The 214,647-nt window shown below is 46.9% G+C and overlaps 2 protein-coding genes across 2 annotated transcripts; both read right to left on the minus strand.

Moving 5' to 3' along the window:
• Positions 1–15,012: 15,012 nt before the first annotated feature.
• On the minus strand, positions 15,013–160,109 carry GNG7 (G protein subunit gamma 7). Its single transcript, XM_060232523.1, has 5 exons — positions 159,820–160,109; positions 128,192–128,255; positions 48,901–48,928; positions 18,400–18,520; positions 15,013–15,572 (listed from the first exon to the last, which is right to left on the minus strand). Exons 4-5 carry the CDS (start codon positions 18,478–18,480, stop codon positions 15,447–15,449), a joined length of 207 nt encoding a protein of 68 aa, XP_060088506.1. The 5' UTR covers positions 18,481–18,520; positions 48,901–48,928; positions 128,192–128,255; positions 159,820–160,109; the 3' UTR covers positions 15,013–15,446.
• Positions 160,110–179,312: 19,203 nt separating this feature from the next.
• Positions 179,313–209,864, minus strand: DIRAS1 (DIRAS family GTPase 1). The gene is made up of 2 exons (XM_060232514.1): positions 209,667–209,864; positions 179,313–181,127 (listed from the first exon to the last, which is right to left on the minus strand). The coding sequence occupies exon 2, from the start codon at positions 181,098–181,100 to the stop codon at positions 180,504–180,506; it is 597 nt and encodes a 198-aa protein (XP_060088497.1). The 5' UTR covers positions 181,101–181,127; positions 209,667–209,864; the 3' UTR covers positions 179,313–180,503.
• Positions 209,865–214,647: the final 4,783 nt, after the last annotated feature.

Raw genomic sequence — 214,647 nt, forward strand, 5'->3', positions numbered from 1 at the left:
GGTACTCATTTTACCGACTTTGGAAGGCTGAGTCAACCTCGAGCCGGCTAGCTGAAAACCCAGCTTTCACTGGGGATCGAACTCAGGTCGTGAGCAGAGCTTAGGACTGCAGTACTGCAGCTTTAACACTGCGCCACGGGGCTCTTGTAAACATTGAAAGAGTTGCACAATAGTCTACAAAACACTATGTTTTTTAAATGCTCAGGGCAAACAGGAGCATTACCCTACAGGATCAGGTCCATCTAGTCCAGCATCCAGTTTCTACCACTGGCCAACCCCAAGACAAGCCTGAAGGCATAAATGTGAGAAGCTGGGGGCAACAGACGCCCACTGTTTCCACGCTGGGTGTTCCTGGAGGTGGAAAGGGTCATCAGGTTGCAGGTGACTTATGGTGACCTTGCAGGGTTTTCAAGGCAAGAGGCAAAGGTGGTTTGTCATTGCCTGCTTCTGCATAGTATTGACCCTGGAATTCCTTGGTGGTCTCCCATCCAAGTAATAACCAGGGCCAACCCTGCTTAGCTTCCAAGATCTGAAGAGATTGGGCTAGCCTAGTCCATCCAGGTCTTCATGTGTGTGTTAAGTGCCATCGAGTTGCTTCTGTCTTATGACAACTGTATTAATTAATGTCCTTCAAAACATCCTATTGAGGTATTCATACTGAGCAGTAAACGGCCTTTGCATGTGAAGGTTTCATTAATAGCTCTTTCTGGGCTCATCCTTCATTAAGTTGTCCAGTCCCTTCTCAAACCATCGAAGCCAAGAGATCACCTTGTGGCAGTGAGTTCCAGTTTATTTCTGTTTTGAATCATGTTTGGATGCCTTTTTTCTTGCTCTGTCCTGAATCTGTTGCTGATCAAGTTTTCTGGGTGACCCTGAATTCTAGTATATATTGGGGAGGGGGGAGGTGAAATCCTCTCTCCACTTTTCTACACTGTGCAGTGTTTTATAAAGAAGCCTGAAGAAAACTGCAGATTTATACCCCACCCTTCTCTTTGAATCAGAGACCCAGAGCGGCTTACAATCTCCTATATCTTCTCCCCCCACAACAGACACCCTGTGAGGTGGGTGGGGCTGAGAGGGCTCTCACAGCTGCTGCTCTTTCAAGGACAACTCCAGCGATAGCTATGATGATATTGGATTTATATCCCGCCCTCCACTCTGAAGAGTCTCAGAGCGGATCACAATCTCCTTTACCTTCCTCCCCTACAACAGACACCCTGTGAGGTGGGTGGGGCTGGAGAGGGCTCTCACAACAGCTGCCCTTTCAAGGACAACCTCTGCCAGAGCTATGGCTGACCCAAGGCCATGCTAGCAGGTGCAAGTGGAGAAGTGGGGAATCAAACCCGGTTGTCCCAGATAAGAGTCCGCACTCTTAACCACTACACCAAACAGGCTCTCCACACCAAACTGGCTAACCCAAGGGCATTCCAGCTGCTGCAAGTGGAGGAGTGGGAAATCACTCTGCACACTTAACCACTAACCAAACTGGCTCTCACCACTGTCAGGTTCTCTGCTTAGCAAATGTATGCCTTCTTCCTCTTGCTGAGTTGATGAAGAGGCTTCACTTAGATCCTGCATTTCCTGCATATGGTGTTTGACTGTTCTCAGCTTCCTGCAAGGAGGTCTTAAAGTCCACTGTGTGCCCCACCTCAAAATCCAGGAGGACCCGAGTTCCGACTCTAGCTCCTCCATGAAGCTTGCTGTGTGTCCTTGGACCATTCTCTCTCTCTCTCAACTTAATCTACATCACAGGGTTGTTGTGAGGGTAAAAAGAAGGAGGCACAACACAAACTGCCCAGAGTTCCACAGAGGAAGGTCAGGTTTAAAATGTAGCAAAACAAATTAACTTGGTAAACAAGCAAATGCCTTGCTAAATATGTGAAGTTGCACCCCCCCCCCAAAAAAAAAAGCAAAAGGGGAAAAACATGTTGAGAAAAAGTGCAGACTGCTAATTGCAAGCACGCAAACTGAGCCTGAAATTATATAAAAACAAGCAGGCTCCCCCTGGGAGCAGAGACCATGAAAGAAGGTGGGAATACTATTTTTGTCCTCCACCCCCTTTGATCTGGAGAATTTCCACAGCTGTGCAATCCGCAACCACCCACTGCAACTACTCCACAGATTCCTTGTGTGTGATTCAGTGCTTCACCCTATTTGTTAGCAACTAAGGGGGATCCCCTGTATGTGGTGATTCAGGTGGCTTTAAAGAGGCTGAGAAAAAAAAACACAGGGGGAGAAGAAGAAGAAGATATTGGATTTATATCCCGCCCTCCACTTCGAAGAGTCTCAGAGCGGCTCACAATCTCCTTTACCTTCCTTCCCCACAACAGACACCCTGTGAGGTGGGTGGGGCTGAGAGGGCTCTCACAGCAGCTGCCCTTTCAAGGACAACTCCTGCCAGAGCTATGGCTGACCCAAGGCCATGCTAGCAGGTGCAAGTGGAGGAGTGGGGAATCAAACCCTGTTCTCCCAGATAAGAGTCCGCACACTTAACCGCTACACCAAACCAGCTCTCCAGAGGACTATTGCGGCAGCTAAACGGAACCTCCAGGTTCAGAGGCTGTCTATCTGCAAATGCCAGATAACCAGGGGAGCAAGGAGCCAGGGAGGACAGTTGCCTCTGCTTTTAAGCTTCCTGGAGAAATCTTACAGGCTGCTGCTGTTGCTGAACCCACTTTGCTCTGACTGAGATTTATTGCCTTTCCACCCTTCCAAAAAAACAACTTAAAGGTAGACTCACGAGAGCCCAGTAGAGCCTCTAAATGCAAAGGCAGTCTACCTTTAAGTGACTCTTGCTGAGAGGGAAACAAGGGGGGAGCGGCCTCACCTCTACTGCCTTTCTTGACCACCCCCCCTTGAGCATCTGGCTCCTGCTGGAAAGAGTGTACTGGGGTAGATGGACCCACCTGTGTGGGATGGAGTTATTTGTGGCCTACCTTGACACTCCCAAGTAGGGTTGGCAACTCTGGGTTGGGAAACACCCCAAAATTGGGGGTAGAACCTGGTGGAGGGCGGGGTTTGGCGAGGGGAGGGGAGGAACCAGTGCTCCCTCTAAGTTGTGGAGCCTTTTGAGCAAAACGTCTACTTTGTGAGCTCCTGGCATTAAAGTTGTGAGCGAGAGATCTGGTTCCTGCACAAATAAGTTTGTTCTGGGGCCATCCTTCCATCCTGAGCTAAGACAAAAATGTGTGAGCCGGAGGTGAAAAAAACTGTGAGCTAGCTCACACTAACTCAGCTTAGTGGGGAACACTGGGAGGGATCTCAACAGGGTATAACTCCATAAATCCCACTCTCCAAAGCACTCATTTTCTCCAGGGGAATTGATCTTGGTTGACTGGAGATGAATTGTAATAGTGAGAGATCTCCAGGTAGGGTGTCAACTCCAAGTTGCCTGGAGATTTGGGGGAGAGCGGAGCATGAGGAGGGTGTGGTTTGAGGGAAGGACTTCTATGAGGCAGAATGCCACAAGAGTCCACCTTCCAAAGAGCCATTTCCTCCAGGCGAACTGATCTCTCTCATTTTGAGATCAGTAGTCAGAAGCAGATCTCCCCCTACCACCTGGAGGCTGGCAACCCTAGCGACCCCACCTGGAGACTGGCAGCCCTACCTCCAGGTTTCTTAGCCAGGGCTTTTTTTGAGCAGGAACACACAGGAACGCAGTTCTGGCTGGCTTGGTGTCAGGAGGTGTAGCCTAATAAGCAAATGAGTTCCTGCTAGGCTTTTTTCTACCAAAAAAAAGGGCCCTGCTAATTAATAATAAAATAAGCCAGAAAGGGGTGGATGCAAAAGGAAGTAGAACGTTTGGAAACCAGAGAAGGGAAACAAGACTGCCTTTCTGGGGAACTTAAATCTTAATCGTAGGCTCTTGCAGGGCTTTTTTTAAAAGCAGGAACGCAGTTCTGCCAGCTTGGCATCAGGGGGTGTGGCCTAATATGCAAATAAGTTCCTGCTGGGCTTCTGCTGCAAAGAAGCCCTGTGTGAAACAATGGTGATGTCAGAGCGTGTGGCCTAATATGCAAATGAGCTCCTGCTCAGCTTTTACCGAAAGCCCCGGTGATATCAGTGGGTGTGGCCTAATATGCAAATGAGTTCCTGCGGGGCCTTTTCCCTACAAAAAGCCCTGCGCAGAACACTGGTGATGCCAGGGGGTATGGCCTAATATGCACATGAGTTCCTGCCCGGCTTTTTTTACAAAAAAGAAAAGCCCTGCTCTTAGCATAGTGTTCATCCAACAGTCAGACAGACTACAAGCGACTCAAATCCCAGGCAGCAGGCAGTCTGCACAGCCACAGTGAGACAGACCTGGCTTGGGAAATGCAATGGACTTGGCACAGCGGTGGCATCGGCGGCCTCTCCTCCTCCTCGCCCTGTCGCAAAGCTCCCAACGCGACTGGTGCAGCAACCTGGCTGGCGCCCGGCGAAAGGCCCCTTTCCCCCAGGCCGCCTTTGGTGCCAAGCGGCTGTTTGGTTTCCTGGCCTCCGACCCAGAGCAACTACCGGCAGGCAGGAGATAATTATAGCTCGGGAAGAGCTAAAAATAGCTCCCGCGGGAACAAGGGCGGGTTATTTATAGCCGGGGCGACGGGAGGCTTTGTTCCGCCAGCCACTTTCTTTCCAGGCCGGCTGAGGCCGATTGGAAAGTTGAGGCCAACCCTCAAAGGGCCCAAGGCTCAACTTTCGGCTCCAACCGCAAGCCTGAGGCGGGGAGGAGGGGGAGGGCGGGCGCTGCTCGGTGTGGAAAAGGGGAACTTTGTTTTCGCTTCTTTTCCATAAAGCTACAGGGGGGTGGGGTTAAATCCAGAGCAGAGGGGAGGGAAAGGCCCAAAGTCATTGTGGAAGAGGAAAGCTTTACTGTATGCAGAGGAATAAAAGTTGGGACTCCAGTAGGGTTGCCAGTCCCCAGTTGGGGAAAGGTCACTTGTAGGATAAAGACAGCAAAACAAGGACTTTTGGAGTTTAGTGCCATTTTGAAATCTTACTGGAGACTTTCTGTCCCATTTGTCCATTGGGAATTTGGTTGAGATATGTGGTTGGAGCACCCTATGCTAGAAGAGGATTCGAAGCAGAAATAGCCAAGTCGACCTCCTGTTCATTGGGTCTCCTTTAATGAAACTTTTGGGGAATTGTTACTGCTATTAGAACATAAGAACATAAGAGAAGCCATGTTGGATCAGGCCAATGGCCCATCCAGTCCAACACTCTGTGTCACACAGTGGCCAAAATGTGTAATAGCCACTGATGGACCTCTGCTCCATATTTTTTACCTTAGTTTTCTATTGAACATATTTGTATGGTTTTGTTTCAAGACATTCTGTTATTTGGTCACTATAACTTTGGTAGTGCCATCTTAATCCCCAGTTGGGGGCAAGGGATCCCCCGGATTTCAGGGTCATCTGAAAGTGGTGAGGGGAGGAGGGAAATGTCTGCTGGGCACTCCATTATTCCCTATGGAGACCAATTCCCATAGGATATAATGGAGAATTGATCCACAGGTATCTGGAGCTCTGGGGGGGTGGGACTGTGTTTTGAGGTAGAGGCAGCAGATTTGCAGCATAGCATTCAGTACCTCTCCTCAAAACACCCCACAAGTTTCAAAAAGATTGGACTAGGAGGTCCAATTCTATGAGCCCCCAAAGAAGGTGCCCCTATCCATTATTTCCAATGGAGGGAAGGCATTTAAAAGGTGTGCAGTCCCTTTAAACGTGATGCCCAGAACTCCCTTTGGATTTCAGTGATGCTTGTCACAACCTTGCTCCTGGCTGTACCCCCAATGTCTCCTGGCTCCACCCCAAAGTCCCCAGATATTTCTTGAATTGGGACCTGGCAACCCTACTCCAGTGGCATCTTTAAGACCAACAACATTTTATTCAAGGTATACGGTAAGTTTTGTGTGCACACACGCTTCCTCAGATATAATCCACTCTGTCCCAATTACTGATCTGGGCCCAGCCTCCTGGCAGTGGTGAAAAGCAATCCTAAACAAACAGCATGTGCAGAAATTGACCATTTTGCCTCTTTGGGAGCAGGCAGCTTCTTCTCTGTCCACTGCAGAGCAGTATATCATGCAGAGATGCAGCAGGCATTCTCCTTGAATGTGTGGGTTTTATTTGGCCCAGACTTAACTGCTGCAGGCTGTAGCTGCGGTACAAAGGACTGAGGTACAAAATTATTTCAAAATGCAAGCTTCGCTCTCTTTGCCCCCCTCTTTGAAATAACTTGTGGAACTCACTGCTAGATGGGATGATGGCCAGTGGATTTAGAAAGAGAGATAAGGCAAATTCATGGAAGAGCAGAGGGCTAGCGAAGAAGGCTCAAGGGGAACTTCCATGTTCAGGGGCAGTCTGCCTCTGAATACCAGTAATTGGGCAGAACAGCAAGGGGAGGACTGTTATATTCATACCCTGCTTTGGGACATATTGTCTTGCTGGTCCCTTTGCTCCCATCCCAAAAGGAGTGCTCTGGTGTCCTTGTTAGAAGGGGATTGAGGTGTATTCACACAGCATCAACAGAAAGCGATTGGTTTTTGTCGCTCCACGGAACCTCTGCGTTCAGAGGCAGTGCATCTTTGAGTGCCGACTGGTAGGTACAAAGAACAGGTTTAGGCAAGTGTCAATGCCGGCTTGTGATCTTCCTGGAACACATCTGCCCGGCCTCTGTTGGGGATGAGATGCTGGAATGGGGAGGCCTTTGCCCTGATCAAGCAGTGTGTGTCTCGTTCCTCTAATTCAGGGGTCCCTGTTCTTTTAGAAAATGGCTGCAGCAGTTTACCTTCCGTGTGCTGTGGTGGCAGCTGCTGTCCAAGCAGTGTTTTAACAAATCTGCACAGGGAATGAAATCTCCAGTGACCCATGAGAAGCCTGGCTGGGCAAAAGGCTCAGTTGGCACTGCCCACTTTCTAAAAATGTTTGGGGAGGGCCAGGGCACCACGTTGGGGACTAATTTTGATTGCCATTCTTTGTATCCGTGTGTGCATGCAAGGTGGAGATCAACCTCTTTCTCCTCTCACTCCACCGGGCCTTTTGCGAGGTTTTCTTTGCAGGGAGCAAATTCCAGGAATAAAAGAGAGGAGAAATCAGGGAGTATGGAGTCTGGCTTTCGTTTGAAACGTCTCCTTAAAAAAAAAGAAAGGAAAGCCCAACAGGAAAGAGGGAGTCTGAAAAACAAGAGCCGCCAGTCGATGGTTCTTCTCAGTCTAGTCCCTGTGGCTCCTTTTGCCAGCAACTGGAAAAAGCCATAATCTAACAGGGCCAGGCAGGGAAAGCTGGAGACAGCATTGCTCGAGGCAGATTTACAGTGCAATCCTATGTAGAGTTACTCCAGACTGAGCACATTTAGACTTCCCAATCCCCAGGTCCCAGCGGGGGATCCCCCAGTTTTACAGGCTTCCCCCCTCCCCCAGCCAGCTGGCCGGCGGGAGAAGCCCCACCCCCACAGCCATTATGCACCTCCATGAACAATTCCCATAAGGAATGATGGGGAATTGATCCGCGGGTATCAGGGGCTCTCGGGGGGCTGTTTTTTGAAATAGAGGTGCCAAATTTTCAGTATAGCATCTAGTGCCTCTTCCCAAAATACCCCCCAAGTTTCAAAAGTATTGGACCAAGAGGTCCAATTCTACGAGCCCCAAAAGAAGGTGCCCCTATCCTTCATTATTTTCTATGGAAGGAAGGCATTTTAAAAGGTGTGTTGTTCCTTTAAATCTGATGGCCAGAACTCCCTTGGAGTTCAGTTCTGCTTGTCACACCCGTACTCCTGGCTCCGCCCCCAATGTCTCCTGGCCCCACCCCCAAAGTCTCCTGGCCCCACCCTCAAAGTCCCCAGATATTTCTTGAATTGGACTTGGCAACCCTAGTGGACTTAGACTCTGCACAGGATTGTTTTGTTACTCTTCAGAAACCCTGCATATTAATGATCAGCTACTCTCTTTTGCATCCAGCCTGCATATGCCTGGGGGGGGGGACCCAGTTCGAAACCAGGCTGTTTCAAGGAACAGGAATGATCATGCATTGTGGGGTATTTCTGGAACACTGTTTCCTGGCAGGACTGCTTGGTGCCTGGGCAAGGCAGGAATTCAACAGGTTAAGTCTCTCTGCCCCATGGGTTGGTAACAACTCAGTGCTTGCACAGGGGACTTACCTTTAGCTTCTTTTTTTAAAACCATGGAATCACTTTGTTGGGGGAAAAACTAGATTTTTTTGTGTATACCTCACCCCACTTTTCTCCCCAGCGGGTACCCAACACAGTTTACAGCATCGTTCAGCCCTCCAGCGTTTTATCCTCACAACAACCCCTGTGGGGTAGGGGAAAGTGACTGGCCTAAAGTCACCCATGAGTTGCAGAGTGGGGATTCCAATGCAGTTCTCCCCACTCCTGGTGCTACATAGTGCTCGCGCTGCCTTGAGGTCAAAGCCTAACGGGGAAGCTTCCACATAGATTTCTCTGCAAAAGAAAATGTTTTTCAAAAAAGAACCAGGTCGGATAGGAGAGCCATTGCTCTGGAGGAGGGCTCCCTGCCATGCCTTCACTTGTTTAGAACCTGTTTGTAAACAAAGCAAAAACACACACACACAAAAGTCTTTAATGTTCTCTCTCCTCCCAAGGGAACCATCCCAGGTGGATGCTGACCTTAGAGCATCTCAGCACTTGGGGGGAAATGCCTACCAACACAGAGGTGCCTTTAATTTAAAAGGTAAAGGTAGTCCCCTGTGCAAGCAGCAGTCATTTCCGACTCTGGGGTGAAGTCGCATTACAGCGTTTTCACGTCAGACTTTTTATGGGGTGGCTTGCCTTTGCCATTGGCTAAAGAGCCCCATGGTGCAGAGTGTTAAAGTTCACAACCTGAGTTCAATCCCCGGTGGTAGCTGGGTTTTCAGGTAGCCGGCTCGAGGTTGACTTAGCCTTCCATCCTTCCGAGGTCGGTAAAATGAGTACCCAGCTTGCTGGGGGGGAGTGTAAAAGACTGGGGAAGGCAATGGCAAACCACCCCATAAATAGTCTGCCGTGAAAACGTGAAAGCAACGTCACCCCAGTCGGAAACGACTGGTGCTTGCACAGGGGACCTTTCCTTTCCTTGCCGTCGCCTTCCCTTTACCGACCTCAGAAAGATGGAAGGCTGAGTCAGCCTTGAGCCGGCTACCTGATCCCAGCTTTTGCCGGGATCAAACTCAGGCCGTGAGCAGAGAGCTCAGACTGCAGTGCTGCAGCTTTACCATTCTGCGCCACGGGGCTCTGCTAGAGATGCCTTTAGTAGGAGAGAAAGCCGCCAGCAGAGCGAGGCCCCGTTTTGAACCGTCAAAACACAGGGAGAAGTTGTTCCCTCCTGCTTCTCAGCAACCTGGCTTGGCAACCCTAGTTCGTGGGAGATCACAGGAGCGACCCAGGAAAGTTTAAGGCGTGGCTCTTTGCATGGAAGATGGGAGCGGAGGATATATATAGATTGATCTATCTCCAGGTAGCAATAATCATCCCTTATTTGGAAGCTTGGCAGGCAGGAGCCGGGAGCCGGGGCTGTGCCACCTTCAGCAGGCAAGGCTGCGTTGGCTTCCTCTGAGAAACGTTTCCAGCTCGCAGCTTCAAGGCAGACACCAGCAAAAATAAATAATTTTTTAAAAAAAATTCAGGATTATTCCAGGAATGTAGAGGAAACTCCCATTCTGCAGACGGCCTGGCTGTAGCTTGCATTCCAGTTCAGCTGTTCCAGAGTCTCTCCCCCCCCCCAACTGCTCCTCTGTCCTTCCAGGAAACCGAGATGTGTTTTGCCAGTTTTTGGCCGTTGCTCCTGTCACGAGGGACAACAGGCCATGTGCAGATCAGGCCAGTGCCTCCCAAAGGCTTCTGGGTCATCTGCTGTGCAGGCATATAGTGTGTGTGTGTGTTTGAAGTGCAAAAGGAAAGGGAAACAAAGACAAAAATGGCCCAGAAGGAATAACATTGGCCACATGTGCTTTTTGCCGCTCCTTGCGGGCAGGGCTGTGATTCAGCAGCTGGCCGTGTGATTGGTGGCATGCTGGAGGTCCCTTGTTGGGTTCCTGGGTCCTTGAGCTATAAAGAGGATCTCAGGGGGATTTTGCAGCTGGTCTTATGAACAGCACGGCGCACTTGTGTGAGTGACAGCTGAGCTGATTGGAAAGTACCTCTCTTTGGTGCCCGATGCGACGCATGCCGGAGCTCCAAGGGGAAGGAAGGAATTTCGCAATGAAACGAGATTGGCTTATCTTCCACTCTTTGGCTAACTGCTCTGGGCTTTTGAGGAGGGACTGCTATATCAATCGGTAAGTCCTGGCCAGCCTGGGTGCAAAGAGGCCATGCGATAGGGACCCCTGTCCTCACCCATACCTTTTAGGTGCTTGCTGGGGTAGCAGCCTCTCTTGCTGAAGGAGGGGAAAGCTGCAAGCAGGGGCAGCATGCCAACTGGAGTGTGTGTGTGTGTAAAGTGCTATTAAGTCACAGCTGTCTTACAGCAAACCCAGCAAGGGGGTTTCAAGGTAGCTGAGAAGTTGAGGCAGTTCTCCATTGCTTTCCTATGCAGAGTTTTCCTTGGTGGTGTCTCTTTCAAGTACCCACCTTGGGTAGCTTCCAAGATCTAACAAGATCAGGCTAACGCTATACCATGCCACCTTGCTTCCCTTAACTGGAGTATAATCTCCATGATCTGTGTGTTTGTGTAATTAAGTTTCAAGCCAGAAGAAGGACAGAAACACCAGCAAAAGTGAGGGTTTTTTTTAATTCGATGTGTTATCAATTCACTTTTTCTTAAACAGCAATTCCACAAAATATTAAACACTGTGCAAGAAATTGGTCTATGGCACACTGGAAATATGAAGAAATTACAAAATTAAAAAAAGAGGAGAAACTAGAAAGAAAGATGATCAAGCCTACAATTACACACACAGATTTTTTTTTGTTTTGTTTTAAACTTTCCTAAGATACAGTCTTTACAAACTTCGATTTGCTTTTGGCAACGATATCAGGATTTGGCAAACAAGAACAATAAACAAGAGAGAGAGAAAGAGAAAGAGAAAGAGAGAAATTAAAAGCACAAAATATCCGACATGAAGCTGGCAATTTATTTTCTTAAAAAATACGAAAGAAATGTGTGTGTGTGTGGTTTTGTTTTCACTTGTTAATTTTTTTATTTTTATTTTTTAAAAAAAGATCAATTTTAATATACTTGTTGAAACAGAGTTTTGGCAAAGGAGAACGAGCAGTTGGTGTTCGTGGAGGGCAGGGAAGCCTGCGTAAGGCCTGGATCTCCTGAGAGAGCCCTGCAGGTGAAAAGGACGGGGACTGCAAGGAGCCTTGCTCAGCTGGGGTTGCGGAGGGGGAGAGCCCTTGCCCTGGTTTGGTGTGCCAGGGCGAGGCTGGGGGCAAGGGGATTTGGCCTCTTCTCCTTAAGAAAGTAACAAGGCAGAGCGAAGGAATAATTCATGGCTAAGCAAATTGTTACGGCTGGATGCAAAAGGAGACGGGGTTCCTGTCACCATTAACACTCGCGGATGTTCAGAGGTGCAGCTTCTCTCCTGACCTGCCTTCCAATATATATATTAATCTTCTCCACGGTTACTAAAATCCCTCCGTTTGCATTGGGTTGCTCTGCAAGCAAGGCCGAGCAGCCTTGCAGCAGAGGCAGAGAGAGAGAGTAAGATGCAACTGCTCTGGCTGCCTGCAGGAATACACCTTCAAACCATTCCTTTGAATTGTAGAGGATAAAGTGCACGCCCCAATCCGAGCTACGAAAGGTGTGTGTGCAAAACGGCTCCCTCCACCCTGATCGGAGAGGGGGAAGGGGTTGGTCAGCCAGTTTCATTTTTCTCTCTCTCTCTTCAGAATGAGTTTGGAAGTTCCCAAGTGGGGAGTGTGTTGGCATCCAAACTAAAAGGGCCCTCTGCAGATGGCAGGAGTCCAAAAACCCCTCCCCTCCATCTCCTGCACAGATACCTCACCCTGCCTTACCCAGCACTTAAAAAGTCCAGAAAAGGGTTTTTAGTTTCTCTGCATTGTTTGGAGAGATGCACGAAGTACAAAGCTGCTACCGTTAAATCTGCACTTATACTGATGCTCTACAAAAAGAAAAAGGGGGAAAACCCACACCTACAAATCACAGTCACCCACTGAATTCATATAAGGAGAGTTCCTTTTAAAAAGCAAGGGAGTCAAGGATTTGGGGTCCTCGCCTGGCCCCCCACCCTCCCTGCCCCTAATGTCTCCAGCAGCCAAGGCCATGTCTCACTTCATTCCCCAGCCCTGCTGCCTCATCTCTGCCCATGATGTAGCTTGCTTTTCCTCTCATTCCTGCTGGAGGGAATAAAGCCGCTAGGATAGATTGGCCTGTCATCCAACTGGTTTCCTGGCAAGCATGGGATGCAGGAGGAGGTCACAGCCTGCAATTCAACAGATCTGGAGGTCAGGGGACTGCTTTGCTGCAAATTTGGCAAGCCGCCTACTCCTGTGAAAGGGGAAGGGGGGGTCCGTGTCTCTTGTTCTGTCCCTTCTACCCTCATTTTGCATAGCTCGGCCAAAGAAGGGCAGCTCCAAAGGGCGCGGGTGATGGATTATTTGGCTTGTGTTCCCTTGCAGTGTCTCCGTTTTTCAAAATCCTGAAAACGGGTTCCTCCTGTTTCATTATCCCCTCTTCATACAGGGGCACCCTACCCCCCACTCCTCCCCAGGCTATGCCTGGAAAAGACCACCGAGAACCCCTCCTGCTCCCGAGAAGTGCGGTCTGATCAATCTGGGGGTGGCGGCGTTCTCCACAGGCAGACCGAGGCTTGCCCAGCACTGTGTAATCCTCTCTCCAGCAGTGCATGAGGGGACGGATGGGGGAACTGACCCCAGCCCTCTCGGCCTACTGAGGCAACAGTCTGGCGACCGGGCTGAGGGGACTCGTGCAGCAGAGAGTCTGGGGGGAAACCGCAGATTAAAAGGCCAGGCCTACAAAAGGAGTTTCTGGCGGTCCCACTTTGGCAGCCGCCCTTCCAGCTCCAGGTGGCGCAAACGTGGCACCCTTGAGGAAGCCAACCTGGAGTTTGAGGGCCAGCGGGCTCTTTCCCTGGTAGCACCTTGCCTGGCAGAAGAGGGGTTAAGGCTGGCAGAAGACAAAGCCTCCTCTGGGGCAACGAGCACCTCGCTTGGGAGGAAAGAATGCAAACCCTGATCAAGCTGCCTTCCTCCTCGGACGAGTGCGAAAACGGTTCCGAAGACCTTGCTCCGGAGGAATCGTGAACGGACTCTGGCTGGCGATGCTCAGGTGTCTTTTTAAAAGGCTGACAACAGGGGGGAGAGGGAGACTGAGAAGGGCCAGCATCTCTGGAGCAAAAGCAGCACCGGCTGATCTCTCAGGAGGAACAGCAGGGGGAGGTGAACCAAGGTGGGTTTCATGGAATTTAGTCCAAGGGAGGCAAAGCTCCTGATAAGGCCTCAAATGCCACCCTTCCCAACCAAGCAAACCCCTCTGTGCTGAGCAGCGCAATGCAACAGTGCCTAAGAGCTGTCCCAAAACAGTGAGTAGCTGAACAGCCCCCTATGGACAGGAATGAGGCAGGAGCTTCTTCTCCTAGATTGGAGGAGGCAGATTCTCTGGCACTTCCAACTGAGGCGAACCTTGCCCTCTCTTGCTAAACTTAGCCTTTGAGGACTCAGTAGTATGGACCCTGCACATGCCTTAAGATGGGCTTGAGATGTTCTTGTTTCCAATGACCCCTCGCCTCTCGTGCCACCATTCGGGCATCTGGGTTGACGGCTCAGCTCGTTCCACTGGCTCAGCCTGGCTAACGCAGGGACTGAGGAACATCCTCTCGAGGACCCCAGCTACAAAAATCAAACGGAGAACAGAACCAAAGACGGTCCAGAAAGGCAGGTGAGGGTTCTGCAGTCCCCCTTCCTCCCCACCTCACCTGAAGGAGACCAGGACGTCTCCACCCTTCACTAACTTCACGCCGCCTATGATTTCACATCAGTCGCTACAGGAACGACCCCTCCATAACCTTCGCCCACTGGGGTCCCATCGCAGCTTGCAAATGTGCATTTAGTTAACAAGGAAGCCGGCTTGAGGCTCTCTCGTCTGAGGTGGTCTGTCATCTTGCCATTAGCCAGAGCACCGATCTTAGGTGGGGTGGTGAAAAAGGTGGACTCGTCTTACCGACGCAGGGAAAAGATAGTAAAGAAAGGCCTATTGCTCACAAGCTAGCGAGAGCAGCAAGAGGGGCCCTGCAAACGAGGCCACCTGCCCACCACCCCCAAGAGATGGGCCAGGACTGGCTCCTCATGTCCATAAATAAAGAGGACCTTCAAAGCTGCGGGACTTCAGTTAGAGAGGCAGCCAGTCGCTTCCATCGTACAGGAGAGGGCTGGCCTAGAGTCCCTCCTCTCTACTGCCTGTCTTCTCTGAGTTCTGCTAGCGCATGCAGGTGTGCCTCTCCTTGGAAAGAAAGCTCTGGATTGCTGAATGCTGCATGAAAACACAAACCGTGGGCCTTCTGGATTTAGCTCTATGCAGTTCGCTGGAACGAAGGAAAGGCTCTTACGATGGCAGGGAGCTGCTAGGACAAGGGAGGAAAATTAAAGTGGGGGCTCTGCGGGAGCGCGTTACCCGCACCATCCGCTTGGTGCGGGAGAAGAAGGAATAAAGGCAGCAGCGCTATAGCGAGGGGCAGGAAAGAGGAGCGCAGAGTTCCCCGACGGTGGCAAACAAGGGGCCCTATTTCCCATTGCTTTGCTCCTTTTAAACCAGATCCTCTCTCTCCCATGAGGATGAGTTTACCACGGAACAGGTAACTGGCCAATTCCCCCCCACCCCCTTGCAAGGACACAGCCTTTATCCCTGCTGCTTACAGACACTGTACAGTCACAAGGTGCTTCCCAGCCATGCGACACATCTGGGAACGGACAGAAAGTTTCATGAGTTTCATACAATGACCCCCTTGGAATATGGCTCCTGCGTATCTTGTGCCCCATCTCCCTCTGTCCCCACCCCAACCCCGCCCCCCCCCGGGGCACAAATTCAGTATTCAGTCGTTTGAAAACATTCGTTTTATACAATAAGACACACGCACGCACGTGCACCTGACTGGTCTCGTCTCTTAAGACAGAGGCCAGGTCAAAGTGAAGTCAGTGGCTGTGAATCCAGGCTTGGCCCCATCTTTCCAAACACCAGCGCTATCTTAAAGAGCAGGTGCCCTCCCTCTCTTTATCGAGGACACTGGCTTCGTTTTTAAAATGGGAACCCTTCTTGGGATCGGAGGCGGACCTCAGATTTGCAAACGCTTTTAAAGATTTTTGTTTTGTTTTTTAAAGAGAAGTTTTATGGACTGAGCTCTCAGTCCTTACCCCTCTGCACGGTGCTGAAAGTTTGCTTGACTCGGCTTTAGATCGGAGCAGGCCAGCGCCTTGCCTGAGAGAGGGAGAGACGGAGAGAGAGAGAGAGGGTCGACATGCAGGCGAGAGCCAAGCTATAGGATGGTGCACGGCTTCTTGTCCTTGAAGGGGTTCTCGGAGGCAGGAACGCCAACCAGCAGAGGGTCGTTCCTGGCTTGCTGCTCGCAATAATTCATTAACTCGGAGGATGCTTTGGAGACCTGAGCACAAAAAGAGGGGGGGGGGGAGAGAGTTAGATCAGGGGTCCCCAAGTTAGATCAGGGCACCTGCCAACGCCTTTCCTGGCACCCACAAACTGGGCGGGGCCAGGCTGGGCTTTTTCCCAGCAAAGCTTGTGATTGGCTACTGGAGATTTGATTCTCTCTGCCATGTTTTTAAAAAACATTGTTTTGGTGGCAGCAGCCACCATGGTACAAGGCAGGGGTGGCCAAACCTGCTTAATGTAAGAGCCACACAGAATAAATGTCGGATGTTTGAGGGCTGCAAAACATGAACGTCAGGTGTCTGAGAGCTGGAAGGAAGGCAAATAGGTGGGGGAGGGAGGGAGAGGCAGAAAGAAAGCAAATTTAACTTTAAATGTATTCTTCAAGCCGTTGGCTGGCTTGGCAAAGTGATGTAAAGAGAGAAATGCCTTCTCCAAAGCAGCCAACAGGGCAGTGGAGGCTTCGAGAGCAACACATGTGTGAAAAAGCCACAGGTGGCTCCCAAGCTGCAGTTTGGCTACCCCTCATGTAAGGTGTGACTGAAGGTAAGCTGCAGGAGTCATATCGTGGCTGGCTCTGCCCCCTGTGATAGCCGTTTTGTGGCAGCGCCCACCACGCTGTGTCAGAAGAACTCTGAACATGCCTGCAGGCTGAAACAGGCTGGGGACCCTAAATTAGATAAAATCAAAGGGAGCAAGGAGCTGCCAGAACTTGTTATAAATGGCTTGTTTGTTTTCCCATTTCAAACAGGCGCTTTCCCCAAGTCTTATTTATTTAACTGACTGATCACAGGGGAGAACCACAAGCTGAGAAAGGGAGCGTGAAGGAATGAGTCGTACAGAGAACGAGGGAGAGAAGAACCCGATTCAAATGGAGTCACGGATTAGGATCCCCCTCCGCTGACTGCCTCCTCTCTCCTCCTCCAGGAAGGGAGAGAACTGCTGACTTGTGGCTGCCCTCGGCTGCTAAAAACAGGACTCCTGGAAGCCACAGCAAAGTGGCCAGCCGGGAGAAATTACTTCAGGCTTGAGTTTTATTTTAGTTCAAAGGTCTATTCTGGGAACCAAACCCTGCGGAGACAGGCTGAAACCAAGACGCACGGGTGGGACGGAAGGCATGGGCGCAAACTTCGGCAAATTACAAGACAACAGTGGGCTGGGCTGGACTTTTAAGGACCAGCCCTGGAGACTATGGGGCTAATGCAGGATACTTAATAGAAGGGTTGCCTGTCCTCAGATGTCCGGCCCGCAATTCCTCCTTCCAGGGTGTTCTCATTCCGCCACAAAGGACGGCACTGGAGGGAGCAAAGATGCCACCATGGGGATTCAGTGAGTGGGAACTTCCTGGTTTAATATGCTCCAATATGCCCAAAAGACATGGAACGATTTTGCACTAGGCTTGTTCCAGGTGGAGAGCCCTTTTGCTCCCGGCGCTTCTCTCTGTTTTCCCAAAAGCTGCCCCACAGCTGTGAGTTGGCACACCGCTTTCCTGCAGCAAGCGAGATCCTCTTACAAGCAGTTTCTGCTTGCTGCGGGAAAGCGCCAACTCGCAAGCTCCAGGGCAGCTTGTGCGAAAACGGAGAGAAGCGCCGGGGGGCAAAAGGGCTCTCCACCCGGAACAAGCCCTAGTGCGAAATCAGCCATGTTCTTACATTCACATGAGTTTATGCCACTTGCTCTTAATGTTAGTGAGAGAGAAAAATCCAGCCTGGCTATGCATTTAACAGTGGGTTTCGTATGCAAAAAAATCAGCAGGTGATGCTTGGATGTGGTACAGGGCCAAATACGATCATGAGCAGCTTGTCGATTGGCCAGCTGCAAATGGCATAGCTACAGGGGCCGGTTCAGAAGTTGGCAACCAGGGAATAACAGAGACACTCCAAGAGCTTTGGGAGAACTGAACGAGACTTGAGAGAAGCTTCATGCTGCTGGGATGTGTGCACATCCATGTTTCTTCCAGGCCCCACTGCCTCTAATGGTTTCTGAGACAGTGCAAAGCTGTGTACTCATGGCAAAAATAGGCTGAGCATCCTCTTTCAAACCAGATCGGGCTCTCTGAAAGAACCAGCACGGGGCTCCCTTCGGATTGTTTCCATTCTTAGAGCAATGGCAGGAGACGTGTGATGAATTCTGCAATGCTCCGCCTGTTGGCTGATGAGCTTCAGCAACTGAAAACCTTTCAATCAACTAGAACAATGCTTCTAACGAACAGTGCAGCGCCATGAATGAAACTGGTAGACAGCAGAATACCTTACGAGAAGAGGCATTTCCTTCTATGGACTGCTTTTCCTCAGAAGGTGCTTGAAGGAAGAGATGTTCCCTTCTACATAGGAGGGCATACCTCTTCACAGGAGTCCCTCCCCCCTTTCGTGGAAAAACATTCCCTGGGGTTGCCCACATGGGAAAGAATGCCTCTTCTAAGAAACTTCCTGCCACCCCCAGAAGAAGTATTCTGCATCTCTTGCCCCCCAACAGTGGGGAATTGCCACTCCTGAAGGGAATGCTGGCCTGATTTGGACCGACATCCCACTAGCCTTACCCCGCTCTCAGTCTCCTCTTCTCAGCGGGGCTTCCGTCGGATTTCGCACAAGCTGCCCCGAGGCTGCAACTCGCTCCGCCTCTTTCACGCAGCAAACGAGATCCTCTAAAAAACAGTTCCTGTTCGCCGCGCGAAAAAAGCGAAGCTAGTTGCAGCCCTGGAGCAGACAGTGTGACATCCGACAGAAGCCCCACGGAGAAGAGGAGCGTGAAAGCGGCATAAGGCTAGTGGGAAATCGGTCTTAGCGTGCTCCGCTTCGTCGACTCTCCTCCGTGCTGGTTCTCACCTTTATCCTCTCGATGCCAGCCTCAATGCGCAGCTGCTCAACCAGCTTCCTGGCCTGGGCTATGTTGTTAGTCGTAGACATTGTCTGCCATCGGTTCTAGGCCCAGCTAGCACCGAAAACCCTGGAACGAAACCGGACAGCAAACTTGGGTTACTTTCATTCTTTCCGCTGAGAAAAGGCGACTCTCCTATGCGGCACACACCCTGGAAAGAGAGCTTGCTTTTAAAATGAGGCTCCTCTTTTCCCAGCCAATGTTTTCCCTCCAGGCTTCTACTGTATTGCTCTCTTAAAATAATTTTTTTTAAAAAAAGTTATACTGAGCAAACAAGGGGATGGAGAAAAATACAAAACCAGGGAGGAAGAGACAGCAAGAAAGAAACAGGAGAAATAAGGGAAGGAGAGTGCAAGGGGCTAGGAAACCAGGAGGAGGAGATCCTGAGTCCACTGCCAGTAACAAAATGAGGGGCGGGGGGGGGGGGAGCCATAGGCAGAAAGGCATCCAGATAAAGAGGCCTGGGAAAGCCAAGCTCCTTGAACGGGGACTCTGGTGGGAGTTGTGGCAGCATCGGTCGTAAAGGAATAGCAGCCGGAAGCCACCAAAACTCCCTTCTCTGACCACTGCAAGTTTTGAACCACCCTGCCTCTTGGCTTTCCCCAGGATGAATCCCAATGATACATAACCAAGGGCAGGACACTTGAGATTCAAAGCACAGTGATTGGTTAGTGAGAAACAGCAAGTTCTTCCTTTTTCAGCTCTTGGGCCGATCAACACCTGTTGGTCCATCAAGCTCAAGGCTACCGTCTCTTCGACTGACTGTCACTCTCCAAGGTCCTGGGGGGAGTTCTAACACCAGGCACCCCCCTGGGGAATCAACCAGGGACCTTCTGCAGGCAATTCGCCCCCACCATTGCATTGTATTTTATTTTTTAACGAACTGTATCCTGCTCTGTGTTCGAAACAGCTCACAATCAACTTATCCCAAAAACCCCCACTTATGTGTTCAGCATCAGTGTGGCCTTTGATGGTGAATCCTGCCATGAAGATCACATTGATTTCAATTTTTTCTCTCTATGAGTGTCCCTTTCTTAACACAGTCCGAGGGCAGGACAGAAAGAGTTACTTTGGCTGTGCAAGTTTGGTGTAGTGGTTAAGTGTGCGGACTCTTATCTGGGAGAACCACGTTTGATTCCCCGCTCCTCCACCTGCACCTGCTGGAATGGCCTTGGGTCAGCCGTAGGTCTGGCAGAGGTTGTCCTTGAAAGGGCAGCTGCTGCGAGAGCCCCCTCAGCCCCACCCACCTCACAAGGTGTCTGTTGTGGGGGGAGAAGATATAGGAGACTGTAAGCCGCTTTGAGTCTCTGATTCAGAGAGAAGGGTAGGGTATAAATCTGCAGTCTTCTTCTTCTGTGGGGGGTAAAGGATTCCAAATATAGGCCTGCCTGAAGTGAAGACCTGTCTGCTCGTGATTTGCAAAGCTCAAGAGAACCAATAGCTCTGACGTTACTGAAGAGTTTTTCTGTCTAGGTTCCTCAGCTTCCAGACAGTTTGAGCAGGAACCAGAATGGCAGCAGCACAGTAGGGAAAAGAGACTCTGCTCTGTGACTGTGGACCAAAATCATACTGCAAAAAGAGAGAGGGGAAGGCAGACTCCAGATTCTGCAGCTCTGGTCACCAGAATGATTTGCAACTGGAGCAGATGTTTTCACGCATTTCCACCCCACCCCGAAGACACAAAAATGGAGGGATCTGCAGGGCTACAATTCCTCGATGAGGATGGTCCAATGCCTGGTCATTGCATTTTCCACAGATTTGCTCTTGAACTACAGCTTGCCACTCTGGGGCAAACAAGAACGCTGAGCAGATAAGCTGCAATGCACATTTCACAAATTAGCAATAAAAATGAATTGTCATTTCCCCCTTCCCATCTTCCACAGTGCAAAGAACGACACTGAAAAAATGTATATCTGCATATACGTTCACATCTGTGTGACAACACTGACTCCCAAAAGATCAGAAAGCAGAGATGAAGCAGGAATCACCTTTTTAAGCCATCTGTCAAGGGGGGCATTCTGCATCTCACCCTTTCACCCATCTAGAAAGCCCAGTTTATATATGCCCGGAGTCTCCCCCCCCCCCATTAATCTGCAGGTGCAAGTGGTCTACCAGGTAGGGGAGAAGCTGGACTGCAATGGATATTTAAAAATAAAACACTCCCAAAGCAAAGAAACTAGCATTTCGAAGCTACTTCAGTATCCAACCAGCTACCTAAAATGCAAGCTTCCATTAGCAAAATGCATCTCAGTGGTCTTTGCTGGACACTTCTCTGAAATGGGGCTCCTGTTTATGCGCTTTCTAAGAAGAGGCCCACTAAAAGTTCTTGTAACCTAGTTAATGGTTGATGAAGTCAGTCAAAACAGCTCTTGGGAACACCAAGTCCCAGCATCTTTGGGTAACGTAAAGGGGAGGGTGGAGCCCTTGCAACTCTATATTGCAAGCGAACAACATGGGCTGTGCCAGAGGATTCTCTGTTGGCCTTGGGTTCCACCCCACTCCCTGGAGTACAGTATCTCCCCCAGTCGGACTGCACTGCAGCTGCTAAGATCTGCTTATTTTAAGTAGGTGGCTTTGAGCTCAGGTTTTCAAATGGCTGCGTGGGCAGGAACAGATTGGAGGAGAAAGGAAGTAAGCAATAGAGGTTGTGGCAGAGTGACGGGATTAGCTGTGGTGAGACCCTCTGCCCATTCCAGTGAACACCCTGCACAAGTCAGCTGGAGCTGCTTTCTACTGGCCATCAGAAACCCTGGCTCAGGTGCTATCCCTGCTGGCTGACAGGGTATCCCCAACGCTGGGGAATGAGTGGCAGACACTGGGGAATGAAACTGGGATCTCCTGCTTGCAAAGCAGGTGAGCTCTGGGCTTTCCCCAGTCACGTGACACCACCTTATACTGATTTGGACACTGGCTCCATCTGACTTCAGCACTGTCTCCTTGGTCTGCCAGCAGTTCTCCAAGGGCCTTTCCAGAGAACTATCTTTCCCAGTTTGGTTTACTGCAATATTTTTAATCAGTGATCAAACCCGGGCCCTGCCAAGCATGTACTCTGCCACTGAACTGTGCCTAAAAGCAGAGCATCTGAAGCAGCCATTAGCCCAGGCAATACTAAACATACAGCCTCACTGTGAAATGTGCTGCAAACAGCTGTATGTACTAATACTGCTTATAAATACCTCAATAAAGTTATGTGAACATTCAATGTATTTGCATGTGTTTTTAATGAAAAATCCACCATGTATCATTGGCATATAAGCGATACTTCATATATACAGAATGGAGGCTGTACAGTGATTCAAATATTTCAATAAATGACCCTGCCAATCGCCATTTACTCAGTCTGTTTCAGAAACCACTGTCCTTTTCCAAGGATCCAAATGTATCCAACTCTTCTGGTCATGCAACTTGAGTGAGGCTTCCCATTTTCTTAAGGTCTGCCATTAGATTGAACCATCTCGTACGTATGTGCTCACCAAGCAGACACAAAACATTTAACTTCTAACATAGCTAGAAACTGGAATGCTTATGTCAAATTTCTGTACCAGTCAAATTCACAGACTCCTCTCAATTGAATGCTGCGTTCCAAGCAGTAAGAGTACATGCAGCTGTTTGCAGTACATTTCACAGTGAGGCTGCATGTTTAATATTGTCCTGTGTCCACCACAGTCCCCTTTAATTATTCCAGGCAAAGAAGACAATGGTGAGCTTTGTACGTTCTTAACGTGCTACCAAATAAAGCGAGTCTAGGATCAGGGTGGTGGTAAGCTGGGATGGCTACTAGTCGAGACTACGGCACTACTGAATTTGCTGTGGGTTGAGTTTTGCTGTATAGATCAGTGAAAGGCAGGGGCCAACTAGACAGATGCTGGAAGTTCCATGCCCAGAACTCCTGACAATTTTTTAAATACTCCAGGGGGTTTTTTTTAGCAGGAACACACAGGAACACAGTTCTGGCTGGCTTGGCACAATGGGGTGTGGCCTAATATGCAAATGAGTTCCTGCCCCATATAAAACAATGGTGCCACCAGAGGGCGTGGTCTAATATGCAAATGAATTCCTGCTGGGTTTTTTCTACCAATAAAGCCCTGAAATACTCTATACTTACGCACGTCCAGTCCAGCATGCCTGAGAATGGTGGTGGAAAGTGCCGTCCTGTGGAAGCCCCTAGGCAGACAAAATCTTGGGGGCCCCTTGCAACTTATCTCAGAGTCGGAGCCCCACTGAAGCCTGCAGGCACCTTCTCGAAAACCCCCTTGACAAAGCTGTGAGGGAGAGGCAGAGAGAGGCAAACTTGGCGACGCCGCCAGCAGCAACCATACCAGGCAAGTCGGGCAAAGAGCGGCGCAGTTGCTGGCTGTGTGTGCAGCCTGGGACGGCTGCAAGCAGGGAGAAAACCAGGGGTGGGGGGAAGCCAGCCTAGGGCCCCTAAAGGCGTGGGGGCCCAAAGGCCAGTGCCTACGTGGCCTAATTGTTAATCCGCCCTGCTGTCCAGTTGCAGCCGACATGGCAGCCCTGTGGGGTTTTCAAGGGAAGAGAAGTTCTGGTTTGCCACTGTCTGTCTCTGCACTGCAACCCCAGACTTCCTTGATTGTCTCCCATTCAAATACTAGCCAGGGCCAGCCTGACAGCTTCTGAGATCTGACAAGATTGAGCTAGCCTGGGCTATCCAGGCCAGGGCATACCTCAAAATAGCTTTTTAAAAAACTGCTGGGAGCTCCAGTCTGGGCCTGATTGAGCCTAGAGAACACGCTGGGCATATAAACAGAGATGGGCACCGGTTGGTTTTTTTTTTTTTAAGGGGTGGAGAAAAAGACCAGTGCAAACAAGAGTTTAATGAAATCCAAGTGAGCTGCTCAGAGCCGGATAAACTAGCTAGCATTTAAGCCCCAGACTCTGGGCCAAAGTCCGCTGCCCTTGAGAGACCTGCCTGTAGCAATCTCTCTATTTCATTTCCTCGCAATGACAATCGGCCTTAGGCAGCCTGACAGGGCAGTTTTGCTTTTGTGACTCAGGAGTTTTCTCCACCAGCTCGGTCCCTTCTCACCCACCCCTTCCCAGCTGGAGCAAACGAGTTCCTCTAGATTATGAGCTGATGGGAAAGGCACAAACAATCTCAAGAGGGCGGAGGAGCTGGAAGGAGGCTTGGGGAAAAGCCAGTGCTGATTTGCATGGCAAGCAAGAGCAGATAGGGCTATGTACAGTGCAACACGGGCTCCTTTCCTGGCAACTAGAAACCCATTTCCTAGGAACCGGCTGCCTGACCTCCCTCCACAAAAATGATTGCTGGGAGAGCCTGGCAGCCGGAAGGGAGAGCTTTATGCAAACAACGGCTAAATTTTGCTTTAAGCAGGAAGCTAAGATGAATCGGGGTGTGCTGATGGTTTGCCAATGAGGCCAGAGTGCCTGCAATCCTGTGTCAGGCTCACAGGAACTTGAGCATCTCCTGGAGGAAAATGCCGGGCAGTCCTGGTGGTCTGTTAGAAAAAAAAAATTGGTAAACCCAGAGCACTAGAACCCAGGTCATTCCCAGGGGGAGGGAATGATGCCCTCCATTTCACACTTCTTCCCAACACACAGCCAGCCTTGCCCCTCCACCTCCTCTGCCCTCCTCCCAAGAAAGCAAGCGGGTGGCTGACTGGTTACACCAGAGGGTCTTGTGCCACTGCCTAACAATATCACCCCCTGATGCTGGCCGTAACATCTTATTAGGACCAACACAAATACTGCAAACTTTTGAGATCCCAGAGAGAGGGAGTGTGCAGCCAGGCACAGAGAAGGTTGGTGGAGACTTGCTTCAAAAACCAAAAAGCCAGCATCTTTCTGAGTCAAAAAGTTACAGGATACAGTAAGACTCCTGTGCCTTAAAAAAAGTCCTTCAGTATATAAGTTGAAGATCAGGCCAGATTATTTACTCACTTATACCCTGGCTTTCTCCCCAATTGGGGCAGGGGACTCAAAATAGTTTCTCTTCTCCTCAATTTGATCCTCACAACAACCCTGTGAGGTGGATTAGGGTGAGAGTACGTGACCGGCCAAAGTTCACCCAGTGAGCCTCCATGGCAGAGTGAGAATTTGAACCTGAGTCTTCTATATCCTATCCTGACACTTTAACCACTATACGATAATCAAAAGTGCTCACCAGAATGGCAATGCTATAACCAATGAACAAAGCAAGATCACTGACAGAAAGGGCCCAAACCAGTGCATGTGTTTCCCAGAGAAAACAAAATGTGTTGGGAGTCTCAGCCAGTCCAGGTGCCATTTTTGAGGAAGGGGAGCCAAATTTGGTGTTCATTTGTCATCTGAGACATGTTCTTGTGCAGCTTTTGTTCTGTTTTTAAGCCTTTTGCATTTTTTCCAATCAAGTCAATGTTCAGCAAGGTATGCCTCGAGTCGTGTCCTTACTTCTGGGCCACAAAGGGGAAGGTGACGCTACTGGGCATGGTAGATCTGAAAGACCCAATCCATGATTGCTCAGAAGCCGGTCTTGTGCTAGGCAGTGGAACCTACGCTCCCAAGTTTATGTAACTGTGCCTCCCCCCCCCCCCCCTCCACACACCTTTACCCATGACAGCCCTCTGCTTTGCTCTGACAAGAAGAGCAAACCAGGAAGCTGGAGGCGATGCAGCTTCTAAATGCGTGCCACATGCATGTCTGTAGTAGAAATACGACAGATTGTTCCTATTTTTACAACTTGGTTCACTGGTGCCTCTACAGTGGGAGACCCAGCATGTAAATGTTTCTTTCTTACAACTCTATTCTTCCGCCTCACAGAGCCAGTTGCTCCCCCCCCCCTCCCAAGGATAGCAAAGGATTTCAGCCTTTTATAGGCAGATTGCTTCAGCTTGGTGACTCACAAGCAATTGGGGATGACATCGGCAGGCTGTGAGAAGGCATGACTCAGCAGCCAGCGAAGCAAAGTGATGCCCCCTTCACACCACACTCAGAGCCCTCTAGAACAAGGTCCTTAATTGGGATCTGTGGGCTCTTTGATTTTTACGACCCCCAACAGAGAGAAAATGTATTCCCTGATCTGGACATGAAAGCTATCTCGCCTGCCGAGGAAAAACAGAACCAGGGCAGTGCCTGTTCAATGCACAACCGGTCTGAACTCCACTTGGACAGGAAAATACTCATGCAGGGCTGTGGAAAGGAGTGGGTGGGGAGAATACCTCCTTTTTCTGGCTGACGCTGGTGGCAGTTATTGAGGAAATAGGAAAAGTCAAGAGTGGCAAGAAGGATTTCTTATAATAAGCTGCCCCTGTTTGGTATTACCAAATAGCTGAAATGCTTCAGATGCATTTTCTTGAACACAAGAAGCTGCCTTACGCTTAGTTAGACCACAGGTTGGTATTGTCTGCTGGCAGCAGCTCTCCACAGATCTTGGACAGAGGTCTTTCACATCACCTACTTGGGATTGAACCTGGGACCTTCTCTGGACAAACCAGGCCCTCTTGCGCTGAGTCACAGACAGTGTCCCTTCTCCAAGCACTGACATCATCCTTCCAAGAAAGCTAAAACGTAAGTCAGCAGTTCTATTCCCCACTGCAAGTGAAGGAAGAGTGCGACCAAGGACCAAACTTGATGATATGATGCCCCTAAAGACGCTGCTACCCTTTTACCTCTAGAAGTACCTCACTTTGCAAATGCCGTATGGGTCCAAGCCTGTTGGGGACTGCGGAGGAAAGAAGGGGTTTCTGTCACCCCACAACCAGTATTTTCAAAAGCCCAACCTATCCCCCTCCCCCACACTGTGGTCCCAAGCAGGATAAGGGGAATTTAAGGGGTACAATGGCAGCCACACCTAAGGTTGCCAACATCCAGGTAGGGCCTGGTGACCTCCTGGAATTACAACTTATCTCCAGACTACACAGATCAGTTCCCCTGGAGAAAATGGCTCCTTCGGAGGATGAACTCTATAGCATTATTCCCCGCGGAGGTCTGCCTCCTCCACAAACCCTGTCCTCCCCAGGCTCCACCTCAAAAATCTCCAGTAATTTCCCAACCCAGAGTTGGCAACCCTAGCCGCGGCCCCTGGGATGCTCTAAACTTGGCTTTGAGAGAGAGCTTCTTGCCTCACTGCAGAGCCAAAATTTAAACCAGGGTCCTCCAACAAGGCTTAGATATGAACCAGAAGGTCCCCAATCTGTCTCAAGCCAATTTCCACACTCCTGATGCTTTTCAAGAAAGTGTGTGTTTGTGCTCCTCCTGGGAGGAAAAACTCAGCATTTAAAATCTTGGCATCAGATCACTTTTCTTCCAGCCTTCGCCAGAGTAAAAGGACTTGTTCAACAGCCTACGCAGGCAAGTTGGAGACAGCAACTTTTTACAGCTAATAAACCTGTGAGGAATGTTGGGTGGCTGGTTGTTGTTTTTCTTTACAATTGAGTAACCTTTAACGAGTCCACTGGTGTGTGCGCAAGCTCAGGAGCCACCAGGGCCGCTGCCTATTGTTTGCTAACCCATTTCAAATCCTGACTCAGACTGGAGGGACTATGGCCCTGCAGCTCTCTCCCAGCCGCCACCAAGGGATCTGGAAGGTGTACGAATGCATGGGTCGTGGTGGTAGATTCAGGTGGGGTAGCCATGTTGGTCTGAAGCAGCAGAACAAAGCTTGACCCCAGCGGTACCTTCAAGACCAACAACAGTCTATTCGAGGTATAAGTGTTTGTGTGCATGCACACTTCAGGTGCAATAGAAAATTTTAAACTCAGACTTTGTTCTGGGTCACACCAGGAGTGCACACTTCAAAAATTCTGCTTTAATGTAGCTTTGGTGTATTTCAGAAAGGGCATGATGACTGTTATCCCAACATGCTGGGAATGCTGACTCCATTATAGGAATCCGTTTTAGGTAGTTTCTTCAGGTTCAGGAGTATTGGGTGGCCCTGACCTGGGTAGCCGAAGATAGCCCAATCTCATCAGATCTGGGAAGCTAAGCAAGACTGGCCCTAGCTAGGGCTAGTACTTGGATGGGAGACCTTCAAGGAATACCAGGCTTGTGGAGTGAAGGCAGGCAATAGCAAACCACCTCTGAACGTCTCTTGCCTTGAAAACCCTATGGGGTTGCCATAAATCAGCTGTGACTTGAAATCAATCAATCAATCAATCAATCGAGCATCAGTAACCCTGGCCTCCTTTCAGAGATCAGGACTACTGTCAAAGTTTCCAATGTGCAGTAGATCTGGCCTCCCGCATCTGGCTTGCAGCTCTACTGCCACAACAGATGTTGGTGTGCAGACTTGGATTTCAGGTCTACCCCCACTGATACCAATCAAAGCCAAAGTAACCCAAAAGGCTCCTGAAATTTCAGGATGCAAGTTTGGAATCCTGAAATCTTGGGAGTGCCTTTTGCCGTTTTGATATCCCTGAGCCGAAACAAAACAGCAAATCTGGGGTACAATTTTGGCTCGGAAATAGCCAAATGCACACACTAAGTGTAAGTGCCAGAGAGTGGCCACATCTGCCCATGTGCATGTTTCATCGCTACAGAAGAAACAGAGTGCCTCTTGCTTATAGCTAGATTTACTTTAGTTGTCTCCAAAAATGGGGCAGTTTTGGACAGACCCAGGGCTATGGGTCAGCTGGTCCTGTCTATGGAACATTGCTTTTCTCCTGTTTCACTACCAACAGTCTAGCATTACTTACAACACTCTCTCTCACACATACATTGTTTTGTACCAGACACATTTTGTTGGCTTTTTTAATTCTTTGGGGGGTGGGAGGTGGGATTGCAGCTCTGGGATGGGAGGGGGGGAAAGAAAATTCAATAGCTCATTCAGCTGTTAAGCTTTGGTTGCAGGAAGTGTAAACCCAAAAAGGAGCCGGCTTTGTTCTCCCCCAGACAAGCAAAAAACTCCCGTCCCCCCTCACAGTCTCTCTCTCTGTTCCTACAAACATGAGGTCATCTCCGAAAGGGGGGAAAAGCCACTGCAAAGGGCCTGGTGCTCAGAGCCAGAGACTGCTGGCTCCTTCCTGAACGTTTCAGCAAGGAAGGTATTCAAAATCTGCTCCTTCGGGGTGCAGTCACACAACAGCTTCTTGGTGACATTTTCGTACTTCAGTTTTATTTTCACCTCAGAGGTGTTCATTAGAGATCTAATGGGGATTTTTTTTTGGGGGGGGGGGGTAGGAGTTGTGTTTGCAAACAGTGGATCTATACTAATTTCCAACAATTCGTCTACTTGCTGAAGACCTCCAAGTTCACATCTCATGCTGATCCTGAGGGTCTCCTCTCCCCCCAAAATAGCATTTCAGGGAGACCAGTGGCCTGCAGCAGAGAGAGGCAACAGACACTTTCTGTTTGACTGACAGAACTGTCTTGCACAAATGGAACATTTCGTTTGGATCCTACCCTGCAAGAAATGGACAATGCCCCTCCCAATCCACCTCAGAAGCAAAACAAGGTACTCGTCAATAACTTGGAAAAATAGCTGTTATCTTGAGCTCAGCAGTCAAAGCAACAGCCACATGCTGGAGCTGGAGAAGACACCATTTCCCCATGCAGAGGGAGCAGAATGAGACAGGAAGGAAGCAAGGAGGAGGAAGGAGAGCAGGGAATGACAATGGGATGAAAAAGACAATGCGTACACTAACAGTGGGGGTGTTGTTACTTGACTGCATAACCCAAACTCCGGGCATTTATATTTTCACCAGGAGACTGAGTTGCCTAACTCTTTTCCCGTGGGGGGGGGGGGCTTTGGTGCAGCCTAAGAGATCCAGTTTGTTCCAGCCCCCAGAACCGCCACTGTGCCTTTAATTCTTCAGCATACCCAGAGCCTACCCCCAAAGATCTGCTTAGCACCCTACCTGAAAAGGAGCTCTGTGATACTAGTTTCAGGCAGCCTATGAAGTGCTATTACCTTGCTCTCATTTTGTTTCACCCTTAATCAGGGTTTTTTTTTGAGCAGGAACGCACAGGACCATAGCTCTGGCAGGCCTGGCATCAGAGGGTGTGGCCTAATAAGCAAATGAGTTCCCACTGGGCTTTTCTACCAAGAAAGCCCTGCCCCTAATCAAACTTACCCTGCGGAAAATGGAGAAAGAAAAGTCTTATGGTGAGAAGAGGCTTACAGGCAGAGAGGTGTGTACCTTTAAGAGCAAAGGGAGACATGGCTGGCATTACCATACCCCCTGGCATAGCTGCCAGGACCCAGAGCTGCTGACCCCTCAACGTGTCCTTCCCCTGCCTGCTCGCTTGTGTGTGTCACTCCAGCACCAAGCTGCTCACACTACCCATTAGGGAAAGGGTTGAAGGCAGTGCAGATGGCATGAAGAAGACATGCAAGCAAGGTAGGGAAAGGATGCACAGGCAGGGTGGGCGGGCATGAAAGGAGGCCCCTGGGGACTCTGCCCCCCCCAAATCTGGAAGTGCAGAGAGATGCATGGCCCAAAGTGACACTGGAGGAGGAGGGAATCTTCAGGTACAACCCAATATTTGAAATATGACAACTAATAGAGCCTGCCTTACTTTGCCTGCAGAAAATGCTTTGCCTTGCAACAAGCTACCCACTGCAGCAAAAAGCCACTCAAGGCCACACAGGTGTGAGCTGCCCTCCTGAGCCAGACTTTGTGTCTCTCTATCCTTGACCCAAAATGGGATGGAGGGGAGACCTTTACTTGTGCATGATAAAAGGATGTGATTTCTGTCCCAGTTCCCACTCACAGCACAAGCATTAAAAGTGCACTTATGAATTCTGTGTTCATTATTCACAGGAGAGGGAGAATCGTGAATGTTTTCGGTCTAAGGTTCAGTGCTCAGCCTTTTCTAGCTTGAAAGGATTTCGGATACAAGAACCAGGAAAGACACTTCTGGGCCTGGGATTCTGGAAAGCCAATGCCCGATACACAGGCTGTCCAGTTCGGCATAAGATGGCTTTGTGTGTTCAGGAAAAAAGAACTGACAGGTCTGCTCTTCTCCTTCTAGTCCTAGTCTTTGCAGCCAGATAGCCCCAGCTTCAACTCTAGTTAAAGGACTCCCAACTCCAGGGGACTCACCCCTACTCAAGACCTTGGAAAGTTGATGCTCACAACTAGACTCTGGGAGACCCAGGTTCAAATCCCTATTCTGCCAGGAGAGCTTGCAGGGCCAGTCACACACTCTCAGCCTAACCTACCTCACAGGGTTATTTGTTGCTGCCTAAAATATATTAGGTGGAACAGTGCTTGAACTAGGAATAAGATAGGGTTGTTACATTCATGAGTATGGTGAAACCTGTGGAAATGGATGCTGTTGAGGGGTCAGCAGCTGTGTGAAAACAGATGCTGAAATGTCAAGGAATGATCCTTCAGACTGCTTCTCTAATTCCCCGGGGACCTCAGCAGTCATCCCACAAGCCACCAGTGATGCTGCCCTTGAGAAGCTGGAGATACTGCACTCATCTGGAAAGCTGTGTCATAACCTTTCAAGGGCGCCCGGCTTTCAAAGTGTTTTTTTGCAGATCTGCACAGGTTTGGCCAGTCCTCCGAACCATTACAATAAACAGCACACAAATAGCTTTCTGAGCTCATGGTTGCTAAGCTTCGAACGGGTCGCTCCTGTACAAGTGCCAAGCCGGTTGCATGAATGCAATGAACAAGAACACACACACACACAGCCCCTGTACAACAGAGCCAGTGTTTGGAGAAGGGACGTGCCAAAAAAGGGTCCCTACAATTGCAGGAAGCAGCCAAGGGGCTGGGATGACATCATGCCCGAGCAGCATTACAATACCCTACAATGGGGAGGGGAGGGGAGAAGTAGGCTGGTGATGTCAGCCGGTGGCTGCAATTATCCCCCAAGGTGATTTTTATCAGCGTGCCAGAGCAGATGAAGTCATCCGGCTCATGTGAGTGACAGAGAATCTCAACAATGTCACCAAATCCAGGTAACCTCTGCTGACTGCATCGTTGGGAGAGTTTTTGGGAAGCCCTCTGGCTTGTTCCAGGCAGGCGGTGAGTAGGATTTGATCGACAGGGGAGGGAAGTGTGTGGCATGACAAAGGCACAGAGAGAGAGAGAGAGACTGAAGACTCATTTTCTAAACTCGCCGGGTGTCTGCCAGAAGGACAGTCGTGGTAAGCCTGTTGCAGCGTGCACAAAAGACAACCTTTAAAGGACGGCAGATATATTAATACATTTCTACATTTGGGCCCCCGAATTAAAACAAACAAACAAACAAAATCTGTTCAAGCATCACAAGACTCTGCTGCCCGTTTATTTTAAAAGCAAGGTTCTCCCACTGCAACCACTTCCCTGGAATTCATACTCCTTCATGGCCTCTGCTTTTTTGTTTTGGGAGGAAAGCAAAAAGAAAACAAGCAAAAAACTACACAAAGCCCCCAACCTTGACCCAGCCCTTGTGCACTACAAGGGAGCAGGATGTCCCTGGTGACGGCACCAAAGTTCAGGGTTTCCGGAGAGGTGGTGACGGCAGCCTGCTGCTGCAAGTCCACAAAAGAGTTGTCTTGAAGCCTGTAGTGGCCGAAGCAGGTCTTGAAGGCAAAAGGTAGTTGGTGGATTGCCTATCAACATGAAGGTTCTATGTGATGTTGCGACCGCCAGCCTCTACGAGACCTTTCCATCTCTGGGAGTTGGTCTCATCTCCCTTTCACAGCCACTTCAGTGAGTGGGTGAGAATGGACAGATAATGCTTAGCGGAGGGTTGAGAGCCCTGAAGGGGGGTGTCTGGGGGAGGGAGGGTGAAGAGGGGTGTCTGGGGAAGGGAGCTTGAGTATAAGGAACTGCCTGGATTAAGTGGAACCGGACCTGCATGTCCTGTACCAGGGGTGGCCAAACTTGCTTAACATAAGAGCCACATAGAATAAGCATCAGATGTCTGAGAGCCGCAAGACAGGAACATAAGATGTTTGAGAGCAGGCAGGAAGGAAAGTGGAGAGAGAAATGGAAAGAAAGCAACTTAAACTTTAGATGCATTCTCCAAGCTGCCAGCTGGCTTGGCTTTGGAGAAGTGATTTAAAGAGACAAATGCCTTCTCCAAACCAGCTGACAGGGCGGTGGGGGCTTCAAGAGCCACACAATATGTGAGAAAGAGCCACATGTGGCTCCTGAGCCACCGTTTGGCCACCCCTGTCCTGTAAGGACCAGCAGTGCCGGATTAAACCCTGTGGAGGCCTCTAGGCAGTCAAAATCTTGAGTGGGCCCTTGCAAATTATCTCAGAGTTGGAGTGCCTGCCCCACAGCCCACAGCCCCTGCTGCAGGCACCTTCAGGCTGCAAGCAGGGTAAATCCAGGTGGTGGGGAGGAAGCCGGCCCAGGGCCCCTAAAGGCGTGGGAGCCCATAGGCCAGTGCCTAATTCTTAATCCGGCCCTGAGAAGCAGACCCTTAATGTACACAAACACACGTGAATGAAGCCTAATGTGCTTATATTTGTCTTACATTAAATCATACCCTTGGACCAATGGTTTCACCTGTGACTGGCCACAGCGCTCTGGGATCTTGGGCAGAGGAAGGTCTTTTGCAACAATTGTTCCTCGTGATCCTTTGAACCGGGAATGCAGGAGACTGTGCAAACTTTGCACCAATTCTGGCTTGACATGGATCAGTGCTATTTTAGATCACAAGGTATTAAAAAGCAGCCATGACCAAGCAACGGAGAAGAGCTCAAAGGGCTACTTAGCAACGTCTTCACACTCCAGAGAACAGGACGGACCTTGACCTGATTTATAATATCTCTGTGTCCTGAACTTCATGCCCGTCACAGGCGCTGTAGTGGTTCAGGTGCGCTGGGAAAATAGGCCACGGTGTTACACAAAACCACAGCCTCTTAGCTCTAATCCCTGGGGACTGTTATGAAACGAGGAAAACCGGTGTTCTCGTAAGCAGTCTCACTGGGGAAAGTTTGCCTCGACCGTTGTATGTGAAACAAGAGATGGTCTCGCTTGCCAAATAACAGGTGGCAATGACACTCTTGGAGGTGTGTGTCTTGACAAAGCTGTCGTGCCAGCAGGTGCGGACGTCAGTGTGGCACCGGCAGGCTGGCCGAGTGGTTGGCATGCTAGATGTAAACCATCTGTTGGTCAAAAACACCTCTTCCCTAAGCTGAAGCTTCTCAACAATGCAATGACGATGGATGGTCCAGCACAAAATCAAAGCATATATAATACAAAATAGGGATGAGCCTGCAGTTTAGTGGAAGAGCACCTGCGTTGCACACAGAAGGTCCTGACTTCAATCTCTAGCGGAAGGATCTCCTACAGCGGAGCTGGGAAAGGCCTTTCTCTGAGATCTTGCGGATCCACCTCCTGGTATTCCAAGGAAGTCTCCCATCCAAGTACTTGCCGGAGTCAACCCTGCTTAACTTTTGAGATCTGATGAGATCGGGCTTGCCTGGAGTATCCAGGTCAGGGGTGCAAGTTTGAGCTTAACCCAAACTACTTAAAAAAAAACCAACAACCCCAAGTTTTATACAATTTTCATTTCTATTTTGGATGTCAACATTTTCCCCCTCATGCTGTTTACCAAAGCTGGAGTTAGTGCATGGTGGGTAGAGGGAGAAACACAGAAATAGCCAACATATGTACACATTCCCTAGAATGCACACGTCTTTGGCCACCCTCCTCCCTTAAAACTTGGGCTGATTTCACAACCGCCCATCCGGTTTCTGCTCCCCAAGCGGTACCTGCTTAGCAACCCTAGGGCCATTAAGGGAGTTTGCCCTGGCATGCCCCATTCACCAACATTCCTTTGTTCACCTTCCTCCTTTTAATACAGCCCAGTTCCTGGAAGCTCCAAGGATGTTCACACCTCTTCTTTTTAATAACATCCCTTATAAGCCTCTCCTTGCACTAAAACAGAAGTCAGAGGTAGCCCTGTTTGTGCGCTGGAGAAAAGGGGGGGGGGACTAAAACGTCAGAAGGGGGCTCATCCATATTGTCAGAGAGCTGCAAGCAAACGTCAGTGACACCTAGAGCTCCTCAGCAGGCTATATATGCTTAGTAGAAAAAGGAGGTGGGGGCAGGGGGTGGGAAAGCTTTTTCAGGGCCTGATGGAGAAGCCCAAAAGCCCCTGCTTGTTGCCTTCTCAAAATGGAGTCGGGCAGAGCTACTTGTGCAAAGCTACACATTTCTAAGCCCACCGAGGTCACCAGCAACTCCCTCTAGGACTGCAGTATTAACTGGATTAACCTTTGCTGGGTGCAAAACAGGCCTCTGGCATGGCCGTTGATGCTGGGAGCTACTTGCCCTCTAGTCATTAGCAGTTGCCACTGATTGTGGCTTCTCTTGACTCTTGGCTCAGCGGCTCCCCTAAACGGGATCTCCAGCTTTTTTAACGGAAGGACTGTCCCATTTCCCTTCTGCTGTTTGCCTTCCGAAGAACTTGACTAATCCAATGAGTTCTCTAAACAGATGCTACCTGCTTTCGCACTGGCAAAGGGAGGGCAGCCACTGTTTCCTCTTTCTCTGTCCCGGTGCATTGTGAAACCAGTTCGGCACCTAGCACCACCCAGCTGATCGCAGCTCCTGGCCTCCACTAAAAGAAGGCTAAAACCAGCAGATTCTGGGGTGGGGGGCGGGGGGTGTCTATCCTGTCATTATTTATTTATTTGATTTATATCCCGCCCTCCCCACCAAGGCATCTTTCTCCTCAAACCCTTCTATTCCTGTAACATCCAGCCTGACCCAGTGCTCTGGAGAACCCATAAGCTTGCCCATTGCTTGGCGGAAGTTCAATTGCTGCTAATAAAACAGCACACAGTTTCCGAACCACTCTAATGGTTTCCCAAAAGCCTGATGCTCTAGTCCAGGGGTGTCAAACTCATTTGTTATGAGGGCCAGATCTGACATAAATGAGACCTTGTTGGGCTGGGCCATGTCGGGCTGGGCCATGTGTGTACCTATTTAGGATTAGGTAGCAGAGATGTAAACTTTATAAAAGACACAGACAGACACAATTAAAGATTTAAAAAAAAAACTTAAAACCTGCTTAAAACATTAGCACTCATTGGTCTTAAAGGTGTTTTCTTTGTAATTCTCCCATGTGATCCAGGGAACTGGGCAAAGGAAGCTCTGGCTCTTTCCTTCCTTCCCCAGGGGGCCAGGATGGGAAGGAGTCTCAATTAATGGAGAAAATAGAGGCTTTGCTCTGTAGCTCCTGTGTGATTCAGCAAGCCTTGCAAAGCAAGCTGTGATGCAGAAGGAAGCAAGAGAGAGGAAAAAGAAAGCAGGTGACAGCCAGTTGCTTCAGGGGCCTGATAGGAGCCCTCTGGGGGCCTGATTTGGCCCCCGGGCTGCATGTTTGACACCCCTGCTCTAGTCTGTCAGCATCTCTTAAATCCATGCCCAGAAGCAAGGGATCTGGTTGCCCAGCGGTGTTGTGGCCAAACTCCATGCCACCCAAGCCCCTGTTGGGATCTTCTGATCCTACAACAGACAAAGCAAAAACGATAACCCAGGATTGCTAGACAGGGACTTGCAAGTCTGAGGCAGCAGCCTGGCCAGTCTTTGCTTGGGAGATGCTGCAGCTTTTGTCCTATCATTACACCATACCGGCAGTCTGATCTGTGGAAGGGCTAAGCTAGCTGAGTCCAAGGCTCAGAAGTAGGTCACTGCGCAGGACAAGAAAGACCACGACTTGTGCTCTGGTGACATGACACAATACCCTTTGCAAAGCCAGCTGATGTGGGCTGCTGACCTGCAAGGTGGGACATCTGAAACTAGGCTGGGACCGTTGCCTCCTCGACCCCAGCTCCTTACCCTGAGAAAGAGAGCTTTGCATAGGGACTTGCACAAATCGTTGGTCTTTCTGGCTCACACAAACACTGCACCAGCAGCTGTAAATGCTGGCCTCAAAGTCATGCCCAGCAATCCATCACTTTTCAGAATCAGGTTTTATATTGCTGAGAAGCTGGAAGTGGCTGTCGCAGAACCCGATTACAAGAAATCGCTGCTGTGCAGCAGGGGAACAACAGGGGAACAACACAGCCTCCTTTCTCAGAAGCCAGAGACTGCTGAGCATTTTAAAACAGCTGAATGCAGATCTAAAGCAAGTTCCAAGTGTATGTGTGTGTGGGGGGGGGGGGGGGGGAGGAAACACAGCCTCCTGCCCAAAATGCAGCTTGATCTTCAGAGTCGTGACAATGGGAACTGAAACATTGGCAAGTGTGAGGCTTGCTCCTCGTGAATGGGGGCTGCTGTGCCTCTCTTTCCAGAATCTGTGTATCTAGCACATGTTCCTCCCACCTGTCCTTCAAGCATGGTTCTCCCTTCCCCCATTTTATCCTCCCAACGGCCCTGCAAGGTAAAGTTAGGCTGAGGGATGGTGACTCGCCCAAAGCCGCTCCGAGAGCCTTTTTTTAATTGGTGGGAATTGAACCTGTGACCTTTGACCCTTGAGTGATAGCCCTCCCCCCTTCTGCAATTCAAATCCAAAGCATTTACATTTTCCCCCTCTGCTCTGACCATCTACCCACCTACAGGTCCCAACCCAGAAAGAGAGGGTTTCCCCCTCTGGAGAGGCTGTCCTATTGGGGACTGAACTTGGGGCCCTCAGAATCCCAAAGGATGCTCCAGGGGCTCTCTGGCTAGCAACAGAGCTGCAGATTTTTGACCATCTTTGCCTCAGATCATGATGCTAGTGGGTATCCTGACTCAGTATCCTAAGCTAGACCCAAGGCCTTAATTTGGGAGCAAATGCAAAGGAAATGGTCCTTCATAAGAGGAAAACCGGCTGCAACCGTTGCCTCCTCAACCCCAGCTCCTTGCCCTGAGAAAGAGAGCTTGAGAAGCTATGAATTCTTCCCAGTCCACTTAGTCTTCCAGGGCTAGACCAAGGAGACTCATTTTTCCAGTAAGTGCCTGGCGCTTCCCCCATTTCCCTGCTTCAGAGCCAGAACCGTTCTGCCTCATTTGCCGATGGGAGAATGACAGCACTGCCTGTCAAAAGGCAGATCTTTTTTTTACAAGCTCCCAGAATCTCAGCAGTGATGCTGAAGCAGGCGGCCTTTGCCAGCTCTGCAGAGACACAGTAACCCGATGACGAGGTTCACCCGAGCCAAGCTGAAGCTTGTTTTACGTAACAGGCCTTCCCGCATCCTCCTGCATCCTGTTTCTTGACACAGATCTGAAAGATCTGCAAGCACAGTTGCTGCTAGAGGATCGCTAAGCTCTTGTTTTGGTGAAATCCACTGGAGTGACCCAGATATGCTCCTGGGAAATGCTAGCTCAGAGGCAGAACACTTGCCTCACCTGCAGAAAGCCCCACATTCGAGCCCTGGAAACAACTCCAACTCAAGGCTCCTGGGCACACAAGCCCCTTCTTTGCCCAAGAGCCTTTGCCAGAAAGAGGGGAAATTACTGGGCCAGGTAGACCAAAAATCTAATGAGACAGAAGACATTTCACACATGCATATTGCAAGCAAGAAAAAAAAAATGAAAAGAGAGGAAAACTGAATTGTAACTCCTTGAGATTTTGTCCCTGAGTCAGTGTAAAAGGATGTCTCACGTCCTCAGAATCAGGGGACTCACAATCTGGAGGGTAAAGTTTGAGTCCCGTGGCAACTTTAAGATGAACAAAGTGTAATTCTAGGCAGGGATGGAATTCTAGCAGGAGCTCCTTTGCATATTAGGCCACACACCCCTGATGTAGCCAATCCTCCAAGAGCTTACAAAAAAGAGCCTTGTAAGCTCTTGGAGATTGGCTACATCAGGGGGTGTGTGGTCTAATATGCAAAGGAGCTCCTGCTAGAATTTCACCCGATTTTTAGGTATAAGCAGGGCTCTTTTTTTGTAGCAGGAGCTCCTTTGCATATTAGGTCACACACCTCAGATGTAGCCAATCCTCCAAGAGCTCTTAGTACAGGGCCTACTGTAAACTCCAGGAGGACTGGCTACATCAAGAGGGTGTAGACTAATATGCAAAGGAGTTCCTGCTACAAAAAAAAGCCTGGGTACAAGCTTTTGTGTGCATCCTTTGTTCTTTCGTTTGCTCCTGAACCCTGTAGAACAGGAGTGGTCGAACTGTGGCTCAGGAGCCATGTGTGGCTCTTTCACACATATTGTGTGGCTCTTGAGGCCCCAACTGCCCATCAGTTGGCTTAGAGAAGGCATATGTCTCTTTGAATCACTTTGCCAAGCAAGCCAACTAGTAGCTTGGAGAATGCATTTACAGTTAAAATTGCTTTCTTTCCACCTCTCCCTCCCTACTCCCTCTCCTCATTTATTTTCCTTCCTCTCTTCTCTCAAACATCTGACATTTATTCTATGTGGCTCTTACAATAAGCAAGTTTGGCTACCCTGCTCTAGAACAAAAGCTGGGGTTGAACATATGAACATATGAAGCTGCCTTATACTGAATCAGACCCTCGGTCCATCGAAGTCAGTTATTGTCTTCTCAGACTGGCAGCGGCTCTCCAGGTCTCAAACTGAGGTTTTTCACACCTCTTTGCCTGGACCCTTTTTTGGAGATGCCAGGGATTGAACCTGGGACTGTAGGACTGAGGAGCTGGTTGTAATCTACAACATATGGGTAACCCAGATTCAAGCAATGTAACCTGCTTTGGATCTCCCCAACAGGAGAAAGGTGGAGGTATAAATAAGTGACTGGAAAGCCCAGGCTAGCTTGATCTCATCAGATCTCGGAAGCTAAGAAGGGTCAGCCCTGGCTGGTATTTGGATGGGAGACCACCAAAGAATACCAGGGTCATGACGCGGAGGCAGGCAGCGGAAAACCACCTCTGAATGTCTCTTGCTTTGAAAATTCCACGGGGTCACCGTAAGTCCACTGTGGTTTTAAGGCACACACAAGTAAGTATGCAAATAAATCACATGCTGCTCCAAAGCTTCTGACTGGCTGCTGTTAGAAACAGAATACTTGGCCAGGTGGATCCAATTTGGTCTGATCCAGCAAGGAACTCTCACATCCTCAACCCAACAGGCGCTGCAGCTTCACCCTGACTCAGGAATCAAGGCTGTGTTTGGATTTCAACAGAAACGTTCAGCACTTAAAAAGCAATCTCTAATGCCTTGCTTTTGGAAGCCGTTCCACGGCATCACAGAATAGAATTAGTTTCACTATCAGCATGCCAAAGCTATTGCAAAAGGACAGGCAGTGCTCAGGTCTGGCTCTTCTGAATCCTAGAGCCCTTTCGACCAGAGGAAGATTAAAAGGTGGATCTTTGCTCCTCGACTCAGCAGGACAAAGAGAGCTTGAGTGTGTCAGAGCTTTGGACAGTTGCCTGTGCAACGCAGTCAGGTTGGTAGCAAGTTACTGTAAAGTTCCATTGCAACCACTAGAGCAGAAAGCTACAAGAGGGTTATTTCTGTGCCTCCTCCCTGGTCTTCCCTTTTCCTGAAGGCCAAGCCAGGCAACGGTACTGATGAAAACCACTTTCCAAAACAGTGGAAAAACTACTTCTAAATTAAGCCCCTGTTCAGCAGCCAGGAAGAAAGAAGAAAGAAAGAAAGAAAGAAAAAGAAAAGAAGAAAGAAAGAAAGAAAGAAAGAAAGAAAGAAAGAAAGAAAAGAAAGAAAAGAAAGAAAGAAAGAAAGAAAGAAAGAAAGAAAGAAGGAAGGAAGGAAGGAAGGAAGGAAGGAAGGAAGGAAGGAAGGAAGGAAGGAAGGAAGGAAGGAAGGAAGGAAGGAAGGAAGGAAGGAAGGAAAGTTGTGGCATTCAGAACCCAAGGTGGTTTAGAATGACATAATTATGGAACAAATGTCTAATCAGCACCTTAGAGAAACCAATCAGATTTCCATGGTATGACCTTCTGAGACTCAAAGCTTCCTTCTGATATTGATGAAGGGAGTTTTGACTCTTGAAAGCTCATACTATGAAAATCTAGTTTGTCTCCCTAAGGTGCTGCTGGACGAATACAGCTGTTTTATTGCATACCAACACAAATATCCTCAGAAACTAGTTTAAAAAAATATCCTAAATGTACACATCCAGAAAGCAAAACAAAACACCCTATTTAGTGCCAAAATGTGCACAAAACAATTGAGGCAGATGAAATCCCTGGGAGCTCAGGATACTGAACATATCTGGTTCAATCATCAAATTGTTTAGACATCGTTTATCTTGATTTCAGTAAGGCTTTTGATAAGGTTCCACACACTATCCTTTTTGACAAGTTGGTAAAATGTGGTTTGGATCCTGTTACCATAGGGGGATCTGTAACTGCTTGTGAATGGTTCCTCATCCTGTTGGAGAGAAGTGACAAGTGGAGTGCCTCAAGGATCTGTCCTGGGACCTGTTTTGTTCAACATCTTTATCAATCTTTATCTTTAGCAATGATTTGGATGAAGGAATAGAGGGAATGTTTATTAAATTTGCCGATGATACTAAATTGGGAGGGGTTGCAAACACCATAGAAGATAGAAACAGGATACAGGATGACCTTGACAGGCTGGAAAACTGGACTAAAATCAATAAAATGAATTTTAACAGAGATAAATGTAAAGTTCTGCATTTAAGTAGGAAAAATCCAATGCATGGTTATAGGATGGGGGAAACTTGTCTCAGCAGTAGTATGTGCGAAAAGGATCTAGGGGTCTTAGTGGATCATATGCTGAACATGAGTCAAGTGTGATGCAGTGGCTAAAAAGGCAAATGCAGTTTTGGGCTGTATCAACAGAAGTATAGTGTCCAGATCATGTGATGTGATGGTATCGCTTTACTCTGCTTTGGTAAGACCTCACCTGGAGTTTTGTGTTCAGTTTTGGGCACCACACTTTAAGAAGGATATAGACAAGCTAGAACGGGTCCAGAGGAGGGCGACAAAGATGGTGAGAGGTCTGGAGACCAAGTCCTATGAGGAAAGGTTGAAGAACCTGGGGATGTTTAGCCTGGAGAGGAGGCAGCTGAGAGGTGATATGATCACCATCTTCAAGTATTTGATGGGCTGTCATATAGAGGATGGTGTGGAATTGTTTTCTGTGGCCCCAGAAGGTAGGACCAGAGCCAATGGGTTGAAATTAAATCAAAAGAGTTTCCGGCTCAACATAAGGAAGAACTTCCTGATAGTCAGAGGGATTCCTCAGTGGAACAGGCTCTTTCTCGGGAGGTGGTAGGCTCTCCTTCCTTGGAGGCTTTTAAACAGAGGCTAGATGGCCATCTGAAAGCAATGAAGATCCTGTGAATTTAGGGGGAGGTATTTGTGAGTTTCCTGCATTGTGCAGAGGGTTGGACTAAATGACCCTGGAGGTTGGACTAAATGACCCTGGAGGTTCCAACTCTATGATTCTACGAATTGACCCATCATTTGCAAAAACTACCAGATTTTCATATGGCTGCTTCACACTGAACTGTTGTGAGGAAGGAACCCTGTTGTTCAGATACTGCAACAAGGAAGGCCCAGGACACCTTTGCTTCTGGAGCCTGATCCTGCAAGGCTCTTCTCTGGTTCTCAGAAAGACAGGAGAAGCCATTCAAAACAGCCTCCTGAGAAAACAAATCCTGGAACCAGGGCACTGTGTCAGGATGTGGCATAGATGGAGAGGGGGAAGCGTCTGGAGGCCCTCCAGGTACATCGATAACATCCGACTTTTGTTCCGGTCAAACTTTCAAAACTAGACAAACCAAAGAGGTTGGGGGGGGGGGGCAGGAAACCACAAAGAATGTGCTGGGAACCAGAAGCTGCAAGGCAGTGCAAACAGATCTGGGACAAGGGGAGAGATTCCCAGACCAACACCCCCCCTTCCCAACAACCTTTGCTGGGCCGTGCAAGCACAGTGCAGAGTTTACACTTGAAAGTGAATCCCAAACAAGTGACGCAACAGAACGCCAGACGCTGCTGCGAAACCATGGATGAGATGTCTAGACTCGGAAGAGACTGAACACCAGAAGCTGGACTGCCTCGGCAGCATCCTGCCTCAAGTGACCCCACCCCTACCCCTTCTGGGACATGGACATTCCAGGATAAGCCTGAGCGTCTATCCAAGTGGCGCGCAGCGTGGCTGGCGGAAGGCTAAGAAGCAAAGCCATCCGAGGCAAACCGAGTTTCTGTTTAGCTGCCGGGATGGCAGCATCAGGCCAGCTCGACGGAGCAGCCCTCAGCCGAGCGCCGCTTGCAGGGATTTCCCTGCTCAGTCGCGGCAGCCAGCAGACGTTTGTCAAAGGGACTGAGTCAGAAAACATGTACTTTGGCTGATGGGAGCTTTCCAAGAGCACCCACTGGCGGAGCCAAACAGACACAGACTGCAGGCCTCTGACTGTACATGACATTCTGCAGCATGACCGCAGCAGCCAAATCACCCACTGCTGAGGGTAAAGAGCAGGCAAGGCTGTTCCTGCTAAAAGGACAGGCAGAGAATGAGGTCTGGGTGAGGATTCCAGCAGTCAGGAGCTGGGCCATAAAGCTGCCCTATGCAGAATCAGGCTGCTGATCCATCTGGCCAAGCAATGCCTCCTAACTGGACAGGCTCTCAAGCAGAGAAGGGCCTCTCCTCAACACCTGAGACCTAATCTGAGTAGGTTCAAGACAGACAGAGAAAAAATAAAAAGGAACTACTACTTCACCTAATGGGTAGCTGACCTGTGGAATTCACTGCTACAAGATACAGTGAGAGCCACTGGCTCAAAAGGGTCTAAAAGAGAGCCTGGAAGACAGACCTGTTGACAGCTATGATAGCTGCGTGAAACCTCAGGGTTCAGAGGCACAATGCCTCTGATTGTCAGAAGCTGGGCAGCAGCCAGTATGTGAAGTTCTGCCTTCCACAGGCCACTACTGGTCCCTGTTGGAAATAGGATGCTGGCCTAGATGGACCACTGGTCTGATGCAACAGGGTGGCTCTTATGTTCTTAACACAGCATCATAGAGTTGGAAGGGATCTCCAGGGTCATTTAGTCCACCCCCCATGGGTGCACTGGGTGCAGTGACTCCACCCAAGAGGAGCAGAAGGGGAAAAAAGGAAGACTTCACCACCCAAAGCATCCCTACCTGGAAGTGCAAACGCCTCCAGTAACCATACACCACAGAAGGAGCAGTCTCCATGGAAAATGAATCACCACAACTCAACCCAGCCTCCAGCAAGAGAGAGGAAATTATACAAGCAACCTTGTGTGGCTACAGAGGATGACTCTAGGAAGTCACAGAAGTCACTTCAGCATGCAACTGGATGTGGCAAGTGACCACCTAATGGGGACTCTGTAAAGAGACAGAAGTACGTTGCCTCCTTTTTAAAGCAAGAGGTTTTGGACAGATTTTGGAGTGCCGAGAACTGAGTTAACAAGTGCTTTCCTTGCAATCACTAGGCAGCTATATCTCTACACAGTTCTTCACCTGCCAAGGTCAGATCATGCAAACAAGACCATGGATGCATTTTTCTCTGACCCCGTCTTCTGAACATGCCTACCCTGATTCCTGACTGAAAGCCTAGCTCTGAGCAGCAGGTGAAAACATTCTCACCCTTCCACCTCCCTGAAACTCTGCCAGATTTTTATCCAGTGGGCTGTATCCTGCTACGCTCAGCTAACGGCGGCACCCTCCTCTGATGCAAGAGCCTATGCTTCAGTTTACAATTGTTTCTACAGTGTTTATAATTGCACAATAATATTTTACTATGCTTTTATACTAGGTTACCACTAATTGTCTCGAGAGCCGTAGCCATCAGTGTCGGATAAAGATGGTTTTAGAAGAAGTGGAAAGCGCTATCAAGTCTCAGCTGACTTATGGGGACCCCGTAGGGTTCTCAAGGCAAGAGACGTTTAGAGGCGATTTGCCAGTGATCCCTCTAAGCTGTGGAGTCTTGTGAGCAAAAATTTGACTTTGTGAGCTCCTGGCATTAAAGTTTTGAGCTACTGCATACATTAGTTTGCTCTAGTGATGCTTTAGGGCCATCTTTCCTGAGCTAAGACAAAAATGTGCGAGCCGGAGGCTAAAAAACTGTGAGCTAGCTCATATTAACTCAGTTTAGAGGGAACACTGTTTGCCACTGCGTGCATCTTTTTCTTTGTTGGTCTCCCATCCAAATAGTAGCCAGGGCTGATCTTGCTTAGCTTCCAAGATGACATAAGAACATAAGAGAAGCCATGTTGGGTCAGGCCAGTGGCCCATCCAGTCCAACACTCTGTGTCACACAGTGGCCAAAAGAACCAGGCGCCATCAGGAGGCTCATCAAGGGGGACAGGACACTAGAAGCACTCGCACTGTGCCCCCCCTCCCACAAGCACCAAGCAGATCTGATGAGATCGGGTTACCCTGGGCTATCCAGGTTACGGCAAAGATGATTTTACGGCTTTTATAATTTCAACTCAGGATCCTCTTTCCACTTTGGGGCAGAGGAATGGAGTTAACAATGCAAAATCTGTGTTTTTTAAAAAGAGGTGGGGTGGAAAAGTGAAGGGAGGCCTGGCAAAAATTAAGATCACTAGTGCTAAACTCCATACTATGCCTTCAGTGCACAGTATGATTCCAGCAGAGGTAGGCAGAACCAGCATTCAGCCTCAGAGGCTGCTCTCAACTCAGCGACTGAGGAAAATAATCAGGCTGTTCTCCACCAACACTGTGCCCTGTCCCCCCACAGCCTCCACTGCTCTCACTCTACTACAAAACAAGGCACAATTGATTATCCTACATGCTTGGTATTCTGCTGGGACAATCCAATATTTTCCCAGCTAGATTTTTTTTATCAAAGCTGAGGGCTGAGCCACAGTGTTTGTTTCTTACTGGTTGCCAGGCCCTGAAAACTGTTTTGCCAGCTAGTGCTGGACCCGTGGACACTGATGTCCCAGAAAATACAGGAGATGAGCTGCACAGACAGGGTGGGGGAAAAAAAAACATTACAGGAGGTGTCAGCCTGTTTAAGAAAACACAATGGAGCCTCCCGCAACAAATTAAAGGCTTAACAAATTCAATGTGGCCGAAGATCTGTGCGGCACGCTGAGTGAGAGGCGCAGTGTGCAAGCCCATCTTGGTTTATTTGAAACTTTTGCACCATGCCTTCAATCCAATACCACCAAAACACAACCACAAGTGTGAAAATTGACTAAGAAAAAAACTCTTGCATCCCCCAAAGCAGGGTCTGGGCAACTCTAAATGTGTTACATCTTTAAGACTCTGCAAAACTCTGTTTGACAAGCAGGATGGGCTAGGCCTGTAAAAAGGTACAGGTAGTCCCCTGTGCAAGCATGTAGCTCTGAGCAAAGCCTGACAGCCTTTCTTTTGCTACTGGGCATTGGCAGCCAGGCTTCACGCATCCAAGGATTTTTTTTTGGGGGGGGGGAGGCGGAAGAGGATGCCAGATGCAAAGGAGAGCAAACAACAAGAACTGATCATGGTCACACGGGATGCCAGGGGCCAAGAGCACGCGTGCGGAATCAAAAGCTCTCTTATTTGTTACCAGGACAGACCTACTCAGCGCCATGCGGGACCACGAAACCCATGCCAGGAATGCTGCTTGCCATTTCGAAAGAGCTCCTCTCGTCACCCCGCATGGACAACTGCTCTGACCTTCTTCCCGAGACCCTCGTCACATGAGGCCATCAAAGTGACCATTTGCCCTTTTGTAAGACAAAAGGGGCGCAGAGGACAAAAGCCACGGGTGCACGCAAGGCAGCCTTGTGATCCTTCCCTCCCTCCTTCCCTTATGTGTGGCACTCTTGTATGTGTCTAATTTTGGGGTGAGGAGTGGGAGGCAAACAACCCGCAAACAGCTCAAAATAGAATGGCCACAGAGCCTAGAGTTGTGCCCCCTCACCGCTTCATTCAGCCTCCCACGAGACCGGTACTGCAATCTGGAGGAAGCAGTGATTGCTCTGCACTTGTCATGGTCATCAAAAGCAATTATCCAGCAAATTTTTTTTTAAAAAATCACTTTCTATTCCCCCCCATGTGACCTTGAGGGCCCTGGGCCAAGTTGTTTTCTCATTAGCCTTTTCGGTAAAAACCAATGACTCCAACATCATGTGCTGATTTGCAAGCTGGGAGCGAAGCCCACACTGGATTGTGGGCGGAGGGAGGGGGGAGAGGGGAGGGACACAGAAGAGAAGAGAGAGAGAGAGATTTCTGCCATCCTTTTTGTCTGGAGAACAGGAAGAGCAGTCACGCTGGCCTGGCTGGGGTTCAAAGCCTTGAGACTGCAGACGCTGAAACAATGTCAAGATGGAAAGGAGGAAGCAGATGCTAAATAAGGAAACACTTGTGCAAGGGGGGAACAGGAGGCGAGAAAGTGAGAAAAGGTGAGCAATCAGTTCTCTAGTGGACTCGCTGAACTCAGAAAGAACCCATAGGGCAAAGCCAGGGAGCCTTAAGGAAGTGACCACAACTATTTCCAGGGGATCCTACATATGCCCTTTCACTTATAAACCTTACAAAGGCTGGCAACAAAATGTGGTTTATACTGGGGGGAAAAGAACAGGAATCAATACTTACTTAAAGCCAAAAGAACAGATTGAGTGAGTGAAGAATAAGAACATAAGAGAAGCCATGTTGAATCAGGCCAATGGCCCATCTAGTCCCAACACTCTGTTACACAGTGGCCAAGAAAAACCAGGTGCCATCAGGAGGTCCACTAGTGGGGCCAGGACACTAGAAGCCCTCCCACTGTGCCCCCCCCCTCAAGCACCAAGAATACAGAGCATCACTTGCCCCAGACAGAGTTCCATCTATATCTTGTGGCTAATAGCCACTGATGGACATCTGCTCCATATATCCAATCGCTCCTTGAAGCCATCTATGCATGTAGCTGCCACCAACTCATGTGGCAGTGAATTCCATGTGTTAATCACCCTTTGGGTGAAGAAGTACTACCTTTTATCCATTCTAATCTGACTGCTCCACAATTTCATTGAGTGCCCACAAGTTCTTGTATTGTGAGGAAAGGGAGAAAAGTACTTCTTTCTCTACCTTCCCTATCCCATGCATAATCTTGTAAACCTCTGTCATGTCACCCGTCAGTCAACGTTTCTCCAAGCTAAAGAGCCCCAAGCGCTTTAACCTTTCTTCACAGAGAAAGTGTTCCAGCCCATCATTCTAGCTGCCCTTTTCTGGACTTCTTCCAGTGCTATAATATCTTTTTTGAGGTGTGGTGACCAGAATTGTACACAGTACTCCAAATGAGGCTGCACCGTCGGTTTATACAGGGGCATTATGATACTAAATAATCAGAAACGCTTGAAAATAAAATAGTCTTTGCTGGGCACCTGAATGTGAATGGGGAAGATGCCAGGTAGTCCTTTTGAGGAAAGGCACTCCTCCCAAGGCAAAATATCCTAACGAAGAGGGCTCTCTCTTGATCAACACCTGCCGTGCATACCTAGCTGAGCAAAGGGGAAAGTTTGCTTCTTGGTCTAGGCCAAATTACAACCTGGGTTTGCTCCAGGGAAGTCCTTGGAGCAATCTGGAGCCCCAGTTCTAGATGTGTTGCTTCCTTTCAAGTCCTGTTTTTGCAAGGCTAAAAAAAGAAAGAAAAAAAAAAAGAAAGAAGCCCAAGAAATTCATCCTGCCCAGATCACTGAGGATCAAACAGCATCAAGCAAAGAGTTGAAAGTTACTGATTATTCTTATGAAAAATGGCATATGATCATTCTTATGAAAAATACCAGAAATGGAAACTGATGGGCTGTAGATTCAGGACAGAAAAAAAGGTGCAGAACTAACTTATGGAATTCACTGTCAGAGGATGCAGGGATAGTTATTAGCTTAGACAAACTAGCTTCTCACAAAGGTAGAGCCAGTGGTTTAGTGATTTGTATCACTTTGAACAGACTTGGCCATGAGATCTCTTGGGCCTCTCCCTCAGGATAACTAACTGGAGGAGAAAGAAGTCCACTGCCTGAAGGTACTTGGGGGGAAAAAGTGAAGGCCAAAGCGTAACAGAACAAGGGAGGGGGATGTATCAAATAAAGGGGACAGGATTACTAAATGTGGCAGAAACTGCAAGTGATTATGAGGCAGGGTCCCCAATTCCTGAGATCCCTCCCTGCAAGCACTGAAGACCAAGCACCTTCTGTTAGAATGGAAAAATTTAAGCCAGCCGCACAGAATGCTGAAAGCTGATTGTTGTAGAACTCAGGCCAGACGTTTCTTTTGCTCCTTTTGGTCTTGAGAAGATGGAGAGTGTGCCCAAAGGCTTCCTGGGGCCTGCATGTGCCACTGCCACCCTTCTCCCCTCAGGGAGCTGTGGTGAGGGAGAGATGGTACTTTGCCATTTTATGATTGCACTCCTAGGCAAGAGAACTGCAAGCATCATCCACTGTATTTATTCCACTCTTCAAAGTGGCTGACAGCAATGCCCTGGAACATGGGGCGTGGTGACGACAACACGGAATGCTCATGAGCATGTTCAGAGTGCTCCTCTCCCACAACCAAGCAATTCAGATCTGAGAATCGAAGGGAAAGGCAGGCTTCTAGGGCAGTCCAGGGCAACCCTTCCTTTTGAAACCAGTAGGCAGAAAAACCAAATTCTCGTCCCATTGTCCAAAATCAAAATATTTTTCTGATACAATGAAAAAAAGAAATGAAGATAGGGAAGTGCATAAGAAAGATACAGGAAAATCAGCCTCTTACATGCACTTACCTTTCTTTCCACTGTTCTTGGGATAGTCCTGAAAGAAAAAGGGAGAAGGAGAAGATTACTTTCTGTCTGGAAGGAATACTCTCACACAGAGCATGCCCAACACCAAAACAACAGGCAGTGGATAAGAAGAAGATGATGATATTGGATTTATGTTCTGCCCTCCACTCAAGAATCTCAGAGCGGCTCACAATCTCCTTTATTTTCCTTCCCCACAACAGACACCCTGTGAAGTGCGTGGGGCTGAGAGGGCTCTCACAGCAGCTGCCCTTTCAAGGACCACTCTTGCAAGAGCTATGACTGACCCAAGGCCATTCCAGCAGCTGCAAGTGGAGGAGTGGGGAATCAAACCCGGTTCTCCCAGATAAGAGTCCGCCCACTTAACCACTACACCAAACTGGCTCTCAGAGTATCAGGCAACAATCCTGAGATACCTGGGTTCGAACTGCTGTTCTACTCATGGAAGCTCACTGGGTGACCCTGGCCCAGTCAAATTCGCTCATCCAAACCTCCCTTGCAGGGTTGTTGTGAGAAAATAGAGGAAGAGAGAATGATACTCTAAACTCCCCTAGGGTTTCCACTGGGGAGAAAACGTAGGATATTCGAAAGCATGTCATCCTCATGGTGGAAGAGCTGGGGAATAAAAACCCAGGCAGGCAGAAGCCAGTTTTGGCAACAGCACCAAGGATGATGCTAGGACCATGCTGTCAAAACCAGAGAGTGCAGCTGCAGGCTTCTGAAGGAACTTTGGGCTCTGCAGTGCACTTCAAAGCCAGAGACTCCCAAATCCTTTTCTTCTCAACAGCGGGAAAAAGTGAGAAACGTTCATCTGCAGAAAGGAACTGAATTCTTCCTCTAGGACAGGGGTCCCGAACCCCTGGTCCATGAACCAGTACCGGTCCATGGCCTGTTAGCAACCAGGCTGTGAGTTGTATAATTATATATTACAATGTAGTAGTAATAATAATAATATGACATTGGATTTATATCCTGCCCTGCAGTCAAAATCTCAGAGTGGCTTACAATCTCCTTTTACCTTCCTGCTCCACAACAGACACCCTGTGAGGTGGGTGGGGCTGAGAGAGCTCTCACAGAAGCTGCCTTTTCAAGAACAACTCCTGCGACAGCTATGGCTGACCCAAGGCCATTCCAGCAGCTGCAAGTGGAGGAGGGGGGAATCAAATCTGGTTCTCCCAGATAAGAGCCCGCACACTTAACTACACCAAAATAAAGTGAACAATTGTATTGTCCTAAAACCATCACACACATATATGGTGGAAAAAACTGTCTTCCACAAAACCGGTTCCTGGTGCCAAAAAGTTTGGGGACGGCTGCTCTAGGATAGCGACAAGAGCTCCCAAAGTAGCATTCTCAAAGTGACGTTCTCAAAGAAAAAGAAGTTTTAGGAACTGCTTTCAGAGCCCCTAAAGTTGGTGGCTTTCTTAAAATGAGAGACTGGGAGTTTCTGATGCCCTGCTGGTTTCTTGTTTTCAAAAGACAGGATAAAAGCTAATCCCTTTTTCTGTTTCATCCCAGGAGCCTCCAAGGCCCTCTGAAATCTGATTTGCAACCAGCACCATGAGGTCTGATTAGATCTGCCAGACCCCCTGATCTCCATTTTGAGTGCAGCTTTGGGGGCTTCACCAAGACCAACATGACCTGAAAAACATATACACTGCTCTTTTTGGTACTTCTCATCCATCCTGATTAAGAGTTTTGGGGAGACTCAAAAGCTTACACTCACTTTTCAGGGCTAACCAAGCAGCCCAAAATAGCAAGCTATTATTACCATCTCTGTGGTGGAAGTGTATGTGGGTGGTGGGACTAAAGCTAAAAGAGAGAGGGTTTGTCTAAGGCAGGGGTATCAAACATGCGGCTCCTATCAGGTCCCCAAGTGATTGGCTGTCATCTGCTTCCTTCTCCCTCTCTCTTGCTTCCCTCTGCATCACAGGTTGCTTTGGCAGGCTTGCTCAATTGCACAGGAGCTACAGAGCAAAGCCTCTATTTTTTCTATTGGCTGAGGCTCCTTGCTTGGGGAGGAAGCAGGGGGGCGGGAGGCAGAGCTTGCTTTGCCAAGCTCTTTCAGTCGCAGAGCTATTGAGCCAAGCCTCTCTTCCTTCAGGTCCCCTGGGGAAGGAAGGGAAGATCCAGAGCTTCTTTTGCCCAGTTCCCTGGATCCCACGGGAGAAATACAAAGAAAGCACCTTTAAGACCAATGAGTACTAAAGTTTTAGGCATGCTTTAAATTTTTTAAAAAAGAAATCTTTGTTTGTCTGTGTCCTTTATATAGTTTATATCTCTGCTACCTAATCTTAAATAAGTACACACAAGGCCCGGCCCGATATGGCCTGGCCCAACCCAACGAAGTCTCATTTACATATATCAGATTCGGCCCACATAACTAAATGAGTTCGACACCCCTGGTCTAAGGATACCTGACAGAGGCAGCAACCAGAATTCTGTCTCTTAGTCCCTCTGCTGACATAATCTGACATAACACTAATTCCACTAGTTTTATTTATGAAATCACTTTACTTCTTGTTATAATCCTTGCAACAGAGCTCCAAGAGACTGAGAGGTTCTCTGAATTCCCAACTTGCTTTAAAGAAGTCTTTCATTGTGGAGATATAAGTGGAAGGCAGTGAAAGGCACAAAGGAGAAAACACATATACGGCCACAACTGCTGATTTTGCCCATTTGTAGGTTCATATTTGCAGAAGTCTCTGCTGACTTGAGTGAAGCTATTGTGACGGAGCATAGGGGAAGGGAGTGGTCCCACAGAAAAGAGGGTCCATGCCCATCAAGAGTTTTGTATGTGACAGCCAATACCTTACAATGAGCTTGATAACAAACAGGAAGCCAACAGAATTGTCTGCAGGAGTAGTATGCATGCATATTGATGACAACCAATGCCAAAACTACAAATGATTTGTCCTAAGGGCTTTATGTATAAATTGAAGATCATGGAGGATACAATTGTGCCCTGTGGAACCCCACAAGGTAGATCCCACACTGACAACTGGTTTCCAATAGCAACCCTTTGAGTCTGATCCATAAGGAATTATTTGAACCAATTCACCACACATCTGCCCCCAAGCTCAACAAGATGGTGTATGATTACTGTATTAAAGGCTGCAGATAAATCCAATAAGAGCAACAGAGAGGCATAGCCTTTGTCTACATTCAGACAAAGATCATCAACTAAAGCCTGCAGAGCCATTTCTGACCCATAGCCCGGCCTGAAGCCAGACTGCAAAGGGTCTAGAGCAGATATGTTATCCATTCAGGGAGTGACTGTTTTCTCAGTCACTTTGCCTGGAAAGAATAAAGACCAGGCAATAATGGGCTACATCATTTTCCTGTAGGGATTCTTTTTTAAAGTAGTAGATAGACAACTGCCACTTTGAGTAGCCAAAGGAGTGAATGACTGGTTTATAGTAGATACTAAGGGCTTATTGATGTGGTCCTTACATGATTTTAGCAGCCAGGATGAGCAAGGATCCACAGTGAAAGCAGTGGCCTTCACAGATCCCAGGATCTTGTCAACATTCATCATGGACTCTGGGTCAAAATAATCCATAAATAGACAAGGTGGTGTACCTATGTTACAGCTGACATACAGATCAGAACATATTCTTGATATTTACTCAACAAGAAACATTGTCTCAAAGGTACCACTTGACTCCTGCTTTGTTCAACTGCTTCAGACCAACACGGCTGCCCACCTGGATCTATGTTCCTAGTTCAGTAAAAGCTCAGATTTGGGCACCAGTGGATGCTGAGCAATCTTGAATTGGGATGAACGCGAACTAGCTGACCTTTGTCACCATCGCAATTGCTTCATATGTCTTACAATGAGCACAGCGTAGTCTGTCAGACTCTATGCAATTTCTCCACCAGCAACATTCTAGACAACTCCTAACCCCTTTCAGTTCACCTAGCCGTGTGGCAAACCAGAGGGCTGGATTTCACCCCAAGGAAAGGAGAGGTCAACAGGGGGCAACTTTGTTGATAGCTCCAAGGAGCCTTACATTCTATGCTTCCACTGGACTCAAAACACACATGTGGAACCCTAAAATCCCCCAGATAATTCTGAAATCCAGTAGGATTCATGAGCCTCCAAGGGCAAATCATTTTAACCTGCCCCTTTCCCTTCAAGGGTGTTGGGGCCACATTCACCTTGGCTTTCAGCAGGTAATGGTAAGATCATGGTTCAGGGCAAATCTCCAGCCCTGAAACCAAAACCTTTCCTCAAAGGCTTAGTGCGAAAGATTAAGTCCAGGGTGTGACTTCTTTCAGTGTTCAGCCAGTCATGATTTGGGAAAGACCCAAGGCAGTCAAAGAAGCTATAAAATCCTGGGCTGGTTCTAGCAAGGTATTGTCAGCATAAATGTTGAAGTCTCCCAGGACGATCAGTTCTAGGAGTCTCTGGCACCATATTTGACAGTACCTCTGCCAACTCATAGAAGCTGCCCACTCAGGAACTAGGTGGCTGGTAGACAAGAAGAATGTCTAATCCAGGGGTGGCAAAACTGTGTCTCGGGAGCCACATGTGGTTCTTTCACACATATTGTGTGGCTCTTGAAGGCCCCCCCTCCACTAGCTGACCTGGAAAAGGCATTTCTCTTTAAATCACTTCTGCAAGCCAAGCCAGCTGGAAGCTTGGAAAATGCATTTAAAGTTAAAGTTGCTTTCTTTCCACCTCTCCCTCCTTCCCCATCTATTTACCTTCCTTCTGGCTCTCAAACATCTGATGTTTGTGTCTTGCAGCTCTCAGACATCTGACATTCATGCCTTGTGGCTCTCAAACATCTGATGTTTATTCAATGTGGCTCTTATGTTAAGCAAGTTTGGCCACACCTGGTCTAATTGATCCTCAGTTCCTAATATAAACAGCATACAATGAAAACCTGAGATAATTTGCATTGGAAGTCTGCAGAAGTTGGAAGACTCATGAAGGATAATAGCCATGGCTCCTCCCTGGCCAGTTGCATGGAGATGGTGGAAGACCATGTAACCAGGCAGTATTAGTTGGAACAAACATAAATGCAAGCCTGCCTCCCCACCCCCTCCCCACTCCGAGGAAAACACCTCAGCAATTACAGGGACTGAGGCTGAAAGAGGGGGTTGCCTAAACCTCAAGGCAGAGGTGAAATTCAAACCTGGGACTTGCTGATTTGCAACTCAATCTCTGTGCTCCTGTGCCACACCAGCTCATAGACCACGATCTCCTATTCTCATTTTTCACATAGGGGCAGGGGTGGTCGACTTGCCAAAACACCCCAGGGAGGAAATAACTGTATGCACGTGAGCAAATCTGGACAAAGGCAATCATGCAATAATCCCTAGGTAGGAAGAGACCGGGTGGGATGCAAAGCCACAGCCAGCCCCGCCTGAGCAGCGTTTCGGGACATTTTCCGGAACATTTTTTGCATGGCTGGCATTCCTTTCCCCGGCTGTCATCGGCCTCTCGCATTCCTCTGTCTGCGGAGCTTTACAACACAAAGGAGAGCGAGAGAGAATGAATCACGTTTGTTTAGCCACATGGGGAGTGCGGAAGTGAGCCGGCAGCTGGCCTTGTATGGTATTCACAAAGCCGGGGAGCGGCTCCGTGGGATGCTTCTGTCAGGCCTCAAGCGCCCTCAGGAGTCAAAGCACCACACTCTCCGAGGAAAAAGCACTCCTGCAAAGCTGGAACCCCCACTTATGCAACCTAGTTAAAGAGCCGTTGCCACATTCCACCCTGATGCTAGAGAAGATATCATCCAGGGTGCTTTCTGATACTGTTCGAATAAGTTAAGTTATAAAAAGGTAAAAGCAGTCCCTTGTGCAAGCACCAGTCGTTTCCGACTCTGAGGTGACGTTGCTTTCACAACGTTTTCACGGCAGACTTTTTACGGGGTGGTTTGCCATTGCCTTCCCCAGTCATCTACACTTTCCCCCCAGCAAGCTGGGGACTCATTTTACCAACCGCAGAAGGATGGAAGGCTGAGTCAACCTTGACCTGGCTACCTGAAACCAGCTTCCACTGGGATCGAACTCAGGTGGTGAGCACAGCTTGGACTTGCAGTTTTACCACTCTGCACCATGGGGCTCTTATGCTGTTATACTGGATCATAAAGGGCGCCTGCACCCACCCAAGGAGTTTCCTGACATGGGACATGAACCTTTTGAGCTCCTGGTTCACCACCTCATACAAGCTCCTGTATGAAATTCTAGAAAAGGACAGATGGTGACCTTGCGTGGAACCAAAGCAGGATGCGGAGTTTTAGGTGCCCCTAGACCAGGGGAAAGGCCCCCTGTGACAGAGTTTCTCTAAAAGAAGAAAAATCCAAGCAACATTCCTGGCATGCACATTTTGTAGAATGTGTCAACCGCAACTGAATTCAGGCATCTCCTGGTCTCTTTCATGGCAGTTCTGCAATCAGGGTTGCCAGCCTCCAGGTGGGGCCTGGAGATCTCCCACTTTTACAACTGATCTCTAGCTGGCAGAGACCAGCTCCCCTAGAGAAAATGGCTGCTTGGAAGGGTGGACTCTGTGACATTGTACCATGCTGAGGTCCCTCCCTCCCCAAAGCCCACCCTCTCCCAGATCTACCCCAAATTTTCCAGGTATTTTCCAACACAGACCTGGCAACCCTATCTGCAATGGGGACACAAATGCCACTTCCTCATGCTGGGAACTGCTTTGCATATCACCACTGCTGCGCTCGCTACGGTGTAAACAGTATATCCAAACACCTGGGGATCTGTACCCAGAATCAAACCCAGTGTCTGTTGAGGCCACTGTGGACACCGGAGAAGCCCTGCTTGTCAGATAAGTGCCCTTTCACTTGGACTCTGTGGTTTTTGGTGTGCAAAGCATATGCTCTTCTGAGCTGCTGCAGAGAGTTGCACATTGCATTTCTGGAAATATGCCCTCTTCCCCACACACACACACGGCATGAGAGGCATGGTTACTAGCACAAAGCAGCTGTCAGTTACCAAACAGCCAGGCAGGGAGGGGGGAAAGCTGGTGGTGAAAAGTGCTGTCAAGTCGCAGCTGATTATTATGGCAGCCCCTAATGTTTTCAAAGGGGAGCCCCGTAGTGCAGAGTGGTAAAGCTGCAGTACTGCAGTCTGAGCTCTCGCCTCACGACCTGAGTTCGATCCCGGCAGAAGCTGGTTCAGGTAGCCAGCTCAAGGTTGACTCAGCCTTCCATCCTTTCGAGGTCAGTAAAATGAGAACCCACTTTGCTGGGGGGAAAGTGCAGATGACTGGGGAAGGCAATGGCAAACCACCCCATAAAAAGTCTGCCGTGAAAACGTGATGCAATGTCACCCCAGAGTCGGAAACAACTAGTGCTTGCCTTTACCTTTTTAATGTTTTCAAGGGAAGAGATGAACAGAGATTGGTTTGCCATTACCTGCCTCTATGTAGGGACCCTTGACTTCCTTGGTGGTCTCCCAATTAAGTTTCAACCATGACCAACCCTGCTTAGCTCCCAAGAGCTGATGAGACAGTCTCTTATTATTATACAGTACAGAACTCATAACAGTATTAATTCCTTATCACCACAATCACTTATACTTAAGTTGCAAGAACCTCAGCATCCCAAACATAAACAGCTATGTTGGCTCAAAAGAAACAAACAAAAACCCTTGAACATCTTCCTTGTATTTATTCTTCCCAAGCATCACGTTCCAAGTCCATCTTTAATAAACTTGTCAGATAATGCAATATTCCAACCGTTATGCAGCCGTTCTGGTATCACTGTTATACTATACATACAGTATTTGCGCAGTAAGTAACATACTAAAATCATCCTGAGATCAACCTCATGGGCCAAAATTTTAAGAAGTCATAATAAAACCATTCATAGACTTTGAAGGATATTATATCCACTTGATATCACATATTAAGTTCAAAACAGAATCCTGCAACTTCTGAATCTCAAGGCAATCCAAAAAAGATATAAATCTGTACAATTAGACTGACACCTCCAACATATGTCCACAGGTGCATTATACATCCTAGCCAATTTATCTGGCGTTAGGTATCAGCTGAACAGCATATATTTTTAAGAATAACAATTCTTGACAGTTTACCAAAATTAGATTTTGGGGTACTGTTTCCCAAACCTACCTTCATTCATTTTAATTAACTACAATATTTATGTTTGCATTTTATCATTTTATCTCTTACAAACTTACAGGCAGAGTATAAACTGAAAGGGTCTCCCCTCTCCAGTTTGGTGCAGTGGTTAAGTGTGTGGACTCTTATCTGGGAGAACCAGGTTTGATTCCCCACTTCTCCACTTAAAGCTGCTGGAATGGCCTTGGGTTAGCCACAGCTATCGCAGGAGTTGTCCTTGAAAGGGCAGCTGCTGTGAGAGCCCTCTCAGCCCCACCCACCTCACAGGGTGTCTGTTGTGGGGGGAGAAGATATAGAAGATTGTGAGCCATTCTGAGTCTCTGATTCAGAGAGAAGGGCGGGGTATAAATCTGCAGTCTTCTTCCACTGCCTTTTAAATGCAGAAAAAAAGAGAAGAAAATTCGGATAACTGGCCACCCTGGAAAACCATGATTCCACCATCCACCTGGAATAGGAAAAACACAGAATGCCTGGAGGATGGGCTCTTGGAGCTAGATCCTTTTGGCTGGATGTTTTATCATTCTGGACCGTGAGGAAGGAAAACACGCAGGAATTCCAGAGTTCACGATGGGCAACCAACAGCTTATGATACATGAGGAAGGTCGCTCCGAAATGTTCCTTGCAAATGACTCTTTATCAGAGTTCTTTGTCACCTGAGAAGAAAGACTTGCTTTATTTGAGGGGGCTCACTCCCAGGAAAAGTGTTCTTAGCAGTGTTCCCTCTAAGCTGAGTTAGTGTGAGCTAGCTCACAGTTTTTTAGCCTCTGGCTCACATATTTTTGACTTAGTCCAGGAAAAATGGCCCCAGAGCAAGCTAATTTATGAAGCAGCTCACAGTTTTAATGCCGGTAGCTCACAAATGCTGGTAGCTCACGAAGCAGAATTTTTGCTCACAAGACTCTACAGCTTAGAAGGATTGTTGGTTCTTAGGATTGCAGCCTCAGCTACCCTCTTTGCCAAGCGCCACAAGAAGAAAAGGATCTAATCACCTACCCTAAAGGGCTTTGGATCAAACTCAGCAGTACAGCTTGTTGAAAAAGAAGCTGCTACTGAAATGCTCTTTATTTATTTTGCTGCAACCTGCTTTCTCATTCAGCCTTGCCAAAACTGCCTGGTAGGATCATACAAAAAGGGCAGGGCCCAGTGTCCTGCTTCCAACAGAGGTCAGCCAGATATTTCTGAGAATCTTACAAATAGGGCATGGTAGTCAACAGTTCTCCCTGCTTTTTGCTCAATCCCAGCAACCTGCATTCAGTGGCAGACTGCCTTCCAACATGGAGGTTCACTTTAACCATCATGACTAAGCTTTCATGGATTTGTCCATTCCCCTTTTGTGGTCATACCCACATCCTGTGGCAATGAGTTCCGCATGTTAAATTATGCACTGTGTGTGACACAGGCCTTTCTTCAGTTTCTCTTGCCCCTCAGGTCCACCCAGTGAGGGTGGCACAGACAAGATCTACCACAGAAAAACACTGCCGTGGCAGCCACCAAAAAACACTCAAACCCCTACAGGCTGAGGGAACAAGTCCAGACCCCAAAGGCCAAGAATTAAATAGCTTAACTGCCAAGTAATCTAATGCTGGGAGTTAATCCAAATTGCTTTTCTTTTACAGCCACTGGGACACATCCCCAATTCAAGCCAATTAAAATAAATAAATAAAGAGGAGGTGAGGAGACATAGACAGTCCGGCTTTTTCTCACGAACTTTACATTGCTTTGAAAACGTAATTACAGCCGCCATCTGAAACATGCTGAACAAACACAGTCAACCCCCAACAGCCAGTGGAGCCAGAAAGGTATGCACTGTCTCAGCTGTTCGTGCCGCTGCTGTATCAAACGGCAGCCTTTGTGGGGTAGATTCCCCTCCCCGTTAACTGAGTGTCTCTCCTCTGCAAGCAGAGCCATCAGCTGGCTGAAAGCAAGTTCAGACTCCTGCAGCACATTCTGAGAAAGGACTGGCGTCCAAATGTGGAGCTGCTGATTGGGGAGTTTCATCTGGCAGTGAATTCCCCAGGACCCCAAACAGAAGGATGAGAACAGCTGCTTTGCAGTCCCACAGCAGTTGCAAAGCTTGTGGGATATAGGAGGGGAGGGGAAAGAAGGGGCCGATCTGATGGCAAATGGGAGGAAGGGAGGGGTGTGTGCTGAAGCTTCCATTTCAGGAGGAAAGGGGGGGGGTGTCTCAACCATACCACAGAAAGAGAACCTTGGCAAACCCACATGTCCCAAAGGTGGCAAATTTACTGCATCTTAGCAAGGAATCCACTTCTGGCGATGGAATTAGACCTTCATTCTGAGGCACGCCACAATTCAGCAGATGGCTGGATGCGATTTCGAGTCCTGCCTTAATAAGATTAAATGCATATGTACGGTCTGTGCACTTGGGGCTTACAAAGTAACAAAAGAGACTCTGCCCTGAGGAGCTTGCAACCAAGAAGAGAGAAAAAAAGGGAGATGCAAGGATGGGGGGGACATCTGGAGCTCATTTCAATTAGTCGTGCATTCATTTCATTTCAGGTGAAAGGATTGTGCAGGCTTAAGGACGGGGCAGGCGTAAGGTCCAAGTAAGGTAGAAAAGTGAAGTCTAAATGAGCAAAAGACTTATGGCAAGTTGAGAAGAAAGTAGTGGCAAGCAGAAGGGGAAAAAACATGTGATAATAAAACAGCAGAGTGAGAGGAAGAAGCCTATAGATGGCTTTGAAAGCACAGAGGAGCTCACTCTGTTATCATTCTTAGCAGAAATGTACCAGATTCCTTCACCAAGGAACTCAGGGCAACATACATGGGTGTGTTTACCTCCCCCCTACCCCATCCACTTTATTCTTACAACAGTCTTGTGAGGTAAGTTAGGCTGGAAAAGTGACCAGTTCAGGGTCATCTTGTGAGAGCTGTGGCTGAGTGGGCATTTGAGTCCAGATCTGTGCTGGGTCTAGGAGTGGAGGGGAAGTCAGTGGAGGGATACGGCTGCTACAGCAAGAGGGGCAAATGATTTAGAACTGGACTCACCCAGAGACACATTGTACAGTGAGAATCTGGTGACTCTAGTGAGAGTCATGGTGCATGGGCACTGGAATCCAGATCTGTGCTGAATCTAGGAGCAGATGATTTGCAACTGAACTCACCTAGAGACAGACTGTACAGCTTCAGGCAAAGTAGTCTCGCCACTGTTAGCAAAACCCCGCTCCCACTCTCCCTCGCAGTCTACATTTCTTGCAGCAGAGAACTCGCCTGAGAGGCAGTTGCAAGGAAGGGCAAAGGAATCTGGAGAGCTCATACTCACTGACAAGTCACTGTACCAAATGTTTTTTTTTAAAAAAAACAGCAACACTCCTGCTACACAAAAGCAAAAGGTACGATATTTCAGCAAATGCACACTGCCAAATGTTATTCTAAAGCATGCTTTCCTACTATTTCACAGCACACGAATGCTCCAGCAGAGGAAAAGCACAAGAGGGAACTAAAGCAACGGGGGCTTGAATGCAGAAGGAAAACACGTCAGGCGATGGCATCAGAAGGGCTGGGGAACCCTCCAACGCGGTGGAGCTGCCCACGCAGGGAACACGGAAGCCAGAGCCAAAAAGAATCACCGGCACCCACATGGAAAGGACAAAAGTGAATCACATGCACGCTCGCTTGGTCCACACACAGCCCCTGTACAGCCTCTCCTTTTATTCTCTTTATAAAGAACAGCACAAAGTGCTCTCATTGGTACAGCTGGGAGGGCTGTCATCTCCTTGGCCAGGAATCAGTTCTGATCCAGCCCCCTCCCAGGATCAGCCACAAGGCGCCAAAGATAAAGAACACCGTTTTTGCCAATCCACATAAGCTGTTAGAACTAGGAGCGGAAGAGAGTGGTGCCCTGCTTGCTTTGTGAGTGGGAGACAACTGTAAACCGCTGGTCTGGTACAGCCTGAAGCATTCCGCCACTAGCTGTGTTTTGATGTCTTAATGAACAATTTGTAAGGATTTCAGTTAATGGCTACATCATGGAAGTTTTTAGCAGATATAAGGAAAGAAACTTTGGTGGGGATCCTTCAGGATCCACCTAGCTTAGCATTCCAGTTCCCACAGTGTGAAGCCTTGTTCCCTTTTACCACCGCACTGCATCCTCCAGACCCACATGGCTGTTAATACACCTGCACCCCATGAGCCTGGGAATAAACCTTACCAGGGTCAGAAAGGACTTCTTGCAGGGATAGGGAAACACAGGAAAGAGCCATCACCCCGGACAGCTACTACTGATAGACCCCTGGGGGATCCTACTCCATGAGTTCAAGACTGCGGTCAACCTGCCTTCGTAGTGACGGCCTAGCTCAGTCTTCACACCTCTGAAATTCTTTTAAGGACAAACTGTGGTTCAGTGCTAGTTGCATGCAAGCCTGTTGTAGCAAAATAAAACAGAACTCCAAAGGCACCTTAAAGGACTAACTGCATTTATTTCAGCACAAGCTTTCGTGAGTCAGACCTAAGCAAGTTCTAACTTAGGAAAGCTCCTGCTGAAATAAACGCTGTTAGTCCTTAAGGTGGCACTGGATTTCTGTTCAGAGGTCCAATTCCTGGCAGTTAAAGGATTTCAGGTAACAGGTTTTAGTCCCACTCTGCCTGCAATCCTAGGAGAGTCACTGCCAGCCATAGGAGAAAATATTGAGCTGTGCCAGAATTCTGAAGGTGCCCAGAGGATCAAAAAGGTTGGGGAACCTCAGGTTAGAGCGTGGGATGAGGATCAGAGAGCCTCAAGTTCAAATTCCCACTTGCCATGAAACTAGCTGGGTAATTCTGGGCCACTCATTCTGTCTCTCTCTCGCCTATCTCACAAGTGTGTCTGAGGATGAAGTGTAGGCTGCAGAATCCTGTGTGCCGCTCTGAACCCCTTGGACGAAGGATGGGACATAAATGTGCTAGATAGCTGAGATAGTAGGCTTGCAGAGAAGTAGCACAATCACCATCCGCCTGTGTCATTTCAGTATAACGTTTAACTGTTCTACAAGAATGATACAGTAAGTAGTGAGTTATCTTCAACATCTCATAAACCATTATTTTCCATGTTATCTGGACAGGGAATCTCAGGTGAAATCAAAGCGATCCCACCAGTTACTCCATCATAGGGTTATGAAATAATAGCCTCTGGAGAACAGAACTGTCATTTTTTAAACAAAGAGTTATTAAGGAACTGCTTGCAAAGGCAGTTCTTCCCTGGCTTTGGCTGGATGCTCTACTCAAAGCTAATCCAGCAGAGTACGACTGGTAGTGCAGTGATTGCATGCAGAACAGGTGACAGAAAGTGTAATGTGTAAGATTGTCATTTGTTTCGATTCCATTCTGTCTGAGGAAGTGTGCATGGACAAAAGACCACACTTTGTCGGTCTTAAAGATGCCACTGCATTCTAACTTTGTTGCATTCCAGTGAGGCATGGAGGAAAAAAAATCATGGCACAACTCTGATTTCTAGGTGCATGGTGCCTGACCGTGCTACATCAGGGCTGGTGCATAGCAGCAGTATAGTTTTAAAAACAATCAGCTACACGTAAATGAGAGCTCTGAATAGATCTACTGCTTTCCTTACCAAGTGATATCTGTTCCCAGGACTGCAGGATCTTAAACTTCCAATGAAATAAAACAAAACTTGCCTAGTCTGCAAGGCCTCTGATGCCTGTAGATATTTTTGCCTGCAACAAGTTTAACTACCATAGTTGTGCATGGTTAGGTTTCTGCTGGTTTTAATTGATTTATTTGGTTCTTGTGTGCATACTGTGATTGCCCCTTTGCTTAACTCTGGGTTGCGGGGGGGGGGGGGGCTTCTCAAAGCAGAGAATTTTTTTAAAATAAATAAATATTTCAAATGAATAGGTAAAATATCTCTTCCCCCCCTACCCCAGCTTTAAGATGAGAGCACCAACCACGAACCCTGCTCAGAGGCCTGTTTGGCAGGTAAAGAAGTCAGAGGCTGTCCTCACAGTGAACACAAAGTTCCACAGAAGGGTGTTTTTTTTTCCTTCTCATTCTCAGCTTCTGACAACTGCAGCCCTGCCTGAGTCTCATTCTCTTGCCAAATCCACTTTCAAAAGAATTGCCATCACGCCAAGTTTCAGTAACTGGGAGAGAAAGATGGCACAGCCTTCTTTCCCAGGTATCACTTCCCACTTTGATAAAAATAGGGAGAAAGGGGAGGGGGAGAAAGAGGCAGGCAAAGAGAGGGCAAGTGGATTAGTCACCAAGAAATGAAACAACCTTTCAACAACCTTAGTGTATTTAGTGCACTCCACCCCTCTTCTTACACACACACACACACACGCTTTCACTCATTTTCTCTGTGTGAAGAGTTTCTCCTTTTCATTCAGGTGCAAGCCTAGCTATGCAGGCACAAGTGGAATGGCATCAGAGGCCTGAAACTGGTAACGAAACTGACAGAGGCACAAAAGAAACAGGACAGCTCAGCCCCAATACACCATCACAAGCAGCTTATAGGACAGGACTGTCCAAGCCTTTATGGATCCAGATGGTAGTGAGATTCCTGTCTCCCACTCTTCCAAGCAACTCCTAAAAATAATCCAGTGGCAGGGAATGGGGTAAAGGACACTGCATACTTTTCTTTCTTGACACCCCCAGACAAAAAGTGGACTACAGGCAGGGCTTTTTTTGTAGCATGAACTCCTTTGCATATTAGGCCACACACCCTCGATGTAGCCAATCCTCCAAGAGCTTACAGTAGGCCCTGAAAGAAGAGCCCTGTAAGCTCTTGGAGGATTGGCTACATCAGGGGGCGTGGTCTAATATGCAAAGGAGGTCCTGCTACAAAAAAAAGCCCTGATTATTGTCCACCAGTGAGACAGGGTGGCGTAGACAAGATCTACCACAGAAATATGTAGGGCCAAACCAGATGTCTGGAATGCTGTGAATTTTTTTTAAAAACTCCATTTTCAGGAATGTGGGGGTGGGATCCCTACTCCTCTGAGAGTAAGAATTTTTTAAAAAATCAGTGGAAATTTCAAACATAATGGACACATGGTTTGGTGCTAAATATGTCCACTATGCATAAGCTATCTTAGCCAACATCTCTCTTCAGCACACAGAGTTTTCAGTACACATTGAGTTTTGCATTCTGATGCAAGAAGCTCCTGGGCTCATAGGCAAAGCAATGGAATGCCTGAACCAGCTACAACTCTTGATCTTTTGATTAACTGAACACATGAAGTTGCCTTCTAAGGAGCAAAACTACCCTGCCAAGCGCTGCCTACTCTGACTTGGAGGTGGCTGTCTAGGGTCTTAGGCCAAGAGAAGTCCAGTTCATCAAAGGCTACCAAAGAGTAAGACCCTTTAATTCAAGGTTGAATGCAAGAACTCCCACGGGCAAAGCAGGGGCTCTACTGCTGAGCCATGGCCCCCAGCCACAAAGGTATCAGAGCAAGACAGAAGTCATTTCATAGATCTTCACACCTCCAACAAGAAATCTGCCAGATGCAGAGGCCTATTTATGCTGGCCATGACAACTTTTTTTTTTTTTAAATATCATTGATCTCTTTGGATTCATTTGCACAGTACCACCAATGTGCATTTTTTACACAGTAGAAGACATCAAGTTTGGTCTCTGTTCCAAGGAGACTACAAGCTATATTTTGAGATGTACAATGTACAAACATGTTAAGCTGTCTATCACCAAGCGAGACCATCGGTTCATCTAGCTCAGCGCTGTATAGTCTGACCGGTGGCGCTGGTGGTATAAAGCACCATCAAGTCATAGTCAACTTATGGTGAGCCTGCAGGATTTTCAAGGCAAGAGGTGGTTTGCCATCGTATGCCTCTGCATAGCAAGCCCAGACTTCCTTGGTGGTCTCCCATCCACGTACTAACCAGGGCTGACCCTGCTTAGCTAACCAGATTGGGATAGCCAGGTTCTGACTGGTGGGGGATCTCCTGAATCTTGGAGCCTTGTGCACACAAAACATGTGCTTAACCACTGAGCCATGGTCACATGCAGGCCTCAGATTCAGTGGGAGCTCACAGGAGCACAGCTCCTGAACCTTTCTGAGAGTTCCACCTCCTTGTCCATTGAATAGTATGTGCAGCTGCATAACAATCCCTGGATGAGCTCCACCACCTATTTTTCTACAAAATGACCCCTGGTCACATGGACATACACGTTGGTCTGTTAGTCTATCAAGGTCAGTCTTGTGTATTCTGAATCCCAGCAGCTTGCCAAGGCCTCAGGCAGATGTCTTTCACATCCCCTTACCATTCAGCATCAAGACTGGTTCTTGCCATGATGTATTTTGTAACCATTTCATTTTGAACCTCTATCTTGTCCTGCAGTTGAAGATGATGATATTGGATTTATATCCCGTCCTAGGAGCAGCAAGGAAAAGAATGCAAACTGAGGCAGCAGGAGTCCTTTGCATCAGCAAGGGTAAGAAAATTGAGTGTGCTGAGGTGTACTGGGATATGAAAGTCAAGTCTTGGGTCCAAGGTAGACTGGAGCCCAGAACTCCAGGGGGCTTGGAGGATTTATTCATAGTTTGTTTATGTCATTCTGAAAACAGATTTCTTTTTCATGGGTCATGAATAAATGTTTCTGTAATAGCATATCCTCTGCAGCCAACAATAAAAATGATTGTGCTACTGCCACACTGTAGTTTATTTTGTGTTGTTCGGTTTTGCCCTGAGCCTGCTTCGGTGGGGAGGGTGGGATACAAATCAAATCAAATAAAAAAATAAATAAATAAAATCATGGCAAGCAAGTTATTACCACAGCATCTACCCCCGAGGACCAGTGCAATAAAATCAGAAAAAGCTGCATAGTGAAACAGCAACAAAAAAAGAAACGCTTTCTGCATGTTTCTGCTTTCTACTTTGCTCATGCCGAAATAGCCTAGCTGCAGAGGAGACAACAGCACAGAAAGGGGCTTCCATCCTTTTGGAGACTCAACTCTGCTTCGAAGGACGAACGCAAGAAGGCAAGCATCCAGGATCTTCTCCCTGACTTCAAAGCACACCAATATGAACGTCTCATCTTGAGATGAGGCTCCAAGGGTCACCTGACCGAATCTCGGAGCCTCATCTCCTGCCAGACAATCACCTGCGAGAAGCACCGGCAGCCGCCAAGGATCTGAGGGAGGTCCATTGGCTGCCAGCTTCCACACCGCCGCTGCTCCAGAAAACCGTGATCCGACTCATCAGGGCCAAGAGAGGTGCCAGCCGCTGCTGAATTCGCAGCGGGGAGGCGAGGTGTGTTGCAAGACTTAAGAGACAGCTTTCTTAGACAGGCAGGCCTTCTCAGCAATTCAGCAGAGGCTGTGCCAACCTTTTCTTATAAAATAAGCAGGGGGGGGATAAAAGAGAGTTGCGTTTGAAGATCGCCCCTGGCCCTGCTGCTGAGAAGTGTTAGGCACACCCTCCCCACCCCCCCTTGCCACTGGGCTGTGGCGCTGGCCAAGTGAAGCACAACTCACCTCCCACAAGATGATTTTTCCCCAAGCATGCCCAGCATTCCTCAGCATGTTGCATAAGGCAGAACATGAATAGTCACAACGTTTATAGAAATGAATATTCCCGAACCTGCAAAATATGGGGGAGGGCAAGGGGAAATTATTGGCACTGAAGGTCCCCCCTCCCCAACAAACATCCCTCCCACCCAGTTAAACTTTTGCTAAAAAAAAAAGGTAAAGGTAGTCCCCTGCGCAAGCACCAGTCATTTTCAACTCTGCGGTGACATTGCTTTCACAGCGTTTCCACGGCAGACTTTTTACGGGGTGGTTTGCCATTGCCTTCCCCAGTTATCTACACTTTCCCCCCAGCAAGCTGGGTACTCATTTTACTGGCCTCGGAAGGATGGGAGGCTGAGTCAACCTGAGTCGGCTACACCTGAACCAGCTTCTGCTGGGATCGAACTCAGGTCGTGAGCAGAGGGCTCTGACTGCAGTACTGCAGCTTTACCACTCTGTGCCATGGGGCTCTTAACTTTTGCTATATATCATGAATTGGTAGCTACTGATTTCTAACCCACAGTCTGAGGACCCACTGGGACCTTGGCAGCTCCCCCCACCAACCCTTTCAGTGCTGAGAATAGGGTTGGCACCAGGCTTTTCGGCACTCTAGGCCCCACCGCTGCCACCCCACCTCCCTGCACTTACTCCACTCTCTCTCCCACTTTAAAACACTGGTCTTGGGGAAGGGGGCAATCCCCCTGGGGGCTGTGAGGCCACTTCCCCCATCAACAAGGAAAGGACGGCAGCAAAAGCTAAGCTCCTTTTTCTCCCACCCACCCGGGGCCCCCAGCACCCAACGACATGGCCACCTGCCTGCGAGGCCTCCTTCTTCCCCTCTTGCCACCACTTCTCCTCAGTGTGACCTCACCAGTCGTGGGAAACTAACCGGATTCTTCGGCTTTATGTGTCTTCCGGTTGGGGCGGGGGGCGGGGGAGCCAACCAACCATCCCTTCCAAGGCATTTGGCTGCCCAAGGAGGAGCTGCTGTGGGGAGAAGCCGTCTTCGTTGGACAACGCCTGGATGGAGTGTGCTCCTCTGCTTGGCGGGGGCCTCCTGCTGCTGGCAACCAGACGAGGGGTTTGGATGCCCCCTCCGCTCTGGACAAAAGGAGCAGGGTCTCTCTCGCCTCTGCTTCGAGCCAGAGCTTTGCCCTGTTGACTGGCCACGCTGGAACCCAGGAGAGATGCCTTCGCCTCCCTCTCTCCCCGGCCAGCCTCAAGCTTCCTCCTCCATTCTAGAAAGCGCTTCAGTCCTCCTGGTTGCACTGGGCTGGTCTCTGAAGAGGCTACCGCTCCTTAGCAACCAGGCATAAGAAAATAAGAGAAGCCATGTTGCATCAGGCCAATGGCCCATCCAGTCCAACACAGTGGCCACAAAAAAAAAAAGTGCCCTCAGGAGGTCCACAAGTGGGGCTAGAAGTCCTTCCACTGAGCCCCCCCTCACAAGCACCAAGAATACAGAGCATCACTGCCAGACAGTGAGTTCCAACAGTACACCGTGGCTAATAGCCGCTTGATGGGCCTCTGCTCCATATGTTTATCCAATCCCCTCTTGAAGCTGGCTATGCTTGTAGCCGCCACCACCTCCTGTGGCAGCGAATTCCACGTGTTAATCACCCTTTGAGTGAAGAAGTACTTCCTTTTATCCGTTCTAACCTGATTGCTCAGCAGTTTCACTGAATGCCCACGAGTTCTTGTATTGTGAGAAAAGGAGAAAAGTACTTCTTTCTCTACCTTCTCTATCCCATGCGTAATCTTGTAAACCTCTATCACGTCACCCCGCAGTCGATGTTTCTCCAAGCTTAAGAGCCCCAAGCATTTTAACCTTTCTTCATAGGGAAAGTGTTCCAACCCTTTAATCATTCCAGTTGCCCTTTTCTGTACTTTTCTGTACTTTTTCCACTATATACAAGGCAGGTACACTCGAGAAAGCGCCTCTCTGAGTCCAGACCCCACTGTGCAACAGAGCCCCGGGGGCGAAGAGTCCACCTGAACACAGCATCCATTCACCAACCGCACTGCCTTCCACCTGACTGGACAGCAGGGAGGTCACTGGAACTTTCCAGCTTTGCAGCGGCATCCCTGTCAGACCCAAGTTCAAATCTCCCCCTCCCCATGCTGTGAAGCTCCCTGGGTGAGCAGCTTGGGCTACTTAGCTGCTCTCATGCTTCCCCACCTCAAGGCGAGTTGTAGGAGATAAAATAGAGCAGGAGAGACCCTTGACTGCTTCCCAGAACTCTGGAGACCAATGGCAGCATAAAAATAGGTTGTTGCCTCATATTTCCAGCGAGATGCCTTTGGGAAAAGGAGAGGGCGCCGAGGGAGTAAGCAAGCGTGGCCTGAGCTGCCTGGTGGGGTGCGGGGAGGAGGAAGCAGCAGCATGCTGCTTGGCCTTTGGCTCCTTTTTACTCCCACCTGCCTGCCCCCCCAGCACCCAATGACATAGCCACCTGCCTGCAAAACGTCCTCCTCTTCTTGCTACCACTTCTCCGTTCACATTAGGGGAGGGACGGTGGCTCAGTGGTAGAGAATCTGCTTGGTAAGCTGTAGGTCCCAGGTTCAACCCTCGACATCTCCAATTTAAAAAGTGTCCAGGCAAATAGGTGTGAAAAACCTCAGCTTGAGACCCTGGAGAGTCGCTGCCAGTCTTAGACAACACTGAACTTAGACAACAGTGAAACTGCTGAGCCAGTTTGGTGTAGTGGTTAAGTGTGCGGACTCTTATCTGGGAGAACCGGGTTTGATTCCTCACTCCTCCACTTGCACCTGCTGGAATGGCCTTGGGTCAGCCATAGCTCTGGCAGGGTTGTCCTTGAAAGGGCAGCTGCTGTGAGAGCCCTCTCCAGCCCCACCCACCTCACAGGGTGTCTGTTGTGGGGGAGGAAGGTAAAGGAGATTGTGAGCCGCTCTGAGACTCTTTGGAGTGGAGGGCGGGATATAAATCCAATATCTTCTTCTTCTTCTTCTTCTTTAATGGACTGAGGGTCTGATTCAGAATAAGGCAGCTTCATATGTTCACTCCCAGCGAGGTGGCTTCAGGAAAAGGAGAGGGTGCTGAGGGAGGGAGCAGGGCCCGAGCTGCCTGGTGAAGTTCAGGGAGGAGGAAGCGGCAGTGGCGGCAGCGTGATGATGACTCAGTGGAGCCAGCGAGCACAGGCTCTATCAGGAAGGCAGGCTCCTCCATGTGGGCCCCAATCTGAGGGCGCCTGCCGGATCGTGGCCAGATGGCACCCTAGACAACAGCCTACCTGGCCTACTGGGTACTGCTGGCCCTGGCTGAGAAATAAGCTTTAAGGTACAGGATATGGCTCAACATCCCCTTGATAATGGTGTAGTATTGGGGGGGGGGGGTGTCACAGAAGCCCCCATCTATCCATATCAGTTTCCATCGTCACATTTGATGGTTTACTTGGATTAGGTGAATTGCTGTGCTCTAACTGGAAGGAAAGGGGATGGGCAATGTGGGTAAAGAGGCTATACTGGGAGGGCTTAAAATAATACATATTATATATACTACACCCCCTGAAATATTATAGTTCTCAGTAAATGTGCTTCATAGGAGAACATTTCAGGCTGGTGCTACGGACTTAAGCTGTTTTACAGCAATCTGGCAGCACGGCAGACATACACATAGCTTATTGGCAGTTGCCAGTAGCAGTTCTCATCCCAAGGATTCAGGAGTGAGCTAGGCCCACAGAGAAAGCTGAAATAAAGTACGTAATATTTTGGGGTTGTATTTTTTTTTTTAAATAATCAGCCTAAAATTTTCCCCTAGATTATCTGGACTAGAGGATGCGCATGTAAATGAAGATGTCAGGGCTTCTTAAACACTGAAATGTCTCATAATATCTTACCTCAATGATGGCTAGAACCTTAAAAAAAAATAAAGAGAAGTGACATGCTTAGAATCCCACTCCATGTCAGCAACCAAATTATGTACAGAGAGATGCAAAGTCTACCTGAAGCTCCTTCAATTTTAGCCTTCTGGAAGCGTAACCCTCTGTCCTCTCGCCAGGAGTAACTCCCAATCATGCATGCAGCCATTCAGAGAAAAACCTTTCCAGGCCTAAAAAGCATCGACAGAGTTTCATTTTGTTCTGCTTGCTGAGTGCCCAAGGTACTGGCTGCCATTACCTAATGCAATGTGGCACACAAAACTTGACACTGACACCAATTCTTTCTCTTTGGCTAATTTAGAGTGAAACCCTGGGTGCAGCATTTGGCCATTTTAACTTGCAGTAAACCAACATCTTTGCTTCCTGTCTGCTAGTGTGTTAAGCAACCATGGGATGTGTCAGACAAGGACTGGGGCAAACAGGATCCAAATCTCTCCTTGCCATGAAACTCACTGGGTTCTCTTGGGCCAGTCACAGTCTTGCCATGAAACTCACAGGGTTCTTGAGAGAATAAAACAGAGGCGGGCAAACACATACACCACCCGGAGCTCTTTGGTTGGACAAAAACGCACTAAATAAACAGGACATTCTCTCTTCTTTGTAAAATTACACAGGAGTCAAGTTGCATCTTCAAGGCTAACAATTTATTTCAGCACAAGCTTTCGAGAGTTTCATTTGAGGAAGTGAGCTCTGACTCATGAAAGTTTATTCTGAAATAAATTGGAGCCTGTAAGATACAGCTTGACGTACGTGTGAATTTGCTGCAGCAGACAAATCTCTGGATTTACTCCCCCTCTTGCAGTGTGCCAAAATAGACAGTGTTCCAAAATCACAGTCATCCAGTGGTAGGTAGAATAGCAGGGGTACATTTTGGGGGAGTGTACTGCCCACTCTTTGGATAAAAGTCTCGACTATGAAGGAGGACCATCTAGACGGCTTTCCACTGAGACCACCCCTGAGACTAGAGAATCACCTCCCTGTCATGTAGATGCAGCTCTTTGGAGGTCAGGCCCTTTCGAAGAAATTCAACCAAAAGAAAAAAAGTGCAGAGGTGGAAAAAGCAGACTCTCTCTCTTTCCAACCCTGTAATTAAAAGCAGTAAACAGTCTGACTTCAGGAGCTCTCACAGGAATCAGCGTATTCTGTCTCCAAACTTGGCGCCAGGTCAAAAAGCGGTTCCTTACAAAGCCGGCACTTTGTTCACCCTTCTCCCCTCCTTCCCGCAGTGTAAACACAACTATGGATTTTTGGGATTGGGAGCCTCAGCACCCCACTCTGAAACTAAGGAGTCACAAAAGCCTTAACTGCATAGGGAACAGAATGTAGGAAATGTGCACAGCTTTCAAATCCAACTGCAACCTATGGATTCTTCTCCACATAGTACTTTGAGAACCTACATTATTACAAACAATTAAATCTATCGTTTTTCATTTAAAGGACGAGGGGGTCACGTCCATTGTTGCTATTGTTGTTCAGTCGCAGTCGAGTCCAACTCTTTGCGACCCCATGAACAAAGTCACGCTAGGCCCTCCTGACTTCCACCATCCTCCGAAGTCTGCTCAAATTCATGTTAGTTACATCAGTAATGCTGTCCAGCCATCTCATCTTTTGCCATCCCCTTCTTTTGCCTTCTGTCTTTCCCAGCATCAGTCTTCTCCAGTGAGTGCTCCCTTCTCATTTGGTGGCCATCATCATCCCCCAAACCCACAACTATTTATTTATTTAGTGGGCTTATATTCCGCCCTTTCCCGTAAACGGGCTCAGGGCAGATCACAACATACAGTAATAACAATGTTGTTGTTCAGTCGCGCAGTCGAGTCCGACTCCTTGCGACCCCAACGACAAAGTCACGCCAGGCCCTCTTGTCTTCCACCATCCTCCGAAGTCTGCTCAAATTTGTGTTTGTTACATCAGTAACGCTGTCCAGCCATCTCATTTTTTGCCGTCCCCTTCTTCTTTTGCCTTTTGTCTTTCCTAGCATCAGGATCTTCTCCAGGGAGTGCTCCCTTCTCATTTGGTGGCCAAAGTATTTGAGCTTCAGCTTCAGCATCTGACCTTCCAGGGAACAGTCTGGGTAGATTTCCCTTAGGACTGACTGATTGGATCTTCTTGCAATCCAAGGGACTTTCAAGAGCCTTCTCCAGCACCACATCTCAAAAGCATCTATTCTTCTACGCTAGGCCTCCCTTATGGTCCAGCTCTCACAGCCACACATTACTCCTGGGAATACCATCGCTTTAACTATATGGACTTTTGTTATAATAACAATAAAAAACCTACAATTCAGAGTTAAAACAATACATTAAAATTTTAAAAATAGAAACAATAAAAACAATAAATAAAGTAATAAATAGTAAAATAAATAAACTAGAGAAAGAGCCTTCTCCATCACGGCTCTCCACTGGAGCAACCAACGGCCGGAGGAAGTCAGAGCCTTGCGGACCTTGCCCAGTTCCGCAAGGCTTGCAAGACAATATTATTTCAGTTAGCTTTTAACTGAATTACGACCACCGCCACAATATTAGATCCAATTGGATGTCCAAGAACACTGAATGCCAGCCTAAATCATACTGCATTAGCACCAAGCTAATGTTTATTTTAACTGTTTTTATTGCTATTCTATTAGGTTTGGGAGCCACCCTGAGCCTGCTTCGGCGGGGGAGGGCGGGATATAAATCAAATAAACTAAGCTAAACAATCATCCCCAACACCCACAAGATCAACCTGCATCCAAATTAGCAGTGCATCAGCACGAGCCAATCAATGGCATGCAAATCTCAAGACTTTCATCACAGTGTGAATCGATTAGACAGCAAGGCTGGTGTTAAGATGCACTTTATGAAGAGGCTGGGTTGAGGTATTTGCTCATTTCCTGAGAATACACTGGGTAAATCCCATGGATCTGTTCCATCAACAGCGGGACTTCGAGCCTTCTGCTTAAGGGGAAAGCACCGCCACTATCAGAGTGTCCCTTGTGTTAAAGCGAAGGGGGCCCAGCAAGGACAGGCCTGCTAAGCAAACTTGACTTTTCCCTCCAGCTTTTTCTTGTGAATTGGCAGGACTCTACTTTTGCTCAAAGCGGTGATAGGAGCTGGAGGGAAACAGCAGAAGGAGAGAGAAAACTGGAATACACCCCAGGTTCCGTGGAAAGCCTGGCTGCTATTGCCTATAAACCAGGGGTGGCCAACGGTAGCTCTCCAGATGTTTTTTGCCTACAACTCTCATCAGCCCCAGCCATTGGCCATACTCGCTGGAGCTGATGGGAGTTGTAGGCAAAAAAACATTTGAAGAGCTACTGTTGGCCACCCCTGCTATAAACAACTCTCTACTAGTGATCTTCTCCAAGGGCTGAGTGCTAAAAAAAAAAATATCTAGTAGTTAACCTCTGGTCATACAACGCCCCTTCCAAAGAATGAGTGATCCTAAATGGGGGTTGTTTTCCTTTGGTCCCCAGTTTCTACATCATGCTTGAAGAACATGAGTCAGATGCCCTGGGCCACAGAGGAAAGCAGACAGAAACAAACTTTCTCCCATAGGGGCCGGGGAGAACAGATACATGTTTGTGAAAACAGAAAGAGGGTCAGGGAAAAACAGAAAGGGAAACAAAACACCCGTCTTATCAGGGTCTTCATCAGCCCTGCTAATAAAATGCAAGGCAAATGTCACTGGTCCTAAAAAGGGGGAAATGATCAGTCCCCCCAGGCAGTTTAAGGCAGGTTCCTGGAACGTCATGGAAAAGTCATCGGCCATGGAAGCTGCAATGTGGCATGGAAATCACAAGAACGCAGCGCCTCCCTGCAATTTGTATTGCCCATTCTAAAAATCAATCAAACGTACAGAAATGAAATTCCAGCCAGGACATTCTGGTCATGTTGGTTTAAGTGGGTCATCTCCTGAATGTGTGATTTAGTGCGGTTTGAAGAATCAAGAGTTCAGGAGTGCACTCTGTCAGTGTGTATTCTCTATGTAGGGAGTTCATTGCACAGCTTTTTATTTTCATCATATTGTCTTGTTGTTGTATCTATCTCTTGAACTTCGCCTGTCTTAATCTGATCCTAGGATAATGGTATAGATGTGTTATTATAGGTTTTTGTCTAGGGGCAGAGAGGGTTTAAACCAGGGGTGTCGAACTCATTTGTTATGAGGGCCGGATCTTCACCTTGTCGGGCAGGGCCATGTGTGTCATAAAATGTAATGCCAGGTAGGGGAGATATAAACGTTATAAAGAACACAAACACACACTCAGTCTAATCCACCTCAATGGCTTGTTGAGTCTCAGCCAACAGAAGGAAGAGAGGCTTGGCTCAGTAGCTCTACTGTGCAATTGAGAGAGCTTGGCAAAGTTAGCTCTTCTTCCCCCACTTCCTCCCGAAGAGAGGAGCTTTGCTCTGTAGCTCCTGTGCAATTCAGCAAGCCTGGCAAAGCAAATTGTGATGCAGAAGGAAGCAAGAGATGGAGAAGGAAGCAGAGAACTGTGAGTTGCTTGCGGGCCTGATAGAAGCCCTCTGGGGGTCTAATATGCCCCCCGGGCCGCATATTTGACATCCCTGGTTTAAAGGGTTATGTATTTTGTGAATATTTGACTGCCCTGGTTGTATATCGTTTTAAAAAGTTTAATTAAAGAAAGAAAATGTAAGGAGTTCATGTGGGGAGGGAGCTCAACAGCTCGTCCGGCAAGTCCAAATTCTCAAGCCACCCCAATGGGAAACTCTTTATCTTTCCTCAGGGACCCCACAAATGCTGGGCATTCTTCACAGGCATAAATGGAGAGAAGGAGACTTCCATGGAGGAAAAGACAGATTAAAAATATAATATGTACAGACTAAAGGGCTCTTTTTTCTAGCAGGAGCTCCTCTGCATATTAGGCCACGCCACCCTAATGTAGCAAATCCTCCTGGAGCTTACAGTAGGCCCTGTACGAAGAGCCATCTAAGCTCTTGGAGGATTGGCTACATCAGGGGTGTGCAGCCTAATATGCAGAGGAGCTCCTGCTAGAAAAAGAGCTCACTATTATGAATACAATGACCTCAATAGTGATTATGATAATCTGGGTCCCTGTAGAACAGGAAACCCCAACATGGTGCCTGAGGGTGGTTTAGTGCCCACAAACACCTTTCCTGATGTCTACAACATGCTTTTAAACAGAAGTTCTGCCTGAAACGTTAAAGAGGTGCTATTAAGAGTTATATATAAAACCCTGCTCTTTGACATTTTGTGGCTGGCTCCGCCTCCCACAGCAGCCATTTTGTGACTGAGCCCATTGCCCTGGGTCATAATTTCAAAAGTACGGTACTCGCAGGCTCAAAAAAGGTTGCAGAATTACAGAAAGTGCACTTCCAACATGTACCGTAAATTGAGGCAATAGGCATTTAGCATGGTTTTGGTCCTTTTCCTAGCTCCTAGCCATAGCAACTGGGTTTCCCTGGCACAGAACAAGTGTCCTCCCTGCTCCTAAGATGAGAATGGTCTGCTCTAAAGACACTCTGCTTCCAGAACGGACAGCCTTCTGGGCCGGGAGTCCGATTACAAGACCTGCTGTGCGCAGTCCAAGAACTGTGTGGGTTGGATTCCCTCTTCCCCTTCAGAAAACAAAACAAAACAAAGCTTTCTCCAACTGGGTCAGCAAGAAACGTACAGCGTGTCTATTTTCAGAACATCACACCAACTCCTGGGGCTGGCAGAGCAAACAGCGTTCTGACAAGTCACAGGATCGCCTTTTGCTGCCAACAGGGGCACAAAGCAGAGAGCACAGTGCATCTGCTGACGCTGACCACGTGCTGTTGTTTTAGAACATAAGAACATAAGAGAAGCCATGTTGGATCAGGCCAATGGCCCATCCAGTCCAACACTCTGTGTCACACAGTGGCCAAAAAAAAAGGAGGTTCACAAGTGGGGCTAGAAGCCCTTCCATTTTGCCCCTCCCCAAGCACCAAGAATACAGAGCATCACTGCCCCAGACAGTTCCAATAATATGCTGTGATAGCTACTGATAGACATCTGCTCCATATTTTTTATCCAAACCCCTCTTGAAGCTGGCTATGCTTGTAGCCGCCACCACATCTTGTGGCAGTGAATTCCACATGTTAATCACCCTTTGGGTGAAGAAGTACTTCCTTTTATCCATTCTAACCCGACTGCTCAGCAATTTCATTGAATGGCCGCGAGTTCTTGTATTGTGAGAAAGGGAGAAAAGTACTTATTTTTCTACTTTCTTCATCCCATGCATAATCTTGTAAATCTCTATCATATCACCCCACAGTCGACGTTTCTCCAACCTAAAGAGCTCCAAGCGTTTTAACCTTTCTTCATAGGGAAAGTGTTCTGCACCATCAATTTATACAGGGGCATTATGATACTGGCTGATTTGTTTTCAATTCCCTTCCTAATAATTCCCAGCATAGCGTTGGCCTTTTTTATTGCAATCGCACATTGTCTTGACATTTTCAGTGAGTTATCTACAACGACCCCAAGATCTCTCTCTTGGTCAGTCTCTGCCGGTTCACACCCCATCTACTTGTATTTGTAGCTGGGATTCTTGGCCCCAATGTGTGTTACTTTGCACTTGTCCACATTGAACCTCATCCGCTACGTTGGCGCCCACTTACCAAGCCTCAACAGATCCCTTTGGAGTGCCTCACAATCCTCTCTGGTTCTTACCACCCTAAACAATTTAGTGTCATCTGCAAACTTAGCCACTTCACTGCTTACTCTCAACTCCAAATCATTAATGAACAAGTTAAAGAGCATGGGACCCAGTACTGAGCCCTGAGGCACCCCACTGCTTACCGTCCTCCACTGTGAAGACTGTCCATTTATACTCACTCTCTGCTTCCTATTAATTAGCCAGTTTTTGATCCACAAGACGGCCTGTCCTTTTACTCCATGAGTAAAAGGACAGTGTCACATCTTTTGCCCCGGTGTCACATCTTCTGCAATGAAACAAGAGTGACACACAACTCACGGGAATACAGGAGGTACCTTCATCAATCTTGAGGGGAAGCCCACGTGGAGCGTCACCCACAGCTTGGAAAATGCTTGCACCTCCAACAGAGAACGTGCTAGTTGCTCCTGGCATGTAAAGTAGGGGGAAGGAGATGTGCCAAGGTTTGCAGTGAGAATTCAAGAAGGGTGAGGGTACCAAGGAAAAGACTGAAAAAATAAAAAACAGGAAGGGGGCCTTTGGAAACCCACTGCCTGAAGGTACCTCTGCATCTATCAGATTCAGGGCTTTTTTTTTTTTTAGCAGGAACTCCTTTGCGTATTAGGCTACACACCCCTGATGCAGCCAATCCTCCTGGAGCTTGCAGGGCTCTTAGTAAAGGATCTACTATAAGCTCTGGGAGGATTAGCTACATCAGGGGTGTGTGGCCTAATATGCAAAGGAGTTCCTGTTACAAAAAAAGCCCTGATTACAAATTCTACTACTACTACTACATTCTTAACTCACTCTTCACAGAGCAGCATCTGTAGCTCTGCTCCCCCTCTCCCATTTTATCCAGGGAGAGGGGAGAGAGAATGTAACCAGCTCAAGGTTACTGATGTGGTCTCATGTTCATGTTCCTTTACCAGTGTTCCTGCCTGGTTCATTGGAGCCCTGAGGACTGAGCTTGGGGACTCAAGAACAATGGGCAGTAGGATCCAAAACCCTGCTGCCTTGGTCCAATCAGAAGCCCCCTGATGGTTCAAACGATGCAATGGTGTTCTAGCGCGGGAACCTGGACTGTATAAAGTTGGCCCCGCTTAGCAGTCTTCTAGTGTACTCGTTACTATGCTGTAACTCAATAAAGAGCTATGATCACTGCAACCTCGTCTCCTCTATGCATCGAACCCACTATATTATAGTTACCCAGTGAACTTCATTGCTGAGAAAGGATTCCAACTTGTTTCTCCCTGATTTCAGTTGGACATCCTGGCACTTGCATCATGCCAGCCTTTTGAGCCAAACCGCTTAGGACAGAGTCTACATGCCTAAGCAAGGGATGCTTGCAGGAAGTGGCAGGAGAGCCCAGGGAAAAGACAGGAACTTAGGCGAGCCGTAAGTAGGAAGGAAGAAGTTCAGCCATCAATCCATACAGATGTGAGAAAGGCAATAATGGAGGAGGAGTTACCAGAGACATAGAAGCCCGTCCCAGGAAAACTTATAATAATTATGAATTTGAGTAGGACATAAGAAGAGTCCTGCCAGCTGTCCAGTCCAGTCCAGCACTGCATTTCCAGGAATGGCCACCCAGACCTTCACCTGCACCACCAGCCTCAGAGGCAGCTACTCCCCTTCCAAGAACTTTTCTAATCTCCTTTAAAAGCAATCTACCTCGGTGACCATCAACACCTTGTGGCAGTGAGCTCCATAAACTCATTAAGCCCTTGTTTGCTTAGATGGCTTTTCAGGCACCAGGTAAAGAACATTTTATTCTCCCGAGCTTGTTCACATGTTTTTTCTGCTGTTTGTTCCTAAACATTTATTGCCGTTTTGAGGCGGGGGGGGGGTCATATGTTTTAACTGATGGCTTTTACATTCTTGTTTCACATCTGTTGAGGCCATGCTGCCTTAAAAGAGCTCAGGCTGAGAAGTGGGACAGAAACAGCCAATTAAAATAAAACAGGAGCCTAAGAGGTCTGATCTCTACAAGGGAGTGGGGAATAGACCACATAAACAAACACACCTCTGAAGAAGTTGGCAATTCTCAAAAAGTGCTTCCAGCTCCTTTTACTGATGCCAAAATCTGATTTCTGCCCCCCTTTCAAAGCTGATGAAGGGAAGGGAACAGCACCAGCAGGGCGAGCAGATGGAAAGATCAAACAGTTTCTCCCAGCAGCCACAGTTTCTCTCTTCCTTATACACACACATACACAAAGAGCAAAGAATCCCCTGGCAAGCTAGTGTTACTGGGTGTGCTCTGTACGGACAGTACAGACATACTGTATGTGTGTGGCTCATTTTGCTCTGGAAAAAATTAGGCAAGTGCTCGGTGAACGGCAAGCTGCAAGAGCTAGGAAGGAGGAACAGACACTCTTGTGCTGTATCAGGGGTGGGGTGGGGGGAACAGGTCCTGGGCAGGCTTCACAAACCGGTGCCGACAGCTGCAGTCAGCTACTGCAGACCCACAAGACCTGCCAGTCCCTCCCAGCCCCTGTGGAAAGAGACAGAGTGTTCCCACTCTGCACCGCCCGAGTGTTTCCCCCTCCCAAGCAGATGTTTGCAGCTGCTGAAAGAGGACAGGGTGGCACCCACCCGCACCAGCCCTCCTCCAGAGAGATCCAACTGGGTGGCCTTCACTGGGCCGGGAGACAAGAGGTTATGGGGATGAAAACGGACACCCAAGGACTAGGCTTATGGAGGAAGCCATAAGCTGCAACCTCTAGACATGCCACAGGGCAGGGGTGACCATGCTCCACCCCTTGCCCTGTGGCTCAAAAGTGCGGTGCTTCCCCAGGCGGTACGTGCCACTTATCTCTGCCTGGGATTTCCTGAACGGTGGCAAGCAGCTTCGGGCTCCCCGATGGCTTCCCTGCACTCTCCTTGTAAAAGGTTGCTTTTTAAAGGCTGAAGGAGCTAGGCATGTTTTGCTTGAGGAAGAGAAGACTGGATGATGAGGGCAAAAATCTCAGAAGGCAGGGGCACGTGAAGAAGGGCCTTCAAAAATGACTGTAGTGATTGGGCAGATAAGGGATGAAATGTGGCCCAAAACGTCACAACCATTGGAGACTGTTAGCCAAACGGCACCTCCAAAAGCCCAATCAAGCAGCAGAATGTTCCGCTCAGCGCTAGCAAGACCTCCCAGGATTGGCCCTGGAGACAAAGCACAGAGGAGAAGAACAGGAAAACGACAGGATCGGGGTGGGGGGGGGGGGCACCTGTTGCTCTGGCAGATGAGAGCCATCCCCAGGGTGCCGCGTCTTCCAATTATGACTCTAAGATATGCTTCTCTAGAACACAGGGAAGGGAGGGGCGCAGGTGGCAAATTATATAAACCACACACAGAGATAAAGAGACCAGAAGGCTTTCACTGAACTTTTCATTTGATTATAAATCAAAACACCGCTGCAGCAAACAGGAAAAGCAAAGCAAGCTGCAGCAGTGGAATGAAGGTCAGAGATTCTGCTTCAGACTTGACACATCAGTACCTTAATATAGAGAGCCAGTGTGGTGAAGTGGTTAATAGTGTCAGACTAAGATCAGGTTCGAAACCCCACTCATGCCATTGGAAGCTCGCTGGATGACCATGGGCCAGTCACATGCTCTCTCAGCCCAGGGGTGGAATTCTAGCAGGAGCACTTTTGCATATTAGGCCACACACCCCTGATGTAGCCAATCCTCCAAGAGCTTACAAGGCTCTTTTTTGCAAGCTCTTGGAGGACTGGCTACATCAGGGTTGCTTTTTAAAGGTGTGTGGCCTCATACGCAAAGGAGCTCCTGCTAGAATTCCACCCCTGTCTCAGCCTAACGTAACTCACAGGGCTAATGTGAGGATCACACAGAGAAGGGTTGATGCAGAAGGGCAGCCGTGCTGGTCTCAAGCAGCAGAACAAAAGTGTGCCTGTACACGGAAGTCCATACCTTGGATAAACTTTTGTTGGTCTTAAAAGGTGCCACTGGACTCAAAATGGAGAAGGATCTAAGCTGCTTTGAGTTCCCACTAGGGAGAAAGGTAGGGTATAAATGAAATGAATAAATGAATAAAATAAATACTTGCTTAGGAGTTTTTTTCCCCCCGATTTCAAATATTCAAAAAAAGGAAATCAAGCAATACCCTTATATGGCTTGCTATTTCTGACATGAAGCAATTCTCACACACTTGAGATACTGATCTTGAAATGTGCATTTGCATGTGTTTATAAAGAGGTCTCTAGCACACAAAGGTCTCCTGAGAAGGTTTACACAAGCAGGTTTACATTTGACCAGGGCCTGGATGGGAGACCTCCTGAGACCCCCCCCCCCAACCCTTTGCATTCCAGGACAGAAGAAAGGCAGGGTACGTTTGCATCAAAGGAATGAAATACCTTAGTATTTTTGCAATCTGTACCTCATTACATTGAGCAGTGGATGAGGTTAGTGCAACCTCTGAGCTTTGAGCTACTCGGCTTGTGAGACCCTTCTAGGAACGATGGTGCTGCCTTATACCAAGTCTGACTTTTCATCCATCAAGCTCAGAAGAGTCTGCTCTGCTGCCCTCCCCCACAAAACCAAAGCCAGCACTGGGATTGTTCTCAACAGTGGGCTGCACACACACACCTGCATGCAAGGATGGATATGCATTCACCTGTGGGACAGGCAACAACATGGTATTTTGGCAGGGTTCATGAAAAGTACAGGAAAGTCAGAAAGGAGAAGGCAGAATTTTAAAAGTTTAAGAAATACTTGGATGAGCTGGAGCATGTCTGAGCTGACAAAAGCAAGTGGGGATGCTTGACACCAAGATTACCAGTGCTGTTTTTCCTTGCCACCTCCACTTCCTCATCCAGAGGCAATCCTGTGGAGCTAAAAATGCCAACATTGCATTCTCTGACCTTTCCACCTTACTACCTATGCCAAGTATCCTCCTCAGTTATTCAGAAGCTCAATACCTCTTGCTTTCCTGATCCACCAACTATCTGCTCACCCTGCTGCATCTATGCAGAATCAGACCAGGGGGATGTTTTGTCCCCCCCCCCCACCCAACATCCAGGTTCTAATAGCTGCCAGTCAAATGCCCAAAGAGAAACTCATTTGCAGGGAATGAAGGTAAACCTACCCACCCTCAAGTGTCAAATTTCCAACACTGACTGACTAGATACCTCTGCAAGAGCGCAAGAAGGCAATGATCCTGCTTGCCCCCAGCAGCCATCACTCAGAGGTACAGTGCCTCTGAACATGGAGGTTCAATTCAGTTAGCTACACAAATAGCTGTGGGAAGACTTTTCCAGACCTTCATGTATTTGTCAAATCCCTCCTGTTAGAGCTGACAACCATAACTGTACCGTGGAGTGGTGAATCCCACAGATCAATGAGGCATTATGGGAAGAAAGACTCTCCACTAAGAACATACAAGAATAAAAGCAAGCGCTGGAGATTGAGATGGCACCCCTCTGAACCCATGATGAGGTACTAATCCCAGGTGCTCAGGCATTAAGGTGAAGGAGACCTCCATTGCACCTGGAACCCTGGAGTTCATTTAAGATGCACTTATGGTTTACTGTTTCCTAGAAACCTCTTCAAAAAAAACTCTCTGCTGCTGTGGAGATGGGGGAGCAAAAAAACATTTGCTGTTAAACATACCTTCAGGGAAACCCCAAGGAACGGGATGTACCGAAATAGCTCAACGCTGGAAAGAGAAAAGTCAATCAGGTTTAAAAAAACAACTTATTTGACCTCAAAACACTGTAAAGTCAAGCAAGGGGAAAGGACTGGGAGCGGTTTGGCTTTGGACAAAGCAACGTATACAGAAAGGCTGGGTTGGGAGCAGAGGAACCGAAGGCTGGGCAAGAACCACCCCAAGGTGCTGCTCCAGGTGCTTGCCAGCCGAAAAGATGCAGCCCTCCCCTTGCCCCCAACTGACCCCTGCTGCAAAGCAAGGTGTACCAGCGGGCTTCAAACTGGCTGGGAAGCAACATCCGCCACTGAGAAGGGAACGCTCCATGCAGAGCTGAAGGAGGACAAGTACAAAACAGCTGAATGCAGCCAGCAAAACAAGAAAAGTAATATTAAGAAACAAACAAACCACAGACGCGCTTCCCCCCCCCCCCCCTTTCCCTGCCTGCCTCGCTTAAGGCCTTAAAAGAATGAAATCACAGTTTGCTTAATGAGCAAACTCAACACCACCACAGCTCTGAATCAGATGGTATTTTGGGTTTCCAAGTTAAGCCCACACCCAAAACTCTATAGCAACACGCAGACGGTTGGTGCCGGACTCCCTTTTTTAGAAAAGAATGAGACATACTGGTAAGTGCCAGGGAGGAGGAGGGAAGAAGAGTTTGAACAGAACGTAACTTAGCAGGTCTGGGGAGTTGAGATGAGATTTTTGCATACCATTTCTGAAAGTTGGAAACACACATGCGGCAGCGTTCTCCAGAAGTGCAAACAAGGTCTCTCTGGCCGGGGACAAGAGAAAGAAAACGCTGCAGGAGGGGCTGCAGATTAGATGCAGGAGAAAAGCAAAAGCATTTTGCATGCGGGCGGAATCAGACAGAGGGCCCTCCAAACTATCACAGATGGAGGACAAGGAGACCCAGTGAAAGATCACAGCTTTCTTTCAGCCCGAGGAAGGCTCCTGTAGACTCTTCATGAGGGCGAGGGCTCAACACTGACAAACTCCTGGTGAAGTACCACATCTGGCTACCTTAAACCCTAACACAAACCCTTCTGCTATGCAAGAGCCCAGAGTTCTCCCCCTACTTGAATTCCATCATGCCTCAGGTTCAAACACAGACCTGGAGGCCCTCCCGTTTTGTAAGAGGTGTCACCAGGGCTTATTTTTGTAGGAAAAGTCCAGCAGGAACTCATTTGCATATCAGACCACACCCCTGACATCACCATTGTTTTGCACAGGGCCTTCTTGTTGAAAAAGCCCAGCAGGAACTCGTTTGCATATCAGACCATACCCCCTGATGCCAAGCCAGCCAAAACTGTGTTCCTGCTCAAAAAAAGCCCTGGGTGTCACTAACTGGTAGTGGTAGAAATCGCCATCAAGTCATAGCCAACTTATGGTGAATCTGTAGGGTTTTCAAGGCAGGAGATGTTCAGAGGTGGTTTGCCATTGCCTGCTTATGCAACCTTGGTATTCCTTTGTCTCCCATTCAAATATTAACCAGGGCTGACCCTGTTCAGCTTCTGAGATCTGATGAGTTCGGGCTAGCTTGAGCTACCCAACTCAATAACTACACTTCGATAAAAAGTGCCCAGGAAAGAACAATGGTGCAGGAGTATCTAACGCACTGAGAGTTAATGTGGTGCAGTGTCTAAAGTGTCTAACTAGGATCTGGGAGACCTGGGTTTGAATCCCCAGCCAGTCGTGGAAGCTTGCTGAGTGACCCTGGAGCAGTCACTGTCTTGCAGCCTAATCTAAAGTTGCTACAAGGATAAAACAGACAACTATATAAGCTGCTTTGGTCTCCACTGAGGTGAAAATGAAGTAAATAAAGAAGCAAGTTGGCACAAACAGAGCTGAGCTGGAGGTTTTTAAAACATAAATGCAGAACGAGATTATAGGCATCCACAAGCCACAAGTTTCCCAGTAACCATGGAGAAGCAGTATTTTAAACTACCTTTTCGGTTAGGTGAGAACGGATTCTTGCCAACTCCAGATGGCTTCCTCTGCTTGGGACAAAGTGGGATTGGACAGGGCATCTGACCCCCCCATCCCTTAACAGGAACATGGGAGGGGATGACCGTTCCCTTTCTAGAAGTACATTGACACGCACACCAAGAATTGTCTTTATCAAAGCGTTCTGAGATCTGATCTGCCCAGCTCCATAACAAGAGCAGTCAACTGTCAAAACACCAGTGCAAACAAAGGTGTTTCCACATCCACCTCAGTACTGCAGCATAAAGAAGGCTGGTATGGATATGGCATGCTGCTGCCACTGACCTAGGTTGTGATATGCATGATGTGCTACCATGCTTCCTAGCCCTTTCTAATTCATACAAGCAGGAACTCCTTTGCATATTAGGCCACACACCTCTGATGTAGCCAATCCTCTAAAAGCTTACAGGGCTCTTAGTACAGGGCCTACTGTAAGCTCCAGGAGCACTGGCTACATCGGGGTGTGTGGCGTAATATGCAAAATTTCCAGGCCCAGGTCTTGCTCCCCCCCTCCCTCCGGTTCTGTTATCACTTGCTTTGAGAGACAGCAGTTCTCCAAAGGTCTTAGGCAAACCAAGGTCTTTGATAACATCTGCAACCCTCAAATGGAAGCTGCTACAGAGAGAACTTGGGGCCTTCTGCAGGGAAACTTGTTCAGAGGTGGTTTGCCATTGCATGATAGTATTGCTAACTGCCCTTAAAGCCTTGAGTCTAAAATACTTAAAAGTCCACTTCTACTCATATGAACCTGTTCAGGATTCTGAGATCATCCAGGGCCTAAGATAAATAAGGCTAATGGGGGGGACCCTTACTTCCCAAGCCACCACTAGTGGTCACACACAACTCTCAACTGAAAACAGTTCAATGTATCATCAACAACTTACAACCTCTATTGAATAGTGATAGCTCTCTTTCAAAAGTACTGGGGGGGGGGGTAAATCTTTTCTTGCACACAGCCCCCTAATCTCAAACAACTCACCCACACCAATACAACATCTCATCTGAGCATGGACACTGGTACCAGAGCTTGCAATAAACCCAAGTGCCAACTTTGCTGCCACATACACCCAGACAACACAATCACTGGACCTAACAGCATTAACTACACCATCTCAGGCTCATTCACTTGTTCATCTTCCAACATTATATATGCCATTAAATGCCAACAATGCCCTTCAGTTCTCTACACAGGGCAAACAGGACAAACCCTCCGCCAAAGGATAAATGGACACAAATCTGACATCAGGAATTACAGAACTGAGAAACCTGTGGGGGAATACTTTAACCTTCCAAAGCATTCAATGGGTGACCTCAAAGTAGCTGTTCTACTGCAAATGAACTTCAAGAACAGAATGGAGAGAGAAATTGCTGAACTACAAATTATTATGAAACTTGGAACAAACACCTCCCCAGAACTGAACAAGGATATTGGTTTTTTTATCTCATTACAGATGCTAAACCCACTCTCAGAACTTCAAAAACAGAATGGAGAGGGGAATTGCTGAATTACAAACTATTATGAAACTTGGAACAAACACCTCCCCAGGACTGAACAGAGATGCTGTTTTGTTTTTTTATTTCATTACATATGCTAAACCCACTTTCACCAAGTATGGTGATATATCCACAATATTCCTTCTCTTTTAGGATAGTGTATCAGAATAATGCTTTTGTATTGACATACTCAAACAAGGGACATTGGCTGTTTATCTCATTACATATACTAAACCCATCTTCCACTATATTTTAATGTATTTTTTCCTAATGGCAAACTAGAATGATGTATATATTTATGTTACATGTTAAAAGGTAAATTTGTAGGACAGGAAAAACTTCTGGGAAAGAATGCCTTCTTTTTGACCCAGGTTTATTAGCAACAGAATAATTAACAGGCATTCTCACATTCTGACATGTTACTGTTTGATGGTTTCCCAAACTAATGCAACCCAGATCAAAGGTTTTCTGAATTTGTTAATTTTACTATTCTGCTATTGGTTTTTAACTTTGTCCCACTTGGCATTCCAAACCCCACCAGCTATATGTGGCTCTGCTTACTGTACCTCATTCCTCATCTGAAGAAGTGTGCATGCACGCGAAAGCTTATGTTCTGAATAAAACTAAGTTGGTCTTAAAGGTGCAATTGACTCTTATTTTGTTTCCCAAGCCATGGTTGGTTCCAATGGGAAGCCCTTCTTAGTTACTGGGCCGCTGGGTTCACTATTTCTGCAGTGCAGACCTTTAGGAACCACTGTTGCTAACATCAAACTCAGTGTGCCTGAAACCTGGCATTGCAGAGTCTAGGGCGGCATTGCTCTGCACTGGCCTACAAACCTGTTCCTCAAGTGGAAGCCTTCTTCAAGGGAAGGTCTTGCTCAGGGCCGAGGGCAGATCCTGTGTGGAAATCTGGAAAGGAACCTTGTTTTTCTTTTTCCCTTCCCGGGGCTGGCAAACACAAAACAAAAACAAGCTGCAGAACAGCCACTTGCACTTTTGGAACGGAGACAAGATCTTGTCGGAAAAAGCGAAAAAACAGGATCAGAGCAGAAACAAGGAACCGAAAAGAAGAGAGAGCACAGAGCTGAAGCCCGATTGCCAGGAGGCGACAGCAGAAAGCAGGCCTCAGCTGCTAAAGGTCAGGCCAGCATGAAGGAGGAACACGTTGGAGGGCAGAGTGGGGAGGGCTGACTCAACCAAGTTCACCCCCTCGCGTTATCTTGAGATCTGGTGGGGATGCAAAAAAGGCACTTGCAAATTAGTATGCAGAGCCTGAGGCAGTTTATATAATACCTCTAGAAGGGGAAGACGTGTTCTCTAACTTATGCACAGCTGTCTACAAGCCCCAGAGAGTGCAACATGGCATCTTAGGTACACAGCAAAGGGTGGGAAGTTGAGGGCTTTCAGTAGTCCTTAAACCTGCAACGGTGCCCATCCCTGCCAACCTCAGGAGCCCAACAATGGAAATGCTGAAAGGTGTTCAAGCCTGCCACAGGTGCAGAGAGAAAACCAGCAAGCCGAGAAACTCATACATCTTGTGCTGAATTGCAAAACCCAACTCAGTCGGCCAAAATTAAGCAATGAAAGCCAATTCTCCCATTCTGCCAGCTGCATCAGCGATCTGTCCGCGACATCTTAATTGGAGTCAGGTTCTGGTTTTCTCCAACCTGTAAACACAAGCAGCTTCTAGTCTCACTTCGCTACAAAGGCTTTAAATGTCTGGATCCTGAACGCTGCAGGGAACATCTTCTCCCGCACTTATGCCCACTTCCACCTTGCGATTTGAGATCTGCTAAAGAAGCATTCCTGAGGATGCCATCTTGTGCAGAGGCCAGTTTTCTTCCACAGCCATTCCTGTCCTGATGCTCTGCTTCAACTTTCTATTCAGTGCCCATGGAACTCATGTGCTTGCATTCACTACCCTCTCTTTCTCTGCCAAGGGTTTCCCTTTCAATAACAACCTGGCAGGCACATGGACTAAGTAGAAACCGGCCAAGGAGGCCTGAAAAGAACCTGGTGGCACCGGGGCTCAAGTGCAGGCACCCAGAGTTCAACCGCCCGCTTTCAACCACTGAACCATCTGCACTGTGGTCACAGAGTGGGCTGGACATGCCCAGAAACCATTGTCCATGAGAAACATTAAGAACATAAGAGAAGCTATGTTGGATCAGGCCAATGACCCATCCAGTCCAACACTCTGTGTCACACAGTAGCCAAAAAAACCCATCAGGAGGTCCATCAGTACACTAGGACACTAGAAGCCCTCTCACAGTGCCCCCCCCAAGCACCAAGAATACAGAGCATTACTGCCCCAGAGAGAGAGTTCCAACAATACACTGTGGCTAATAGCCACCGATGGACCTCTGCTCCATATGTTTATCCAATCCCCTCTTGAAGCTCTCTGTGCTTGCAGCTGCCACCACCTCTTGTGGCAGTGAATTCCGTGTGTTAATCACCCTTTGGGTGAAGAAGTACTTCCTTTTATCTGTTCTAACCCAACCGTTCAGCTATTTCATTAAATGTCCGTGAGTTCTCATATTGTGAGAAAGGGAGAAAAGTACTTCTTTCTCTAGCTTCTCTATCCCACGCATAATCTTGTAAACCTCTATCATGCCTCCCCTGATGACATGGTATCATGACACCCCTGACATTATGTCGAATCCAGTATGGATGCACACATCACTAAGGTGTACAAACAGGGTTGCTAGCTCTGGGTTGGGGAAAACCTGGATATTTAGGGGGTGGAGCCTAAGGAAGGTGGGATTCATTGAAGAGAGGGACTTCAAATGGGGTAGGGTGCCATGCAATCCACCTTCCAAAGCAGCCATTTCCTCCAGGTGAATTGATCTCTGCCGCCTGGAGACCAGTTATAATCTCAGGAGATCTGCAGCCACCACCTGGAGGATGGCAACCCCATGTGCAAAACAGACAGGGAAAGTGAGATGCAGAAAGAGCAGCCAGCAGAGCCAAGCAGCTGCATCAAGCAGCTCAGGCAAACATACCTGGCCAGCTATATGGCCCCATCAGCCCTTTCCAACCCTATCAGGGGCCCAGATCTCAACCTGTTGATTCACCGTTCACATCCTGAGTGGCACCCAGCAGGTTTCCCAGTGCTGAAGAAGCCACATACCTAATAAGGAAAGCAAAAGCCTTGTTTACAGGAAGCTTCCCAGGCAGGAGATGCCAACAGGAACTAGAAATTGCTCCTTGCCAAAGAGCAGCCCAAGGCTGGAGGAGGAAGGGGAGTGGGTTGAAAGCTCTTCATTTGTCCCTCCCTCCTGCTGGCATGGCAGCAGAGAATACCTGCCACAGCAGAATACCTGCCGCAGCCAAACGGGCATCAGTTTCCCTTTGACATGCACTCAAGAGAAACTCTTTTTCCCCAGAAATCAAACATGCTAAAGTCACTACAAGGCTTGGGAGCAAGGTGCAACTGCAGTCCTTGCTTGGCAGGGCAGAAGGCCAACCTATAGAAGTTTAGCCCTTCCCTTCTCCCAGGATGTATGGTGTCCAGGGCTTTGTGTGTATGTGTGTGGCAGGACCTCCTTTGCATATTAGGCCACACCCCCTTGATGTAGCCAATCCTCCTGGAGTTTACACTAGGCTCTGTACTAAGAGCCTTGTAAGATTGGCTACATCAGGGGGTGTGGCCTAATATGCAAAGGAGTTCCTGCTACAGAAAAAGCCCTGACGGTTTCCCCCATCTCCGTTTTATGTTTCAGCAGCAACCCTGGGAGGTAGGTCAGGATGAATGTATGTGTATAGCTGGCTCCCAGCAAGCAAAATGAGGATTAGAACCTGGATTTCCCTGGTCCTAATTTGAGGTCCTAGTAATGACTACCATGCATTTAGATGGCTTTAAAATAGGATGAGACTCATTAGTGGAATGTATGTCCATCAAAATAGCTATTAGCCATGATGGCTAAATGAACCTCCATGTTGAAAGGCAGCATACCCTTGAATATCAGCTGCCCGGGACAGGGGAACAGGACTTCTGCCTGGTGCACAGGGTGCCTGACTAGATTCTTCCTGTGCTCCTATCTGGCATCTAATCATACTCAACTGGGCAGAATCAAGAGCACACATAAAGAGCATGCATAAAGGTTTGCAGAGGCTGCTCCAATCTTTCAGCAATTCCTTTAAAAAATACTGCAGGCAAAGCCAATCGGATTCAACAGTGATTTAACAGAAATCTCCTTCATGTGCTTCTAAAGTCGAGCACAAACTGCATCTCCCTTCTAGAGGCAGAGAAGCCACGCCCCCAAACCGCGATGTTGTCGCTCATGCTTCAGCATCCCAGGAACAAAAACACACTAAAATTTGTTGCACATTCCAGTGGTGCAGCCGGATTAATCAGTTGCTGAGAAAAACAAGAGCTTTGCAGCCACACGTCTTTATTTGTTTTTAGCCAAAGCTGGTGTCGGCTTGTGGCAATCAGTTCCTGCCGCCTTCGGATGTTTTTGGAGGTGCTTTCGACTCTGAAAGGCATGCCACCCAGTGCAATGGCTTAAGCACCTTTTCACAACGCCAACACAGAGATGCTTGCAAAACATTTTGCTGCGCAGAGTGGCAAACCCCTCACTGGGGATGGGGGCGGGGTGGAGGAATGGCATGATAGCCTCCTTTCTGATGGCTGAGACCTGGCTTTGCAGGTGCCGACACCCTGCTTACCTAAGCAAGGAAGAATTAATTCAGCCAGCCAGTCTAGACTGTGGTGATCAGGCAGCCATAGGACTGTGGAAATCTGTGGGCCAGAAATAACACAATGGAAACTTCTGTGGGAATACCATGCCTGCCCCCTAATGGCCAATTAAAAAAAAGCCCACAAATATTTTCTTAAAAAAAAAAAAAAACTGCAAACACATTTCCCCAGGAATTTCTGAGCACATTCCTCCAACACCCTTGGCGACTGCTTTTACTAGAACTGTTTCTTGCCTTGCAGGCTTTGCACAAATCCAAAAGGGATTCTGAAAGTGCTCCTGAGACCCAAGACTGAAAAACGCTGTTGTGCAACGCTGTGGCAATTCCGAAATCGCACCCAACTGCTGAGAAACCCTTCCCTTCCCCAGCAACCTTGATGGCCAGAGAAGCTAGTTCCCTGGAAGATCTCAACCCTCATTTTTGTTTATCTGGGGCTAACAGCTGCTTGCACCAGATTCTGCTGGGGAAGGCTGAGAGAATGTTCAGCAACAGGCATGCCTTGCTAAGGACACATTAAAGGAATAACTCCGCCACCTAACGTTCAGTCAGCCTTCTGCAATGTGAATGACTTGATATCTATTTTTATGAGTTGACAACCAGCCTGCCACAGCAGGCATTTGGGACTACCGCCACTGCAAATGGGACCCTCCCCAATAGCTGGGGGGATGCCTTGTACAAGTTCCAGGAGAAGCACACTTTTGTGATTACGGTGCATCCATGTCAGAAGAATTTTGCTATTATTTATTACATTGTTCTTTTTATTCTACAAAGAGTCCCGTGGCGCAGAGTGTTAAAGCTGCAGTATTGCAGTCCTAAACTCTGCTCACGACCTGAGTTCGATCCCCGGTGGAAGCTGGGTTTTCAGGTAGCCGGCTCAAGGTTGACTCAGCCTTCTGAGGTTGGTAAAATGAGTACCCAGCTTGCTGGGGGGGAAAGTGTAGATGACTGGGGAAGGCAATGGCAAACCACCCCATAAAAAGTCTGCTGTGAAAACGTTGTGAAAGCAACGTCACCCCAGAGTCGGAAATGACTGGTGCTTGCACAGGGGACCTTTCCTTTCCTTCTTTTTATTCTGGACCAACAGAGAAATTTATTCTGAATGTGATCATCTGTGTGCCCATGAGCAGCAGGCACCTAAAATTATATTTTTGCCATGAGAAGGTAGACCTGCAGCGGCAGCTCAGGTGTTGAAGGGGCGACTTGCTGAGGCCAAACTGGTGAACCATCAGACTGATCAGAATTCCAGACTAGGATCTGGGAGATGCAGGTTTGAATCTTCACAGCGTGATCTTGGGCTCCTCCCACTCAACCTAACATACCTTACAGGGTTGTGAGGATAAAACGGAGGAAGGGAGACCGCTGCTGTAAGCCACTTCAGGTCCCCACTGGAGAGAAAAACCAGAGGCACAACTATCTAAATAAACTGTACTATAATGTAGAGCTTGCTTGCACTACCTATCCTCATTAAATTCTTTGTGGGAAATGTTCTGTTTCCAATTTTGTGAATTACTTTGATGTACAGGGTTTTTCCTTTTCTCATTGCTGGTCATTTAATTGCATTAGTGTCATGTTTCTGTTGCTGTGACCGTGACCCTACAATAATAAGCCCTTCTGGTATACAGCCTTCTATGCACAAGACACAACAACTGGCACAGTTTTGCAGCTAGCATGCATGCATGCCACACATCTAGATTCTGCCATTCTCAAGTCAAGACCTAACTGCTATCACCTACTTCCAAAGGGAAGCATAAAGCAAAAACAAAATGTCCTTTTCACATTTTGTTGTTTCAGGGGTTGTCATTTAGCCCATGTCAAATATTCCTTGGCTCCATCCTTAACCCAAAGGGAGACACAACCAAGACATCAGAAGAAGACCAAGACTCCTTGAGGAATGGCAGCCATGAAGGAGCTAGAAAAAGATTCTTAAGCGTAAAGATCCATCACTGGCGACCAAGATCAAAATAATGCATACCAAGGTATTCCCTATTACTATGCATGGGTATGAAAGCTGGATAATGAAGAAAGTCGGCAGAAAAAAAGTGATCTGGAGGAGTTGGTCATGTTAGTCCTGTTGCTGCAAAATAGTAAAGAGCCCAGTAGCACCTTTAAGACTAACCAATTTTATTGCAGCATAAGCTTTCGAGAAACACGGCTGTTTGACTAAGAAGATGATGATGATGATATTGGATTTATATCCCGCCCTCCACTCCAAATCACAAAGTCTCAGAGCGGCTCACAATCTCCTCTACCTTCCTCTCCCACAACGGACACCCTGTGAGGTGGGTGGGGCTGGAGTGGGCTCTCACAGCAGCTGCCCTTTCAAGGACAACCTCTGCGAGGGCTATGGCTGACCCAAGGCTATTCCAGCAGGTGCAAGTGGAGGAGTGGGGAATCAAACCCGGTTCACCCAGATAAGAGTCCGCACACTTAAACACTACACCAGACTGGCTCTCTGGTGTGTCTCAAAAAACTTATGCTACAATAAAAACTGTTAAGTCTTAAAGGTGCTTCTGGACTCTTTACTATTTTATTAGAAAGAAAGTGAATTCATTTGAAATGTGGCATTGGAGGAGAGTTTCAGGGTACCATGGACTGCCAAGAAAAATCAGTGGGTTCTAGATCAAATTAAGAGTGAACTCTCCCTAGGAGCCAAAATGACTAAACTGAGGCTATTGTGCTTTGGCCACATTATGAGAAGACAACTGTCACTGGAAAAGACAATCATGGCAGAAAAAGTTGAAGGCAGCAGGAAAAGAGGAAGACTCACATGAGATGGACTGGCTCAGTCAAGGAAGTCTTGGCCCTCACTGCGCAGGCTATTAACAATGGGATGTTATGAAGGACACTAATTCATAGGGTCTGCATAAGTTTGGAAGTGACCTGACAGCACTTAACGCAGAATAATAATAATAAGGGACCATATTAAAGGCCTCTAAGAAAATGTGGGGTAAGCAGGTAAGCAGAGAGCCAGTTTGGTTGTAGCGGTTACAAGTGTTAGCCTAGGATCTGGGAGACTCTAGGTCTGAATCTCTGTTCTGCCACAAAAGCTTACCGGGTGATCCTAGGCCAGTCACACACTCTCGGACTAACCCACCTCACAGGGTGGTTGCAAGAATAAAACAGAGAGCCATGTAAGCTACTTTGGGTCTCTCCATGAGGGAGAAAAGTGAAGTATAAATGATGCAAATAAACTGAGAGACTGGCTTCAGACTGCTGTTCTGGGAGACAGTTCCAGACATCCAGAACAAGAAGAAAAAAGGCAGAATCATTTAAGGGAGCGATATATGGGGCATTGGGACAGGGCTCCAGGCCTCAGGGGAAATAAAAGAAAAAAAGCAGGCATTTAAGCTAGCGGGAGTCCTTCAGACAGCTCATGCCTCAAGTGTTCAAGACCAGACAGATAACTAGGAGACTATTGATTTCCTTGGCCATTCTCTTCCTCTTCAGCTCCATTTAACAGGGGGGCGGGATTCTATGTGCTCCAAGGCAAGCAAAGCGTACAGTAGCTGCAGTGCCCTTGCTTCATAACTGAATTCACATCCACTTCTGCAATTTATTTCTTGGGCATCAGTTTTCTCTGAAGCTTCAGGAGGATGCTGAGAGGGCTCAACCTAGGTAAAAGAAAAGCATTCCGCACCGAGACGGCAAGTTGCTTTCAATAGTTCCTTTCCTCAGCTTGTACTCCTCTTGACAGAGTACTCTTTCATCTTCAGAGCCAGTTTGATGTAGTAGGTTAAGAGCAGCGGACTCTAATCTGGAGAGCCAGTTTTGATTCCCCAGTCCTCCGCATGTAGCCAGCTGAGTGACCATGGGTCAGCCATAGTTCTCTCAGCCTCACCTACCTCACAGGGTGTCTGTTGTGGGGAGAAGAAAGGAAGGAAATTGTAAGTTGCTCTGAGATTCCTTTCAGTAATGAAGAGCGGAGTATAAAAACCAAGAGAGGAGTATAAAAACCAACTACTTGCTGTGAGGATGAAATGGAGAAGAGGACAATGATGTAAGAGCGTCAATTTGGTGTAATGGTTAAGTGCGCGGACTCTTATCTGGGAGAACCAGGTTTGATTCCCCACTCCTCCACTTGCAGCTGCTGGAATGGCCTTGGGTCAGCCATAGCTCTCGCAGAGGTTGTCCTTGAAAAGGCAGCTGCTGTGAGAGATCTCTCAGTCCCACCTACCTCACAGGGTGTCTGTTGCGGGGAAGGTAAAGGAGATTGTGAGCTGCTCTGAGACTCTGAGTGGAGGGCGGGATATAAACCCAGTATCATCATCATCTTCTTCTCCTACATCCTGGAGAAGATGGATCTCTGGCCAGATCAGTCAAACACACCTTGGGAACATTCAGGCTGGACTACTGCAACACACACCCTGCGGAGCTGTCTCTGAATGACAAGGGGGCCAGGTAGGGTACAATTCAAAATGCTGACCATACCCACTGGAGCCTAGATTGGCTTAGAACTTGGGGACTGAAGGACTGATTCTACCCATATGTATCTTCTCATGCTCTCAGACCTCGCTTGATGGAGAGGGCCCCTGCTCTGCATGCTTGTGGTGACTAAAGGCAAGAAAAAGTGGGAGAGTCACATAGCTAGACAGACCAACATTTAGCCCAGTAGCTCAGCAACAGCTCTGCATGCAGAGAACAACTGCCAACCAGAGGAGACAATGCTGGGTCAGATGGTCCAACAGGGTAGAAGGCAGCTCTGTGGATTCAAAATGGAGCAACGGCAATGTACCTCACCACCAAACGAAGTGGCAATAAGCCAGACACTCTTCCATTATACCTGGCTCATTCCCGTTCAACCTGGGTGTTGGTAACTTATACACTTTTGAGACATTCTCTTTTACTAGAAACTGGTATGAAATGCACTAGTGCAGAAAAGCAATATTAAAAACATCATAAGCCAAATTATTTACTTCCTTTATCCCCCCCCCCCCACTTTGTTTTCAATTTCCTTCCTAATAATCCCCAGCATTTCATTTGCTTTCTTTATTGTAATTGCACACTGAGTCAACATCTTCAGTGAGTTGTCTACCATGACTCCAAGATCTTTCAAATGGCCAGTTACCACCAGTTTGGACTCCAACACTGTATATTTACAGTTAGAAGTTTAGGCGCCAACATGCATTACTCTGCAGTTGCCCACACTGACCCACACTTGCCACGCTGACGCCCACTCGCCAGCCTTGAAAGATCCCTCTGGAGCTCCTCACAATCCTCCCTGGTTCTCACCATCCTGAACAACTTTGGGTCATCCATGATCTTAGCCATTTCACTGCTTACTCCCAACTCCAAATCATTAATGCACAAGCTAAAAAGCATTGGACTCAGTACCAAGCCCTGTGGTACCCCACTGCTTCCCACCTTCCACTGTGAGAACTGCCCGTTTATATTCACTCTCTGTTTCCTGTTAATTAACCAGTTTTTTAATCCATAATGTCCTATTTCCCCATGACTACTGAGTTTATTTAGGAATCTACTATGTTACTACGTAAAACAGAATTCTTTGGGAGGGCATTTTTTACAGAGAAAATAGGGTTAGATCATAACAAAATGGTTCAGAAGGTGCTTTTATAAAGGGAACGGTACTGTGAACTATAACTACTGCATATCGTATTTGCTGTATATGTTATACTGCTCTCACTGCTTTGTTTTTACATCTACATAATATCATTTTCTCCATTGTGTAACATATCCTGTTATGTTATGCATACCTTAAGCTTTGTTTCAGATTCCTGTAAGACCAGTCCTATCACATTGCTTATTAGATGTCTCACCCTACTGATTGCACTGACTTGCACTATGTAAGCTGCCTTCAGTCTCAGTAACAAAGGCGGACTATAAAGTACGATAATCAATCAATCAATCAACCAACCAACTCTTGATGTGTCTCACACTGTATCTCCCTTAGTTAGATTCTATGTTGAGTCTAACCTTGCCTGTCTACTGAACAGTTGGGAGTGGTTCTCATCCACTCCACAAGTACTGACGGACTGGTTCTACCCTGGCCTTTCGTTGTCACTTCTCCCCACTTCTCCCCCTTTCTGTCACTCGAACTCAGAGCATAAATGTATCTGCTTTGTATTGACGCTCCACGCATCTGATGAAGCGAGCTCTGACTCACAAATATTTACAGGGGAACAAGTCTTGCTAAATCTTGAAAGGGACCACAGGGCTCCTGTTTAATTCTGCTATGACAGATTAATATGGCTACCCCTCTGCAATTATTCCCATCAACCGGGAAATTAAGAATCCCTGGACCACTCCCAAGTGTACACAAAAGTCATCTCTCTAGTCTCGAGGGGTTCATCTGTCAAGTCTCAGACTACAGGTACGAGAGGATGGGGTTAAAATGCATTAAGCGATACTAATTTGCACAATCAGATCAAGCATGGGCCTTTAGAAATCCCGGTATGTACAAGAGCATCTTGCCTTGAAGAGGTTTCAAGTGGTGGAGGGAAGATGCATCTGTGCTCCTTGCTGAGAAATCACCAGTGATCAAGCATGAAAAATACTGAATTATTAAAATCTGAAATTTGCTACTTTAAAAACACACACACTCATATTGCAAAAGTCTGTCCAAGTCAGTGAGTGTATTTCAAATCACAGAACAGTACAAATGAGTTCTGAGTAATTAGAGATTATTAATGTGTCTCTGCAGAAACCACACCTGGGTTTGATTTCAAAGACAGCGAAGAATTTTTTTTTTAAAAAAGCCATGACAATTTGAAAAGATGGAGCCAAAAGGCAGCAGAGAGGGTTTTGCTGTTACATAAACAGAGACAGTCATCACCTTCCACAGGTAATTACAGGTCAATTAGGACCTGCCATCTCACGAAGGAAAACTGCCCCATTATATAATAAATATCACAAGACTTCCAGGTGAACTCAGAGTGACCGGTGATTCTTAGTCAGCCTGGGAAGAAGCTCCCTTCATGCAGACGTGTGAAGAATAGAATTGCCACCTCATCAAGATGTCTCTTTAATTGGGACTGTTTCAGAACATTCTGTATTTTGAAGGCAAGGTGTGTGCGCCACATCTATCAGAAGGAAGGATGGCCCAGTGACTGGCACATTCCTCACCAGCAATGACAGAATGGTCCTGGCAACAGCAGAGGGACAATAGGACACTAATAGTGCAGAGCAGTATTTTCTAGGGATGGGGGAGATGCTGGGAATGGCTGGGGGAAGCCTCAAGTCTAACCAAGCCTGTCATCGTGAGTGAAAATGGGAGAAAATCTGGCGGTTGTGATCTCACACAAGGTGCAGCTAGTGAGCAAATTGGTGGTGCAGAAGTTGGCCGGCTCCAGCACCTGCTTTGCAAGAACCCACCTTTGCTGGAGGCAGCTAAGGCCACCCATCAAATAACCCCCAGTGCCATTCAATCTACCTACCCTGAAAGAAAGCAGCACAGGTTACAGGTATGTGACACAGTGCATAACTTGAGTGATATGAACATATGAAGCTGCCTTATACTGAATCAGACCCTTGGTCCATCAAAGTCAGTACTGTCTACTCAGACTGGCAGTGGCTCTCCAGGGTCTCAAGCTGAGGTTTTTCACGCCTACTTGCCTGGACCATTTTTAGTTAGAGATGCTGGGGATTGAACCTGGGACCTTCCACTTACCAGATGCTCTTACCACTGAGCCACCGTCCCTCCCCATATGGCAGCATGCTGGAAGGTGTCAGGGAAATACATTGAACAGCCAATGGAACACCTGCTCCTGGGTTTGTAGACAGCCACAAAGTCCTTAAGCAGAAAATAAACGGGCTCATTGCAAATCAAAACCAAAGTTCTACTGCCCAAAAAGGAACCCGCAGAATGTTATCATAATAAATACGCTCGCAATTATCCAAGAGGGAAGCTCCTTCCACACAGCTATTTCATCGCAACAATATTTTGACAAAGTGGAAATGAAGAGGCTGTCAAGACTCGTTTGTCATGGGGATCCAAAACGGCTTGTTTACATCTTGATTCCTAGGTACGTTTAGTCCAGGGAACACCGGGGGGGGGGGGGGGGACTCTGTTGGCTTGTTTTGAATTTTAAAGAGGCTGCTGATGTGCCTTGATTACATTGCACAAACCCAGAGCGCCTTTCAAAAATTAATATGTGATGTTGACACTGAAGCAGACATACCCCTGATTAGGTGGCGGTTAGATTTCAGCATAATCAAAAGGAGAGCACAATATGGGGGTGGGGGGGAGACAGAATTTGGGGTGGCAGCCAGCAGTTCAAGTTGCTGGCAATACAGCGACAGGGCAGCGTGAGTTCATCTCAAGATTCAAACTTGCATTACAAGTTGAAAGATCGCGTGACACCTGACACTCCTACTCAGAAGTAGAAGGGCCAGTGCAATCCTCTCCTCACCTTCCAAACACTGCAGCATGCTTAAGAACTGCAACATGTGCTAATGTCATAAGAGCAGCCCTGCTGGACCAGACCAAAATGGGTCTACCCAATCCAACATGTCGCTTCCTACACTTAGCCCACAAACAGAATAAAAAGGCAACAGCCTTGATTCCTCTGAGCACAGACTTGCCGCTGGCCATGGAGGTTCTATTTATGTATCCTGAAGAATAGCGTGCAATGACTTTTCCTCCTCCGGGAGCTTGCACAATCCCTTGTCGATGGCCATCACTCCAATAAGGTGGCCCAGTTTTATGGAATGCTTGCAACAACTTGGCCACTGGGGCTGAGAGGGAACAGTGCTGGAATGTGGTCGTGGCAAGGCAACCTCCCCACACCTGCCTCACGCATTCAACCTAGCCCCAAAACCGTGTTGGGTTCTCTCAGTATCTCTGCATTCTCATGCAACACAGGTCCTTCTCTGCCAATTCACAATCTTGGTTGTAAGCTCAGATTCACTGGCTCCAAACCACATCCGGTGTTCTGAAACTTGTCAAATTTACCAACAACCTATGGTGGAATCAGCAGACACAATGCTGGGTTCGTGATGTATGGGCTCAAACAGGGTCGAAAACATTCAGGGCCTTGAACCTCCGAGACAGCTGCACAGCAATGGGTGTGCAACAAAAGGCAGCCAGAGTTCTGGACCACATGAGGGATTTTTCCATGGAAATTCCCAACTTGGTCTCTAGAAAATGGAAACTGAAAACAACCTGCCTATTTTTTTGCACATGGAGGAGGAGTGGAAAAAGCAGGATATACTGTGAAATTTAAGGGGTCCCCGAGTGACTAGGCACCGGCTGAATCAAAGAAAAGGAACTTTTGCTTACAGGGTTTTAAAGTCAGAGGCTGGAACATAAGATGATCTGAGTGAAAGTCCAGTCAGCCCAGCATCCTGTTTTTGACAAGTGGCCAGCCAGATTGCTCCGTTTTAATTTTTTTTTCAAAAAAGGAAAAGAGGGAATACAGAAGGGAAAAAAGAAGAATGAGAAGGTATAGATTCATCAGTAATTTTCAAATTTGATGAACAGCTAAATACGACAGATAAAATCCTGTAAAACCAATGCTTACCAGCCAGATTGCTGTGAGAAACCTAACAAAAAGGCAAGAGTAAAAACCAGGATTCATAGTTATGCTGCCACTGAGCATGAAGATTTGATTTACATATCACAGATAACAAGAACTGTCTTTCAAGATGAGTCGTCCTTCCGCATTCTGCTTCCCACAGAGGCCAGACAGATGCTTTAGGAAGTCTATGAAAAAGGGTAAGAAAGCAACAGTCCTCACCACATCTGGTACTCAATGGTATATTGCCTTGACAGACCTCTGTCCTCCTCCTTGAATTTGCCTAGTCCCCCCCTTCTAAAGCAATCCAGGTCAGTGGCCATCAACACATCTTGAGGCAGTGAGTTCCAGAAATTCTGTGCCTTTTGTCTGCCTCAGATCTATCACCCATGCACCCATAACATGCACAAGAGACTACTTAGAGAAGGGGTGATACTTCCTGGTGTACTCCAACTAAATGGCATTTGGAGAAGCTCTGCTGGGCCAGTCTCTTCTTTCCAAGGAAACACATTTCCAAGGTTGCAGACTTCAGGAATGGCATGAAAAAGCTGGCCACGTGTTGGTTCCCACCTGCTGCTATTCTAACCCTAGGCAAAGCAATCGGGTCCCTAAGCTAAATGCAACACACACACACCCAAAAAACCCAGCACACAGGGCAGGCTGTAGAGACCAGACTTCCAAGTGACATTGCAGAGAAAAGACGACTCAAAGAAACAGGAAGCATTAAAGGCCTCATTAATGTTAATCTTCTGGAAAGCCCACCTCCAGGAACCCTTTTGCTGCTCTCCTTAGAAAGAACAGCTTCCTGCCTTCCAGTAAGGCCACGTTGCCCAACCGTTCTTTCCTGTCACCCTGCTTACTACATGAGAGGCAAAACCAAGGCAATTGGGGTGGACCAATTCCAAGAATCCAACTGAGCTGAAATTTAAGCCAGCTCCCCCCCCCTCCACCGATTGGGAAAAACAAAAATATTGTTTTGAACAGAGAGAGAGAGAGATGGGCTTTTGAGCTGGGCCAATGACTAGCTTCACGATGGTTTGTTTTCTCCTTTCAGATTTTGGTGAGCAAAAGTCACATGCTCCTAACCACTGCTCAGCAAAGACAGTTAATGCATTTACACCAAGGGGCTGGCCATTCAGTGGCAGAACACACAGGATCCCGGGTTCAATTTGCTGCTAACAGAAGACAAAAATATTGGGGAAATTCCTCTCTGCATTAGACCCTGGAGAGCTGCTACCAGTCAGAGAAGACAGTCCTGAACTTTTACAGTTCAACAGTGGAATCAGCTGTGGCGAGCTCCCCCTTACTGGCAATCTTCAAGCAACAGCTCGGCAAACACTTATCAGGGATGCTTAGTTTAGGCTGATTCTGGATTAAGCAGGGGGTTGGACTAGATAGCCTGTATGGCCCCTTCCAACTCCATGATCCTATGATGGATGGACTGCTGGTCTGACACAGTAAGAAGCAGCTTCATATATTCAGAAGAACAGGGCAGGGGAGTTTTGCTCTTGTTTTAAGTCCAGAAAGGATATACTTTAGTGGCTGAACACCAGCTTTGTATGCAGAAGTACCTGGTTCTAACCCCAGCAGCTACAAAGCATCACTGGCAACGGTGGCCCTTCCCTGAGAAATGAAAAGATGAACAGGAAAAGTTGTTTCTGTACCTGAGATGCTAGAGGAGCCTCTATCTCAGCAGTCCCCCAACATGCCCACTGACACTATCTGGCACCCATCAAGTGTTTTTAGAAAGTGGGTGGGGCCAGGTGAGGCTTTTGACAAATTGGCCTTTGGAGAGTTGATTGTCTGGGCAGATTACTGAAAACAATGCTATGGGAACATCGACTGCCACAGCACAGAAGATCTTCAGTGTGACTGAAGGTAAACGGTGGTGGCCATTCTATGGCTGACTTTGCTTCCTGTGGCAGCCATTTTGTGGCCACAGCACAGAAGATCTTCAGTGTGACTAAAGGTAAATGGTGGCGGCCATTCTATGGCTTTTGCCTTCTGTGGCGGCCATTTTGTGGCTGTGTTTACAGCACTGTGTCAGAATTCCAAATGTGCCGGCAGGGTCAAAGAGGTTGGGGACCCCTGCTTTAACTAGTCAGAAAAGACTGAGATGGTTCGTGGGCCCGACCTGGTGTAAAGCAGCCTCATGTGTACCAAAGTGTACAGGAGGAGGGGGGGTGTCAAGTCAGACTGAAGACAAAACTGCTTCAAACAGCCATGAAAGAGATATCAGATCCAAAAGAAATTCCAAGAAGCCACAAAGAAAGGCTTTGAGCTCTAGGCCTTGAGGATAACAGAGGCTGCCCCTGTCTTTTGGTCCCTCCTGCAGCCACACAATAGAAATCAAAACTACTTCCATCACTGCACTAATGGAGCCTGGAACTCCCTGGTAGTTAAAAAGGTGCTCCAACAGGTCACCCATTAGCTCAAGCTTGCTGCTGTCCCACAAACTCAACACTCTACCAGCTGCGGGCAATAGCCTACACCAGGGTTTCCCAAACTTTTCTTTCCTGTGGCTGGGTTATTTTTACACTTCTCCTTTGTGGTCCACTAAAATTTGGGGGTTGAGCTAGGAAACTTTGGGGGTGGAGCCGGGAGACATGAATTATGTCATTTCCTGTGAAGTCAATGACCAAGTGATGTCACTTCCGGGGCACACTGAACCAAAACTCCACCTTTTCCTGTGATGTCACTTCCAGGGCACTCCCCCAAACCTGCCTCTTCTTCGGAAGTAAATTGATTTTCAGAAAAATCTCTCAGAAACTCATGCTGAGCCAAAATGGGGGTGGAAAGTGGGCGGTTCTCTTGTTTCACCTCCACACCTTAATGCACCTATTTGTTTGCAAGCACTCCTAATGCCCATGTTCAATTGTCTGCACCACCTACACACCCCTTCCTCAACAGCACTGGCCAGTGTATGCAGTTGGGAGTGCTGTTGCCATTGCCATTAGGAATGCCAGCACTGTGTACCACCCACACTGGGCCCTGGCAGCTGCTCTACCTCAAAATATGCTGACACATTTAGTAGGCCCTTCCTTCACCTGCTACTACTGGAACCCTGCCTCAAGCTACAACCAAGCTTGCTTGGTTTCAAGAAAACCTTTCGACAGCTATTTTTCATACTTTTCTTTGGTTGAAACACTGGGAAGTTGCTGTCAAAGGTAGCAGAGAATTGTACTTTAATTAATGAATTAATTTCAAGTTATATGAAGTTCATACAAGCTTTTCTGCAGTTATTCCAAAAAGGATATTTATGAGGGGCTTGCAACTTTGTACTTGGCTGTGTTTCCCATGCCTTTAAAAGCAACCTGTTGTGCAGATACTTAGTCAGTGAACTACTTTCATCCTTTTTAATATCTACAGGAGGAGTTTAATTTTGGTGTCAGACAGCTGTTAAAAGCAGGACCAGTAAAATGGTGCCAAGTTCATAGTACCATCTCTTCCAGTGCTGTTGAGATATACCGCAGTAATCTCCAATAATCTCTTTCTGCCTCATGCCTCTTACTCTGACTCACTCACACAGAAAATCTCATAGAAGGGCACTTGGCTACATCTGTGGGTGCCAACTTTTCATTGGCAGAGCTCCTATGTCTGCAACAACAGTATGATGAACAGAAAAGTTTCATCCAGCAAAAATGGAAGGAAAGAAAGAAAAAAGGAAAGAAAGAAAGGGAAAGAATGAAATGGAAGGAAAGGAAAGGAAAATTAAGACATAGAAAGAAAGGACATAAACATAAGAGGAGCCATGTTGCATCAGGCCAGTGGACTATCCAGTCCAAAATTCCCTCATACAATGCCCCAAAAGCACCAGAATGTCCACCAGTGGGGCAAGGGTACTAGAAGCCCTCCCACTGTTGCTTCCCCCTCCCCCAGCACCAAGAATACAGACAGAGCATCACTTGCAGGGAAAGAAAAAAAGAAGGGGGAGGCAAAGAAAAAAAAGCCTTCCTCACCACAAGATGACCCCAGCCAGCAAAAATTCTGCCCAGGGGTCATTTGGTAAAAAAAACAGCTTCTGGAATGCCCACTCCCTGCCCCTCCCAGCTGAAAAACACACACCCTTCTTTGCTGCCCAGGTCTCCTGGGGAAATCTTCCCAAAAGAACATACTGCAAGGCACATGAAAGCTCATACCTTGAAGAACACTTCATGGATCTAAAGTGCCAATGGATGCTAGCTTTTCTCTCAAACACTGGGAGCGGGGGAGAAGGAAGGAGAGGCAGCCCAGCTCCTCTCTGCACAACACAGAGATGGGGTGGGGCTAGCTTTGCTGGGGGCGGGGCTAACTTTGGCTTTTCTTGTGACCCTGTAGTGAAGCTTCCATGGCCTGGTACCGGGTCATGCCCCTGCAAATGGGAAACACTGGCCTACACTGTGAAAAAGGTAACGGTAGTCCCCTGTGCAAGCACTAGTCGTTTCAGACTTTGAGGTGATGTCACATCATGATGTTTCCACGGCAGACTTTTTATGGTATGGTTTGCCATTGCCTTCCCCAGTCATCGATACTTAACCTCCAGCAAGCTGGGTACTCATTTTACCTACCTCGGAAGGATGGAAGGCTAAGTCAACCTTGAGCCGGCTACCTGAACTCAGTTTCCACCGGGATTGAACTCAGGTTTTGAGCAGAGCTTGGACTGCAGTACTGCTCTTGAAAAGACCATGGAGGCCCCCCCACCCCGTGCTTTCCAGGTCTCTAGTAACCAGCCTCAATTAGTGTGAGGTATTGATACCCTTTCCTTGCTCCTTACAGAATTATCCAAGAGAGAAATAGGAGACACTGGCCCTTACTGCTCATTAGCTCAGGTACTCACAGGTATAGAAAATTTGGAAGATCATGCATGCCTGGAAAGGGGGCGCCAACCATGAAAACTGTCTGTGAGACAGAGCAGTAGCTGGCAGAATCAGCTTTGGACTGGACAGGGACCATTTCTCTACACATCTGCCTGCTGCTCTCTCACCCCCACCCCCTCCTGCACCTAGTTAACAAGTTACTGGGAGGTGAAACTCTTTAGGTCTTTGGGGAGAGGTGGGGGGGGGGCTCTTGCCTTAGCATGACCAGAGCAGGGACAGTGCATTGCCTTAGAGCGACCAGCACAGAAACAGTGTTTCTACACACATTTATTGCCGAACCAGCCCAGCATTGCAAGGTACATTCAAACAGCTCCCCCAAAAGTCAAGATACAGATTGTCCCTTCTGCCACTTGCCAGCCTCTGTTCCTCCACAACATCAGTCACATGCTCTCTCGCTGACCTCTCCCCCTCACAGGGATTTTAAATTGCCCTTGAGCTAAGCTGGGAGGAACAGATGGTTAGAATTCTCCTCGTGCTTCCTTATGGGAAACAGGAGACGAGAACATTCGGGTGGGTGACTGGAATTCGTGGAGGACAGCAGGGGCTTCTTAGCTAGGAATGTACATCTCTGAGAAGGTGGTTTGGTGCGGGGAGCCTGCAGCACATACCTAGGAGCAAACACATGGCTGCTTGCGCTGTCAAATGTAAACCGGCACAGGAGTCACCTGGAGAGTAAGCCCAAATGTTTCTGGACACATTCGACACAGCAGATACTAGCAGAGTCAGCATTTCACGTTAAGGACCCATTCCTTGAGAGGGCTCTCCAATCCTGCAAACTTGTGCTCTCTCCCACAATGATAATTAAATCCAAAAGATATCTGCATGGCAGGAGCCCCTCCCTCCCACAACAGCTATTTCCGTACAATATGGCACGATGTTCACATACGTGCACTTCTCTGAGCACCAGCTGGACTTCTGTGGCCACTTTAGGGTCTGATCTCTCTTTTACTCACATGCACGCAGTAGTTTAGACCCAAAAGTTGAGCAATGAGTAATGACTTGCACTGTTGTTACCACAGCTAGGAGATTATACGCAAGATATTGGAGGCAAGAAAAAAATCCCGAATATGGAGGCATTAATAGAAAAAGTCATGCAAGTTGCAGAACTAGATGTATTGACGGCCATGTTGAACGGGAAATGAAAACAATCAGCCACAGAAAAATGGGTTAAGTTATATGAGTGGATACAGAAAGGTGGAAATAGAATGTATTAGCCAAATTAGACATGGGTTAATTTTGAAAGAAATAATAAATGTTAGAGTAATTATGAGTATCGAAATTGAATGTATAAGTAACACAGGTGAAGTAACTACCTTTGTTCTCTGTTTTTTAACCATTGTTTATTGTTGTAAGGGAATAGGATTTATGTGTGAATGTATTTAATGATAATTTAATAAATCAGGAGTGGCCAATGGTAGCTCTCCAGATGTTTTTTGCCTACAACTCCCATCAGCCCCACCCTGGGGCTGATGGGAGTTGTAGGCAAAAAAATCTGGAGAGCTACTGTTGGCCACCCCTGTAATAAATGATAAATATATATGTATAAAAGAAACGACTTGCACTGGATTATGTTCTTTTCTCCCCACAACTCTAGTTAGGGTGGCCCTCCAAGAGTCTGAACTGGGTAACCCCTTGTCAATAACTGCCCTGCATGAAACAACTCTGGAGGAAAGAAAATGGGTTAATGCCTGCTTTGCATGCAACAAGTCCGGGGTTCAATCCTCGGGATCTCCTGTTAATGGGTCCAGGGTAAGGTCTTTCTCGCTTTAAGGCCTTGGAGAGCCACTGTCAGCTGGATGAGACACTATGAGCAGGATGGACTGATGATACTAACTTGGTATACGGCAGCTTCATATGGCTCCCATTCTTTACTGTGCAAGGAGTGAAGAGCAGTTATTTTGAGCTGTGAAATTTTTCAAGGGGTCCCTGAGCTCTCGCCATGTCAGGGGAACTCCCAGTCATGACCCTGTGACTGCAATGGGTATTCAAGACCTCCTCGACACAAGCCTGTCCTTTCCTGCACCTTGTAGAAAATCTTCCAATAAGACAAGCAAGGAGAGCTTATCTACACTCACCATCTCACTTTCTGCAATTTAGGCTCCGCCTCCCCTCCCTCTTTAATTATCAGAACAGTTGCATGCAATTTTACTCCAGTGGGGGGGGGGGGGGAATCTCAACCGATTCCTTTGACCCTGCAAAATACATGCAATTGCTTAAATGCTTTGGGCGTTAAATTGGAGGCGTCAAATACCAAGTTCTAAGAGTGGCTGGCCACAGTCTTTCAAACAGCACGCTCAGCCTCTCTGACTCCCAAACCCATCTGCAGAGAAATTCTGAGGTGGGCCAACTCTATCTCTGCTGCAAGTAATGAAGGGAGGGGGTTGTTAAGGAGTCAGCACAATGCCCTGGAAGCCTCCCTCATCACGTTCTATTTCAAATGCTATCCCTGCAGATGGACATGATTCGATGCTAGAACAAGGGCGCTCCTGAACATTCAACACCCACCACAACCTGAAGTCATTCTAGGGCAAGAGTCTAGTCTTCTAGGGTAAACCCCACTCCAGAGTTATCCCAGATCATTCATTTCCCAATAACATTATAACTGTTAAATATTTAATGACCCGGCTCTGTTTTTTTTTAGAGAGGCTATAGTTGTTAAGGTCCACTGTTAGCTACCCCTATCTTGTCAGATCTCAGAAGCTAAGCAGGGTTGGCCCAGGTGAGTATTTGGATGGGACTCCTCCAAGAAATACCAGGGTCGTGATATGGAGGCAGGCAACAGCAAACCGCCCCCATGACGTCTCTTGCCTGGAAAACCCCACCAGGCTGCTGTCAAGTCAGCAATAACTTCATCAGCCCCACCCCCAAAGTTGCTAAGACAGGGTTCTGGAAAAATTCAGTTAGGACTTATTATTTCAATTCCACCCAAAGGGATCTTGCTGCACTGATGAAGCTTTCAGGATCTTAGACTTGACTTGGGGAGGGACAGTGGCTCAGTGGTAGAGCATCTGTTCGTTAATCAGAAGGTCCCAGGTTCAATCTCCAACCAGAAAGGGTTCAGGCAAATAGGCGTGAAAAACCTCAGCTTGAGACCCTGGAGAGATGCTGCTAGTCTGAGTAGACAATACTGACTTTGATGGACCGAGGGTCTGATTCAGTATAAGGCCGCTTCATATGTTCATATATGATCATATGACCACTTGAGGCACTCTGCATAGGGCTTCCCCTGAAAGCATCTCAGAAGCTTCAGTTAGTGCAGAACGCAGCACAAGAGACAGAGATCACAGTGCTCACTAGGACTAGGGAGACCCGAATGCAAGTTCCCACTCCTCCATGAAGCTCAGTGGATCAACTTTCGGCTTGTTGTTCAGTTTCAGATTCACCTCCCTCACAGGGCTGTTGTTGAGGATAAGCAGAAGAGGAGAACCCTGCACACTGCCTTCAGCTTCACAGAGGAAGGACAGGAGTAAAGAATTAGATTGGCAAATGATAGTTTGTTGGAATATGGCTACCCACCTCCTCAGAGATTTAGGGAGATACACTCTGTTGATCACTATGCTAGGTCGGCCGCATCATTTGCTGCCATGCTGCCAGTCCCAATTCAAGGTAAATTTTTGACCTTTCACTGGCAGGGGTCCAAAGTACCTGAAGGACCGTCCTGACTCCTGTAAGCCTGCCTAAGTTTTGAGACTGGACAACGGAGCTCTTCTTACAGGAGTCTGCCTAGTTGGGAGGCGAGGCTGCCAGCTACTTGTGGAAGAGCTTTTTCAGGCGCAGCTTCCAGGGCGCAGAACTCCTTCCATTCAGAAGCATGTCTGACTCCTTTCCCCGGCTGACTGAAGAGCCTCTGGTGTTTGAAGAAGGCTCCTCGTACCCAAGGAAAGTGCCATCCACTGAGCAGAGTGGGAGGATGCAACTCACAGTACAAGAAAGGGGAATCCACGCTGCTGACTGCTCTCATCCCCCTGGGCTGTTTCTTTTGGGAGGTGTTAAATTTTCTGCTATGGGTGTTCGGCTGCTACAAGCCACTTTGCAGACTTGGGGGGGGGGAGGCAGAAAAGACACATTTAAACACACAAAAATGAAAGTCAGTTTGGGTACCCTTCATGCACTGTCCTCTGAGTCACAGCCCCTGCCCCGAAGCAGCACAAGCAGGACTAACATGAACAACAGTTATGTGGCAGGCTGACATGTCCCAAAGATTTCCAATGCATGCCTCTTCCTCCTTCTCCAAAACTAAATCTGTAGTAGTCCCGTTGGTGAGGACACAGAGGCTTCTAGCCCACCTGAAAAACATTTCCTAGCATGTTAAAACTCCTAGAGTTGAAAGGACCAGGAGTGACTGCTCCCTGTCTCTCTCCTTCCCCATTCACAGCTCCTGCGACAATCTCCGTCGACGTGACAAGCACTGGCAAGAAAGAACTTTGCACCGTGGTTGCCACCTGGACCCCTGGCTGGTCAACATTACAAAGGGGTCAACAGTTCTAGAGCTTGAGGAATAATATGTGGGGTGAGCTACATTCCTCCCCTGTCCCACCAAAATGAGAAATAAGCATCCACTGGAACAGAACAGAACAAAAAGTTATGGGTCAAACAGCATGAAACATTTGGGAGGAATTTTTTTGGGAAAGCCAATTTCAGAGGCACACAGCTGTAAGCATGGTGCTACTGTGAAACTCCACAAGAGGACTTCTTGTTCAGAGGGGGGGCTTCCCTGACATACTTCACACACGGTGCCCACTCCGGTTCTAACCCCGCCACCCCCCTTGGGCAAAGCTGAAAACAAGAAAATATGGAGGGGAGGGATTGAGCAATCCTTCAAACCCTGTTTACTGCAGGGAAAGGGAGGGATGAGGAGAGAGGAAACTCAAGAGGCAGGAGGCCTGGCTGGCTGGAGAGAGCCTTGCCCAGGCTCAGTTCCGCGAGTTCAGAGGCTGGCCGTTATGTCCCAGACACAAGAAAACCTACATAGCCATGTAAGAGGAGAGTGGACCCTTCTCCAGAGCTCAACTGGCACACTCCCACCCCCTCTGCTCAGAAATCAACAGCGGTTTCCTTAACCATGCCATTGACCTTTCTGCAGAAACTGGTCTTGGGTTCCATCCAGGGATAAACAAGGAGGTGCAGGGCAGGGAGGTTGTTCCAAAATGCAGGCAACCGGGAGAGCAAGGTCATCCCATCTTCCTGGTAAGCGACAACGGATTGTTGCCTGCTGACGCAAAGCATCTTGCTTCTCAGGGAGCAGAGAGTTCAGAACCCACTGCTCGGTTGGCAGGGGAACATTTCTGCGGAATAAAAAGCCACCACAGAGACAGCACGGCCTGTTTCAACTCAGGTCACGTATAATGGTTTATGCGGTCGGGCTGTGCCCATTCTGGGCCTTCACTGTCCTTGCTCCTTCCTTGTGCTATATGCATATATTTTTAAAAGCCAGATTACATAGAAGTTGCACAAGCAAAACCCAGAGACACAGAAGACAACTGGTTTTGACTTCTGCTGCATGGAAGTGTTTGCAGGAAAAGAAAGTGCAGAGAAGTATGAGGCACCATTTCACAAGTCTATTTTTTCACCAGCAAGAGCCCTTTGCAAACAATGGAAATTAACTGACATTCGGGGCTTTTTTCTAGCAGACTCCTCTGCATATTAAGCTCCACCCCCGATGTAACCAAACCCCCAAGAGCTTACAGTAGGCCCTGTAAGCTCTTGGAGGATTGGTTACATCAGGGGGGTGTAGCCTAATATGCAAAGGAGTTCCTGCTACAAAAAAGCCTTAATGGCATTCAAGCCCATAGCCTAGGTTCCATGGGGCCACTCAGTAGCCTGGGGTTAGTGACACAACCGAGACGTTTCATGCTACGATGTGCATGTGTGTGGCAGCTGCGCTCTGGTGGGCATTCAGATCGCTGCACTAAATACGCAAAGCAGCTGCAGCCCTCCCAAGGAAGCCCCTCATCCCAGACACCTCGGTATGCCTTTCCCAGTGGGATTCCGTTGCACTGGAGCAGGTGCAACACAAGCAAGCGCATGCTCATCCTCTAGGAATGTGGCTGCGTGCTGTTCCTACAAAGGACTTATTACAGAAAAAGGTCTAATTAGCTGGAATCGAGGCAGGCTCTGGCACATGACCTGCTGCCTGCAGTTACACAGGGCGGGCTTGCTCCAGGTTGTGTGTCAGTGAGGCTCAGCTGGCTGCTGTCTTCTGGGCTATGAGGTCATGGGTCCACCCAGGACCCAGTCAGCAGAGCTTACCTCATGGTGATTTAACAGGCAGAAGGGGAAGCAGAGGAGTAACGAGTCAGGCATGGGAAGCACCTAGGAGCAGGGGCCTGGGGCCATCCTCTGGGTGGGAAGGCTTTAGGACCTCTTGTGAACAAGGCAGGTTCTCAAGTCTAAAGCTGCAGCTGAGTTCAGCTCCATTTATTTATTTTGTCCACTTGAAAATGAGTGAAAAGGGAGCACTGGGAAAAGTGCAAAAAAGGGCAACTAGAATGATTAAAGGGTCGGAACACTTTCCCTATGAAGAAAGGTTAAAATGCTTGGGGCTCATTGGCTTGGAGAAACGTCGACTGAGGGGTGACATGATAGAGGTTTACAAGATTATGCATGGGATGGAGAAGGCAGAGAAAGAAGTACTTTTCTCCCTTTCTCACAATGTTAGAACTTGTGGACACTCAATTAAATTGCTGAACAGTCAGGTTTGAACAGATAAAAGGGTGATTAACACATGGAATTCACTGCCACAGGAGGTGGTGGCAACTACAAGCATGGACAGTTTCAAGAGGCGACTGGATAAACATATGGAGCAGAGGTCCATCAGTGGCTATTAGTCACAGGGTATAGATGGAACTCTCTGTCTGGGGCAATGATGCTCTGTGTTCTTGGTGCTTGGGGGGGAGGGACAACAGTGGGAGGGCTTCTAGTGTCCTGGCCCCACTGATGGACCACCTGGTTTTTGGCCACTGTGTGACACAGAGTGTTGGACTGGATGGGCCACTGGCCTGATCCAACATGACTTCTCTTAAGGTCTTATTCACTTCCTTTATACCCCTCCTTTATACCCAGTGGTTTATATCATCCTCTTCTCCATTTTATTCTCATAGCCACTCCAAGCAGTAAGTAATACTGAGACAATGCAAATGGCTCACTGTCACCCAGCAAGGTTCCATGGCAGAGTGAGGATTTGATCCTGGAGGCTCCCAGATCTGAATCCAACACTTTAGCCATGTCACTTGTGCCACAGGAGTCCAGCTGTGCACTGCTTGGTATTCTATTTGGCCCCCTTCCACCACAGCTCTGAAAGAGGCCCTGCCACTAGCTCCCAAAGGCTGCTGCTTCTAAAACAATCACACTCAGATGCAGCCCCACAAAACCCCTCTGTCTTCCTTGTTCTGACTGTGTATGCAAGCACACTAACGAAAAAAAGAGAAAGACTGAGCTAACAACTGGGAAGTCCTTGGTTCAGATCTCACCTCCACTATAAAAACTTACCCAGGTGGCCTTAGGACAAGCCACACACATTCAGTCCCCCCCCTCCAAATAATCTGCAATATGCGGAGGATTATAATACTGACCTAATTTACAAGTAGGGTTGCCATTCTCCCCCCCCCTCCTCCCCAGGCACTGGCAGGGGATGGAGGTGGTCCAGGTTGCCGGATCCAGGTTGGGAAACTCCTGGAGATTTGGGGATAGAGCCTAGGGAGGACAGGGAACTCAGTGGGGTACAATGCCACAGAGCCCACCCTCCAAAGCATCCATTTTCTCCAGGGTGATCTCTGTAGTCTGGAGATGAACTGTAATTCTGGGGGATCCCCAGGTCGCACCTGGAGTCTGGCATCCATACACAGGGTTGTTGAAAATTTACAAAAAATGCAGTGGAAGGGCCACGGCTTAGTTTCTGTTTTGCACAGCCTCCAGTTCAAGGTCATCTGGTACTAGGAAAGATCTGTCTTTGACCAATAATGGTCTTGGTGGATCAATGGTTTGACTTGGTATCTACATCTACTTGTTATTATGAAAGGGAGGGTTGACATCGACAGTTGTTTTCCTGCCCCTGGCCAGAGAGCCTTGTCTTCAGTGGTGGAGTGCCTGCTTTGCTTGCTGACGATTCTAGGTTCAATTTCTGGCATCTCGCAATTCATAAGATTTCATTTAGCAGCTGCCCAAGTTGCAAGGAATTTTGTTGGGTGATACTGAGCCATTTGCATTGTCTCAGCATTACCTACTGCAAGGGGTTGTTGTGAGAGCCAAAAAAAAAAAAAAGATCTTACTGAGCTCAATGGGCCAAAGGCCTGACTCTGCATAAGGCAGCTTCACATGTTCGTATGCCATGTTCTGCCAGCCCCCCACCCCTATCACATTGTGACAGCACGACAATGTGTCTGAGAACTGATAGTAAAGGAGAAGGTGAGAAAAGAACCTGAGTTGTGAACACACACAGATAATTCAGAGAGTCAAGGAACAGCACAAGCTACCGTATTCTCCATATATGCAGACTGCCTGCCAAGATTTCTTTCCAAAGGATCATGGGATATTGGCTGCATGGCAGGTGCCATATGACACCCAGTACTAATTTTAAACCCTCGTCCCTCTGCAGCGAGCAATGAGGAAAGGGAACTGTTGCTACAAACCCTGCCTTGCAGGCAAGAACAATGTTCTATTAGCAAGTGGCTCACGCTCATTAGAAGTACAGGACAGGAAAAATCATTAGGCAGGTTTACAAAACGTACATGGTTTTGCTGCTGCCAAAGAGGTGGGAAGGGGGATGAACTGCAAATTAACAGCAAGCTGCCAGTCCATTTATGAACCTCAAACTGAGACCTCAGAGACGAATCCTCTCCAGTCACTGTGTGAGATATGTGGTGTGCAAGGACAGGTGGATCCCAAAGCACACAAAATGCTTGCTGGCTTGCCTTGTCATACAAAGAGACCCAATAAGAAAAGTTGCAATAAATGTATACAGTGCTTCATGGTCTCTCTTCTCTTGCTTGCCTTGACACTGAGCTGCTGAATAAAAACAGCACATTGGTACTTACCATGAAGGTCCATTCTCCTTGGAAATGACTAGGGGACCCAGATGTGTGGGGAATTCCCTTCCATCTCCTTTTTTGCCCCCTCTTCTAATTGACAGATCTGTGCTTTCATACACTTTTTTTTGTTAGATCCTGTTTCATGGTAATTCCCAGAAACTTCCATTCTGTCACCTGTTCTACCATAACACCATCAATAAACAACGGCTGGATGTCCAAACTACTCTTCCTGTAATCCACTATAATTTCCTTCGTCTTATTTATATTAAAAATAAGATTATTTGCTTTACACCAAAGGGACAGCTGTTGAACTTCCCTCCTATACGCAGACTCATCATTCTCAGAGATGAGCCCTACCAACGTTGTATCATCTGCATAGGCCCAGCAACGACTATACTACTTAAGACTCTTAAGATCACTACAACTGTCAGGGAGTCTGCTGGTTGCCTTTTATCGTAGTTCCATTGAGAGCATTTTATCTTATTGCCTCTGCGTGTGGTTTGGGAGCTGCACGGAAGCAGAGAGAAGGGTGCTCCAAAGAGTGACGAGAAGAGCACAAAAGATTTGTGGATGTTCTCTCCCCTCATTGGTGGATCTGTATAATATGGGATGTAAAAGGAAGATACAAATGATCCTAAGGGACCCTTCACATCTGGGCCATTTGCTATTTGAGATCTTACCGCCAGGTAGACGATATAGAGTGTTGAAGGCTAGGACAAACAGATTTAAGGACAGTTTCTATCCAAGTGCTGTGGTTAGGTTAAATGCAGGGTTATGAATGATTATTTGTTTTAGATGTATTTAAATGGTTTAAATGGTTTTAATGGTTTTATGAATGATTATCTGTTTTAGATGTATTTAAATGGTTTTAATGGTTTAAATGGTTTTAGATGTATTTAAATAGTTTATGAATATGTGTGTTTGATGTGTTGGTATGTTTGTGGAAGAGCACCTCATTTCGTTGCTCTCTTTTTGTTGAGAACAATGACAATAAATTTATCTATCTACCTACCTACCTACCTATCTACCTACCTACCTACCTATCTTTTTTTTGTTTTCAATTGGTTTTGTCATTGTTTTATAATGTTCCATAACATTCTGCTTTTAATTGTTAGCTGCCTTGATTAGCCACCAGATTGGGCAGAAAAGCAGAAAGCATATTCTGTGATAAAATAACATCTAATCCCCCTTTGACGCCATCTAAAATACCCGCCATTTCCACTTGTAGGAGCAGATTCTATAAATGTACTTACTGATCATTGTGCAAAGGACATCATTTTGCATGCCCTAAATCTACAGCCAACCAGTTTCACTGGTCCTAGCATCATAGTTCCAGGGTGAGAAGCAGTGAATCGTGAGTCACAGTAAGATCACGATTATCCAGGTGGTCCAGGGTTATACAGGATTTCAACTCAAAGCTCCCCTAATTGATATCTTCACAGTGGGATGCTTTATTCCTTGTCCCTAAAATGAAAATGCCCTGACCTGGATTGTAAAGACGACTGAATTCAAAATAATACTAATAAATAGGCTTATCTTTCTCCCTGTCCTAGATGGCCCAGGATAGCCAATCGCATCAGATCTCAAAAGCTAAGTAGAGTCAACCCTGGTCAGTATTTGGTTGGGAGACCACCAAGGGAGTCTAGGGTTGCTATGCAGAGGCAGTAGGGCCGGCTCACCCACTAGGCAAACTAGGCAATTGTCTAGGGCGCCAGGAGGGTGGGTGCGCCGAATTGGGCTCTCCCCCCCTCTGCACCCAAGACAATGCCTAGTTTACCTGCCGCTGCTGCCCTCACCATGCTGCCTCCTCCCTCCCCCCCCTCCCGCGGGCAAAATGCTGCCACCCTCCCTCCGCCCCTTCTGCGGAAGTGAGGGAGGAGCGAAGCTTCGTTTAGCGCAAAGAGGCCTGGGCCACGTTTAAGCAGGTAGGGGCAATTCTAGCGGCACTCCTGTGACCGTGGGGGGGAGGGAGGGGGCCGCAGTGTTTTATCCACCAATCAGCTGATTGGCAAGGGGGAGGGCTTTAAAGAGCCCGGGGAAGCATGGTGCTCCACCGTCCCTTCCCGGGTATTCCGGAGTCTGCCCGCGGAGGGGGGCAGCGGGTGGCAAGTCTGCCTGGGGCACCATGCAGGCAATGGCAAACCACCTCTGAACATTTCTTGCCTTGAGAAATCTGTGTGACTTAAGGGGGGGAGAGAGAAAAGAAACGAAAAATAGAATAACTTCTTCATTACCACTTCTAGCATTTCCATGTACCGGCTACAAACCTAACGAAGTTCATTATTGGGGGGAGTGTCCAGTAGGTCAGCTGCATTTAGACAAAACCATATGTGGATACATGCTGCCCTCTTGTGGCACATTGTTCACTTAACTTTCACTAGAGTTCTGGAAGCAGACACCCGAGACCCATATATTAATCGATTTCCTCATTAAAACAGCCTACATCTGAGCAAGCGAGCACTGGTTTCCCTGAAGAGCATTTGTTTCCTCGCAGAGGACTTGTTTCCTCACAGAGCATTTATAATCGGATGTCCTCAGAATGAGCTCAACCTATGTAGCTCAGCTGTCCTCAGCATTAACTCAGCCTAAGGTTTAGTCACCTTCCCAATGATCAGAAAATCAATGAAGTTTAGGAGAAGACGAAACCCAGGAATCGTCTCTTTGACAAAATCACCAGGCGCCGTCATCGACAAGGTATGTCACCTCAATGTTCTCTTTTTAGTGCTCCTTCATGGTGCAAGATCCTGTCGCTGAGAAACCGACATGAAATTGCATCAGGTCTGCGAGGGACAGAACATCCAGCAGAGTTTAGCCTTTGCAAAGGGGAAGGAGTGCAAAGCACAGCCACAACCTAGAAAGAGGATGAAGCAGAATGGACTTTGTGAAATAAGGAAAGATAATGTGTGCTTGCTGAAAAGCACTATAGCTTGCCTGTACTCAGCAAGCAGCTTGTCTGCCTTCAAGATATGCCTTGAATGTCCCCAGTATATTGTCTAAGAACTCATATGAAACATTTACGCACTGCATGAGTTTCTGGGAAAACTGGGGCTAGAAAGCAGAATGATTACTTGGCCACCAAATGAGAAGGGAGCACTCACTGGAGAAGACCCTGATGCTAGGAAAGACAGAAGGCAAAAGAAGAAGGGGATGGCAAAAGATGAGATGGCTGGGCAGCGTTACTGATGTAACTAACACAAATTTGAGCAGACTTTGGAGGATGGTGGAAGACAGGAGGGCCTGGCGTGACTTTGCCCATGGGGTCGCAAAGAGTCGGACTCGACTGTGTGACTGGACAACAACAAGCAGAATGATAAGACTTCATAGAGGAAGCAGTTTGCAAGACATGAGCAAGGCTATTTATGCTAGAGCATTTTGGAGGTCATAAATTCGTAGGGTTGCCTTGCCGTAAGCTGGAAGCTATTTGACAGCACTTAACGCACACATAAGCAGAATGAAGGGGAGTAGTCATCTTCCTGGTTGACCTCTTAGATTCATGTCCAGTAACACCTTCAAGACTGTAATGAAACAGGCCTACTTTGACTTGTAGACCCTGCTCTCCCCAGCCCCTCCTTGGCACTGCCAGTTCCGGGGGGGGGGGGGGGTGTACTTCTTTCTTCCACTAGGGTAACTCATTGCCATTACATGCCTTTATTTGGGGCAGGGGGGTTCCTGCTAGGAGGGACATGGCTCCTAGCTCCCCCTTCCCAACCTGAGGCCCTGCCTCCATATCCTCTGTTCCCCAGAGCTTGGTTACCATGGTGGGCTTCCCTGGAGAAATAGCCAGGTGCACACAGACTGCTTTCCTCCCAACTGGGAGCCCCTCTTATACTAGCGTGTCCAAGACACTGAAGGATCTAGGTGGTACAGAGACTAAGAATCAACCTTAAGCACAGCACTACATTGGCAAATGGATTGCAAAAGAAAATTGGTCATGAACACAATCCCCTTTCCCTGTTCTAGACATACCCTAACTGATGTTAAAATAGGGCAGGCATTACTAATCTTGAAAAGTTACAAGGTTCCTATCTATGTCCCATTACTTGGGAGACCACATGTTTAGAAACAGACGGCTGCTTGCTTATAGACCAGAGCACAATATCCTCCACAGCCAAGCACCCCAAGGAAGAAGAGACCTAATTCCCCTTGTGCGGAAGTTTTCTTAACCACCTGTCTCCATCCACTTCATATCACTCCCTCCACCCCCTTGACCAGGTCCACCCAGGTTGCAGATGCATCTTGGGAGCCCTCCTGGGAGGCACTCTGGAGCATCTCCAGGAAACACCTGGACTAGCACCACATTCCTTAGTTGGGTTTCCTACCGGGGCCATTAGCAGGGCTTTTTTTGTAGCAAGAATTCATTTGCATATTAGGCTACACCCCCCCTGATGTAGCCAATCCTCCAAGAGCTTGCAGTAAGAAGAGCCCTGTAAGCTTTTGGAGGATTGGCTACATGGGGGGGGGGGGGGGTAGCCTAATACGCAAAGGAGTTCCTGCTACAAAAAAATGCCCTGGCCATTAGCGTATGTATGTATGTAATCTAGCAGGCAATTCAACTGGCTCCCTGCCACTTCCAGAGAGAGAAAAAGCCCACAGTTTTAAAACTCAGCTGGGAGGGGGGGATTCTCCACAAATGGCAACAGGATGTGGGGGACCTAAGCTTTCAAGAGTCAAAAGCTCCCTTTGTCATGAGCTTTGAGACTCGACAGATCATACTTGTTGGTTCTCAAAGGTGCTACCGAACTTCAGTTCTAGTTGTTGTACTGCAGACCAACATGGCTGCCCTCCAAAATTATCTTCCGGGTAAATTATTCTCACAAGAGACCAGACTTAATGTTAGCTCACCCAGAATTTTTTTCATTTTAAATGAAAGGTTGGTTCATGTACAAAGCAAGGTCCAGTCTACAAATGCCATGTTTACATCTGACAGCCAGAACGGGTGATGGCTTCCACCCATGAGAAACTCACTGCAGTCAGAGGCGCTCAAAATTCTCACTCCCCTCCTTGTTAATACTCAAGATTTCACATCAAGGCTGTTTTCGAGACCACATGATACAGCAACCAGCTATAGCTCTCTTGGGAGTCTGGAGGAGCGGAGAGAGAAAAGTCACACCATAAACACATTACAGGCTTTAGAAAGGGTTGAGATGCTAGCAGACGTCTTGCTTACCTCTAACTGGAAATCTTATGAGTCAGAAGACCAGTACCAAAATATGAACATTTAAGATGCAAGTTAAGAATTGTGCTTTGCATTTCATTTCCATCAGTGCTACAGACAAGGGATGCGGCTTGCATGGCTTCAACCTGGCTTGCCCAGCACCCCAAAATCGTGGTTTGAGAGCACTTCAAAGAAATGAAGCTGCCTTATACAGGTAGAATTTTGGACCTCCAAGCCCAGTACAGTTTGCTCTAACTGGCAGCGGTCTAACTGGCAGACCTTTAATTAGATACCGTTTAGTTGCAGATGATAAGGACTGAACCAGGAATCTTCTGCATGCATACCAGGCACTGTGTGTTACAGAACTACAGTCACTCAGCTTTGCTCATAAACAAATGCAACAGAATGCAAGTAATGGTCAGCCAGTCCAAGGTCAGACTCAAGAATTACCTGGTACTCAGCAAGCTGATTCAATGCTCCTAACCTCCGGGTCTGACACTGCCATCTGAATTAAAGAAAAAACCTTAAATTCATCAGCTGCATGAACAGTTCCTAAAATGTGAGGCTGGAACTCGACAGCAGACAGCCCTACTTGGATTTAGACTTGGGTGCCAGTTTGAGAGCCACTCTCGTCAGGTTAGAAATCATTGGGGGGGAAGGAAACTTTAATAATGAAATCTTAACCACATTTTGCCCTGACCTGGATAGCCCAATCTTACCAGAAGCTAAGCAGGGTCAGCTTTGGTCATTATTTGGATGAGAGACCACCAAGGAGTACCAGGGTCACTACATGGAGGCAGGCAATGGCAAACCAAGTCTGAACGTCTCTTGCCTTCAAACTTCACCAGGGATTGCCATAAATCAGCTGTCACTTGATGGCAAAAAAAAAGAGTTGGATTTACACCCTGCTCTTCACTTAGTCTCAGAGCAGCTTACAATCTCCTTTTCCCTTCCTCTCCCTACAACAGACACCCGTGAGGTAGGTGAGGCTGAGAGAGCTCTGAGAGAACTGTGGCTGAACTGACTCAAGGTCACGCAACTGGCTTCATGTGGAGGGGGGAATCAAACCCAGTTCTCTAGATTAAGACTGCTGCTCTTAACCACTACATCAAACTGAACAGATCAAATTTACTAAGAAGGAAGTCCATCCAAGGAAACTTAGTCCTTCGATATAAAGCATATGATTGCAAGAGAAAAAAATCAAGAGACAATGAAAAACGCACCTCAGCTTGCAGACGAAGCAAACAAAAAGAAAACCAGGAGCTGCAGGGTAGTAATTTGCTTTTATTTGTATTTCGTTTTGTTTTATTCATCACATGGAGAGAGGTCATCCATTTGAAGAGCCTTAACAGCCTACATTCAGGGGTGGAAGTCTAGCAGGAGTTCCTTTGCATATTAGGCCACACACCCCTGATGCAGCCAATCCTCCAAGAGCTGACAAAAAGAGCCTTGTAAGCTCTTGAAAGAAGAGCCCCATGGCACAGAGTGGTAAAGCTGCAGTACTGCAGATGGAGCCCTCTGCTCACGACCTGAGTTCGATTCCAGTGAAAGCTGGTTTAGGCAGCCGGCTCCAGGTTGACTCAGCCTTCCATCCTTCCAAGGTCAGTAAAATGAGTACCCAGCTTGCTGGGGGGAAAGTGTAGATAACTGGGGAAGGCAATGGCAAACCATCCCGTAAAAAGTCTGCAGTGAAAACGCTGTGAAAGCAACATCACCCCAGAGTCAAAAACAACTGGTGCTTGCACAGAGGACTACCTTTACCTTTTGTCAAGCGTCGATATTTCCCAATAACAGAGTCCTTTTGTTTTGAATCAAAAGATAGGTTTATTGTAAGAAACTCAGGAGCTTTACCAAGGACAAGCCTTTGGAGTAATGGAGGACCAACAGTTACACAGTTGCTATATAGGATATCATCAAAGGTTACATTACAGATGCATACTTGAGTCACGAGTTCAGAGGTTACTAAGCAACTATCTATTTTATTACTAAGGAATCTAAGGCTACTGAAAACATCAAAATCTTCTCACACTTCTCTGTGAAGAGATAAGGGTTGTCTGTGTGAAACGGGAGAAGGCAGCTTTGAGGTACCAACGGCCAGCCTATAGTATAAACATTCCAGGGCCAGATGTTTTTGCTACACGCCCTCTGGGTTGTAAATAATGGGGGAGAGCTGGAGAGCTGATGACATGATCTCTACATAGTAAAATGTGATCCAGAATTGAACGTGCTTGACATAATGCCCCCCCTAAGCCCCCCTTCTGGGCTTTGAAGCATATTTAGCATAGAATTGTTTTATTAATACTGGAGCCCTCACATTTGAATTTATTACCCATTCGTCGTGGGCCACTGAAAAATGTTTCCACCTAATGAGAAAGTATAACATACCCCACTTCAGTTTAGCATCTAAGATTTCTTTTACTTCATGGTGATTCTGATCTCCCACAGGGATAGGATCCGGAGCTTTTGGTCTAGGGCAGGGGTGGGGAACAGTGGCTCTCCAGATGTTTTTTGCCTACAACTCCCATCAGCCCCAGCCATTGGTAATGCTGGCTGGGGCTGATGGGAGTTGTAGGCAAAAAACATCTAGAGAGCCACTGTTCCCCACCCCTGGTCTAGGGTGCCAGGGTGTTGCTCCAGGGTCTTTTTGAAGTAAGCTGCAATGAAAGATTGGGTGTATCTTACTAAACAATTTTGGCAATTCTAGTTCTACAGTCACTTTACTGATTACACATTTTATATGGAACAGTCCCAAGAACTTGTAGGCCAGTTTTTTAGACGTTTATGGTAATGGCAAATTCTTGGTGGATAGAAACAATGTATCACTTTAAAATCCCAGGCAGGTGAGTGATGCTTATCATAATACTTTTTGTATGTCTCTTTGGCCAGTTCCAAGTTTTCCTGGATGTTGCTCCAGGTTTTTCCCAGTTTCCCCCACTATTGCTCAAAGGTGGATGGGCTTTCTGCTGTCAGTCCTCCTGGCAATTGGGGAAAGGGCTTCCCTTCATAGCCATTCACCACCAGGAAAGGGGAAGATTTGGTGGAGCTATGCATGCTGTTATTATAACCATATTCCACAAAAGGGAGCAATTCTGCCCAATTCGACTGCTGATAGTTCACAAAGCACCTTAAATATTGTTCCAGCAATGCGTTCACCCTCTCAGTCTGTCCGTCTGAGGGTGATAAGCGGAGCTCAGTCCCTGCTCAATACCGGTTAATTTACAGAACTCCCGCCAGAAGTTGGCAACAAATTGTACTCCTCTGTCACTAATCAATTTATCTGGGAAGGAATGTAATTTTACCACGTGTTGAAAGAATAATTGGGCTAGTTTCTTAGTCGTCAGTATTTGGGAGCATGGGATAAAGTGCACTTGTTTAGAAAAGGTATCCACTACTACCAGAATTACAGTTTTTCCCTGGGAAGGAGGGAGCTCCATGATAAAGTCCAGTGACACCACCGACCAGGGTCGGGCTGCTGTCTCTAGGGGTTGTGATAATCCCGGCGGTTTTCCCCTCACCGTTTTGCCATCAGACAAATGGGGCAGGAGGCCACATACTCGGATATGTCCCTTTCCATAAAAGGCCACCAAAACTGTCTATTCACTAGGTGCAGGGTTTTGACATACCCAAAATGCCCAGCTATCTTGTTGTCATGGCAGGATTGCAGTACTTCTTTTCTGAGGCTCTCTGGTACGTAAAGTTTACTGACCTTGTACCAAAAGCCTCCCTCCCCTCTTTTCATACCCTCCGGTTTTGCATCTCCTTCCTACCTCTTTACTCCTTCCTCTTTACTCTTTCTACCTCTTTACTCAGCTTCTCTCCCCATTGCTCTTCGGTCTCTTTGAGCTTTGCCTATGAGTGGGTGGTCATAGCTCCCCACAAGTGGCTGGGGGAGATTAACGAATCTATCACTTCCTCCCTTTGGCAGTTGTGCTGGGGAAGGCATGATAGAGCATCCGCTAAAAAGTTCTTAGACCCCTGTACGTGTTTTAGCTTGAAATCGAATTTGGCGAAGAACCCTGCCCACCGGATTTCTCAGTCAGTTTTCGATGTCCTGTTAGGGCCTCCAAATTTTTATGGTCTGTCCATATCTCAAACAGGACCCTCGCTCCTTCGAGCCAGAATCTCCATGTCTTTAATGCGAAGGTTACAGCAAATGCCTCTTTGTCCCACACCGACCAGTTCCTTTGGTCTTTGGAAAATTTCTTGGAGATGTAAGCGCAGGGCTTTAGGGACCGCCCCCCCCCCAACTGGTTGCATTAGAATTGCCCCCACAGCAACATCGTTGGCGTCACAGTGAACCACAAAGGGTTTTAATTCATTGGGGTGAATCAGGATTGGTTCACTGGTGAACAGTCTCTTTAATTTAGTGAACGCCTCTTGGCAACTTTATGTCCATTTCAATTTGGCTCCTGGTCGTTTGGCCTCAAGACCTTTCCCTTTCATTTTAAGAAGGTCCGTCAGAGGGAGCATTGTGTGGGCGAACCCCTGTATAAAATTACGATGAAAATTTGCAAATCCGATGAAGGATTGGAACGGTCTATGTGTCCTCGGGGGGTTCCCAATCCAGCACGGCTTGTATTTTGGTTGGGTCCATCGCCAATCCCTTCCCCGACACTCTGTAGCCCAGGTAGTCCAATTCCATCTTATGGTACTCACACTTGGATAGTTTCAGATACAGTTGATTCTCATAGAGGGTTGCCAATACTTTCCTCACTAATCTCATGTGAAGGGGAGGTCTTTTAAAGAAATAATTATATCATCCAGGTACACAACTATTCCCACGGTACAAATACTTCCGCAGTACTTCATTTATGAAGTTCCTGAAGACCCCGGGGGCCCTCTGTAATCCAAATGGCATGACTAAGTATTCAAACTGTCCCATCGGCATGTTAAACGCCGTTTTCCATTCATCCCCCTCTTTTATGCGCACCCGGAAGTAGGCATCCCGTAGATCCAGCTTGGTAAAAATCTTTCCCTCTGAAACAGTGCTTAATAGTTTTTTTATGAGGAGTATGGGGTACGCACTTGGACACCAAAATAGCTTTTTGGACACCAAAAAACTTGCGGAGCTCTGCTCCATGGAGTATATTTTTGCTCTGGGGAGGCTCTGCCCCAGTATTAATTCTATGGCACAGTCACTGTCCCGATGGGGGTGGGGGGGGGCAGCTCATTAGCCTCTTCTTCACTAAACACTTGTTTTAAGTTGCGATATTCCTTTGGGATCGATCTCACTTCCTCTATGGTGAGGCGTAGTTTCTCATTTAGGAGGGGACGTTTGGGGCCCCACCCCTCGTTCCATTTGAGGGGCTCGCACACCACATCTCTAAAGTCTATGATTTGGTCTCCCCATCTGATGTTGGGCTAATGTTTTGCCAGCCACCCCACTCCCAAAATGATGTCAAAAGATGAGGAGGGGGCCATAACAAAAATCTCCGTGTCCTAGTGGTCTTCTATCCCCACCAGCACCCCTTGGGTTTGTTCTGTGCAGGGCTCCCCCTTCATCACCGTTCCATCCATCTGCTCAAATTGGATGGGATGCTGCAAGGGACTCATAGGGAGTCTGAGAGCCTCTACTAGTTTGGGTGTGATTATGTCTCTGGTGCACCCAGAATCTAGTAACGCTCGGGCATGTATAAAATGTTTAAGGTTAGGGATCAGTAAAGTCAGTGGGATGAAAAACAAAGTCCCTGTAATTCTAACTCTCAGTGGCGCTGTTAGTTCCACGACCTGCTGCTCGGCACCGCTCAGTGCAGGTTGCTCCCGTTTCCCGCCGGCTCTTCTTCCCAGAATTCTTCTCCCAATTCGTCGATGACGATGATCTCTTCTTCCCGTGGGGTTGCAGCTGCTGAGCTGCCCTTCGCTGACTCCTTCGCTCATCCCTCCGCCTTCTTCGCTTTGGGTGCGCTGGTCTTCGGAGTGGGGGGGGGGCCTCGAGGCCTCTCAGGGTAGTTTGCAGCTATGTGGTTAGGATCTCCACATCGAAAGCAGCGCTGGGGGGTGGGTGGTTTGGATGCCCCCCCCCCGGACTGGCCTGTCTTCCGCCCTTCCGTCTTTGCCCCCCGGCCGAGACTCACGTTCCCCCTTACTCCCTTGCTGCTGTTGGTGCTGGAGAACCACTCTCTTCGTGTTGGTTTCTACTTCCCCCGCAAGTTGCACCCACCCCACCAGCGAGGTAGGGCGAGCTTGTTGGAGGGCTCGATCCAGCACGCTGGCATTCAGGCCTCTCTGGAATTGCTCAATTTTCATCTGCTCACTCCAGCCCTGTACTTTGGCAGCGTTGGCCCAAAACTCCGCTGCATACTCTCTTACCACCTTGGCTCCCTGTTGTAGATCCCGCAGGGTCGTCAGCGCTCGGGTCTCTTGTAAGGGGTCTTCGTATTGTGTCAGTAGTGCCCGCAGGAACGCTGTCACTGTATCTAGTTTCGGACTTCGAGTTTCATAGAGGCTCACAGACCATCTCTTGGCGGCCCCTTTCAGTTTGGATTCTAAGTAATTCACTAGGCTGAACTCATCAGGGAATATGTGCCCCCAGTAGTACATGAAGCTGTTAGCTTGTATCGAAAAGTATTCCACCTCTTCGGGGTCCCCGTCAAAGGTGGCATCCAACTCTCGGCCCCTACCGTAATCTACTGGCTTCGGCAGCTGCAGCAGCAGCAATTGGGGTTGCTGCGGTGGTGGCGGTGGTTGCTGCAGTTGAGGTTGGGGGGCTGTTGAGGTTGGGGTTGTTGGCTCACCCCCCCCCCCCGGAGCTGGTGGTTGCAGTACCCGGTCAAGCTGCCTCCTCACTTCTTGAGTCATGAAGGCGTTGTTCGCTCGCATTTCCTCCCTGAGAGTTCTGGCCATCTCCACCATTTCAAACCTCATCATTTGGAGGAAGTCCCATGGGTCAGGATCTTGTTCCTCCTCTTTCTTGTCTGGGATCGAATTGGTACCCCGGTCTTCTCGACCGTCACCCCCACTTGCCTCGGATATGCCTTGATTGCTATCGTCCCCCATCCGTGTGCGTAGGGGGGCAGTGCTAAGATCGTTTCCCTCCGTGCGGGTGCTTCATTCATCAGACCAGTGGACCTTCTTGGGCCCCAATCCTTTGGGGTTATGAATAGTCGCTATATGTGCAGCGGGGACCCTCTCCCAGCCAGTCTCCTGGCATCGAGTATGTGCCACGGAGGTTGCCTCGGGACTGTGTCGGGTCCTAGATCCTCGCCAAACGGCAGTTCTGGGTTGTCGGAGGCCTCTCTGTTATCTGGAGCTCTCGCCACCATCACAGTAGAAAGTTTCCACTTCGATTAAATCCCCAGGTGGGATTACTCCCAAAATGTCAAGCGCCGGTATTTCCCAATAACAGAGTCCTTTTGTTTTGAATCAAAAGATAGGTTTATTGTAAGAAACTCAGGAGCTTTACCAAGGACAAACCTTGGGAGTAATGGAGGACCAACAGTTACACAGTTGCTATATAGGATATCATCAAAGGTTATATTACAGATGCATACTTGAGTCACGGGTTCAGAGGTTACCAAGCAACTATCTATTTTATTACTAAGGAATTTTAGGCTACTGAAAACATCAAAACTTTCTCACACTTCTCTGTGAAGAGATAAGGGTTGTCTGTGTGAAACCGGGGAGGAGGCTTTGAGGTACCAACGGTCAGCCTATAGTATAAGCATCTCAGGGGTGGATGTTTTCACTATGCACCCTCTGGGTTGTAAATAATGGGGGAGAGCTGGAGAGCTGATGACATGCTCTCTACATAGTAAAATGTGATCCAGAATTGATCCAAGAGCTTAAAGGCGCGCTTGACACCTTTAAGCTCTTGGAGGATTGGCTACATCAGGGGTGTGTGGCCTAACAAAAGAGCTCCTGCTAGAATTCAACCCCTCCCTACATTAAAACAAGAAATTCTCCTCCACCTCTTCAGGAGGATGCATGAAGATATGCAGTGAGCACAGCCTTTCCAAGGTGGTTCCCCTGCACCATTTGGAGAAGTTTGGGGTTTTGTAGGTTCCACCAAGTACATTTACAAAACAATCAATATACAGGATAAGGAAGGGGGGAATAATCAATACAAAGGATAAGGGGGGAAGAGATACAGACAAGAAGCAAAAGATTTAACAATTAATTGGAAACGCCAAACTTATTCAACAGGATGGTCTGACATGGAAATTCTCTTAATGAATACCAAAAAGAAGAACCTGTGTAAAACAGACAACCTATCGTGACCCAGTGATTGCAGACCATTCACAGAAACATGGTGTTGTGAGCTACAGCAGGTGAGTAAAATCTCTCCTGTTACAGAGGAGGGACCATATTCAGCAACCAGGAAATATGCACCAAATGCCATCATTGCGATCCTCATGTACCCCACACCTGAGTGCTAGAACTAGTTCCTCTGCAGGTGCAGCACTGGTCTTCTTGCTTTTGCCAGAGGTCTTTACATCAGGATATTTAAACAAGGGAACAGTCCTCCCACACCAGATTTCAAAGGGAAAAGGTTCTGCATTGTAACATCCACCTTTGTAGCCTGCAGTCAGGTTCCACTTACCCTTCCATCTTCACAGGAAGTCTGTAGTCCCCTCAAGGCTGTTTTTTCTAAGAATCCTTCCACACAAACATACAAACCCACCTTCTGATGCCTTTCACACTGCCAGTCAGCTTCCTCTAGGATCTTGCTATCCAAGAGGCAGAATGCCCAGAGAACCAGTTACCCCAGGAGTCACCCGTCTCAGGAGCTGCTGGAGGCACTGCCTCACCCTGAGGTGTGAGGGGGGGGGGGGAGTAGTAATCTACCATTTATCCAGGCTTACCTGTTAGGTAGATGGCAAAGAATGTGGAGATCTGCTTTCCCTCCGGCAACTGATGCTTTCTTTCCTAAAACAGAAACAAAAGAAACAGCTTCAGTTTACAAGAAATCAACACATTCAATTGACAATAAATCAGATATTAAACCTCTAGAATCTGCTGCCGCACAGTGGGGCAACAGTTATAGGCTTAGGTGGCATTAAATGGGCAATTGGGCACATTCTTGGAGGATGGGTGCAGCAGTATTTATGATAGTAGACCCTCCATGTTCAGAGACAGTTTCCCTCTGCATCCCAGAGTCTAGTGGAAAAACAAGAGGAGGTCATTATCATTTTCATGCCTTGTTGAGGGCTTCCCAGAAGCATCTGATTAGCACCTGTGGGAAGCAGGATGCTGAATGTGATGGGTCCGCTTTATCCACTTAAGATATTTTAAGCACACTGGTTCAGGACATGGCTGTCAGTAACATACACAGTTAAATCAACAAAAACACACACTCTTATAAAAACAACCAACACAATTGCAATTAATAAACCAGCAGAAATCTCTATACACTTGGTAGGAAAGGAAAGGTCCCCTGTGCAAGCACCAGTCGTTTCCGACTTTGGGGTGATGTTGCTTCCACGTTTTCACGGCAGACTTTTTATGGGGTGGTTTGCCATTGCCTTCCCCAGTCATCTACGCTTTCCCCCCAGCAAGCTGGGGACTCATTTTACCGACCTCGGAAGGATGGAAGACTGAGTCAACCTCAAGCCAGCTACCTGAAAACCCAGTTTCCACCGGGGATCGAATTCAGGTCGTGAGCAGAGCTAAGGCCTGCAGTTTTGCAGCTTTAACACTCAGCGCCACGGGGCTCTTACACCTGGTACAGCAAGTACCTAATGAATAGCCAGAGGAGACTCCATAAAATGCCACAGTGATAACATCCCAAAATAGTGTTACAATAACAGCAGGTCTAAGCAGTAGTCACCACAATAGAAGTTACTAACACAAAATCCAGAAGAGAAACACATACGCATAGAATGAGAAAGCACACACACACAACCAAACAAATCATTGGGCCTGGGCAAACTAACGGGCCTGGGCAAATTAACCTGGCATCTAAATCTCAGAAGACTGGATGTGGGGAGGGTACCAACCCGGAGATGGCCCTGTCCATTGTCAGTATCACTCTCACAAGGGCAGATACAGCACACCCTGACCTGGATAGCCCAATCTCATCAGAATGCAGAAGCTAAGCAAGGTTGGCCCAGGTATGTACTTGAATGGGAGACTACCAAGGAAATCCAGGGTTGCAGAGGCAGTCAACGGTCTTGAAAACCCACCAGGGTGGCCAAAGTCCGTTGCAACTCAACAGCAATTTCCACCGTTGGACATACAGCATAGTTGCAAAGACAAGCTTGCAGAGGAACAGAAGGGGCCTTACTCCAAGCAACTTAGGGCCTTAAAAGTCTCATTTTGTATCTGACCCATATCCTGTTGCTGAGTATGGTCTCTTTTTACATGCAACAGTTGCCACTCAGGAAAGAATTATGATAAAACAACTTCAGTGAACACAACAGGTCAAGGTCAGCTAAAGCTTCTGAACCATGAATGCGCTCCTTGTATTAGTTTTCTTATTTCATTCACACCTACACCTCCGTTGAAGCTCACAACATCCTCCATTTGATCTTCTCTCCTCCAGCACCCTTTAATAGGGATCACCATGAGATGGGTAGGTCTCCCACTCAAGGGAAGGGTTGAAATTGAGTAACACAGTCTGTGTTTTACATCAAGAAAGTCCCAGATTTAGTCCTTGGCATCTTGAGTTAGAAATAGTTTTCTCTGCCTCCAAAGCTGGAGAGTGATGATTACTACGATCAAAGGTGGCATAGGCATGCATAGAGACTGTGGGGTGCTCACGAGTTCCACAAAGAAAGTCCTATGCTCAATCCCCAGCAGCATCCACAGCAAAAAGTTATTGGGCATTAGGAAAGAACTCTGTCTGCCTGAGGCCCTGGAGAGAGCCTCTGCCAGATACAGTGAGCAAAATGCTTGGATAAGCTTTGTATCTTCAAGAAAGGCTCAGCCATTTTGTCTGCACTAGCCTCATTTCTTAAGACCAGAGAAGCTGGGAGTGCCTTTCCTCGTCTTGACCCAAGCAAAGGGCAGAAGGCAGCACCATTCATTGGATCTATATTTTGCTTCACCAAGGACCCCCCCCCCCCATGGTCCCAGCTCCCTTCCACTGGCTGGATAGCCCCCAAAGCCATACACGGCCACTGCCAGCCTGTGCCGCCCACCTCTTTTGATTGATGTCATCTGCCCTGTGATACGGGGAGTTCTGTGCAAAGGGATTCTCTGGGGAAATCACAACAAGCTTGCCAGGGCCATGATTTTTAAAATACACCCACCCAACAGGGAATGGGCTTCAGAGCTTCTGAGGATTCTTAAAGGCTGGCCTGACTCATGATTCTGCTTTCCAAATCCAAGAAAACCCTGAGAGCAAACTGCAGCTCCCCAGCTGCACCAGCAGACGGCTCTCTTACTGCAGTCCACAGCAATTTGTAAAGTACATGCATGTAAAGGACAGCTTTACCAACCACAGCAACAACAAGATACCATAGCCTGGCAAATGGTGTTTTGTAAGCAGGTGCATGCAGAGAATGTACTCACATTGGATTGCAAAACACAGTTCTTTCCAAAGAGGAAGATTTCTCTATTTCTTTCATGTTTAATTTACAGATGTATTTTTGCTGCGACCCTACAAGTTTGTTGAGTTTCTCGAGACTTAGGCTATTCATGAATAAGATGGAGTTTTGCTGCTATCAAGGGGATGCAGCGCCTTTCCTATGAAGGCTTTTTAGTTTGGAAAAGAGATGGCGAAGGGGGGGATATGACAGAAGTTTATGAAATAATGCATAAAGTGGAAAAAGCAGATACAGCAAACTCCCTCCCCTTAAATACTAGAGCTTGAGGGTACCCAATGAAACTGATGGGTAATAGGCAGAGGAAAGAAAGAAGGAAATAGGTTTTACTGCTATTCAATGGGCAAGGTGGGAAGGAGGAGGGGGAACTCTCAGAAAGGTTCAGGAGCTGCGCACCTGTGAGCTCCTGCTGAATCCGAGGCCTGGATGTAGTAATGATGGGAGGAGGGACGGTGATGTAGTAATGATGGGGAGGGACGGTGGCTCAGTGGTAGAGCATCTGCTTGGGAAGCAGAAGGTCCCAGGTTCAATCCCTGGCATCTCCAAAAAAGGGTCCAGGCAAAATAGTTGTGAAAAACCTCAGCTTGAGACCCTGGAGAGCCGCTGCCAGTCTGAGAAGACAATACTGACTTTGATGGACCAAAGGTCTGATTCAGTATAAGGCAGCTTCATATGTTCATATGTTCATATGGTCATGAACACAGATAATATTTAAAGGGGCTTAAACAGATTTCATGGGGGACAGGTAACATGGCCATGGTAAGCAAGGGAACCTCCATATTCAGAGGCACTAAACCTCTGAAACTCAGTGTTAGAAAACAACATCAGGGGAGGGTCTTGTCCTTCTGGCCATTTGTTGGCTCTCCAAGGCTTCCACATAGACTAGATGGACCACTGGTCTGATCGAGCAGGGCTCATGTTTCATACGCTTTCATGATTGGCAGAGAGGACATTCTCTTTTTCATTCAATACAGAGACGATGTGGAATCACGGCGGGAGTAGCAATTTGGAAATTCAGCCCACTCCTCAAAATCTCCCCAGTATTCTAAACTTCTGGAGCATCCTTCACGCCTCCTTTCTTTGTGACTCTCAACTGTTCTCAGCAAGCCATCCTTTCCAGAGCATGCTCAATCCATCAGGACAGCTTATGCTGTTTTTTTCCTTCTTCTTTTGGTTAATTTACAAATTAATGTTTTTCTGCATACCCAAGGAGTCCTCCAAGAAGGCAGAGACCTCAATCTTCTCTCTAGTGACCTGATTGTGCTGCTCTCCTCACCTTCACAAGGAGAGGGGAGGCAGCCAGTTCACTGTTTGACAGAGGGATAGCCCTCGAAACATCTGCGGCACTTGAACAGAGTACAAGATAAGGTGCATCCTATTTCGTATCTCTGCCCTTTGATTTGCTTTACTAGACAGCTATTCTCTGCGGTACAAAACTAATTAAAAAGCAAAAAGCAATTAAGGGGTAAACAACTTCTGAAACTAGTTTGGGCAAAACTGGCCTCCAATGGCAACGAAACCCATCTTCAAACAAACATGCAATGAAATCAACAGATGGGGAGGCTCTGACCCCACGGATGACTGTGTGTCAGCAGGGCATGTTTTTCTTAAAAAAATAAGAATGCCCTATTTGTGAGATTGAACAATACATCTGCACAGGACACATATCCTCAAAATTCTTTCAATTCTGCACCTACTTTGTTTCAGTTCTGCACCTATTTTGCTTCTTAAGTTTGAGACCGCAGACTGAAGTGTGTGTTTTCACACCTGCCTGTGCCAGCTATCTTTGCTGCTTAGCTGTCTAAGGAGAGAAAGCGCGACAAATTGGCGCCTGGCATCTGCCTCCCTATAGTTGTCCTCACATACCTTTTGCACTCCCCTCTCCTCCCACCAGTTCAAGCTTTACAACCCAGGAACAAAAATCCAAGGCTTCTCCAGGGATTTTGCCTCCCCGCCAGGTAAGTATGTCCTGGCAGAATGCATGTGGAAACACTAGAATGGGAGGAGGGGGGAAAAAAAACACCAAGAATTTTGCAGAGTATTCACCCACTCACAAGCCTTGCATGTGAAAGGGGAGAAATTTGAAGCACTGGGATAGGGGGTGGGGAGATCATACTAGCATCGTCTCAGAGGATCTATCACTTCCCAAAACCAGGCCTGAGCCTGGAGCTGAAACCTTCAGGGCAAGGTCACCATCACAGTCAAAACTGTCCTTCACATTATCCCAGGCAAGTCCTATATGCTTATGCTTTTTCTCTAGATGGAGACTGAAAACAGATGGGCCAGGAATGGGGAAAGGAGCAGGTGAGGCAGCTGTGAAGTGCAAAGGATCATGGGATGGCCTTTCCACATCTGGAAGTCGACAATGTTCACTGTATCTGTCTTCTCTTGCATCTTCACGGTTGAACTCTCTGTCACAGCAATAAAGGCATACCCGTGGGCATGGCAAACATAAAGCACTCCCAACATATACACACCCCAACAAAATTCTGGAGCCAGGCAACAGCAGGTCAGGCTGGAAACAGGAAACTCTGAATGTTTTGAGACTGAACTGAGGGCCTCTATGGCAGGCCTTTTGCTGTGACACCCCACTATATGTCCTCAAAATTCCAAAAGTGACCACTTGTTCAACATGTTTGGGGACCCCTGCAGTTGGGTTTTACTGGATGGCTGCAGGCCAAGTCACCATTTCTCAGCTAAGTCCACCTTACAAGGCTACTGTACTGATGAAACAGAGTAGAACCATGTACGCTGCCCTGAACTCTTTGGAAGAACGGCAGACTAAAACTCTCAGAGGTAAACCTACGATGCGTGAAGTTATCATTCGTCAATGTGAATTTCCGAAAGTAGCATACAAAACATTTTAAAACAGCCACCAACTTATCTCAGTTTGGAAAGAATAATCAAAACCAGCAATGAACCCTTAAAACCAACCACAAAACCCCAGCAGTGCAAGAAAAAGCACTGGCTGCCAAAAGCAAAGTAAACCTTCACCTGCCATTGAAAATACTAGCATTAAACAGGACTGCTGCAAGAAGGCCTTGCTATAAGCTTCCTCAGAAGATGAAATGGACTTAAATGGTTTAGCAAAATTTTGCATCAAATAGACACTGAGACAAAAAGCATGCTCAATTTGTTAACATCAAGAGATACTTTCTCATCAGCTTCAGATCCTGGTAAAGTAGCAGCTCCAGACAGATCTTGCTGTAACTAGCATTCACCCATGTTACCTTGCAGTCACTCCGCCCCTTTCAGAATCTATTTTTCAAAATATGCTATGGAATTTTTAGAGGACAGCAGAAGCAGGAAAGAAGCCTCTGGCCTCCAGCAGCTGAGTAGATGTCAGAATGGATGCAATGCATTTGTGGTCATTCTGACACCCTAATCGCTGAGCTGATGAAAACAGGCAGCCCAGAAGGTTCACAGAGAGTTTCCTCGGACTGAAGAAGGATGAGGCTATTTGGGATGGAAATGATACCTCACACTGGCTCAAGCTGCCAGGCATGAAAAGCAGAGCTAGCAAGGTAGTTAGGCAAATTGGGAAAAGGTCCCAAGAGGTAGAGAAGCTGAGGGCAGAGGCAGCAGGTCGGAATAAAGGATCTAATCTAAGCCAACCAGAAGGGTAGTGACCTTGGACCTGGTAATAATAATAAAAGAAGAAGAGCAGATTTATACCCCGCCCTTCTCTCTGAATCAGAGAGGCTTACAATCTCCCATATCTTCTCCCCCCACAACAGACACCCTGTGAGAGCCAGTTTGGTGTAGTGGTTAAGTGTGCGGACTCTTATCTAGGAGAACCAGGTTTGATTCCCCTCTCCTCCACTTGCACCTGCTAGCATGGCCTTGGGTCAGCCATAGCTCTGTCAGAGGTTGTCCTTGAAAAGGCAGCTGCTGTGGAGCCCTCTCCAGCCCCACCCACCTCACAGGGTGTCTGTTGTGGGGGAGGAAGGTAAAGGAGATTGTGAGCTGCTCTGAGACTCTTCAGAGCGGAGGGCAGGATATAAATCCAATATCTTCTTCTTCTTCTTCTTCTTCTTCTTCTTCTTCTTCTTCTTCTTCTTCTTCTTCTTCTTCTTCTATCTTCTGTGAGGTAGGTGGGGCTGAGAGGGCTCTCACAGAAGCTTCCCTTTCAAGGACATATCTTGTGAGAGCTATAGCTGACCCAAGGCCATTCCAGCAGCTGCAACTAGGGGAGTGGGGAATCAAATCCGGTTCTCCCAGATAACCACTACACCAAACTGGCTCTCAAGGGCCTCAGGATCTGGTCTGAGATGTGGTGGTAGTTACACCATTTGGGAACAGTGACGTTCTGCATTCTTGTCAATGGAAAGTTATCCCTGAAGTCCAAAACTATAACAAACTATTTCAAAAGAGTGCTTTACAAAAATGAGGGGAGCAGTTAGAAGGAACCCGAAAGGGAAATACAAGAGGGTCAAATTCATACAGGATATTTGGAAGCAATTAAAAACCACAGTAACCAAAGCCCAAGTTAAGGGGAAAGGACTTTCCTCCATAACAACTGGTTGGCCACTGCGTGAGATAAGATGCTAGACTGGATGGATCACAGATTTGAACCAGCTGGACTTTTCTAATGTTGTTTTATAGTTAGGTGCCCTAAAATCAAGACAGCCAGTGAAGACATAGTGGTTAGACTGCAGGAACAAGATCTAGGAGACCCCCCCATTCTGCCATGAAGTTTGCACAATGGCACTGGGCTAGTCACACTGTCTCAGTCTAAGCCACCTCAAGGCTTGATGCGAGGATAAAATGGGAAACAGAGAACCGCCTACACCCCCCTAAGCTCAGAAGAGCATAAAAATATATTAGAGGAAGACAAAGTCCTCCCCCTCCCCCTTTCTCCATCTCATGCATAAATTTAAATCAACTTTCATCACGTCATTTCCTCCCTGCCCAATCAACTTTTCCCCTAAATGAAACAACTCCCTGTTCTTTAGCTTTTCCTCATAGGAAAGGTGCTCTAACCCCCTCAATCAGCTGTGGCCTATTCTCTGCTGGTTAAGAGCAGGGAAAGCAATCCACTTATTATTCAGGAGCTGCTCTCCCCACAAGTTCTTTCCACAGGCCTCGCTTTTAAATCATCCGCAGTGCACTGCTTCAAATCCTCCCCCCCCACTCAACAGCCTCCAACTGATGCAGCTTAGCAGTACCTTTATTTATGATTCTCTAGTCTGTCTTCATGGCAACTGTTGAAAGGGGGGGGAGAAATAAACCAGACACCACAAGAGCACAGCCACCTCTTTGATCACTATGAATGCTCACCAGCCTAGAGATGCAGCCTGAAACACTTAAAGAAGCGGTGCATTTTTTAAAAAAAAAATCCAATCAAAAGAATTATTAGCTATTATTGCTAGAGCATACCGGATGTTTCTTCTTTCCTGCTCGGCATCTTTCCCGTGTTTCCGCTGCAGGGGCAAAAGTTTCATAGGAAGCAACAGCAAAGAGAGGAGTCAAGTAACAGGCAAGAAGCCTCCTGGTTTAATGGGAGAGGTGGGCCCTTGGCATGTGTCATGCAGTAGCCTGCCACAGTCAAATGTTCATCATTCCTAAATATTCCCCAATGCCATCTCTTATGCTCACTGCCCTCCAGTTTGGTGTAGTGGTTAAGTGTGCAGACTCTTATCTGGAAGAACAGGGTTCGATTCCCCACTCCTCCACTTGCAGCTGCTGGACTGGCCTTGGACTCAGCCATAGCTCTGGCAGAGTTGTCCTTGAAAGGGCAGCTTCTGGGAGAACTCTCTCAGCCCCACCTACCCCAAAGGGTGACTGCTGTGGGGGAGGAAGGTAAAGGAGATTGTAAGTCACTCTGAGATGCTGAGATTCAGAGCGGAGGGCGGGGTATAAATCCAATATCATCATCATCTTCTGCTCAGAGCGGAGGGCGGGGTATAAATCCAATATCATCATCATCATCTTCTGCTCCTCCTCCTCCTTTGGTAGACAAGTATCTTTTAGAACAGGAGGATGGATGTGTGTTGCTTTTGGCATCTGGGCCACACTGCGCCATTCTCTAAGACTACTGCAACCAGGCGCAACAGTCTATGCTTTCATTTAACAATACCTCACTGCCTCCCAGCAACCACCAAGTCCCAGTTAGAGTCTTTTTAAAAAGAGTTTAGCCAAACTAACTGTATCTTAAATTAGAAACAGAGCAGGGAGGTTAATTTTTCTTCCCCCCCCCCCCTATTTATTAGGTTTAATTAATCACCCCATCCCAGCTCACACCAGGTTCTGGAAAATGTACATCAGAATACAAAATACATACATTTAAAATAATAAAAACATTCAAGCTAAAACAGACATTGCAGACACATGGTGCAAACCAGATGGCTAGCTACACAGAACGATTTTGCTGAAAGATGAAAAGAAGGGGACTTTCAAGGGATGCAAACTGGACAGTCAAGGAACTGCTGATACAGGACTGCACACTGGTAGGGATTCCCAACCGTCTGCTCAAGAGGCAAAGAAACTCAACATACAAAGCAGGTTCATCTAACCCACACTGGCCGCCAATGGTTCCCCAGGGTCTCAGGCAAAGAGTGCTTGGGGGGGGGGGAGCACAGTGGGAGGGCTTCTAGAGTCCTGGCCCCACTGATGGACCTCCTGATGGCACCTGGGTTTTTTGGCCCCTATGTGACACAGAGTGTTGGATTGGATGGGCCACTGACCTGATCCAACATGGCTTCTCTTATGTTCTTAAAAACCTTTTCCCCCACTAGTTAATGCAGGATGGCCACTTGCCTCTGTGGTAGAATAACTGCTTTGAATGCAAGAAGTCACAGGATCAATCTTGGCATCTCCAGTCAAAGGGATCAGGTAGTAGGTGATGTAAAGGGACTTCTACTTGAGCTCCTGGAGAGCCACTACTAGTCAGATTAGATAATACTGACCTTGATGAACCAATGGATTGAGCGTGAGGGCAGCTTCATGTGACCTTTGAATAGGAGATGCCAAGGTCTAATGCAGAGGTGTCAAACTCATTTGCTATGAGGGCCAGATCTGACATAAATGAGACTTCGTTGGGCCGGGCCATGTTGGGTTGGGCCGAATCATGTCGGGCCAGGCCATCTGCATACTTATTTAAAATTAGGTAGCAGACATATACATTTTATAAAGAAAACAAACACAAATATGTTTTTTTTAAAACTTAAACATGCTTAAAACATGAGCACTCATAGGTCTTAAGGATGCTTTCTTTGTATCTCTCCCATGGAATCCAGGGAACTGGGCAAAGGAAGCTCTGGTTCTTTCCTTCCTTCCTCGGGGATCAGGAAAGGGGAGCCTCAGCCAATAGAAGGAAGAGAGGCTTGGCTCAGTAGCTCTGTTGTGCAACTGAGAGAGCCTGGCAAAGCAAGCTCTCCCTTTCCCCTTCCTCCTAAGGGAGGAGCCTCAGTCAATGGAAAAAAGAGATTTTGCTCTGTAGCTCCTGTGCAATTGAGCAAGCCTTGCAAAGCAAGCTGTTATGCAGAAGGAAACGAGAGGGAGAAGGAAGCAGATGATAGTCAGTTGCTCAGGGGCCTGATAGGAGCCCTCTGGGGGTCTGATTTGGTCCCTGAATGGCATGTTTGACACCCTGGTCTAATGGGGGCAGGGGGAATCTTCTGCATGAAAAGCAGAGGCTCCACCTCCCTGCCTGTGATTTAAGGCCATAACTCAGCCTTACTTTGGTCTCTTTTGGAAACACAGTCTGCCACCAACTCAGATTTTCATCCCTGAGATTCCATTTCCCATGCATTGATTGATTACGACTGGAAATTGAGGCGGCTCATGAACCTTCTAAACTTTGCAAGTGCTTACTGAGATGTTAAAACATCCAGCATTGGCAACCAGCCCAAATCCATGATACTTTGGAAACCAAGGGACAGCGAGACAGTTCAAGTCAATGATTTACAAGAGGGGCATCCTGAATTTTGTTTTTTATGCGTGACCAATTTTTCCAAAATTCTTGTTTTTACTGGCCGTACACTGACTCCAGTATATACCTTTTAACATGGACATAAAATGGGATAAACTCCTTGTCTGGTATGACATGAGGAATGTTTAAATTTAATGACTGTGCCGTCCCCAGGATTATCTCCACTGCATAGTTATATGCTAAATAAGAATGGCATTTGAAATGCCCTGGAGTCTTAGGTTCAACCCTGGTCTTAATATTCACTTTGGTGTGAACCAAATAATCCTGAGATCCTTTCTTCTATGAAAACCATGTGACCTTGCTCTTCCTTTAGCCATGAGGCTGGGACAGAAGTTAACCTTCTAACTTTACAACCTTCTAACTTTGCAACTGCTTGCTGAGATGTTAAAACATCCGGCACTGGCCACCAGCCCAAATTCATGATACTTTGGAAACCAAAGGACAGTTGTAAGACCTTTTTGGTCTGAGATGGACAATGCTGAAATCTGAGGTTCAAATCCACCACCAACCTCTTCTGTTAGCTGTTTCCTCTGAAAGTCCTGTCACATGAATTCTACTCTTGACCACATAAGTTCACTGGTCCATTAAGGCCTGCATGTTCTGACAGGCCATGGTTCTCTGATGTTTTTGGCAGACAGAAGCCTTTCCCATCATCTGCTACCCAAAAAATGCAGGTGATCAAAGCTGGGACTTTCTGCATGCGGATCAGGTTCTCTCCAACCAAGTCACAGCCCCTACTGACATCTCAAAGAGACATTAGGATAGCAAATGCCAAAAAAAGAGAGAAAACTAGATAAGCACACAATCCCCAAAGGGAAAAAAGGCAGATGAGAGCATCAGTCGTTGCTGAAAGACCGGGGGGGGGGGAGCTTTCTGATGTGCCGGATGCCCAACTGCCCCTTAATAAGATAAACCGTCAACATCAGATTATGCACTAAGAAAGCCAATATTTAGAAAGGAGATTAGAAATGGATCTTTCCAAATCTAATTCTGCAAAACAAGCAACATTTTCCCACACAGACAGCGCTGAACAGCACCACCCTGACAGCAAGCACCAAGATGGGATCACAAGCAATTTTCTCCTGCTTCCTCCCAATTAAATTTTGTGTTTTCCGCACTGGTACATGGAAAGCTTTTATTTACAAAATGACAACAACTTCAAGACATGCCAGGCAAGCAAACAACTGCAGAAAGCATATAAATCTTCAACTGTTAGAAGAGTGAACTTCTACCTAACTGCATCGGAAAGAGACAGTTCTTCAATTCAGAAAACCACTTGGCTTATTTCTCCCTAATTGAGCAGAGATGCTATAGTAGGATGTGGCCATACTTTGCCAACATAGCATAGAGATGGACCATCAACAACATCCATTGAGCACCTGCAATCTGGATCATCATCAGGGCTACAGAGGTGGAGAAGAGGACTGGGCATTTGGCTGGTCAGGTGGTCAACTAACCTGCAAAACTTTGGTCCATCCGCTAACACATCAATGATTTGAAAAGCTGATGATCAAACGCTGAGTTGTAAAGGCTGTATATTCTTGCAGCAATAACTTTGTTTAGGATGACAAAAAGGGACACTGTAATCATTGTCACAAAAATAAACTAGTTGTAGGACATGACCTAATTAATGCTTCACAACTACTCCATTCAGGCAGTGGGGGCACCTTCCTCCAGCACAAGGAACCCTCCCACCCATGTAAGAGCCATTAAAATTCTTAGAAAATTGGAATCAATAACTCTGACTTTTAATAGCGTTAAACAAGGGGTTGAATCAGTGAGGATGATGATGGAATTGGTTGTCTTGTTGAATTTTATTACCGTGAAACGTCAAGATCAGTCCACCGGTATAATTTTTTAAAAATTAAACCAGAAAACCAAAGCAGCAACAAGAGGGTGTTTTTTAAAACAAACAAAACCACAGCCCATTTTAAAGGGCTAACAAGTTACTCCGCACCAGGATAAGAAAAGGGCAGCTGCTATTTGCTAAGGCTACATTATTTGTTTCATGGAATATCTGGCAATATTTGATCAAGCAATATTTATTCATTTAAACTATTAAGTATTTACTGGGAGAGTGTTCTTGAGCTGTTTTCCAGGGAGGAGAAATGTTACGACAATGGTGATCAATTCAAGCTTGCAACTACCTTTTTTTTTTTTTTTAAAAAAATGCTTGTTTAATTAATTTATACCCCGTCTTTCTCTGCAAGGAGGACCCAAAGCAGCTTTCATCCTTCTCCTCTCCTACATTCTGTCCTCACAATGACCCCATGAAATAGATTAGGCTGAGAGAATGTGACTAGCCCAGGGGTGGCCAAACTGCGGCTTGGGAGCCACATGTGGCTCTTTCCACATACTGTGTGGCTCTTGAAGCCCCCACTGCTCCACTGGCCAGCTTGGAGAAGGCATTTGTCACTTTAAATCACTTCTCCAAGCCAGCTGGCAGCTAGAAGAATGCATTTGCTTTCTTCCCACCTCTCCCTCCCACATCCAGGGGTGGGATTCTAGCAGGAGCTCCTTTGCATATTAGGCCACACACCCCTGATGTAGCCAATCCTCCAAGAGCTTACAAGGCTCTTTTTTGTAAGCTCTTGGACTGGCTATATCAGGGGTTTGTAGCCTAATATGCTAAGGAGTTCCTGCTAGAATTCCACCCCTGCCCACATCTATTTGCTTTCCTCCCCTACCCCCAATCTTGCGGCTCTCAAACATCCAACATTCATGTCTTGCAGCTCTCAAACATGTGACATTTATTCTATGTGGCTCTTACGTTAAGCAAGTTTGGCCACCCTTGGTCCAAGGTCACCCAGTGAGCTTCCATGACATGAGTAGGAATTTGAACCCAGGTCTCCTGGACACTAGTTTGACACTTTTAACCATTACACCACACTCCCTCACCAGGAGCAAATGCCATAATCTTCAGGGCCAAAAAGAGAGGACTTGCTCTTAAATATCCACCCACCCTTCTTATTTCAGACGGTAGGAGGGAGGGGAGATACACTAATCTTAACCAAGAAGTAGGTCTATACGGAAGTGACTGGTCATTCAATAATGAATCAAGATAGCTTCTGACACTCAGTAAAGGCATGCTTGCACAGCACGCTAACAAACAAGCAATAAGGAAAATCACATACAATGAGCAGAACCACTTTTTGTATGCCACTTTTAGAAGACAGTGATATGGAATGTGTGAATGGGAAGGGGGGATAGCAACACATCCAAGAAGCACACACACATCCAGGTCTTCAGCTGTGATGTTGGAAGAGGACCACAAGCAACATGAAAAGTCTTCTGCTGCACACTCTTCAAAACAAACAGCCATTCATACACGACACCTGAAACATGCAAAGAGAAACCAGACTGTGCATGGCCGAATAAGGATGAAGGTACACACCAATCTACAATGCCAAAAAAAGAAAGAGTATGCAGTACGTTGATCCAAAGGCTTCTCTCCACTGCTCTGCTCCTTCCCACACGTACCCCAATACTGGGGAGCAACACAACATTTCTGTATTTCATCTCCCAGGCGGACCATTCTCTCCCTCTGTGGGCTTCACTGGCAATTGTTTTTGCTTCTCCAACTGTATAAAGTATCAGACCAAAACCGTGACTAACCAAATATACCACCCATATAGTATAACAATTAATCTTATATATTTAGACTTCCACACCTGTTTATAACCAATCCATAATTTCATAAAGTATGGCTCCTTTTATACAGAACATTCAGTTGTGTCTCCGACTCTCCCCCAAAGTTTCTGACTCAAAATGCTCCTAACAAACGGCAAGAAGTGTCGTGTCCACCCTCCCCCCCAAAGCTCCTCCTTTCTTTCGGTTTTTGAAAGGAGATTTAAACCCAGGTTTCCGATATACAGTACACCCTGATGCTTTAAGGGCCAGAACTGCTAGTCTTCTGCAAAGCCCTTCAGGCTCCTTGGGACTGTTCACAACCAAGTGAAGCTTTTAATACAGAGCCTTCTGTGTTCAGAAGCAAACACCATTCCCCGTCTCTCATTTCCCAAAACAGCTGGGATTTAGACAACTATATCCACCTGCCCCTCAAAGGCACAATGAAGGACTGAACATTCTGTGCTAATTGTCTGGGGCAAGTCTCTCTTTATGCCTCATAAGGCTACAGAATTGCTTTATGCCCTACAGGGCCGTTCCAAAACAATTACACCCACAAACCAACTTCCAGGAGGGGGGGGAAGAACTACCAGGTACGCCCTGTGCAGAGCTTGGCATGACTCCAGTTCACCTGCTTAGGAATTCTGCAAGTGTGCAGCCGCAGCAGAGGCATTGAAACAGACTCAGCTGGATCTGATGTTCAAACAGAAGCACGAGAGACCCTTTTCTCTGCACAGCGGCCACGAGCTGCCAAAAGCCTCCAACTCTGAGTCTTGCGTGACGCACACAACTCACGCTGACTGCAACCGCAATTGCTACACTGGGACCAGGAGGATCTCAACTGGCTGCAGGCTGCTACTTCAAGATGTTTGTTCAGCACTATGTAGACACTCAACTGCAAAATCTGTTACACCCAACCTCCCCCCCACAAAAAAACCCACAACAAAATCCCAAAGGATGATCCAACCCCTCTCCTGTATGCAGCAAGTTCTGAGCATGTGGGAAGTGGATTGCTGCTATGGTACTCTCCTCACATATGAAGCTGGATCCAGAGATCTTCCCAACCTAGATATCATTTTAGTTATTTTTTTACTCCTTTTGATAGCAGAGAAAAGCTCTGAAAGGCAGAAGTATGACCACCACCCTGTCAAGACTGGGGGTGGGGCTCAAGGAGAATGTTTTGAAGGGTAACAGGAAGTGTTCTCTCTAAGCTGAGTTAGTGTGAGCTAGCTCACAGTTTTTTAGCCAGCTCACACATTTTTGTCTTAATTTAGGAAGGATGGCCCCTGAGCAAACTAATTTATGCAGTAGCTCACAAAGTAAAATTTTTGCTCACAAGATTCCACCGCTTAGAGGAAGTATTGGTCACAGGCCCATGAAGGCTCCGGTAAAGTACCTGTAGGCCATTTCCCACCGCTTTGACCAGTACGCTGATACTGACAGCTCCATTCCCCTTTCCTTCTGCCATGCTAGGCTTTCATTGTTTTAAAAATTATGAGCAAAATAATATGTATTTAACCCTGCTCTGGATAGTCCGATCTCATCAGATCTCAGAAGCTACGAAGATTGCCTCTGGCTAGTATCTGGTTGGGAGACCTTCAAGGAATGCCAGGGTCACAATGCCGGAGGCAGGCAGTAGCAAACCATCTGAACATCCCTCGCCTTGAAAACACTACTGGGTCACCGTAAATCAGCAGTGACTTGACAGCAGCACCAACTACAAGACCTAGCACAGCTACCACAATGTAGCCACACCCACATGTGAAGTCTGGATCCACCTTTCTTATACTAATCCATACAGCCAGGGCTTTTTTTGTAGCAGGAACTGCTTTGTATATTAGGCCACACACACCTGATGTAGCCAATCCTCCTGGAGCTTACAGTAGGCTCTTTACTAACAGCACTGTAAGCTCTTGGAGGATTGGCTACATCGTGGGGGTGTGGCCTAATATGCAAAGGAGTTCCTGCTACAAAAAAAGCCCTGCATACAGCTCATATTCTGTAAAGGAGGGAGGGAGAGTGTTCTGCTGCTACTGCAAACAGATACGCAAAATCTGGTGGTGCTTTAATTGTTTGAATGGCAGGTGAATTCTCTCTTCACCAAACCCAACATTTAATCCAAGCTGCGATGATCTTTACATGCTACAGCAATGATGCAGGATAAACCCAAGGAAAGGAGAAACAGCTCCCATGGTGACACTCTAACGCAACAAAGGTTATCTATGCTTTTACTCATTCTGAGTAAAGTCACCTTCACAACGTATGTTTTGCATGCAGATTTTGCATCATTAGATATCTAAACTAAAAAAGATATCCCACATTCAGAATCTCATAATGATCAATGTGCACAGGACAACAGATGTACTCAATTTCAGTTATCTGCTGAGGTAGTACTTTAATGATGATACTGACTATTCCATTTCAGAAGCCGTAGAGGCCAAAGCTTCCTACCCCCTTGGTTCTAAGGGGAAACCTCCCCTGGCCCAGTCCAAACCACAGCCAATTCAAGGATGGGAAAAAGCACAGAAGGTTCCACAGCCACCCATTCTGCCCCCACCCATGAGATTGTGCTTGCTGCTCCATTTCTGGCCTGTAATACAATATTAACGTCACATTCCATCAGCATTGCTCGAGTTATCTGTTTATGAAACAATACAGATGCTACCATTTTGCTGAGGGCTGCTCTGCACGGTGTCATCCAACACGTACGCAGCACACAAGCCAAAGCTGTAACACGCAAGGGAGAAACGAGCAAGCTTTGAAAGACCCACACGCCAGTGCAGAAGAACCATCTGGAGGCAGATGGCCAACACGCTCATCCCCTGCAGCCAAGCAAGGTCCAAAACAAACAGGCAGCTGCTTGCTCTTCCTCTGGATTCAGTCAGCTGGAGGCCAAGGGACTGGCTCAGAAATTTAAGCCAGGGCTGTCTCTCTGCATCCCCACCAGGTGCTTGCAACTCATACCACAAAGGGATACCCACCACGGCTCATCAGGAAGAGCACTGCAAGCCCATCGTTTCATGAAGATGGACAGTTGTCAAAATTTCCAGGCATCACATTGATTTTACAAGCCCACCACATCACTGGCCTCATTCTACTCCTTCCTGAACATTTCCAGTTTGATATGAATCAGTAACACACGCCCCATTTTTTTCTTCAGATAGCCTTCAAGTGGTAGGCTGAAAATTCTGTAAACTCTACAACAGGGCACCTGGAGTTACCCAAATAACATGGACAGCTCTGGCCACAGATTCCATGAATATGAAGGCTTAATCCAGATTTTAAAAAGTAAAGGTAGTCCCCTGTGCAAGCATCAAATTGTTACCGACCCACAGGGTGACTTTACATCACGACTTTTTCTTGGCAGACTTTTTACGGGGTGGTTTGCCATTGCCTTCCTCAGTCATCTACACTTTCTCCTTGGCAAGCTGGGTGCTCATTTTACCGACCTCGGAAGGATGGAAGGCTGAGTCAACCTTGAGCCGGTTACCTGAACCCAGCTTCTGCCAGAATCGAACTCAACTGGCAATTAAACCCACATCAACGATATTATCCCCACAAAAAGGGCTTGGTGGGATGCAATCACAGGAGCTCCAGTCACTAGCAGGCTGCAGCAGGAGGGGAAAGGTTCACAAATGTTGTGGTCTCCAACACATTCTGAGTTTTCTTAATTCAGGCAAGTGGAAGGAGAGAGAAAGAAAGAGACCAAGCTTTGGACACGTTCCCTTTCTCCATCAGAGCAGCTTTTTCCCCCCTAATAGAGATGTGTTTAGTCTAAAGGAATCCCTAAAGAATGTTACATTCAGTGGATTAGGCAGAGGAAAATGGATTTCTGCATGCAACAAAGGACTCGCTATAGCATTGCTCACCAATGTGAACCCCAAACCCTCACACATGCTTTCTGAGAAATAGGCCAGGCCAGATCATCTGTTATAAAACCAGCTCGTACTTAACAATTTTAACTCCCATGATGACCTGGTGGTCTTATCAACCCTGTCACATAAACACATGAAAGTGCCTCATACTGAAACAGACCTTTGGTCCATCGAAGTCAGTGTTGTCTGCTCAGACTGGCAGCAGCTCTCCAAGATCTCAGGAATAAGTCTTTCACATCACTTACTGCCAGATTTTTTTTAACTGGAGATACTGAGGATTGAACCTGGGACTTTCTGCATTCCAAACAAATGCTCTGCCACCGAGCCACAGTCTCTTCCATGTCATCTTTCAGGTTGGAGAATGAGCTACATTGTTCTTCCACAGAACTAAAGAAGTTAGTATACAAAAACAGACCAGGAGTTCTGCTGGATAAGGCCAATGTCCACCTAGTCCTGCGGCCAGTTTTCCAAAGTGGTCAACTACATGCTCTGGAAGGCCCACAGCACAGAGGCTGCCACCTTTGTGGCTGCCATGATGGCAACCAGCATTCGGAGATATGTGGCTTCTGAAAGGTAACGTCAATCAGCCATCAAGAGTACTAGTCATTGACAGATCTCTCTTGCTTCTCCTTGGATCTGTCCAGTTCTGTTATAAAGCCATACAAGCTAACTGCCATCACCACATCTTATGACAGTGAGTTCCACTTGTTAAATATGCACTCTGTAAAGAAAATACACACTTTCTTTTGTCTGACTAGAAATCTACTGTCTACTAATTTCATGGGGTGCCCTCCCTCAAGTTCTGGTGTTCTGGAAGATGTAGAAAAAGTCTGTCTATCCACTTTGTCCAGACTATATATATATGTTAGTAACACATATATCGGGGTGGCCAAACTTGCTTAACATAAGTGCCACATAGAATAAACATCAGATATTTGAGAGCCACAAGACATGAACATCAGATGTTTGAGAGCAAGCAGGCAGACAGGCAGGAAGGTGGAGAGAGAGATGGAAAGAGAGCAACTTAACTTCAAATGCATTCTCCAAGCTGCCAGCTGGCTTGGCTTTGGAGAAGTGATTTAAAGAGACAAATGCCTTCTCCAAGCCAGCTGATAGGGTGGTGGGGGCTTCCAGAGCCACACAATATGTAAGAAAGAGCCACATATGGCTCCTGAGCCACAGTCTGACTACCCCTGGCATATACGCCGTTTAAACTTCCCATTAAACAAACAGGGACAGCAGGCTTTTTGTACTTTTTTAAACTTACAAAACCTATTGAACCAAGGGCAACAATGGGGCCAAAGATATATGTATATGGTGAAGTATCTCATCTAACATCTACTGTTCATTTCTAGCAGAATTCTTGTTATAATCAATGTGGCTGAGTGATATTCAAACTTCCCCAAAGTCTTAAAATCTCTCTGACATCACTTTTTCTTAATGTGGGGGGAAAAAACCAACCAGTAGACTTCAAAGCTAATGAATTTGTGTTTGGAAACAAACTGTGCTCTCCTTTCAAACAGCCCTCTAATGGCTCTGATTTACCACTCACCAAAACAGACATTTTTCTGAAAAACAGCCCCCCCCCGCCCCCTGCCAATGTAGGTGGCATCAGCCATCAACAAAACATGGGGTGGAGGGGTAGAAGGTTTTTTAAATCTGTGCAATCTCTAAATTGCTTCAGCTCAAGTGTAGTTTTGTCAGTAAACACACAAGGACATAGTTTAGTTAACATGGAAGGGGGGAAATGCTGATACAAATTACTCTGTTTTGGGGAGAGAGAAAAAAAAGACAAAATTACTGTTTTTGTTCTGTAAAAAACTGTGCTGCCGATTTCACTGTCATGCTAGGTTTTTAACAGAGTATCTGGTTGTTCAGCTTTGAAGGTTGGGGGCAGGGAGACGATGCCTTGGGACCAAAAACATTTTTAAAAGAACTAAGTCTGAAGATGGCTCAAGAGTAATGCACGAAATGCCCACGGGCTTCCAGCGTTCCAAGCACCCCACATCCCAGCAGAGACTGCTTCTATAGATGTTAAACCATCAAAAATATATAACAGAAATATGTCTTTTGTCCCTCATAAAGGAAGAGAAGTCACCACATCTTCCTCCCCCTTAGAAGAGCTCTCAGAAATACTAGGGCACCAACAAAGAATTAGTTTCTGCTCCATAATACGAGCACTGACTTAAGGATGGAGGAAAACGTTGGGTCCCATCATCAACGACAAAAAGGAACAGGAAGGATATTGTTTCCAAAGAGTGCACACTACCAGCCGAGCTGTTTCTCCATCTACAGAAATATTAAATAATCCTAACTTTTGTGGCAAACCATCAGAAGTTGACTTGTCTCTGACAGTGAGCTAACTATGCAGGCACGACACATAGCTTTTATACTGAACCCGAGGATGGATGGACAAAACTGCCTTTTTGCTTCTACACACAAGTCACTGTGAATGGCTTTGATCCATTCCTTTTCGCTGCCATTGTTCTCGATTGGTTTGTTTCTTCCAAAGCATTTTAAACTCAGCGCACGCTGCATTTAGGTATTCAAACATATGTTGTGTATACAAAATGAACCCAAAAATGCTGACTGAACAACAAACACTGTGGGAAAATGCATACATTTCCAAGGGAAAGCTCCGAGTAAGGAAAACAGAAATCTGTGCAAAATCTAAGACCCGCGGGGTTTGACGAGCAAAAGGGAGAAGCAGAAAATCAAGACAAGGGCATCTGAACTGAACCAGCAAGGCTGTGACACTCGATCCCATCCCTAGACCTTAAGCCAGGACAATGGAAACAAAGGCTTGTCGCTTGTACCACACCAGGCAGCGCCTTTCTCCACAACAAGGAGCCTTCCTCCAAAGCAATGGGTTTGAAAAGCCTGCTGTGTTGGAGGAAGGCACCGCTGTTCACTGAGCAGAACAGGCGGATACATTCTTCGGTCGCTGTCTCAATGCTCAGAAGCTGTTTTTCCTCTTTCAAAATATGAAGAAGAAAAAAACCTGAAGAAGTAACTCAGAAAAATGCCATTTCATGCAAAATACAAAACTACAGTTTGCTGCTGTGTGGATGAGCCATGGGGAGGTCAAGACTGCACGTCCCCTTCTTCCCTTGAGAGGCCAAACCAGCCAACTGTGGCTTGCGATACCGTGAAAACCACAACTGTCAATTCCAGTTTTAACGCCAGTGGGCAGGAGAATGGCAAATCGCAGGTTACCACACTGCAGGCGATAGCAAAGACATTCTTCTAGCAAAAGTATCTTGTTAACTGACTGGGCAAGAGGAGTGCGGCGAGTGACTGAGCTCGAGATCTGCCGCCAGCCACCCCACCACACCCCTACTGGTTCGCACAGCTGCCAACAGCATCTGAAACAAGGGAAATAAAGCCACAACTTCCCCATGCATGCCCCTTGAAGATCTAATACAGTTCAATCGCCATGCTTCGGAAGCATTTTGGAATAACGTGCCATTTCCCTAACTGTTAAAGAAAGTGCCACGTTCGCTGCTTGGTCATAACCAGGTCTTGAATTCAGCAGGAACTCACAGGACCACAGCTCCTGAACCTTTCTGAGGGCTTCCCCTCCTCCTCCCCACCTACCTTGTCCATTGGATACTAGGTGCAGCTGCATAACAATCCCAGGATTAAGAGAGCGGGCAGCCCGCCACCAGGAGCTTTGCCACATCCCAGTAGCCCTCATTAATCCCTGGAGAAGCCCACACCACCCTTTCTCCACTTCTTATGTGATTTTGGGCTATGGGTGGCCTGCTGGTCTTTTGACTGTGGGGGATGGCGGCCAAGGAGAGCCCCAGGTGAGTGAAGCCTGCTTGGACTGGCTGGATATCTAGCCAGCCCAAGCTAGCCTCACTCACCCAGGGCTCTCCTTTCTTGCACTAGGTTGCTGTTGGTTGGTGGGGGGGGGGCATATGCTAATGAGTTATGCTAATGAGATCCACCACCTATTTTTCTATAAAACAACCCCTGGTCATAACCCTTTGAGTCCAATGCTTTATTTGCTAAAAGCAGGCTGGAGCGTGTTAAGTTCATTAAGGGTTAAAGAACAGATCTAATAGAGAGCAAAGGCCCCTTTAGCAGAACCGTACAGCCGGGCATGGGAGTCAATGAGGGCTTTGTCCAGGAATTACATCTGCAAGATCATCCTAAAACTGCTTGACGTTAATAAGTTAGCCCCACCCCTTCCCTAAATATACTGCAATCATCACCAAGTCCATGAATCCAGGCCTTGACAAACACTGGACTTTCACCCAGACTTCTAAGAACTTATTAGAGCGTTCAGCAGTGATTCTGATCTTCTCTGCAACTGAGATGGGGTGGAGGAGAGGCAGTTCAATGCAGGACTGTTATTCTGAGCGACATTTCCAGAGTGCAGACAAAGTCACCCTATAAAGCCACTCAAAAAGCCATCCTGCCTGTGTAGCAAAAACGCTGGTCAGAGCCTTTGAGGAGTTAACCAATTTGTGTACGTGGCCTGTAGCACAAGACAAGGGCAGGCAAGCTGGCTAATTATGATCTGCATTAGCATTTTGGCAGACAAAATGTGGGGAGGGGAAAGTCAATTTATTCCAGATTAAGACCTGCTTCCAAATTCCTCCTCCACATAAAGGGAAAACTTGTGAGCAAAACACTGGGTTTCCTCTATGGCAGTGCCACAGCCTTGAGATCACCATCACACTATCACCAGGACTTCCACCACAAGGCTGCCTCAAGAGTTAAAAACTCATGAGCAAAACACAAGGCCTCCACTAAAGCAGTACCACAGCTATGAGATCACTATCAGAGGGTCTTTCACCACAAGGCTGCCCCAAGAGTTTCTAAAAAACCCAACAAAACCATACTTGCATTTCTCTGATTTAAAATTGAGCTATTTATCTTAATCGGTGGCTCATTTTAAAATTCCCAAATACCAACTTCAGTGCTTCTGGCAGGAAGACAAGCACTAGAGTAGTGGTTAGAGCAAGGGTCCCCAACCTGCAAGCACCTTTAGAATTTTGAGAAGGGGTTGGGAGGTATAACCCCAAAATGGCTGCCATAAAAGGCAGAGGGCAGCCAATAATAAACTGTGCCTTACAAAGTCCCCACCCACTTTCTAAAAAGCTCAGGGGGTCTTAGGGGGGTCTATGGACACCACATTGGGAAACCAGGGTTAGAGTGTGGGATCTGGGAGACCTGGGTTCGTGCAACTTGTTTGTATGTGTGGTTTACATTGCTAGAAGCAGACTTGAGGATAGTTTTCCAGCAAAAGTCTGCCTCAAAATACAATAAATAAAGCAATGAAACCTGGAATAGAGGGAACGGCATCACAACTCATTCACCTATCCCAAGGTGCCAGACTTCAATTTTTTAAAAAAAAATGAACGGAGGTTTACATGGCTCCGGATGCCACAGGCCAAAGAAACACATAGCTCAGTTCTGTCGGCAGCCCTCTTAACGAATTTAATGAACTGCTCTGAACAGAAATGCTAACTGGCTCATGTAGTTCCTCTTAATATTCTGGACTTCAAATGAGGAGGCTCCAGAAATGAGGGTATTGGCGTAACAACCTATCACCTTGGTAACAAATGTTAGAAGTGGTGAAAAATGGAAAGGGAAGAGAATGAGAACAACATTTCTACCCTAAATTCTCCAGGGGAGAATCTTGACCCAGGATGAGTCTCAATTTCGCTACTCCATCATTCCAACCCCCTAAATCCCCATTTCAATTCTGCTTCTCCCTTGTGTGGCTCAAACTTCCTATTCCTTATTTTCATCCCATTTTCTGTTTCTTCATGTCAATTTTTTCCTGCAAAATGTGTTCATTTTTCATCCTTATCCGTTCATTATAAATCAGCATTCTTCATGTATTATAGTATAAATACTGTACAAACTGCAGATACAAACCACAAAAATAAATATATGCTTTATAAAGGAATCTAAATAACCAAGAGCAAAAAGCAGAGACCCAAAAAAAGAAATGACAATGGAATGCACTTGCTCATCCCTAATCGTAACAAGCCCAGATAGCCCAGGTTAACCCAATCAGATCTCAGAAGCTAAGCAGGGTCTGCTCTGGTTAGTTTTCAGATGGGAGATCACCAAGGAAACCCAGGGTCGCTATGCAGAGGCAGGCAATGGCAAACCACCTCTGAACACCTCTTGTCTTGAAAACCCTATGGGGTTGCCATACATCAGTTGTAACCGGACAAATATATATAAAACAAGCTACCACCTGCAGCTTAATAAGTTACACCGCATACTATTGTGGCAAATCCCATTAAACAAGCTAATAATTTAATACATAAAGGTAAAGGTAACCCCTTTGCAAGCACCAGTCGTTTCCGACTCTGGGGTGACGTTGCTTTCTTAACGTTTTCGCAGCAGACTTTTTTACAGAGTGGTTTGCCATTGCCTTCCCCAGACATCTACACTTTCCCCCCAGCAAGCTGGGTCCTCATTTTACGGACCTCGGAAGGATGGAAGGCTGAGTCAACCTGGAGCCGGCTACCTGAACCCAGCTTCTGCTGGGATCGAACTCAGGTCGTGAGCAGAGCTTTGGACTGCAGTACTGCAGCTTTACCATTCTGCGCCAGAGGGCTCTAAATTTAATACATACATACCTGGAAATTACTAAGCAGATCCTTGAACAGTAGCTGAACTTTTGGGTGACTGAGTTTAAATGTTTATGAAACTCTTTTTTAAAAGGCAGACATGGGGAGGGGGAAGGAGAAGTGTCTATGCATTCATAACCATCACCTAGACTTCAAATGACCATCACCCCTCCACTGATAAAACAAACTTAATTGTGCAACATTTTCCCACTTTTCCAGGGGGCACATATAACAACAGAAATGGCCGCTTCTGGTTCTACCCAAGATACTCCAAAAGAAGAAAGTGTTTGACTTCAAAGAGCTGGTAGACTCCTTTTGTGCTAATGCTCACCTGAATGGCTACAGAGGCTATTACATTTTTAGCAGTATGGAAAAGAGACCTGCGGAGAGAAATCCACACATCCCAGAATTCCCCTTTCTACTATTATTAATTACTTGCAAGTGTTTTTTTCGACCCTGCACTTCCACCATTAGCAGTCCATGAGGAAGCTTACAAAATCCATCCAAAATACAACAAATTAGCAACACGGACAAACACAAAGCTACCGGGCAGGGATTTCTACACTATTATTAAAATTTCCAGAACTCCATTGCCCTCCTTTTGCTTTGATCTATTCTTGGCACCTTGGAAGAAAAGTTCATCTCCAGGCAAAAGAATAAGGTACAGAGCAGCCAGACTCAAACCCTGTTTGAGAGCCTCTTCCAAAAAGGTTTGCTGAGCACCAGGGGCACCAATCCAGCACACTGGTCATTCACTTTCTTGCCACCCATGTTACTCTACAGGCATATTACTAAGAGCAGACAGCAAACTGCTATACGGAAGAGACAGCCGGTTCCTGGTTCTTCCCTCAGTGAAATTAAATTTTTCATTGTGCCTTTCAACATGATTTCACTATTATTCTATCCCCTTACATATTTAGCCCCCACAATAATTTTTTTTAGGGGGACAGTGACAGATAACCAGGAGTCATTGTGTAGAAAAATAGGTGGTGGCGTTCATCCAGGGATTGTTATGCAGCTGCACCTGCTATTCAATGGACAAGGTAGATAGGAGGAGGAGGGACCATCAGAAAGGTTCAGGAGTTGTGCTCCTGTGAGATCCTGCTGCATTCAAGGCCTACAGATAACTATGATGATACTTGCTTTCTAAAGAGGTTCCTTCCATGTCAGACAATGGGGGGAAGGGCTCATCCTTGCCTCAATTAGATGGGAGTTAAATCTTTTAGAATGCCTGAAGATGTGTTGATTCTCCTTGTCAAGATGCTAGAGGTATGCTCCAAAATCTAAACATTGGGGAGGGTGTGCGGGATGGATCAGAAAAGGAACAGACAGTCTTAAAAACATGGAAGACCTTCCTATGGAGCAAGACTGGGGATCTCTGGAGATAGATGAACGTCTGCAGTCTAGTGCCTCATAAGCTAAGAACATAACCATCCCACAGCAGAGGTTGCTGAGGTTCAGTACTAAAAGAGCAAGAAACTGGTCTTCTAATTCCCAACTGGACATTGCACAGAGGAGTGTACTTTTGCTTCAAGCTCACTATGCTGTTTCAGGAGAAGGGAGGGAGGGGAATGCACGCCTCACAGCTGGAACAAGCTTTTAGGGGCTTGAGCAGGCCAATTTCCCCTTCTGTCATCTTCTCCCTGTTACCACTTTAACCAACCATCAACGGCCCTCCAGTATATGTGGCTCAGAAAGGACAATGAGCATGCTCAGAAGAAGAAGAATTGCAGATTTATACCCCACCCTTCTCTCTGAATCAGAGACACAGAGCAGCTTACAATCTCCTTTATCTTCTTCCCCCACAACAGACACCCTGTGAGGTGGGTGGGGCTGAGAGAGCTCTCACAGAAGATGCCCTTTCAAAGACAACTCTTGTGAGAGCTGTGGTTGACCCAAGGCCATTCCAGCAGCTGCAAGTGGAGGAGTGGGGAATCAAACCCGGTTCTCCCAGATAAGAGCCCACACACTTAACCACTACACCAAACTGGCTCTTTACGCTGGTCCTTGCCAGACTGTTTTTAGTTTTGTTTTGTTTTTTAAAATAAAGAACAGTGGCAGCAAACTAATAGTTTTCTGCATGCTTGCTGAGTCCTGAGCATGCAGAAATCTCATGCTAGTAGGTAGGCCTGTTCTGCTACCGTACGTACTAATAGGCAAGGGATCGGCACATTTGCTATCAGAAGGTGAGTTGTGAGCTGATACCAATTCCATTCCCACAGGCCTGGCCAAAAGAGGAAACCTGCCTTCTTTTCCTTGGTTATATATCAAGGAGGCAACATTTCAAAAAACGTTTTGAAGCCAGACTGCTAAACATAACCTCAAAAAAGGAGAAACAACGGATGTCACAAAGGGATATACTATATTTAGGTCAGCTTCCTATGTGAATTGTAAAACTTACAACAATTGGAACAGAGGAGGAATAAAGTCCTGTCAGTCCAGGAACTAAGGAGAGCATAAGGAAAATACTGTAAATAAATAACTATAATTAGCCATCCATCCATTTTCCTGATACCCCAGAATTATATTGAGTCACAGATTCAAATACAGACAAGTTGGCTGGTCCAGAACTCCTGGAATGCAAAGAATTAAGACCTAAATACTTTAAAAACAAAACTCTTTTAACCCATGCCTGCTTCTTCAGAGAACCGAGCACCTGACATCCGTGGCTCTGCCTTCAACACCACAGCCCTTGTTGACGTAGCTTTGAACATACAAACACATCACAGATCAGAACACTTTCTCTAAATGACCATCTAACATCTCTCTAAAGACCACATAACAGCCAACCTGGAACTGATCACAAAGTATTCCCAAACGTAATCACTGCACTCACAACTCACTACTCACAACTCCCAATGCTAAAAACACCTGATCTTGAATTTAACAACATTTTAAGCACGCTTATTCAGTATGTGCAGGTTAAGAATCAATTACAAACCACATCTCCAGAAGGAACTGGCTCTTAACGGACTCCAGAAGATCCTACAACCTCAGATCTTCTAAATGTTAGAAATTACAATTTTTTTTAACTTAACACCACTCCTTCCCTCCACCATTTTCCACTTCCTGTCTTGTGAAGGAATCCCTACAATTTCCTTGTCCACAGCAAAAATCAAGCTTCTAAAGTGCAAATCTTTTGTTGTCAAGTCTCAGTTGATGCACAGCAATCCATCACAAGGTTTTCAAGGCAAAAGACATTCAGAGGTGGTTTGGCATTGCTTGCCTCTGTGGTAGTGTCCCTAAACTTCCTCGATGATCACCCCCACCCAACTATTAACCAAGATCAGGCTAGCCTGGGCTATTCAGTGCCTACTCCACCAAAGCAAATATTTCTTATGTACCATCTGGACATAGTTTAGACAGCTAACACCAAGCTCCACTCCTATATACGGATTGCCACTATACATGCACTGAAAAAGGAGCAGCCTGCAATTATTATTTCATTTTAAAATGCTTCTAACCCCACTTTTCTTCAACAGTGCAGGACTCAAAAAGGCTTACAATCAATCACGCTAAAGAACAGGCACGATGTGTCATAGGTGAGATGGGTCACCGTCCTTTCCCGCAAACAAAGTTTTTTATCAGGTGGGGCTGAGTAACTGGTCTTAATGATGGCATAGGGTCACATGGGTTGCATTTTAAGGGTAAGCCTTAAAAATGTTACGCATGAGATGCACCACTGTTGCCTTCCACATCAGACACAAACAGCCAAGACACCAGCACGATGGGAGCCAGCATGGGGTAGTATTTGGCAGTCCCAAGCTCAAATATGCCATGAAGCTTGCTAGGTGACCTTGAGCCTGTCACACTCTCTGGGCCTCCCCTACTTCAAAGGGTTTTTGTGAGGCTCAAATGGGGAAAGGCGAGTCACATATCACACACCCTGAGATCTCTGGAAGAAAGGTAGGAAAGAAATGACAGATAAGCCATCCTTTGGTGGTAATTTAAAAAATCAGCTTCTCAAAATTTCTCTACATAGGTACAAAATCCAGTCTCCCATAGGAAATCTCACGCCTGCTCTGTGCCTGGAATTTCTTCCATGCATGTGGCTCACCTGACACATCTCATCAGCTTGTACAGAAAGCCAAACCCCTTCTGCTCACAACAGTTCCTGAATCCCAATGGCAAAATCACCTTTGCTGTCCTTTAACAGCTCAACAAACCAAATCAGTGAACCAAGTGATGACCATCACAGTATCCCCCACAATGCACCAGCCCCACTTTTCCAAACTGACACTCTGCTACGCTCCCCCCCCCCCCGGGAAGTTTCTGTGGTTTTCCACAGAAGGGGGCTCTAGCCCACAAAACACTGATATATCATCACATGCTATGGTCCAGAAGGGTGGTTTGAATTTCGTTTCTACAGCAAACTAACCAGGTGACCTCCAGAAACCCACTCCCTCAACTGCCCCTATTCAATCTGGAGATCACGATGCCATGCTATTTCACAGGGCTGTTGCAAGGATGACTGCAATAATGGGTGTGAAGTGCTGAAGCATGGTGAAGGGACTAGAATGTCAGAATAGGATCTGGAAGACCCAGGTTCAAATCCCTGCTCTGTCATGGATTTGTTGCACGGAGAGGTTTTCTTGGTGATTTATTTTGCAGCGAAGCCTCCATGATCCTGGCTTGTTTGCCACTGTCATGGAAGTTTGCTGGATGACTTTGAGTCAGTCACACTCTCAGCATAACCTACCTCACAGGATTGTTGTGAGGATAAAAATGAAACAGGGGAGAACATTGTAAGCTACTGTGGACCCCCACTGGGGGGGCGGGCGGTGAAACGGGGGTATAAATGAAATATAAACAAATAAGAAATAATAAGCATCTAATTAATATTATTATATGTAAGACTAGATGCTAGCTAATCAAGTTTCACTGACTGGCACATCACCTATTACTACCAATGTATATTGACGCTTTAGAGAAAAATCCAATTTTCTTAAGGGTGTAACAGGTCTTCTCTCTGAAATGTCTACAATCCCCACACTCACAACAGCTTCACATCTACTACCTCCCCTTACTGCAACGTCACCTTAAAACTCCACAGATGTTTTTACACGCCCAGGATAAACCAGAAGGCATCTACTTAAGGTAACAGCTTAGCAACCCCTCCGTGTTCAATCCCTATATATTTGGCCACTATCACCCCCAAATTCTTCTGATGTCTTCATAACTCTTTATTAACCAATAAGAGAATAAACGGCATATCCTTCACACCCCTCAAAATACCTACATAAAACCCAACTCCCAGTACTGCCTCACCAGTTGGCTCCTCTTCATATTATAGCAGTTAAGAACATGAGGCTAGAAGCCATGGGTTCAGTTCTTCAGGGTAAACAACTATTCTTTCAGTATCCCTCCTAAAAGGAATGGGGGGGGGGGTAATAATTCCAAGCCATTTTGCAGGGCTGCTGGACTGGAGAACCACCACAGAAATGCTCCATACAAGGACAGCAAGGGTACAGTCTGGATACCCATCACCACACCATACACACACAGAATGGTTACTGCCCCCAAATGCATAAAAGTATAAGAGCCCTACTGGATCCAGACAACATGAGTCCCTCCATTCCGGCATTCATATGATCTCAGTCTAATATATGGTCATTTAGACTTGCCAACCACCAGGTAGGCCCTGGAGACCTCTCAGAATTACTACTGATCTCGAGATTGGCAAAAATGGACGTTTTAGTAGGTGGATTATATAGCATAATATGCCACTGAAGTCCCTCCCCTCCCCAAACTTGTATTTTCCCATAATCCACCCCCAAACCTTCAGAAAATTCCCAACTTAGATTTGGCAACCCTATTCAGAAATACACTGCCTCTGAATATGAAAGCTCCATTCACTGCTATAACCAGGCCTTATTTTGGGCAGGTGCTCACAGGAGCAGTGCTCTTTCTTTCTTATCCCAATCCCACTCCCCGCCCCCCAAAAACCTTGCTTCTGGGCTCCATAGTTCAAACCCACTGTGAGAATTTTGCTGAACTCTAAGATTTGACAAACTTTCTAAGATTTTTCCCTACAAAAAATGGGAAAATAACCAAAACATATAAAGCAGAGAGGTGGAAATCGTCATCATGTCACTGTGGCCACATAGGAGAAATTAATTTGAAAAGTATGATGGGAGTAAGGTTTTATTATGGCAATTATAATGCAAGAAGCATTTTAAGGTAGATGCTGAGCTGATATAATTTAGTACACCTTCTAGTGATGTCAGGGGTGTGTGGCATGTGCAAATAAATTATTCAAATGAGTTGTGCTAATGAACTCCGACACCTTTTTCTACAACATGATCCCTGATCTTTATACATCCTCCTCCACGGATTTGCCTGATTCTGGCATTTTCCTCAAAACGAAAGACCTTTCTATCTCAATGCAGTACATTTCACAGGTTACCCCTACCTCTGTGGTGGGAAAAGCTTAACACCGACCCCTGCCCATCCCCCACTCCCAAACTGATCCAGAGAACTTCAACAGCTAAGCCTCTCCATACACTTATTTCTTTTTCTGCCTATCCACTGGCAATGAGTTCCACACGTTAACCCTTCCTATACGATGAAGAGCTGCCACGCCCAAATATTTAAGCCACGCTCTATTCCAATAAAGCACCGCCCATTCCTCCGTTTAAGCTCCTCCCCGTGCCACTTCCGTTCTCTGCTGGTCTTCCACTGGCCCCTTTCGGACACAAGTGTTAGGAGGGGGGTTAAACTCAGGTTCCTCACGTGACCCTTCACACTTCCCCCCCCCCGGGCCCCACCCGCGTAGGGAGGGGCGAGGAGGAACCTTAGCAGGCCGCTTCGCTCCCCCTTCACTCAAGGGCAGCCACGTGACTCGGGGCCCCAGTGCTCCCCTTGACACCCCCCCGCCCCTCACCCTCCTTCTTCTTCACAGCCTCTCACCCTCCTTCTTCCCTGCCGCCTCCGCCACCTCACAGCTTCTCTCGCTGGTGCTGCCGCTGCCGCGCAACCCAACCTGCAGCCAAACCCCGAACCGGGCAGGGCAGCCCCCTCCCCTCCTCCTCCGTCAGGGATTGACCGACAGGCCACCACAGCCAATAAGCGCCGTGCACCCCTCAGCGGCAAAGGCGGGGCCCAGCCTCATCGACGAGGTTAGGTTGCGCGGCCCCCGTCTTCGCTCAGAAAGGGGGCCCTCGGGCTGAGAGGAGGGGCAAAGAGGAGAGGAGGCGGCCAATCCGGGCTCTCGATCGAGGGAGAAAAAAAAAGATAGAGGCGGGGCCAAAGAGGCTTATGCAAATATAAGTCATTTTACTATGCATAAGGCGTGATTACATTATTCATAAGCCTCTTTTTGAGGTGAGGGGACCGAAGGAGAAAAAGGTGGGGAAACAAGGACGTGCCTCAGAATTTAGTGTAATGCTAATTTTGTACAGGCTACCATTTATATTAAATGTATTAACTTGCGTGTTTAAAGTATTCATATGCCAACTTTCCATTTCCTGACTGAGGCGGATTACAAAAAAAAACCCCTTAAAAATCACAAAACGCCATACAAAAGCAATCATACCCGTCACATAAAACGAACATCAAGAACATGATGCAAATGAAACTCAATTGATTTACAGATGCATTTTGTATATAATTAAAATTTCTATTCGTTATATGTATATATATATGTAAAAATTATACAACGTGAATATATACATAAATAGACAAAAAAATCACACATATGCATAACAGGTTTAAACAAATTTATATACACCCTTCTTGTGCATAACAATATTTTGCTTCTACATCTCTATATTTAAAATTACCTGTACATATATAATTTCCTACAAATGCTAACATGTTTATACGTGTGCGTTTTTTGTTTATGGAATTATTTTTTTATAGTTTTAAATGATATTTTTATTGTTTTTCTTTATGTTACTTTTACTTCATTGCAGTTTTCTGGAGATTGCAGAATATATCAAATAAATATGTTAGCGTGTGTGTTAGGTTGCAGGAAATATGTCCAATGTACATTAATATTGTTAAATATTACGTCACTATTTTTTCAATCTATATGCAGACATTAAAAGTAATCAGGCCCTGTCCACCTGTTTACAATTTAATCTAGCACCATATGAAAAGAAAAATTCATATGGTTACCTGTGACCTATATAACTCTTTAAAATGTTAAATTAGTATGCAGTTATACTCTAAGCTCATTCAGGGGAGGACAGTTTTTAATTAAACTTTTTTTCTTACCACATTAGGTTTTACAGTTCTCCAAGGAAGGCCCATCATGACACTACAGGGAAATGTTGCACAGCAGTAAGGAATTAATCTTGTTCATAAAATGAAGAATTCTTCACCAAGTGACTACACCACAAAGCTAAGAAATACGACAACCCCCCTCCATGCATACACAGGATAAAATCCAGATCTTTTCAGTCTCACGGATTTCCAAGGCAACATTGACTTCACCTTTTCACTAATCACTAGAGGTTAAAGGGGCTCCTCAGATGGCTTGTGCCTATGTAGGAAATTATTCCAAACTCATTAATGTCTCATCCCCCTTTTTAACAGAACATCACATCTGCACTAGGGTTACCAGCCTCCAAATAAGACCTGGAGAGCTCCCAGAATTACAACTCATTGTGAAAACCCCACTTCCTCCTCCAACCATAGAATCATAAGAGTTGGAAGGGACCTCCGGGGTCATCTAGTCCAACCCCCTTCACAATGCAGGAAACTCACAAATACCTCTCCCTAAATTCACAGGATCTTCATTGCTGTCAGATGGCCATCTTGCCTCTGTTTAAAAATCTCCAAGGAAGGAGAGCCCACCACCTCCTGAGGAAGCCTGTTCCACTGAGGAATTGCTCTAAAGGTCAGGAAGTTGTTCCTAATGTTGAGCTGGAAACTCTTTTGCTTTAATTTCAACCCATTGATTCTGGTCCTACCTTCTGGGGCCACAGAAAACAATTCCACACCATCTTTTATATGACAGCCCTTTAAGTACTTGAAGATGGTGATCATATCACCTCTCAGCCGCCTCCTCTCCAAGCTAAACATGCCCAGTTCCTTCAACCTTTCTTCACAGGACTTGGTCTCTAGACTCCTCACCATCTTCTTCACCCTCCTCTGGACCTGTTCCAGCTTGTCTATATATTTAAAATGTGATGCCCAAAACTGAACATAATGCTTACCAGAACAGAGTAAAGCACTATCATCACTTCACGTGATCTGGGCACTGTAACCAATACCCCTTTGGTTAGTGGGGTCCCCATCTTACTTTGGGCTTAGTTGTTTTAACAGGCACCCTCTTTTACAGCCCGGATGCCAAGGGAAGCTGACAACTGGGTTCTGCCAAGACATTGGAAATTCCCAGGGACAGGAGGGGACAGGGTGTGCTGGCATCACAAACTGATTCAGGGCAATCTCTCCCAACTCACATTCTCAAGAACAATAAGACTTCACTTCATTCTCAATAACAAAAGACTTTTCAACACTGGAATATTCTGACATATCCCAGAGGTATCTGCCCAGCCCAAAGAAGTTGCTATTACATCAGTGGACCAGTTTCCCTTTTCCAACTCAATTAAGAATTGCATTCAAGTAATTAATTTATGCTCCATCCCAGTGTTTCCCATTTGCAGGGTTGTGACTCGGTACCGGGCCACGGAAGCCTCACTACCAAGTCACAACAAAAGCCAAAGCCCTGCCCCAGCAAAACTAGCTCCGCCCCCAACAAAGCATGACCTCTGCTCTGCTTCCTTCCCCCATCTCTCTGTTGTGCAGAGAAAAGCTAGCCTTGAAGAATGACACAGGCTGCAAAGTCTGCTCTCCATTTGGCTTCCTTCCTTCCCCCGTCTCTCTGTTGCGCAGATAAAAGCTAGCCTTGAAAATTGATGCACGCTGCAAAGCCTGAGCTCTGTTTGGCTTCCTTCCTTCCCCCATCTCTCTGTTGTGCAGAGAAAAGCTAGCCTTGAAGACTGACACAGGCTGCAAAGTCTGAGCTCTGTTTTGCTTCCTTTCTTCCCCCATCTGTGTTGTGCAGAGAGAAGCTGGGCTGCCTATCCTTCCTTCTCCCCCTCCCAGTGTTTGAGAGAAAAGCTGGCGTCCACGGGCACTTTAGATCCATTAAGTGTTCTTCAAGGCATGAGCTTTCCTGTGCTTTGCAGTATGTTCTTTTGGGGAGGATAGGTGTGTTTTTTTTCAGCCAGGAGTGATGGGGAGTAGGCATTCCAGTAGCTTTTTTTTTTTTTACCAAACGACCCCTGGGCAGAATTGTTGCTGGCTGAGGTCATCTGATGGTGAGGAAGGCTTTTTTTTCTTTGCCCCCCCCTTTCTTTCCCTGCAAGCAATGCTCTGTCTTCATTCTTGGTGCTGGGAGGGGGGGACAAGCAACAGTGGGAGGGCTTCTAGTGCCCTGGCCTCACTGGTGGACATTCTGGAAATGACATCACAGGAAAAGGTGGAGTTTTGGTTCAGTATGCCCCAGAAGTGACATCACTTGGCCCTTGACACCACAGGAAATGACATAATTCCTGTCTCCCAGCTCCACCCCCAAAGTCTCCTGGCTCCACCCCCAAATTTTAGTGAGTCACAAAGGAGAAGTGTAAAAATAACCGGGCCACAGGAAAGAAAAGTTTGGGAAACCCTGCTCCATCCTGTTTCAGGAGCTATCTCAACTCACCCTACTTACTACTCTGCTTAGCAAATGATGGCATCTTCCTCCAATGAAAGAGATACCTGTTGCTCCTTAACCTGGATAGCCCAGGCAAGCCTGATCAAATCAGGTATCCCTACATGGCCCATGAAAAGTTTATTGCAAAATGGTTTCCGATAATTGAAAAGTTAGACAACGATCCTTGCTATGTAAATTCACTCTTGAAATGTGAGAAATAAATTTCTGTTACTAATGTAAATATGGTTAATTTTGGGCAGGCCTTTTGGTTATAATTCAAAATATTTGGTTACAATTTGTTTAGGGGTTTCTGAGGATATATGTACACATATTTTTAAGAAGGATTCTTTTGACTATTTTGTATGTATACAATTTTATTTTTTGTTCGTCTTTCTGTGGTGTTGAATAAAATTTAAAAAAGAAACAGGTATCAGAACTTAAACTAAAAGAAAGTGATACCTGTTGCATTGGATAGAGCTGCTATCATCACCTCCGCTATTCTATGTACATTCCATTTTTAAAAATGCAGTGCTCATTTTGGCTGTGTAGGCCCATGGTATTTAGTTGTATCTTTTTAAAAAATAATAATCTAAAACTGGATTGAGGCAACCATGCAAGAATATAATAGGGAAAATGGTGCATAATGGATTGAATAGACTTCTTCCCAGAGCAGGGACAGCCAAACTGTGACTCAGGAACTACATGTGGCTCTTTCACACACATTGTGCAGCTCTTGAAGCCCCTACCGCCTGACCAGCCAGCTTGCAGAAGGAATTTTTCTCTTTAAATCCAGCAGCTTGGATAATGCATTTAAAATTAAAGTTGCTTTCTTCCCACCTTTCACTTCCTCTCCCCTCCCCACATCTATCTTCCTTCCTTCTTTCCTTCTGCTCCCAAACATCTGATGCTCATGTCTTGCAGATCTCAAATATCTGATGTTTAGTCTATGTGTCTCTTACATTAAGCAAGTGTGGCCATTTCTGCTCCAGAATATAATGGAAGCAGAACAACACACATGCAATCATGGGGAGACTGAATAAAGAACAATGTGGCCAGATTAAATTAGGTATAAGTTAAGGAAGTAAAACACTCATGATTCCCCTTCTAGAAATCAGTTAGTTTTTAATATATTCTGCAAAACAACGTTGCAATTTTAATATCTTAAGTAGATCTTGAGATGTTCCCCACTCCTCCACTTACAGCTGCTGGAATGGTCTTAGGTCAGCCATAGCTATCGCAGGAGTTGTCCTTGAAAGGGTGGCTGCTGTGAGAGCCCTCTCAGCCCCACCCACCTCACAGGGTGTCTGTTGTGGGGGAAGAAGATATAGGAGATTGTAAGCCGCTCTGAGTCTCTGATTCAGAGAGAAGGGCAGGGTAAAAATCTGCAGTCGTCGTCGTTGATCTGTCTCTTGTTTAGTATGGGAAATATGTGGAAGGAAATGGGATGTGAATTATTTGGTGACAGAAATAATCTTTTAAAATAGGCAATGAATTTTGGAAGGTGCCTTCTTGCCCTTTACAACATCAGCATCAGATCCATGACGTCTTCTGTGGACCCACAAAGCAGTTCTAAGTAGAGTTACACCTTTCAAGGTCCATTGAAATCAGTGGGCTCAGAAAGTTGCAACTCTGTTTAAGATTATACTGCTTGTAACCCTGTTCTTTTCTGAGAACGCTCAGAGCTTAACTGTTATACTGACGTGCCATGTATATTGCTGGTTGTACAGTATGGTGCCATACCATGAGATGATACGTTGCCAAGAAAGCCCTTGGACTTCACTATACACTTTTCACTTTGTACAGCAGAACCTGCCAACATGGTGTCGTGGTCAGAGTGCTGGAGTGTGATCTGGAAGACCCAGGTTCAAATCCCCACTCTGCCATGGAAGTTTGCAGGGTGACCTTAAACTAATTACTTTCTCTCAGCCTAACTTACCTCATAAGATTGTTGCGGCGGGTATAAAACAGAGGAAGGGAGAACAGTGTTATAAGCTGCTTTGGATCCCCATTGGATAGACAACCAGAGTTTGCACAAGTTTTTAAAAACAACATCAGGCCAATAGCCAGAGTTGCCAACAGGCCTGGAGAAGAAGGTTCCCATCCCTTTATTAATATGTGGAAATGGGGAGGTGAATCTTATTATGACCTGGAAGTAAATAATATCTCTTGGTAAATAACATTCCCTCAAGCCTTTATTAAAGGAACAGGACTTTTTTTCCCTCCAGGGAGCTGGCAACCCTTCCAACAGGAGCAGAAGCAGAAATATTTTGATATCATGGATACAAGTTGTATAAAATATTCCCATTTTCAGTTGGAGGATCACGGAAACTATAAATATATTGGGCAGGTGCTTTTTGATTAAACAGAGATAAGATAGAGATAAAACAATAGATACCATTATTCCGAACAATGAAGGCAGTTAGCCCCTAGACAGATGCAGGAATTGTGTCAGTGGTTGCCAATTCGGCTGCTTTGATGCCTGGAAATCAGGCCAGTAAGGCGTTGTGTGACAAGGAGGGAATGGAAATTGATGCACAGCACCCTGAGTCGAAATGCAGCACATTAAATATTAATATTAATTAAAACTGTATTAAATATTAAACATTGATTGATTGATTTTTATTTTTTTTTTATTTTGCAAAATGTAAAGACAAGCCCCTAGCATTTGCTAGTCCCTGGCCAAATCACTTAAAGGCAGGAGGATGCTAACTTCATAGCAAGAACAAGGGCAGAATATGGCTCACAGGCTTTTATCTTGTAATTATTTTAAAAGGAAAAGTGGGAATTTCAGGGAAAGCTTTGGAATACATGCCAGGGCGGGGGGCAGGCTACCTCCCTGTGTCTATAACATCCCTGCTGCCAGTGGAATTTCTGAACAGCAGTGTATATAGTGGAATGGCAGAGAGATGCCATGTCAGGGATCACTAATTACCTCCTTGTAGTCAAGGTTTAGATCCTCGCTTCAGAAACACCAAACCCAACTTATATATATGCATATACTCAAGACACACATTGAAAGCTTAATTTAACATACTGGTTAAAGGGCTGCAAACTGAATAGTAGAAACCCAGGCTGCTCCTCTCCTCTCTTTGACTGGATCTATAGAAAACCAACCTGTGAAGCTTTTTCAGGGCATGGTCGGAACTAAAGAAGATTCCCTGCGAATCAAGCTACTCTTAGAAGCACAGCTGCAGAGGCAGGTGGCAATCCTAATTGTTTGAAGTTGTGGTTATTGTGCCAGGGATCTCCTAGAGCAAATGCCTCTTCAGCTCCAAAGTCAATTTTAAGCTAGTCATGTTCCCAGTCTCAGCCTTCCCCCCCTACTCTTTCTAATATGGCCGTAATAATATTAACCTACCTTGCAGGGTTGTTGCTGGGACTGCTGAAATAACATACATGAAGGACATTTTTATTTTGCCACCAAATGACAGCTGACATTTAGCAATTCTGTAGGGTTTGCAATTGCCTGGCTCTGTGTCACGATCCTGACATTCCTTGATGGTCTCCCATCCAAATACTAACCATGGAGTTTACAAGTTGCTCACATTTCAGTCAGTATGGAGTTAAATTTTGTTGTTAGTTAACAGGATGTTACTTTGTCTGACTTATAGCTGTAGGAGTAGTGTTTAGGGTAATTTTGGGGAGTTGTTTATTCTAATTAAGTGACCTGTAACCTTTCTATTGGTCAGTAAGTCTCTTGTCTGTAGAAACTGCATGCATGTATTCACAGGTTTGTGGCTCTTTGTGTTTAGCAAGGAGGAGGACACACTGAGAGTCGCCACTGCTGTTTTCGCTATGTAACTATTAGGATGTAGTTAGCACTGCAGCTGGAATGTATTCTTTAACTTCTTTCATCCAAAGTTCCCTTCCCTGTTGTTTTCAATAACCTATGCTTCTTTATAAATTTAAGCACCTTGTCTGGCTCCCTGTCCATACAATCAGCCTCTGTTTTAAAGACAAAATCCCAACACTGACCCTACTTAGCTTCCAAGGTTTGATGAGATCAAGCTAGTCTGGGCAATCCAGGTCAGGGCCGTGAAGGACATAGAACAAGCAAGAGCCATGCTTTGTTGTTGCTATTATGGCTTGCAGGGATGCATCTGTTCCTAAGTTATGCACGAATAGTCCCACTTTGTGGTGGCCTCAATTTGTAAGTGCCTGTTTTTACATTGGCTCAAGCAAATGAATTGGGATTGTTCCTTTACCAGTGAACAAATGTGTGCAGGTGAAGACACTCAGGACCTCCCGGCTTGCTTTGCACCTGCACAAGTCAGGCACAGATCCAACCTGGCTCTGTGTGCAGCTCTCTGAGAAATCCATTTCCCAAAGGCAAACAAGTGTCTTATCTACCCATCCATTTTAATCCTGGCTTTCCTCCAAGGAGCTGAGGATGACACACATGATAGTTCCCACCCGCCCATGAGCTTCACAGGCAGGTGAGGACTTGAACTCCACGCACTGGATCCAAAGCTCTAACCACGGCATGCCAGCAGACGCACATCACAGGTCCGCACTGCAGTGGACACTTTATTGAACACTTACTCAGCTCTTGCACTTTTTCAGGGCAGCTCACCTGACCTGACACAGGGGAATGTTGCTGCCAAAGTTTCCCCCTAGATTGGAGTTTGAAAGAGTGTAGGAAGCATCACCTCCGTTTTCTGCACATGCAGCTGCTGTTTAAAGCATGGGAGGAAAGATGTGGGGCGGGGTGAGTGGGTGGGAGATATCAACCCAGCCTCTAGAGTGAGGCCACGGAGCTAAATGTATTCTCCCTCCCACCCAGAACGAAAGAGACGGTGGGTTGACTAGAGACCCAGACAGCAAAGGAATGGCCTTTGCAAGATAAAGCCTTAATTATAGCTTTACATGCTGAGCTCCCTGTGGGTGCAGCAAAACTTGATTTTGCTAAATGTACCTCCATTTTAAATGACAGCGTGCCTCAGGGTACTGGCTGTTGGGTGAGGGGAGCAGGGAGACGGGGAGGGCAGTCGCCTTCACACTCTTGCTTGTGAGTTTCCCAGAAGTATCTGCATGGCTGCAACTAGAACCAGGATGCTGGACTGTACAGACTCTTGGTCAGATCCAGCAGCAAGGCACTTCTTATGTAAATGAGCAGCTGCAGGCGTGGGAAGGCACCCTGTCTTCCAAGGCCTTCTATTAAGCACTGGCTGGGAAAAGCAACTGCTAACCACAGCACCCTCCCCGTTCTCAAAGGCTGTGCAAGTCCAGTTTCGCTTTTAGGTGCTGCACACCCCCTGCTGGCCAAAGACAGTTCCAACATGCAACACCCACCTGCAGGGCTCTACACTGTATAGCAAGAATGCTGCCCCTCAGCCCCTGAACACACTGGGCTGAATCCTGTCTATCATTTCCACTAGCAGTGCAGGGATACTTCCCCTAACATAGGAGGCTAAAAAAAATAAACATTGGAACACATTTGTGGCATCCAACCGTTAACTCTTCCCTTTTTACAGCCCAGAAGACAAAAGTGTTCTTTCTAAAGCAGGGCCCCCCAACGTGTTGCCTGTGGGCACCATAATACCCACAGACAGGGCTTTTTTTGAGCAGGAACGTAGTTCTGGCTGGCTTGGCATCAGGGGGGTGGTCTAATATGCAAATTAGTTCCTGTTGGGCTTCTGCTACAAAAAGCCCTGCCCACAGGCAGAGGTGGGATTGAAGCAGGAGCTCCTTTGCATATTAGGCCACACACCCCTGATATAGCTAATCCTCCAAGAGCTTACAAGGCTCTTTTTTTAAAGCTCTTGGAGGATTGGCTACATCAGGGGTGTGTGGCCTAATTTGCAAAGGAGCTCATGCTAGAATTCCACCCCTGCCACAGGTATCTTTCTTGGTGCCTGCCAAGTGTTTTTAGAAAGTGTGTGGGGCCAGATGGAGTTTTTGCCCAACAGGGGTTCTGACCAGCCATTGGCAATCTGACTGACTATGCAGATTTTTAAAATAATGCTATTGGCAGCAGCTGCCCCTACAGCACAAAGATCTTCAGTGTGACTGAAGATAATCTGTGTGAATGCAAGAAAATGTTTTAAAACAATATATTCATTTAAGAAGTCATCTTATTAAACTTCACTCCCTTGCATTTCATGATTGGTTCCACCTCCTGGCAGCCATTTTGCGGGTGTGTCTATCACCCCCGGTCAGAAGATGCCTGCAGGAAGAGAAACATTCGGGGACCCCTCTATTCTGAGGCACCTGCGTCCCAAGTTAATTTCAAACAGTAGAGCAACAGCAGTAGACAGAAGGTTTACTGCAGCATACCCATGAACCACAGACCAGTATGCGGGTGGCAACATAGGAGGTGCTGGGATTCTTGTCAAAGGTCCTGAACTGGGAGGGGTGGGGTCTTGGTGCTGTTTTACAATTAACTTCCTATGTTCATAAACCAGAATACAAAACTCAGGGCTGCTTTACACAATTTAGCTAAGCCTTAACTGTTAAGGGGAGATCCAGTTTGGTGTAGTGGTTAAGTGTGCGGACTCTTAACTGGGAGAACCGAGTTTGATTCCCCACTCCACCACTTACACCTGCTGGAATGGCCTTGGGTCAGCCATAGCTCTGGCAGAGGTTGTCCTTAAAAGGGCACCTGCTGGGAGAGTTCTCTCAGCCCCACCGACCCCACAGGGTGTCTGTTGTGGGGGAGGAAGGTAAAGGAGATTGTAAGCCACTCTGAGATGCTGAGATTCAGAGTGGAGGGTGGGGTATAAATCCAATATCATCATCTTCTTCTGCTCCTCCTCCTCCTCCTTCTTTGATAGACAAGTATCTTGAAAGGGCAGCTTCTGGGAGAGCTCTTTCAGCCCCACCTACCCCACAGGGTGTCTGTTGTGGGGGAGGAAGATAAAGGAGATTGTGAGCCGCTCTGAGACTCGGAGTGGAGGGTGAGATATAAATCCAATATCATCTTCTTCTTAATTTACTTTTATTAAAGGTATACCCTGAACTGTGATACCCAAAGCTGCTCACAACACCGATAAGCAGATAAAAACAGCTACAGATAATTAGACACCGATAAAAGCGGTAGCGATACATAACTGCTTACAAAATAGTTGTCCATAAAAGCTGTTTTTAGAAAAGCCTCATGAAATCAGCAGTATATCAGTCATAAACAAGAAAAGAAATCACGGAGTAGAAACCAAAAGGTCAGGAAATAAAGACATCATATGCCCTCCAGTATGAAATAGTTTTGACCCCCTTCCCAGAAGGTCAAAAGCAACGGGGCAAAGCTAATTTCCTGGGGCACACAATCTGGGCACCATCAGTGTGTGTGTGGGGGGGGAAATACTTTTTGTGTTCACTGACCTCAACTGTCTCACCAAAGGCAAATGTATTAGCTACTCAAAACAGACAAGAGTTTCCAAATGCCAGCTCCAGACCTGGAAGATTGATAGGGAGCTGTAAATCTGTGCTTTTCATTCACAAAGGGCCCCTTTACACCCCACAACATTTCTTCAGGTGCAATATATGTATAAAGCAGAGATTATTGTGTGCCAGTCACATTCTTGACTATTTTGTTCCATGGACACATGCTGGGAAACTGGGATTGGCCATGGCTACCTGACACACGTACGCAAAGCAAAAAGCCTGTGTATTCTTATGACGCATGTTACTGTTTGATACTATCTGGTTTCCTACTCAGAAAAGGGCCTGCATTGAACATATAAAAACGTGGGTGGGGGGTCTTTTGAAGAAGCTGTGAGCTTCAAGAGAAACACAAAGGCTGGCTAGGAAATCCATCAGCTACCTCCCACTGCCATTAAGAATTACTTTTCAATATATGGCAGCAACAAAGCAGAGAGCTTGGGCATAGGACATCTGTCCTCACATGTTGATGAATGCACCAGGTTTTCCTCTGCCCTGCCCTGAATGCTTTCACCCCCGTTTATTATGTGGATGTTTGCAAAAGTCTGGATCATGCCCTCGTGAATCTGCCTTAGCTCTTGGAGAAAAGCTCTTGCTTTAAGCAGGCATTGAGGGTTATTACCTGCCGAGTTTTCAGGTTTCAAGCCTTTCTTTTTTTAAAAAGCCAAGCCTCATTTCAACGGCAGGAATTTCCTTCAAATACAGGCAATGCAATATGCAAATGAAAGTTGCGCATCTGGCTTACGTGTCACTGCTGCAGAATAATTTTTTAAAAGGTGACAGACTTGATTAGACAAGATCTTGCCACCAGAGCTTTGCAACTTACTCAGAGCTTGTGTGGACAAAAGAGAGATCTCTCTCTCAAATCCAGTCTACTCTACGGTTGCCAGCCTTCAGGTGGGGCCTGGAGATCTCCCACTTTTGGTTTGATGCAGTGGTTAAGTAAACTGACCCTTATCTGGGAGAACCAGGTTTGATTCCCCACTCCTCCACTTACAGCTGCTGGAATGGCCTTGGGTCAGCCATAGCTACCTCAGGAGTTGCCCTTGAAGGGGCAGCTGCTGTGAGAGCCCTCTCAGCTCCACCCACCTCAGAGGGTGTCTGTTGTGGGGGGAGAAATATAGGAGATTGTAAGCCGCTCTTAGTCTCTAATTCAGAGAGAAGGGAGGGATGTAAATTTGCAATCTTCTTGTACAATTATCTCCAGCTGGCAGAGATCAGCTTTCCTGGAGAAGATGGCTGCTTTGAAAGGTGGATTCTATGGCATTGTACCATGCTGAGGCCCCTCCCCAAAACCCCCACCCTTTCCCAGATCTTCCCCGCAAAGTATTTTCCAACCTAGATTTATCACCCCTATCAGTAGCAGGCCAATGTGTAAGGATAGGATTGCAGCCACTGGGGAAGTAAATGGACTCTTGGCCGCTCTGTTTGCAGTAGGGTAGCCAGCTCCGAGTTGGGAGATACCTGGAGATTTTGGGGTTGGGGAGGGACTTCGATGAGGTATTATGCCATAGAGTTCACCTTCCAAAGCAGCCATTTTCTCTAAGTGAACTGATCTCTGTCACCTAGAGATCAGTTGTAAGATCTCAAGGCTCTCTCTGAAGGTTAGCAGCTCTACTTTGCAGGAAGCTTGGAGGCAAAAGACACACCTTTTCCAAGCACTCACCACTTCTGTGGGGGCACCCCAACAGAGCTCTATGCCCCTGCCCCCTCCCCTTTGCCATTTCCTCCCCCCCTTTCCATCTCCATCTCCTCCATCCCCAAAGCAGCTGGCTCCCAAACGTCAAGGGAGCAGATGGTTTCCACAGCAACCTTCCGAATGACGCATTTTGAGATTTGCCAACCGAAAGCCTAAGGGGGACTTGCCATTTCTTATTTGGGGTGTAGTGGTGAAAGAAGTGGCAGAAGAAGAGGAGAGTGTGTGCACACACCAAGCATAGCCTTGAATTCAGTTAATGCATTGCAGATGCACACACGCGCACACACACTTCATGCTCACACAAGCCTTTATAAATTGGTGCATTCCCCTCAGCTCAACAAGGCAAGCAGGAAGGCCAGTAGAACATTAAATCTACTTTAAACACAAGTGATCAAAACCTACATAGTACATTAAGAAGGTGCAAGCAACACTGACGTCGTCCCCCTTTTGTGGGTCATTCTCGCACTCTGCATCTTCTCACAGGCACAGCAAAACAACACTTAATAGTGGGCAATTAGTGTGCAGCAGCTAAGCAGGTAGTGTAGCTTTGGCTGGCGTGCAGGAAGTCCTGGATGTAGACACTGGTTACAAGATCTCCAGTGCTGGGGAAGACCTGCCTCTCCTTGGGCCCAGGAAAGCTGCTGCTGGTCAGAGTAAGCAATACTGCCCCAGAGGTCTGATTGTGTAAAAGTCACTTCCCTATGCATCCTACACCCCAACGGACCATTTCATCGTGAAGGACAGAGGTGCACTCTCAACAACTCTCAGTGCGAAAGCCGTAGCATGGTCATTATTTGCTGCACTTCTCACCTCAGCTGCAGTCTGATGCCCTCACAGGAAATACTGCTGAGGAGGGTCCATACTTCAACAGAGTGTGCATTTTATATGCAGAAATTCCCATGGGTGATAAGTGCAGCCAATCGCAACTGTGGCTTTCACAGAACCCTCACCGAATGAGGGATCTTCAGCCAGAAGACAGGCAAAAACCTCTGCTCACAATGACGGGCACGCACAGATTAAAATCCCATTTTTTGAGAAATGCCACTTGGAAAGGGTTTAATATTCAGTGCAAACCTTAGCAGAGTCACACTGTGGAGTCCACTGAGATAGGCTTAGAAGGGTGTAACTTTGCTTAGGATTGAACCATCACACGAGGAAAGGAGTGATTGTTCCTAAAAATTGCCACTACTTATCCCTCCCCTTATTTAAATTCTTCTGTAGCCTTGCTTTAATTACAACTGTTTTCTGCAACAGTGCCACAGGACTTACGCAAGGACTTCCTTGTCCTCCAGGGGCATCCATCTGAAGGCACTGGTTGCAGAAACCTTACTTAAACAGATCCAAATTGAGTAATTGCCCAATGTCAGACTTCTTGGGAAGCCCCAGCCATAACACCACCTTCAGCTTCATGAACAGAAGCAGCACATGAACACACAAAGCTGGCTTATATACCGAATCAGACTCTTGGTCCATCTAAGTCAGTATTGTCTACTCAGACTGGCAGCAGCTTTCCAGCCTCTCAAGCAGAGGCCTTTCACATCATCTACTGCCAGATCCTCTTAAGTGGAGATGCTGAGGACTGAACCAGGAACTTCTGCATGCCAAACAGATGCTCTACCACTGAACCACTGCCCCTCCCCATTGTATTCTGAGGACTTGACCAGTCCTCCTGTAATTTTGCTCACTGGCTGCAGGACTTCCCCAGCAGTGCAGTGCTCTAGGCTTACAAAGGGCAGAAATGATACTGAAAGGCCCCATGGGCCGGTGCAAAGACGATGGAGCAGGGCTGATAGGGATGTCAAAACACCCCTGGAGTAGGACAAGCCTGGATATGGGTCTCAGCTGAGCAGGCCCCCAGAACTGCCAACGTCACCAGGGCCAGTTGGCTCTGTGTGCTCCTGGTGACCAACAGCAGTGTCCTACTGGCAAGGCTTTTCTTGTAGAAAAAGCCCAGCAGGAACATATCTGCATGTTAGGACACACCCCTGACATCACCATAGTTTCACACAAGGCTTTTTGTAGGCAAAGCCCAGCAGGAACTCATTTGCATAATAGGCCACACACCCCTGACACCAGGCTAGTCGGAACTTAGTTCCTGCTAAAAAAAAAAGCTCTGCCTACTGGAAACCTTCACAATCAGTTAAAGGACCGGTCCACTCTGGGGGACACCCTGAAGGGTGCAAGCCGCAAATTAAGATACCAAAATGGGCGTTTGAGAACTTGCCTGGAGGTTTCAGTTGACTTACGAGGAAGCTGCAGGAGCAGCGGAACGCAATCAAAGCCGGGGTTTGCATGAAGGCTAGAATTTTTCCTTCAGAAGTCACCAAGCAACAGAGGGACTCCTGTGGAACTTTATTATTGAGTCTTAGTACTCAGTTTGGAAAACAGAGACTGTGTGGGGTCCTCCTTGGAATATTGTTTTGAGACTTTTGTTTGTTGTCTATTTATACTGTATGAATGCATGCCCACTGTTGTAGGCTGTTCATTTCATGATAATAGAATTTTTTATACACCAGTCAAGAGTGTTTGTTTTTGCACAATATTTTTGTATTTTCCTAATTGCTTAGGAGGCAGCCACAGTGATGATGGGGGACTTCCAGGGAAGCCCATATTACCTGTGAGGACCGCCAAGCTGCAGGACAGGTTGTCTCTCTTCCTTTGGAAAGAGCCAGGCAGGCTTATAGCGGAGACAGCTGTCACCTGCAGTGTTCTTTCTCAGGACAAGGAACAGATGATCCGAAGGATTCCTCCTTACTCCACGCTGAACCCAAGAACCAAGGCAATCATGGGTGGACATGGGATAAATTCATTTTTTTTATTCATTCATTCAAGGAAGACTATTTCTAGAATAAAGGCTACATTGTACCATTGGTTTGTTTTCATTTTATTATTACATTGTTATATTATTATTTTCTCATCTCTTTTCTCTTTAAAAAGCCAGTTATGCACAGTAGCTAATATCGTCATGCTGGCATCAAGAGGAAGTCTAATAACGACAGTTTTATTTACAATGCAAACGTTGCCTTTCGTTTTTTTTTTTAAAGGAGTTTTTGAAGCACCATACATTATTCAAGACGTGTTTATCTTAGCTGGGAAGATGAAGAGACCTTTTGTATCCTCAGACTGGTTGGATTATACTGCATGTGTAAACCACAGTCTGTTTTTAAAAAGGAAAAAGTCGCAGCTTCTTTTCAACGCTTTTGAGCCTCTGCGCTACTTAAGCAAGTAACCCAAACCTCAAGGTACACCTGCATCGAAGGAAAGCGTGAAATTCTTTGTGTTGAGCAAGGTCATGCGAGTGGGGGGGTTTCGTTAAGGCCCCAAACCTGGGCCGCACACCCGCTCCTCCAAGAGCAAATATATAAACCAACCAGCAAGTGACTGCTGCTTTAAAGGAAAAAAAGAGATACAAATACATGTCCCATAAGGGGACAGGAGACAGAACCCTTGCAGCTATCCTTTACTCCATTGTGCTGGTCCTGCACAAAGAACTGTAGAACTTAATGGGGCATGGCAGCCCTTGTGCAGATCTTGGGGAGGCACCCCCTCTCCCCATACATACAAACACACACACACACACATTTTTATATATATCTATATCTATATTATATACATACACACACAATAAGACTAGGGAATAGCAGGGACAGGGCCATGCGCTCTCTGTGCCAAGGTATTCCAACTTCGGTGCCAAGGGCCAACACAGGTGCTTTATCAAAAGAAACAACTGGTATGGATGATGCCCTGTAGGCAGATTTTTTTTTTTGTCCGGGCTCATTTTTGCATCATAGAATCGGAAGGGACCACCAGGGTCATCTAGTCCAACCCCCTACACATTTTGGTCTTCCTCTCTGAGTGAGGGAGGGAGAGGTGAGCAGGGAGGCAGGCACTGCCCAGAAACTCTGCCCTGGCTCCAAATTCACTTTAGCCTCCCCACTCTGTCTTCAAAGGGAAGCTTCCAAGGCCATATGAGGGATAAGGGTAGTTGAAATGTTGCCTCGACGCCCCCCAGAAATGGGCAAAAGGCAGCTCTGGTAAGGGCAATAAGATTGGAATCAGGAGGGAGAAAAATCCACTCCGTTCCCATTGATGTGAATTAGGGCCTCCCCCAAGTTCACACTCAAAGCCACAAGAGGCAGCTGATTCTGGACCTTTCAGAATCTTTCGCTTCAAGACTGTTTTTACTTATTTGGCGGCCATTTTATTTTTGGCATCTGGGAAGAGTGCTTTGCTTCCCCCATGCTACTAAAGCTATTTCTGAATTCAACAGACAGAGGTCCCCTTCCTGATTCTGGATTCATTAAAGATGCTTCTGAATTCAACACAGATAGAGGTTCCCTCCCTGACTTTTGGATTCACAACGAACCTCTTGGATGTTCCCAGTCCAAAAACCATCTACATACATATTTCACTCTTACTTTGTTCATCTACATACGCATTAAGCATTTTTAAATTTATCTACCTATCCATCCTCAGGAAAGCTAAAATCCTGAGGGGTAGAACCAGGTATGGACAGGGCACATCCAAAGTGCTGCTGGAATGCAGGAAGGGTTACCAGAGAGAGACAGAGGACAGTCGAAGCACTCCAGGTTATCTTGGCAAAGCTTCCAGGGGAAGTCGCCCTGAGTCCGCTTGCGGAGAGGGCGGGATATAAATGCAAAGTAATAAATAATAAATAAATAAAATAATAAGTCCTGTTGCCGCTGTTGAGTTCAGTAGCGGCGAGCAGTTCTCCCCGCTCCCTCTTCCATCTGGAGATCCTAGAAATTTTGTCAGGTATGAGAATCGATCTCAGAAGAGCCAAATGCACCATTCTGCCCATTTCACCCTTCCCACAACATGCCTGCATCCAAATTCAAGCGTCACCTTGGCCCGGCCCAGCATCGTACTCTAGCTTCCAAATCCACCAATGTGAAATCTGGTACCCATGCCCCCCCCCTCCCCAGCTGCAAATGTGCTAAAGTCATCTTGATCTATGAGGAGTTTGAGGTGTTGTGCTTTGGCTGGTGAGGGAAAATACTGGGGCATCTTGAAATGGGTTTTCTCGTCACCCAGGCCCTGGGGCTGGTGGGACATCCACAGTGCTAGAAATTTATTTTTAAAAATGAATACCCCTATCCTTTCTTCAGAAGAGAAGTCCAATGTTACGAATCAGGCAACAGCAAGCAAAGCTCAGTTGAGATGTTTGGCCACAGCCAACCACAGCTCAGCCCTTGGTTCAAACCATCACTGCTCTGCTTCCGCATTTCCTGACCCAAAATCCTGTATATTTATATATATAGGAGCAAAACAGCCAGTTTTTTTTCCTCTCTGCAATTTTTGGAGAGATTATCAACTAGCTTAACCAAGTGAGCCAAAACCAAATCAGGTTTGCGTTTTGTCCCGCCCCCCCCCCCTTAAAAATTTTTCCAGAGCAATCTCAAATGCCAGTGGCTTTCTATAATGCTACTCTTTGATTGGGGCTCAGAACTTCAAATGGTTTAGGCAAAAAACCCCAAAAGTGGTATGGCAAACAGCAGGCCAGAGAAAAGGATGGTGCGGATAAACACAGGATAGAAAAAGACAAACACCAAGGCAGAGAAGTACCCCACCCCCATCGCCACTTCTGGAGCCTTTCTGTCCACTCTGGCTTGGGATGCAAGAAGCATTCCCTTGATGCAAGATGCTCTTGTGGAAAGGTTCCTTATTTTCAGAAAAAAGCATCACTCCTTGCAGAAGAAATCTGCAGGACCCAACCTTTGGCCAGCACGTTTTTTTAAAAACCCAACTTATAACTGCAGTCATGGGGGTCAGACAGTTAAAACCACAAGAGCTGAGATTCCAAATTCTGTGCCAGGTGAAATTTGATGCCAGGAGCTGCATCAAATGACATCCTTTCACTCTTGAGCGTCTGCCTGCCACTCAGAGGTTCTCTGACCCCCAAGGAGTGCAGCTAGGAAGGGAGGAAGATGTGGTGGGAAGAGATCATAACCGTCCCATCAGGCAACATTTTATTACTAAATTTGGGGGGGAGGCTGTCCTAATTACCTTGGGGACTTCCGTGTGCAAATAAAGTTCTGTTTCATGTACACAAATGATTTTTTGGGGGCGGGATTAAATATGACTCTACCTACGACCAGGAGGCTATCCAGTCCCAGACCAGGGCCTACCTGGGTTTCAAAAACCATGTTCAGTCATGACATTTACTTGGGGGAAAAGTCACACTGTCTGCTAACCTTGCCGGCTTGCGGTGAGGGATAATCCCAAATTATGCTGCCCTGAGCTTCTTTAAGGAATGTGATTTAAAGGTATTTTATTCTTGACGTTTGCTGTGGACTGTGTGCTGTTTGTTCTGCAAGCTGACATGCAAAAGTGTGAAGCCACAGTAGGGGTCCAATTCCCGCTACATGATTTGCTTCTGAACTTTGCTCTCTCTCTCTCTCAACTTTTAGGTATATAACCCTGCTTGAGCCCTTTGACTAGAGCGGGATATAATTTCAAATAAATAATCATGTAGTCGCTGCTTTTGTTCTCCCTGGGCTGGCTGGTTTCATTTTGCCTTCCCCCAATTCCACCCCCCTTCCTTCTACATCAGCTGAATACTCACCTCCTCCCTAGAAATGTGTTGGTTTGTATTTTAGTTGCTTTAAAAATAAGACACTATTTTTTTTTTTTTTTAGAAAAAGCAAAATAAGAAGTCTTAAGTTGAAATGTTCAAAGTTTGGCATATTGGCAAGAGGGAGGGGAAGAAAGAGGGACGGGAGAAGGTAACATCAGAAGGCCTGCTTTGGCCAGGCTCCTTAAGTCTGTCCCTTTATACTTCTTTGCTCCTGTCTGCTGTGTCTTGCTGTGCAACGGGCACAAATTATTTGTCTTTCAGAGGTGAACACAGAGTCCTCTCTCAGCAACGTCTGAGCCGCTGAAACTCTTCAGCCCTGCGCCGTCCCCCTTGTCAGGTGCAAGAGCTCCCTGCACCGCTTGGGAGTCCTTACTCAGATCCATCTTTAAGCTCAACGATGGCAACAGCTCTAATGCTTGAAACATTTGAAAGGTTCACTGACTAATTGCTCAGGCGTCTTTCCCAGCTTGTGCAGACACCCTGAGACACCCACATCTAACCAGCAGGGTTGCGATGACCAAAGGAACTTCCGAATGTTGCCTGTCAATCATCCTTCTTGATTAAAAAAATAAAGGGGAGAAAGAGTGAAGTGGGGACGGGTGAGAGGGGGAAAGCCAACTTGTCTGGGAATTGTGCATTTCCGGTTTTGTGCAGCTCACAGGCAAAAAGATCAGGGGAGAAGGGAGCAGAAAGAGCCCCCCTGCACGATTTGGAGTTTGGGAAGTGTCCCTCCCCATCCCCCCACGCAATACAGCAAGAGCATCTCTTTGCGCCAATCCATGCTTCTCCACTGCGCAGTGTTGATCTGTTCCTGCTATACGGAATCCTCACCACCATGTAGATGTGTTTTTCCAAAAGTGGAATCCTCCTCTGCTCCAATTGCAGGCCACCTTCCAAGAACAGCATTGTCTCAGGTGGGAGAAGACTTCCTCCAAAGTTTATCCTCCTCCACTTGGGGCAGTTCAGGAGTAATAAGCAAAGGAGGGTCGGGGAGAGGGGGGGGGGGGCAAGAAAGAGAGATAGTTTCATCTCCAGCTGCAAGAAGGAGTGCCTCTCCCATGCAATATTGCGTTGCTCCGTACTGGATGGAGGGAGCAAAGAGGAGAAATCGTCGGCAAGTGAGCTTGAGGTGTTTCAGCGTCCCTAATGCCGTCACAGCGCTAAGATGCAATGAGGGAGAGTAAAAGGCGAAGAAGAGGAGGAATGTGAACGAGAGTTTGGAGTGTGGACACCAACAATGAAGAGGAGGAGGAGGACAATGGAGAGTTGGGGCGGTTTCACATGAGACTGCACTTCCCCTTGATTTTGTCTGTCCTCTTCTGCTTGTTGGACCTCTTGCCATCGATGTTGAGGCTCATGTTCCTCCTTTTCTCCAGGTTGAGCAGCTCCTGGAAGAGCTCTTTGACATTGTAGTTCATCTTGGCTGATGTCTCCATGAAGGCGCACTTCCACTCCTTGGCCATGGCCTCACCCTCTTTGGTCTCCACCTCGCGCTGTGTCTCGTCGCACTTGTTGCCCACCAGCATGATGGGGATGCTCTCCACGCTGCCTTTGATCTGCACGATCTGCTGGTAGATGGGCTTCAGCTCCTCCAGGGACTGCTTGCTGGTGATAGAGAAGACCAAGATGAAGGCGTGGCCTTTGGAGATGGAGAGGCGCTGCATGGCTGGGAACTGGTGGCTCCCTGTGGTGTCGGTAATCTGCAAGGTACAGACGCTCTTGTCGCAGCTGATGACCTGCCTGTAGGTGTCCTCGATAGTTGGTATGTACGTGTCACGGAAAGTGCCTTTGACGAAGCGCAAGACCAGGGAGCTCTTCCCCACACCACCGGCCCCGAAGACCACCACACGGTAATCATTGCTTTGTTCCGGCATCTTGAACGAGGGTGGCTGCTATCGTACCTGGGAAGAAGGAGAAAATGAGAAGGTAAGAAGGCTGAGGAGGAGGAGGGGGCGACATTGACTCGGCACAGGCCCATAGCCAGGGGACACATGGGAATCCACCTCCTTTCAATTTTGCAGTGCCCCCACCCCAGCAGCGATCTGCCAGCACTTGAGGTGAAATTAGTTAACACCCCCCGGTGCCCCAGATCCCCCTCCTGAAAAAATTCCTGACTATACCCCTGTGTTGCAACAGAACTGGTGGTGGAAAGGGTCATCAAAATGCAGCCACTTTATGGCAGCTCTGTAGGGTTTTCAAGGCAAAAGCTTTTCAGAGGCAGTTTGCGACTGCCTGCTCTGCATAGCAATCCTGGACTTCCTTGGTGGTCTCCCATCAAAGTACAAACCAGGGCTGATCTTGCTTAGCTTTTGAGATAGGGCTAGTCTGGGCCATCCAGATCAGGGCATTTTACTCATCTAAACAAAACAAACCAATTTTCACCTTGCCTTTCTCCCAACAAGGTGGATTATAAAACTGGATCTGCTTGTGTGCTTACTTCTGAACTCAAAACTGCCTTACTTTGAAACAGTGCTTAAACCTGGAATGCAGGTCGTCTTGCATAGAAAGGGTATCCCCACCCCCACCCTTTCAGCCCAAAGAATCAACCAATGACCTGGTACCAAGTCCAAGACTATGAGCTCAAAGTTCTCCTGGGGGTGGTTAATCTGCAATGGCTTTGTGAGGCAGCCAGGGTCAGTGGACAAAGGAGACCACCTTGAATCCTGTCACACCTTTCCCCAGTACCTCAGGAGAACTAAAATTAACCTTGTCAGAAATAAAAGATGGCACAGGTAGCAGTTTAAAGTTCAAAACAAATAATAAGTTTTATTATTTATAGAAAAGCTGGGAAGGGAGTAAATAATATCAGAGGCTTGTAAAGTTAAAAACAGCTGGCAGGCTGAAAATCAAATTAGAAATATACAAGAACACTCCTTATGTTGGCAGGCTGGAATTATAATATAAAATGTAAAACAAATAGCATTTGCCTCACACTGGATAACACTCTGAACTACAGAAAGACTTTTTAGATGGATTTGGCTTTTCAAATATCTCCACACACTAATCTCACTCCCTGATGTTGGAAATATGTATCTGTTTTGTATGTCCTTTGCAATGTTCTAAAGTTCCAGTCATTATAGGGTTAACACTGTGCCTGATTCCCTGTTGTCTGCATGACCTGGGAAGAAGATACTGACTACTGTTAATCAAGGTCTAGAAGCGGGAAAACCTGTTTTGTCTGTTTGGTCAGTTAGTCAGGTGACTTCCTTTGTTCAGGCAGAGAGGTCAAGAAGAAGGAGGAAGTAGCCTCCATTAAGCACATGATCTTCTAGTATGAGGATGTAGTTCTATAGTGTTCGTTAGTTTCACCTCCCAGTACCCTTTCCCTGTAGTAATAAAATATGGTTTTGCTTTCATGTTAAATGCCTCTCAATGATTATTTGATCCAGTGATCAATCGCACTGTTTGAGATAAAAAAAATAGAATTTCAAACAGAAATCGCTAACAAAACTGGTAGCAGAGGATGGTTCTTGGTTTTTGCCATCAAGCTGGTAGCTTATAGCATGGACTGTTTTTTGAACTCTAAATGATTTTTTTAAAATCTGGATCTCCTTTGAGAGAATTTAGAAAGCAATAGGCAAAAAGCTGCTATGCTGTGCAGACAAGCCTCAATTTTAAAACGACGTCTCTTTTTTCTCTTGCTATTACTGAGAGCGTTCTGACTTAAATGAGCTTTGAATTCAGATTGTCTCGATCTGGAAACGCTACTACTTTTGTCTAAAAGCCTCAGATGTGCTAGAAAGAGAATTTTTGGAGCTCTTTAACCCTTTTTCTGTGGATTACGTCGGAGACCTTGGAAGAGTCTTGCTGCAACCACATGCGCACATTCAGCCGCCTTTTCTCTCCAGTGAGGAAGGAAGAATCTTTAACCCTGTCCTGCCTGATTGCTGTGAAAAATGTCAAGCCCAGAGAGAGGAGCCACGTCTTCAAGAACAGCCACTGCAAATCTTGGTTTTGGTATCGTGAGAAACCTATCAGTGATAGGATTTAGTACCCTGAAGTTAACTAAGAATAATTTCTCATTCTGGCTCTCGCTTCTAACGCAAAGACTTGAGATTTATGGAGCTGAAAGAGTTTTGTCTGAAAATCCCTGAGAATGAGCAAGAAAAATCAAAATTTAAAAGGATAGATAGTTTTGCAAAACCTCTCATTTTAGAATCTCTTGAGGCATATGAAATTCCTGAATTGCACATCTTAAAACTGCAAAACAAATGCTTGAATGACTTAAAGATAATTATAACAAAACTCCCCAAACTCCCATAAGCACTATTCATGATTTAAAGAGCAAAATATTTGGTTTTCAAGTGCAAGAAGGGGAGAATGTGACTAAACGTCTGAAGGAACTTATATGCATGCAATCCAAACTACAGGAGCTTAGTGAGGCTATTGCAGAATGAGACTTAATCTCAGCTATATTGAAAGCTCTACCCCGTATTTACAAGCTAATTAAGATGATTTTGAGACTGCAAAAAGATCTGAGTCTGGAAGGCCTGTTAAATGCTATCGAGGAGGAAGCAGCTTCCAGATCTGGGGACAAGGACTGAACAAAGGAATAGCAATTTTTAAAGCACATGTTTCAAATGAGGAAACACGGGTGCCATCTCATGGCCATAGAAATAATAGCAGCCAGAAATTTTTAAAGCAGAAATTTTCCAAGCCACATGGCCCAGGAAGGAACAAAGAAAAGAACAGAGAAAGTACTATGCATGTCAATAATGTGAATTTTATTGGTGAAAGAGGAAGATTTTTGATTGATAGTGGATCTTCTATGCATATCTGTTGATATAAGGGCATGTTTTCAGAGCTGGATGAAAGTCAGAGACCTGAAATGATAGGTGCCAACCAGAAACCCTTACAAGTTTGTGGTGTGGGTGAGGTCAAAATGAAATTGCTTACCACTGATGGAGATTTAATACCAGTAAGACTGAAAAATGTAGCTTATGCACCTGAATCAATTGACAATTTACTTTCAAACTAAGTGCTTATAATTAATTATGTTGTATATCTTGATAAAGGAGATGATGGTGAAATTATTCAGGAGATTTCTGGAATTAGTTTTAAACTGGATGAAAGAAATGGAGCTCATTATATTATGGACTTAAGTGAAAGGTCGGATGCTGTTGATTACAGAATCATAGAATTGGAAGGGACCTCTAGGGTCATCTAGTCCAACCCCCTGCACAATGCAGGAAACTCACAAACACCTCCCCCCTAAATTCACAAGATCTTCATTGCTGTCAGATGGCCATCTAGCCTCTGTTTAAAAACCTTCAAGGAAGGAGAGCCCACCACCTCCCGAGGAAGTCTGTTCCACTGAGGAATCGCTCTAAAGGTCAGGAAGTTCTTACTGATGTTGAGTCGGAAACTCTTTTGATTTAATTTCAACCCATTGGTTCTGGTCCTACCTTCCGGGGCCACAGAAAATAATTCCACACCATCCTCTATATGACAGCCCTTCAAGTACTTGAAGATGGTGATCATATCACCTCTCAACTGTCTCCTCTCCAGGCTAAACATGCCCAGCTCCTTCAACCTTTCCTCATAGGACTTGGTCTCCAGACCCCTCACCATCTTTGTTACCCACCTCTGGACTTGTTCTATCATGCTAATTTCTAACACAGGCTGAACATATGAAGCTGCCTTCTACTGAATCAGACCCCCCTCTGTCCATCAAAGTCAGTCTTGTCTACTCAGACTGGCAGCAGCTCTCCAGGGTCTCAAGCTGAGGTTTTTCGCGCCTGTTTGCCTGGACCCTTTTTAGTTGGAGATGCCGGGGATTGAACCTGGGACTTTCTACTTACCAAGCAGATGCTCTACCACTGAGCCACCATCCCTCCCTGACCTTCTGTGGGGACTTCCTTTGTTCAGGCAGGGAGGTCAAGGAGGAGGAAGTGGCCTCCATTAAGCACATGATCTTCTAGTGTGAGGATGTAGTTCTATAGTGTTTGTTATTTTCACCTCCCAGTACCCTTTCCCTGTAGTAATAAATATGGTTTTGTTGTCATGTTAAATGCCTTTCAATGATTTGATCCAGTGATCCATTGCACTGTTTGAGATAAAGAAATAGAATTTCAAACAGAAATCCCTAACACCTGAGAGGACTGACTGAACTTGTGACAGAACTTCCCACCACAGACCCTTTCCCCTAGCAAACTAGGTATCCCCCTGACTGAAGAGCTATATCCTGGACTGACACCCTTGAGGGCCCTTCACACTGACACCTCATACACTTGTGCCAAGTCCCCTTTTCAATGCTAGGATCTCTGTCTGTCTTCTGGGATCTTCACAAGAAGTTTTTGTCCCTCTCACAGTTGTGTTTTGTGATCTTCGTTATAACCAGGAGTCTGCCCTCTGGCACTGATGGATCTCCTCAGCACAGTCTTAAAATTTCACTCTGCCTTGTGACACACTGTGCCACAGGCTTGAAAGTCTTCTTCTGAAAAGGCCACTGTTAGCCCCTTCCAACAAACAGGAATTCTCGCAGACAAGGGCTCTAATAAAGCACCAGCTCTGTCTCAGGAGGCCTGGACTGCCGTCTCACTCACTCAGTCTAATCTCCACCAGAGCTAACCTGGAACTTCACTGAACATCAGCTCAATCTGCTCTCAACTCCCTTTAACTCGTTACATTGGATGCAGAAGGTCCCAGGGTTCGACCCCCGAAATCTCCATCTAAAAAGATCACGTAGCAGATGACGGGAAAAATCTTTATGCGAGACCCTAGAGCAGGGGTCCCCAACCCCTGGGCTGTGGACTGGTCCCGGTCCGTGGCCTGTTAGCAAATGGGCCGTGAGTTGTATAATTATTTCATTATATATTACAGTGTAATAATAATAAGAAGAATAACAACAAGAAAAAAACAACATTGGATTTACATCCTGCCCTCCACTCCGAATTTCAGAGTCTCACAGCGGCTCACAATCATCTTTATCTTCCTTCCCCCACAACAGACACCCTGTGAGGTGGGTGGGACTGAGAGAGCTCTCACAGCAGCTGCCCTTTCAAGGACAACTCTGCAAGACCCAAGGCCATTCCAGCAGCTGCAAGTGGGGGAGTGGGGAATCAAACCTGGTTCTCCCAGATAAGAGTCTGCACACTTAACAACTACACCAAACTAACAGAAATAAAGTGCACTATTGTATCATCGCAAAACCATGCCCCCCTCCCCAGACGGTGGAAAAATTGGAGACCGCTGCCCTAGAGAGCCACTGCCAGTATGAGTAGACAATACTAACCATAATGGAACAAGGGCCAGGGCTTTTTTTGGTAGAAAAAGCCCAGCAGGGACTCATTTGCATATTAGGCCACACCCTCTGATGCCAAGCCAGCCAGAACTGCATTCCTGTGGGTTCCTACTAAAAAAAAGCCCTGCCAATTCAGTATAAGGCAGCTTCATGTATTCACAAGAGGCTGCAGTCCAACCTTCATATACTATCTGGCACAGTGGAATTTCTGGTCTACATATTGAGGGGAGGGCAAGAGGATATGTGTTCCTGAGAAACTTTAATAACCCACGGCTACATGTACAGGCAACTCTCGTCCCTCTTTCCTAATGCGTATATACACAGACACATACTCATTCAGGATGCTGAAAATCTATTCCAAAATCTAGCCCTTTTGAGGAAGGAAGGAAGGAAGGAAGGAAGGAAGGAAGGAAGGAAGGAAGGAAGGAAGGAAGGAAGGAAGGAAGGAAGGAAGGAAGGAAGGAAGGAAGGAAGGAAGGAAGGAAGGAAGGAAGGAAGGAAGGAAGGAAGGAAGGAAGGAAGGAAGGAAGGCCACTCCTCTAAAAAAAAAAATGCTGAAAAAAGGACCTCTGTCAATCTCTGCAAAAATCCTTTTAGAGGAGTGGGCTTTCCAGACAAGTGAAAAAATTTCCTTCTTTGCATACCGGAAGAACAAAGCTGACAGAAGGGATTGATTCTCCAGCACCATCAGCTGCTCTCCTGCAGGCCCTGGGGTGGATCCTTCTCCTGATATCAGCGCTCTGTTGCTCCAGTTGCAGGGGAAACAGCTGTGGAGGTGGGTGAGTGGGAGGAGGGAGGCCTTTTCAATCTTCTTACTAAAGCCACATTGACTAATCAAGGAAGGTTGCTGGCAAGAAAAAGACAATGACAGCAACAGCCTTTCAGTGTGGCTCATCAACTGTTTTCCCTCTCGAGTGGTGTGTGGGGGGGGGAGTGCATGAGAAAAGAGCTGCATTTGTCATCCTTTAGCAGTTTCAGAAAGGTGGGGGTGATAAAAGAGAAAGAGGTGAGTACCCTCTGCTTAATCATTTGTGTGTGAAAAAAAAGAAGAGCCTTGGTGACTGGAAGAAACCGCACTGCAGAAGATAATAACTTTCAGAATCATTCATTCAAGAACTTGGGGGGGGCATCAGCCCAAATCTGGGTCCTGCAGTGCTAAGTGACTGCGGTGGTTGGTGGAACTCATTGCTACAGGATGCCCATCAAGCTCTCCCAGCTTCCCAGATTTGTCAGGGTCAGCCTCCTTGTACAACACTTCTGGATTCTGCTCACTGCCTTGCCGTCACTGTATTCCGGCCGTTCTTTTTCTCAGCACTTTGGGAATCCTACCAACAGTGGTCAACGAGACACTTCCATCAGGAGAAACTGCAATGCTAGAAAGGGGGGTGGGGGGAGAGGGAGATTTTCAAATGCATGTGTGATTAAAAATGGTGGACAGGCAGGAGGAGGAGGTTAAAAGCAGCGCTTCAGAAAGCATGTCTCTCTTCACAACAACTGAGATCACGGTGTGCTTGTAATCCACCCCCTTCTTTCCCGCATCAAATCACCTGGAAAACTGGATTCAAGCTGCTATTTCTCCCTTTCACACATATGCACCGACAGTGGCTAGAGAGGCTTTTTCAAAGCTCAGAGAGTAAAATCCGTCTGGAGAGGAAAACAACCCTGCTGACCTTTGCACCATCAATTCAGTTGGAATTATATAGAAGAAATGAACAAAAGGACCTGTAAATTGTGCCAAGAGATGCTGGAAAGGGCGGTGCCCTGTGCATGGATGCCACCTTCTTTTTCTTACAAGCAACCCACCCAGGCTTCAAGGCCTGGCTGAACCAGAAAGGCTTCCAGAGAGTGCCTTTACACAACACCCAAACTCCGAGCCCTCGTTCTGTGACTCCCTGCTTGCGGCCCCAGTGCTCGCTTCTCCTCTGACCTCTCTTTCCAGCTTCCCTTTCAGCCTCTAGACTCTGCAGCATCCCTCCAGCCAACTCAGAAAGCAGCCTCCGCTGTCAGGGTGGCCAAGCTGGTTCTGATCTCTTCCCCCTGGGGTGGTTTCCAGCCACAGGGAGCTCAATTCAGGCTGTGAAACAGGGATGCCTCCAGCCCACACACCAATGCCGCATTGAGGCCAAGCAGGGCATTCCTTGTTATACATCAAAGAGCATGCAGCTCAGCTTCCTGTTCTTCTTTGGTGTGTGTGTGGGGGGAAGTGGAGCATCCTCTTCCTTTTATCGTGCTTGCATGAATTCAGCCTTTAATTCCTACTGCAGCTCCCCCGTCCTCAAGAGGTTTGGTGAATTACTGTCAGATGCTTGTGTTTGAAAAGGAAGGGGGAGCCAATGCTAATCAGCCCCATACCCTTTGCTGCAATCCAGCATCTCCCCAAGCAGGGTGCCAAAGCAGCCTGTCAACTGCACTGCCTGCTAGTGGCCCCCAGAGCCCCGTAGCACAGAGTGGTAAAGCTGCAGTGCTGCAGTCCAAGCTCTGCTCACGACCCGAGTTCGATCCGGTTCAAGTAGCCGGCTCATGGTTGACTCAGCCTTCCATCCTTCTGTAGGTAAAAAGAGTACCCAGGTGTAAATGACTGGGGAAGGCAATGGCAAACTACCCCATAAAAAGTCTGCCATGAAAACGTTGTGAAAGCGTCACCTCAGAGTTGGAAATGCCTGGTGCTTTACCTAGTGGCCAACCCTCCAGCCCCACCCTCCATGTCTTTCTTTTACTTTTCCTGACTCTCTTTTTAAAAGTAATGGACAGACCTCTAACTGGATTTCCCAGGTCCCAGAAAAGCAGCTGATGCACCCTCACTCACAGCTTTCATATCAGCCAGTCTGGGGTTCAAGGGATGTCCTGCTCTTCTCCAACTCCCCTCCCAACCATTTTCCTGGCTGCTGCTTCTCTCCACATGGAGCATTCTGACCAATGCAGAATATCCGGCTGCTGCAGGGATGGAGGGTCTATGAATTCTTTTTGAGTGACATGACCTTTGGCTGAGCTATCTACTCAAGAGAAAGCATGTCCTAACTCTGAGTCTAAACCCACATCTGCGTTTGAACTCTTCGCTTCTTGTGCTAGGATGAATTGCCCCTTTTTCTTTTTACAAACCTTCAGTAGCTCCCATTGATAGGTCTGCTTTATATATCTATTTTCCCCAAAACTACCTGGCCTATGTATTTCTGTATGGTAATTTATGCTTGGGGCATACAAGAACCTATTAGACTAGGATCTGGGAGAATCAGGCTCAAATCCCCACTGGGAGAGCTTGCTAGTGAGTTGGACCAGTCACACACCCTAAGTCTAACCTACTTCACAGGGTTGTTGTGAGGATCAAATGAAGCAGTCAAGAATGATGTGAGCGGCTTTTGGGAGAGGAGGAGGAGAATTGGTTTTATACCTCACTTTTCACTACCCAAAAGAGTCTCGGAGTAGCTTACAATCTCCTTTCCTTCCTCTTCCCACAACAGCTGCCCTGTGATGAGGTAGGCAGGGCCGAGAGAGCTCTGAGAGAACTGCTCTTGAGAGAACAGCTCTGAGAGAACTGTGACTGACCAAAGGTCACTCCAGATGGCTGCATGTGAAGGGGTGAGGAATCAAACCTGGTTCTCCAGATCAGAGTTCACCACTCTTAACCACTACACCAAACTGCGGAGAAGTGGTCTGTAAATTAAGTAAATAGATTATTTTAATTTCTATATGGTAGTGGATAAAGCTCTATATTGCTTTGTGGTAGGTTGTATGCTTTGTTGTCTGCAATATGATAACATTTATAGTCATTGGGATTTTTCAGCTGTCATAACATTCTTACTCATGCTCATTCAGTCAAGTTTTCTAGAAAGTGTTACTATCTAGCATTTTGATTGTTTTTCATATGATCTTATTTATACATTCTTTTTATATCATGTTTTGGATCTCCTGACGAAGCTACAGCAAAATGCCTAGGGCAGGGGTGGCCAAACTGCAACTCAGGAGCCAAGTGTGGGTCTTTTACACATATTGTGTGGCTCTTGAAGCCCCCACCATCCCATTTGGCCAGCTTGGAGAAGGCATTTCTCTCTTAAAATTACTCCTCCAAGCCAAGCCAGCCAGCAGCTTGGAGAATGCATTTAAAGTTGTGTTCTTTCCACCTCTTCCTCCCTCCTCCAATCTAATTGCCTGCTTGCCTGCCTTCCTTGCAGCTCTCAAAGACGTTCATGTCTTGTGGCTCTCAAACATTTGACATTTATTCTATGTGGCTGTTAAGTTAAACACGTTTGGCCATCCCTGACCTAGGGGCTTTGCAGTTTTCCACTGATCAATTTCCACTTTCCAGCTGCACTATCAGCATTTGTCTTTGCCTCCTTTTGTACTGGCAAACTTTAAAGGCCTGGTTCAAGACTGGTGTGGCACTGTACTCCTTGCCAAAGAAGTGGCACCGGAAGCTTCTTCAATTTGCTCTTCTTCTGGCTTGGCTTTCCACTTCCTCAAACATATCCCCCCAACACATACAAAATGGTGAAATTCCAATGACTCTGCCATTGCACTCAGTTTGATGTTGCTCCAAACCTGCTCTGAACCAGCAAGGCTCAATGCAGCCATCAGAGCTAACAGCCATTGATTGATTTCTCTTGTTCCTCTGTGCACTTGTCTAGTCCCCTTTTAAAGCCGTCCAAGCTTATGGCAACATAGGAAAGCAAAATCCCTAGTGCCGAGTCTTAGAGCTTGAAGGGATTCTACAATCACTGCTAGCTACCTTTGAAGTGGGGCACTCTGGAACCCACTTGGGCTTTTTTAAACCATCCTTTTGACAAAGAAGAGAGCCCCGGGGTGCAGAGTGTTAAAGCTGCAGTACTGCAATCCTAAACTCTGCTCATGACCTGAGTTTGATCCCCAGCGGAAGCTGGGTTTTCAGGTAGCCAGCTCGAGGATGACTCAGCCTTCCATCCTCGGTAAAATGAGTACCCAACTTGCTGGGGGGAAAGTGTAGATGACTGGGGAAGGCAATGGCAAACCACCCCGTAAAAAGTCTGCCATGAAAACGTTGCGAAAGCAATGTCACCCCAGAGTCGGAAACAACTGGTGCTTGCACAGGGGACCTTTTTCTTTTGACAAAGGTATTCTCCGATCCCTGACGAACATTCTAAACCGTCTTCTAAAAGAGTCCAAAAATTGGTCCATCTAACTCCTGATGTGAAGGCCTCCTGGCCAGGAGGTCCAAGGTTCACTTTACACTCTGCTGGAAACAACATGCTAGTGATCCATAGCCCTAAAGATATTCAGTTGTCCTTGACTAGAGTCAGGGCCTTTTTAGTCCTGGCTCCAACCTGGTGGAACTCTCTGCCAAACATCTGTGCACTGCAAGACCTTATGCAATTTCACAGGGCATGTTAAGGCAGAGATGTTTTAACAGGCTTTTTGGTTGAGGACAGCAACAGGTGCCATCTTATCTGGCACACACACACACACAGACACTTTGCTCTCTCCTGCTTGCGAGACGTATTTTGGTGTCATCCAATTTTTTTAAAAATGTATTTTAATTTCAACCAACTGTTTTAATCTGGTTTTATATTGTATTTCTGTTGTAAATCGCTCTGAGCCTGTGAACTCAGGGAAGGGTGGTATATAAATTAAAACTATTTATTTATTTATAATCTATACATTTATAAATATAAATAAACAAATTCCAAGGAAATGATACATTAGATCCAGGTTTGCTTACAAGGAATTTTTTTAATAAAGCATCAAACCTACAGCAAATGTAGGCTAAGCTTCTATCAGCTGGGCCTCAATCGCACACACATACAACAAAGCTTATCAGAATCCGAGACCAAACGCATAACTAAAACCAGGCATTTGATACCCTAAATGCTGGCTACCAGACAAATAATCATAAATTAAGCTATCCTAAACACTAGGATGAGCCATGCTGACTTGCACCTGCCTTCCAGTGCCTTTGAACAATCATGAGAGAGACAAGTTCCCTTGAGAGTGGCTGATCACCGTTCTCTCACAAGACTCAGGGCAACTAAGCAATAGCATATAACAGAACTGGAGTCACCCAGGCCATACATCTGGATTACTCAGGCCAACCCAGTCTCATAAAAGAAGCTAACCAAGGTTGGCACCGGTTAGTATTTGGATGGGAGGCCACCATGGAAGTCCAGGGTCTGGATGTAGAAGCAGGCAATGGCAAAACAATTCTGAACATCTGTTGCCCACAGAGGTACCCATAAGTCAGCCAGCTATGACTTGATGGCAAAAAACCCCCTCAGTATTCCTCTGGTTGGCGGGAACTCTCCAAGGTCTTTGGTAGGGAAGACAGCTTCCCAACACTGGCAGCCTTAAAGACCCTTTTAAGCTGCAGCTGACAGGGGCTCAAGTTGGGATCTTCTGCACATGGCCCCATTAATAAGTGAAAGTCTCCCTTGCCCAAAATGTTTCTTAGAAGTCCACCTTCTTGCCCCTTCCCTATCAGATACTTGAATAGTCCCAAGTATACCTAAAGAGTAATCAGTTCACATAATGGCTTTGTTTGGTGAGCCAGTTTGGTGTAGTGGTTAAGTGTGCAGACCCTTATCTGGGAGAACTGGGTTTGATTCCCTACTCTTCCACTTCCAGCTGCTGGAATGGCCTTGGGTCAGTCATAGCTCTTGTAGGAGTTGTCTTTGAGAGGGCAGCTGCTGGGAGAGCTCTCTCAGTCCCACCCACCTCACAGGGCGTCTGTTGTGGTGGAAGAAGATAAAGGAGATTGTAAGCCACTCTGAGACTGATTCAGAGAGAAAGGCGGGGCATAAATCTACGGTCTTCTTTTTAACATTACAAGTTGACTCGCATTCGTTTTTGCAGTGATCTATCTGAGTTTGCATCAAGGGTCTGGAATCCCCTCCCCCCATATTTAAACTGAAGCTTCTTTTGTGTAATTACAAACTGTTTCTTCCTGTCATGTTTTCCACCAATATTTATTTATTTAAAACATTTGCAAGCTGCCTTTCCGCCCAATCAGGGTCCCCGAAATTAGAGGGGAGCCATCTTTCTTCTTCTCCCAACCACCTCTCTGTAATAATCTATATTCTGGGATAAATATCCAACCTCTCTTTTCAGGTCTTGCCTTCTAACCTTGGCTGATCCCAATAATTATACTTTAGATCCTACTGTAGTTTTCACTTAAGAGCACTGTGTTGGGCTACAACTAGAAACAGGACAGCACATCCAAAATTATTATTTTTTGCCCTATAGGGCCTGGGAGTAAAACCTGGAATCTGGACCTTCCTTCCAGATTTCACATATCTCTTTACCTACTTTGCTTATACCCTGTCTTTTTCTGCAATGAAGACCACAAAAATCTACATCATTCTCCTCTCCTCCATTTTGTCTTCACTTCAACCTAACCTTCACAGGGTTGTTAAGTATGCACCAGGGCTTTTTTGTTGTAGGAACTCCTTTTGCATATTAGGCTATACCCACCCCCACCCCCCCACCCCCCGATGTAGGCAATCCTCCAAGAGCTTACAGTCGGCCCTGTAAGAAGAGTCCTGTAAGCTCTTGGAGGATTGGCTACATCAGGAGGGGTGTAGCCACAAAAAAAAGTCCTGAATATGCCCAAGCTCACCCAGCAAGCTTTCATGGCAGAATGGGGATCTGAACCTGGGTCTCCCATGCCCTAGTTCAGTGGTGGCCAAACTGCAGCTTGGGAGCCTCGTGTGGCTCTTTCACATATATTGTGTGGTTCTTGAAGCCCCTACTACCATATCAGCTGGCTTGGAGAAGGCATTTCTCTCTTTAAATCACTTCTCCAAGCCAAGCCAGCCAGCAGCTTAAAGGATGCATATAAAGTTAAAATTGCTTTCTTTCTACCTCTCTCTCCCTCTCCCATCTATCTTCCTTCCTTCCTTCCGGCTCTCAAACATCTGACGTTCATGCCTTGTGGCTCTCAAACATCTGGCATTTATTCTATGCGGCTTTTACGTTAAGCAAGTTTGGCCACTCCTGCCCTAGTCCATCACTAGAACCATTACACCATAATGGCTATCAAGATGTCTGTGGACGTCATGCACTTCACCACAATGGTACGCTCTTCTCAAAGAGAAGAGCACTATCATGCAGCTCTTGTTACTACCCCCTCTCCTCAACCTTATAATTTCCCTGCTCAAAAACATACTCGAACCTGCTTCCCACAACCCTAAACTCAACTATTCCCCCTCCTTGAATCCTCTTCTTCTGGAAATCCCAAGAGCTGACTGATCGCACCAGACCCTCCAGCAAAGACACCGAACCCTTGGACACAGCCCCATTGCCCATCCAAATCCTGACCGGTTCTGTCTCCCCTTTGTGGATCCCTCCCTCCAGCCGGGTGGCCTTGGCAGAGCATGACGCAGACTCTGCTTCACTGCCCCAGGTGGACTTCCCAATAATAGGATCAGCGTGTTCTATTTCTGGATGCCACCGTGACACAGCCATATGGCCATCCTGGCCTCACCAGCATGACAGCTTCACTGGCGTTGCAGAAACATGGTATTTGGGGGTGGGAGGAAAATTCTGCACACAACAAGCCCCCTGTTTCGTAACAGACCCAGTTTCTAACAGTTGGGGCCTTTCATAACAGCCTCAGATTCTAATGTTTGGGGCCTTCAAAAAATAGTAGTTCAGCTGCCTGTGTCACATCTCCAGACCTATCACCTCCCTGTCCCTTCTGGCTAAACCTCTTCTGTGCTCGATCTTGCCCAGTGGAATTTTATCCCACTCTCCCTTCCAAGGAGCTCAAAGCTGTACCTGTGCTATTCTAGCCCCACTGATACCTGTCAAGATGGGGAAAACTAAGCAGATTCTTTCTCTCAGGGCTTCAGTTTTCCCCTCAAGCCACAAGCACAGCATCCACTGACTTTCCAACCAGCCAAAGAAAGCCAGAGACATGGCGAGCCCACACAGCAAATGTTGGACTGTTGGTTTTGGCTGCAGAGTCAAATCGGAGGGCTTGATGCCCACTTGCTAACTCTGTTTCAGGGCTGAACTCCAGACAAAAAACTTGGCGGGGGTGGGAATGGAGGTTCTTCCCATATTGTTTCACTGACTGAAAATAGCAAAACATGATTTCCTGCTCATGATAAAGTCAAAAAACAAGCCTCTCCTGCCTAGCACATCTTCCCTGTTGCTGCCTGTGTTCTTCCCCTTTTCAAGGAAAAGATTTTTTTTATCCTCTCAGGAAACCAGGACTGGCTTGTTATTGGCTGTGACTGAACCCCTTTATCAGCACATACAGTACCTTACTATAAAAATGTTGAACTAAAACAAAAATAGTGAAACATCTTTAGGGGTCCCAGAACCAGGGCTTTTTTTGGAGCAGGAACTCCTTAGCATATTAGGCCACACCCCCTGATGTAGCCAATCCTCCCAAGAGCTTACAGTAGGCCCTGTAAGCTCTTGAAGGACTGGCTACATCAGGAGTGTGTGGCCTAATATGCAAAGGAGTTCCTACTACAAAAAAAAAACCCTGCTCAGAACAAGAAATGGCAGCTTTCAAAACGAACGCCATGACTAAGCGTTGGGAGAGGAGACAGCAAGGCTGCCTTGCAAGCACCCAAGGGGCAAAACATGAAGCTTTCCTGCTCCAGCCCCCCACTCAACAGATGGGGAGGCAGCTGAGCAAAAACTGGTTGTGAAACAACCTCAAGCAGAAAATGCCTTTGGTTGAATTGTGACACAGCCAGAGGGAAAAGAAGAATCAGAGTGTGCAGGGGGAATGAGGGTTGCTTTTAAAATATCAGCAACGCCCCTGAAAATCAGAGGCTATACAGGCAAGAAAGAGTGCTACTCTCACTGTGATTCTTACACCCTCGCCAATCTCCAGGGGACATATGGAGACCTCCCACTACTACAATTGTTGCCTAGATGACCAAAATCAGTTCACCTGGAGGAAATGGCTGCTTTGGAGAGTGGGATCTGTGGCGTTATACCCTGTTGAGGTTCCTCCTCTCCCCAAACCCCACCCTCTCCAGGCTCCACCCCCGAAATCTTCCCAACCCAGATCTGGCAACTCTACTCAGCACTCTTAAGTAAGTACCATCATTGGGCCTATCATCAGATTTAACATCTTTTACTCAGCTCAAAATGGTACCCATGCTTAAAGTTTGGTGTAGTGTGCAGACCCTAATCTGGGAGCACCGGGTTTGATTCTCTACTCTTTCTCCACATGCAGCCAGCCTGCTGACTTTGGGTCAGTCACAGTTTTCTGAGTTGTTCTCTCAAGAGTAGCGCTGTCAGCCCCACCTGCCTCACAGGGTGTCTCTTGTGGGGAGAGGAAGGGAAAACAGATTGTAAACCATGCTGAGACTCAAGTGAAGGGCAGGGTATTAATCCCATCTCCTCCTCCTCCTTCTGGAGCAGCATACCTTTTAATAGAAGAGACCTGAAAGTTATTTCTGTGGTTTGCGTGAGTCTGTCTACTCTATGTGACTTAGTGGAGGAGGTAGCTGAGAAGCTGAACAGTGGTTCTTTTCCTTGCGGAGACTGAAAGTGTTGAACTGGAACCTGGATGATTACGTCCGTGAGACTGAGCAGAACTTCCAAAGAGTTCCACAAAATTATGATCCTGCAATATGTCCATCTGATGTTCCAAAGGGATACACAAGAGTTCTAAATGCCACAAAGATGGACTGTGCGTTTGTGAAGCCTTTTATTGTATCAATAGATGGTCACAGGGATAGTGTTAACCAGTGTTCCCTCTAAACTGAATAAGTGTGAGCTAGCTCACAGTTTTTTAGCCTCCAGCTCACACAGTTTTGTCTTAGCTCAGGAAAAATGGCCCCAGAGCAAACTAATTTTTGCAGTCACTCACAACTTTAATGTCAGTAGCTCACAAGGTAGAATTTTTGCTCAGAAGACTCCACAGCTTAGAGGGAGCATTGGTATTAACTGCATGGCTAAACGTCTTGTCTAGAGTTTTTCTGGTGCACATGGCAGAGATTAAAATCTGGAACTTGATGAAGCACAATGGCATCCATATGTTACAAGCACTTGAAGGCTTTGCGTGAGGAATATGTACCCGCTTTTGTGGTACTTCTTTCTCCATAGTTGATGATAAAACTGAAGCACTGGAAGATTGAAGGGCCAGCTTATGGTGAACCAGAAGAACCAATACATACAATACTTAGAAAGACTGTACAAAGGAATAGGTCACCATTTGAAAGAGCCTATTTTTGCCACTTGTGGTCAAGCTGATATCCAGGATGAGCAAAGAACCAGTCCATTATGCTATTTGACTTTGGGGGTTGATAGCAAAATCCCAGATGGCCAGCAAACACCAAGAAGAGGCGTTCCCCTAGGAAATCATCTGAAAGCGAGACATGACCTCCCCCCACCCCCCGTTTTTCCTTCAGAACTATTAGCTCAGATGCAAAGCGATATTGCGATTATTGATTACCACTTCAACTGTTTGGGGAGCAAAGACCATCCAATGTTTTGAATGAACGCAGGTCGATGTAAATGAGGTCACAGTGGTGCTAAGGTCATCTTGCTAGAGTCCCTGCATTCATTTAGCAAACAATAATGAAGATAAGTTTACAGGGCTTATCCAAAACAGGCAGTGGCATGGCTTGCAAACCTCATGGAAATCAACACACACACACCCTCTGTTCCCCATACTTCAGAATGCAAAGTGCTGATGATAGGAAGGTCAAAAGTATTCTCCTCTTACAGCTTCTGGCTTCTCCCCAATAAAGGACAAGGAGCAGGAAGACCAATTCATCTACTCTGGTCGTAAGGGGAAGGTTTGAATGGCGATCTCCCTGTCCCAAAGGACACCGACCAAAAGGCCCAGATCGGAGGGCAGCAAATAAAAACTTGGTCATGAAACTATCCAATGAGACTCTGGCTATGGGGAGGGCATATTGCTCAGTGGGCGAATGCTGAGACTTTGGAGAGAAGCTGCCGTCCAAGGAGACAACACAATAGATGAAACAGTTGTCTGACTCCCTAGAACAGTAGTGGCGAACCTATGGCACGGGTGCCAGAGGCAGAACTCGGAGCCCTTTCTGTGGGCACGTGCCCCCCCCCCGCACACACGATGCTCTTGAGTCGTATCGGATTGAAGTTCCTCCTCTCCCCAAACTCAGGCTTCTTCCCCCAAATCTCTAGGTATTTCCCAACCCAAACCTGGCAACCCTAACTGAGCTTCCTTCAGAGAGACAACAGGGCACTCCAACCTTTTTGAGCTCATGGGCACCTTTGGAATTCTGACGTGGGGGGGTAGGTGCAATCACAATGCAACCCCCAAGCACAACACACAGAGGAAAATTCCTTGCAGGTGTTCCTGCAGTTTTAGGGAGGGGGTTAGATGGGACCCACTAGGGCAAGGGTGGCCAAACTTGCTTAACATAAGAGCTACATAGAATAAATGTCAGATGTGTGAGAGCCACCAGACACGAACGTCAGATGTCTGAGAGAAGGAAGGACGGAAAGAAGGAAGGAAAATAGGTGGGGAGGGAGAGAAAGAGGTGGAAAGAAAGCAACTTGAACTTTAAATCCATTCTTGAACTTTAAATCCATTCTCCAAGCCACTGGCTGGCTTGGCTTGAAGAAGTGGTTTAAAGAGACAAATGCCTTCTCTGGTGGGGGCTTCAAGAGCCACACAATGTGTGTGAAAGAGCCACGGTTTGGCTACCCCTGCACTAGAGAGATGGGTATAAGGCAGCTTCACGTTTTCATGTGGCCAAGATCTGGTTGCGTTTCATATTTCAAAACTGTTGTGGCATGGTCCAAGCTGAAGGGAAGAAGAGAGCATGGGTGTGTGGGAATGGGGGGGGGGGGGGAGGAAAGATCAGGACCTTGGAGCAAGCACATTTTTTTTTTGAAGGGATGTGGGTTTATTACAAGAAATGTTAGATCCCGCTAATCTGGCAGAAACAGTGGCCGGGATCGCCTCTGGTTTAGGAGTGGAAAGGGAGGAATTGCAGGCTTCCTGGCTTTCAAATATGATGCTTCTGATAGCAGTATCGGAGCAGAGCTCTTTCAAGCTACAGGCAAATTGTTGATAAGCTGTTTTTGAACTGTTGAACTGCTGTTCTGCTTTCCCAGAGCATCCCTGACAAGTATTTGTCCACCTGCTGCTTAAAAACTGCCAGTGAGGGGGTCGATTGCACTGCTGAAAAACTTTTACTGTTAAATAGTTTTTCCTATGCTAGTCCTCTCCTCTACTGCCAGCAGGAACAGCTCCCTGCCCTCCTCTAAGTGGCAGCCCTTCTAACACTTCAAAAGAGCAATCATGTCTCCCCCCTCAACCTCCTCTTCTCCAGACTGAATATCCCCAAGTCCCTTAGCCTTTCCTCATTGGGCTTGCTCTCCATGGTTACTTGGATGTAATCTACAGTGAGCACTGTGTCACCTACTCTCTACACATGCATAGGATTGCAGTTTTAGTTTAAATAAAGAAGATATTGGATTTATATCCTGCCCTTCACTCTGAATCTCAGGGTCTCAGAGCCGCTCACAATCTCGTTTATCTTCTTCCCCCACAACAGACACCCTGTGAGGCTCAGAGAAGCTCTCCCAGAAGCTGCCCTTTCAAGGACAGCTCTATGATAGCTATGGCTGACCCAAGGCCATTACAGCAGCTGAAAGTGGAGGAGTGGGGAATCAAACCCAGTTCTCCCAGGTAAGTGTCCACACACTTAACCTCTGCACCAAACTGGCCCTCCTTTCTCACATCGGACTTTCTAGTTAATACAATTCAGACTATCCCTGAAGTTTCCAAGGGTAGCAGTGCTGGTCCATAGTAGAACAACTAGATTCGAGCCCAGGAGCACCTTAGAGACCAACAAGATTTGGGGGAGGGGGCACAAGCTTTCCAGCATTAGAGCTCCCTCGATTAGATAAAAGGAGCTTTGACTCTCAAAAATCTTGTTCTCTAAGGTGCTACTGGACTCAGATTTAACCATATAAATCAGTGGACTCCTTTCATCAACTTAATTTATTAACTAACATCATGTATCTCTTGCCTTCCTCCCCCAAAAGGACACTGAAGTGGTTTGACACACTCTCCTCTTCTCTTTTATCCTCACAACGAACCTGTGAGGCGGGTTAACTCAGAGTATATTACTGGTCCAAGGTATCCCAGCAAGCTGCCAGGGCAGAGTGGACATATGAATCAGGACCTCCCAGATCTGATTTGGACACCCTAACCACCAGCTCCTACTAAACACACTACATTTTAATGTATTATTTTTTCCTAATGCCAAACTAGAATTATGTTTATAATGTATGTTACATGTTCAAAAGTAAATTAGGTGGACAGGAACACCTCTGGGAAAGGCATGTTCTCAGTTTAACCCAGACTTGCAAGCAACAGAGCAACGAACAGCTTCTATTTATTGCCTTAGGACACTCTCACCATCATTCTCCCATTCTGACATGTTACTATTTTGTTGGTTTCTTAAGCAAATGTTATCCAGACCAAATGTTCTTTCACTTTGTTAATTTCACTATGAGTTGTTTTTTCTAAACTAAAACCTCAGCATTCAGGTTAAATTACCGTGTTGGCATTTTGCAATAAATAAGTGGGTTTTGGGTTGCAGTTTGGGCACTCGGTCTCTAAAAGGTTCGCCATCACTGCCCTAGAAGATCCGTAGCAATTGTCTGACTCTGTAGAAGGCAGTTTAGTATGCTGATAAGCACCAGCAACAAGAGAGCGGAAAGCAGAGATCACTCTTCTGCTTTTAGCCAGAGGTAAAACACATGCTTTGCAAGCTGAAATTCTCAGGTTCAGTCTCCAGATCTCCAGGCCAGAACAGCTGTTTATTCAGGTATAGGACAGGGGTGGCCAAACTTGCTTGCCGCAGTTTGGCCACCCCTAGTATAGGAGAAAACAATGAGAAAGACCAAAGGCTGTGATTTGGCAGAAAGTCACTCCATACTTTCATAGGCAAGCTAAGTATGCTTTTCTGCTCTGAGCTGCATCTTGAAGAAGGTTGCATGAATGGTCTCCAGCATCTTGATGTGGTTGAATAGTTACAGTATCAAACTAGGATCTGGACAGCTCAGGTTCAAATCCCAACATTGCCATTAAAGCTTGCTGGGTGACCTTGCGGCGGTCTTGCTGGGTGACCTTGGGGCAGCCAGTTTGTGTAGTGGTTAAGTGTGCGGACTCTTATCTGGGAAAACCAGGTTTGATTCTCCACTCCTCCACTTGCAGCTGTTGGAATGGCCCTGGGTCAGCCATAGCTCTCGCAGAGTTGTCCTTGAAAGGGCAGCTTCTATAAGAGGTCTTTCAGCCCCACCCATTTCACAGGGTGTCTGTGGTGGGGGAAGAAGATAAAGGAAACTGCAAGCCGCTCTGAGACTCTGATTCAGAGAGAAGGGCGGGGTATAAATCTACAGTCGCCTTCTTCTTCCCAGTAAGAAAGTTTGGTGTAATCCAGTGTAATAGCGAAGAGTGTCAGACTAGTATCCAGCAGGCCCAGGTCCCAAATCCCCCAGTTGTGCCATGGAAATTCACTGGGTGTCTTTGGGCCAGTCACACTCTCTCTCAGCCTAATCGACTTCATAGGGTTGTTGTAAGGATAAAATGGAGGACAGGACAATGTTGTGAGCCAGTGGGTCCCCACTGGGGAGAAAGGCAGGGTATAAATGAAGTAAATGTGCAAATAAGTAATAAATCTCCAGTTGAAAAGGCATCTCAGATAAGAGGGCTGAGACAGGCTTCTCTCTCCTTGGATCTTGGAGAACTCCAGCTGATTGCAGAAGACCATATTGCAGGGGTGGCCAATGGTAGCTCTCCAGCTGTTTTTTGCCTACAACCCCCATCAGCCCCAGCCATTGGCCATGCTGGCTGGGGCTGATGTGAGTTGTAGGCAAAAAACATCTGGAGAGCTACTGTTGGTCACGCCTGCCATATTGGGTAAGGTGGGACCAGCAGCCTTCTTGGCAAAAGGCAACTTCATGCAAAGTCTGTGTGGGTATGGGGAATGCCAAAAAGGATTAACTTTCTAGATATGACAGTTGAAAAAGATGAAAATAATACACTTTTCATGAAACTATATAATAAACTAACACAGAGAAATAGATATCTGCATTTCCAATCATATACACACATCATATACACACATCCAAAACATATACACACAGATTTGCCCTATGGGCAATTTTCGTGGATCAGAAGGAACTCGACTGGACTGATCGACTTCAGCAAGGAGGCCGGGAACTTAACATGCCCATTTCTACATAGAAGTTATCCAATTGACATTGTGTTGAAGGCTAGAATAAGAGCAGACAGGATACACCCAAGAGTTTTATTGAAAGATAAACCAAAAGGTATACAAGAAGGTACTGCATGTGGGCTTTTGAATTCACCAATAGCATACAGAATCAGCAGATCAATTATGAACCCATGGCACATAGTAGCACAGTTACCTGGGTGTTCAAGCCCACCAAAAATTGACTATCGCAGGGGTGGCCAATGGTAGCTCTCCAGATGTTTTTTTTGTCTACAACTCCCATAAGCCCCAGCCATTGGCCATGCTGGTTGGGGCTGATGGAAGTTGTAGGCAAAAAACATCTGGAGAGCTACCATTGGCCACCCCTGGACTATCGGAATCCAATGAGTTTAAAAAACAGACAGGTTAAGGTAGAATTTAGGACTGGTGAGCAGCATAAACAAACAGAAATAGTAGGGAATTACTCATGTAATAACTGCTCTGCATGTAGAATGATGCTGTCTCTAAAAGAATTTGGAAATCCAGCAAATGGGGATATTATAAAATTGAGTTTTACAAACTGCAACTTTAAGCAATTAATTTATGCAAGAATATGCAAAACACCAATTATAATATGTAGGAAAAACAAGGACTTTTAAAGTCCGGGTGTTGGAACATAAAGCATGTTTGGAAAGGGAAGTACCAGAAACTCCGATGTTCCAGCACATGAAAGAGCGGACACCTAGCTAGGGATATGAGATTTTTTGTTCTGTACAAATACCAACCTAAACCCTTTATAAGAGAAGTTATAGAGAAAATACTTTTACAGCAAGAATGCTTCTGGATTCACAGGTTGCAGACAATAGCGCCAAGAGGGTTGAATCTAGGTATGGAATTGTCGAGGGGGGGTTGTAATTTTTGGAATGTTATAGACTTTTATCCATCTAAAATGTGATATTGAAGAGAAGGAAAGTAATTTGTAAAATTATGTTAACACTGTATTTTTATAAAAGAAGAAGTAGGGTGTGTATGCCTTTAATTGAAAAGGATGATTTGAATTTGGATATGGAATTGTCAGCTTTTTGTAATATTACAGACTCATATCTGTCAGTAATACAATACTTAAGAGTTATTTGTATGATATAGTAACAATTTTGTGATGTATAGAATGTCTGTGTTTCTGCAAGTGTAGAATCAGGGCTTGTGTGCCTTTAATGAAAAAGGAAGGTTTTAGCATCTAACAGAGAAAAAGGGAGTGACGTTAAGAGCCCGAAAACAGAAACTATGGATTTATGGCGTTGATCCTAACCTGAAAATTTATGTACTGTGGATAAGTGTGAGTTATTTTACAACTCTTCTGTGTACTTTAGAAGGAGGGTGTGAATGTAATGGTGTTTTTTTGTGATATTAGCTCCATGAAGCAGTTTAGAGAGAGACCAAACGGAAGAAGGATCGAAACCGTTGAAAAGTCCTAGGGGTGCGGTTCCATATTCTCTCTTCTGGATACTTTGGACTCCTTTAACAATTACTAGATCTTCAAAGGTTCAGCAGCATAATACTTTGGAGGCTTGTAGCCCAGAGGAACATTTCTGAATTATTTCTTGAGGATGATATGAGAACCTGGACTTTGTTAAAGGACTAGCTGCGTTCAAGGAAAACGAAAGGCTGTATTAGATAAATGCTGTGCTTTGTTATTTGTATAAAATTCATTAGGACATACACATTTTGAGTGTGAGAGTTAAATAATTTCCAAGCTGATAGCAGGCTCTAGCTCAGGGGTATCAAACGCATTTGTTACGAGGGCCAGATCTGACATAAATGAGACCTGCACAGGCTGGGCCATGTCAGGCTGGCCATGTGTATTCCTTTTTAAGATTAGGTAGCAGAGATATAAATGTTTTAAAGGTTACAAACATGACTAGAGATTTCTGTCCATACAAGTGTACATGAAAGTTGTGTTTTTTATCCTGTTTTACACTATATTAATTTTATACTGCTATTTTTATGCCAATAAAGGCTGACTTGGCTTGACTAAAGGTTTTTTTTTTTAACTTAAAACATTAGCACTTGTTGGTCTTAAAAGGTGCTTTCTTTGTATTTCTCTCATGGGATCCAGGGAACTGGGCAAAGGAAGCTCTGGCTCTTTCCTTCCTTCCCCAGGGGACCAGGAGGGGGAGAAGCCTCAACCAATGGAGAAAACTGAGGTTTTGCTCTGTAACGCCAGTGCGATTGAGCAAGCCTTGCAAAGCAAGATGAGATGCAGAAGGAAGCAAGAGAGAGGGAAAAGAAAGCAAACAAGAGCCAGTTGCTCAGAGGTCTGATAGGAGCTCTCCAGGGGCCTGCTTCGGCCCTCGGGCCACATGTATGACACCCCTGCTCTATTCTAAGAAGGTGCCTTATTGTGGTAAGAAGAGGGTTTGAGTGCATTCAAAGCTATGGTTCCAGCACTGCAGGAGGTGGAGATGGACAGCAATGCTCCTGAATCCTGGCTTTAGCTTTAAACCCAGCATTGCGCTCTTTAGAAATTAATTGGCATCAAAAGATTCCAAGCAGATGAGAAGCCAGTCTGCTCCGCAAGGTTATTAGGAGGATAATTGCAAAGAAACTGGAAAACCCTTCGTGCAGCAACTGGAGAACAATACTCTGCTGGTATCTGACTCTCAAAAGCTCATACCTTGAAAAATCCGTTGCCATCTGAGATGCTACTGGATTCAAATCTAGCTCTTACTCTGCTGCAATGTAATTGCTCTCAAGTTCTTCCAACCTACATGATGGAGCAGCAGATGACTCCTTGCTCCTTCAGTGAGAAAAAGAGGAACAGAGGTTCCCGCCAGTATCAGGATCTTCTTGCACTGCAGCTCTGGCCCTGTGGAATCCTCCAGAGATGTGTTGATGCCCTTCTTTCTGGAATCTTTTTTGCAGAGGCAGGCCAAAACTTCCACATTCTTCTACCAGCCCATCAGGAACCCACTTCTCAGCACATCTGCTTTGACAGTTCTGAAATGGGTTTGTTGAGTCTTTGGAAGCTTAAAGCTGCTTTATCGGGGAAACATTTTATTTTGTCAAAACACTAATTATTAACATGGAAAACTGTAAAAAATGAGAAAAGAACATTCTCCCTTTGGAGACATCCTGGTGCTGAACAGAGGAGCATCTAAATCACTCAGACACACGAACACACACACAACTTCCCAAGCCTTCCAGAGGACAAAAAATGCCTGAGCCAGAGACAGAGCAAGGGGGGGGGGGAAGCTTTAAAATAATATTAATCAAATTTATGAAGAAGCTCATCCATGCTATTAAGTAGGATGGCTTAATAGAACCTCCATAATCAAAGGCAGTGTACCTCTGAACAACACTTAGAGGGACAACAACTGGGGGAGGCTTCCATCTCCATGCCTTGCTTGTGAGTCTTCGGTTGGCAGCTGTGGGATACACAATGCTAGACTTGACCTGATGAAGCAAGGCTGTTCTTGTGCTCCAAGGGAACGAGCCTGGGCTTTTCAGGCATTGTCACTGGGCCGTCATCACTCTCTGTCCATCACACGGCCTTGCCCTGCAGGATCTTCAAGGGAAGCACCTTCTTGCTGCTGTCAACTTTAATTCAGCCAAACTGCGCCCAGTTTTTGCCTAGCATCAGTATTCTTGGGCTTGTCTCTTGCAGCCAGGCGCGATTCTTTCCTGCCCTGCCGCGTTACAGGGTGCAAAGGCAACGACTGCCCTCTCTTGGTCCACCATAACCAGTTGTTGGATTTTTGGTGGGCCTGGGAGGTGTTCATGGGATCCTCCTCCTTCTGCAGATAAGAACAGGCTTTCTTGGAATATCCAGCACACCTCATTAAGACTGGAAGAAGCTGTTCCCCGGAACTAGGCATGCCGCCCCTTTCGTGTGGGTTCCTTGGCGCAGGCCAATTCCCCCCTGCAGGATCTCACCAAATTGCCTATCAGATGAAGGATCTGCATGTAAACTCAACCGCATCCGGAGTTAACTCCAGCGGCAGCTCATAGGAAAGTGTTTGCAAGAATGCAGTCATGTTACATCAAGTTGCAAAAGTATACAAACTCTCCTCTCCCTCTACACCCCCTACCTCCAACAAGAAACCTATTTGGAATGGAGATACTGCTGTTATCCAGTCACTTGCACCAAAGCAACTGGCAGGTCCCTCGACTTTAATCAGCTGCTTCCCACCCCTGGAGACCCAGTCAGAAGCAAACACCGCTGAGACTCCACAAGCCCTGTGGACCTCGACAGGACTGAACTGCGCCTCCACCTGCTACATCGCAACACGTGCAAGAATTCCTCCTGTTGAGTCTTGGAAAGAAAGTCTTGGATACCGTTCAGAAATGTACCAATTAATTATTGAAAAGAGTTTGCTATCAATTGCTTAAGGTGGGGGGGAGGGGGAGAAGTTATGGAAACTAGACAAAAGCCGATAGATTTGCCCTGGGGATACACCAAAGGAATCTCTAGGCGCTTGTTAAAATATTAACCACTTCCTTCTGGGTAACCTGTTGACATAATTTTGTTCTTGCAACTGGGGTAATAGGAAGCAAACCAGAGATAAACAACAGGGAGCAAACAATCTCTGACAGGGTAGGAGACATGGAGACACAGTTACTAAATCACACTTTAGGCTGGGAAGTTGTAACAGCAAAGGATGCCTCTGAGCATGAGCAGAGGGCCTCATCGCTATGGCCGTCAGCACGACAACCTCTGCTCTTTTGATATTAAGTAACAAGGTTCCTGAACTGCAGTTGCGAGTTCCCTGCAGCCTTTTTCTTTTTTTAATTATGGCTTGACCAACCAGCATCCCACAACCTACTTGGCTTTACAGAAAGTCCCAAATTCAATCCCTGGCAGCATCTCCAGTTAAAGGCCTTCACGTCTTAGGAAAGATCATTCACTGCATGGGAATTTGGAGAGCTGTTATAAGCCAGAGGAATCAATACTGAGGTTCTGGTATATGGAGAGATATGTGTCCATACATCCTCCAAGGATCTAGATTGAGACTGACCCTAGGGCATCACAGTTCTGGCAAGCTGCACCGCAAAGAGAAGGGCTGTTGAGTTGTTGAAGGTGCAGAAGAGGGCAAATCCAAATGACTGAGGAACCTTCCCTATGGATGCAGCCTGAACCGAGAACAAATCAGTTTAGGAAAACAAAAACTAAGGAGAGCGGAGATGAGAGAGGCTCCTAATTTCACGCATGGAGGAAGTGGAGGAAACATTGGGCTCCACGGATTTGGGACCAAAAGAAGCCCTCACAAAACACAGAATTCACCTAGGGAATTCACTGCCACAGGTTGCGGTGACGGTCACTATCAGAGACCAACCCAGACGCACCCTGAGTGCTTCGTCTCCGGATGTCCCAACAATTTTCTTTAATCTCAGTTTCTCAGGAGGTTCCTGGGCATCCAAGATAAAGTTTTTAAAAAACCCAAAACTCTGAGTGCTCACGACACAAAACTCTCAGTGTACATGCAGTCTGGCCCCAAAGAAGGCTCTGAAGAAATTAATGGGAGGAAAGATACCACCCCACGTGTCAGATACTACAATGCAAGCAAAGTAAAACTTCCATATGCAGAGACAGTCTACCTCTGGATGCAGATTATAAAGATAAATCATCTGTCTTCATAACGTCCAGGTTGTGGGCTTCCGGGCTGGATTTTCCTGGTCAGTGGAAACAGGATGCTGAACATGAGATGGATGCTCCTTGATCCAGTGCGACTCTAAACAGTGCTACATTCTGCACTTGGAACACTGGCCCCCACACCCCCACAATGCCTAACAGCATTGCTCTTTACTCAAAGCTTCAGAGGAAAAAAGCCCCACCACAGTGGTCCTAATCAGTGTTCCCTCTAAGCTGCAAAGTCCTGTGAGCAAGAATTCTACTTTGTGAGCTACTGGCATTAAAGTTGTGAGCTACTGCATAAATGAGTGTGCTCTGGGGTAATACTTCCAGAGCTAAGACAAAAATGTGTGAGCCAGAGGCTAACAATCTGTGAGCCAGCTCACGCTAACTCACCTTAGAGGAAACACCGGTCCTAATCCTGGCTCACCAAAGGCTGAATATTTCCAGTTCTAAAATCTACATTATTATTATTTACACTTTTTTGAGGGGGGGGGAGATAAAATTAGAACAGAAACAGAACAGACGCATACATTTGAAAAGCCCTTGTTTTAGAACAAGCCCTTGGTGGGGAGGGGGTCTCCCATTTTTGACTTGTAAAACGCATCAGCCCTCCCCCCTCCTCCTGATCCCTGTGACCCCCCTCCATTCCTGACCTGACGGGATGGCCGGTCGTCGGCCCGCCTCCCCCTCACGCGGCCTCGGCGTGTCTGACCGGTTCGCCTCTCCAACGCACCCAGGGTCTGGCAGTCCAACGCAGCCGCGTCGTCGCAGGCGCCCGGTCGGTCGGTTCCTCCGCCACACACACCCGGGTCGATGCTCGTCGGCACGTGCGCCAAACCCGCTCTGCTGGCCTCGCGCCCCCTCCCCTCCGCGCTTCCCGCCAGCGGCACAAAGACACCTTGATTGCTGCGTTCCCCTGCCTCGCTCCGATAGGGGGAGGGCCTCCCCAGCCCGCTGATTTAGGCAACCTAGGCGCGTGCAGAGGGAGGGAAAGGAGGGAGGGAAAGGAAGGAGGGAGGGAGGGCCTCTTTTTTTCTGAATCAGCGCGGCTCTCAATGGCACAGCAGCCGGGCGCCCCCCCCCGCCCCCTTCTTTTCCTGCACCACACACACGTCATCCCCGACTTTCACGTTTGGGAACCCAGCGCAGGCGTCTCCCCCCGACAGGGGATAGGCGAGGGGGGGGGGTGCTTCTGCAGTAGGAAGCCGCCGAGCTGCCCGAAGGAAGCGGGCATCAGCGCCTCCCCCGTCGGTGCCCCAGAGGGGGCGCGCGCACGAAGCCTCTCTCTTTCTCCCCCCCCCCCCCGCCGCCAAGGCCGGACCCCGCAGCCCCTCCGCTTCCCCTGCGGGCGCCGGGCGGCCACACGTCGCCGCACCCCCGGCCGCCTCCCCCTCCCCCTTCAGGCGCGTCTTACCTGCTCGGGCTCCTCGGGGCGGCGGGCTGACTGGCTTCAGCCCCGGCGTGCAGCCTGCCAGGAACGCTCTGGAGCGGCCATCGGAGGGCGAGCCGGGAAGCGCCGCCGCTGCTTAGCGCTAGTGGGGAGGAGGAGGAGAAGGAGCCGGGCGGGGGCGCGTCACGTGTGAACGTCGCTGACACGAGGCGGAACGCGGAGGGAGGGCGGCGCTGGCTGCAGCTGCTGAAAGGGAGGCCCCTCCCGCAGCCCTGCGCCCTAGCCTTCATTCATGCGCGCTGGGGCTCCATCGCGCTTCTCTCTCGCTCGCTCGCTCATTCCCCCCGCCCCCGTCGCGTTCATTCATTCGTTTTGCTTTTTAGGCAGGGGTCGTTTTGTAGAAAAATAGGTTGCGTTGCTCATTAGCATATACTGCCCCTCCACCAGTCAAAAACAACCAGACGCAAGAAACGAAAGCCCCGGGCGAGCGAGGCCTGCTTGGGCTTGTTAGAGATCCAGCCACCCCAAGCAGGCCTCGCTCACCTAGAGCTCTCCTTGGCCACCCTCTGCCCCATAGTCAAAAGGCCAGCAAGCCACCTGCTACCCAAAATCACTTAAGAAGTGGAGATAGGTTGATGGGGGCTTCTCCAGGGTTTAATGAGGGCTGCTGGGATTGTGGCAAAGCCCTGGTGGCTGGATGCTTTCCTAATGCAAGGATTGTTATGCAGCTGCACCTACTATTCAACGGACAAGGTAGGTGGAGAGGAAGGGGGGGAACCCTCAGAAAGGTTCAGGAGCTCTGCTCCTGTGAGTTCCTGCTGAATTCAGGGTCTGCTTTTTTGGTTTGTTTCCTTTGTTTCTGCTGCTTTCAGCACACCTTGAGGGCCAGCAGCCAACCCTGCGTGTGGGCTTACCGGACAAGGGGAAAAACTTGACCGATGGGGTCGGAGCCCAGAGGATTCCCTGATCCACACATGCAAGTCATCATGGACACCAAAAAAAACCCACCCACATCTGAACTCAAACACACATTTCTGCTGAAGGGATTTCCCACTCCAAGCCCCAGTGGAGGCGGACAAGAAAGCACCCCGGCTGCCCGCTGTGTGGAGCCATCCTTGAGGAACATAAACAAAGGGGTCAGAGCCACATCTGGCAGTGAGGGCAAGTGTCAGGAACTTGCCTGGGAGGATGTGGGTTCAGATTTGTGTTCTGCCATGCAAGCTGGCTGGGTGACCTTGGGCCAGCCCCAAACTCGTGGCCTCCAGGGTTGCTGTGAGGGAAACATGGAAGGGGAAGCAAGCCACTTTGGTCCCCCAGGGGAGAAAAGGTGTAGTAAATGAAGTCAGTAAATGAATAACGATTAGGACTTTAGCATACAAAGGTCCTACAACTGATAGACAAATTAAAAACTAATAAGTCACCGGGTCCGGATGGCATACATCCGAGAGTTCTGAAAGAACTCAAAGTTGAACTTGTGGATCTTCTAACAAAAATCTGTAATCTTTCATTGAAATCTGCCTCCGTTCCTGAGGACTGGAAGGTAGCAAATGTCACCCCCATCTTTAAAAAGGGTTCCAGAGGAGATCCGGGAAATTACAGGCCAGTCAGTCTGACTTCAATACCGGGAAAGTTGGTAGAAACCATTATCAAGGACAGAATGAGTAGGCACATTGATGAACACGGGTTATTGAGGAAGACTCAGCATGGGTTCTGCAAGGGAAGATCTTGCCTCACTAACCTGTTACATTTCTTTGAGGGGGTGAACAAGTGGACAAAGGCGACCCGATAGATGTTGTTTACCTTGACTTCCAGAAAGCTTTTGATAAAGTTCCTCATCAAAGGCTCCTTAGAAAACTTGAGAGTCATGGAGTAAAAGGACAGGTCCTCTTGTGGATCAAAAACTGGCTTAGTAATAGGAAGCAGAGAGTAAGTATAAATGGGCAGTCTTCGCAGTGGAGGACGGTAAGCAGTGGGGTGCCACAGGGCTCGGTACTGGGTCCCATGCTCTTTAACTTGTTCATAAATGATTTAGAGTTGGGAGTGAGCAGTGAAGTGGCCAAGTTTGCGGATGACACTAAATTGTTCAGGGTGGTGAGAACCAGAGAGGATTATGAGGAACTCCAAAGGGATCTGTTGAGGCTGGGTGAGTGGGCGTCAACGTGGCAGATGCGGTTCAATGTGGCCAAGTGCAAAGTAATGCACATTGGGGCCAAGAATCCCAGCTACAAATACAAGTTGATGGGGTGTGAACTGGCAGAGACTGACCAAAAGAGAGATCTTGGGGTTGTGGTAGATAACTCACTGAAAATGTCAAGACAGTGTGCGTCTGCAATAAAAAAGGCCAACGCCATGCTGGGAATTATTAGGAAGGGAATTGAAAACAAATCAGCCAGTATCATAATGCCCCTGTATAAATCGATGGTGCGGTCTCATTTGGAGTACTGCGTGCAGTTCTGGTCGCCGCACCTCAAAAAGGATATTATAGCATTGGAGAAAGTCCAGAGAAGGGCAACTAGAATGATTAAAGGGCTGGAGCACTTTCCCTATGAAGAAAGGCTGAAACGCTTGGGACTCTTTAGCTTGGAGAAACGTCGACTGCGGGGTGACATGATAGAGGTTTACAAGATAATGCATGGGATGGAGAAAGTAGAGAAAGAAGTACTTTTCTCCCTTTCTCACAATACAAGAACTCGTGGGCATTCGATGAAATTGCTGAGCAGAAAGGTTAAAACGGATAAAAGGAAGTACTTCTTCACCCAAAGGGTGATTAACATGTGGAATTCACTGCCACAGGAGGTGGTGGCGGCCACAAGTATAGCCACCTTCAAGAGGGGTTTAGATAAAAATATGGAGCACAGGTCCATCAGTGGCTATTAGCCACAGTGTATGTGTGTATATAAATTTTTTTTTGCCACTGTGTGACACAGAGTGTTGGACTTGATGGGCCGTTGGCCTGATCCAACATGGCTTCTCTTATGTTCTTATGTTCTTATCAGCCAGGGTACCAAACACAGGAGGGAATGGGCTTGCCATGCCCATGGGACAGCCACAAAAGGGCCCAGTTTTTCAGTCTCACTACCATGACCCAATCTAGTTCTCAAAAATGAGATTCCACCCCCGGTTATTTAATTGCTCAGGCGGAATGTGATTGATTTTATGTTAGGGTATAAGATGTGTAGTTTTACTTATACATGTGTTCACAGATTCCGGTGAGCTGCGTTATACATGTATATGCTCAAGACCCAGCTGATGGAAGTTTGGCCTGAATTTTCCATAAGGATGACGCTTTATTTTAAAAAAAAAACCCTGCAAGCAAACCTGGATCTCATGTATCGTGTCCCTTCTTCAAACCTGGAACAGGGAGATGTTATAAATTCATAAATCGGCGCAGATCCCTACGGACATCCTACCAAGGTGTCTCGGTCATGATAAAAACTGCAGACAGCTGTAGAATTCCTTGGTGGGAAAACTTCAGAGTCTCAAAGGTGTAAGCAGTGTTCCCTCTAAGCTGAGTTAGTGTGAGCTCAAATACTTTGGTCACCAAATGAGAAGGGAGCACTCACTGGAGGAGATCCTGATGCTGGGAAAGACAGAAGACAAAAGAAGAAGGGGACGGCAAAAGATGAGATGGCTGGACAGCGTTACTAATGTAACAAACACAAATTTGAGCAGACTTCAGAGGATGGTGGAAGACAGGAGGGCCTGGCGTGACTTGGTCCATGGGGTTGCAAAGAGTTGGACTCGACTACGACTGAACAACAACAAAAGCTCGGAGTTTAGCTTCCAGCTCACGCATTTTTGTCTTAGCTCAAGGAAAAATGGCCCCAGAGCCAACTAATTAATGCAGTAGCTCTCGACTTTAATACCATTACTTACAAAGTTGAATTTTTGCTCACAAGACTCCACGGTTTAGAGGGAGCATTAGTAAGCAGCCTTTTGAGTTGCACACAAATCTTGAGCCAGTCCCTTGCAATGTAACCTACCTCCCAGGACTGTTGTTAGGGCAAACTGGAGGAAGGAAGGGTTATAATCTCACAGCAAACCTGAGAGCCAGTTTGGTGCCGTGGTTAAGTGTGTGGACTCGTATCTGGGAGAACCGGGTTTGATTCCCCACTCCTCCACTTGCACCTGCTGGAATGGCCTTGAGTTAGCCATAGCTATCACGGGGGTTATCCTTGAAAGGGCAGCTGCTGTGAGAGCCCTCTCAGTCCCACCCACCTCACAGAGTGTCTGTTGTGGGGGAAGAAGATATAGGAGATTGTAAGCCGCTCTGAGTCTCTGATTCAGAGAGAAGGGAGGGGTATAAATCTGCAGTCGTCTTCTTCTAAGCCCTTCTGTTGGGCTTCATCTCCCCTCAGAAATTCCGTGTTGCTCATCTGGGAGCCAGTCAAATGCCAAATGCAAGAGGGAGTTGCAAAATATTCTGGAGTTTCAAATATTGGCCATGGTGTTATATGCCACTTTGGATGTCAGGTAAAGCAAAGTAGAAGTATATTAAACGATGAATATGGATCTTAGCACAGTTCATGTGGCATCTGGTTCCTCCCTACCCTCTGGGTGATTTCATTGGTCGTTACAAGTTGGCATGTCATGGATTGTACCATGTTGTGGTCTTTCTAGGGGGAAAAAGAGTCCATGTGCAAATTGATGCCCCCTCCAATCCCTGCCCATTTGCCATCGACATATAAAACTGGAAGGGGGAAATCTTATTTGTTTGGTTATCCTATGGTAGTAAGTTCCATCCACACTTGAGCAGTGCATTTCCAAATGGCAGGTAACATGATCTTCAGTGCGTGCGCGGGGGGTGGGGGGGAATTATTCCTTTGAAGAAGCTGCATAGAATTTTGGTAGCAACACTGGGGTGGGTAAAAATTCTCTCGATAAATAAGCGGGCCACAGTTCTCACCACAAGGTCATTCGGAAAACCGTCCAACAGAGAACACAGACTGTCCTTCAGTGGGAACGAATCCTTCATGCCTGCATTGCTTTGCCCTTGTGGAGCAGT

Source organism: Heteronotia binoei, chromosome 2, assembly GCF_032191835.1.
Source record: "Heteronotia binoei isolate CCM8104 ecotype False Entrance Well chromosome 2, APGP_CSIRO_Hbin_v1, whole genome shotgun sequence".
NCBI lineage: Eukaryota > Metazoa > Chordata > Lepidosauria > Squamata > Gekkonidae > Heteronotia > Heteronotia binoei.

What these genes read in the sequence shown, in the direction of transcription:
- GNG7 (XM_060232523.1), bottom strand. Translation starts at nt 18,480, where the DNA reads ATGTCTACGACTAACAACATAGCCCAGGCCAGGAAGCTGGTTGAGCAG. An exon ending in CTGGCATCGAGAGGATAAAG is followed by an intron (nt 15,573 to 18,399) that starts GTGAGAACCAGC and finishes TTTTGTGCTCAG; the next exon opens with GTCTCCAAAGCATCCTCCGA.
- DIRAS1 (XM_060232514.1), bottom strand. Translation starts at nt 181,100, where the DNA reads ATGCCGGAACAAAGCAATGATTACCGTGTGGTGGTCTTCGGGGCCGGT.